At 35.2% G+C, this 234548-nt stretch overlaps 3 protein-coding genes across 3 annotated transcripts; all 3 read right to left on the bottom strand.

The window, feature by feature from the left end:
- Positions 1-14032: 14032 nt before the first annotated feature.
- LOC121405598 (galanin receptor type 1-like) lies at positions 14033-41781 on the bottom strand. Its single transcript, XM_041596528.1, has 7 exons — positions 41550-41781; positions 31471-31840; positions 18192-18319; positions 17342-17470; positions 16379-16595; positions 15343-15569; positions 14033-14525 (listed from the first exon to the last, which is right to left on the bottom strand). The coding sequence occupies exons 2-7, from the start codon at positions 31796-31798 to the stop codon at positions 14328-14330; spliced, it is 1227 nt and encodes a 408-aa protein (XP_041452462.1). The 5' UTR covers positions 31799-31840; positions 41550-41781; the 3' UTR covers positions 14033-14327.
- Positions 41782-48759: 6978 nt separating this feature from the next.
- On the bottom strand, positions 48760-154093 carry LOC121431890 (cadherin-23-like). The gene is made up of 68 exons (XM_041629670.1): positions 152631-154093; positions 149847-149966; positions 133722-133799; positions 130580-130722; positions 129949-130005; positions 127710-127913; positions 126255-126362; positions 119539-119667; positions 118660-118738; positions 118139-118251; positions 117364-117543; positions 116542-116694; positions 114860-114950; positions 112588-112727; positions 111683-111804; positions 110686-110785; positions 109006-109108; positions 108489-108730; positions 107819-107987; positions 106827-106972; positions 106034-106349; positions 105295-105599; positions 104736-104937; positions 104285-104458; positions 103660-103913; positions 103230-103331; positions 102458-102562; positions 100819-100968; positions 100300-100425; positions 99897-100022; positions 99184-99408; positions 97094-97315; positions 96319-96429; positions 95407-95584; positions 94035-94168; positions 93080-93289; positions 92535-92564; positions 89947-90045; positions 89152-89274; positions 88499-88598; positions 87657-87848; positions 86965-87080; positions 86043-86511; positions 85112-85333; positions 83945-84252; positions 83219-83335; positions 81533-81713; positions 81016-81125; positions 79793-80024; positions 79158-79352; positions 78653-78876; positions 77527-77695; positions 76956-77176; positions 75412-75594; positions 74715-74825; positions 73809-73941; positions 72749-72991; positions 71988-72271; positions 71312-71400; positions 70201-70356; positions 68921-68987; positions 67454-67578; positions 66498-66587; positions 65834-65933; positions 64557-65400; positions 64154-64237; positions 51064-51164; positions 48760-50416 (listed from the first exon to the last, which is right to left on the bottom strand). Exons 1-68 carry the CDS (start codon positions 153253-153255, stop codon positions 50144-50146), a joined length of 12033 nt encoding a protein of 4010 aa, XP_041485604.1. The 5' UTR covers positions 153256-154093; the 3' UTR covers positions 48760-50143.
- A 6283-nt stretch (positions 154094-160376) lies between these two features.
- On the bottom strand, positions 160377-220359 carry LOC121432164. The gene is made up of 36 exons (XM_041630019.1): positions 219907-220359; positions 200724-200803; positions 199792-199914; positions 198568-198945; positions 195520-195633; positions 193742-194179; positions 192687-193103; positions 191307-191509; positions 190268-190499; positions 189269-189411; positions 188632-188911; positions 188019-188132; positions 186661-186783; positions 185937-186347; positions 184893-185031; positions 183562-183839; positions 182474-182748; positions 181765-181900; positions 179488-179601; positions 176796-176918; positions 176276-176392; positions 174664-174783; positions 173622-173738; positions 172768-172878; positions 172148-172264; positions 171771-171890; positions 170601-170717; positions 169612-169722; positions 168916-169035; positions 167061-167180; positions 166465-166554; positions 166045-166164; positions 164609-164725; positions 162286-162408; positions 160656-160886; positions 160377-160405 (listed from the first exon to the last, which is right to left on the bottom strand). The coding sequence occupies exons 2-36, from the start codon at positions 200794-200796 to the stop codon at positions 160377-160379; spliced, it is 5994 nt and encodes a 1997-aa protein (XP_041485953.1). The 5' UTR covers positions 200797-200803; positions 219907-220359.
- Positions 220360-234548: the final 14189 nt, after the last annotated feature.

Genomic DNA, 234548 nt, shown 5'->3' with positions numbered 1-234548 from the left:
TATCACTTCGTCTAATTCAACTTGGTCTAATCCCATGATATTTACAACTAGTTTGTATACAGAGGTATGATTACTACTTTGTACAACAACAACCTACATGTACATGTATGTACATTATACTTTTCCACCTAATTTCCATTGATTATTCTTGAATATGTGTAAACTTTACATTAACATTGAGCAACTCCCATATTTCTAACAAAAATTTAAAACCAAGTACTTTCTAGAAAATTGTGTATCAAAATTGTATTTCTTTTATCTGTAATGTAATGGGTGATTTCAAGTTCAGTGTTTACCTTTTGGTGTTGGTGTTAGGTCAATTTTTACATTATAATTATTAGATTATAACACCAAACATAACATGAAGATGGTCCCCAAATGTCACTCACTAGTTGTTGAGATGTCAATAATGTGATCTGGATCAGTTTTACAAAATCTGATTAAGTTATGGAGTTAGGGAAAGCAATCCAAATTTCAACACCAAGGCCAACACCGGACTTGAAATCACCCACTGTACCGTACTTAAGTCTGAACAATGCAATTCTAATTCATTCCCATTCTATTAGTATTACAAACAACAACAACAAAAATATAATTTGAAATACTGAATGGTAATGTTGATCAAACGTTTTGAACAAGAATTACTACCAGTATTCAAAATATTCAAAGCATATTTTGTACTTAACTGGTATTACTGTTGATTTTGAATTTAATTTTAGTTAATCCAAGCTTCTACTTTACAGTATGTGATTACACATCCCACTTACATTGTTTAATGGTCCTGGAGTAGCACTCTATCCCTTATCGTGCCTTTCTATATCCTTAAGGTACATATGTAGTTCAATGTGTTGAAACATGCAAAGGAATTAGATGTGTTTTGTGGGCTTCAGGGCTTGAAAGCAGAACAAGCTTAGGACAACTTGTAATCTAACAACTTTGGATGATTGCAAGCCTTTATTTTGGGGTAAAGGCCAAGTTAGTTAAAAATCAAAGCCAATCATATGATTACTATGACGTCATTATGACTAGATTTTGAATTCACATTTATTCTAATAAGGATGATAACGAAGTTACAGATTTGAATATATATTTCTATGATGTTTTAGAACATAACACAGTAAGATATTTCATGTTTCAATATTAGCATCAAATTCTACTACTTTTTATTCCAAATCAGATCGCAGACTAATAATAAGGTGTATGGTGGCCTTAATATGTCTAATCTTGTCTATACATGTAGGTTTCAACATATTGTACACTGTAAAGAATAATCAGTGTCAGGTGTTAAAATACACCATGGAGTTGAATGTACCTGCAACACCAAATAGTGTTAAAATAACAAAAAGAATGTGTGATAATACATGTAAAACAAATCGGTGTTAGAGTAACACTAATTTTAACACATTTGTTAAATGTTTGGTAGGGTTCCCTGCATACACTGATCAGTAGTGTTATTATAACACCACTGTTTTTATATACACTACAAATACCTTTAAATGCTCTTGTACTTCTTTAAAGGGGAATCCAACCCAAATAAAAACTTGTTTTTATAAGGAAAAGAAAAATCAGACAAGTTGATCGGTGAAAGTTTGAACAATATTGGACAAACCAAAAGAAAGTTATTAATTTTAAAAGTTGTAAATATTGGTTATAACTACACCCATGGAGACTTCAAATTGGCCGCATATGGGATGTCATAGTGATGTAAGGCAAGGACTACTCTTCCATGTACTCCAATACATATTATGGCTAAAATGTAATTTTCCTTAAAGTGATTGGTTAACATTGGTTTGACTTTGAAAAAATCTGAGCTAGAAGGTCACACTTGTCACCTGTGTCTGTGATATGTTACAAAAATGAAGCCCAGAAAAAATTGCGCTCGAAAATAATTATTTAGTGCTTCAAAAATTGAAATATAAAGTGACCGGAAACACCATCTTAATTTCATCCCATACACTTGTGTGTACTATTTAGGCGTCTATAAGACGCCTATTTACAAAATCAGGGTTTGCCTTGTAGTTTTAGCTTTTCATTCTCAGTAATGGTTGTTTTCAGTGTTTATTAGTTCTAATACATGCACTTGTACACATGTTTCATCTTGGTTTGAGAATTTTTTAAATCGGTTGCTCACAAAGTTAAACAATACCTTTAAAGTTTTATTTCAAATTATATTTTTCTTTTCTGAGGACATAAAACAATATACTATCTGGGTTATATTTAGATTACTGCCCCAGGGGAATTGGGTACTTAAAAGAAAACCACAAATCCCTGATGATAAAGTACATGGCCTATGGGAAAGTTGTCCTTGCCCCTTGTCATAATTTACTTTCCCAGTTGCCAATTTGAAATCTACATAGTATTAGTGATCTCAATTTTAAAACAGCTATAACTTTCTTATTGCTTGTCCGATTTCTTTCAAACTTTCACCATTGTGTTTAATCTATTTTTATCCTTCCCAACACAACATTTTATGGCCAAGGCTGGATTCCCCTTTAATTTAATCTTCTGTCTTCAAAGAGAATAGTGGTTATTATACTACACTGTAAAACATGTTTAGGCAAATCGACCTTGAATTTGTATCAATATTTTTATGTTAGATTTCAGAGATTTAGATCAGAAAGTATATCAAACAATGCTTTTATCAATTCTATATGCCTCCTACATGTATATCATTTTATATGCCTCCTATATCATTTGTGTATTGAAATGTACAATGATGTATGAATGTTGTCCACAATAAAAAAGATTTCATTGAAAAAAATAGGAAAGCTGCATAATTTAGAACCTGCAGTAAATTAACACGGGTGAAAACTGAAATGTTGAAACTTACAGATTTTGAAATGTCTTCCAAATGTATGTTCAATGCATAGTGCCTTATACGACATCAGATATTATTTTATCTAGAAATATTTTCAGAATATTGGAGAATATATATGTATACATGATATGAAAGTATTATTTTGCCTATAGTATTTTGCTATCTTTATATGGATTTTATACATATTGGTGAGGTAATCACTTGGGTACTCCTATTTGGTATTTTCTACTAAAAATATATATTTTGTTTCTTGTTTTATATATTTTTGTTTTCTGTGATATATTCTATTTGTTTTAAGTTGATATTGAAGAAAAGATTTTTCTCTTGTTTTGTGAATTTGTTTTTAGGATGCTGTTTGTGTTTTTACATTGTAGAAGGTAATTTTTATTGCAGATTTTAAAAGCTCAATCTATGGTTGACTTTAATAAGTCTAATTTACATGTAATTTGTAAGTTTTATAATGAGCATTAATATTGTCAATAGTAAAATACCCTATTGTAACAACCACAATATAAAAATACTGTCTTATAAACGCTTGTATGATAATAATCACAATATCTTAATGTAATGCAATAATGTAAAACTTAATACATCCAAACAGTGTACATGTAACCGAGTCCTTTAAAGAAGTGATCTTACATTCATCCTTACATTACATGGACATGTATGTCTTTCCTACACATTACATGCACAACGTCATTCTCCACTCCCTGAGGAGTATTGCAGTATTAAGTAGTATATTCACCGGTAGAGACCAGCTATAGATTAATGCTTTGCCAAAAGATGCAAGTGCTGCAGTGAGTTTTGAACCCTTGACCTTGTGTTTTACATCCTAAGGACCAATCCAATAACCCACAGAATATAATAGTATGTTATTAAATTATTTTTTAATAGTTAACTCCATAATAATTCACTTTCCTATGAGTATGGGAAAGTGAATGAAATTGTATTTTTTTTTACAACAGCCTTTCATTCCGAATAAGCCTCTAGTGATTTCTGGCAACGAAAATATACAAGTTTGAGAATAATAAACAAATATCTCTAAAAGAAAGTACCATAAGTGTTCAATTTTTTTCTTCAAATTTACTTTAAATTTTACTTAATTGTTATTACTGTCTATATTATGAAGTTGAGTGCTGATTCAATTTACGATTCTTTCATTGATATATTTTTATACCATGTAACAGCATTTCTTTCAAATAGAGCCTCATTATTTTTTGTGTCTTCAAACAATGAGAAAAATCAGACATATTTTTGTATTTTATAATACATACAGTATCAATGCTTCGTATAGAAAAATCAAGTGCACAATATATTTTCATATTAAAAGATGTTTAATAAGTTGTATGAAAAATGAAACATCTCCATTTTTTATAGGACCATGTAAAAGTGCCAAGGGAATTGGTCGCAGGTTGATAGCACTGAAAGTGTGTAAAAATTCCTCTTTGCTTGACACTCTGTTATAATTGAAAACCTTTAGATTGTATTATTTGTTATAAGTAAATACATCTTGATTGAAACAAATCTTTCCACACTTCAGACTACAGTCATCCTAGATTAACATTGTTATTTGTCAGACAAAAAACCCAAAACATGGTGTTATATTGTTTAACTTCGTGACATATGTTTGTGAATGTATATTCCACTACTGAAAGTACATATCTGGAACACTTCTGTGACTGTTGAGAGAATACATAGGTCATTTTCTTGATAGTTTTGTGTTCTTAGGGGCTTAAATATAAACAGAATAACGGGTATGCCAATTTATCTTTTCTAGCCAAGATATAATGGAGGTTTTCAACCAATTGTGTTTTTTTTTTTTAAAGAGCTGCAAGAACATACAATAAGTACATGTAGCATTTTGAGATACCAGGCACCTTTTTTTTAGAATAACTTCAATTATGAAAATGGAAACCTCATGGGTTTATGTTTTAGAATGTTGGTGTCATGGATTTATTTGCATGAAAGATCGATGGATTGAACTTAAATACATGTACATTTTGGCAATGCTCATTTTCCATGTTCTCTCGAAAGAAATAGAGTATCATTGCGGGGTGTTTTAATTTGAGAGAGCCTCCATAGAGCATGATGCACAATCATTGCCCACTCTAATTGATTTTTCTTAAGAAAAGTGAGTGGTGATTCAGATTGCTTGAAAGTATAGCTAGGATCTAGCCTAGAATTGACAAGTTTCAAAATAATTTTCTTTTTTTAATTTCAAGCCTATCAATGTTTTGATATGTTTTTATGTTTGAGAGTGTATACTCTACCCAACGTGTATATGGACACAGATTGCAACATATAGAAAATAGATTAATAGATGGAAAATGCAGATCTGTGTGTTAATTTTAAAATAAAAATTTCCATTAAAAAGGACGTTTCTACTTCAATCAAGATTTCATTGCATTTGAAATAGGCTCTGTATACTGGTATTGTTTTCAGGTGGACGTTTAGGTGTCATGAATAACTATCAAAGGAATGAATATCAAGAGATATTCCACTTCACTAATCAGCTGCTACAATGTGAACAATCTTACTACTAAAATGTTACCAATTTACACATCCTTGTATACTACTCAGTTCTGAAACCATTCCTGTTATATACGTAATGATATTGTTGGTTGACATGATATTATTATACAATCAGGAGAATTAAATGTATATATGATGAGAAATTATACATTGTAAACTGAATACTTTATAATAAATCCATTGGGTTTGACTATAACTGTATTGAGTACTGCTTAGGGTTTTTTTTGCCTGTGTATATTTTCACCTGTATTTTCATTCTGGGTTGACTATTATTTTATTAATTTTGATATTATTTTGATGAATTGAGTGATTGTTTTGATTGATTTTGAGAAAATATCAAAAGAGAAGGCAGTCATTCGCCAAATATCTTCTTTTTTCATAGTTCTTATGATGATCTAAATGTGTTATTCTATAGAAGTTAATCTGCGTATAAACAAAAATACTTCCCGTGCATGTTCCTCAGGTCGTGTCATAACATTCCAATGACTTTCCTCTATCCTTTACTTTTTACAAAATCAATACAAGATATCATACAGGGGGTGTTGCAAGAAAACATTTGTTATCAATTGCAAATATTCTGTTGCAATTTTACAATTGATCGATCACTTTTAATTATAGCAAATCGGATTGCACTCCTTTTTCATGGAGCAGATTAGCAATCACAAATTTACAATTAATTGCTAGACATATGCTTGATTTCGGGAAAAAATAGACTTGCAATGGATCGTAATTTTCTTGCAACGCCCCATTAGTATTCTCATGGGACCGGTTCCTCAAAATCTTCCGAAAACTGAATTCGCGCACGCCCCCACAGAGTCTTTCCTTTCTCCAGCAATCTTGGGTCCGTTGCAGAAAGAGTTGCGTTTAAACGCAAGTCAATAAATCAATCACAAGTCCTAAATGCGCGCTGTTGATTGGTTGAATATCAAGTTGTTTATGATTTTGTAGAGTTACGATTGATTGCAACTCTTTCTGCAATGGGCCCCTGAACAGCACGCATTTCATCAGGACTTGCAAGAATATTGATAAAGTGTCGAACGACGCATTGGTTTGGGAAAACGCGCCCCTGAACATCTCGTCTACAGACCCGTCTGTAGAAAGATTTGCGATGTGAGATCGATGATTGCTTAGACATCCGTGAAAATGTGACCGACAAATGACTATCAATGCTTCCATCACAAAAAACAAAATGTGATTTGTAATAGCGGGTGCACTTTAAATGAGATTAACTTCTTTCTCATGAACGGACAACAGCAATGAATCTCTTAACTTCAATGCCGCATTCACGCATGTCATGGAGTGGTGGTTTGATGGAGGCGGTTGATGATTTACTTACAATTTCATTCATTTTTTTAAAGTATGCAAAGAAAAAATAACCACAACTAAATTTGGATTAAAAAAAAAACTGAGAGCACCCTTAGCAATGATACAGGTACACTTTTTACACGTGTAATTTTACACTTAACTAGTCATTAAGGTGCTCTAAGATGAGGATGGTGCTAAGTTGCCCCTTTTAAAATTTGCTGAAGACGATGACGATGATGGTGGTCTGGTCATGCTGGTGGTGGTGGTGGTGGAGGTTGATGATGCCAATGATGATGATGATGGTGATAATGATGGTGATGATGATGATAATGATGATGATAATGATGATGATGATGGTGATGATGGCGATGATGATGATGATGATGGCGATGATGATGATGGTGATGATGATGATGATGGTGATGATGGTGGTGGTGATAATTCACAAATAACAGTCAAAGAAAATGAACTACACATTCACCGCTCATCCTGAACCATTTGTTTGGTTAGCATTTTGATGATGTCACCCGTGGGTAGATGTTAGTGTAACGCCATAAATGCAATACCACCTGCCTGGCGTTCCATATTTAAAACATGATTTCAAAACCTTTCACATTCATTTACCTATTTGAGCACGTTATGTTTACTCCAATAACAACTTAACCCTAGAGAATATGTTGACATCTACCTTAGATTGTTAGGACACCACCTACGTATCGACAGGTGCAATTTGGACATAGAGGGATGTATCTTTATGAATTTTGGGATATCATTCATAATAGGCACCTGGTGCGTGCGTTGATTCAAAGGTCAAGCTTTCAAACCACTTATCGCCCTTGATAATGCTCCTGATTGATTAAAGTTCGGAAAATGGTTCGGAATCTAAATGGTGCTCCTAGTCATATAGAATTGTAATTTTGTTTGTATTTCCCAATGATTGTTCACCCGCAATCCATGTAAATGTGTGTAATGAAATTAAATGAATGCACATGCGATCACATTTCGACTCAGATGTAATGATAATAATAATACATAGCGCATATGAGACTATATATTATGATCAACGCATTGCATGCTGGGTAAAGGAACGAGAGACTCGTTGGGCGTCATATCTAGTGTGTGTTTCATAAACTTTGTTTTATAAGTTAAGAGCGACTTTAAGAACGACCGGTGATCCTTTCTTATGGTAAATGATTTTCACCATGACTGTCCAATGTTGATTATCTAGCACATATGAAAGGTTCACCAATCGTTCTTAAAGTCGCCCTTTACTTACGAACATCTTTATGAAACGGCCCCCTGGGGCCCTTTGCAGAAAGTGTTGTGTTTAATCGCAACTCGGAAAATTAATTGCAAGTCATAATTGAGCGCTTCTGATTGGTTGAAAATCAAGATGCATTTAATTTTAGGGATCGATCGCAACTCTTTCTTGGCCCTAGACCAAGGGGGTGAGTTTCTGTCCCACGTGTAAAATGTGATGAATCCAGTCTGTTGCGGAATAATACGAGATAATAATATTATAACAATTTGGTTAATTTTTCTATCGAAGCAATAACTTTTCAACCTTGATTTCAAAACGTACCAAATACCCCCCCCCCCAATATACGGCAATCATACTTTTATGACACAGGTTTATCTTTTTTATTCATATGACACAAGATTTCACATAACAATTGCCCAAATGTTTCATCAAAAATAGTGTAGTAATAATGAACATATATTTTGCGTGTTCTGATTATTGCGAATTAAGTCAGGCAGACGACGTAAGTTTATTCCATGGCATCTTCCCGCCAATCCGTGATATCGATACCCGCTAGACATAAGCAATGTAGTTCAATCGATAATATTGGTGCAAGATTTAATTATGATATAGCTCTGCTTATCTTAAAGGGACGATACTAAGTCTGTAGCAGTAGGCCTATTATTCAAATAATTCAATCATAATTGAATTTGAATGTATCGATTCCAAATCATGTGTGCAAAACTTTTCTTCAATAAAGAGTCGAAAAGATCAATATATCTATTTCAGATTAATTAATTTTTATATTTTTAATTTTGTATTTTCTTTCCTCCCCCCTTGTGATTATTGCTCCGGACATATTTTGTTTTGTTCTCTCTTCCCTCCTATTCTTTATATCCTTTTTACTTTATTTAATAACTTCATTACATTCACAGTCCCATTCCTTCTTTCGCAACACCCCCTCCGTGCCCCCCTTAGTTTGGAATGAGTTCATGTCATAGCAACTGTCAATAATAAATATAATGAATTTCGTTATGCGATAACTTAATTGCAAGAATAATCACGCTTGCAAGCTTTGGAGGTGAATATGCTTCGAGCGAAATTGAGAGTCGAAAACAAACAATTGAGGAATTATTAATGATATTGATATTTCATATTCTAACGCTAGATGAATCCAGACTATTAATTCTGGTCTCTCTCTCCCTCTCCTTTTCTGTCTTTCTTTCTCCCCTCTCTCTCTCTCTCTCTCCCTCTCTTTCCACACACACTCACACTCTCTCTCACACTTTTATTTTCTCTACTCCCATACTCCCACATCATTCTTCAGGTTACACTTCGTAATTCCGAAGGTTCTTTATTCCGAAGGTTCGTATGATTCCGAAACACGTAAATTGCCTATACCTCGATGTTCGTTAATCCGAACATTTGTGGCGTTATTCCGAAGGTCCGTTATTCCGACGGTTCGATAATCCGAAAACGAAATAAGGTTCGATGTTCCGAAGGTTCGTTAATCCGAAAACGAAATAAGGTTCGTTAATCCGAAAACGAAATAAGGTTCGTTGTTCCGAAGGTTCGTTAGTCCGAAAACGAAATAAGGTTCGTTTTTCCGAAGGTTCGTTAATCCGAAAACGAAATAAGGTTCGTTGTTCCGAAGGTTCGTTAGTCCGAAAACGAAATAAGGTTCGTTAATCATTTCGTATTCGGACTAACGAACCTTCGGAATTACGAACCTGATTTCGTTTTCGGACTAACGAACCGTCGGAATTACGAACCTTCGGAAATACGAACCTTCGGAATAACGAACCTTCGGAATATCCGAACCTTCGGAATAACAAAGCTTCGGAATTACGAATGTATGCGCATTCTTCATACCTTTTCTCACATCGCTCCTCTCTTTTCAATTCACATCCCTCATTCCTCTCATTTTTCGTGTTAGTTATTATTTCCACCGTATATAAATAGACATGAATTTTCTCCTTCACCCAGTGGCGTACCGTGGGTCACGGCATTGGGGGGCACCAGCAAACATTTCGGATCACTTAAGGAGCGCGCGAAGCGCGCTCAGTTGTCAGGTATACCGACCTAATAGAGATATTTTAAGGACATGCAGTGTCATCAAACGAATATGTATCTCACTGATTAAATAATGCGAGCGCGAAGCGCGAGCTGAAAATTTTTCGATATTGAGGGCTAAAAATTGACATTATAAATAAAATTGTATTGTAATCATGATACTTAACTGTCTCGTTAAACAAACAATGCGAGCGCGAAGCGCGAGCTAAAATTGTTGTATATACTGACCCTAAACAAGGAAATTTTAAGGATTATATTTTAGAATCCATTAAGAGTATAAATATCTCACCATAGTCATCTAATGCTAGTGCCATCCTTTGCTGATTTTGTTAGAATTACATCTAAACACAGTCATGAAGCACCTTTTGTAGTCATGTAATCATAATTATCATACGTATCTTACAAATCAAATACTGCAAGCGCAAAAGCGCGAACTGAACATTTAGGAAATATAGACCTGAAGAGGAGCATTCTAAGGGTTGTTTGTAGGAATTCTCTAAGACCCTACGTATTTGACTAACCAAATGATGCGAGCGCGAAGCGCGAGCTGAAATTTTTGTATATATTGACCCCAAAACATGGATATTTTAAGGACTATAGTTACGAATCCATTAAGTCAGAGTATACATATCTCACCATAGTCATCTAATGTGAGTGCCAAGCGCTTGCTGATTTTGTTAGAATTACATCTAAACACATGGAGCACTTTTTTAAGTCATTGTAATCATGATTATCATACGCATCTCACTAATGAAATACTGCGAGCGCGAAGCGCGAGCTGAAAATCTAGGAAATTCAGACATGAAGAGGGGCATTCCAAGGCTTGTTTGTAGGAATTCACTAAGACCCCACGTGTTTCACTAACCAAATGATGCGAGCGCGAAGCGCGAGCTAAAATTTTTTGATATTCAGATCAGAAAAATTGACATTTTAAGGACTGATTTTAGGAGTTCATGAAGAGTAGAAATCTCACCAATCCACTAATCATGCTAATGCGAACGTTAGCACGGACAGGAAATGTTTTATATTAAGACCTTAAAATAGGGCAATAACTTTCAGTAGTCATAAAAAAGAAGAATATATCACTACTTAAAACAATAATAACTCTAATTGCGAGGAAATATATTATTTTGTTGTATATTGATTTGAAAACGGGAGGCTTTAGTACATCAGTTTTATATGTCTCGTTAAAAAGTCTATGCGAGCACCAGGAACAATGAAGACACAATTTGGAAAATAATGTTTCATAAAGTTGTGAAAATGCTTATGCTATATAACATAATATAACATTATGATAAACAACAATTTCTTCTTTCCCCCACTACGTTTCTCCTCCTTTTTCCCTCTTTTTCTCCTTTTCCCCGTTTTTTTTTTTTTTTTTTTTTTTTTTTTTTGGCCAGGCGATTGGGGGGGCACGTGCCCCCCCATGCCCCCCCGTAGTTACGCCACTGCCTTCACCTCATAATAATGGAAAAAAGGAATCGAAAGTCACGATCACGAATTTATATGAAAAGAACAAGAATGATTATTTATTTCCAACGCAACTCATTATTTCAAGCAAGCCCGTTCTATATTCAAATTCTTAGATGAAATTTCCAGTGACTTTGATGAAGTTCATTTGAACTGTCGATAATATTGTTATTTCTTGAACTCCTTTAGACGTGTAAATAAATTCTTAACATGGGGGTAGTTGAACGAAATATTAACATCCGTCTAAATGGGTTGTGTGAACGTTGAGGGGTCGTTTTATAAGGTTGCTTAATAATACCAACTGCAAGCACTTGTTAAGTTTACATGGTATTAAGCAACCTACCATTACACAACATTTATAAACTTGATTAAAATGACAATCATTATCACAATATTATCAGATTATTGTGATAATGCAGACTTTCAACCCCAGCTTTGAACAACTCTTTTTCTATAATTGCCATTGTTTTTCTTTAAGTGCATTGTGTTTAAGAGTGTGTGTGAATGTGTGTGTGTGCGTGCGTGTCATACTAGTAATCCCGAGTACGATCAAATTGATATGTATTATAATCTTCACCCCCCAAACAGGTTAGCGAAGCACTTATCATATTATAGACAATAAGAACTACATGTAATGCGCAATTCACAGCTCACCTCTCAAAAAAATGCCTTAATGCTATTTCCAGCATTAGGTTTAGCTCTCTATTTTTCTAACTTCCAAAGTGACATCTATATATCAAGCAGAAAATAATAAAAATAATAATTTCTGTCATTAATATTATTTCATTAATAATCTGACTTTCGTCTCCCGACCCTTCATCACGCATGCAACGAGCATGACCAGAGCGCTGCCCCCTCCTTTCACTACATCTGAATATCTTCAACTGTATCATTACATACAAAAGTTATTTTTGGAATTTATATTAATACATCAAGAGTCCAATTTTGAAGGAGGGACGGTTAACATGGTTAACATCAAGCGCCCCGCGCCCCGAAGCATTGCAGTTAGACGGAAAGAAACGCGCTGTATAGCTCACAGCTATTTCGACACCCAGTTCGTGTCAATTCTATCGCGTCTATAGGCCTATTCGTACAAAAGGCGCCCATGTAAAGAGAATAATAAATGGCTTGATATGAAATAAACCATGGACCTATCATGCTTATGAGAGAGGTTCATGAATAAACTATGATGTACTGTCATTTATCATGCACAAATGCAATAATAGAATTCGACTATTATTGTATTATAGCGTTATTTCACTCGTCGTCACAACAATGCGTTTATTATATTTATGATAATAATGGTGACACTATAAATTCAATTTGCAATCAAATAGGTTCGTGAAATAATATTGGCCTTGCATCAATTATGCTTATTCGATCGTTCTTTTAAGAGTACAGCTTCGTATCTACAAGTTTTTGTTCCGGTTTACTTGATAGGCTTAATAATAATAATAATAATAATAATAATAGTCAGTTCTTGTATAGCGCATAACACATTATGAATAACGTCTCTATATGCGATTCCAAAGGACTTGGATATTATTACCGAGGCTGTAGCTCAATCAGCTTTCAAGGAATAAATTTCTGCCAGGTACCCATTCACCTCACTTGGGTTGAGTGCAGCACAATGTGGATTAATTTCTTGCTGAAGGAAACTACGCCATGGCCGGGATTTGAACCCACGACCCTCTGTTTCAAAGTCCGGAGACTAATCCACTTGGCCACAACGCTTATACAATGTTAGTTGTTTTGAAAAGGATGACATTCGTTACACACACAGCGTAAATGAAAATAATGCTTTGAAAATTGCATCAAATATCAAATGTAAATGATTCAACAATAAATTTCATTTACTTCAAATTTTCAATTTTCATTTCAAAAATATATTTTACGAAAAATACGTGATATCCTTGCAGCCATAACTACATGGTGAAATATAAAATGGAATAACGTTCATTTTTATCTCAGTTAGAATTCGCAAAATTCACCACTGTCACAATCACTCTGAAAAAAAAACACTTTTGAACAACATTGTAATATGATTATTACTATCAACCTTTTAACTTTTATTTGCATTAACGCTATAACAAGAACCACACTGCAAAAACTCCGGTGTTGATTTAACACCAGCCCGGAATCTATATATGTCCACACCAGAGAAGTATTGAAACAACACCAGTTTGGAATCGAACCGATGCTGTTTTAATACTAATTGGCGTTGTATAAACGCCTATCTGGTGTTAGACTAATACCAAAACCGGTGTTGTTTAACACTTCTCTGGTGTGGACATATGTAGATTCCGGGCTGGTGTTAATCCAACACCGGGGTTTTTGCAGTACAAGTGTAATGATACTGACGCATGCAGCATTCAAATACAGTCTTTTGGTGTCATAATGACGACAGAGTACTTTAGAAATCATATTCTGTCGTTTTGATGATTAATTTTCCTCCAATGATTTGCCCTAAATATGCCAAATATACTTTGTCGACGTCAAAGAGTTTTCAGAGTTACATTTGGAGAGCATGGATTTTCTCATTACAAGTTTCTCCATTTTTTGAGCGTCAATATTTGATTTTTTTCAAGCAATGCCGTTGCAACTGCTCCATACATCAATTCTATCAAATCGAGATGTCCATTTGTTCATGTCCGAAAATATCTTCCACCAATTACGTCACTTATGTGTCAAAGGCAACTCTTATTTTGATGTAAAAGTGACGCATTCTTTATAGAACGCGCTAAACGAATTCACGAATTCGTCTTGCAGAATATAATTATGTCACGTATTTCAGAGCAATGCAGGGCCCCACCGATTTCACATCACACGATCTTCGAAATCAGTAGGGTAAATGATTCACAGAGTCAAAATGCCATCTTCTTTATCGTTTTATAAGAGGTGTTTTTCATTCACGTCTCTCGACCTCGATGATATCGAAGGATATGTCATGTACCCTGTCTTCTTCTCCTGGTTGTCGTCGTCGACTGGGACCTCGACGGCGAGGTGGATGCACGTCTTGCCGATGTCGCTCTTGGGTTTGGTGTCTGGATCGACTTTGCGATTGAAATAACGCTGACAGCCGAGGAGCTGTGGAAAAAAGAGAAGGGAGAAAATAAGATATCATTTTCAAGAGATTTGTTTTGTTTTATATTACTTTGTATTATGTTTTGAATGGAAATGAAATAAAAGAATTGAATTGAAGATATCGTATCAAATCCGATTACAGAGATCACAGTGGCGTATCGAGGGTCACGGCATGGGGGGCACCAGAAAAAAAAGAGTCACTCAGTGAGCGCGCGAAGCGCGGTCGTTGCGAGGTATACTGACATAATAGAGGCATTTCAAGGACAGTGCTATCCCATTACATTTTTCTTCCTTTCTCCCTCTTTTTCTCCTTTTCCCCGTTTTTTTTTGCCAGCCGATTGGGGGGGGGGCACGAGCCCCCCATGCCCCCCTAGTTACGCCACTGAGAAATCATCGATTTTGTATCATTAATTAGAATTATGGCTACTTGTTTTGGAAGGTATAAATTTTCCCAGTATTCCCAATAAAAGAGTTATGCATCACTATCAATTGCGTCTTTCATGGGTCATGGTATTTAACGATTTTAAGATAGGCCGAGGCCTATACATTTTGCTAAAGCATTTTAAATCTATTGATGAACATCTGCTAGGGAAACAAAAAATCAATGGCAATCAAATTAGGAAGGCATAAAAATGGCAATTCGTTTTTGATGAGAGTCTCAAAAGAGGAGAGCTACAAAATGATAAAGATTTGTAACAATTTCGCCGATTGTTTTTATTAAAAAAAAAACATTCCCTTCATCTTCAGTTTCCATAGCTAATCTTGGAAACTCCTTATCATAATTTCAAAAATACGAGAAAATTTCATTTCAAGTCAATACCGTAATAAGTCCGCGCTGGAATTTCCGACTCATGAAGGCGTAGACGACGAAATTGAGCGCGCTTCCAGCGTAGGCGATGAGGCACGCAGTGACTTCCATGGTCGCCTTCTGACCCGCTGTCATCGGCGTGGTGTACTTGAGGAGGCGGCTGATGAGGGAGGGTAACCAAGAAATGACGAAGATGACTAGGACGACGATCACCATACGAAGTGTCTTGTCCGTGCGAGCTGGAGAACGAGAGTGAAATTAAAGATAATTTACAGATTCCAGCATGGGTGCAGCTAATAATGTTTTTTCTTCTTCTCTGTCTGCTTTCTGCATGTATTCGACTCAATCTTATTATACAGTGTGATCCATCGATTGTAGTGTCCTCAGTTATTGTTTTGTTCAAATTAAGGTTGAGGTAATAAAGAAAAATATTACGGGGTCCACCCCCCCCCCCACCCTCGCCATCCCAAGACATATACACTGGACATTAAACTTCTTCGAAAAGAAAACTGTAATAATAATGGCGTATTTTCTTCTGTTTCAAATTCTATATTATTATTGTTATATTTCATACACTGTTAAAAAACCCGTGATTTTACAAAAAATAAACAGAAGATTTTGCAGAAAGCAATAACAGAATCATTCTGTAAATTCATAAAACAGGAATTTTTCTGCAATTTAACATAACAGGTCTGTTAAAAAAAGGGGAAAAGGGTGTTTTATTCAAGGAAATTTGTAAGATTCCATACACCAAATACCAAATTCCTGTAAGATTACGCAATTCAATAAGATTACAGATGATCTCGAGACTGCTGCAGGAACTTCTTTTATTTTAAGGATAAATTTTCTAAGTGTAGTTTGTTTTATTACTTCCATCCCATCGTCACACGTCATAGTAAGATATAGAAAGACGAGATAATAATAAAATAGACAGTAAGTGGGGACAGAAGGAGCATAGGGAAGAAATAAAAAATGGAAATGAGAAAGGAAAGAAAGAGCGGAAGGAAAATAGAAGAGAAAGTCAAATGAAATTCGAGCAAGGACCTACGCGGACTTTTGGTGGTCTTTCTAATTCCCGCCTCGCTGGCTTTCCTCACCCTCGACGCAGCCTGCCTGGCTACCCGGACGATCCGGTAGTAGCAGGCGACCATGAACACGAGGGGGACGACGAAGAAGACGGCCAGGACGGCGAACTCGTACTTCTGAGGTATGAAGAAGATGGTGACGGCTGCTGCACTCGATATCAACCAGATGACCACGAGGACCTGCAAGGAGGTGCAAGAGGAAAGGCTATTCAGAAATCTACGTAAAGGCTTTCTAATGTCTACGAATGATTTTGACCCGAATCGATTCGACTATTCTCAATATAATAAAAAAATAATAATTTGAAAATTGATATCGTTTTCAGAATAAAAAAATAGTTCATTTAGTTGAAAGTTTGCAAGATGGGTATCACTCTGGCAAAATGGCGTAAAGTTTCTTCTATTCCAGATGAGCTGGTGACGATATATCTGGGTTCAAATCAGCGGTGTATACTTGGGGCTTGGGGCGCGCTCCCCCTAAGAAAACCCTCTCAACCAAAAAGAAAATGAAAACGGAAATACACGGAAAGAGAGAAGGTGAATTATGTCCAAATTTTTAACAAAATTTTGTTATAAAAATGTCGAAAGTTTTGCTACCTTGTTTCGCTCGCTTTTTTTATTCTTGGGCCCGATATAATAAGCCATATCTAGCTCCCTCAAAATTTTGGCACATTTAATACGCTACTAGTTCAAATAAATCACAGGTTGTCGCTACCCTCCTTTTTATAGGGAGGAACTTTAGGGAGTCGACTGCCCTCTGACGCCATTTTCAGTGAAATGTCAGTGTTTCTTAAAATAAACACAGGGCAAGTGCCACTCACACCAATGAGACCAATCCATGGTTTATCATGCAAACTGACGTATTATCTTGGATCCATCTGTGGTCGGTTAAGCCGGTCTGACTGAGGCGTTAGGAATGGCATTCTCACCTGTTTTGAGCGCTGGATGTTTAGTCTCCTAGACATAGGGTGTATGACAGCATCGTGTCTGTCTAGAGCGATGGCAGATAGACTCAGGATTGAAGCAACGGATGAAAAATAGAACATGACCTGCTCCACCTGCAGAAAAGCATAGAAAAGACAAACAATGTCGTCATATTTGGAAAGGGTACACAGCAAAAACTGTGGTGTTAACCGCACGGGTGTACATAGAGGACCACACCAGTTATTTTACACCGGTGTTAAATTGGTAGTGTTAGTTTTACACCTATAGGTGTTATTACAACACCTTTGGTTGTTACATTTACACGCTTTGGTTTTATGTTTAATCTATAGGGTGTAATTTTAACACCTCAGGTTGTGGCCCTCTATTAACACCAATTGGTGTCAGTTTTAACACCGCAGTTTTTACAGTGTACATATTTTACGTATCATCAATCCACAATTTGCCACTCTCCACCCATATGTTAAATCATCGTAATAGTGATAATGACGGCGAGAATAAAGACAGACCACCTGATTCGTCCGCATGACGAATTAAAATCTAGTTAAGACTTGTTATAATAAACTTATGCACAATTTCTACAACGAGCTTATTACCAGTCATTCAGATCAAATGGTTTCAGTAGTAGACCATGGTTTTTGTAACAAAATTTATGAAACGAGCCCCAGCTGTAAACTCAAGAAAGATATTATAGTCAAATTGATTTCTCTTTACAAATAGCATGTTGCTGCGATGGCTGATAAAAAATCATAATCCAATATGAATGCGCTCTGTACAAGGACATCATCATGATAATAGCGTAATGTTTCTTCATGAAAAAAAGAGAATGTTTCTTACAATGTATGAGACACCAGTATGTCCCTGTTGAACGGTGATGCCGACGATGATGAGTGGAGTACATATCACACAAACAAATACATCAGCTATGGCAAGGGAGAGGAGGAATAATTCTGTAACCGTTCGATCTGAAAGGAGAAACCCCGGGGAGAAACATATAATTAAGAAAATTATTATTTCTTAATGGTGAAACAATATCATTTTTTTCGGTGGCTCTCTCGAAAAGCGGTTTTCATGCACTGAAGAGACCACACTTTCTAAAGACAACGTGTAAAAATATATTATAACATGTACCACTGCATGGTTATATCATTCACTCTTAGAAAAAAAGGGTTCTTATAGAGTTCTGTAACTTGTCCCGTATTTGGAACTTATAAAGGTTCCATAAAAAGTTCTAAATTACCTTAAACATCCACTTCGGAACCTTCTTTATCAAACCATTTAAGGTTCTTCAGCACGTATATAATTTGTTGAGAACCCCTTTTTCTCGAGGGTTCCAAATACGGAAAAGGGGGTCCAACTGGCACATTTTTATGAGTGTTTTTGTTCTGTTACACCGATTTTTTTTTATCTGACTGCTAAGAAAGCACGAATGCATGTGAGCAAGCAACCAGGGGACCAACGGCTTAAGGTCCTCTCCGAGGTACCTGGTAATGAGGATAAATGCCTTACCAAGGAGCACTTGGGAATCGAACCCGGGTCACCGAAATCCGAAACCCTCGCTCTACCGACTGAGGTATCGCGCCTCCCTTGATTTGCATTCGCTGTCATCATCACATTCGTCCTCGAAGTTTAGTTAGTTATTGAGCTATGCAAAACACCTCTACACATATTCTTCGTCTAAAATGGATTATCAGCTGGTTTGTACATTAATTTTCACTCTATTAAAAGTGCATGTGATATTGGACATATTGCTGAATCATATTCCCACTAAAAAAAGAGAAGGCCAGGGCTACATATAAAATATGTTGATACGGAAACTGCTGTAATTACCTGTATTAGCCGTTTTGCATTTATAGCAGAAACAAAGTAGCACATTCAGCCAAATTACTTTTTAAAATCCATTATATTGCTATTTTTCCGTAGGTTATTCCGCGAAAATTTGGTTTGATTACTTTCATTCAAAATGTTGTCACTTTCGTTCATAATCATGATAATTATATCTATAAAATAATTATCCCTTGTATACTGGTTGTGTTATGCTTATCTTTGATAATCTTCTTTAATCCTCCTGTGACATTAAATATACCAAACATTCTATGGATGAAAAAATATCATTTTATTCAAATAAAACGTTCCAACGATGTAATCGTATAGAGTCTCGATGGCAAACTTCGTTGAGTCGTTGGGCATCCGTAAATCTACCCCGCAAATACATATTTTTAAATATAAAACTGATGCGGGTTTGGCTCGATGGCAAACTTCGTTGAGTCGTTGGGCATCCGTAAATCTCCCCCGCAAATACATATTTTTAAATATAAAATGGCATTGTGACTTTTTGAATGGAAACTTTGCAATGATTTCGCTCACAAACAATGACATAGCGAGCTGTCTTTAGCATGTTTAGGATTTTCGAAATAAGGTAGGATACAATTAATTAATCAATGCTACATTTCATTCTATAAGACTTTATTCTTAGATTTCCAAATTACATTGTTGTAGTATAAACTGATAATTAATTGTTGACCATTGTCCAGCGTACCGGATCCTTTTTTATTTTCTATAAGTAGATCAACTTTGCAATTAAAAGTGATATTCCTTTTCAACATCTTGTTATATCTAATACATATTGCACAGTGGTTTCGCTATTGAACTTACTATTTATAAAATTTTATGACCTGTTCGTTCTATATTACATTATACAATCGAAAGTACTGTAATTAGTCTTATGTCCTATTTGTTATTTCTTTTTGTTTACCTGTAATGATTCGTCATCATAAAGCGATCAGATTTGATTTCTAATTGGAGATGATTTAGTTCAAGCACTTCTTCAATTGATGGTCATTACACGGATACAGAGAGAGAGAGGGAGAGAGAGAGAGAAGGAGAGAGAGAGGAGAAAGACTGGAGAGAAGGGGAGGCAGTTAAAGAGGAGTTGAATATGTGTGAGATCTGGGCCCTGTTGTACAAAGAGTTACGATTGATCCGATCAATCGTAACTCTGGATATCCATTAGGGTCATAATTTTTTTCTACGAAAAATTTTCCTTTATGCAAAGAGAAGCGCAAGTGAATTTTCAAGAAAACAATGAATCCATGAATATACATCACAGCTAGAAAATATTGTGAACAAACATGCGTAATAGATGTTGACGTTGCTGGCCGTCCATAGTCGCGATTGATCGGATCAATCGTATCTCTTTGTACAACAGGGCCCAGATATCTCCTTGATGAGATTGCATTTTCATTTTTTTAATTATACCGTTACTCCCACGATCTTTCCTTCATGTCCTTTTGTCCCGTATTTGAAACCTTCTAAGAAGGTGAAACGGGTTCTAAACAGTCTGTTAGAATCAATTTTGGGGTTACACAAGGAACCCTTTATACACCCTTTATATTTATTGATATCCTTTGTATTTTATTTAGGTTTTTTATGCAACCAATGGATACAAGCGATTGCAAAAATAATCAAAATATACACACTGGTACCAGTGCCGATGGGCACTTTGTCCGTTCTCTAAAATTACAAATAAGAATAACCGGAAAAGTATATAAGAAACAAAAAACGAGGTGTATTTCCTCTTGACGTCTCTCTATTTGACTTGAACTATATTCTGGTCAGCAATGCATTGGTAACAGCTCGTAAGCAGGTAGTAATTAAATAATAATTTATTCCGCATCGTTTGAGAATAAACACAACCGCTCTCGTTGCAGAGTTCAAATCGATTCAGTTTTCGACCCTCTCTTTAGAAAACCTGAAAGTAAACGTAGGCAGGTATTTCTAAAAGTCATCCTAAATATGGACTGAATACCGATTAATCGAATTAGATAATCAATATTGATTAGGGAGAAATGGGAGTAAAGGGTCAGTTGTTTGAAGTGACTCAACCTTATTTTGACCGGAATTTGAAGCAGGATATCGATTTCCCGTTTGCGTATAGGGCTGATGATTGCTTTAATTAGCCTGTAATATAAACAGTCAGAAAATTATTGGAATAATAACTTAACAATAGTAATTCCAACGTAACCCTAACCATAGCCTAGTCCCGTCTTTTATTTCATATACTTGTTGTTTTAATTAGATAAAAAAGTTTCACGATTTCAGTGATTTTTTTTTTCATTTCAGATGGGATTGGCGCTAGAAGCACCAATCATTTTTTTAAAATACCATACATGAGTGTGTATGTGTGTGCGGTGTTTGTACATGTATGTATATGACTTAATTACAAAAAATAATACAAAGAGTGATTTTCATACCCTCATACCACGATTCCCCTTACTCACCGCAGGGGCGTGTTTCATGGGCGGAAATCTGCCCCCAAAGGTAGCGAGGACAAGGGCTTGGAAAATTTGGCAAGCCCCCCCCCCCAAAAAAAAAAGGTTTTCACCCAAAATGTAAGGTTATTTAGTCCAAAACACATGTATTATTTCGATTATGAAGTGATGTAGTTTTCTCCATCATAAAAGATAAAAAGTAGTAGGGGGACATTTGATATTGTGTCCCCTTACTAGTTTTGGTAGGGGGTGCGTCCCCCTGTCCCCTCTGGGATTTCCATCCATGGCCTGTTTAAAGAAGCAAATACTCAGTGATATGTCACAAACAGGGGCCCGTTGCAGAAAGAGTTGTGGTTAAACGCAAGCCAAAAAGTCAATCACAAGTCCCAAATGCGCGCTGTTGATTGGTTGAGAATCAAGTTGCGCATGATTTTTAGAGTTGCGTTTGATTGCAACTCTTTCTGCAACGGGCCCCAGATGTATAAGCTACTGGAAATCCTTGCAACTGATTGGATCATATCAAATAAGTCAGTTAAAATAAATGAAAAAAAAATCTCTTCATGAAAACTGCCCTGACCAACAGCACCACCGGGCTTTGCGCATGCGCACATATCACGTCAACTTTTATCAAGATATAATGCAAAGTGACATTATGTGTACGACGAAATATCTGAGTGTTTATTGTTACGCTCAAAATAATGACTTGTACCTTAATCATGCATTACATGAATATGGCATTGGAAGAATGAAATAAAAATGCGAACGCATGTATGCGTTTGTGTGAGCGCTGGTGAAAATAAGCGGTATTTATATTAATGCATTTCACGTATCGGCGGATGATACACAACATGTAAAAAATTGATCTAGATTATTTTTGGATATTTTGATCAATCAGAAAAATGGTTCGGGACCTTCAAAAGTACAATAGAACTTCGCTTGAAGTGTTTTTGAGGTGTCAAGAGGTAGGGAATCTCAAGATACACGCCGAGCTGACAGAAGTATTAAATCTCGGTGGTATTATGATTATGCCATCGATCAGACTTCATGGCTGTTACCATGACAACCGCCCAAATCCTCACATTTTCAAGACAGTGGTACAAAACTGAAATCACATTTATGCCTTTGCCCCAGATATTGAGATGTATTCGATAGAAAGTAGTGCCAAGTTTAAACAATGTTCGAAGGTCCGTAACGATTATTGTAAAATGTTACAGTCAAACCAACGAAATCGATCCAAATTGATCGATTGTAATGTCATTAATAATAACCAATAGCGTATAATAGCGTTGATCGGTCTGGAATCGATAGCGCGGGTGTGACTGACGCAAGAATGACGTACCAGCATAAGCTAATGTTCGTTGTCGTCTGATATTCAAACATTTAATAGGCATTGCGTGACATTTCTATTCCATTAAACATTTATGCTAAATGCTTAGCTAGACCTACTCTTGCATCGATTTTTTTAATATATAAATTCATGGTCTTTTCTCTATTGAAATCCTAGCGGCTTCGTCATGCGTCGGATAAAGGCTGCTAGGTTCACACCAACGCCGCTTTGATGGCGCTTTAAAGCGGCGTGCAAAGCGGCGGCAAAGCGTAACAAAGCTTCATTAAAGCGTAAAGACCGTAATAGAGCATGAGAAAGCTTTGAGCAATTCGGGACATTCGGCAAGAGCGCCAAATTTTTTTAAACTGTTTAAAAATTTGAGGCGATCTGTCACGGATTGAGAAAAGCGGGGAGAGCGTATTAAAGCTTATCAAAGCGTCACAAAGCTTAACAAAGTCGTAGGAAAGCTTAACAGAGTTTAAGAGAGCTTGGTTCAAAGCGGTGACCCCACTTTTGATACTTTGCCCATAGGCCCTACAGTTAAGGATTCGTTCAGCCTGATTTTTACCGCTTACAGACCTTTGCAAGAAGTACTTATAACACAAAAACCACTGAATGTGATTTTGGTATTTTTGGATCAGTTACTAAATGAAGAGTTGGTCTTTTCAATGAAACAAAAAATAAAGAAAAAAACGACCAGAAGTGTATCGGGCATTTTTTAATGGGACACCCTGTATAAAACATAATAAAATAGAAAAGGCAATAGAAGAAAAAATAAATAAATAGAAAAACTCTGTTTAAAACTCCAAGTTTTCCACAATGTTTTTTTTTTTAATTATATTTCATTTTTTAATTCTATAATGTTTTATATTTTATTTCCCTTGTTTTATTTTCTCTTTTACAATAAGGGTTATTTATCTCACATGTTAAATTGATTTTTCTTACTAATTTTTTAATTTGTAAGAAATTAATTTGTAATAATTTAACAAAAAAAATGCTGATTTTTCATGGGTAAGAAATCAATTAAGTCTGTATTTATATTTTTACAAGCAGATGAAATACATAACATCAATAATAATAATTGCATCTTCACAAGTACGCACAATATAAAATTATTTGAAAACTTGTATTAAAAATAAACGAAGTTTGCATATGGGAGTATGTTCTTATTTCTAGACACAAAAGTCTTTATCTTCATCATTTGCTTCTAACGATATCTGAGCCACTCCTTTCTTGACTCAATCAGGAAGTACCACGCCAGCCATTCTTTGTTGCCAGTCAACAGCACCCACTGGAGAGTATTCTCTGAGATTATCTCTCTGATGTCTGGCATCCACATTGGCGAGGTTTCCCCTTGCAGGTGGTTGCGGAACATCTTCCCAGTGAGGTCCACTTCCACCTCTCCTGGCCCCTAGTGCGAAGCTGTGCTCTTCATCTTCGTGGTCCACCGCATTGGCTGCCAGCGCCACCCTCTTCCTCAGCAGGTTGTGGAGCACCACAGCAGTCTCCACCAACTCTGTGACGTTATCTACCTTCTGTTCCAGTATTCCCAACAGGCACCGGAACCTGTTGGTCATGATGCCAAAGGCATTCTCCACCACTCTTTCCCCCTTAAGATCCTGTACTTGCAGATCCTCTGTTTATCTGTCATCCCTCTTCTGCTGTATGGCTTCATCATGTAGCTCTTCGGGCAAAAGCATCGTCACCTAGGATGAAGTAAGGAATATCAAGATGATTTTCTCCAGGGAGGGGGCATGATGGGGGAAGCCCTATGGACCCCATCTCCTAGGCATTCGAAAAGCTCAGAGTCAGACATGTGTCATCTACCTCCCAGCTCAATCCAGATGAACTGTACTCTGCATCTACCAATGCCAGCAGTGGTATAGAGAAGAAGCCCTTATAGTTGTAGTAGAGACTGTCTGTGATTGCTGGCTTCTTAATGGCTGTGTGCTTTCCATCCAAGGTACCAATTGCATGGGGGATATTCCATCTCTGTTCAAACTGCTGGGCAAGGGTGCTCCATGCTTAATGGGTGGTAGGTATGTTGGAGACCTCATCTTTATACGCCTCTACAATGGCCCTGTACACTCCTGGAATCAACTCTGATATGGTTGAGATACCACATCTGAAATCATATGCCAGTGATCTATAGTTGTCCCCAGTGGCCAGATGTCTCAAGGTGATTGCCAGGCCAGCGGACAAAGGGTGCCTGTAGTTAGTCTCTTGCTTCCGGATGACTGGTGGAACTCTCGCAGGGATCTCATCGAACACCTCAGGGATTACTCTGGTGAAAATTGTGAAGGCAACAGGGTCCTCTAACCGCGGTTGTGTGTCTAAGAGAATATTGTACTGGCCATGCTGCTGTCTTCTTTCTTCAGTGAGCCATAGCCTGGTCCAGCAGCACCTGATGAATGGTATTCTCCCTCTTGCTGGTAGTTCAATCTCCTCTTGTCTTTGCTGTTCTTTCTCTCTCCTCTGCCCCGAGGGCTATGATGTAGTTATATAGCACGGAAACAAAGGTCATGTCTACATCATAAGATGGTTCATAGTCTGGTTCATATTGAACTTCCATATCTTGTTCTTCTGCCAAAGATGTAATGATTTCGTGTATCGATCTGCTGCATCTTTATATACTCTGGATCAGAGGCGGGATGCAATCAGAATCTCGAATTTTGTCATTGCGTAACAGAGCTTGACAGACCCTACCAATGCACAAGAGATTTTGATAATCGTATCAAAGCGTCATTTAAAGCGTGATAAGCGCATCAAAGCTTATCAAAGAGTAAAAAAGCATATCAAAGCGTGATTTAAAGCGTAATAAATCCTGATCAATCGGCATAGCGTGAGAAGCCGTAGCGATTCGGGATATAATTTGTCGCACAAAGCGGGAACGAACTTCGTATCAGAGCGTATCAGAGCTTATCAGAGCATAACATATCTGATGAGATCGTGAGATTTTTTTAAAAGTAAAAAAAAATGACGCCGAATTGATCGCCGGTCTAAAGCGCGGCATTCGCCGTTGGTGTGAACTATGAGCTTCGGCATAATTTCATTTTCTGTAAATTCGTGCACGATACAACTACAATAACTACATGATTAATTTGATTTGTGGACATCAGAGTTTGACGTTATCAGTTTATGTAATATCTAAGGTTTCATCATTGTGTCGGTTTAATTTCTTATCTACTCTTATTTGCTCATGAGACGTCGACAATCACATTTAATCTTATTCGAATGAGACAAAACTTAATCGCAACTTTGAGGTCTTTAAAAAATATATAAATGGGTGGCAAGGGGCAAATCGCCCCTTAAAAATGTCGAGGGTGAAAAAAATTATTAATCAGGGTGCAAAACGTTATTTTCAAATAAAGAGGCTTTACTAGGAGGAAATCATAATTTGTAAACATATTTTCGGCATTACTCCTATGTATTAAGATCGCATGCTCGATCTTCAATGAAAATCATAAGTCAGAAAAAAATTGGGACCAGTGGGATTCGAACCTGCCATCTACTCCTTTCCGCGGGAAGCGACTTAAGCACCAGGCTATTCTGGTTCACGGCTAAATCATGATGAACTGGAATTCAAATACCCTCGATCCCTTCTTTCTGACTCATTAATATGCATAATATGCAAATGCACTCCACTGTAGACAATAGATAGTAAATGAAGAGGCTTTAATAGGAGGAAATTATAATTTGTAAACAAATTTTAGGCATTACTCCTATGTATTAAGATCGCATGCTCGATCTTTGTTGAAAATTAGAAGTCAGAAAAAAAGAAGAGGATCGAGGTTCGAATCCCACTGATTCCAATTTTTTCTGACTTATGATTATGATTTTCATTAAAGATCGAGCATGCATGCGATCTTAATACATAGGAGTAATGCCGAAAAAATTGTTTACAAATTAACGTTATTTTCATTGACTTTTTCCCTATCCGTTCAGCCCTTTGTGTCTTCTGATTTCAGAACACTGTTGTGATTTTTGATCAATCAGAGAAGGAAATATTATTTTGGAATTCTATTTGGTTGCACCTCTCTCTGCATATTTAACAGACCTGGCCCCTGTCTTTCAAAGAGTTACGATTGATCCAATCAATCGTAACTCTATGGAAATCCATAAGTACAATAATTTTTTCTCCAGGACATTGGCAAAATGTCCTTTGTAAACAAAGGAGAACACACCAAATTGTCAAGAAATCAATTAATTTATGGATATACTTTCATATCTAGAACATACATGCATTTTGATTTTGCTGGCTTTCCATAGTTGCGTTTGATCCGATCATTCACGACTATGGACGACCAGCGACTTCAACTTCTATCATCATTATATAAAGCATGTTTGATCAAAATATTTTCTAACTATGATGTATTTTCATGCATTCAATCTTTTCTTAAAATTCACTGCGCTTCTCGTTATTTACAAAGGACATTGTGCACATTTCCTATAGAAAAAATTATGACACTGATGGATTTCCATAGAGTTACGATTGATTGGATCAATCGTAACTCTTTGTAAGACAGGGCCCTGGGCTCCGTCTTATAAAGGTTAGCGATTGATCGATAATTTGAAAGAACAGTTCTGATTGGTTCTTAGCCAGTCTACTGATCAAAATGCGCATGCAACGATGAATTTGATTGGCCATTTCATCATTTACTGGTTCTTTGCTTACCATTGTGATACTGGGCTCAGATTATTGGTTTGGTTGTTTGTTTTTGCAATGAGTGTTTTAAGAGTCAAAAGATCAATTTTCAAAATGTTCTTCTGCAGATACATGTACGTATTTATTCAGAAACCTGAGATTATCTTTGTGTCCTTTTGTTTCTTTTTGCTACCGTGTTTTGTTACATTGCACAGTTTTTCTTATTTATTGCGTGTGTAAGGATTTCATTTAAATGTTTGTGAATTTCAAACTGCAATCCGATCACAGTGTTTTAATAAAACTTTAAATTTGAAAGAAACTTATTTGGCCAAAATATTGAATTTCATACTGCCAACTTTGTTTATTTTATATCACTTCTTTTGAGAATTTAGAAGTTTTAACAAAGATTGCCATAAATAATGTAGTAGAGCTTGATATAAAAAATAATCTACCAGTGTTGTAGTGCCTTGATGCTCGGCCTTGGCCTTAAGGCGCCTTAAGGCCTATTTTTTCAAAGCCTTGGCCTTGAACATTCAGGCCTTGGCCTTGAGAGGGCCTTGGCCTTGAGGATTTTGAGCCTTGAAATTTCAAGGCATTTTCAAGGCATTTTGTATTTTGTACTTTTCATTTGTTTTATACAAGTAATTATAAATGTTTCAATTGTTCTGTACATCTAATGACACTAAATACTACCAGTCAGCAGCAGCAGAAGCAGTATGTGTACTTAGCAGTGCCATCAATTGCAATTATCATCACATAATTATGTAACAAAGAGAAGTGATGAAAATTAATATTATTTATTGGTAATATGACGTAATCATGACTAATAAGGATAATGACAATATCAATAATAATGATAATAATTACGATTAGGATTATAGTCAGTGGCGTAACTACAGGGGGGCATGGGGGCACGTGCCCCCCCCCCATCGGCTGACTAAAAAAAGGAGGAAAAGAGGGAGAAAGGAAGAGAAACGTAGTGGGAAAGACAATGTTCATTATAATGTTATAATTATGTTATGTTACATTACATAAGAAACATTTTTTTCATATAAATGAAACATAATTTGCTCAGGGCATGTCTTCATTGTTCCTGGTGCTCCCATTGTCTGTTTACCGAGATATATAATCCTGTTATACTAAAACCTCCCGTTTTCAAGTCAATATACACCAAACTACCAAATATATTTCCTCGCACTTCGAGTTATTCTTTTACATGTACAAAAGTATGCTTCTTTTTCATGAATACTGTAAGTGATTGTCCCATTTTAAGGTCTTAATATAAAACATTTCCTGTCCGTGCTTACGTTCGCAGTAGTGGATTGGTGAAAGATGTCTGCTCTCCATCAATTCCTAGAATGAGTCCTTAAAATGTTCCTTTTTCTGTTTTCTGATCTGAATATCAAAAATTTTCAGCTCGCGCTTCGCGCTCGCATCATTTGGTTAGTGAACTATGTAAGTCCTTGAATTCCTACAAACAAGCCTTAAAATGCCCCTCTTCAGGTCTGAATTTCCTAAATTTTCAGCTCGCGCTTCACGCTCGCAAGATTTGATTAGTGAGATGGGTATGTTAATTGTTAATCATGATTACAAGTGCTTTATGTGCATGTTTAGATGTAATTCTAACAAAATCAGCAAGCGCTTATTGGCACTCCCATTAGATGACTATGGTGAGATGTGTATAATCTTAATAGATAAAAGATTCCTAAAATATAGTCCTTAAAATCTTCCTGTTTGGGGTCAATATCTACAAAAATTTCAGTTCGCGCTTCGCGCTCGCATTATTTAACGAGACAGGTACGTATCATGATTACAAAAGATTGATTGTAATGTCCCTTTTTAGGTTTGAATATAAAAAATTTTAAGCTCGCGCTTCGCGCTCGCATTATTTTACTAGTGAGATACATGTCCGTTTATTGGCACTGTCCTTATAAAAATATCTCTATTAGTTCAGAATACCTGGCAACTGGGAGCGCTTTGCGCGCTCACTAGGCAATTCCAAGTTTTTGCTGGTGCCCCCCAATGCCGTGACCCACGGTACGCCACTGATTATAGTGATTTTATGACAGGAATAATTCTGACAGATCTGACTACAATTTTGACAACAATTTTCATACTCTAAAAATAGCTTACTCTAAAGAATGATAACAAGGTTGATTTCTATTCCATTAGGTTTTCCTTCTATTATTTTCTTTGACCAACAAAAATGTTTTAAGTCTTAATGATATTCTGAAAAGATTCGGTAAACTTGAACACAAACTTCAATTTCGTCATTTCCAAATGGGCTATGGCATCAATGGCATGATGAGCCAAAAATTTTGAGGGGCCAAGCATGGCATACAGAGCAAAATTTTAGGTTTCAAAATCAACAAATTTTGGATTGTGCTTGCATAAATTATTGTTAAGTAAGGTTCGCATTCAATTTACACAAAAAAATGCTTAGAATGTCTAGTTTTTAGATCGGAATATTACAAATTTTTGAGCTCGCGCTTTGCGCTTGCATTTTTTTGATTGGTGAGTTATGTATCCTATTTATGAGTCACTAAATGCAGTCCAGAACAGCTTCCTTTTCTGGTCACTAAAAATTTCCGCTTGTGTTTTGTGCTCGCGTTAATTTGTTTAGTAAGATGCACACCTTTTTCATGATTACAAAAACAGCTCAAAATATTTAAATTTCATTTCTTATTACAACGTCTCGCAAGGATGCCCTTTTAACAGTGATTGGCACCATTAAATTGACCCAAAATCGAGTTTTACAACTTCAAAATTGATTTTTTTTCAAAACCACTTGCTCGCTATGCTTTCTATAGCGGGAAATTAAAGCCTAAATCAAAATATCTGTCTTATCAATTAGAAATCACTTAAAAAAGCTTTGCTGAACTGCACCAAAATTCTCATTTTGACTTATACTGTAAGTGCATTTTTGGCTTTGACCTCCCCCCCAAAAAAATACATTCTGCCTCCCCTGTCCCAGGTAGAGGAGAAAGACATGTTGAGAATGGGCATGCCATGATCAGATCACCTTGGTAATAATAATTATTGCAATGTGAATCGCCTAGAACAATAATGAATTGTACAAATGTAACTATATGTTTATTTTAATTTGATGTCTAAATCTACATGATCTATCATAAAATTATTTTCGTTTTAAATGTACAAGGGTTAAAATTTTTGCTCACTCACACCTTTTATACATTTGGTCCTGTGTGTCATGTATGCCGCCTAAGCATTGTTGTCCTTTTTTTCCATATATTGTACAATTGAAATGCCTTGGCCTTGGCCTTGAGGTTTTCAGGCCTTGGGTTTCCATGCCTTGGCCTCAGCCTTGGTTATTGAAGCCTTGGCCTTGGGTATTAAAGCCTTGGCCTTAGCCTTGGAGGTTTGAGCCTTGACTACAACACTGTAATCTACTAGTATTATGCTTTTGATATTTTTTTTTTCGAAGAAAACAATATTGGATTACTCTCTGTATCATACAAAGTAATTTTTTTAAAGTTCACTAATAACATTTTAAATCTGCATTTTATTTATTTATTTTTTCTTAAGTATTAATTTGATAACATTGTTTTTTCCATTCCTATTACGATAGTTGTTAATTTATATAGAAGTATTGTAATTACATGTTGAATTTATTGCTATTTTGTGTTATTCCATGTAGACACCAGCCAATGTGGAGAACCTCTCGACAGAATTTTCAATTCTTTTAGGTGATCCCCAATCATTGGCTGGTGCTCAATTTTACATTTCTGTTGTAATGTTTCTATTGCTGTCATGTTTTCTTGCCTGGAAATGAAATAAATAAATAAATAAATCTTTTTGCGATTCAGTGCTCTATTGGTAAAGTTTATAATTATTTTTTTTATTCACGCTTACCTGCTCTCATTCTGGAAATGACGGCGATGACGAGTGCGTTACCGACCGTCCCGACCACGAGGATGATTGCGGCGATGAGGGCGAGGACGACCTGCACACAAAAGTTCATTGTCGGTTCCGGTTCTGCCACCGGTTCCGATGAAATCTCAGCAAACGGCTCGCCAGACAACATACCGGTTATCCACGGCTCCGGCTCCATGCTACCCATGATCGTCTCCGGTTCGGGCTCGGGTTCGGATTCCGGTTCGGGCTCCGGCTCGGAATATGGTTCCGCAGTAGCATTAAGCGTTGCCATGGCGACAGAATACATTATTGATGTAGTCGTCATTTTGATAGGCTGTTGTCTTCCTCTGAATATTCCCTAAAGTTTCTGTTGTAAAACCAAGATAGTGAGTGATGAGATGGGTGATAAAAGAAGAATAAGAATCAACTCTGCATTGATTTAAAAACGAATTAAACCTTTGAAACAAAATAGCTTGTGTGAAAACAGAAAAATCAAAGAAACAGGTCAATGAAATTTGAGAAAAATCGGACAAATAATGAGAAACATATGAGCATATGGATATTGCGATCATTAATGCTATGGAGATTCTCAAATTGGCAATGCAGCAAAGATGTGTGATGTCACTTGTGAACAACTCTCCCCATTACTTTAGTATGTATTTCACTTTAATTGCCTCTTTTATCACATCTATCAATTGATCATGTATTCTTTCTATAGGAGGGCATGTAATACAGATTTGTAAAGAATTAATCATGGATAAAGAGTTTGTATCACCATAAGAAAAAACAAAAGATACATATTGAGGGTATTTCATAGTCCATCAAAGGGAAAGTTGTTCACATGTGACGTCACACATCCTTGTCGCATTGCCAATGGGAGGATCTCATAACATCAGTGATTGCAATATTCAAATGTTCATAAATTTCTCATTATTTGTCCGATTTGTTCAAACTTTCTTTGTTCTTACTCTTTGATTTTTCTGTTTCGACACAAGCCTACTTGTTCCAAAAGTTTAATTCTTCTTAATGTTCATTAAATACTTCTTGTGCTTTAAGTAGTTACTACTTTGGCATTTACCTGAGTCGTGAACCTTGCAGATTATTTGTCCCTCGTCACGGGGGATAAATAATGATAGAGGAATTAGTAGTACGAAACATAACGGCGAAATAAGGGAAGAGTTCGGATATCAAACAATAATTGATCACTGGCTGCAATTAAGCACGCAACGGATGTAATAATTGATAATGTAAATATCTATTACGTGTGGTTCACGCAAACTTGTACACAAACGAACGTGTTTAATGAATCACTTTGATGCCCTAGTCATTATTTTTTGTTCCCTTTCCTACTCTGTTACTTTCACCTTCGTATTTTAATCCATCAATTGTGTCAATGTTTTCTTAATTTTATTTTCTCTTTAATTCGAATCTTTAAGACTGGTGTAATTATGTGAATTAGAAGGGCATGATATACATGTTTTTTTCATACCTTTAAAAAAAGAATAATATAATCATAAATGATTATTGAATATCCATCATCCTTCCTCCTCCCCTCCCCACTCTCTCTCTCTGAAGAATAAGTTCTCACTGACTTAGCTTTTCTGGAGAGAAGAAAAGTGCTAAAAACCGAGACTAAAGAAAATGTCTATACATTCAAACAAACAATCCTGATTTTGACGAGGTCCAAATAATTAATTAATTAAGTAATTATAATTCGGTATCAGTGTGGGCGGCAGTCTCTAAATTGTATGAAAAATTATAATAATTTTGAACTTTTATCATTGGATGCAAGTGGTAAACATAATATATCTTATTTTGTTATAATTGGTATTTCTGGGGAGGAGAAAAGGTGCAAGAAAATACAAAAACTTTTTTTAATGACAACATTCAAACAAGCAATGTCGATTTTACCAACGGTTGCATAATCACGCCATTGGTGTGAAATATACATAATTATAATTAGAACCTTCTATCACTGGATGAAAGTGGTAAACGTAATAAAGATCTTATCCTTGTTGAATTCAGAAAAGTAAACTTTACATAGCTTTCATTCTTATAACTTATAATGATTTCAAAAGTCAAATCTATGATACGTTACAGTCGACCCAGGCGCGATGGATAGACACTGCATGAATTAATTCTTTGAAAATGTCAAAACGGGGTAATATAATATTTGTGGAGTGCGATGAGCGTCATGCAGCAGGGCAGGCGGAACCAGGGGAGGGGAGCCGCTGGCGCTCCTGTCCTATCTTTTTTCAATATACCTGTACAAAAATGTGCAAATTTCCATATACTTATTACAATTTGTGCATGTTTAGCACACCCTACCCCTCACTTTAAAAAAACGTGACAAATAAACTATGTTATCGACCCTATTATCTATAAATATAAACAAGGGTTGAAAAACAACTTACTGAAAAACCTTTAGAATTCAAATTACAATCTATGTGGTTTTTTAATTATGATTGATGTTACTGTTATCATTATTGTCATTATTATTATTATTTTCGTTATTATTATTATCATTACTATTATAATTATTATTCTTCTTATTATTCATATTCATATTCATTTTCATATTATTATTAATAATATTATTTTTTTTTTATTTAACTATTATTATCATTATTATTATCATCAATATTATTATTATTGATTAGTATTATCTCATCATGTTTCGCGAAATAGTATAGTAGAATAGTAGTTTGAGTACATGTATTCCATTTATCACACAGTGCAAAGAGAAAATAAGAATTCAACAAAAGATCGATGTACCGGTAACGAGAAGGTGGACATTTCCACTGTTTACACCTTATCGATTGCGGTTTCGGATATATCGGAAAGTTGAAGGTGGTACGATATAAAAGATCAAACTGACCGCCCCGGATACTACGCTCATTCATTGCGATACGATTGACAGTAACGATATATCAGACAAACGTTGTTCGTCAGGGGAATAGCCACGATAAGGGGCCCGTTTCATAAAAGACTTGCAACTGTTGTAACTTTGCCATAATGGCAACTACCATGGTAACAGGGCTCAGCAGCCTATAAGCATCAAGGTTGCCACGGTAGTTGCCAATATGGCAAAGTTACAACAGTTTCAAATCCTTTATAAAGCCCCAGAAGTGTCATGTGTCATGACCGTATGCAGGAATTTATTCGAAGGGGGGGGGGCTAGATCCATCGTTAGAATACTTGAAACATTTTTAAATTACATTACAGTAACATCACAGTAACATTAGGTTATTACATAACAGAGGGAGCAAATTGACCAAGCAACTTACGATTTTTTGTTACCGAAAATTATATAAATATGGCAAATTTTATGTATATTCCATATAGAAGAATCATTCAAAGGTCAATTCGAGGGACGGGGAGGGGAATTGCCCCCTGTCTGTCACCAGAGAGAGAGAAAAAAGAGAGGATTTGCGCGGTAAAAAAAGATTGACGGTTCGGTAATGTTAATGATCATGATTTCTTGATTTATTGACGGATGACAAAAGTAAAAGCGCTGCTCATCGATTCTGAATCTTAAATTCAGCTGCATTTTATTGTATATTAAATTTGAATACCACCTGTAGCCCCCGATGTAGAAAAAACATCGATGTTGCTATATTCAAACTTGGACCTACTTTGGGATTTATGCCAAAAAAAGACATTCGTCCACAAACGGAAATTATGATCGAAACTACATTTTGCTCCCTTTGCTTATCCCTAACAAGAATTCCACACTAAAATTTAGCCACACAACCTTGATCTATATAATAATAATACAATACATTTCCCTTTTCCACGCTGTTATGTCATAATATGCGTAAAACCAATCCAGAGTTTAAAAAAACGGATCTAATATCTGAAATGTACTACTGTTATGATTTGCCAGTTAACCTGCATGGGGGGGGGGGTAAACAATCTTCCTGTTTCTCCCTGGGCAGACAGATGTACATTCACGCAAATATTCTACTAATTATGTATAAAGGCTTGTCCCAATGGAATGACGTCTAAAGTACTTTACGGGTGTACGCACAATATCCACTCCCTGGGGAGTATCGCAGCGATGAGCAGTTAAGACAATATAACTGCTAAACCAACGACTGTTAGCCCTATACTCTTAAAAAATAGTTGGGCAAAAATGCCCAACTTTAAACCAGCCCTGGGCCACATATTATCCACACAAATTACTACCATGACTCTTGGTTAAAATCTGTCCAAATTGGGTAAAAAACTAATAATTGGGTAATACATTTACTCAATTGGAAAATAATTGCCAAGAATATTAAAATTTTTAAACCAACACACATTCCCAACACAGTGGACAGTATGTTGCCCAACGTTTGAAATATGTACCTATCATGAACTCGGGTTTAGTCTAAACCATGGTTTAAGCTTTTTTGGTTAAATTTGATACATTGATCGCAAATTCTAAAACAGTTCTAACAGCACAGATTCAACTTGTCAGTCCGTTCAATCATAACTGCCTGTGGAAAATATTTTAACAGTAAAAATAAAGATAATGTGACATTTCTTTCTTTTCATAATCTTAGCACATAATATATCAGACCATGACCGAAGTTAAACTGGATAGACTTCAGACAGAAAACGGTCAGTTGATGTTCGCACCCTTCCCAATTTGAGAAATGTGTCAATAGGAGTAGAAAAAATAATGAAGAATCTCTTGAGAAAATTTAGGAAAATAAATAAAAGGAGCCCCCCCCCCAAAAAAAGGGGGGGGCAACTAACCCATGTTTCAGCGCGCCCTTCACCTTTAAAACTTCAAAATCTGCAAATAGATCCACTGTAACTCTGACATTTCGCGAAACTGTCCGGCGCAATCTTAGACCCTCAATAATTTTATCATGATCGATCGGGCGTCAAATGAAGTGGAGTCAAAAAGGGGTCCTGTGAAATTGTGATGGTCAGCTGAGTTCATATGTCGTTAAATAGAAATATAGATATGTAACCAATGTAAAATATGAGAAAACTAGTGAAAATAGAAATCTTGGTAACATTTCGTTCACGGGGAAATTAAAGTTATAATTCGCTATACCGGTAATACATAACTGGAAATTTAGCTAATACTGATCACGAATTACTACATTTCTATATTATTTGTGTTTCATTTATTTTGCCAACCACTCAACCAAAATCGTTCTTATTACTTTGTGGTTTGATATGAAATTATCTTTATTGCCTGAATATTCTCGAGACGAATATGTTTTGTATTTTTTTTTTCATTAATGTTCGCTCACATTCGATCGCGTGAGCGCTCTTCCTTGGAAGTTATTTAGTATATGAAATCTTATCGAAGATTGCATTTATGACTACTATATAATTCCAGTATGAGAAAAGGAGTAATGACAAAAGAGTAATGGAAATATGGCTTTGCTCAAAATTAAATTAAATAAGTACCACTCATGAAAAGACTTAGTAATAGAAATTGGTTTTTGCGAGGTCATATCGTGCATAATCAATGTTGATTATTTCACGTGTGTTGGCGCGTGCTGGAGGTAATACATTATATTGAGGTGTTTTTGATAAATATTTGATAGAAATAGACATGTTTTAGCGTATGTTGTGGGCGAAATGAGAAAAAATCATTATCTGAACAAGAGCGTCTCAATCTCTTCAATTTTCATGAAAATACATTAAAGGGACAAAAGAGAAGGAAGAGAGGAACAGAAACGAATGAATGGATAGATATATAGTATAGATAGATAGACAGATAGATAGATAGGTTAGGATAGATAGATAGAAATATAGATAGATAGATAGATAGATTAGATAGATAGATAGACAGACAGACAGACAGACAGACAGACAGACAGACAGATAGATAGATAGATAGATAGATAGATAGATAGATAGATAGATAGATAGATAGATAGATAGATAGATAGGATAGATAGATAGATAAATTGATAGATAGATAGATTGATAGATTGATTGATAGATAGATAGAAAGATAGATTAGATAGGATAGATAGATAGATAGATAGATAGATAGTTAGATAGATAGATAGATAGATAGATAAATAGATAGATAGATAGACAGGCCGTCTTCATGTACCAGGGTATTGTGCGTCTATCCAAGATTACCCCATACACACTACATTTACTAATAACCCCGTACCGGTAACTAATAGGAACTGTTGAAATGATTAATATCTGTCGATCAAATTATATCAGACCTTCATAACCAGAACCAAATCAATTAATGATTATTTTTTCCGTGAAAGTCGCGTGCCTCGATTTGGACAATGACATTAGTTTTCATGAGTTCGACTCAAACTAAAGAAGAATAAAAAGTTCATGAATCACTATGATTACCACAACAGGTGCCCGTTTCCAGAGGGAGATGCAATCGAACACAACTTAATTTTCAACCTATCAGAAGCACGCATTATGGAATTACGATTGATTTTTTTGTCGATTTCAAACGCAACTCTTTGTGTAAAGGGTCCCAGGGACAAATAATAATAATGATGATGATGATAATGATGATGATGATGATGATGATGGTGATAATGCTGCTGCTGCTGCTGCTGATGATGATGATAGTGATGATGATTTCAGCGAGGTGAGCCTGAGAGCATGCAGGGGCAGCTGTCACCTATATCATTTTCTGGACCTACTTTCTATTGTAAATTTACTTAAACTTTCGTCTTAAGTGAAGTGAATATTAATTTCCTCAATTACAATTACGATATGAATGTTATAATAAAGGATATCTTTAGCGAATTGGGAGGGGACAAATGAAAAAAAAACAAACACCGTGGTCCGAGGACGACAGATTAGCAGTCGATTGGATTCGATGTTTTTTTTATATATATTTTTTCATAATAATTTGTTATGTTTGGGCTCAAAAGCTATACCATTATTGTAATAGAAGAAAGTAGAGGTGGATCTCCATCAATCATCAAAGTCCATAATGAAATCCGTATCAGCATTCAAATTCGCGTGAGAGCGATTAACTTTCGGCCCGTATTCTCCTTACATATAGATTAATATTTCAAACGAATGGGTGTCACAAAGTGAGCGCGGTTAGCGAGAGAATTATTGTACAAAGTGATTGCGAAATGGTGGAAAGCAAAATAGGCCCAATAATGTAATAGTCTCGTAAGCTCAGGTGATTAAATAATTATTACGTAACAAAGCCAGTCAATATTCTGCTTGAGGACATTTGTATTGTCGGAGCTTTACTTTCGGTAATGAAATTACTAATTTTCGTCTGTCATTCATTTGAAAAATACCTTTCGTTCGATCAACACTACATTCATCAAAACAAGTGGAAACACTAACAAAGCGCTATTTCCGGCATACTACATAACCTTTTTCAGCTAATTTGTAACATGAATATAATGGGGCAGAATTTAATTCTGCATAATGAACATAATTCGCAGCATTTTAGTTTGAGAAGGGTGGGAGATAAAGTGGTTCTAAATCGACAACCAGTGTCGACAAGGCCAACTCGGTTCTAAAATGCACACTATTAATCCAATTTGTTCTCTTTAATGCCACTATCACATAGGGGCCTGGAAGGTTTTTTCTGGAAGGATTTTGAACAACAAAATGACAAGCTAAAAATAGAATGGTTTTCACTCCGGAATGAAGGTGATTTGGTCAGAATAAACTTGACAAGCAAACGAAAGGGAATTTGCACGAAAACGTAGGTGATTCGATCACTTTTTTTGCTATACAGTTTAGCATATACCAACCTGATTTCCAGGGGGCAATGCCTATGGTTATATACATACACACCACCCCCAGAAAACTCTTGGGGGTCGTTTTCACAACCCTCAGCACCCCTGCTTCCAAAAAGCCTTGCTGTCACACCAACTGAGCGATATGATATCCCATCGAAAACAACGCATTATTGCTTTGATCGTTTTGGAGTCGGTTTTATTGGTATGTGTGTATTAGAGTTAAAAACACAAATGTAACAAATCAGTCAGTGAAAATCATTCTATTTTTGGCTTGTCATTTTGATGTTCAAACTTCTCCCAGGAAACCCTTCCAGGGGAGCGTTTCATCAATATTTTCATCCGACAAGTTGTCAGATCTGACATCTTTCCATGATTTTGATTGGCTGAGAGGCGCTGTTCCTATGGTAACTGTCGGATAAAATTGGACTTGTCGGACAAGACGTCCGACAAGTCCTTTCATGAAAGACCCCAGGCCTCTGTTTGATAGTGGCCTCAAAGAGAACAAATTGATTGGATTATTCGTGCATTGATATTATCTAAATGTACATACTATTATCATTCAGGTGGAATATTGATGATGTTTTTTTTTATAAACACGGATCACAGAACTACGAGTAATATTAAGGCCACCGCACACCTTACGACTGTTCGCGATCCGATTTTTAAACAAATCGCATTTTACTCATTTTCTGAAAATGTGAGTGGAACATATCGTTTTATTTGAGGTCAAAATTAATTGAAAGAATACTAATATAACGATTTTGAAAGATTACAAGCTTTTATTTTGAAGTAAAGGCCAAATTAGTTCCAAATAATAGCCAGTCGTATGCTATGACGTCAATACGACTAAAAACGAAATTTGCTTTTATTCTAGGATGATAGCATAATCACAGATTTGAACACTGATAGGTATTCGTACGATGATTTAGAACATTACACAGTAAGATATTCCAATTCTCAATATTATCATCACTTTCTTCTACATTTTATTCTGAAATCGGGTCGCAGACCAATCGTAAAATTAGTGTGCGGTCGCATCTGCATGGTTCTCTTGCATGCTAAAGTTGACACAATAAAGAATGAAAATTACAAGAATAAGAAAACAACACCATAAAAGTCTCACGACGTATTCCCGCAATATCTAGTTTTTCTTGTTATAAAAGAGCCTCCTACTTTGTGCACATTGGGGAAATTATTTTAAAAGGGCATGATTTTAATTTGACGGAAAGTAAAAAAAAAATGCATTATTTAAGCAAGTCACCTAAAATTGACCCATTCAAAGTGGAGAAATGAATCACTTTGCTTTTTGTATATGATTTAGGGCAGAACAAGATGACACCCAGTGACATTTATAGAAACATAATTCAGGTATATATAGAATGCTGATAAATTGTACTTTCAAGAATTCCATAATTTTTGATTGGACAATGTTTTAACCGATCAAGAAATTAGGAGTTCATTTTTATTGGTAAATCCTGGCGTATCATTGTTGCCCGTGTCCTACAAAATCATATTCCTCTTTTGCTTTATAATTGAGAATGGTTTGAAACTTACCGTATTTTGTATTCTTCACAAGATTCAATTTCTATATAATCGACATCATTTCAAATTTGTATACATTAATATCCAAATATTATGAATTGATATTCATTTTACAGTTTGGTATGGTAGAAGCAACAGTGCATAGAACAATATAGCAACAGATAAAAATAAATGAATAGTTTAAACAAATTGATCGAATAATAATCAGATAATGAACATTTTAGAATTCGTGATTTTATTTTTTTATCTATTTATCTTATTTACCTTTTTTTTTGGGGGGGGTGTTCTGTAATTATCCGTTAAAATCAGAGGAAAAATACTTGATTTAAATTCAAATCGAGTTTCAATCAAACACATTAGGCTTTTTTAAATATCAAATGTTTCGAAAGTGAGTTTATTAATGATAAAAAACGCGAAAATAGGTAAACAGATCAATTCAAATGAAACTGGCCAAAAAGTGAATTAAATAGTTAATTGAAAAAAAAGAAGAAAATCAAATTATACAGGAAATGTGCACTATAAGCAACAACTATATTTCATGGATTAAAAAAATATGTTGAAAAGGGGATTAAATCCGATAATTGTCCGTTTAATTCTCATTTCTATGATTTATTTCTACATAACTACATTAAACCGGCAGGCATAAAAATAACATTTTTTTTAGACGGACCGAGCAATAGTTTTCGTATCCATCAAAATCTGACTATACCTCAAAGTTTTAGATCAAATTGCATAATTATTTCGGTCACTACTTCACAAACTACAAGCCAGCATATTAATATCAAACGTTGGCAAAAAAAAAGATAATTGAATGAATTGAAAACTTACCCCAGTAATATTAGCTATTCTAAATGATGAGTTTCTTGAGAAGCATGCCAGATTTTATCTCAGACAAAGTGGCAGTTCAGAATTAAATATTCGCTGAATATCAGATCACTTTGATCATGATCGCAAGTTGGGATACTACTAGGCCATCAAACTTCCGAAATTAACTCACAGTGAAGCGATTATCAGGCTTATATAAAATGTAATATCTCCGGCACAGACGGCCAAACTCACTCCTGTTTGTCGAAGCGGGCGTTGATCGATATGTGCGAAATGCGTTAAATTTTATGTATCTGAAAACGCGCGTTTCTTTTTTTTTCTCGCGATGTCATCACTTTGCGTTTGTCTTCTCTTCCTCTCTCTCACTCTCTCAGTCCTTGCTTTCAGATTCAGATTAATTTATTGGTCCGTGTTAAATAAAATCTTCCACTGGCAGTATACACAATAATATAAGTTATGAATAAACACTATGGACGAATAGATTGGAAGATATTTAAAAATTGAAAGAAATGAAGATAATTACAATAGAAAGCATTTGTCAGGTATAAAAGGCAAACAGTAAAAACGGGTGAAATGACATTCGGTTGAAATTTACTTGAACACAGAAACGATGATTTCCTGCAGGATTTTTAAGACCCAATATATTAGTATCCATAATATCGGCTTATGATCCCAACATCTATTAGGATAGGGGCCCCAGCGGGGTGGGGGTAGGGGAAGCCCCCCCCCCATGATCTGTCAAGTAGTACCGAAGAAAAAAAAATAAGAAAAAAGGGAGAAAAAATGAAAAGAGAGAGATTCCTGGCTCATTCAACTCAATATGACCACAACGATTATATAAAAATGAGAAAACGATGACGTCACATTTAAGTCATTCTGCACCCCCCCCCCGCTCGCCCCTATCTTAATTAACAGCCGGTGCTATAAACCTGGTTGAGAAACACCGAGAACAAACATATTGAAAGGAGCTACGAAGGATTGAAATATTTATAATTTCATCTGTAATACATGCCATAGGAGAGATTAAACGAGTTAAGAAACAACATGCCAAAAAACGAACAAAACACATACATGTAAAACAAATTTTAAAAAACCGTTTCAAGTACTATATCCGGGTTTCATATTCTTTATCTTTGTATCAATCAGCAATTAGTGAAAATTAATTATTCTTTTTTAATTATATTATCTTTTTGAGCAAAAACCCATTATTCTGATTATCGTTTTTTTGTTCTCACCAAAATGATCTTAGTTGATGAGGTAAATTTGCTGTTAATTGCTACTACTGCGATTGATTTGTATTGTAATATCATATAAAATGGTTACACCTGATTTCTCTCACGTTTGTATCAATATGGATGACCTATTTTAGCTTGATAGATCGTATAGTAATGAATTAAGCAATATTACTTTTTCACACGTAGAATATCAAATTGGCAATACATGGATTAAAAGGTGGAATGGCGTGATCGTGTGATATCACACATTCAACGCAATTAATCTGAATTGTTATGGCTTGTTAAACGTCAAAAACAGACAGTATAATATACCCACACCTTCACTTTATTATAATTATGGTAATGGAAATCCATTTCTACAGCAGCAATAAAGACGTTTTAAACTTGTTAACAAGACTGAAAGAAAGACAGAAAAGACTTTGAGCATGTTGAATTTCTCAAAGTCAAGCTATTGGAAATAAAGTTTCTTTTCCTGACACCAAAATATAACAAAATAAATCTTCAGATAAAAAGTATTAATTTTCATTGAAAAGAAAAAGAAGAAGAAAAACGACGAAGGAAAAGAAGAATAAGAAGAAGTAGGATGAGGAGATAAAGAAAAGGAAAAAGACGATAATGAAGGAGGAGGAGGAGAAGAGGAGGAAAAGAGGAACAAGAAAAAGAAGAAAACGAAGAAGAAGAAAAAAGAAGAAGAAAAATTAAGAAGAAGAAGAAAACGAAGAAGGAAAAGAAGAAGAAGACAGAGAAAAAGAAAGAAAGAGAAAGAAAGAAAGAAAGAAAGAAAGAAAGAAAGAAAAAGAAAGAAAGATAGAAAGATAGAAAGAAAGAAGAAGAAGAATAGGCAAAGGGACAGAAAAGGAAAGAGAAGGATGAAAATTTGAGGAGAATAAGAAGCGAATTTTTACACCATGAAATTCATTTCCAAACGAACAGCTTTTCCATTCTTTTTTGCCCTTTCCTCTTCTTTTATCAAACTTATTCCCAAACGTCCAATGTACCCAATGATATAATCGCGGGAAAAAGGCTGACTCTGCGTTCAATTTAACTTTATTAATTCGTATAATATCCCATTATAATTCCACTTTCATATTCGATTCGTATCATTGGGAATTTCTATAAGATCTATCCCGAAATATAAAGGACAAAAGTCATGATCGTGATGAGATGGTCTCTTGCTAGCTGATGTAATCGCTTTGCTTGAAAATTTTAATCTCATAAATGATAGCCCAGTTTTGTTCATGCTTGATCTGTGATCCGTATCCTAATAATTGGCCTATACTTTATGTGACATGCAACCTATATAATTTTGTCAAATAGCTCAGAATGACATATCAATTTATCACGATCCGAACTAGGCACAGTTTTACGTCGGTGCAAAATGACTTTTCAAAATTGGTAGAACAAGATTGATATCTTTAGCTATCTATAGTGATTTCGATAATTGATGCAGGCCTATTTAGTAATCATGCTGAACTTGGACAAAGCCTGAATATGCGATATATTCGACCTCTCAACATTTCTGTTTTAATTTCCTTCTCCAAGTATGTTGAAAGAAAAATTCGCAATGTTATGGAAAGAAGAAAGAGGAAGAAGACAGAAAGAAAAAAAAGGAGAGAGGGGAGGGGCTGGTATTTTTTTTCGTACTATTTTAGTTGAACCTTCTACTCAGCTATGTCCTCTATACGCCAGTTAATATGGGCAATTCCATAAAAAAAGTTGCCGTTAATTCTTCATGGCGTAATAACAAGGGTAAAGTACGTGCTATACGGTGACACAGTTTGATAGTTGGTCATGATCAAACTTATCAAACTCTTGGTATTTGAAGGAAATTTAGTCATTTTCGTTGATCTTTCTCTAAAAAACTCCTTATCATCTTCCCCTCTTTTTCTTTCTTCCCATTCTTCACCAATCGATATGCCTTCCAATCTAAACCACCATCCATTCCTGTTTACTGAAATAAATAAATCATAAATAAATAAATAAATAAATAAAAGTGAATGTATATCCATAATTTCATTGATTTCTTGACTGATGTGTTCGCCTTTGTTTACAAAGGACATTTTGCACATTTCCTGTAGAAAAAATTATGACACTGACGGATTTCCATAGAGTTACGATTGATTGGATCAATCGTAACTCTTTGCAAGACGGGGCCCAGGTGACCATTAATAATTTGACTGATGGTCAGTAATTTCATAATGTACTTGAAGAAAAAAAAGAATGCCTCCTCGGCCACGTAACACAATTCATAGCAATTGATCGTAAGCTTGATTTGTTCAAATTGATTACATTAAACTTTACGAGCAATCGATCGCACAAAATCATACATACAATCAATCTCTGAACTTTGTACAACAGTCTCCGTGTTTTCGAGATGGTGGGCGGCTATATTAAAATTGATTGAAATTGAATTTTTGGCATGAAATATAGGAGTTATTCAGGGAACATTTGTGAAGGGGAAATAATTTGCACTCTGAATCGAGAGGATAAGTACATGAACGTTTTTTTTTTTATTACATTTAAAAATGTAGGCCGTGTCAATCATTTAGAGTCGTGCTTTAGATCGCTACAAATGTTGTAATGTTTAAAATATGACAATGAAGTAAAATGCCTATTCCCAGGAACTCAGAAAATTCAGGTTTGGGAAAACCCTATATATATATATATATATATATAATGAAATGCATTGAAGTTGTGTGGAGAAAATAAAGAATCCGTGACGCATTGACAACACCCCCCCCCCCATTCTCATATCCAGACTATACATCAGGGGCCCGCTTCATAAAATAATATAGTTTCCAATAACAATATTAAGCCACGGAAACATTCCCCTGCCCCTAACCTGTGTATATGAGAAAATAAGCTTATACCTCCAAAGTAATGTCCCTTCAATAAAATTGTGAACTAAAAACAAGGCAGACATTATTTCTAATTCGAATAGAAAAATGGCAAAAACACAATCACAAATCGATAGATACGTAAAACATTATAGGTAAAAAGGAGAAAACTGAATTAAAAAAAATTCGTGTTTACATAAAAGAAAGAAGTGAAAGACAATATCACTCAAAATATGCAGATGTTGGCTTTATGAGTATGAGTAGACTTTAAATCCATCTTGTCACCATATATTCGCACTAACCTATACAAGACAATGATCTTGCCTTGTCTAACATATTATAATATAATATGGGGAAGCAAATCATCTTATCATGAAAATCATTTTCATTGCCAAAGCGAACAAAATGAATAATCGCTAGTTCAACATATTTTCCAATTTTTCAAGCCTGCTCAATAAAACCAACAGTACATAATATTTTATAAATGTCATTTATATCTTCTCTCCACGTAAAGTTAATTTCAATCTTTAACACCAAGGAATTTTTAAGAAGTTTCCTTGTTTATTAATTTGTTATTGTTAGGAAACCTATATCCTCATTACTATTTTCTTAAATGATATAATTAGTTTTTGTTTTCAAGATCTATCAATAATTTGTGGACAAGAAATAAGAAATGTACTTTATTTACTATTCTTATGCACGTTTTGGCATTAAACATACCTTTTGGACAAGTTCTACATTGGCTTTTCCCATACATCATTTTCCAATAAAAAAATCTGCATATATTTTGAGCAAAATTGTCTTTTTACCTTCTTTCTTTTATATAAAAAATCATTAAAAAACTTTAGTCTCCTCCCTTTTAACTATAATGTTTTACATCTCTATTGATTTGTGATTGTATCTTTACCATTTCTAAAATAGAATTGGAAATGTCTGTCTTGTTTTAAGTTTATAATTTTATTAAAATCTTATGTTTGAAGGGTCATTACTTTGGAGGTATAAGGTTATTTTCTCATATACAGGGTTTTGGCAGGGGATGTTCCGAGCCTCATTAATAATAATTTGTTACTTTTCGCACCTGTTCGTAAATATCCGAAGTGTTCAGAAGTAACTGAAAGATTACGCAAGTAAAAAAAAAAATAATGCACCAGTTCTTAACAGAATTGAAAACAAACAATATAGTAAAAAAATTCATTACAATAGACATGAAACACATTTAAATGATAAGCATTTACCCTGGAATTTCTCGAAAAAATGGAAGCAGTTTTATTCTCTGAATATTGCCTGTAAGGCTACATTGCATATCAATAATTCTGACTCAGAAATATTACCTTGCATTCGATGAATAATAAATAATCAACTAACATTTTTTATATGCCTCAATATATCGTTTGTATTTTCTAAAGCATTAACTCTAACTTATTCACTATAATATATATCAACTGTAGAAATTAAAGCTAACAGGTTATGCAAGCTCGCCCTCAAATTATATTCCATTAGTCATTAAACTAAAAGCATGTAAGATTCAGATTTTAATAGTTATATTTTTATTCAAAAATTAGCTAAGCAAATCATTCTGAGTTGTAGATTGAATTATTTGTTGGAAATTTGAGAGAGAAATTGTAACACAATAAAACAATGGCATTTTACACCTTTAGTCAATAAAGAGATGGGTTATCTTTTTATTTCTGCCTAAAAGTAAACAAAACATGAAATCTAATTACCTTTTTTTACCTCTTGTAAAAATGTACAATTAGAAAATGAATTATCATAATATGAAAATTTCTTCTTTCAAAAGCGAAACTGTGAGTTGTTGATTAAAAAAGTTCATTATCATTCATCTTGATTATATGTATTTAATACAAAGTGGTACATTCTACATCATAAAACATAATATTAACATTTTCAAAAACATAATATATGTTGTAGCTCATCAGACTTTTTGAAAGTTGCAATATTAGTATGCAATTTGCTACAACTGTTATAAGAATTTTCAAAGTGTCATTCAAAACAGATGTTACATTAGGTTGTAGAGGGGGAGAGGGTGTTGAGATTTAAAAAAAATTGCTGAGATAGATTGCTGAGATTTGACCTTTTATAAGTCAAATGATTGCCAAGTCAAAGCATTATTTCAGACCAGAATATAGAAAAAGGTGTTGTTTACATCTTCTAAGTCGTCTTTTGCATAGAAGTAGTTCTCTGGTTAAAGATTCAACTTATGCAGATTCTAATGAAAATTTAAACAAATTGATATATTTAAGGAATTATTTAGGACAAGGCAAAATAATACTGGGTAACCATCATCCAGCCTCTCACTAATACCATCACTGCGCAAAATAGCTTTACTACTGTTTGTAAAGAAAACTTATCTCAAACACAATTTAAAGAATTTGAAATTCACATTTACCTGAAAGATACACAAATTGAACTATATATTCATCACATGATTACTTTTCTCACATTTTCATTCATCGTAGAAAGCATGATTTTAATAATTATAAATAAGCTTCAAAAAAATGCACATTTTTTTAACAACATGCATATTTCCATAAGGATACCATCACTGCGCAAAATAGCTTTACTACTGTTTGTAAAGAAAACTTATCTCAAACACAATTTAAAGAATTTGAAATTCACATTTACCTGAAAGATACACAAATTGATCTATATATTCATCACATGATTACTTTTCTCACATTTTCATTCATCGTAGAAAGCATGATTTTAATAATTATAAATAAGCTTCACAAAAATGCACATTTTTTTAACAACATGCTTATTTCCATAAGGATACCATCACTGCGCAAAATAGCTTTACTACTGTTTGTAAAGAAAACTTATCTCAAACACAATTTAAAGAATTTGAAATTCACATTTACCTGAAAGATACACAAATTGAACTATATATTCATCACATGATTACTTTTCTCACATTTTCATTCATCGTAGAAAGCATGATTTTAATAATTATAAATAAGCTTCACAAAAATGCACATTTTTTTAACAACATGCTTATTTCCATAAGGATACTCTCATAATTAAAAACATTTACAAACAAACATGTGCTTAAAACATGAATTTCGTCTTGTAGAAAATACATCTTGAGAAACATATAACTCCATAGTTAAGAAAAACAGCATATTTACTCATCTAATGAATAAGAATACATAATTTTCAATATCAATATTAAATCATAAAGTCTGCAAAATATACACGATATATAGTACTGACTGAGCTCTAGTGATGGTCAAGTATAAAAATATTCTATTATACGCAGCTAGAATGTACAAATGTAGTAACAAATAATGAGCCGACATTAAAATGTTATGCTCATGCAATAAGTACTTAAACAGTTACACAATTTTACATGATTTCATACACTTACGAAAAACATATTTTACAATCATTTATGTAAATTAACTTTTACCTATACAAATGACATTGGAGTTCAATATTATATTTCATTTTCATTTGCAAATTTTGAATCTATAATTTATCAACCAATAGTTTTTTTATTTGATGGTATGGTATTCTATGATTAAGCATATTTTATACTTCTTCAATTAATATTACTACACTCTGAGGTAAAGTAATAAACATATATATAGCAAAGAAAATATACACAAATGGGTACAACAATACTTAAAAAGTTTCCACAAATATTTCTCATATTTGTCGTAATAACATGTTTTGCCTCATTTATCCTATTTCAGCACAGAAACTTTATTTCAACTAAAAAAGGTTGTTCTTTAACAAGTCTGTGTGTGTGTATAAACGTGAAAAGGACAATCACAGAAAAAACGTTACAAATAGTATTCATTTATAACATTTTGGTATATGTTTGCCCAAATTGCCTAATTAAGGCACAGGAGACTTCCATGTGTACATTGAAGCAAAGGTAGTAGAAATGAGAAATCTTCAGTGAGCTACAGGAGACGTATAAGGGCACTAGAGTCACAACTTTCTTTTAGAAATGCGAACAAAACATCAGTATAAACTTTCTTGGTGAACAGGCAATCATGTAAGATCTTTAATGTTCTTTTACATCACATATTCATTATTAATGTCTCTACAAGCTTTCAAAGAGACTCTGAATATCATGGGCTTAGCCCAGCAAGCCTTTCAGCGCACAAGCATGTTCGGCATAAAAAGAACAATAAAAACAGCTATTTCAATATACATACATGTACAGATACTCTACAAATATCAATAATTTAAGACAAATATTCAACAGATGTGATATACCATACAAAGATCATCTCAACAGAGCTGCTAACCTGAGCAAGAATATTTGAATACTTCCAAAGAAAGCTGAAAATCCTTATTTTGGTGAGGGAATCAGTATTTTCAAAGAAATACCACAGAACAGCAAATAAAACTGAAACTTAAGTTCAGCATTTTGCATGAAACCATCAGTATTTTTCTCATTTTTGAGTACTAAATACTGAAACCATTATTACTCGGCAGCTCTGTCTCAATGCACACGGAACAAGATGAAGATTTAATAAAAGATCTACATATTATCTCACAAAGCACTTTCTTCATCATTATATCCATTGTTTGTGTACCCTCGCCCCGCCCCTCCTATCGCTCCCATCGCATCTCCTCCGCTCGTTTCCCTCTTGATCGTTCTCCTAACCCGTCTCTCCTCCACGACATCGACGTCGTCATCATCGTCATCCATCATAGCGAGGTTGAATTCGCCTGTCCTGCTCCCGCTGTCGTTGGACTGTGACGAGAGCGTATGGGAAGCCACCGAGGGGTTTTCAGCGTTGCTGCCACCACTGTCAGGCAAGACCTATTCATAGAGAAAACATGGTTTACAAGATTGTTTACTATTGCTGGAATGCTCCCAGGAAAATGCATGCATTGTATGAGGGCAAGCTAGAATCTGATGACCGGGATGATAATGTATCTGTTAATCACTTAAGTACGTTATCTGAAGTATTAAGTGCTATTAGTGATTATTACTATACTCATTAAAGTACCCTGTCAAAAGTCAATCTTTCGCATCGCACAGGATTCCTGAAAGCGGCTTTTTATCATTATCACACGGGATTCCTGTTAAAAAATGTGGTACAGACTTTTGACAATGAACCAAATATTATTCACTGAATGCATTGTAGTATGTCATCATGTATTGTATCATACTACCTGAAATTGTAATGAAATTACAACTATTTTTATAGATGTGCATCATTGTAAATCAATTTCATTTCATTTCAGCTAGACCATATTAACAACTTTTGCTACGGTACTTCACTTTGTAACCTGCTATTTTACAGACACACGTTTTTTTTTTGTATTTCATAAGGCTATACAGGTCCCCAAAATGATGAAAATATGTTAACTACTGTCAGAAGAGTATGAAACCAAATATACAATGATAAATTTATCAAATTGAATAAATTAATAAAAAGAGAGGAAAAACCTATCGCAACTAACCTGGTAGGTAAAGCTTCGTCCTGGTGGACTCGATGACCCACTCATCGAACTATGATCATCTTGTATTGCCAATTTAGATCCCATGCCACCGATCATATGATCTAAACAAAACAAGAAATACAGATATAACATTAAATGATAGCATAGTTATTTCTACAATTTTATTTTAAAAGTACATATTTTCAGGAATGATAATACAGCCAAATTAAAATATGGTTAAAATCACAGCAAATTAATGTACTTCAGCTTTGATGTAGACCTACAAATTAGAATGAGAGAGAGACAGAGGGATAATAACAAAGGCTGAAAGGAACAAACAAACACAAGTCAATAACGATAATATTCTATGTATATAAAGTATGTAATGCACTAGAATAATACCTTGAAGCACACACATATTTCTCAAAACAATTTCACACATAAAAACTAAACAATTGTAATAACTTGAAACCCCAGTACTGCTTTCAAATATCTGTAAGAACTAGTATGCTTTTAGACATAAGTATGAGAAATATTCCATTTCAACAGCACTAATCACTCCTTCAATTCCAACCAAGAGGCTTCAAGACATTCATCACCTTGGCAATGGGGGAAGCAATATCATAAATTGACCAAAATGCAACAGACTTGAAAATGGAAGAACAGGGAATAATTCAATTCCATTGGGGGTAGCTGGCAAACATAATTATGTCAAGTGCTACAAATGAATGCTCACTAAATCAACACAAATCAAATTAAAATTCTTGAAATTAGATTTCACTATGCTTTTAACCTTAAACTCTTTGTCCAAATGAGAAAGAACTATGCATGCAATTGCATTTTATCAACATGAAATATACCTCACAGGAGCATAGGCTAACCTTCAATGTGAAAAAGAATTGATGTTTAAGTCACAAAGGCACGCTTAATATTTCAAAGAGAGACTGTACTTGAACTACGGTTTATTAAATATCAATGTCTTACAATCGCAAGTCAAGAATGTTCAAGTTTCTTAATAATATAATTAAGTGAGGAATATAAAAGTTTGTGTTGCCAGTCCTATGTTCTTTTTATTGACTGGCTGAATTACTGGTATTGAGCTTTATAGTTTAACTTATTTTTTCCCCCAAAGTAATTTTTGATACATTTTAAACAAAGAATTTGATATGTCACATTAGGGGGGGGGGGGTGTATTGTAGGCTATTGTAATATTCTAGGTACAGCAATGTGCACAAAATGCAAGACAAGTGCACAGTGCTCACAAAATCTGAAGAAACCGGGATTTCACTGCATTCAATTTTACACACGATATAGCCTGTGCATCATTTGTTTTATGAAATAAGGGCATATACAAATTCAGGTGTTTGAAATCAATTTGAGGCAAGCTTTGTTTTATCACAATACTGTCACTATCTTCAGAAGTGACAATTGTATAATGAAGGGACATATTTTTGTTGTGTAACTGCTCTATTTTTCTAATCATTTCGTTTTTGTCAGCTTGTAATTTTGAAATTCAATTGTCAATTTTCTTTCAATTAGTTCATTCTTTTGCTTCAATGCTTTTCAGGCTGTCTAAAAAAAAATGTGTATCACATTTTAATTGTCAAAGGCGACAACTTCTGGTACAAGGTAGGGAAAAGAGAACACGCTGGACAATGAGGGGAAATAAATTAATTACAATGGCTGCTCACAGTTTTGTCACATTAATAAAATTGATTAATTCTGCCAACATCGATCAAATTTATTAATGAATGAATCAAATTGATGTGTCTCTTCAATTATACATCCTTCAAAACATATCAGATGATGTGTGCCTTTTTTGTGCTGAAAAAAATTGCATCAGGTGATCCCATTCATGCAGAAAACTCTTAAGAATAAAGATGAAAAATAATGGATTAGTATTGGGTGTAAAGAGGAATGGTGTCCGCCATGGTGCAAAAAAATTAGAATGTGATGATAGACTGTTCAATAAAATAAATGAAATGTGTTATCGTGCCTTTTTTGTGCTGAAAAAAAAATTGCATCTGGTGATCCCATTCATGCAGAAAAATTCACCACCAAAAAATTGTCTGCATAGGTCTAACAACTGTGGAGGAGCTTACTAAAATAACATTAACTACATTAATTGTACAAAGAAACAACACAGATATATCTATAAAGCCATATGACAAACAAACAGGCATACATAGAAACATACAATTACAAAACTATAAAGAAAATCAATAAAAATGTAGTTTTATTGTCATACGAAAAACCCAAAAGATGAATTTTGTATAATCATATGAAAATTATCCACACATACATAAATAACAAAGAAAAAAATAATTACAACACAAATTGTGGAACATCAATTTTAAGGGATGAAACTACTATACAGTATATTCAAATGAACTTTGGGTGGAAAAACATCAATTTATGACCCTCTTGACATTGACGTGAAGGATGTATGTGTGTAACAACAAGGTGATAACACCACAGAATAATGTGACTCGTGACCCTCTATGCTGGAAATGGTTCCATGTGTATCTAAAAACTCAGACAGCAAAATAGATATATTACCTGAGAAACAATTATCAGTGTCTTCTATGGGATCAGCAGCATCAGGAAAATCTAATTTTATCCCTCCTGACTCCAAAATTGATATATGTATCTTGGCTTATCATTTGTAAAGAGATATATTGTTAAAATCACAAAAAAGAGGAAAATAAAATCGGGTGGGCTGGAACCAATGTTAGATAGTGAGCAGACAACAATGTGATGTCTTGTGAAATTACATCTTGTAAAAATTAAAGGTTTCTTTAAGACCATCACTCACAAAAAAGAAATGATAAAATATAAATGAAGAATTAATGTATGAAAGACTAGCAGTAAGCATTAATATTTCTAGGTTTCAAACATACATGTATAAATCTGCACACAATATTCAAATTATGTTCAAGCATCGAAACATTGCATGAGCCAAAGATATTCAAAGATACATCCTAACATTCAGGCTTTATAATTCAAATATTGGACTTGCCAAATACAAAAAAGGAAATTAGAAACAAAGTAGAAGAGATCAACAATTACAACAAAGACACATGACACTGACATCATAAACTGCAATCTCTGTAATTTTCATACCTTTAGGACTTGTATTATTCAGTGTTGTCTTCGCTCTATCATCTTTCTTTTTATTAGATAATACGATATCTCCTGAATCCAGTAATGTGATCTCTCCTTTCATGCCAGCATTGAAAAGGTAAAATCAAACAGAGACGGTCAAATATACAGTCTGAATGGGCAAAATGTGATTCTGTTTGGAGTTGGAGAAAATTTGGTAAATGGTAAATATGAGTATTTCATTGACTTTTTGAGTATTTCATTTCATATTTGTATTTCAGATGAGTATTTCATTTCGTTGTTGTCTGTGGGGGCGTCGTGGTGTAGTGGTTACGACTCTCTTCTTACAATCAGAGGGACATGGGTTCGAATCCCAGCCATGAAGTGTTTTCCTTCAACAAGAAATTCACCCACATTGTGCTGCACTCGACCCAGGTGGGATGAATGGGTATCCGGTAGGATTAATTCCTTGAATACTTTAACGCCTATACGGCGGCTCAGCTACAGTCGGGGTAATAATATGACACCAAGTATCAAGTGCAGTAGAGTATATGCAATTATAGTAGCTGCGCTATACAAATGGAACATATCATTTCTATTGATCAGCTTCGATGTGTACATATCACAAAACACCTTACAAGGAAGGGAGGGATTGTTTTCACAATAAGCTAACACTGACTAAATATCATGTCTATTAAAGTGCAAATGCCCATAAGATATTTCACATATAATCTCATAATAAATATGTGGCAGAACATATTCCATGAATGTGATCTCACCAGTGGAGTGATGTATTATACACTACTATTCAAGTGTGTGATCTGTGCGATGTGGTGATTTTCCAAATCAAGTTATATAAGAGTGTCAAATCTTTCAATACCTTTGCAGAATTTACCTCAAACAATTAATTGCACTTTTCCATATCAAGAATAAGTTCGATGCAAAATCATGCCTTTTCATAGGGCATTTATCTTATTTCAATACAAAGTCCTCATAAAGTGAAGATAAAAACTACAGCACAGCACACAAAGTTTTGATACAACGCATAGTAGAATTCAACTACATGTAATATTGTGAAGGAATTTTTTAATCCGTTCACCTGATCAAATTTAATCAAGTTGATTAAGTTGTCTAATGTCAAATTATCCTAGTGATTTCACCCTCATAATAAACATGCAAAGTCAATCGCTGCAACACTGAGCAGACCATACAACCTCTTAATTAAAAGCGGTAATCCAATGTAATTCATGATTTAATATTTCCCTAATAATCGGTTAAGTAATGATTAATCTAGTAGCAAAAAGTACAAGTACTTTTCAGCCTCAACTTTGTTTTATATTTCACACAAATGGATGAGTGAGAAAAAAATTACATAATATTCTATAATATTATGGAATAATATATTATAATTATATCATAATAGCTTATAATTGTCAATAAATAAAATGTCTTTTGTTTATTTTTATTTATCCCCCTTTTTAAGTCTACTCAACTTGCTCTCTCTTTCCTATTCCTTTTATGCATTTCTCCGTTTCTCTCTTTTCCTCTTGCATTTTCCTCCTCAATTATTCATTCTCTTCCTCCTCTTTCCCTTTTCCTTCCCCTTTTCTCTCCCTCTTTTTCTTCTATTTTCCTTCTTTTTCCTTTCTCCTACCCCGTTTCTCTCTTTCCATTCTCCTTCCCTTATTCTCTCTGTTTTCCTTCTTTTTCCCTTCTCTTCTCCCATTTCCTTATCTTTCCCTTCCTTTCCTCCACTTCTCATTCTCCTAATCATTTGCCTTCTCCGACTTCCTTCTTCCTCTCCTTCTCCGTTTCTTACGCATTTGTGGTGAATCAGAAAAAAAAATGTGTTAATGCAAACATTAAAACAAAATAAGTATTGCCAATTTGAGGAAATCTATTTTCATAGAAGAAGTTGCACTGCACACAGATGGCACTCCATAGTACCTTTTGTACTTGTCGAACTATTAAGTGAAGATGCTGATTTACTGGCCAGGGAAAACCTGACATCACCACTGTCAAAAAGTGTTATCTCCCCTGGAAGAGTTAAAAGGAACAATTGTATTCATGGTCATCTTTTCCTTACAGAAATGATTTCAACAGAGAGTAATTTATCAAACACACTCACATCAGGAAAGCTGTTCTAACAGGAGAAATATTTCAAAACTACAGAACAGAAAGAAAAATTCAAGACATTGCAGATTTTGGTCATAAACACTACAAGCTAAGTAAACTTTCTGTTTTTAAACTGAATGCAGATATTAAAATCATATTCTCACAGAATCCATGAATAATGCTGACACTGACTATTCATAAAGACTAAAAAAAATGTTACAGCCATAATTCACATCCGTATTCATTCGTAATTCTGAAGGTTCGTATTTCCCAAGGTTCGAAAACGAAATGAGGTTCGTAATTCCGAAGGTTCGTCAGTCCGAAAACGAAATATTTAACGAACCTCATATTGTCTTCGGATTAACAAACCTTCGGAACAACAAACCTTATTTCATTTTCGGATTAACAAACCTTCGGAACATCCAACCTTATTTCGTTTTTGGATTATCGAACCTTCGGAATAACGCCACAAATTTTTGGATTAATGAACCCTTTTACGTTTTCGGATTAAATAACATCGAGGTATAGGCAATTTACGTGTTTCGGAATTACGAAGTGTAACCATTCATATAATTTCACACAGAATCAGCCTACCCTTAGAATTGGAACATACAAAAATAGAACTAGGTCCATAACAATTATAAGCACATTTTCTACAAAGAGTCACATGATATACATTTGCTACAAATGTAATTAAATTCTATTTGAAATGCCATATAATGCAAGAGTAACATTCTTTTTTCTTATAATAAAAACCTTAAGCCATCCATTGTATTTCCCTTCTAGATATCTGTCTATCATTACTTTCTGATTTAGGATCTGTGTATTCACTCATTTATGTACATATGAATATGATTGCTAATGTTACATTAGGGGTCCATTCTTTTGAAGCCTTTTTTTTCTATCGTCATTTTTACTATTTTAAATCATTTGGTAATACCTTTTTTTAAATAATAAATCAGACTTTCAAGGTTTCAGATATCACCGACCCACCATTTTTTGGAAACCAATAATAGTGTTTGCATTTTCATTTTACATTGAGGTATCTTATTTTCATTTTAAATATGGAGAGAGATAATTAATCTTATAAGATTAATTATCATTTTAAATATGGAGAGAGATAATTAATCTTATAAGATTAATTATCTCTCTCCATATTTAAAATGAAAATACGATACCTCAATGTAAATGAAAATGCAAACACTATTATTGGTTTCCAAAAAATGGTGGGTCGGTGATATCTGAAACCTTGAAAGTCTGATTTATTATTTAAAAAAAGGTATTACCAAATGATTTAAAATAGTAAAAATGACGATAGAAAAAAATTATATTACCTATTACCAACGTAATATTAAAGTATAATCTTTCTGGACACAAGTAAAGCAGGGTTCTACCGAATGAAGCAAATGTCCCCCAAAAGACAGGAAAATGAAAGATATGACATGAGAAATACCTTTAGGTTTTCTGCCTAACATTGCCAATTTGACATCTCCTTCATCGGTAAGAATGATTTCTCCTTTAAGGAGCAAATGTCAGGAGAAAAATAGCAAATGTATGTGATTAAATTATAAAAAACAAAAACTAGCAACTACATGTATTTGTGAAATTATATCATCAGACTTTGGTATATTGAAGAAAATAAAGCAATGCTTTGGAGCATTTCGAGCAAAATAATATCCTTTAATCTTATTTGAAATTGGGAATAATCAGCGGGTTAACAACCAGATGTAGTTAATATATGGAATTGTCTTGAGTGACGATTAATTGAAATCAGCATTAGATATGAATGTTTTTGGAGAAAGGGATTATTATAAATTTATCAGGAACCATCAGTATTGATGATGCTAAAAGACTTACTACAAATAACAGCAATCAAATTTGAAACCCTTATTGCTTATATATAATTATACTAATCCCTAAACACTATTCATTTCCAATCCAAGTGTGCGGTGAACATAAGTTATAGATCTGTATTAACTCTTGCTTACATTAAATATGTAAAAAAGAAATTATAGCGCACGTAAATACCAAACAAAATGTTCAAATTGATGAAAACTCAGTATATTATGACAGGAACCTCAAAATAGGACTTTGAAAGAGATTTATTTCCTAAATAAAATAGAAAGACATCTAAGGTAAATGAGAAAGTGGTGGTGCAAAATTCTAATAGAATCTAACAAAAAATAAGTAAAATATATCAAGCACACAACAGAGCATATTATCAGAACCTTTTGGTGAAGTAGGTGGACTTATTACGTTGGAATCGGGACTATCCGATGATATGGGTGATTTTGGAATCACACCAAATTTTACATCACCTCTGCTCGTAAGGGTTATTTCTCCTTTTGAAAGCATGGAATAGAATGGGTTGGAAAAAGTAATAAAACTCACTTGATATGAAAATGACAAATAAGAGAAAATAAATACATAAGATGTGTAGACATGAGAAGCTATTATTAGAATATAGCATACCTGCACAAAATATATTTCCCATCGTACCTCATAATATAACTGACAAAATTGGCAATAATTTTTAGAACTATGCAATTAATGGCAAATTCTACCATGTTCTCTATTAAGAGCAAAACTATAGAAAATATATACTTATGAGATATATTCATGGGAAAATATATATTTTCTGTTGTTCCTATTCATTTCAAATTATATTTTTTTGTAATAAGCCCTGTAGACTGTACTTTCTGATACTTAAAAAATGCATTTAAAGAAAAAGAAATAATTTTCAAATGCATGAATAGTTTGAAAAGTATATAATGTACTATTTCTTTAGTTTCTAAACTGAACTGTTGTATCACAAATGGTATTCAGGTAGAGGCCTAAAATATTTAAATAATCATGAAAATTTAAAACATTTAAAAGTAAATAATTTTTTTGTAAGGTTTGACGGAGTGAGTTCTGAAAAACAGCACACACACTTGTATACCTATGGGACTAGAGGTAGAAGACGATTGACTCTCGTGGAGGTTAAAGGTCACATCTCCACTTCCTGTCAGCCTTATTTCACCTGAAAGCATGATATCGAAAATCAAGGCAAGAAACTGGAAGTAAGTTTTAAAATAAACTTTTTTATGAGATTAATATGCAATTTACCGAATAACATGTGCAACAATAATAATAACTTCAAATTGATATTCAGGATCTTGAAAGTTGGAAATTTGGGAATTTAACGAGAAGAAATTATTCATTTCAAAGCAAAGAATGTGACTTCATGTAAAAGTTATCCTTAAACTTCTTAATTTCAGAAATAAAACTTCATATAACAAGATGTCTCTGTTCTGCTTGAATTGCATGAAAGTAAAGAAGTTAAATTTAAAGAAGAAATAAAGGTTATAGGAAATAAAAGTTAGTGAAATCTTTAAGATGACAACAAAGTTTTTAACGTTTAAAGATGAAAAACATGGCACTGGTGTTTCTGACCAAAAATCGAGTTGAGGTGTACATCTTATCACTGCACACAAAAATGTACCTGTGGGACTATGCATAACTTCTTTGTTCCTTTTCAAGAGAGCAAATTTCACATCTCCCCCATTTGTCAGTGTGATTTCACCTTCCGAGGGGAAAAGAACAATCAGAAATGTTTGATGAAAAAATTATTTCTAAACATTACATGATACGTGTACACAGACCATATAAGTAAATATTATAGCAAGGTGTTTTGTTACTTCCCTTTTTTTATCATCTTTATTGCATGGACTACATGGAATTGTTGCTGGTCTTTGATCAATACATTTCTACTTTCTTACAGCTCTTACAAACTTGAATGTTCTAGAAATCCCTTATTATATACATGGACATCTTGTGTTTGGCAGTAGTTCTAATCTTCTATGATCATGCCTCTGACTCTTTCTCTCTCTCCCTTCCGTTTGTTAATCATATCTCGCTATTCATTCAATCTTTCGTTCCTGCTATAATAGCACGTAGACATTATTACCCAGCAATCCTTGCATGACATCCCCTTTTGCGGCAAAGAATGGCAATGCATGTTACGGTTAACAGTTCATTTGAGAAAAATTTATGTATTTTCCTCATCAAAGTAATTACTACATTGTACTCGATCCAGCCATAATATATCTTTTTTTTATTAAGGTCGCATGTTTCAATCAGGCATAGCCAATTAAAATCATTCTTTACAGATACCAAGGTGTTAGAGTATAATAGTTCATGGTTACATGAATACAGTGCTTGTATGTTTTCATAACATAGCATCAATAAAGTACAGTTGAACTGGCAATTCTTTAAGGGAAAGTCAAATGTATAATAATATTATTTTTTGTGGAATAAGAGCAGACATGGGGTAGGGAGAGATCAGCAAAGATTGAGGAGATTAAATGATGAAGTATAAAGGAAAACCCTATACATGTACATAGAAAGTTATTTTATTGATATTTTTAATCCGCTTGGAACTTGATTATTTCAATATGCATTAAGGATTTTTTTCTGTCGAAACAAAGAAATGTGGATTTGAACTCGAAATATGTTCTTGCTTCATAATCATTTTTATCATAGAAAGATTGCTTTAAAGATATAATTAAATACTATTTTGATCACATAGTATTATTCATAACATAATTATTACTTTAAAGATATAATTAAATACTATTTTAATAACATATTATAATACATCACATAATTATTATTTTAAAGATATAATTATATACTGTTCTGATCATATAGTGTAATTCCTTTAAGCTTGTATCACAAATATGACATACATTTTACATGACTCCATAATTTTCACAAGAATCACAACTTTCCTATCAATTTTTTAAATGTTTTTGTTCACATTTTCACTTAATCACTGATTTGCTTCAATTTGACCAAAATTTTGTTTCCCCCTTTTTCTGTTTATTCTGTCTTCTTGCCTTGAAGATTTTAATAAATGAAATTAAGCACAAAATTGACGAAAGATTTTTTTCATTATTCAAAGGGTCAACAACTTTTTAAAGCATAAGGGAAGAATAAATATTGATAAATGCCCCCAAATTCTACATTAAAATGCTGGTTTATCAATATCAGAAAGGATCATTACTACAGTCATATTAAGTTGATTTTGTGCATGTTTCTACATGTACCTGTAGTATTGGGGGTGCTAGCTGCTAGGGGCGACCGTTGAAGGGAGAACCTCACATCACCTGAATTAGAAAGGGTTATTTCACCTTTTATCAGAGAAAAATAGAATTATTATGCAATGAAATTTCATGCTTGCAGAAAACACAAACATGGTGAGTGAAACTTTGACATATAATGCAAAATTATTATAAACAATAATATGGTCTTCATTTTGTAGGCCTGGTATCACAAAGCATACAGTTTGATCACATGAATTCAATTTATATAATGTATTGCATAATATGATCCATGACATCAATCATATGGACCAAAGTAGGTGATGGCTAAACTTTACTAATGAATAGAATATATTTTTATTGATCACATGGATCCTGAATTATTCTCATTCTATTTTTTTTCCAAACTTACATTCATTCATGCCATGTTTGACTGCTACATTCTGATATTTCATTGAATGGATATATTTGCCACAATCATTCATATTCTCTTTTTATACAATGATATTCCTCTAAACTTTTTTTGGTCCTTGGGCATTAAAATTTACCAGTATGTATATTTTCATCCTTTTTCTCTTCAACTACATGGGGAAAAGGGATTAAAAAAATGAACTACTTGATAATCCATTAATTAATTAACAAATTGGTTATTAACAATTACACAATTTCATTCATGGACCCATACCTGTGGGGGAAGAAGCCATATCAACATTTCTCCTCTTGCTTCTTATGACTGTTATTTCGCCACTCTCTGACATGGTTATCTCTCCTAAATATTCCCATGATAGCATGCAAAATAGTTGATGAAACATACAATGTGAAGTATGATTGTCCTTATATAAAAATAGACACATTCTGAAACGATGACTGTAGGTAAATCTGCATGTTATTATCATCATTCATTTGGCCATAAACACCTACAAATCGTACAATGTAAATACAAAAATACAATTTGAAAAATTAAATATATTTAATATACGCAAGTAATTCTTTGGAACACAAAAATTTGATTGACATTAAACAAATTTGACTAATAAGCTTGGTAAATAAGACATCTTTTTCATAAGCTGGTCTGAAAAATGCTTGATCGACATAATCATTGAAATACTAGAAGGTTGACATATTAATTGCATTAAATGCGATATTTCTCTCTCAATCTCTCTCTCTCCCTAGCTTCTCTAATAGTGTGTTTATCACTCCAACTTGAAGAGGTAATGGTTGTTAAGCAATATCTGGGGCCTGTCTTACAAAGAGTTGCGATTGATCTGATCAATCACAACTATGGAAAGCCAGCAAAGTCAACATACGAAATGCATACATGTTTGTTCAAATGATTTTCTAGATATGAATGTATATCCATGGATTCATTGATTTCATTGTTCAAATTTCCTGTAGAATAAATTATGACACTGTTGGATTTCCATAGAGTTACGATTGATTGGATCAATCGTAACTCTTTGTAAGACGGGGCCCTGGTGTAAAAAGTCCTTCAAATTCAGCAATGTATTTTCTCTGTCTCCTATAACCAATAGCATGACTATTAAAGTATCTTTTTCAATAGAGTATATATCATCTTAAACGTCAAAGGAAGATTTGTACATGTATTCATGATCAAATTAATTTGGCATCACTAACACAAAATGGGTATCCACAGTGTTCGAGTACAACTACGAGTGGGTGAATTCAGATTATGTGAAAATCGACACAGCACACAGAAAATAGTGCGATTCAAACAGTTCTATAAACAGTTTGGTTCATTTTATTACACCAGACTGCAACCTCGGCTGAATTGTATGACAATAATACAATAAAACAAACACATACAAACTCAAACAACTCAACTAAGTTAGCATGTAAAAGCACAACCTACATGTAAATTTAATACCACATTCAACCAATAGTTACAGTGAAAGAACACGAGTAAAGACATTTAGGAGGGGGTGGGGAGAAAAGACACAAACAGGTTTAAAATGACTAAGATAGTGCCTGGATACTGGAGAGTCACTCGAGTGACTGACTAAAATGAAGAGTCACGTGACAAAGAAGATCAAACAGAGATCACACCTGGGAAGTGATTCATGAAGCATCTTGTCATTGATTTTAACTGACTAATTCGCTCTCAGTCAATCACATGCAAGGATTTCAGTAGCTTACAACAGTTGCCATTGAAAATCACTGACTACTCATTTCATGAAAAAGCTCCCTTTAAAAGTTTGCAAGGAGCAGACATAGAAGAAAGAGCGAGCTCAGGAGGATTGCATGTGAATCAAATTGGGATATTCCAAACCATGAATAGGAAATCTACAGTAAACAAGGAATTTGAAATAAAAACAAGTATTCAGATATGTGATGATGCACAGCATTTGTATAGCGCCATATGTCTGTCAAAGACATTCAAATGCGCATTGAAGGAGTCAGCCAATCCGGGTCGCCTAGAAGGGCGCGCACACAGAACTGTGACCCGCAGCTAGGTCTCTCCTCCCGATAACTGGTTCGGGGAATGCAGGTGGACCGCTACACCGGGGTTTCCCCATACTCTTATTCGAATAGTGCAGCAGGTTCTTAACGTGCAAAGGTGGTGATTCACCTCTACACGGGGCCTCCATTTAACGTCCTATCCGAGGGACAGAGCGTTTTCCACTGTAACATAGCCTGCATCTATGAAACAGGGGAGAGATGTTTACACACAACGCACTGGCTTCAGACATCGAAATAAAGTGAATAACAGGTTAGAACACATCAATGCAAAATGAGGGTTGTGAGATATTAATGTGAAACGAGTGAAGTGCAGGACATTCCACACCATGTACCTGATGGGCAAGACTGAGGTGATGATGAGATGTTCCTGCTGTTTACAATCTTAATATCACCGACAGATGACATGGTGATTTCTCCTTTGATTCATGAGCATATTGTAAATAAAAAAACATTATTAGATATTGGTTAGAAAGATGAGCAATACATGATCAGCCAAGGATAGTGATTTCTAATTTGTACATTGAGATCAAATTAAATAAAAAAATATCCTTTTCATACATCATATAAAGAAGGATAAAATCTGCTGTATCCATAGACTGTGCTCTTCTTGAGTTGTTCGACCATTATCGTCTGCAGTATACAGAATCTGGCTAATGACAGGCTGAATGTAGATTTTTGTATAGAAAAGTTCAAAGGAAAACATCAGCAAGTATTGTATTGGAGGTTAACGCTTACCTGAGTCCATCTCTGGGATGGCTGTCATGTCTCTTCCAGAGTACACCTTGCTCGTGACTCTCTTGGCCGAGTAGGACTTGATCTTGGTCTTGGAATCCTGCCCATCAATCTCTTCCTCCTTGTATTGCTCTTCCAGTGAGGACTCTCCTGCAAACTTAGCCATCGGGTCCTGGTACTGCTTGGAGATTGTCCCATTCCGTTTGTTCCTCTCTAGAGAATCTTGGCCTCTGTAGCTGCTTGCTCGGGTGTTCGTAGACCTCGACGAGACAGACTCCTCTTCCGTAATCGGCGTGAGCTCCGCCTCATAAGCCATCTGCTGGCGGTAGGCAGCAGCGGCCATTTCGCTCTCCTGTTCTAGGTCTGCCGGGGGCATGTCCTGAAGCATTTCCCGGATCTCTGCGGCAGTCTGCTCCGTCAGGATCTTCCGATGGCGCAAAGAGTTCTGATTCTCCCGAACGACCGTTGTGGATCTGGTTGATGAGTTGAACTGTCTGCTGTCTGTTTCGTCACGCCTAGGTGGCGGTGCCGACCGAGTGACGCTCGTCGTGGAAGAGTAATGCTCCTCCGTAAGACCCCCGCCACCACCCCAAGGATGATCCATATGTGCTGTCACGGTCCCATCTTCATAAACGTTGTTTTTCAAGGTGCGGATTCCTCCATTTAGATTTGTGGTGTCTACGCGCTTCACAGTTGAGACAGAGCCATTTGCATAGCCATTGCGGTGGATCCCGCCATTGGCCATCTTGTTCCGGATGCTCTTGTCACTGACCATGGACGTCATGACAACCGCATCTTCTGCTATCTCTACTGGTATCTCATCAGATAGGAAATTCATTGTAGCTTCCTGAAGGAGGAGGGAGCAACAACAAAAAAGAGGAAGAAAGTGTCAATAAGCAAGTTACTTTTGATTTATTTCAATCGAATTTGATACATCAATGTAAGCTCCATATTTCACTTCATTTTCTATACAAATGCTATCATTATTTATTATGATAAAAAATGTTTGAAAAAAATTAAGAGGTAACTCATGCTAACCCTACCCCACCATCAGCTAATTATTATCGCCATCACCACCATTACCATCATCATCATCTCTTTAGTGCAGTCTTTGTTATCAACACCAATACCTACCTGATCATTATCATAAAAACAATATAATCCATTTCATCAACTTTGATGAAATACCTCTTCATCTTTTATAAACCCAATTTCAGTGTCAAACTAATAGTTACCAACAGAATATTCAGTTTAATCATATCTAACTAAAAAGTGTCTACCTGAGCTTCATAATCCTTGACCGTTCCTCCTAGCAACGAGATGCTATCCGGCCAGTCATCTGGTTGGCTGGTATCCGCATCAAGCCACAGAGGGTTGGAGCTATAATAAAACAATTATTTTGAACATATCCACAAAATATGTATCCTGCTACACATGATGTATCATAAATGTATTTTGAACATATCATATCCACAAAATATGATGTATAGTAAATATATGTTATCACTAAAAATATCTTCTTTTATATTCTTTACTCAACATCTGACAAATTAAAAGTTTAATAATGGAAAACATGGAACATTTAACATGGTATCAAAGAAACAATATGTCTTGCCAATTCCAAGCTTTCTTTGAAAAATTTAAACTTTTTCATTTGGTTTTTATTTCAGATTTGATAAATCAATTTTGGTAGATATTACACATATATCACAAAAGCAAACAAATTTGACCACTATTTTTTTATCTAATTGATGTTTTAAGTAACTTTACAGATATTCCAAACAATTGTATATTACAATACTATTTTTCAGGTAATTAGTCGAAAATTGTTGGGTCTATGGAAAATGTGCGCTATATATAAGCCAATGTGAGACAGGATTGAGTCTACATGTTCATTAGAACTAATTGTCCGTCTACATCTGAAGTTAGGCTCCTTGTACATACCCTTGATAGCTGGTGCTGCGATTTTCCTTGAGCAGATCAGCATGGGCTTTACCTAGGGTCACGCCGCCTCCCTGCATCTTACGAAGCAATCTGAATCAAAGAAGAAATTTATTAAAGAACTGACCAATCAAAAAAGCAGTTGACAGCTTTCAAAATGAGATATAATCACCGATTGTAAATAATATGAAAGAACTGGAACCTTTGCAGATTCCAAATCCCATCAAAAGTAATTTTAAAAAATGAAATATTACACCAATTAGAAGTGCAAGTTTTGTACTTTTTGTGTTGCATTTAAATAGAAATATTTCTGATCAAAGTGCTATGGTTTAATCAACAATCAAACTAAAAAGATATTATATCTATAAATTTTCTCCAAACACATTATCAGAAACACAATTGGTACCAAAACTGGACAGTGCAAAACAGGTGTCTCGGGATATTACAAATGGTATAAATATGTAAGTACAAAATGGAAGTTATGGTACCTTGGTGCTGGATTGATTGCTGAAAGAATTGAAAATAAATCGACATAAACCATCTTCCAACACCTTAAGAAGCAATCCTAACACAAATGAGCACTGGTACAACAACTGGATGATTCAGAAAGGGAGTCACTGTGGCCCAGTGGATTAGTCTCCGGACTTTGAAACAGAGGGTCGTGGGTTCGAATTTACTTCAGCAAAGAAATTTATCCACATTGTGCTGCACTCAACCCAGGTGAGGTGAATGGGTACCTGGCAGGAATTTATTCCTTAAAATGCGTGAGCTCTGTAATTACGGCTGCCAAGCTACAGCTGGGGTAATAATATCCAAATCCTTTAGAAGTGCATAGAGACATCATTCATAGTTGTGATATGCGCTATACAAGAACTGTACATTATCAAATAAATTATGAGTTCGAAAGTAGAAAATGCAAATATTTGGCTGAATAGGGCCCAAATCTCGAAATCTCTTACCTTCTTCTGAGGCAGCAGAGGATGATGGCAAAGATGAGAGCCCCTAAGAAGAGCAGGATACCAAATGCCAAGAGGGCTGCTTCTAATATCCCTAGACCACCAAGACCACCTCCTCCAAACAGCGGCTAGATGAATAAAAGAAATAGTTGGTTTATTGTAAGTGAAAGCTTTAAAGTAATCACTACAACTGCAAAATAATTTAAAAGTACCTGTACATTCAATGTCAATTGAATCACGGTGCATCTTCTAAAGATTCTTTGTCCAAACTAATATCAATAATATCCTTTTGTATAAAACGCAGTGTAGTAGGTTTCAGAGTATGGGCGGTCCTTTTCAGGACCAACACTTGCCCAAAAAGATACATGGTGTACCGTGGAAGCTACTACACTATTCTTCTTTCGCCATGGAAACCTTCAGAAGTGACATTGTATAGAACTTGTATCCCTACATACTGTAATACTCATAGTGCGTAGACAATACTACCTTGGTCACTACTGATCCAAGTAACAAGTACACAAGAATATCAGGATGAACTGTCCGTCTGTCTTTCACTTTTATTACATCAAAGTGCCAAATTCTTAACACTTTCAAATCTAATTTGAATACTAGCAATGGATTATTATAGTGTATAAACAAGAAGGATAAATCTTGAAAATATCAATCAAATTTAATTTTGACCTTTGACCAGTCAATAAGAACCTGGGGCCTGTGAAACAAAGCTTGGCAATCGATCATACAGTTGATTTGCAAGCTTCTAGCATGTAATGATCGATGTAATCAAATGTAAAAATCAGTCATTTGATCAATTCTTAACCTCTGTGTGGGGCCCGTACCACAAAGCTTAGCAATCAATTGTACAACTGATTTGTATGCTAGATAGCATGTTATGATCAATGTAATCAGTCACAAAAAATCAGTCCTAAGATCAAGCACTAAGGTTTGTGTTAAAGGGATGGTCCGGGCTGAAAGTATTTATAGCTTAATAAATAGAGTAGATTTCACTGAGCGAAATGCTGAAAATTTCATCAAAATTGGATAACAAATAACAGAGTTATTGAATTTTAAAGTTTGGCAATATTTTGTATTTTTATTATATGAAATTAGGTTTATTCATTTTTTCCTCCAAGAACTAGAAAAATTGGATTGACAACTGATTTAGTGCATTAGATATTTATTGCTGCAACTTATTTCATTGTAAGGTAGACATAGGATTTCATTCAATAACAGAAGAAAACGGAAAGTGGGGATGTAGCATCATCAGCCACCTAATGAATATTCATGACGACTGGTTTCACAAAATATTGTTAACTTAAAACTTCTATAACTTTATTATTTGTTATCCGATTTTGATGAAATTTTCGGCATTTTGCTCAGTGAATTCTACCCTATATATTACAATATAAATATTTTCAGCCATGACCATCCCTTTAAGGGGCCTTGATGAAGTCAGATGATAGGGATACTTACATAGACCTTCACCACATCCAGATCATCGAAGAGAACTTCTATACTCATGGCATTCTGGTCTATGAGACTGCATTGAGAAAAATAAATATATGATTACAATTGAAATTTATTGACAGAACATGAAAAGGTAAACAAAACACTTTATCTGGCACTGCTCAGTGGCTGCGGGCCAAAGACCAATTGGGCAAAAGAATTTTTGAAGAATTTGTATTTCTGGGCGGTGTTTCACAAAGATTTAAGTATGACTTAGAGTCGCACTTAAATGTCTATGCGCGCAGTATAAAAGGCATGACAGCATTGGTCAGATCATGCCAAGAGGACACGCACTACTGCGTATTGATCAATAAGATTGCGCGTTACATATCATGTACGCGTCGACATTTAAGTGCGATCTAAGTCATACTTATATCTTGTTGAAACACCCCCCTGGTCTCTATTTTGAACATTAAAATAAAGATTTTTGATTTCATACAATCATCCCTGTTAAAAACTAAATAATCCTCTCTCCGCGAGTACACGTTTTCCGCTCCATGATGAATACCCAATAAAATTTGATGAAGGAATTTAAAGTGTTGATGTCCAGTGGCCTAGAAAAGGTGCTGATGAGACTGAAAACCACAAAAAATATGATTCATGATTCCAAATGGGAAAAAGAAAAATAACAACTAGCTGTAAGCGATCTGAAAAGTGTGTTATCTTGAGTGAAGTCAAAGGAAATGTTGCAAGATTAACATTTGCAATCAATTTTAGTTGCAAATTTACAAGTGCAAGTTGCAAATTTACTACTGCAACTGCACACCCCTACAAAGTTACTCTCCGAAAATCTAATGCTTCTCTTCATCAACCTTCATATATTCCAAGGACGGCTCGGCTGTGGAATTCACTCCCCTCCAACATGTACAACACATTTCCTTCGGCTCCCAACATGGACATATTTAAGAATAGTGTTAATTCATATTTAATTAACTTGATGTAAAACCTTGTAATTTTAATTCAAGTATGGTTTATTATGTGGCAGTCATGGGCCACTTTTCATCATTTTATGATGGCAACATCAAACCCAGAGAACAATTTTTTAAAAAAAGGGAGAAAAAAAGTGATATATCAGTTTTTAACTAAAGCAAATCAATCTATTCTTGTTGATTTAAGAAGCAGGCCAATTGCAAATTTATGATTAATTGCAAAACTTATGATTGACTTTGGGCCCTAAAATTGACCTGGGATTGATTGGAAAGTTTCTTGAAACACTCCATTAGAGGAGGAAATTTGAGATGTACTACCTTGTGACGAGGTTTGCATCCAGAACCTCTCCAGTGTTCCGATCAACCACGTGGATCAAGACTTGGGTCTGATCGGGCACAATGTTTCCGTTCTCGTCACGATAGGTTGTGATGTCATCGATGAATACTATACCACCGGTGATGTTTTCGAGCACCCTAGAAAAATATGATGGAAAAGGATGCTTTCAAGTTTGGCGTTGGTGTTAGAAGCACAATTTTTTTTCCCTAACTCCAAAACCTATTCTGAGTGTACACAATTGATCTAGATCACAGTGCTAACAGCTCAACACCTAGTGAGTGATTTTTCAGGACCAACTTCATTTTATGTTTGGTGCTATTCTCATGTAGAAACTGACCTAACACCAACACCAAAAGGTCAACGCTGTATTTTACATCACCCAATGTACTAAAGTTATGCTATTTATGTGGATCGTTGTGGCCCATGGATTAGTCTCTGACTTTCAAACAGAGGGTTGTGGGTTCGAATCCCAACCATGGCGTAATTTCCTTCAGCAAGATATTTATCCACATTGTGCTGCACTCAACCCAGGTGAGGTGAATGGGTACCCCGCAGGATTAACTTCTTGAATGCATGAGTGCTGATAGGAAGCTTGAGCTAAAGCCGGGATAATAATTATTACATAGCGCCTTGGAATAGAATATTTCTAGATAGGTGGCCCTATATAAATGACTATTATTATAATTATTATTATTATTATTTTAATACACTCACCATATTACCATAACATCATTATTATCATTGTTACCATCATTAACACTATCAATGTCATCATAACCAACATCATACTCATCATCATAAGCATCATTATCAACAACATAAAGTCATTATCATTATAATTATCATTAGGATCATCTTGTTTACCATCAGCAGCAGCATCATCACCAAATGCAATAATTTGGTGGGAAAATTGCAAAGCTAAAATTGGTAAATCTCACTAGGCCCTGTGACCACAAAAGCAAGCAATGGGCTTGATTTGTATGACCGCATGCACTGATTACTGTGTATGATAAATGGTAGATATCATTCCCATGATCAATTAACAAGCTTTATGTTATTGGGGTCCCAAAATAAAGTAACAAACTGACTTACTGTATGAGGATTTCTCTGTTATCCCTGACAACATCGATTCCTGCATCAATCACCACGACGACTCGCTGATTGTTGTTCAGAATACAGAGCTGTAGATAAGGAAGAAAAAATGATATAAATTTCCTAATAATAACAATAACCATACTAGCTTATACAGTACTTGCTGTATATATATGTATGTGCTCTGCAGGAATACAATATTGCTACCATGGCTTTAGCAGAGCAGCTGTAACTCCCTTTGGCATTTCATGGTATATGATATAGAGGTTTTTAATTAATTTAAGCCTCAGCTAACACTTCCTTTAATTGGAAGCAAGAACAAAATCCACCTTACACACATAAATGGCAACTTAAAGTTGTTTTCTTAAAACTAAAATAATATATGAACTTCTTGAAATCACATAAGTCTACATGACATGTTCATGAGCTTGAACAAGAGTGGTTTCAGGTTTTCAGAATCAGTAAGACTACTCGATTGTCAAAAATGAATCCATTTGATTTAAAATAGAAACCAATGTGTTCTCCCTTGTTACAATCAAGGCCCACAATACAGGGGTAAATTGTAAATATAAAACAGTTATTCTGATTGGCTAATACTCAGTCATTTAAACATAGTCCAAAAGCACCAACAACCTTGATTGGCTAGTGAATGCTTCTTTCATGATTCCCGTCTTACCCTGATCGACGAGACTGCAAACTGTCCGGTGTTGATATCCGTCGCCTGGACTACCATATCGAAGTAACCCTGTAAGTAGGCCTCTCCAAACTGCTGATTACTGACGATCTCACCAGTCAAATTGTTGATTCTGAATGCATTAATGGCTGCAGTACTCTCCCCTTGGCTGTTGATGAATCTGATGGCGGTGAGCGAGTATCGGATGCCAAGATTGGTTCCGCCATCGAGGTCGACCACGGAGACAGACACGACTCTACTACCGAGTCTAATATCAAAGGGAATACCTGCAGAAATATATCAGAGAGTACATATTTATAAGAGTTGCAGTTGGAGTTTAAAACAAAATTTCATCAAATTGGATGAACAAAAATACACTATTCAAATGTCTTTGGTACATACAATATTTTTACACTTTCCGTGAGATTTTGAAATGAGAATTAGAAATGTTAGCACCTGTAAAAGTGAAATGTGTAACCACAATATAGGGATAACTAAGAACAATGACATCTGCAATAGAAATTGAAAAAATATATATATATATATATATATACAAAATATAAACGGCAAAAGCACTTATGGTGAAAAAGATGAAGAAGTAGGAGGAGAAGATGAAGAGGCAGATGAAAAAAAGAAGAAAAGAAAAAAGAAGAATAAGGAAAAGAAGGAAAGATGAAATAGAAAATGATAAAGAAAAAAAATCATGGAAAAGTCCAAATGCAGTGAGGTAGCTACGGAGGAATATTTTAATTAAATATACTTACAAGCAGATATGACAGTGCTTGTGAACCTAGGTGCATTGTCGTTGATGTCCAACAAGGTAATCTCAACTTCTTTCAAAGAGATGTTGTCCAAGACGTTATACGGTCCCGTTCCGTTGTAGGTAGCATCATTGGTTGCCATGACGAGAACCGTGTGCACGCCGATATCCTCGCGATCCAGGGAACCGTTGACGGTGATTATTCCCGTCGTTGAATTGATCACAAAGACACCATCCACTGTGCTCTCTGTGCGACATAAAGATCACAAACGATGTTTAGATAAATACTCTATGAAACAAACTTCATTTTCAATAATTCAGGTTTCGTTATGGAGCAAAAAAAAGATAGTGAAAAATAAAAAAGATAGGCGGATGGATGGATGGATGGATAGATAGATGAGGGAGAGTTCACTTTTTGCAAATAGGAAAAGTTAATTGTGAAATTTAGCATATTTTGTGAGTCGTTTTTGAAAAATATAAGGGTGAAAGTTCTTCGTACATGTAGCTATCTCCAAAAATATCATTATTTTCATCACAGGAAGTTTGTGTGGTCCCGTGGATCGACTCTCTTGCCTGCAAACCACAAGGTAGTGGATTCAAATCCAGTTGTGGTACAAATCTCCTACGACAAGTCATTCACAGGCATTTTTTTATAAATCAAACCAGGTAGAAGTTTGTTGCCAGAAAGTTTATTTCAAGCATGGCTGAGTGAAATAGTGAGTTGAGTGACTGAGTGAGTTGCCAGACATAACTGAGGTAGTAATATACAGATATGATTGGAAAATGGGGAAAAAAGTAATTAAAAATAAATTGTCGATAACACTAAAAATTACTGGTTCAATGAAAATGTGCTTAAATGGCAGGTTAATCAGGCAGTGAAGTCAACTTTCACTTCATTTGATATGCAGGGGCTGGTTACACAAAGCTTAGTGATCCATTGTATAATTAATTTGTATGCTTGATTGCACATAATGATCCATGTTATCAGTCATAAAAATCATCCCTACAATCAATTGCTAAGATTTTGTGTCAGGGGCCCTGATTTTGAATGAGTCTGTACTCACCAACGATGTGGTAGAATATTTGCCCGTTGGCCCCCAAGTCTAGATCGATAGCACCACTGACGGTTCCGACGACATCGCTGACGTTTGCATTCTCAAAGACATTCAGATTCAGCACAACTGGATTGTTCATTCCCTGAAAAAAGTAAAGAAAAAATTATGAATAGTTTGTATTACATATATATGTGGAGCATTGTGGCCCAGTGGATTAGTCTTCGGACTTTGAAACAGAGGGTTGTGGGTTCGAATCCCAGCCATGGTGCAATTTCCTTCAGCAAGAAACTGATCCACAATGTGCTGCACTCAACCCAGGTGAGGTAAATGGGTACCAGTAGGAAGTAATTCCTTAAGAAGCTGTGTGCGCTATGAACGCCTAGCTTAGCCGGGTAATATAGGAGCGCCTTGAGCACCTAACAAGGTGGATATGTGCTCAATATAAATACCCTTTATTATTATCATTATATACCAAGGACAGAATGATTTTCATAATTATGGGCCACAGCCGTGCTCAAAAGTAGGTGAACCCCAGGAGAAAATGACCATAATCAAAGTGTTCTGCCATTTTTAAGATATTTATTTGTCAAGTCAGGTGATGATATTACATTCAATAAAGTTTGTTTCTCTGGGCTCATCAGACATGGTAGAGTTGCTGTCTACATTCAACACTCGGCATGAACGAGCACACAGCTTGTTGTGGGGTTCACTGAACTATTGAGAACTACATGTACATTACAAAAAATATCAAGAGATGGAGCATTGAAAGCATGATGAAAGAGATGAATCTTTCATCTCTCTTTCGGCAAAAATAAAGCCTTTTGCATGATATTTCAAAATATTTCTGACATTCTAAATGAATTCATGCGGTACTTTGGTGGCCTTTTGGACAAGAGAGCATTGAAATAAACTCACATCAGGTCTTGGGAAGGCTGGGTCATTATCATTTTCATCAAGAACTCTGATGACAAATGTGGAACTGGTTGAAAGACTAGGGTTACCCCGATCTGTTGCTACTACTGTCAACTGAAGATAAAAAGAAAAGAAAAGAAAATAAAGGATTATAAATTATTGTGCATACTTAATGAGAGCAAAAAGTTAAGCTTATTATGATAGTAGAAACATTGAAATGTATAGGAAATAAAGCATCCATTTATTTATTCAACGATCCATTCATCTATCCTTCAATCCATCCACCCAGTAATCTTCCAATCCTTCCTACCATCCATCCATCCTCCCATCCACTAATCTATCCATCCATCAATTAACCCACCCATCCATCCACCCATCCACCCACCCATCCATCCATCCATCCACCCGTCAACCCATCCATCCACCCGTCAACCCATCCATCCACACAATCCCCCCATCCATCCATCCTTCTCTCTACCCATCTGTTCATCCATCCATCCATCTATCCATCCATCCATCCTTCTCTCTACCCATCTGTTCATCCATCCATCTATCTCTCTACCCATCTGTCCATCCATCCTTCTCTCTACCCATCTATCCATCCATCTATCTCTCTACCCATCTGTCCATCCACCCATCCATCCCTCCCTCCCTCCATCCCTCCATCCATCCATCAATCACTGAATAAACCCACACTTACAGTATATGAATCTTTCATCTCTCTATCGGCTGACACAAGTATGGTGATGTTCCCTGTTACTGGGTCGATGCTGAAATCATTAAAATCAAAGTTTGGTAGGATGCTGTAATCCACCACTCCATTATCTCCAAAGTCATTATCCACAGCGAAAGCATCAATAATCCACATACCAGCAGCATTGTTCTGTAAAAGAAGAAAATAATGAAGAAAGCCGTGTAATAATCCCGGTGGGGTCACTCAATATGACTTGGGGACCGCATGACCGTTACCAAAATCGCGGGAAAAGGGGTCAATTTCACGGAACGTCCACGGACAGAACACTCCTCGAAGTAGTAAAAATAGGGGTGCATAGATGCCAAGTTCAAAGACCAGCTATGCGTGAGATTTTCTGTGAATCTGAGTGAGATCACAGACATTGTGTACAATGTATATGGGGATAGGCTGTGATAGTTGCGTAAGACAGAGATTTCATTTGAGGGGATGAACAAGAGTCCAAAATGCTTGAGTCTCACGCATAATGCATGAGACTTGGTAGCTCTGGGGGTGCTCACCGTCCTCGATCTGATGGAAATAGGGGTCAGGAAAAAGGGGAGAACGATTACGGGAAGTAAAATCCGTTGCCGAGTCACCAGCCGCAGAGGGCGCGCGCATCATGCTCTGTATCTTTATATGGACAACTCTACTGACATTTATTTTTACTTTTCTTATTTTTCAAAAAAAATAAAGTTCTTTTGGATTATTGTATCAGCATGACTTGGCTCTTGGTCATCTTTAAGGACTGAGCACTCTGACGCCTGTGTTGCAATTTCCTCTAATGAGGAAAGGGTGTTAATTAAATGCCCTGTCCTTGAAATACGGTAAATAGGGGTAAATTTGCGAAATGGGCAAAAGTGTCCTTACAATCTTATAATTAGGGGTGTTTCAAGGTACCATTTTACTGCAATTTTGTCCTTGTTTTGCGTTAAAATAGGGGGGTAAATTTCACAAAATGACTTTGAAATTGACTGCAATAGGGGGTCACTTGCATTTGTGGTAACGGTCATACGTGTCCCCCTCTGTGGCTGAGTGACCCCAACGGGGTAATTATAGCATCTGCAGATGATATATGAACTGTATATTTCTCATACATTGACTCTATTATAATCATTCATGTTAAACAGCTTCTATGCAATGATTCCATGCATTAACATAAAAACATATCCATTGCAATCGCATGGTGTAGCAGACAATCCACAGCTGCTGCAATTTCTTTTTGCACACCAGTTGAGACTGCCAGGTAATCAGACCGTATGAAATTATTCACAGAAAAATAAAGTTTAATAAAAAATCTGGTAATCCTTTTTGCTTGCCAGCCAACACCATTGATTGGTGTGCACAGTCCTTTTGCAAAAGGACACAAAAAATTAATTTCTACTTTTTTATGGACCATAGTAACATAATGAGACTCAGAATCTATACATTTAATAAGTACATTTTAACCCAACATGTTAATCTGCTATCACTGCACTCTGAAATCTCCCTTCAACCATGACACAATTGCCTACCTCTGTTATAGTGACAGTAGAGCCCTGGCTTGGTCTTACGAAGGATGGAGGGGCGTTGGGGCCAAGGTAGTTGATGACGAGGTCAATAGTGGTGTTGCTCTGGAGACGAGGGGTTCCGAGGTCATGACCGATGACCACGAGGGTGTAGTTCTTGACCAGTTGACCTTCCAGAGGGTTAACAAGAGTGATGACCCCAGTCCTGTTGTCAATGGTGAAGCGATCTAAGAGGAAAGAATTCATGACTGGATAATTGATAATCCCTTCTCAATTGTGTCGCTGCACCCCCTTATCCCTTTGTCAAACATAAATGTCCCCCAAAATGTGCATGGAGGTTTGAGGAAATTCATCCATATACAGAACTTGATAAGTAAATAATCTGCCATCAGATTTCTGACAAAAGAATTTCATCAGTATAAAGATGTAAGCTTTCTATCATTTCCTGAAATTATCTGTTAAATGATGTTGTACGGATGATGTTGTACATATAATCTTGTAAAAGATTATATGTATATAATTTTTTACAAGATGTAACTCCTATTCTCACAAAGATAATATAGAGATGTGAGCTTACTATCATCATTTCCTGATACAATCTCATAGATGACGATGCCGTTGCCCCCTTCATCAGGATCATCAGCGTGGACGTCCACTAGGAGAGTGTTGGTGGTGACAGTAGAGGTGTAAGGGTTCTCCTCAAAGACTGGAGTATTGTCATTGACATCTCTTACGATGATTGAAACCTGTACGTAGGTGAAGGAGTTTAGTTGATGAATAGTATTATTGCTGTAATAAATGTGTAATGCACTCTGCATACCTAGACTAGTAGTCCCCGAGTAACAAGCTGATATTCCATCTCTGTGAGATGCCCAATCACATACCAGTATGCCAGTGTAGATACCTTGTATTATGTAACATGCCTCTGTGAGGAACCACGGTAAACCCCTCACAACTTAAACAATAGGATGCCTGTATTCCACGAGATGCTGAATCATCAACCCACTTGCTACTGAGAGTTGAGTGAATGAACATCTAAATTACAAACCTCTTGTCTCTTGCTTCCTTTGTAATCTGCCTGTATACAAGAACCCACAAATATCACAATTGCCAAGATTGAATGTTGAGTATTCTCCCCAGGGAGTGGAGAAAGTTAATATATTTCGCGTGGGTGGGCAAGAATCCAAGGACTAGGGTAATAACATATCTGTAAAGCTATAAGAGAAGCTGTTTGGATGTATTAACTCTTTGTGTACAGGGCTATGAACCCCCCAGTGCTGAATTATTTCCAGGGAGGGAAACGATGGATAGTTTGATCGTGAAATGCGAAGTTCGCACGGCACCAAGTGTGCATTGGTGTGAAGTACGTGTGGAAAGGGTTACGCACAATATTAGTGAGGATATATTCTCATCTCTTTACGAATAATTCACATGATTTTAACTTTGCATGATGTGATAAAATGTGAGAAAAATGAAGAAAAAACTCTTAAGAATGTTAAGAGTGTTCAAAATCAGTAAAATACAAGGGAAACCCACAGGCTAAATAATCCTGATTATAACACAGTGTATAATGAACATCAAGCTATGAAGGACAAATTTAACCACAGTACCCTTGTCTTTCATTTAAAGATAAAACACAATCAAAAAATAAATGAAATAAATGGTGGTGTTCAGATAAAAATAAAAAAATGAATTTTCCTCACCGTTGCTGTTGCAGTTGTGCCTCCAACGGGGTTCTCAGCTCCAACCGTCAGTACATACTCGCTGGTCTTCTCCCGGTCCAAGATGGTGGCGGTCGTTATGACGCCAGTCGTGGTGTTGATGGTGAAGTTCCCAAGGTTATCACCAGTGAGGATGGTGTAGATGATATCGGTGTAGTCTGGATGAGTGTCACCATCGACGGCAGTCACTACTCCGACCTGTGTGCCTGCATCAAGATGAATCATACGTGATTAATAATAATTTTTATTTACCCAGTATAGCCACTTCAGCTCTAATGAACTGTCCCCCCAGCGGGCCTTGCATAACATAATATGTTCATTACCCTACCCACTCCATTCGAATAAGCCTTGTGCCTGATAAAAAGGCAGAAGTCTTTGACCTTTCAATTAATTTAGTTCTTAATTCTCTGTTTGCCTTGAGAGTGGAGTGGGAGCTTAATAAGTTACAAAGGGCAGGGAATTCCAGAAGTAGAAGGTCGCAAGTTACCTGGTGGTTCATTCTCGATGACAGAAAGACTGTAGAGATCTGGTACAAACATGGGGTTGTGATCGTTAGCGTCCGTAACGGTGACAGCAACGTAGGTGATATCAGTATTCCCGCTGTCATCGGTTGCCACGATGGTCAGATTGTAGTTTCTGAACGTTTCAAAGTCCAGGGCTTTGACTGGAATCAAGCCTCCATCTGCAGGGATATCAGAAAGAAAGGACCTGAAAATTATTTTTTGTGGGATTACAGACTTTTGACAAATCAATCAAAATAAATCTAATTTAACCTCAACAACCTTTAGAGATTGTGACCATTTTTATTCATATTATTTGGGTTTGTAAAAAATAAATTAGTATAAATCATGATGTTACTAAACATCTTCGTAAAGCTACAAAAAAATTCTCCGGCAAAAAAACCACAAGAAAACTGAGATGATCTGTGCTTTAAGTAAAATGCTACATCAATTAATAATGTAAATGTTAAAAAGTGACTATATGAAAATTATCATTACCATCAAATTTATTTTAATCTAAAAATAAACAAATCAAGAGAATATATACAAACATTACATTAAGGAGAGTTATCAAAATGGTTGCAAGAAAAGGATTTTTTTTCCATAGTACAGAAGTACTTACCAACTATCACAAATGTATTGTTTAGGTTCCCGCCAAGAATCTCATACCGGAGGTTGCTATTCTCGTCCGGATCATTGGCCACAACCGTGATGATGGGGTCACTGTACTGACCCTCGACGACGGTCACATTGTACAGAGGAAGGTCAAACATGGGTCGATTGTCGTTGAGGTCGTTGATGTAGATGATGGCGGTGACCGGCGTACCAAGGTTGGGGTCGCCTCCATCATAGACCTACATGTAGAAGATATTCGATGGTTGGATTAGATTCAGGGGTGTGAGTGATCACGAATAAAAAAGATCTGAAAATAGCTAAAGAGTGTTGGAAAAAGTCTGAAATGGAAAGAGCTCCCATACTATTTGTACAGAGGAAAGCCAAAAAATATGCTGAAATTAAGCTGAAAATCAAAACAAATAATCTGAAATCAGATAAAAATCTGAACTCTCACACCCCTGTACATTGAACACATTTCAAATCCACAGCACTCAATACAAAACTGAAGTAGTTTGTAAGGATCTGATCAACCCTTTGCGTGCTGAATTTGTGATCTTGCACATTCGTAAAATCAAAATTAACAATCGTAATAATTAGTTTTCTCCCCTAACTTCAAATTAAAGATAGGCTAATACAAGGCAACAGTTCTTGGATGACATTTATACAATAGTTATAATAAGTATCAATGGTGCAAGACAGATATCTTGGATTAAAGAAAATAACATGGAAACAGAACAGTTGTCATCATCATTCCCCCCCAAAAAAAAACTAAAAAAAATTAATTCAGCATGCAAAGAGTAAACTTTGAATATAATTTCATCAATTGCTTTCAACAAAGCAAGGCCTGTGTTTTTTTTTACATCTGTGCATAAAATTTACTTCATGAGGATATGACAAATGTAAATTCAATGGGTGGTATTGTGATATTTGAACCATACATGTAACTCCAGAATAAACAATAAATTTAGTGCACATTTCTATGGAATTCTGAGTTTCATCTTATTCTTCCATATACAAAACAAAGATAATGTACCAAATAATTCATTGCACACTTGTATCATCATTTTCATTTCAGTCCACAACAACTAAGCTTGAGAAATTTTTGCTATAGGATAAAAATAATTTGTACTAGTAAATTGTGAATTAGATGGCAATCCATAAAGCGTGGTCTAATTCAACCAAGGGTTAGCTTAGCTAACTATTGCTATGAGAATACTGCCATATACTTACAATTAGATTTAAATCAACCTTTGCTGGATGCAGACCGTTATCTCTTTCCAGAGGAACAGTTGTTAAGATTGAACCGGTAGCATTGTCGATGGTGAAAAGGGTGCTACCAACTGTGAAGATAAAAGAGAAAGCAACACAACTTAACTCTTGAGGAAGATTTGTATTTGTATACTAATATCAATGTTTGTCTTCAACGCTCAGGAAATTTAAAAGAATAAAAATAATGATTTGTGTATGTATCAAATTTGATTTCTCCATCTATATTCAATGAAATTTTTACTAATAAATGACAGAGGTATGACAAACTTTAATCACGAAAATATTGATTTAGTTCACTGCATTTTTGTTAAGAATGCACCACCATGTATATTCAACGTGGAACTGGAAATCCAATGTATGTAAGTGTTTTTTGTATCAGGTTAATCATTTGTTAGATTGATTCATCATCAGTACTTTTGATTTACTTTTGATTGTTTGTTCCATGCTACACAATCTTTAATCTAACATGAACACTAACTTTCAGGTTGTGAGCTGACAATCACGTAGTACAGCGACTGATTCGGGTCGTCGGGGTGATCGGGGTCAAACGCTTCAATGACCCCTACAAGGTCACCCGCCGCCCCACCCTCATCGATGGTGAAGATGGGCGGGGTCACTACGGGTGGTAACTCATTAGCATCCAGCACATTTACAATGACCTGTGAAAGAGAAAGGACATGTCACATGATGAGTGATAAGCTGAGAATTATTAGAAATATTTTGTTACCCAGAGGTACGATGGTGGTCCCCAAGTCTGCGCACCTGACGATTTGAGTCAAGATTTAACATGAATTTATTTTTATTTCACAAAACCTTTCAGGTGATAATGTTCCTTACATGATTATGATTTAGTATGCCTAATATCTCACAAAAATTTTTTAAAGAAATATATAATTTTCTTGGAAAAAATCTCGGGAAGTCATTTTCAGATTGAATTTAAAAAAATGGTGTCCCATGTCTGCGCACCCATTCACTTTGCACGCGATTTGTTGAGAAAGGCTGCATTTTGAGGCTGTCACAAGAAACGCCCAAATGCAATTATTTTTCCACCATTGTGAGTCGGATTTTGTAATCAATATCTGTCTATGCATTAGATGTGCGAAGTTTGTGTTCGTTGCGTATCTTCTTTTACTAGAATCGCGCAGATACACGTATGCGCAGACAAGGGGGACCGTGCAGACTTAGGGGAACTTGCCATACTGGGATTACAGACTAGGTTCACATCTAAGGTAGATAGTGAATATGTTTTTCTCAGACAACTCACTTAACTCTTAGTTTTGCACGAAATTGTCGGGATTTAAATATTTGATATCAGATTTTCTAAGACACTTTATCCTGAACAAGAGAATACTACCTGTCTTTCCAGTTTTTCTTCCAATCTACTGATTCAAGGTTCATATCTCATGAAGATAACAAATTTCATTAGGCAACTAAAAAACCCATGACGTTGGCAAGAAATCCTTGTACGCTAGTTTGAAAATAATATGATCTTCATAACTGCATAGATATTTGTTCTTCAAACATCAGCATGCAAAATTTATTACTTCTTTTCCTTTTTGCTGGCTTATTTCTGAGCATGCTTACTGCTGTCGAGACAGCTCAATTAACCATTTTGCAATCAAATATTTTTATCAATGAGGAGAAACAAGCTGGTACAATATGCAAATGTAATACCCCATTTAACCCCCCCCCAAAAAAAAAAGTCTTTCATGCCAAACAAAATTTTTTTTGGGGGTATATTATTTCTAAGAAAAAGTGTGGGTACGCTGTGGTCCGACTCTCGCCTTTCAAGTATGGGTTCCCATCCTAGCCATGGTGTGATTTCATTCAGCAAGAAATTCATCCATACTATTCATCCATTTCTTGAATGCATTTAGCGTCATTGAAAATGTGGTACCTCCAGCTTAATCTGGGACCCGTTTCATAAAGGACTTGCAACTGTTGTAACTTTGCCATTGTGGCAACTACCATGGTAACAGGGCTCAGCAGCCAATCAGAATTAAGGTTGCCATGGTAGTTGCCACGATGGCAAGGTTACAACAGTTGTAACTCTTTATGAAACAGGCCCCCTGGTGTAATAACAGCAGCGTGAAGTATCCTGAGGCAAAAGGGCTATATAAATCCAGCTATCATAATCATTAGAATGGGATGAAGGAATACTCACCGTTGTCGACCCTGTTCTACTGTCTTCCGAGTCCCCTGGGTTGTCCCTAGCAAACACTGTCAGCATATGCTGGGGTTGGGTCTCTTTATCAAGTTGTTGAAGTAACGTGATCACTCCCTGGCATGGAAAAAAAAGAGCAATTGAGGTATAAAGCAGGTGGATGTTTCATAAAGCTGTTCAAGTTACGCACAACTTTACGCACGACTGGAACATGTTCTTAGGTCATACCTCAATTACATAGGGATATCACATAGCACAAGAGAGGATCACCAGTCGTGCGTAAAGTCATTCGTATCTTACGAACAGCTTTATGAAACACCCACCAGGTATTAATCAATCCATTCATTGTATAAATATCTATATTTGTACCTGTTTATCTTTATATCTATACCTGTTAAGGGTGTTTGTCTTCTTAATGTTGAAGTGAAGTCAATGAAAAGCAAACAACCAAGAAACAAACTGAAACAATAATAAGTATAAAATTCTATATATATTTTTTAAACTCAATGTTCTTCAGCTCATTACGAGCATCAAACTCAAGTATAGAACAGGATGCTCTGTCTATTGCAAGATATGAACTCTTATCAACATGTCATCTGTTTATGATATATTTTTTTTAAATGAAATTTATTTTAAATGGAGTAATCCTCAATAATAAATTTGAATCATATCTAGTATAGAATGTAAAGCTTTTAATGAATTATAACATGTACGTGCTTGACTTACCGTATCTGGATTGATGGTGAACTTCCCACTGCCTCCGATCAGGCTGTAGGTCACGCGACCGTTGCCTCCGCTATCGGCATCCGTCGCGTTGACATTAAACACAAACGAACCAGTGGGGGCACTCTCTATGATCGAGGTGGTATAGGACTGATTACCAAATACAGGGTTGTTGTCGTTGTTGTCAATGATCTCCAGGTAGACGGGGATGCTGGTGTTGAGGGATGGCGTGCCCTTGTCGACGGCCAGGACGGTCAGGTTGACCCAAGGCTGCTGTTCCCGATCAATGGTAGTCAGGAGGGTCAGCTGACCTGTTGAAGGAGGTCAAAAGAGAATGAAATTAACTGCATGATTGCAAATACCGTTGAGAGCATCCGTTGCAGGACACACATAAGAACTTGCTCAAAATCTCAGTCTTGGAACTCTTGTTGGAATGCTCTCCAGGGAGTGGAGAAGGTGCATATATCGTATGCGGGCATGCAAGGATCCGATGACCGGGGTAATGATATATCTGTAAAGCGCTTAGAGACGTCATTCCGATGTGTTAAGCGCTATATAAGTGCGGATTATTATTATCAAAATGAGTTGAAAATGATAATAATAAGCAACCAAAGGATCTGTGTATTTTGTTGGAATTTGGAAGAGTGATTCAGACAATCATCCAGCAGAACCTGGGGGAGCGTTTTCATCATCTGACAACTTTCCCTGATTTCGATTGGCTGAGAAGCACTGTTGCTACGGTAACTGTCAGATATAATGGGACTTGTCAGATAAAATGTCTGAAAAGTCCTCTCATGAAACACTCCCCAGCTCTAGCAACCATCTGTTAAGAAAGACCTCATTTCTATAAAGACCACAGTTTCGTTCCCCTTTAGCAGTTTTCCGGATTGAAACATGTACATGTATTATTACAAGAACCTTTCCAAAATGACCACCTGATCATAATGACCGCTTTTCTTGTCTCCCTTGGGCAGTCTATACATTGTTTATACAGGTTTTACTGTATTTTGCGGTAATTCCCAACCACTGCACACAGAATGGCATGAATGGGACTACACACACACACACACACCCACACACGCACAACACACACACAACACACACACACACCCACACACGCACAACACACACACAACACACGCACTCACAGTGTGATTCAAGGGAGCTCACCTGTGTCCTGATTAATGGTGACAGGCACACTTGATGGATTCTCAATGACATACATCACTTCCCCGTTCAGACCAAGGTCTGGATCTAAGGCTAGCAGGTTACCAGGAATGGGACTTCCTGCTCCAAAGGACTCTGGGAGCTGGCCGAGGATGAACGTGGTGCCTTGAGGCTGGAACGCAGGGTGATTGTCGTTGATGTCGGTGATTAGAATGGTGATTTGGGCTGAGAAAAGAGAGTAGAAGTGATGAATTGAAAGTATCAATCTACATGCAACCTTGAATTGAATAAAACATACTCTATTCCCTGACATTAGCAATTACTATTAAAAGTATGCTATGTTAAACGCTATTGTGAAATTGAAAGGGTTCTCGGACAAAAACATAAGAATTTTGTTTTATCATTAGATAATAGTACGCATGTACAGTTGTTGTAAACATGTTCGCTTCATGTTTTTTTTCTGTAAATTGAATTGCTTTCATGTTTGATTTTGAATAAAATCTTTCTATGAAAGAAAAAAAAAATTAATCAAATTGAAACGTTTGGCAAAAAGTGTAATATATTGTCTGAATGTGACTTCCAACAACAGCATAATCTTTCACTACATATCATTTTGCAAGGCATTAATACACTACCAATCTCATCATGTTCATGGGTAAAATTTCCTAAAGTGCTGTAAGCAATTATATGAACCATCAGGCAGAGCCCGACTGATAATAGCTCTAGGGGGTCTGGCCTGGTGGAAGTATTCTCTATATAAAGGCTTACAAGAAAGTTCCATTCAAAATACAGGAGAGTCTGCATTAGCTCTGAGCAAAGCACTTGTTATTCACATCTTCTAAGTTAAATTTAATCCCTGTCATATAGATTCCCATGATCCCAAGATATTTGGCCAAGGCAGATAAGAGGGTTTTCAATACAGTCTGCAACTCACCATGCTCCTGGCTTGTACCAAAGATAGGATCTTGAGAGTTCAGATCCCTTGCTGAAATTGTGAACACAAACTCTTCGGTGACCTCGCGATCGACCGGCGAGGTCAGCATGATACTCCCGTTAATCGGATTGAGGCTGAAGACTGTCCTGTAATCGAACGACGATGTGATGTCGACATCATCCTCGTCATAGACAGACACTGAAACAATCTGGTAATTTATGACCGAGTTGAGGTCATCGTCGGTCGCGGTAACGGTGGTGACGAGTGTGTTGCCGGGCGTGTCTTCTGGGATGGAAATGGTTTGATCGAGGAGCGAGGGGTCAAACGTTGGAGGACTGTCGTTGATGTCGGTGAGATAGATGTAGACGGTGGCAGTTCCACTGAGTGGCGGGTCACGAAGGTCAGAAACCATGACGGTTAGAGTGTAGAAAGGTTTCACTTCTCTGTCAAGCACTGCACCAGGTGCGACCTAAGGATTAACAGAGGAATATGATTAGTGTGAAGTTGATGATCCAGGTAAATTTAATAATAATGCTCCAGAAATAATATCCAGTCAAACATGCTTATAGTAACAACATATAAGGAAGGACATTCATATATCTCTATGAAAAACATTCTGGTTTCCCTTGAATAACTTTCTGCTTAAATACACACATTGAAGGTACCAATCCAAAAAGGCAACCTGTTTATAAAGTCCACTTTTCTGACCTCTCTTTATATGGTCATTATAGACAGGTTTACTATGATAAAGTTCTGAAAATAATTTAAATTTTTTTTTTCCCAGAATGAAAATATATTACCTGTACAAACATGAATATATTTTTCTCTAACCTGATCAATATCAAAGGATGAATTATACATTGTTGAAAAGTTATATGAAAAAGATGATTTTATATATCATTTTTTTAAACTCTAAACTTACCGTAATCGTTCCTGAGGTGGCCCCAATATCAAACTTGTCTTCTCCTCCAGTTTGTATGAAGAAGTTGACATTGTCCCCGTCAAGGTCGTACGCTGCTACATTTCCAACGTAATAGCCTGTCATCAAAGAAAAATGAGAGTTACAAATATAAGTCTGACTTGTGCCTTGAAAACATATATGGTACATTCATTACAACTGCACACTATCAAAACTGACAGGTCAAATTCTATTTGCTATTTCTTTGCTTGTATATCGTCCAAACGCAAGATTTTAAGAAACTTTTGAAAAGGGAATAGTAGGTGTAAAATTGATAATGTAAGAAAACTTCACATTTGTTTTGTACCAGAATCACAGTCATTTAAAAGATCTGACTTAAGTAGTACATGTATTAGGGATGCCAGTTGGAATTGATCAGAGGACCTGAAAATCACCTAGAATACAATATTTTGTACACAAAAATGCTAAAACTATGGCCTGGACTCAGTCCAGTCCGGCAATCAAAATTAGTGAGCTGATACGGATATGGCAAGGTGCCTCGCTCCGGGGCTGGCCTCAGTCCACTTTTGACGAATGCATATCTTGGGCCTAATGGACACAAATGCCAGATTCTGAGGGTAATGTCACTTTCTATTCTATTTTAAAAGTTGTAGTCAAAGTCATTTGTATCATTCATTCATTTTCTTAGGACTTACCACCCGGTGAATTCTCTGGGATGGTGAAGTTGTAGACAGAATCGTTGAAGACAGGAGCATAGTCATTGACATCAAGAACGTTGATATGAACCGTACCATTCGCCATCAGACCAAGGGAATCGGTGACAATCACCTCAAACTCATAGAAGTCCTTAGTCTCTCTGTCCAGTGGTCCGTTAACTTGGATTATGGCTAAATGGGGAAGAAACAGGCGATAATTTTGTTTAAAAGAATTGAATTGTAATAGATGGAATGAAAATAAAATACATGAAAATATATGAAAAATGAGTATAGTATTTGAACTTGGAAGCTCTTGCTGGAATGCTCCCCATGGAGTGGAAAAAGTTCAAACACTGCATGCAGGCATACCAACATTTGATGACTCATTTAATAACATAGCTGTAAAGTGATTAGAGTTCATGTTATGATGCAATCGGTGCTATATAAAAGAGTGATATCATATTATAAGATACATGTATCTGTAAAGCATGTAAGAATATTGTTTTGATATACTAAAGTGGACCATTTAACAACAGAGTAGAGTACCATCGTTAATATAGTGATCTGGTTATGACCCATGCCTTGCTGTAGGGTCCTAGGTTCAAATCCCAGCAATGATGTTTTTTCCTTCAGCATGAAAATTTTCCACATTGTGCTGCACTCAACCCACATGAGGTGAAGAAATATTTGACTGGATTGATATCTTGAGTGCACCAAGAACTCGATACAGCAGCTGGGGAAATATAGAGGGTGCCATTACATTGGCAAGTACATAAAATAACGCTTTATAAATGTTATATATTATAATTATCATTATCAATTTTGAGAAGTGAATAATTTACCTGATAGTTGGTTAATCATAAACGTTTGTGATTCCGGTCCAATGAGGGTATAGACAAGCTGACCATTAGCGTTGTTATTGATTGCTCTTATTGGAGGGATCTGATTTAGCAAGAGAAAACGGGTAAATATGACAAGAAATGAAATATGGAAATTATAGCAAAATGCAAGGGCAATGGTAATTCTTGTGCTTTTGCTCTATGCTTTCAAAACTTTTAGATGTTACATTTTATACTAACAAGGGAACATATTGTAAGGTTAGGAAAATATCATATTAATGATATTTATGCTTTCATATACAGCATTTTTTCACAGCTCTTAATATGAAAAATAGAAAATTCCTAAAGGACAAACATGGAAATACTGGGTATATTGTAATTAATATCATCAGTAAAAAGAGAAAAAAAAATTATTTAAAAATTGATTGAACGATTCATTGATCAAAACATTAAACTGAGCCACCAAAGCAGGAAAAAAATCTGACACAGAGGCGTGTAGCTATAGGTATGTTATCAAAATTTCTTAGGCAGATTAAATAAAGATAATTTAATCAAAATTTAGATCAAGTTTGTGAATCATGACCATTTATCAATTTTTTTTTATTTGATGAGGAATGATTTCTGAAACTACAACCATGACATAAATGGTGCATTACCATGGTAATAGGTTGTCCTAATGGTGCATTCTCAAAGACGTTTCCAGTGAAGAGAGAGCTGCCGGGGAAGGTGGGTGCCAATTCACCAATATCCGTGACAACGATGGTAAGAGTGGTAGAGGACTAGAGAAGAAAAAAAAAAGAATGATAAAATATTATCAGCATAACTTCACCCAAGTGAAAGAAATATCATCATCATCATCAAGGCCTCATTATGAATGAAATAACACTTTTCATGAGGGCTACATGTAAATGTAATTAAAATATAAAGAGAATATATGAGTTCGCACTTTGGATAGAGAAAATTCTGTGTGTCAGTTGATAATAAAGACTATCTATGAACAATTGAACAACACCTCCATTGAAATGAAAGACTCAAAGACCCGTATTCTGAACTTGGGTTTAAATTCAACCCTGGTTTAAAGTTGTGGTTTAACTATGGAGAGCTAATTTGGGCCACAAATCTCTAACAGTACACATTCAATGCACTGACTCACATGACATCCAAATTATTCATAATTGTCTGGGAATGATAACTGAAGCATTTTTCTTCATTATGAAAGCAAAAGGAGACAAAAAAGTAAACATAAGAAAGATACAATATAAACAGAATTTTTGACTCTCCATAATTTTGGTAGAGAATTAGACCACGGTCTAAGTTAAACCTGACTTCAGGATACGGACCAATATGATCTTAAAACCAAAGGATGCAGAGATAGATGGGTAAACCTTTTCAACGTAAGATATAAAGAGTGCCATAGACAATTAAATTGCTAAGAACAAAATCATACTTACAGCTCTTGAGTTGGGTACATCTCCCGGAGTGTCCCTTGCCTCTATCACCAGACGGTATGTACCGGTCTCTAGCTGTCCCTCCGCAAATACCTCACCAGTCTGAAAAATGTGTGCAGAGCAAGAATGAAAAGTTTATTGCTGGAATAAAACAGCATTCATCTGCATTAATGTGGGCAGCAGTTGTACAAAGACGTCACTAGACTTGTGGCAAATCAAAAATAGCATGGGATTTTTTTCCTAAAGAGAAGATGGGTTCCAGTCAGCATCTGGAGCCTGATTCAACAATCCCCAGATGTATATACTTTAAATATATGTTTGTAAGTGGAAGCTTCAACCAAATCAAGAAAAAAATTAAAGATGGATAAGTGTTACAATGATTATGAAAATAAAATGGAGACAAGTAAATAAGGAATGAACAGATATTCTATTTCATCAAAGATGATCAATGTAAGTGCATAAAGTAGCTCAAACTAATCTAAAAGTTTTCATAAGTCGGAAAAACGATGTTCAGAGCCTACATGTATGTCATCAAACTTTGCCATCCATTGGTGACTTTAAAAAAATTATTGATTTGATTGGCTGTTGAGCTCTGTTGCCATGATAAGTAACATTGATAGTAAAGTTAAATGTTATTAACTTTTATACAACTTGGCTCTAATTAAAGACAGATGTATATATTGACTATGACAATGACCTTTCTAGAAAGTCCTCATCACTTTGTAAAATACAAGATGATATTAATATTTCAGATGACAGACTGATACCCTTCAGAATGGATAATGTACACTGTATCATGGATAAATAGTGAACTGATCGTCTTTTGCAAATGAAATGTTTGAAAAGATAACTCTACTCAATACCATGAGGTAAACCATATAACCTGTAAAAAGTGGATACATGGAAACTGTGCTACATACATCTAACATGGTGGTGTATTCAGTGCATGGAGTTACATGTATAGCATCAAGTTAGTATTCATATTCGATTCCTGGCTTCTGATTGGCAAAAAAAAAACAGGTAGTGAATTGAATGTTGCCTCCTGAGAAGTATATTAAAGGATATATTTTTGAAAAATATATCTAGAATATAATATGAAATTCAAAAGTTAAACAAGTGGAATGCCTCTGGCCGTCTCACCTGCATCACGCGGTTCAATATAGCAGCAGTGCTCACTTTGAATACTACTCTAACTCGCACAAGATGTTCAGTGATACATGGTTACTCTTATTTCCCTTTTTTATGAACTAGACCAATAAACTTACAGAGATATGATGGTTATTCAACAAAAAACCCCAACATGGCCAAAGTTCATTGACCTTACATGACCTTTGACCTTGATCTTGTGACCTGAAACTCGAACAGGATGTTCACTGATACTTGATTACTCTTATGTACAAGTTTCATGAATCAGATCCATAAACTTTCAAAGTTATGATGGTAATTCAACAGATACACCCAATTCGGCTAAAGTTCATTGACCTTTGACCTTGGACATGTGACCTGAAACACGCACAGGATGTTCAGTGATACTTGGTTACTCTAATGTCCAAGTTTAACGAACTAGACCAATAAACTTTCAAAGTTATGATGGTAATTCAACAGATACCCCCGATTCGGCCAAAGTTCATTGACCCTAAATGACCTTTGACCTTAATCATGAGACCTGAAACTTGCACAAAATTTTCAGTGATGCTTGATTACTATTATTTCCAAGTTTCATGAATCAGATCCATAAACTTTCAAAGTTATGATGGGAATTCAACAGATATCCCCAATTCGGCTAAAGTTCATTGACCCTAAATGACCTTTGACCTTGGTCATGTGACGTGAAACTCATGCAGGATGTTCAGTGATACTTGATTAACCTTATGTCCAAGTTTCATGAACTAGGTCCATATATTTTCTAAGTTATGATGACATTTCAAAAACTTAACCTCAGGTTAAGATTTCGATGTTGATTCCTCCAACATGGTCTAAGTTCATTGACCCTAAATGACCTTTGACCTTGGTCATGTGACATGAAACTCTAATAGGATGTTCATTAATACTTGATTAACCTTATGGCCAAGTTTTATTAACTAGGTCCATATACTTTCTAAGTTATGACGTCATTTCAAAAACTTAACCTCAGGTTAAGATTTGATGTTGACGCCGCCGCCGTCGCCGCCGGAAAAGCGACGCCTATAGTCTCACTTTGCTTCGCAGGTGAGACAAAAATGAAGATGAAATTTAAAAAAAAAGTGAGCTGAACAATAATGAGTAAATAAGTCATGCTCCTTGATTGTTTATTGATATGATATTCTGTATGAAATCAACATTCATTTCTCCTGTTAATTTTGTACATGTTACAATATATTTTATACGTATTACACATTGACTCATTTTTTAGATCAATTAAGCCCTATCCCTCACAACATACATGTATCAGATATCATTGTCAATACCCTTTTAAATTATTCTGTTACATAGAGCAGCACTGACATAGAGTAAATGAAAATTAGAACAATGAAAAAATGATCAACTGATATAGTTTTGTGAATGAAGTGTTATTATCCTCATGATATATAAGACCTTTTACCACATCCTACCTGTCTTTCTATACCACGAGAAGAATCAATCTAAAATGATAAATTTAGAATGGCAAATTTGAGATGGATTTTCAATTAAAACTAAAAAAATTTTATAATTATGAATATATAACAGGGATTTAGCAGTCTATTAAAAACATCCATTTCGGTCTGCTTGTTTCACTTGTGCATTATCAGAGCTGAACCTGTTCACCACAAGATTGAAAAATCCCCATAGACTTCGTACAGGGCCCATCCGGTTCCCGTAGTCAATGGGTTAATAAACAAAATTTTAAAAATTCCCCATTAGGTTATATGTAAAACATGCTGAGCTATGTGGTGCCCTATTGTACAATCTAATCAATGATGATCAATAAAATAAGAATAATCATATTGGATGGCTTTTCTCTTTGGGATACTGTATGAGAAATATTCCATATTGTCCATCCTAACTTGAGGAATCTTTCTTGTATCCCATAGATGGTCTTCATAAACAAGTTCTCAAATATCAATCCATAATGCAAATAAATAAGTATAAAATTGATTCTAAAATATAGATTATGTACCACATCATCTATCCTGAAGATGTTGTCAACGTTGCCATCGGTGATCTGATAACGGACATCCCCAAAGATGCCAGCATCATCATCCGTTGCCCTGACAACGTATGCAAGTGAGCCCGTTGTGATGTTCTTGTTGAGGGTGATGGTGTAAGGGAGGCCTTGGAAGATCGGGGTGTGGTCGTTGATGTTGATGACATTGATACCCACTATTGTCTGTTTGGAATGAAAGATAAAGTTTGTAACCATGTCAAGGGTTTGCTCTGAATCAGGAAAGCATTTACTGTCCTCAGAAGGTAATATTACAGTATACAATTCTTTCCTACTTATCTTGTTGAAAAACATTGTTCCCATCATCAATTACTCTTCTTTTGTAATGTCTTTGATCATCTTAACCAGCATAACATTCATTTCATTCAAAACCATCATGTAACCTCTATCAACATAGCTTTCCTTCTACTTCTTATGATTGAGGTGATGGCATTGTCAACATTTCATCATCCTCATCATCTAATGATATACAAATAGTGAATAGGCATGAGTGCGATGGTGCGAGATTACGCATGAGGTGAAAGAAAGATGCTCTATCCCATACTGAAAGCGGAAAGCAAAATCCCACAAGCACACATGACCTTGGGCAGCATTGCGCATTTAGCCAGCAGGCTTATACGTGTATTGCACCTTCATTTTTACTGAGCGCAATGAATTAAATCGTATTGTGACGTCACCTCCTAAAGCCATGCAACGGTACATTTTGGATGGTACATCTTTTGTGCATCAGTACGAATGTTTGACAATCAGTCTCCCCATTTGCTCGCGTACAACAAGCAAAGTAGGCGTTGTACAATAATCCCTATTGTGACCATTCTCTCTTCTTCCTCCTAGTTTCACAGCATATAATAAAAAGCATAGACAAACAGGATATTTGATGTAAAGAACGGGGTAAATACTCAATACTCACAGATGAGGAGAGGGCAGGGTTACCCATATCCGTGGCAACCACAGTGATGTTGAATGCAGTGATGTCCTCATAATCTAGAACTCTATCAGGACTGACAGTCAACACCCCGGTCTGAGACTGGATGAAGAACAGGTCTGTTGAAAGAGATTCAAAATATGAACATAAATGGCATTTTAATAATAATAATACATGGAGTATTTCTAAAGCGCCAATTCCACATTGATTATGTGCTCAAGGCACTACGAAAAGGAAATAAATGAAAAATTACATGGAGCAGGAAGGGACAAAGATAATAGAAGCACAGTCAAGACAACGAAAGGAAACTACTAGAAGGCAATTTTAAACAAATGGGTTTTGGGGCAATTTTGAAATTATCGATATTTGAAATACTACAAATGGGTTATGGCAACTGATTCCACAAGGATGGTCCCGCATGTGAAAATGACCGATCCCCCATGATTTCTTGGATTTAGGAACTCTAAGCATATTTGTATCAGAAGATCTTAAACGTCAAGGAGGATTGTATGGCATTTTGATAAGAAGCTGATAAACACATCAGTGATGAATATCAGTACTCCTGAACAACTACATGTATTACTTGAGCATGTACAGCCCTTGAGGGAATACTCTAATTACAATCTTGAATACTATTTTACTAAGTTTTCTGTGTGTTTGGAAAGTGCAGTGTTGATGGTAGACTTGTTGCAAAGGTAATTCGACAAGTTTATGGAGAACCTTCGTAATCTACAAGGTACTGTTATCAAAAGAGCCTCGTAAAAGTTGTGAATGACCACAATTCAAAAGCTGAACATGCAAAAGCTCTTTTTGTACAGAGAGAATTTACAAAAAAGCTGAAAAAGCTGGATATCACTAACAAAAAGTTTAAATCAGCTTTTAATTGTCACAGCTGCATTATTCCTGTAGTAAGACACAGAGAGTGAAGTTGGCTCAGTCGGTAAAGCGTCTGCCCGTCGAACCAAAGATCGTGGGTTCGAGTCCACCCCGGGCAGATGACTGAAGCCAGTGCGTTGTGTGTAAACGTCTCTCCCCTGTTTCATACAGGCTATGTTACAGTGGAAAACACTCCGTCCCTCGGATAGGACGTGAAATGTAAAGGGGAATCACCACCTTTGCACATTAAGAACCCACTGCACTATTCAAATAAGAGTAGGGGAAAACCCGGTGTAGTGGTCCACCTGCATTCCCCAACCAGTTATCGGGGGAGAGACCTGTGGGTCACAGTTCTGTGTTCGTGCCCTTCAAGGCGACCCAGATTGGCTGGCTCCTCCAATGCGCCTTTGAATGTCTTTGACAGATATATGGCGCTATACAAATGCTGTGCATCATCATCATCAAAATCTTTGACACTTACCACTGTATTGTCCTATGACACTGTAGGTGATCTGGCCGGCGAGTCCTTGGTCTGTGTCTGTGGCTTGGAAGGTATCGATGTAGGCATTGGACACCTCCTCCTGGACGCTGTACGGTCCATAGACGTCCTGGACAAACATAGGAGCAGCGTCGTTGATGTCGTTGACGCTGACGATCACCTAGTGATTGATAAGAGATGCATTATGATACAAGTGGATTCATAATACCAATAATAATAATACCAACATGCATATATAGCGCATATCAATGCCAAATGCGTCCCTATGCACTTAATTGGATATTATTACCCAGGCTTTAGCCCCGCAGCCTTTTACAGCGCGGTGGCATTTCAAGAAATAAATTTGTGCCAGGTACCCATTTGCCTCACCTGGGTTGAGTGCAGCACAATGTGGATACATTTTTTGCCGAAGGCAATTAAGCCATGGCTGGGATTCGAACCCATGACCCTCTGTTTCAGAAGTCTGAAGACTAATCTACTGGGCCACAATGCTCTATTATGATACAAGTGGATTCATAATCCCAATAATAACAATAATAACAATATGCACTTCTTAGAAACACACATTACCATACAAATAGATCCATATTCTGAAGTCAGGTTTAAGCATGGATAGCCAATTGTTACACAAATCACTGACAGTAGAGATATGATATTTCAGCTCATTTGGCTTTCAAATCATTCATAATTGTCTTGGAAGTATAAATAGATGATTGTCTTCATTGATGAATCAGGAAAGAGCACAGTGAACATAAAAACCATACAACTTGATAAAAGTTTTGACACTTATGGCTTCCCATAATTTTAGCACAGAGTTAGACTATGGTCTAAGTTAAACCTGACTTCAGAATAAGGGCCTTAGTCTTCAAGTTCATACATTGATGAGGTACTCACTGTGGCAGTTCCTGTTCTTGGTTCAGTAGGTGACTGGTCAGTAGCAGTCACTATGAGGGTGTATTCTGATATACTCTCCCAGTCCAAGGCAGTTATAGTCGATATCACCCCCTAGAATTAAAAAAATAAAAGAGGAAATAATAGTTGAAGTACCTAGTCAATGTTGATCATAATAACACACTTTACTATACAAAATTGTATCTAAAGCTATTATAAAACTCTAAGAATAAGCTGTAATGGATATAATACATAGAAGAGTTTCTTAAAAAGTTCTTGAAAATGGAGTACTGCAACATCATCATCATCATCTGGTACGGGATGAAGGCGCGAGCCTGTAACTCCCGGTCGCTTCTTGTAGGATTGATCAATGAAAACTACTTCTTCATGAGCTTGCGTGAGGAGTCATGGAAGCTCGAAAGGCTCTATTTTGCCAAAATATATCAATATTTCTTTTAAAATGGTCTGTTGTGGGCATTTCTATTAGGTTTTCAGGAAGACTATTCCAGTCATTGATTACTCTTCTGAAAGAAAGACTTATTTCTCACATCCAGTTTGCTATGGGATTTCAATAATTTCATGGAGTGACCTCTTGTAGAGTTACTACCAGACTTGGAGAAGAAATGGTCTGGAGAAATGTTGACAAAAATGACAAAAAGTCTGTATCATCAAAATTTTACCTCGACAACCAACATCAGTACACGGATCAATAAATTGTCATATATGAAATTCCCCATAAATTATCTTAAATGAAGAACTGAAAAAAAAAGACATTTACCGTCCCAGGATTAATCTCAAAATCGGATTGGGGTTGCTGAGATTCGAAGGCGTAGATGATCTCCTTGTTCAATCCCAGGTCGATGTCGCTGGCGGACATGATGTAGACTGGGATACCCTGAGAGGATGGCCCCTCGGTGATGTTGACCCTGATAATGGTCTCGTCAAAGATTGGTGTGTTGTCGTTCTCGTCGAGGACGGTGATGAGTGCTAGGGTGGTGGTCTGCAAATCAGGTTTCAGAATATTAATAATCCACTTATTCTTTGAACAGTAGAAAAGACAACTTGCTACATGGGTACAAATGTTCATGTAGTAGGGTGAGCAACGTATATTTCTGAAAGAAGTAGTAAAAACTAGAATCATAGGATATTTTTATGCAACAAATTGGCTCTTGGATCCCTTGAATACTATGAAATACTACTTTCATTCTCATACATTAATTCCTCTTATTATCATACAAATAAAAATCATATACTACTTTTATCAATACTACTACTATACATATATATATATATATATATATATATATATATACCACTATATATTGCTACTACTCATTCTGCATATCCAAAGGATTGTAGGCAATGATACAGCATGTATGTATTGTATTGTATTGTATTTATTTATTCAACCATAAAACACATATCAAAATAGCAATGTACAATAGATGATAAAATTAAATTATGGTTTGGGACACCGAAAAGCAAAATGCTTGTACATGGTATCCCAAAAAATTATAAAAAACAAGAAATAACTTACATTAAGAACAAATGCAATAACAATAGAACATAAGTTCACACACCAACATACACACACACACACAAACACACACCCTAACACACACACACACAAATGCCTGAGACTAAAAGACTTAAGGGAGGTACATATATTTAAAGAGTGTCCATAAGTAGTGATTTGAACAGTAATTTAAATTTATTCAGAGTTGTACTTGATTTAATATCTGGTGGGAGTTCATTCCATTTCTTTACTCCATTGCTTATTAGGGACTGAAGACCAGCTGTAGTTTTAAAAAGAGGAATATAAAGCTTGTTATCTTGACGAGTGTTATAAGGGTGCAGTTCTGAATTAAATACAAAAGGATTATCCTTAGACTCAGGAATGATATTATTTAATGTGGAGTATATAAATATAATTGTATTAAAAGTGACAAGTTCATAAATAGGCAGTATTTTCAAATTTTTAAATAGAGGAGCAGATGGGGAACGAAAATCAGATTTGTTGATTATTCTAACTGCTTTCTTTTGAAGTAAATCAATTTTGGATAAATGAGTTTTATACGTATTGCCCCAGACATAACTTCCATAATTAAGATAAGACAAAATAAGGGTATTATATAATATAAGCAGAATATGTTTAGGTAGAATATACTTAAGCCTGGATAATATACCAACATTCTTTGATATTGTGTTGCAGAGGTGATGTATATGTGTACTCCAGTTTAGATTTTCATTAAATATAATCCCAAGAAATTTAACATCACTTAATCTATTTAATGTTGTATTATCAATATGAATATCATCTAGGTTTCCAGGAACCCTCCTGTTCCTTGTCCATTCTTGCATTCATTTTCAAATAATCAAATATCCCTTTATGCTTTTTTACTGCCATGTTTGTATGGAACCTTTGAAAGAAATATAGGAAACAAAAATATGGGCTTACAAAGAAACAAACCGAAGATCCATCTGAGTGCAGGATTCCGCTATCATGTTCCCCTTCATGTTAATGTTATCAATAATTTTATTTTAAATGATTTTGGTGAAAGTATACAATTAAGTTCGAACATACAGTTTAATCTATAAAAAACATGGTCTGGGGTTCAAATCTGTCTACAGAACTCATATCCTTTGGCAAGGCGTTTATTTACATCTGCCACTCTCCACCCAGGTGTACTAAATTTGTACCCAGTCAGATGAAATTCCTTGAATGCTTGAGTGACTAGGTAGCCTAGGTAAAGCATGGGTAGTAATAACATCATCAGGTTAAGTGGGCCCACTGGGAGAACAGTTTTTGAAAGTGGCTACAGGGGATACAGTATAATATCATTATTATCAAATTAAATTCAAACTTACCTGCGCTGGTGGTGAGTTGGTCTGGTCTCTGAGCTCTATGGTCAGTTGATAGGAGCCTTGTTCCTCTCTGTCCAGTAAACTGGACACGGTGATCTCTCCATTACTGTTAATCTGGAACCTCCCCATTGGATCACCGTCAACGATAAAGTACTCAAAATTGTTCGACGATGGAAGATCGCGATCGGTGACCATCACGGTAATGATGGGGTTGGAGGTGAAATTATTCTGTTAAGAGGAAGAGAATCAGTCATCTCAGATAACAGTGCTACGTTTCATGTGAAAGGATAAAATTGTGATCATGTCTCAAATAAATTTCTGATGTAAATTTTACATGAGTACGAAAAGCTCATCAAAGTTATAGTAATTTATTATGCAAAGTTGAACAAATAATACAATATAAATGTGACACTCAAATATGTATAATCAGTGTGACAAAAAAGGGGAAAAATGTGGTTTTAATTAGAGATCTCCACAGTTAAGTCACATATTGACAAACTTTATAACTTCAGTGAATAGCTCTTTTAACTGAACTCAACAAATTAATGACATTTTTTTCTTTATATTGCAAGAAAATACTGCATATATCATCAAACCAAATCTGAAGCACTATCTATGATCATTTGAGGTAAAAAGTTACACTGCTACCACACACTAAATTACAAGTATCAAGGAATCAATTAAATTCAGCAGAATAGTATAAATAAATTATGTACCTCATTTATTGATCCGTCATAAGCATTGCTTGTCCAGATTGGGTAGTTATCGTTGACATCAGTCACTGTGATGTTGATTGGGAAGGAGGAGCTGAGGGCTGGGTTTCCCCCGTCTGTAGCAGTCACCTGTATCAAAGCAAAGAATGATTTGAACTGATTTGACAATCTACATCCAATCATAAAAGGAATCATACAAACTTCCTATATTGCTATATGGATGGCAGTATTATAAAGAATGAGCATCCAATACTATATAAATGTGACCTTATATGGTAGCGGACGGAGGTCAGAGGACAAAGTGGTTTAATATTTCTGGACGTCACAAGGAGAAGGTTTAAATCCTGGAATTCTTTTTAAGAATGAACTTGGACTGTTTTCACATTAAAGTCAGCTTAAAACTTACAGTGAGTTGATAGAAGTCCTGTGTCTCTCTATCCAGCGGACTGATTGCTAGGATAGTACCTCCACCGCTAGCTGTCTGGAAGACGTTAAACAGTTCTGACCCTGGTCCAGAGATGGAGAAGGTCATCTGGAAGAGAACATTATTGATTCTTGAGTATTAAAAAGTCATCAATCGTTACATCATACCATAGTTACCACCATCATCAGCAGTAGCAACAGCAGTAGCATCATCATAATCATAATTATCACCATCACCAAAATCACAACCACCACCATCATCATCATCATCATCACCATCATCATCATTATCACCATCATCATCATCATCATCATCATCATAAACATCATCATTACCATCATAATAACCACCACCATCATCATCATCATCATTACCTCATCATTATCATCACCATAAACATTATCATCTTCATCATCAAGATCCTGCTCCTCCCCCTTTTCCGCTTTCTCCTCCTCCTCATCATCAATATTCTCTCAAATGATTCTTCCTAACAATCCTCACCTGTGCATTAATCCCAATATCCTGATCAGTAGCAGTGAAAATTCCAACAGGAACAGTCCCGAGCATGTTCTCTGGAATACTAACAGGCGAAGAGGGTACAGCAGTGAAGACCGGTGCATTGTCATTCTTGTCCCCGATCGTCACCCAGACCTGAATGAATGCAAAGATTACAGTGCAGGCAAAACATGCTATCAGGCAACCATAAAAAAAAATGTTAATTAAAATGAGATCCCACCCAATATAACAAATTTCTTAATAGCCCTTCTAAGATGCATAACAGGCCCACATTTAAAAGTGGTTCAAACTGTAGATAGAACAGAAGGAAAATAGCCACTGAAATATTGAATTGAATTGAACTGGTTTATTAAAAACAAAACATGCAGCCCCAAGGCTGATACTGCTTGCTTTACAAGTAACAAAATCAGCATGTCATACAGAAACTGAATCATAATATAATACAGCACAATTAAATGACACATTACTTAAAAAGTTACAAAATTAAGAATTTAGTTGTTGTGTTAAGGAGAAGGAAGGAGAATAAGGGACAGAAAAGAAAAAAATATAGAAAAGAGAAGTATGGGAAAGATAAGAATAAGCAGCATTCATTGATAATAAATGTATAAATACAGACGTGCATACATATTACATCCATATAAAAATTGACATTACAGTCTACATATTGCACATAAGCATGATAAAAATAATTATAATCCGGTTAATTACTAAGTCCCATATGCAAAGTGCTAGTAAACCCCTTTTCAAAAAGATGAATATATTACCTCTCCATGAACTAATTACTTTAAATACTCTAATCTTTATGTACTCAGTTAAAAATCAAATTTTTCCATTGAAGTATTGCAATATGTTTTCACTCAATTTAAATGTTCATTCTTATGCTACTAGACAAAAAGATAATTTCCATGTTCCGAAAGTGAGACTTTCTTCTTCTTTAAATTCACTAGCTTTAGTTGGTATAAAAAAATGGAATCAACTCCCAACTTCACTAAAAGATTGTTCAACTGTATCCTGTTTCAAAAAAATGTGTAGGGCCTATTTAATGGAAAATCTATAAAATCACCAGGGTTTGTGTGTGTTTGCGTGTGTGTGTTGCTGTGTGTATGTGTGTATGTTTATACATTTATATATTTTCTGATAAAATTTGTGTTTTCTCAGTTTTTTGTTTTTTATTTTAAATTATGTCAATGATATTGTTTTGGGGGCCATTATCTACAAGCAGTTTGCTTTTTTATAGTCCTAGCCATATTTTGTTTGTATAATTATGTATGATTTGTATATACACATTTTTATGGTTGAATAAACTTGAATTGAATAACTATAACTGGTTAAGAAGACGCACTACAGAGGGGATAGTTGAGGAGCGGTATCTTTCAGTTCTACAATGAGGCACAGTGATGTGTTGTGAGTTCCTAATATACACTGTACATATATTCCCATAACTTACAGGAAAAAGCTACACAAGGTATAGAAAACTTTAATTTTGCAAACATGTTAATATCTGAGGCCCTTTTTTATTGCTACTTGGTCTACTCCTGCATTGTCTAAAGCCCTGTAAGTCTAATGTTAAACAGATTGTCTAAAATCTCATATCATCAACAAACTAGGAAACGTGTCATCATACCGATGTGGATCCTGGCGCTACGCTATCCTCATGGGAGGCAAAGACTGTGAAGGCGTAGAAATCCTCTAGCTCACGATCAATGGCACCTTCAGTGGTGATAGAACCCTGGCATAGGAGAAGAAAGTATAAATCATTAGGTATATAAAAGCCTTGATAGAACAATACAAGGATGAAGGGCATGGTTTTAAATAGGAACTCTAGGCTGAAAATAATATGATGTGAGCAGATAAAGGAAAATCGGACAAACAAAACAGGCCTACTGAGAATCTCATCAAAAACGGACAAGGAATAACAAAGTTATGACATTTTAAACTGACTCAGATTCTTTGCATGGAGTGGGGGGGAGTTGGCCCAAGACAAGTAAAACATAGAGAATTGAATTAAGGATGGATAATGAACTAAATCATGCAAAGTGGAGGGAGGGGGTAAGGGCAAATGGTGCAAGTGTGAGGAGAATCTAGTCACCCAAATTCAAAATTTTAGACTTTAGTCTGACTGATATGATTTAAAATCATTTATTTTCACAATAGAAACTACATGTACATTATTTTCCTGATAAAGACAGTTTGAAGAAAAATGTTAAGGTGGAATTATACCTACATGTATATTAGGGTCCAAAATAGACCATTTCTTTGTGATTGGTCATATAACTTATTTTCATTTTTGATTGCAAAAATGAAATCAATTTTAAACAACCTTCCTCTGATCACTCACTAAGCTTTGTATTACAGGGCAATGGACTTTTTTTAAAATTCACTAAGGAGAGACTTACAGTGTTTTCATCAATTTTGAAGATTTCCAGGACAGCAGGGCTGGCGTTAGGATCGATAGTGTAAGTAATCCCAGCTGGGCTTCCATTCAGTGTCGCAGAGACCTAAGATAGATATACAAGTAGTATTAATCTGTCAATGTAGATAAAAAAACATTGAGCAAAAAATTACATGAACTAAAATATTTCTCAATCATTTCAAATGAATCATTACTTTCATTATTTCAATTCCAAATGTACAAAGTAAATACCAGGAGGGGGTTTTTCATAAAGAGATAATGTAAGTGAGAATTAGAGTCATTCTTATACGCCATCACGCCACGCAATAATATAATAGATAATTTCCCTTCTCCAGTCATATCCCATAATCATGTAATTGCTGGCATTCTTGATAGAGAGAAACTGCACATTAACGGTTAACAGATACACGTACCCTGGTCACAAATGTATCTGCATTGACGTTCTCATCGACAGTTGCAGGATATCTGGTGTTGGTAAATATTGGAAGGAGGATGGTGTCGTCCACAACTGTCACGGTGACCGTTGCGCTGCCACTGAGGAATGGACTGGCCTTGTCCGTGGCTCTGACGGTCATCGTGAAGTTCCTAGACCCGTTGAGATCAGAGATGGGTCCGGTGACCGAGATGACTCCAGTCTCGCCGTTGATGGCTAAGAAGTTGGGATTACCTGAGAAAATAAATTGGGGAATGATTGATGATCAGGTTATTTTCTTAAAAGTGTCCACTAAATTCTGTTAGTTTAGCGTATTTCTCTCTTTCTCTCTGTCCTGAGACATTTGTGAACAAGGAGTGTCAGATTTCTCAGTCCAACATTCTCCAAAGTAATTAATTCTAGCAAAAATCGATTCCACTTTCAGAAATAAGAACAATGTCTACTCAACCAGCCAATCCTCCTGCTACCCCTACCAACTCCTAAGACACCTCACCAATAGTCACAACTGTGTCTTTTATATTGAAGAAAGGCCTGGTTACATGTTCTTCAGGTTTTCTGGACTAGTCTAATGCTTCCCTGGTCAAGGAATCAAGAAATAAACTTACCAACTAGACTATACTGCACATCTCCAGCCAAGTCCAGGTCCTGGTCTTGCGCAAAGACTGTAATGACTGGGGTTCCAACGGGCGAGTTCTCTGACAAGTCTGGCCGATAGTAGTTCAGTTGCTGGAACGTTGGGGTGACATCATTCACATCAAGGACGTTGATGATGACAGGGACTAACAAAAAGACAGCATATGAAAATATAATTATTGACTACTTGCAGCCCCATTTTTCAGGTGGATTAGGTTATAACCAATCTGTAATAAACTTATTCTCCAACTCTTCCATCTTCATGGCCCTTATTGATCCTACTCTACTACGTCAGTCTTCCCCTCTTCCCTTTATAATTTCTCTCAATAAGTTCTTCTCTATCAAGACATGCGTCTTGAAATGACATTTCATTTCACATTGCCATCGTCCATACCACTATGCAAACTTCAAACAACATCTTACCTTGGTTGGTGCCCACTGACAGGTCACTGTTATAGGCCTGAACGATGAGGATATACTGATCCTGCGTTTCCCGATCCAGCGGAGTACTACCAAGGTTGATGTTCCCTTGACCGTCAATGATGAACATGTTGTTGGTGTTCCCGCTGATGATACGGTAGAGAACCACTGCATTCACTCCCAAGTCAGGGTCATCGGCTTTTACCTATCAATCAAAGATTTTAGGCAGTCACTTTAAAAACAGCGGAAGACAACCGTTGTATTCTCTCTCAGGTTGTGGTCATTGGCTTTGATCTTTTGATGAAAGAATGTCTGCATCTACCCTGGGCAGCACTTACATGTAGAAAGGCATTCCTAGGCCTTTCTTAGTGCTGCACCCAAACTCTGGAAGAGTATCCCTTTCTTAATCTATAACTTAATGATCTGTTAATTATATCAAATCCAGTCTGAAAACTTTTCAAGAGAGTTTTCAATCAATAAGACACTTTGGTGCAATGCAGCAAGGAAGATAACTTACATTATACAAACAAAATTAGAAAACCGATTAATGCTAAATACTTACAGTTACAATATTTGTGCCAAGCGGGTGGTTCTCAAAGACCGACATTTCATAGGAAATGTTCCGGAAAGTGGGTGCATTGTCATTGACATCGGTCACAATCACAGAGACCGTAGCCGTACCAGTCATAGGTTGACCGCTGGCCGGTTGATCTACGGCAATAACGATCAATGTGTACTCGTCCTGCGTCTCCCTGTCGAGGGCAGCAGTCGTTGAGATCTCAACGACACCTGTGTAAGGATCGACGGTGAAGGGGCCTTCAGTTCGGCTAAGACTCTCAAAGCTGTAGATGATCAGTCCAGTGTTTCCTGGAAATGGAAGAAAGACACGCATGCTTTGATTGACCAAAATATCAAAGGCCATACTGCAAAAGCCTCCAGAACACTATCGCCATCATCTTTATACACAAAAACTTAAAATTTAAAAGACAATCATTGCTCAGAAGTCACTAGGTCCTTTACCCTCTCAAAATAATCACTGTGAATTGTTCTAAAAAAAAGATAAATAGAAGAAGCCAACAACTGGTTAGTCACTGTACATAACCTATGGGGAATAACAGAATTAAGAAGAGAAAACATTGACAGTGAGAACAACATAACTGATTATTCCATGTACAGAGCCTATGGAAATTACAGAAGTCAGTAGTCATAGGATTAACATTGACGACAATGTAACTGGTTATTCCCTGTACAAATATTAATGGGATTCAGAAGTGGAAAGGTTAAGAGTGAGATCAACACACCATTGTCTGGATCTGTAGCATTGAGATCAACCACAAGAGTCTGGAATGGAGAGTCTTCTGCGAGGGACCTGACGTAGGTGCCCATCCCAAATGACGGCGGCTGGTTGTTCACGTCCAGCACATTGATGATGACCGGTGCCGACTGCGAGTTCTGCACGCCGTCCGAAGCAAAGACGGTCATCTGATAGATCAGTTGCTGGTTGGCGTCCAGTTGGGCATTGGTCCGGATGGTTCCAGCCGTGTAGCTGAAGTCGGGGTCAGCTGGCACGAAGGTATACGTCAGGGTCCCTGTGAGGTCTGGATCAGTGGCAGTAATCTAAAGAAGGAATGGAAAATTACATTATTCTTTTGTCATGACTGGATTGATGTTACATGTTTCCATGAAAGCCTGAAGTAAGGATTACCACTATGTAAATCACCATAATTGACAAGGAACTTCAGATAACTTTAAGAAAAATTTGAAGGTCTGCCACAGATTGGAACAGTCAACGAGGGTCTTTTGAACAAAAATCCCTGACATCCATTCAGATCTACAATCGCTTTGATGACCTGAAGAAAGAAGAAATTCTCTTTCTCTTTAGAAAAGATTAGATGGATTATTCCTTTCTAATAACCTTCATTCAGAATCACTAATGTTTGTAACCAGAATTGAGAGATGACTGTTAAACAGATGTGAAGGTCAGCCAAAGATTGGGGAAGTAGGAAATTTTGATGAAAAGACATTGCCACCAATCCAGAATTATACACATTTGATACAATGCCATCCTAAAAAAGGATTAGGCTTATCAATTACCTGTCCAACAAAAGTGTTGAAGTTGACATCTTCTGCGATGGTGAACTCATAAGAAGTCTCATCAAGGACGGGTGGCTCATCATTGACATCTAGGATGTTGATGGTGACAGTAGCAGGAGGGTTGCCGGCTTGTTGAGGACTACCATCTAAGAAAAACAAGAACATAATATATCGTGTTCATCCTTAAAAACTTGTGATTCATTCCGTCATAAAGACCTCTAAGACGCGTCTGTGGCGTATCTTCTGGCAGGATCAAACCAAAAATCTCTTTCGATATTTAATCTTTCCATTTCAGGCTTACAAAAACAGTGTAAAGATGGTGTTTTCTTTAATTTAAAATGTCGTTCCCAGGTCCTCTTTTACAAATGTACAAGGAGTTGCAGAATATTCAAATCATACTCAAACTGAGATTAATCTTAAATCTTAACTACACAAGTGGAGATTAATCTAAGTTTGATTTGAATAGAATCTATTGCAAGTTTTAATAAGAGAAGACCCTGGCCAGTAACACAAAGCTTAGCAATCAATGTAGAAGAATATCTTTATAATTGATTGCATTAACTACAATGCACAATCAATCCTGAAAATGAAGCGTATGATCAATCGCTAACCTTGTTGTTCAGGGTCCCTGAAGGTCTTTTTCTTTTAGCAAAATGTCTTTCTGTTATTAATCTCAAGAACTTTCAAGAACTTAACCACAGTTGAAAAGGAAAATGTTAGACTTACATACTTTCATAATTACATGTAAATTATTATATATAATTAAATGTTTTTCAGTTTTGGTAAACAATAATTACATGATTGTTTCAAAGGGTGCGTTCGAGACAAACCAGGATCCCTTTTCATAAAGACCTGTTATAACAACAAATGCATAACTTCTATTTAAAAAAATTACTATCAGCCAATCAGATTAAAGGATTTCAGTAGCTTTTAACTGTTTATGTAAATTTGTTATCATAACAAACTTTTATGAAACTGTCCACAAAACTTACTATCAAGCACAGTAACCAGGAAGTTGTATTGAGGTTCCATCTCTCTGTCCAGACGACCAGATGTTCGGATGTTGCCCTCATTATCGATGACAAAAGGGACGCTGTTTGCATTGTTGATAGCAAATGTAAGGTCAGCGTTGATGCCTTCATCATCATCGGTGGCTATCACCTGAGCAAGACAATAAAGAATATAAGAACCTTATAACTATGAGCCAGGCTGAAGGATTACTTCTTATCTTACCTACTGCTACTAGGCTCTCCACATTTTATCTACTTTGCAGTGTCATGATTAAGGACTTCATTGAGTTTGAAGAAAGAAACCAGTTGAATATTATAAATCATCATCATCATTGTCATTTTCATCATTGACTACTATCATCATCATCATCAATATCATCATTATCATCAAGACCATCACTGAGATTGACAAATATCATCACCACCACTACCACCATCATCATCATCATCTTTGATTACTGTCATAATCATCACCATCATCATCAACAGCATCATCATTATAATAATCATCATATCAGTAAAATAATTATCATCATCATCATAATCTTCATCATCATTATCATCATCATCATCATCATCACCATCACCATCATCATTATCATCACCATCATCATCATCATCACCACCGTCACCACTTCAACCAATCTCTAACCTGTAGAACCAGAGTGTTGACTGGAGTATCTTCGGGGATGCTCTCCACATAGTTCTGCTGGCTCCACCTTGGTGGGTTATCGTTGAAGTCCAGCACGATCACCTTCAGGAGGGTCATATCGGTCTGTGGCGGGGCTCCCTGGTCGGTGGCCCTGATGGTCAGGTTGTGTTGAGATTCAAGCTCCCTGTCAAGCTGCCTCAGGAGAGTGACATCCCCGCTCACAGGATTGATTTGAAAATATCCTAGTTGAATAGAGAATAGGTAAAATTAACTTGAGATCTCAATCACTATCACCATATCATAATGTCATGATACACGGTTGTGTTAGTGCAAGAACGCCCTTGGCAAAACATTTTTGTGCAAGGTATCCACAAGGTATACACATGCGATGTGCTTTTCCTTCCAAACACCATTGTCATTTCCATTAAAAATCAGCAGATTCTTCGAAAATTGCTTGTCTCTCAGTGAAAACAGAAATAATTGTTTACAAAATATAATAAGGATTAAAGGGATTCACCTCCTAGATTGCCTGCAGTGATGGCATAAGTGAGTCGGTCTCCTTCCGGGATGTCATCGTCATCAGCCGTGATCCTGGTCACTGTTGTACCTACTTGTGCAGCCTGTTAACGTTGGAATAAAAAGAGAAGTTGAAATCTTACTTGGACATGTGAGTATACTGATCAAAGAAGGGGCTGTGTCATACAGTTGTTCATTAGATATCAACACTGTATTCATTAAGTTGTAAAGCACTCGTATTCCCATTAGTTCAAGTTCAAATCTGAATATTGCAGATTACAATTCTTTTTGTTAACAAGCATTTAAATGCAACTCAATTTTATTTTCACGTTTTGATGCGAGTTATAAAAAGTTCACTCCCATTATGTAAAAACAAGGAAAATTGGGAGCATATCTTTTAGCACAGGAAGGATCTTTTAGCACAGGAAGGATAACCTGTGCATGAAGTCATGCATAATCATGTATAACTTAATGGATCGCTTATGAAAATGCCACCCAAGTCAGATAGTCTGGAATCTTTGGACAGTCTGGAATCTTCAACTCATTTAAATCACTTTTGAATAATTGTTTCGATGATCGAAACTATTTATTTGTTGCAGATACCATAATATATGTTTATAGGTAAAAATCGGTTTTGGCCTAAAATTTCATCTTCGAAATGTCATAAAACATCGAGCAACACGTTTCGACCGAGGGCTTGAAATTTCTCTGAAAAGTAGCAGATTTCGGCTAGGATGAAGCTTGTCCAACTAGTATTATGTAAACAAAGTTCGTAGTTCCTGCCAAAGAAGTAAGTGTGCTTAGATACTGTGTGTTAAAAGGTTTTCTGAACCAATTATCTAAAATGTAAAAATGAAAGTGAAGAAAACCTTCAGCTTCACGTGGTTAAATGTTCATTTGCATAAATTTTGCATATTGTGAGGTCACTGTATAGATAACAGAATGCGACACGTCTTGTAAGAAAAAAGGTATTAAATTCATTGTGTTATATTTGTCAAGGACAAGGAGAACGGAAAGAAATAATTGAGTTGAGGAGAAATTATTTTGATGATAATTATTTAAGAAATAACAGTTTCTTTGGATAGAAAGAGGGATATGTAAGCTACGTAAATTTGGGACATGAAACTAAAACTGAAGTTAGCACACTAAATTTGCATTGTTATATAAAGCAATGAGTAGCAATGTCCAGGGTTCATGAAAGCTTATATATCTATGGAATATTATTGACAGAGATATTATACAAGCATTTCAGATTTACAAATTAACTGAGTGTATTATGAATCAAACTAGACCAAAGCAATTTAATGTGGCTAGTCAAAGGAATTTAAGCAAACTTTTAACAGTTGTTTAGAGTAGGATTTACAATTTGTCAAGTGAAATTTTTATACTTAAATTCAAGTTGAATTTATTTTCTTTTCTTCATAAACCATAAACCAATAATTGTTCATGCCCTTTTATTATTTTTATATGTATTTGATTATATCCAGCAATGATATTAAAAGATGGACAGTACGTGAATTTGGTCTTATTGCAATGTTATTGCTATCTATTTCAGTTTGTTCATTCACACCAACTTCAAGCACTATTGATGTCGAGTACCTCATGAATTCAAACAATGAATGATTTCAGGGTTTTTTAAACACAAAAAAAAAACAGCGAAGAAAGTTGGGTATTTGCTCACCTCATTGATGTATACAGTGAATTCATCAGCACTGAATCTAGGCGGACTGTCATTGACATCATTCACGGTAATGATGACCGTTGAAATAGCCTCCCCACTCCTACACGAAGAAAAAAAAATAAGAATGATAATAATAAACAGTTGTACACCACGTATCTAATTATGATCATAAACAGCTCTTTGCGCTTTCAAAGGACTGAGATATTATTACCCCGGCTATAGGTTGGCGGCCGTTTATTATTTACAGCGCACTTTATTTCAAGGAATAAATTCCTGCCAGGTACCCATTTACCTCACCTGGGTTGAGTGCAGCACAATGTGGATCAATTTCTTGCTGAAGGAAATTACGCCATGGCTGGGATTTGAACCCATGACACTCTGTTCCAACACCAGGAAACAAATCCACTAAGCCACAATGCTTCGCAAAATATAACTTATCTATATTTCATTAGAATATGAATACAATGCAGGCCAAATCCAGGGCCAAGAGATGTAATTACTTTCTTTTTTTGAAGATGTGAATGCAGGTTATGAAATACTTTTATATGAAAATGTGCAATAAAAATATACCAAATAAAATTCTGTGTTGAGAATATACAGTATATGCAATAGAAAGGGGGCAGAGAGAGTGGGAAGGGTTGAAAATATTATTTTGTGCAGATTGGAAGAGTTTATTCAGCTTTCTTAAAAATCACTGTATATTAAGCTTTACATGTAGAATTTCAAAATATACTTTTTGCAATAACCCCCCCCCCCCTACCGCCCAACCCATTTAAAATAGTCTTTTATTCCATTGATAGTAGTGGGGAAATAATATATTATGATAATATGTAATTTAAAAAAACTAACAGCAATAGCAAGAGATAACAAATCATCATGAATATTTTGCAATCAGACAACAATATGGGCCTTTAATACACAATGATTAAACCAAATGCTTCAAGAAGTTCAAGTGACACTGGACTTGAAAGGAAATGTATGGTGTAAAATTACTTACACTCCTACACCTTGGGTAGGATTGCTTGCCCTGACACTGAGGGTGTATGTCTGAGGGGTGTTAGGTCCAAGCACTTGGGTGTTTGTGATAGCACCAGATGTAGGATTGATTTGAAAGACACCCTAAAGAGAAACATAAAAATAAAGTAAAACCATTGACATGTATATGATTATGATTGCATTTCTTTGATTCCCTCATGAGTGAAACATACATTATTAACAAAAAGGTGTAAAAAGAAAGACACCATGACAGCTCTCTTAATTAAGTGTATTGATGCAAGAGGCTATATTAAACATTTACCATAAATTCTGCACAAACATACTAGGCCTATCGGTAGTTAAACAACTCTAATAGAATGTCAATAATGCTTATGGATCATTTGATTGTATCAGATAACACACTTTCGGTCATGAGAATGTATAAAATTGCCCTATCAGCTGAATAACACTAGATCTTCTACATCAAATTTATTGAAATACTTAATTCCACATTGTTTGTAATACAGAAGAAACAATAAGTAAGCATAGTAATGCATTTTACAATGTAGCTCCATCAATGATGTCTATTCTTATGATACCTATTTTTATATGCAAACACGTCTTCATCAGGGTTACACGGACAATGAAAATATAAATATACTTTCGTTCTCCGTCAAGGAATGGAAATAATGAACAAAATAACCTATCCAAGAAAAGTCAAAGAAAATTTTACTCTAACTAGTCTCTATTAAATAAATGAATAAATAAATAAATAGATAAACAAAATAAATAAATTAATTAATTAATTAATTAATAAATAAAATAATCAATCATTCAATCAATCAATCAAAATTGGTTAAAGTGAAATTTTCTTTGACTTTTCTTCCATTAAACATGCATTTACATATAGATATTATTGATGCTTACATTCAGGTTGCCACTTATGATGGAATATTGGACCGCTGCATTTTGTCCACTGTCTCTGTCCATTGTTGTCACTTGTACGATGAACGTGCCTGTCTGGTCATTCTCGTTAATACTCCCTCTATAAATGTTATCATCTGGTCCTGCACATTGAGGTACATGGAATTCAATTCAATTTATTTGGCAAAATAAAACAATCAAGAAGTTACAAAGTAAATAAATACATATAAACGAGTCAGGACCTCTGATAAAGCAACCTGTGCCTATATTTGAGGCCCTAAATGACAATTAAGAAATACAATAAAATACATTAATAACATTAGTATTAGCTAAACATTAAAAAAACATTCATGTCACAATGGTCAGGGTATGGCGTTGGAGGAGCATTAAGGCCCTGTGGATTAGTCCCTCAACTTTGAAACAGGGGATCGTGGGTTCGAATCCCAGCCATGGCCTATTTTCTTTCAACTGAAATGGATCCACAGTGCTGCACTCGACCCAGGTGAGGTGAATGGGTACATGGTGGAATTTTACTTGAGTGTCTACATGGCGGCTCGGCAACAGCCAGGGAAATGATAGGATACCAAGTATCTAGTGCAATACAGTATATTTATGCAGAAAGTGCATTATGTAAATGAACCATATTAACGACAATCAATGGTATGCACACTGTAAATGCAGTGTACTTTTGATATTTCTCTTAAAAAATAACATTACATAATAATGATATAATAAAAATAATACATGATTCAAGTAAAGAGCATATTATACACAGCTCAAAAAACTGTGTGCACTTGAATCGGTAGCCTAGATGGGTAATAATAATAGCAGGGCCTGCTGGGAGAACAGTTTTCGGAACTGAAATGGCTACCCTGGGTAAATATACCATTATTATTATTATCATTATAATGATTTAACATCTTTGCACTTCTAAAACACTTCAATATCATTACCCCTGCTTTAGCAGGGGGTCTTTCACTGCACAAGCATTTCAAAGAATCAATCCTGTCAGGTCCCAATGTACCTCACCTGGGTTGAGTGTAGCACAGTGTGGATAAATCCCTTGCTGAAGAAAATCAATAAAAGGCATACTCGAAACACTGTTAAAGGTCAAGTCCACCTCAGAAAAATGTTTATTTGAATCAATAGAGAAAAATCAGACGAGCACAATGCTGAAAATTTCATCAAAATCGGATGTAAAATAAGAAAGTTAAGACATTTCAGAGTTTCGCTTATTTTTAACAAAATAGTTATATAAACGAGCCAGTTACACCCAAATGAGAGAGTCGATGTCACTCACTCACTATTTCTTTTGTTTTTTATTGTTTGAATTATACAATATTTCAATTTTTACAAATTTGATGATAAGGACCTCCTTGCCTGAAGCACAAAATCTTAAAATAATGGAATTCCACATGTTCAGGGAGGAATGAAACTTCATTTCACATGACAATGACGAGAAAATCAAAATATTTTCATATTCCATATAATAAAATACAAAAGAAAAAAACATCAACATTTTTCTGAGGTGGACTTGACCTTTAAAGGAGAATGGAACCTTTGGAACAAAATAGCTTGTGTGAAAACAGAAAAAAATCAAAGAAAAAGATCAACGAAAGTTTGAGAAAAATCGGACAAATAATGAGAAAGTTGTGAGCATTTGAATATTGCAATCACTAATGCTATAGAGATCCTTAAATTGGCAATGCGACAAAGATGTGTGATGTCACTTGTGAACAACTCTCCCCATTACTTTACATATTTCACTTAAATTGCCTCTTTTAATATTTATCAGTAGATCATCTGCTCTTTCTATAGGAGGACATGTAACACAGATTTTTAAAGAATACATGTACATCATGGATAAAGAGTTTGTATCACCATTAGAAAAAGCAAAAAGAGGAGGTCCTTTGAGGGTATTTTATAGTCCATCAAAGGGAAAGTTGTTCACATGTGACATCACACATCCTTGTCGCATTGCCAACGGGAGGATCTCCATTGCATTAGTGATTGCAATATTCAAATGCACATAAATTTCTCATTATTTGTCCGATTTTTCTCAAACTTCCTTTGTTCTTATTTTTTTATTTTTTTGTTTTGACACAAGCCTACTTGTTCCTTTTAAGTTAGTACACAAAATAATTTTAGGCTGCGTATTCAGACCAAATAACTCGACTGAGGGTTTAGCACAGTGGACTCGTAGATGATTACCTGTCGAATGCAAATTCATAAATTGCTTGAAACTTTCCAATTAAACAACTACTGTTCTACTTACGATTGGTGAATTCAGGGTTGTTATCGTTCACATCGGTAACAATCACCGTCACGGGAGCCAGGTCCTGGCCGCTCTCATCAACTGCTGAGAGCTGTACGAGCATGGAGAAAAGGAAAGTTTGAAGTCTTGATAGACGATAACAAATAAACATTCAAAACCCTTTACACTTGATTCCAAGCCTTAATTCTCCCTGCAACTTTCGCTGGAGCCAGCTTCATAAAACTTGTTATAATAACACATGTACAATAACAGTTTAAAGCTACCGAAATCAGTCAATTCGATTGGCTGATAGTAAATCTGTTAAAGAAATTGTTCATTTGTTATCATAAGAAGTCTTTGTGAAATATGATCCTGGTTTGTGTATTTGAGTTGATGCTACTTGTAGCAGACAATAGACAACAAATTTAAGAATCATTTAAAAAGCAATTCCATAAATATTGTTTATCCGACCTGTGTGTCAAGCCTTCTTGAAATGATACATGTACATTACCACTTTGTGCTTCATATAAAAATGTATAATGTTGTCACTTATCATTGATGAATAAAACAAGGTCAATGAAGGCTTTGAATAATCAATTGTCCCAAATGGATTCAACAAACAAGGTATATTCTCGGGTGCTATCATCAACATTACAACGCAAGTTATAATGTAAGCATGCCTGACATAGCAGGATGTAGAAATCGCACAGACCCGATGATTAGCTTAGCGCATCAATGGACATCTTATCAAGGTATTTCACTAATATACTTTGAAAGTATTAATATGTTGCTATTATAAGTTACTTGGCCAACTGTTAAATACCAGTTGCTAATGGATGCATTGCTGATTTCCAGCAAAGCAAAATTAAACAAAAAACAATTAATGAATAATCAAGACATCATAGTTGGTGCTTATCTCATTGAATATGAAACCACCATTTGAGTTCAAATGACCCTTTACTGATCATGCTCAGAATGGAACTACAAACAGGTCTATTGGATTAATACCGATAAGGTATATATTCTCAGGTGCAGTCATCAAAATCAAGAGGTGGAGTAAATAAAAAAAAATAAAAAAAAAATACTGGTTTGGTTTGGTGTTAATTACCCTCTAAAAATCACAACAAAATTGTACAAAATATTAAGAATAAATATAAACACTAAAAAGATGTGGATAGATCACTCTATTCAGAGCCATTGATATAATGGCTCTGTTCTTCCTAGAGGTCCAATACTGATGTTGCCAATTTGTGGAAATAATAAAAGATCAATGAAGGCTTTAATTAATCAATCAATTATCCAAACTGGATTATTAGATTAGATTAGATTTATTTATTTCTGTTCAACAATTTTTTTTTTCAAAATATAATTAAAGTAACAATACATATTCAATATAATGGATAATACAGACAAATCAATGAAATTTCGTTACAAATGTTAAAGATAATTTAAACAAAACTACAATTTGTTGCAATAATTTTATCTATGAAAAGACAGTAGAAATGAACGGAGGGACTTGCCAAGAAAAGCAAAAGCTTGTAGAGAAGGCAAGCCCCTAAACTTAGTTTCAATGCTAATTATAAACAAACTATATATACAACTATATACAAAAATCGAGACGGACACAGAAGACAAACTTTGAACAAGTAATCTACAAATATCAAAATAAAACGAATAAGCGACAACAAAAATAAGATTATTACCTGTAAGGTATATTGTCTGGTGCCATCATCAAAGTCAAGTGGCTGAGTAATGAATATATCAATTGCTCCACTGCCAAAGACCTGGGTTGGTGAAACTCTGAACGGAACAGAGTTGCCATTTTGCAGAGAGACCGTTATCGTGCTATCGGTAATCTGAAAGAGAAACAAGCAAGAGACATAAGCAGTGATAAAATGGATTTTATTCAAATGAGGGAACACTTTCATAAAGTATCATTTTAACAACCTCCAGCTTTTTATACAAGCTACGGCTTCACTGTGGTTCTAACCATCCTTACCATAGGGGCGGCGGAAGCAGGGGGAGGGGGACGAACCCCCTAAAATTTCTGTTGATAACTTTTTTTTTCTTTATTTTTGCTTGTCAATTTTGTTTCCTGCATCCCGCCTGAATTCAAGTCCCCCCCCTAAAATTTTGGGTGATAACCATTGTTTTGTTTTTTTGTCCATCCATAAATTTCAGGTGGACCCCCCTTAATTTTTGGGCTTCCACCGCCAATGATCCTTACCATAAACTTTCAATTGTTTTAATTACTTTGTATTTAACAATGATTACATAAATGAACTGAACTATATGGCATATATTTAATTCATACTAAGTGAGGAATTAATCAACCATTCATTTACATGCCGTGCAGTACAATCTGGCTGAATCTTTTTGCTAAAGGAAAATAAGGTCAAGGGCGAGATTTAAACTTACGATGCTCTGTTTTAAAAAGTGAGTGTTAGAACCATCACAGCAGGATCATCAACTACAACTCCACCACTGAACAAAAATATGACATGTGAATCAAATGAAATACTCACCAGATCTCCGTCATCAACCGTTATGGTGACTGGGAGTTGGGAAGAAGTAGCCGCCGATTCAGGGACGGAGACGGTGTAAGAATTTTCGTCAAACGATGGCGGTTCATCGTTTGCAGGCGAGACGGTAACGTTGAAACTGACCTGCGTGAAGGACACCCCTCCAGAACTGGTTTCAACAGCCTACATGAGACAATAGGAAATAAATGAGATATAAAAGCATCCATCACACAAAGGAATAAAAATATAAAATATTCTGGATATATCATTTTTAAAAGGAAGGGTGCATATATCATTTTAAAAAGGTAGGGTGCATAACTGCATATATCATTTTTAAAAAGGTAGGGTGCAGATATCATTCTAAAAAGGTAGAGCGCATATATCATTTCAAAAAGGAAGGGTGCATTTACAGTAGTGGCAAAAATAGGCATCAAGGTATAGATCCTGACTCAAACTTTAAAAAAAAACATTACTTCATTAAAAACTTACTTTAGTTTATTGTGAAACTTTCCTCTCAAACTTCAAAAGTAATTCAATTCAATTCTGTATTCCATTTCCATTCAAAACATAATACAAAGTACTATAAAGTAATACAAATCAAGTACAATTTTACAGACGAGCATTCTTACTTCGTAAAAAAACAGTATAATATTGAGCATAAATGGAAGTATTAAATTGTCAAAACATAATTTTTGTCTAGTGTGAAAGGAGATGGACAGATCTACTTTTCCCAATGCTAATTCATCTATTGTGAAATGAGAAATGATGGGTCACTTACACTGACAATAAGCGGGTACGTCGATGGAAGGACAGGGTTGTCTCTATCCATTCGAGTGTTGACAGTAATGATACCGGTAGTCTGGTTGATCACAAAGTAACCTTGGCTGTCACCTGTGGAATAAGATATTCACAATATTTCATTAATCCCTTTCATTCTGAAAATGTGTCATTAACAACATTACATTCAAGCATTTCATCTATCATTGATATAATCATCAATCATTATGACAATAAGTTACAGAAAATATTGACAGAAAAATATCGAGGTCCGATTTGTACCAAGGAAATGAAAGTAATATAAAAATCAACCAGATAATCAAACAAATATAACCTAAGGGGAAAAAAAGATTATATACATGTATTTTTGCCTAAGTCAGATCCTTTGAAACCAACAAAAATTTTACGTAGAAGATGTAAATATTAAACATTTGCATATTCTGGTGGGTTTTTTTTCAACTTTGGAAATTTTTCAACTTATAGTGTTAGTTTCTACAGTGTCATAAAAGCTGCTATACTTACTGACTAGAAGATTATATATGATAGTATTTGCGTCACTTGAATCCGGGTCTAGAGCTGTAATAGTTTGCACAACTGATCCCTGTAAAAAAGTAATGTCAAGACAAATGTTATTCAATGCATCAAGGACCAATGCAGTTGTATCCTAGGAATACAAAATCAAACAAGGTTTTCATCAAATCTTTGAGGACTTATTTTTGCAAGTTCTTCAAAAATGCCGACTGTAAAGATGACTTAAATACGAGGTGCCAATGTCAGATGTTTGTACATCAAACATACATGTGTCTACACAACATGGCAGTCTACGGTAATCCAATATTCAGTGAGTTAATGATAAAATCATGTGAAATATATAAACAGTATATAACCAAGAAAGGACCCTGGTTCCTGAAGAGTGCTCTGCAATGAAGGAGCTGGTATAATCCAAGGTAGGATGGTTAAATCAACACGGCTACTGCCAGTTTCATGCTTAAGAAGCAATCATCACATACATGCATGTTCCAACCTAGGTCAAATCCAGAGACTGACCATGAATTTCATAAGAGAACGGATAGAGAAAGTGGGACTGGTTCTTTAAAATTCTGGAAACTAAAGAGGGGAGGTTGTCACTCTCTCATAAAACACATTGTTTCTTTGAAAAATATATGACAAGACAAAAAAATATATAATTCCTGAGAAAATGGATGTTGGGGGAGGGGGGCACTTAAAACAAATTAGGGGTTACGATAACAAGGGGAGAGGGGGGATGAAGCGGGGAACATGCCCCAAGGATATGACTGCATGATGCCTTTTTTGTATCTTACCATGGGTGTTGTCTCCGGAATGGTAATTTCACATGGGATATTAATAAAGACTGGTCTAGTATCTTGGATGTTGACTTACCACTGGTGTTGTCTCCGGGATGGTAACGTCATATGGGATATTGATAAAGACTGGTCTAGTATCTTGGATGTTGAGAACACTGACAGTCAATGTAGCAGAGCTTGAGAGACGAGTATTAACCCCAAGGTCCTGTCAAAGAACATAGAATTCATTATATCCTACATAAATCAAATCCTGTATGCTGATTAGTTTAAATAGCATCATGTGACTAAACACTCTCGCTATTTTGTGATGATGTTGAAAATGAAATGCTCACTGATCATGATTTTTATCATGAAAGCTTTAATAAACAGATCAAGAGGGAAAAAAAATCAAAATTGATGTCATAATAATGAGAGAGAAAAATACTTTGAACTACATGTCAACATTTATATGACAACCGATTTGAGGCCTAGAGTACAAAACATTAAGTCATAAAAAGGCACAATTATTTTCAAGATAGAAACAAATTAATCTACTAGTATATTAATACACATAATTTTACTTCAAACTCCAGAATGTTTATTTTGAAAATAAAAAAACTCTAACAAAATCAAACAGTTAATAAATTATAAAATAAAATAGAAAAGAATTCAATTATAGAGGCACAGCATTCACAGTACAAGAGCGATCTGTTAGATTACCATTAAAAAAAAAAACTTGCCTCTTCTATAGAACACCACTGCATCCATACATTTCACTCACATAATATGTTTTTACATGTCTATAATGTACAAGTAAAACATATCTAATATTCACCTTGAGTTAGAACAATCTTTTATCGCACAATACAATTAATTTGCAGTCATTAAAACTTTAAAGAAAAAATATGTTAAGGATGAAGTTTGATGGTGCATTCGTAAACAACATATAAATTGTAAGAATGATGTGCAGGACATTTATCAAGTTATTGACATAGACAATTGTGATCTAAAATTTGCCATCGAATCACTCAAAATGTAATATATTATATATAAATATACTAACCCCGTGAATGGGAAAAATGGATCCATCCTTGCATGCAACGTGTGTTACAACAAAAAACATGTATATCACTGGTCATGTATTTGTAAATTATTGGCCCCCAAAAGAACATAAATACGATAGAAAAATACATATTGGTCATCATTGGAAAGGAAAATTGCCAAGAACTGGAATGATTCACTGAACAGCCAAAATCAAATGAAAGCGAGATAAAATCAATTTCAGCAGTCGGTGAATCGCCCCCAATCACAAATCATGATAAGCATTTTTTACAAAAATAGTTTCATTGTTGATATGGAAAGCATGGTCATGACGTGTTCTGAAGAAGGGCAATTTCATTAATTCCCTAGGTATATTTATCCCCACCTTTATTGATTTGTGAGAAACTGAATTCTAAAGCCTGAATATTAAGAGGGTTTCGTCCCCATTAAGAACTGATATCGCCCCCATTGTGTAAAACAGGGATCTCAGTCATTCAGAGTTGCCCAAACAAAGAAAAGGAAGGTACCCCCTTCCGAAACTTGGTACAAAAAACTTGGTCGATTAATAATAAGGGCAATTAGCTGGCTTGGAATGAATGGTCGTTGGATTTGGCGATGTGTAATTGACTGCGATTAGAAGATGTGAAATAGGAAGTTTGGACAAACAGCTAACTTACCACCTGGGGCCCGTCTTATAATGAGTTGTGATTGATCCGATCAATTGCAACTATGGAAAGCCAGCAAAGTCAACATATAAAATGCATGTTTGTTGAAAAAAATTATAGATATGAATGTATATCCATAGTCATTGCTTTCTTGACAATATGGTGTGTTCTCCTTTGTTTAAAAAGGACATTTTACAAATTTTCTGTAGAAAAAAATATGACACTGATGGATTTCCATAGATTTACGATTGATTGGATCAAGTAACTCTTTGTAAGACGGGACCCTGGTATACACCCACTTGGATTCTCTTGTTTGGTCCCATCCCACATGGTTTCCTCCTAGTTTTTCTTTCACCAGTTCATCTAGCTTCTTGATTCCCATATTTTAAAAAAGTGTGTGAACGATAAAGGTCTTTAACTCCATGATTTTGTTCACTTGGCCAAAATTCATGCTCGCTGTATTATTGTCTGATTTTTTTTTTTTAATCAAACCTGAAGATTCAAGCCAGGAAATGCCTGGAATATTGGGATTCAGTTTCAGGAAATTTGTATTTTGTCTGTGAAAACACTGGTGTGAAAATATGATCTAAAATTTACATGTAGATTATCTGCTAGCACCCTAAACATGTAATTTCCATATTATGAAAATGCACCCCTTAACAAGTATTGGCATGTGAGACCTTACCCTTAACAAGAATTGGAAACAGAACGATACTCTTGGCAAATATTCCCTGAAATGAACCCCTAAACAAGTACAGGAATGTTTTATTGTTACGGGTCCTTACGGTCATCGGCTTTACCTTACTTGGTTTAGTACGACCCCACCTTCTACACCTCGCGCAAATCGGACTCTAAACACGGAAGTGTTGGGGCAAAAAGGACATCCTTTATAAAACATTTTAATTTTGTTTTATTATCCCAGCAAATTCGACCCTAAACACATAATTTTCCGAGCGAAATAGATACCCTTCTTCATTATTTTTGTGTTTTTGACTGCCTTATCACGTTACGTACGTAACGTACCCTATCGTGGAAAAGACATCCTTTTTACATGATTTTTTGGTCGCGCATGGTATCCACTCGTCAATGTAAGTGGCCCCCCCCCCCGGCTGCTAGTAGACCAAGCAGATAAACTGATAAGGGTGGGGTGGGGGGGGGGGGCATTATCAGACACATCACAGGTGCAAAGTTTTCCCCAGGCTATATACTGTCTTATCCCTCTCCACCTTTTCTTCAAGATGTTTTGATTTTGAGAAGAGGGGAGAGTTTGACAACACAAAGTGTGATGCTTTGTGAGATTAAATCTCTTGATAACGACATTCACAACCTTTGCTGTGCAAGCAAAGAGACAAAATCTACTCATAATAATCTGTTTGAACAAGCCCAGTTGCAGCATCCTCTTGTACAAGATAATAATAATGGTGGCTATTTATGTAGTGCACAGGTCCACCTTTTGGTGCTCATGGCGCTTCAAGAGAAATAAACACAACACACAAACAATAATAGAAAATGAAAAAGAATAGAATTTTGAATTCTCCTGAACAAACACACTATTTAACTGTTAATGGGAGATCATATAAGTTTTCAACTGGGACTTGAATGTTACTGTTGATGAAATTTGGCATAATTGGATAGGCAATTGATCATCTTGCACGAACAAGAGAAAACAAACAAAGCTTTCAAAGTTTAACTGATTCACACAAACAGATAAACTATAACCCCGGAACTCCAATCTGTATAACATTTTGTTACCATTGATAAGGTAACTTTGTAATAAAAATTGTAATTTATCATTGTAAGCTTGCTCAACATCCATTGAAATGAAGGTTTCCATAAGGTAGTTAGCACTGATAGCAAATCTAAAATGCTAAGTATGATGAAGGTAATCCATACCATCCATACAATCATACCTTTAAAAAAAAAAATTAACACTTTCTTCGTCTTTTCTGTCTTGACTCTGGTTATTATCCATGGAGGAAAATCTGCACAATGAGCCAAACATAAGCCCTTAAAGAGCAACTGACGTAGTTGGAAAGGTTTGGTCACCCCTTAGAGAAATACAACGTACAACTAAACAGCATGGCCCGTATTCTGAAGTCGGGTTTAGTGAAGACCACGGTCTAACTCTGTGCTGAAATTATGGGGAGCCAAAAGTCCAAAATTCTGTTTATATTGTACATTTCTTATGTTTACTATTTTGTTTTCTTTTGCTTTCATACCAAAGAAAAATGCTTCAGTTACCATTCACAGACAATTTTGAACAATCTGGGTGTCATATGAGCTAAGAGATTGAACGTGTACTGTTAGGAATTTGTGCTCCAATTGGCTCTCCATACTTAAACCACAACTTTAAACCAGGGTTTAATTCAAACCTGAGTTCAGAATACAGGCCCATGAGACTAAGAATAAAATATAGCCCATCTACAGTAACAGTCCTAAGAATCTTTATTATCCTGGGATCAATATAATGACAATGGCCAATCGTAAGTAAAAGGGTGCAGCGGTCTATTTACAAATGTGTTCTTATCTTGCGTTCTTTTCTGTTATCAATAGCCAGGGAATACCGGAACAATGCACTCAAATAGAGGGAAAAGGAAGACACCAAAAGTCCTTTAGAATAATTAAGCTTTTTCTTACGATACAAGCCAATGTTTCTGTCTGAATAATTTAATATCAAAGATTGTGCGATATTGCGAAGGTGGTGGTGGTCTGTGATTCTGATGGAAGCCTAATGTAGGCCTACACTGTAACACAATGAATTAGCATGCATGTACTTGGGAATATCTATATGAAGAAGTGATGAATCTTTTCTTACAAAAATACAAATACTCCATTTCATTACTAACAACTGTTCAAGTTCTCAAAAAAAAAAGAAATTGCTCTTGGCAAGTGAAATTGCATCATTTCAGTACCTTTTAACAGTACATGTAACTTCTATCTTGCCATTGATAACAAGTGTTTTGAAATAGGATCCAATTCATCAAGTCCTTGCTGATTTGAGCCCAATTTCCATGAAACCTTATTATCTGAAACAATGTTGCTTAAATTCCCTGACAAATTTACTCTCGGCCAATCAAAATGCACTATTTTAGGAGCAGCTTGTATCTTGCCATTGATAACAAGTGTTTCAAAATAGGGTCCAAGTCATCAAGACAGTCCTTGCATTAATATTTGAGCCCAGTTTCTGTGAAACCTTATTATATGAAACAATGTTGCTTAAATTCCCTGACAAATTTACTCTCAGATAAACAAAATGCACTATTTTAGGAGCAGCTTGCATCTTGCCATTGATAACAAGTGTTTCAAAATAGGGTCCAAGTCATCAAGACAGTCCTTGCATTAATATTTGAGCCCAGTTTCTGTGAAACCTTATTATCTGAAACAATGTTGCTTAAATTCCCTGACAAATTTACTCTCGGACAAACAAAATGCACTATTTTAGGAGCAGCTTGTATCTTGCCATTGATAACAAGTGTTTCAAAATAGGGTCCAAGTCATCAAGACAGTCCTTGCATTAATATTTGAGCCCAGTTTCTGTGAAACCTTATTATATGAAACAATGTTGCTTAAATTCCCTGACAAATTTACTCTCAGATAAACAAAATGCACTATTTTAGGAGCAGCTTGCATCTTGCCATTGATAACAAATGTTTAGAAATAGCATCCAAGTCATCAAGTCCTTGCTGATTTGGGCCCAGTTTCCATGAAACCTTACTATCAGACACAAGCACTTAAATTCCCTGACAAATTTACTTTCAGCCAATCAAAGGGCACCATTTCAGGAGCAGCTGGTATCTTGCCATTGATAACAAGTGTTTTGAAACAGGGCCCTGGGCATCAATCATGAAAGCAATAGACCTGCATGCAAGCAGTCAATCCACTACTTGAAAAAAAGAATCAATCAATAAATTGACAATTAACCAGTTTGGAGCGACGGTGGGACAGACCGTTTACAAAACGTCCCCTCATTTAATATTCTATTCCTACGACAAGTGCTGATAATGTTGAGGTAACGAGCTCATAGAGAAATGAATAGCGACGGGGTAAGAAGGGACTGCAAGAAAAGGGACCTTTGTATTTAAGGCCTACAAGAAATTCATAATGAGCTGCATGAATGTCTGTATTATCATCTGTGTACATGTCTAGCGCTATTTTTAAATATGTTCAATATGATGAAACCACTATTATGCAAACATAATGTAGAGAGTGAAGCACAATATGTCACATATAAAATGTAAACAAGCTTAATTGACTATTGCAAAAAAACAGATATTCTGAAAAGATTGGGGGTTTTCCAGTGTCTACTGAACATTTATTTTACCAAATTACAGGTAAAGATAATTAGACATGTATTTATACTAATAGAGAAAGAAGCCAAACTTTGTTGCAAATTACTTTAACTTTAACCCTAAAAGGACTGGGGGGCCTCGACGTTTTGCACAATATTTCCAAAATGCAAAAAGATAGCGCCGCAAAATTTTAGGATTTTTCAAAGTCTCGTGCAACTTTTGAGACCAAATTCGCGACAAACGGGTATACCATGAAAAGTGAAATAGGGTGTTAAATATGCAAATAATGTTTTTCATGAATAAATTTGCATATTTTATTCATAACAATGAAAAAATAATGATTTTCAGATAATTTTTTTTATACTAGCTTGTAGTTTATGTGGTAAAGAATGTGCGTGCCAAATTTCGGCGCGAACGGTGGCCGAGATCAGAAGGGGGGCAATCATGCCCCCCCCCCCCCCGGTCCTCAATAAATCTCAAATAGCCCAGTCCTTTTAGGGTTAATGGTAACAGTAGTTTGATAGGATGCAGTTACCATACATTCAAGATTTCATATTCTCTTTAAAAAAATATCAGTGTTAACTTTTTTTGGACAGTCATTATTGCAATGCAAGGCAGACTTGAAAACAGAATGCAGAAACAAATGAATGAATGTTAAAAGGTATGATATAAACTAAACTATAAATTTTTCAATTCATACTATTCAAGATTGAAATAATGAAAAACAAATGGATGTAAGGGACAAACGGACATACAAATAAACATTTCAATACATATATTTGAATAGTGAAACAATGAAATATGACCATTAATCTTACCGTGGCAACCACTGTCACAAGATATTCTGTCACTTGCTCGTAGTCGAGAGCTGTAGCAAGCTGGATGATGCCAGTTTGTGCTCCAATTACAAAGTAATTTGTCAGATCCTGTTTAAGGGAGAAAGATTTTTTCATTATAATGAAGTTACAAAATTAATAAACTTTTGCTTCTGCTTCTGAAAATGTTGGCTGAAAAGGGCCATTAATGACAAAAAGTTGTTGAAGATTACCACATTGACTTTAAAAGATGAAATAAATCAGAATTGATAAAAAGAAATAAATGACAAATGAATTATAAAAGAAAAGGACCTTGATCCCTTGACTAGCTATTTCTTAAAGGTATCCCCTCCCCAAAACAGAAAAAAACAATAATTAATTATATAGGCCTACTATGATGGACATGCCCTCCCTATCTATAGTATGACTTCTGAAATACATGTAGAGATAGAGCAAGTTTCACAAGGTACAAGTATGGGCGTCAATCCTGCAGCCGGAGCTCATAAATATTCATGTCTCCATACATTCGTGCCTACGCGCGTTCATTCAAGGTTATGCCAATGATGGAGGCATAGGCTTGGTGCTTTTTGGACATATTGTCTGACTAGTCCTGTTTTATCTGACCATTACCATAGTAACAGTGCTTCTCAGCCACTTAAAATCATGAAAATTTGTCAGACCTGACAACTTTTTGGTCAGAAATGATGATGAAACGCTCCCCAAAGCATCAACATCAAAAAGCTCATAAAAGGTGTTCAACAGACCTCATCATGAATATTTATGAGCATGCTGCATGATTGATGCCCATATAGTGTTTACCATTTCGCAAGCGCCAAACACAGGAATAGAAACTTAATCAGGGGAGTTTTACTTACACTTAAAACAGACACTATTATGTCTTGTAAAATGGGATACAAGTAGATCAAGTATCTCATTCAAAAGGACGGGGAAGAAAATATTTACATTCCTTTACTTGCTTAATGTTCAATCACACAATTACGACTCAAAAAAAAAAAAAACTGTAAGAGCTTAAATTCTTATACATTACTTGACATGTTAAAAGATGTAAGATACATTATTACCCCAAAACAGAAACAAACTAAAAGAATGGTTAAAAAGTACACATTCCTTGTTGAATGCCACAAAGTAATCCCCCTAAAAATAGCTTTTAAGAAAATCAATCAATCAATCAGTCAGTCAGTCATTCAGTCAATCAATCAATCAACCAATCAATCAATCAATCGATCAATCAATCAAACTTTATGAAAAAAATTAGATATAGATTGAAAATACTTATTAATTTATCAATCAATTAAACGTTAAATACAAATAGAGGAGTAAGAAAAAGTAAGACCAAAACAAAGGAGTCTGAAAGACTTACACTCCATAAAGGGAACAACCTATGTGAAATCCAAAAGGCAGAAATGCAATTATTACAGAGTAGTTTGAAAGACTTACAACTCCCGGCTGGCTTGGGATGACTTGTGAGATGTCATAAGTCACAATGCTGTTAAACAAATCATCTTCATCCGTGGTAATGACTTGAAAGAGCTCATGACCAATGGTAGCGTTCTCAAAGACATAGGTAATATTCGGCAGATTGGTGAAGAGCGGGGCATTGTCATTTACATCAACGATTCGTACATAGATACTTTGGAGAACCTGGTATGGATGGAAACGATGAAGTAGAGAAGATTTTTTTTATTTCATTTACATGAATTATGCACAGTAGAAATCAATGTCTCTTCTAATATACTAGCAGACCAGAGGATGTTTCACAAAGATTTGAATGTGACTTAGAGTCAAACTTAAATTTGATTTCTGTGAGTTAAATGTAATCAGTACATAATATTCCCACATTACTGCCGATTAATCAAACGAGATTTCATATCTCTTATTTCTGTGTTCTTCCTCCGCCAAGATCGGAGACCTTCGGCACCATTGGAAAGGCTGCAGTTCAGTGCACACTTAAGTGACACTTCAATCTTTGTGACCCCTTCCCTGTGGGTATTCACAGAGCTCCTAGTAAATTCATTTACTGAAATATCACTTAATGACACAGTCTAGGCATTTTCTTTCTTAGAGGGAAAGTTCACACTTAAGAAAAGTTTGCTGTAAACATAGCAGAAAAAAATGATTACAAAAATAACGGTGAAGGTTTGAGGAAAAAAAATCCATTAAAGATTTTAACAATTATTAGAATTTAAAGTTTTAGACTTCTAACATCATAAACAAGCAGCTGCCCTGTATGTTTCGTAATATAAATTATGTAAATTTCATTTTTTTTAATGGTTCGTGATTATTTATGTTTTCTTTTTAAAGGGGAAGTTCACCGACAAAAAGTTTCTTGTAAAAATAGCAGAAAAAATAATAAAAAATATTGCCGAAGGTTTGAGAAAAATTCATCAAATAATTAAAAAGTTATTAGAATTTCAATTATTTGATTTGTGACATCATATGCGAGCAGCATTTCTACATAGCGAATGGTAAAAAATCAATGAAATGTCATTTTCTCAGAAAATTGAAAATGGTTTTCACTGTAACTTTTGTATATCAATAGACAAATCATTTCACACCAGATCATGAAAAGAAAACAAAATTAAGTCATCAGGCACCATACAAAATTTGAAATTCATACATCTTATATTACATAACACATGGGGCAGCTGCTCGTTTATGACGTCACAAATCCCAAATCTTGAACTCTAATAACTTTCTTACACCTTCACCAATATTTTTTACTATTTTTTCTGCTATTTTTACAACAAAGTTTTCTTCAGGGTGAACTTCCGCTTTAAAAACAGACGTGAAATGATTTGTCCATTGATATACTGAAGGTACAGTAAAGACATTTTCAATTTTCTAAGAAAATGAAATTTTATTGATTTTTTTTACCATACAATATATAGGATAGCTGCTCACATGTGATGCCACAAATCAAATAATTGAATTTCTGATAACTTTTTTATTCTTTGATGGATTAGAGCCGATTTTGCACTCATATATGATTCTGGCTTTATTTCATGAAATGCCCAAAATCCTCTCCTTAGGGCCAAAATTGCACCCATCTACGATTCGTCCAATATCACCCCTAACGCTCGGAATATTTCTGGTATCCGATTCTGAGACACTCAATATTACATAACTATTTCAGGGCAATTCCATAAAATTATCAACCTTTTTGAACATCCAACCCCCATTTTTCTCAAGTTTTACTTCACATCATAAACTGACCCGGTCATGGTCCTTTGAGAATATTACAGACTGTCAAAAGAACAAGAAATCAGAGACAGAAGATTTCATGAAAGTCCCACATATAGGGGGTCGGACGTACATATCTTATGGAATTGCCCTTCAGTAGACTACAGGGCCATGTCTTACAAAGAATTACGATTGATCCGATAAACCACAACAATGGACAGCAAGCAACGTCAACATCTAAAATGCAAATTTGTTCATAATATTTTCTAGATATGTATAATCATGCATTCATTGTTCTCTTGAAGATTCAGTGTGATTCTCTTTCTTTACTAAGGGGATTGTGTAAGTTTCCAGTAGAAAAAAATTATATGGATGGATTTCCATACAGTTGAGATTAATTGGATCAATCGCAACTTGTTGTAAGACGGGACCCAGGTATTCCCCCACTGGCAAACTGAATTCAAACTTCAATGGGTTGATAAAGATTCCAACTTACAGGATCGTTGATGCCGTCTGTTACAAAGACATCGACGGTGACTTGAAATCCCAAGGTCTGTGGGGAATGATGAAATCAAAATTAATATTCCGGTTTATGCTATCAATCTTTGTTAATTGCATAAAGGCCACCGCACAACTTACGACTGTTCGCGATCCGAATTTGGAACAAATCGCATATTGCTCAATTTCTAAAAATGTGAATGGAACATATCACATTACATCAACATAAAATTAATTGAAAGAATACTAATATAACCATTTTGTAAGATTATAAGCCTTTATTTTTGGAGTAAATGCCAAATTAGTTTCAAATCGTAGCCAATCGTACGACTGCTATGATGTCATTACGTCTAGATATTAAATTTGCTTTTATTCTATAAAGGAGGATGATAGCATAGTCACAGATTTGAACATGGGTATTCGTAAGATGATTTAGAACGTTACACAGTAAGATATTCCATGTCTCAATATCAATTTCTACTACATTTTATTTCAAAATTGACCAATCGTTAAGGTGTGCGGTCTCCTTTACTGGTCAAAGAAAATCCAATCAACCTGTACCGCCCACATAGAAATGTTAGCGTTACCAGAGCACTAACAGTGGACCCAGTCACATTGCACATATGTACCTCATAATCAAGCCCTTCAACAGCATACAACTGTCCAGTCTGTTCATTAAGAGTAAAGATCGATCTTGCGAAGTCATTGTAGAGGCCAAAGGTCACTTGATCACCATCTGGGTCCGTAGCATTCAAGGTCAGCACCAATATTGCTATAAAAAAACATTAAATTTTTTTTCATCAATTGTAGAATGAGTCAATGGATTTAATTTCTTTTTATCATAAGATACTTGATACTTTAAGGGTGTCTTCGATTTTCAAATTTAAACAGCAACATGAATCATGATTGAAAACTCATTTACACAACACAGAACACAAACAAGATCAGCGGTGTGCCATTCAGTGTCATTGTATTTTGTTGATCGTCTTTAAATTTCCTGCTTTCGTTAGCACAGCTTTAATGTGGTCGATTCTGGCACCTGCTTGTGTATGTTTCCACTGTGAGAGCAAATTTTTAGACGTTTCAAAACTCAATTGTGTTCAATGTCGCATTCGCGAAGGTTTACAAGCGCATCTTCTCCGACGTCTAAATTCCCTTCCAAATCACTTTTAAAGATATCAAGACATGGAATACATCCTTTGATTCTCATTATCTCTGCATTTTGTAATCACATTTTTAATCATGATTCATGTTGCCATTTAAAGGTTAAGTCCACCCAAACCAGAAGTTGATTTGAATAAAAAGAGAAATATCCAACAAGCAAAACACTGAAAGTTTAAGAAAGTTTATGACATTTTAAAGTTTTGTTTCATTTCACAAAAAGTTTTATGCACATTATGGACGGTATGAATATGAGGGGGCAGATGACATCACTCACTTTTTCTTTTGTATTTAATTTACATAAAATATGAATTCTCTAATTTTCTCCTAGGAGTTCTAACTGTCCTTTATAACAAAGTTTATTCCTCACTGAACATGCAGAATTACTATTGTGTTAACATTTTTTGGTTCAGTCAAGTTGGTCATTATTGTCAAATCTGTAAAAATGGAAATATCGTATGAGTGAAATAATAAAAAACAAATGAAATAGTGAGTGACGGACATCATCGACCTTTTCAATTGCATGTCACTGAATTGTGCATGGAACAGACTGTTCTGTGAAAAATTACAGGGATGCCACTAGGTGTCCTCCAAAAATACTGAAACTTATCGCGGTCGGGGACAGTGTCCAAGATCAGTGAATTGGGGCAATGGCGGCGGAAGCCCAAAACTTAGGGGGTCCACGTTCAATTTTGGGATGGACACACGTAAGAATTGGACCTCAAAATTTAGGGGGTGGGGCAATTGGCTTCTTACCTTGTTGTGATCGATGACATTGAAGCCAAGGTTTGAAAAAACTGACGGTAGTTGTGTTTCTAAAGTAATAGAACGCTAGACTAAAAGTTTCAGTCTCTGTATTTTGGTTGGTCCGCTGAACCGCGTTGGCTCCACTCAACAATACATAGACTGAAGAGTTGTTAGCATATGTACATAAAGACAATATGCTAACCAATTACCAGGGAGCACCGGCCAGCGAAGTGGGCCGGAGCTCCCTGAGTTACGTACCGTATCGGCATGCAGCTGTAACGTTAGATCCAACATTCGACAGACCGATTTTTGGATCGTTTTTTGGTACATGAAATGTCACATTATGAAAAAACAATCACATCCAAATTCACGAGAAAATATATAAAATTCAGAAACATCGTACCTTATACAGCAGTTACCGCTAATTCCTTTCAAATTATGATCAAAACTTAGTCATCCTCGATCCTTTCGTCGGTCATTGTAAGTTGCCATCTTGGATGACGTCATCATCTTTACAGACGTATTTACCAGTCGCTATTACATCGCGATTCGTGCCGCTGCTTCGCGCTGGTCTATGTGCGTGTGTTCGGAACCTGTCGCTCGCATTGATTGGCCAGGATATTGAGGATTCCAATCGGAAAGCCTTGATAAAAGCACAACTCAATGAACGTAGTGGGCAGTGCGCGCGTTTATAAATTATGTACTGTATAAAAGCAAATATCTCGGGGAAATATCTTCCACTCGGTCGATCAACACGCATCGCAATCGAGTTGTAGGGTAAAGAAAGGAAAATTTTCCGACTTTTAGTACACTGAAAACAGGAAAAGTCGGAAATACGGAAATAAGACGGCCAACAGGGGAAAAAACGGAATTCCGTATAAATACGGAAAAGTGGCATCCCTGAAATCAACAAAATTAAACAATTGAAAATTTATTGACCGGCCATTCGATCCCAGTCTTAAGCAGGCAACAATGTATCAAACTTGCCCTGCTCAGATGTCTGATACGGTTAATAATAGCTTGTACTTGAATATAATATGATTCCATACAATCAATTATTACCACTTTGGGCCAAATGGGAAAAGTGCAGTATAATAATAAATTACATTTCTTATCTTACTAAGTGTATAATGTATCAGAATATTTTGCAAATATATATCCTGTCCCCGAACAGCTGTTAAATGATGAGAATTGTTTATCTGTAAAATACTTGTTTATTCCAAGTCCACCCCAACAAAAACTTGATTTGAATAAAAAGAGAAAAATTCAGCAAGCATAACACTGAAAATTTCATCAAAATCGGATGTAAAATAAGAAAGTTATGGCATTTTAGAGTTTCGCTTCTTTTCAACAAAATAGTTATATAAACGAACCAGTTACATCCAAATGAGAGAGTTGATGACATCACTCACTCACTATTTCTTTTGTATTTTATTATATGAAATATGAAACATTGTTATTTTCTCGTCATTGTCATGTGAAATGAAGTTTCCTTCCTCCCTGAACACGTGGAATTCCATTATTTTAACATTTTGTGCTTCAGGCAAGGAGGTCCTAATCGTCAAATACGTAAAAATTGAAATATTGTATAATTCAAACAATAAAAAACAAAAGAAATAGAGAGTGAGTGACATCATCGACTCTCTCATTTGGATGTAACTGGCTCGTTCATATAACTATTTTGTTGAAAATAAGCGAAACTTTGAAATGTCATAACTTTCTTATTTTACATCCGATTTTGATGAAATTTTCAGCATTGTGCTTGTCTGATTTTTCTCTATTGATTCAAATCAACTTTTTTCTGAGGTGGACTTGACCTTTGACAAATATTCATACCCTTTTCACAATTTATCAAAAACTTACTTGAGCTTTGTCCCTCTATAATCCTCACTTGTGGGATAAGATCATAGAGAAATTGTGGGGCAGCGTTACTGTCTCTATCTGCAAATTGAAAGAGAATGTTGAAAAGATATGCAATTAATGACAGTTCCATAGTGCATACGTTGTCAGCAAAGAGAAGCATGTAAGTTCAAATATAAGAAATGAATATCTATAAACAAATGCTTATGTTAATCATGGCAATCACAATAAACAATGATACAAAAAAGGAGAAAGGAAATGGAAAGTCACCGGAAAGTCAATTACAGAATACAAGCCACTTCCCAATTTCTTCAATTTAATAATAGTACAAACACTGAACAGTTCCATCATGGCAAATAGAATAATATCATGATTTCCATTTCTGAACTTGGCAAAAAGGTCAATTAATTTATATTCTGTCAGCACCAGCAGTCCTCATTTCATAAAACCTGTTGTAACAACAAATTGCAATGATAGTTTAAAGCTACACTGTACTGAAATTTTTCTATTTCATTGACTGGAAGTACATGCTTACTATAGAAATTGCGTATTTTGTTGTTTTTTTCATAACAAGTCTTTATGATACAAACTGCAGATGAACACAAACAAATCTTGACTGTGTTGTTGTGAGGATACCTGCGCTCTAAATATCACCATGATCATCATTTTTTAAATTCCTATCTATATCTACATTTGAATATTATAGCTACTTTTTGCATCATGTTTTAAATAAACATGTACTTCGGTACAAAGATCATAATAAAATCCTCTGATACTCTCTAAAAATATTTTAAAAGAACATTTTTCAAAAGACAGTCTTCTTTCTTTTTTGCAAACCATACAAACATAAGGGATGCAAGTCTAGTTGTTCCCTGCGCAATCCAATAGCATAATTGTATTGTTGTATACAAAATCAAAGTCAGATAAAAATAGGCTACTGTAATAAGGGCATTGTTGCAAACGTCACGATGCTTGAGTTTGTTTTAAGGTCCGTGCAATCCACAAGTTTGGCTACGCTCCGCTGGACATGGCCACCGTGGGAAAGGGAGTAATGATCATTTCCAAATATCATTTTTTGTTAGAATTTTAGAAAACACACACAAAAGAGGAGGCCTTTTCTTTCATTTTGCCTGTTTAATGACTTAATACATATTGGAAACAGTCTAAACTTTGTGATTTTTAGCGAATTCGGCTGAAAAAAAAATCTGAGGTTGACAACATGATCGTAAATCAATCAACATTTTGCAACAAAACAACTGCTACATTAATTTGTGGAACATACTCCTCATTGAATATTTACATCAATTCTACAAATAATATACAGACCCTCCATCTGACTGGAATACCGTGCTTATTTTGCTAAATTTCTGCAATTGCACAATTTTTTTACCAGAATCCTTTGACACATGAATATCATTTATACATAAATATTATTTGGGGTGGTCTTCTAATTGGATTCTGTTCAAACTCATTTTCATATTGTCACCACAACTGGCATTTAAGTACAATTCGATCAAATCATATAGTTGCACAAAAAATGGTTTACTTCCAATTCGTCTAATTACCAACTCATCTACTATCATTTGGTCTACCATCAGTTCGTCCACTATCCACATGGTCACATTGCCATTTTGTCCACTCACCATGTTATCTAATAACCAGTTGGTCCAATAGCCATGTAGTCCATATACCATTTGGTCTAATTGGACTAAGTGCCAATTTGGCGAAATGAATAAAAAGAAAATGGGTATTAGGCCAACTGGCTATTAGACAAAATGGTCACAGACGAACTGGTGATTATTCGAAGTGATTATTGGACCAAATGGTTGTCAGACGAAATGTTGATGGACGGAATGGCATCAGACTAAATGAATGTATACCATATGATGAGTAGACAAGTTGACAATAGACGAATCGGCAGTTTACCCCCCAAAATATTCCTCAAAGTTGCACTCAATGATTCCAGCCCAATAAACTTTTCTGAAACACCTTTTTATTTACCCAGACAAACAGAACACCTTCCCACAATTATTCCAATCTTATTTGACATTTGTTTGGTGTGGTCGAGATGCACTTGAAACAAACACTTTTAAAGCTTCCTTTAATCTTTCTAAAGCCCCTCCTCAAACATACAAATCAAATGCCTTTTAGAAGGTTGAGCGGTAGAAGGGCATGAAAGAGTTGGCATGCTTCCCCTAAAACTTGAGCGGTTTCATTTTAATTAAACATGGTCAATCTACTAGGCTTTTTAAAATAACAATCATTTGGAAATCTACGGTTTTGTTATGGTTTTACCTGTATATTATTATGAATTTAATTTTTAAACCAATTTTTCATTTTACAAAATATAGTTTTGTTTGTTAGTACATATATAGGCTTATATTTCTGGCCTATAGTTCTGGTCTATAAGTGTACATTTCTCTCTCTAGCCTACAAAATTTACATATAACTGTATGTGTCTAACCACAATTCTTCTATTAATCTAGTCCAGCTAATCCCTCCTTAATACAAAGTACTTTAATCCCAAGGTCATGTGGAATAATCCTCTACATTTAGTCTGCAATAGGATTAGAAGTTTTTCATGTTTCAAACTTTCGATGTAAGTAAAAATAAAGACGGGAAAAAATAAAGGGAATATATAACCAGCCATTAAATGTGACAATCTTGTGAAGTATTATTTTAGAAAATAACTTAAAAAAGGGCACTGAATATAGTTTATTTCAGGTTTTCAATGAAGCAGACTTGTTTCCCCAAGAAAGAATACCGGTATTCCCTCTACAATTTCTTCTTAAGGAGCTAATTAAGACCTAGATTAGTTCAGAAACCTTTGATGTGTTATCCCCGGATCAACTCCCTATAAATATTGGTAGGCAGCCTCACTTAGAGGGGTGCAAAGTCTCACCCCTTAAGGTAAGAGAAGTGTGCTGTCATGCCCTCAAAAGTTGCCTGAAACTATATAGGATGCATCCCAAGCAGAAGAATCTTTGTAGAAACTAATCCCAGATTTAAAAAAAACAGTTTGGGTATACTGATATACATATAGTCCTTTGAGTGTATCTCTTGCATTCTGTTCATGGCACAGATCTATTCTCAAACAACCTTCTCACAGTGTACTGAAATAAATACATGCTAGGGAATAGTGAGAACAAGGAAACTTCAACCAGCCAATGAAATAAAAAGATAAATTACAATATAATGTTTCCGCTTCTTTAAACTGCAACATTATATCACTAACATGGCCCCGATTTACCTGATTTGGTTTCGATGTGAAATGTCAGATTCAAACTCTCTTGATTTCTGTCTAGCTTTCAAGCAAGTGAAACAACCATGACCTTTGACCTTAAATCTCTATTCCAAATTCAATCATCTCAAATAATACAAATGGAACATCTGATAATCATCAAGTATCTGGTCTCGTAATTTCAGCAAAGATGTACCCATTCGTAGATTGTAGACTTGTTTGCATTCAAATGTATAATTTTCAAAGTTCATGTTTGAAATGTGAGCAATCCATATTGACAGAAGTGCACTGGCATCTTCAAAATGTAATACAGATAATTACATGTAATGCTCATTTTCTGAGAGACTGTCACTGGCTTGTGTCATATTGAGGAAAATGATATTCATAAGTATAAACCAATGCTTTTTTTTAATTTGTATATGACAAAGAAAGTAAGGTATCATGAATATAAAATATCTTGGTTATATATTTTTTAATATAAAGCAAAATTGTCTCTGACTCTCATTTTTCACCAAAACTTTTGCAAATTTCAGGCTTAAAGCTTTAAGAGATGTACCACTGTGTCATTAAGAGTATATGGAAAGTAGCTGAGAATCTGGCTCTTAGTCAGATATTTGATACAATAATAACAAAATAAAAACAAATAAATAAACAAATAATAATTTCTGTGAAAAATATTACAATAAGAAAGGTACTAATTCTCCATAGTCATGGTGGTCAGATAACTTGTTCTCCACTTTTGTACCAGTATTTATATAATGTACTTTTCCCTTTAAAGATGTTTGATTCATCTCTCATGGGGCGTAAAGTGTGCCAATAATCACACTTTAAACATCTTAGGAAGGAGGTCCCATAGAATTCAAATGTCCCTATTTCTCCTTGCATACACATCTGGACAGACTTTCTATTGACAAACCGAAATCGGAGTAAGAAGGCGTCTTTACAAATAGGTGTAAAAACACACGCACAATTGGACTGTGTGTTCTTTGCTTTTCACCAACCTTTAAACACCGCCTCTCTAACCCCATTCTGCTAAGCAAAGTTGAAGGAGTTTGATATCTAAATAGAATGGGAGAGATTCGACAAACAAATGCACAAGAACATTTTTTTTTGTTTTTATTTTATGTTTTAAAGATAAATTCCAGTTTTGGTAACGATCTCAAAATGACTTTTTACAGAATCTTATATAATGACCACCCAAGTGTCTGTTTGTATGATTAAAAAATATGTGCCAAATGATTCTGGGAGAAATTGTGTAATTTCTGAGAAATAAGCAAAATAAGCGCTGATTCGGTCACTTCCGTCGGGTCTTTATTCCAGCAATAATAATACACTGTCCCACATGTGCCTATCTGTGTCGGTGATCTACACTGTGAACGTTTTTCAGTGTAGATTTCAAGATTTCACAAAGTTCAGTTTATGTAACTGTACCAGATCTAGATCCTCGATGATATTCTGACAATTAAGCCTTGTTTTACAGACTTTCTCATGAAATCAGTGTTTACTGCAACCACTGGCATTTCTCTTTAAGAAGATACATGTATTCACCTCATTTTGCAGCTTGAGTGGTAAAGGAATTGTTTGCTACAAACTATATCAATTATAGAATATATACAGCAAATTGCAGGTTTACAATCAACATTGAATGGAATATATTCAGCTAATGAGTGTATGAATCCCTTTTTAAAGAAGGGACAAAGTTTGTGGATCTGAACACGGATGTAATGGGTGTACATGAAGAAATGGTTGTACAGGTAATTGAACAAATCACATTCAACAAAATTATAAATCTCCAAAGAATCTAATCCTAATTCAAATGAAAGCCTCGAATAGGGGAAATTATTTTCTGCCTAATTCCTAAACTTCCTAACGAATAATAAGAATTCCAGACCTAATCAATTAAATCAAATATGCATGGAAATCTGCAATTATACTTTCATAACCATAGGCCTATACATAAACTACATTCCACGATGCAAGTTACAACAATGTTACCAATTCCAAAACTTTTGTTGCTACTTATTTCCTTCTCCCCCCTCCCCTTCATTTCATCCTTTTTTGCACCCCCCCCCCTTTCTGGATACAACACAGCTAAGAGTGCAAATAATAAACTTGGAATTCAGAGTAGAAGAAGAAATCAATTGGGGTTTGAAAGAAGATTGATGACAATGTCCCTTGCCACTCCATTGTTCCTGCCCTCAAAGGTTCTTATTCCGGTGGGCGTATTGATTTCAAAGATAGTTTGCAAATACTCGTCCCAATTCATTAGAATTCATTCATTAGAAAAGAACAGGAAAAAAATGCATGGGTATGAGAGGTGTAGATTAGGTATTTCTATAATGGTTTTGTAATGACAGGTGTCATTTTATTCAAGCAAAGAGTAACATGTTATGTATATTAAGGCATGGAGCTACTAGATCCATGATTAAAGACAAAAGTTACTGATAATACATTGGAGCACTAAAAAGATACTAATTATGAGAGTGCCAGTGCAAAAAGTAGAAAGGATATCTTCCTAAATAGCCAACGTTTAAATGTGTGTACAGTATTTATCACAAGTTACAACAGTTCACCTTATTTTTTGATGTTGCCAACAGTTGTTCTTGTCACAGAGGCAAGTATATTTTTGCAAAGGCCATCAACTGTTTTCAAGCATTGTTACACTTTATCATAACACTACCATCCTTCTCAAACCTTCCAAAGATCCTTTAATTGAAAAAGAAGGGAATAAGACTAAACAAAAGATGTATTGAAGTGACATGTCTCTTAAAGGGATGGTCCAGGCTGGAAATATTTATATCTGAATAAATAGAGTAAAATTCACAAAGCAAAAATGCTGAAAATTTCATCAAAATTGGATAACAAATAAGGAAGTTATTGAATTTTAAAGTTTATCAATATTTTGTGAAACAGGTATATGCACATCGTCATGAATATTCATTAGGTGTGGGCTGATGATGTCACATCCCTTTAATTCATCCCTGTTTAAAACCAACTTTACCATTGGCAATGTGCATCTCACCCAAAAGAGAGTGGCATCTCTAAGTCCTTATCCTTCAGACAGGAAGAGCAAAATAACCAATTTATCAGCTGAATGCATGTTTTCTTCTCACAATTATGGGCTTGAACTCATAGATCTTTCTATTGTCCGCCATCCTAGACTTTTTAGTAATCCCATCTTTCAAAATCAATAAATGCCAAAACAAGTCATGCATTTGCAAAACAAGCTATTTTTCTTGTTCAAGTTAGTGAGTGGCTTTTTATTCAAAACAAAGCAAATTTTTTTAAATCACATTTCATGGGCAAAGTGTACAGCATTTTTCTGTGATAAACCGGGATATCAAAAATTAATTATGTGACTGATTCTGATAGGGAGCAAAAATTATTACTTAAAAATATCATGAAATTTCTAACACCCCCCTTCCCCATTTTGAAAGATCTGTAAGACAATTTTCCGATTGCTTTGTTGGAACATGTTTCTTTAGTACTTAAAGGTCAATTCCACCCCAAGAAAATGTTGACTTGAATAAACAGAGAAAAATCAAACTAGCATAGTGCTGAAAATTTCATCAAAATCAGATGTAAAATAAGAAAGGTATGACATTTTAAAATTTCACAAAAAAAAAACAGTGATATGCACAACAAGGGGAATCAGTCGATGATGGGAAAATTTGAATATTTCATATGATAAAATACAAAAGAAAATGTGAGTGGATGATGTCATAGTCTCCTCATTGCATACCAGCCAGGATGTGCATATAACTGTTTTGTGAAATTACGCGAAACTTTAAAATGTCATATCTTTCTTATTTTACATCTTGTTTTGTTGAAATTTTCACTGTTATGCTTGCTTATTTAAATAATCTTTTTTTTGGGGGGGTGGACTTGTCCTTTTTTAAATGACCATTTAACTCTTTGCCTAATTTTATTGAAAAATTACTGAATTAGGTGACAATGACAAAATAACCATTTTGCAAGTTCTCCCACAATTCACCAGAGAGTATGATCAGTATGAAAGTAGCCATATAATTGCAAAGTATAATCTTTTATTTATTTTTCAACAAAATCAAACACATCTTTGAGAAATGAAATAGAAGATAAAGATTTTATCAAACTATATACCATGGGAAAGGATCAGGTTTATTCTTTGCACAGAGTTTAACAACCATCATAAATCACGAAAGTAAGAGAAAGCAATTTGTCAGATTAGATGGTTTGAGAACCATCAAATTTTAAAGCTTAAGAACTATTAGAATTCAATTTTATCAGTCTACAAATCAAGATTTTTTTTCTTCAAAACAAATTTCTATAAAGGATATCAGAGAAATAAAATGCAAGGTATTAACATCAAGGGTGAGTGACCCGGTAGAATCTGCATCCAACGCCAAATATAAGAACAGTTTCTTTATGCAAGTATAGATTAAAAAGAAGGAAATATGACTTTCAGATTAGTGGTTTTGATAAACTTAGGCACTACATGTATTCTCCAATTTTGCCTTTTTGACAAAATGGTTTTGCCCCAGGTTATATAGATTGATGGCATCAATTGTAATACAAGCCCAGCCTCCATATTAGATTGTGATAAATAGTTTAAACCTAAAACCTTCTATTGTAATCTGCTTACTGCATCATAAGCGCTATTCATCTCATCGTGACCTGATATTTTTATTTCCCCGTACCAGGCCCCTGGGTTCTGTAAAATTGTGCGTTTTTTAAGCATTTACAGCTGAAAGGTTTCTCGCAACTCTGGGCTATTGAAACATGTAGCAATGACACGAATTTGGGAGGTTATTGAAAAATCGGCTTTGAGCGATTACTCAGGCTTTCTGAGCGTGCTCAATGCCCTGGTATGTTGGCTATGACACCCTGTTGTGAGAGAAGGACACATCATCAGGCGAGAGCAAGAAGGCCGTTAACTTTCTGCAAAAAGTAAACAAGTTAAGACCTTCTTGCTCCCAGTGGGAGACATCGTTGAGGGTTCTATGTATGAAATATTCCACTTGATGATCGTATTAGAGTTTCTGCCTCAACTCCTGTGAAGAATTAAACACAAAGGTCTAACAAAATCTAGGAGACTCGCAAGGTCATACAAAATAATGGTTTCGGTTACTAACAGAAAAGTGCAGAAAAGATCAAAATTCTACTTCATTTGATAAGAGTAAATGCAAAAAAAGGTGTCGGAAACTTTCATGTTTTGAAATGTAGAACAAGTTTTCCCATTTTCCACGATTCATGTTGAATCATACCTTTTACAATTTAAACTCTACGAAAGAAATAAGAACAAATAAGATCATTTGTATGAGTATGCGTGACTCATTGTTGAAGAGAGGTCTTTTATTTACAAACCGTGTGAACTGACAATTATTCAATATCAAATTGATTGATGAATCAATGAATTTCATTTTAATGTGCTTTATATAGAATAGATTGAAGCACTAATAAATTTTAATGTGCTTTACATAGAGTATAAACAAGTGGATAACTTCTTTCAGGAGTTTCCTCTTGCACCTATACATGCACAATTTTAAGACTGTTCAAGGAAAAAAATTGTAAAATTTAAAATTGAAAAGGCACCTAAATCATTTTGACCCTGTTTTGCATCAATCTGAAAATAAAGGAATATCTGAAAACCCCTTGGCTAAAACCACAATAGCCTTTTCCTTAGGAAAAGCCATTTTAATCATTCTTAACCTTGCAGGGTATATCATATACATAGATTTCAGTCCTTCATGATTAAAAAATCCAACTGTATAAAGTAAAACAGCATTACAACTCTCTGTGACTAAAAAGGAGCTAATTATTTTTTTCCTCAGCTGATGGTCTTCTATCAAATGTCACATGCATTGACCAGTCTGACCCATACCACAGCAACCTTTGGATATTTTTTTCTTTTCATATAGAACCATATATCTGAAATAAATATCTTAACCATTTGAAAATGTAATTGCTTTGAAACATTATCTTCATGGTAATGTATATTTCATATTCAACTTTGAAATAAGAAAATATCATATTTGCTCTTTAGATTAAAGTGTAAAATTTTGATTACCGGTACTAGTAGTTTTTGAAAGTATTTTCCCTGGGAAAATGTCGAGAAAACCAGCATTCACACAGTTATAATAATAATAAAGTTTACAAATGAAATAAGTTTAAAAGCATTTTTATGAGACATTATCTTAGGGTAAAAATCTTTTGATACAATTTTATTGTTCCCCCTGTTTGTACTGGATTTTCTTCAAGGATGAAATATTTCTTTGGCCAAAAAACTGATCATAAATCTTTTGTGATTAAATCAATTCATTCAAAACACAAGATGGTCTCAAGATTATCTGATCAAACCTTATTTGCCGTTTAATTCTTTCTTTTTTTCTTTTAAAACCCTTTTCAATTTGTAAGGATTTTATTTAAATCTTATTCTTCCTTGAAAGTAAGATATAAAATATCTCACAAAAAATGAGATATAGAGTTTGTAAATACAATTTAACAGGGATTTTTGCTTAATCTTAACTAACAACAATGAAAGTTATCTTATTCCTCCTCAAAAACTGTTCTTCATCTGTGTAGTGTGTACAAGAAACTCATGGCCCCTGGATATTAGTTTTTATGGAAGAAATGCATTTCCATATTTGAGATAATTCAAGTAATTTCTAAACTAAAACTGTTTTCATGATAAGCAACAAATTGACAAACTTTATTTATACTACAACTAACTTTAATGAGAAAAACTAACTGATGGTGAACCACAATTTCCCCCAAGTCTTCTGTTTGAATGTAAACACAAATATAGGAAAAAGGAAACAATAAATTTTCATGAGGCAGCAGGAATCTTTTTCTTGAAAAATCAAAGTGGGATCACTTGATAAAACAAAATATATTCTTTCATGAGTCATGAGGTCGAATATCCCAGTTCCTTCCAAAAATAATTATAAGTCGCATGTACCTGGGCTAACAAACCATTAACCTTTAGAGCTTTCATGGATTACTAGGTAGAATTTCTTGATTAAAACTTTCTTATACCCCTACTAAAAGCATAACACCTTTACGATTCCAGGGCCTAGTATCACAAAGCCATGTGATTGATCACAGAGCTGATTTTTACGACTAATTGCATTGGTCACCATGTGCAATCAATCACACAAATCAACAGTATGATTCATCACTAAACTTTGTGTTACAGGGATCATACAAGTACTCTTACACACACTTTCAATGCACCCTAAATAAGTTTGTACAAATGCGTTGTTTGAAAGGAATAAACTCTCGATCAAAATAAAAAGGGAAGTTTTGTTAATTAGTTCAAAAGTAGACAATTAAACTAAGTGCTTTGTTCCTATTGTTGTGTGAGTGAAATCATTACTCCCTATAGCTCACAAATGAATAGCTTGATGGTGGGAAAATAGCAGTCAGAATCAATGTGAAACTCCAACTCTTGAACATTTCACACATGCATTAAATATAAAATGAAAATTAAATAAAGTGAATCAAAATAGAAAATGATTACTTTTTAAAACTTTAAATAGTTTGATTTAGTTGTGCTGTCACCCAAAATGATTCTTTATTTTGGGGTTTGGGGGATAAAATAGTGAAAAATGATGAGAGAAATCAAATTATTAAGATTTTTCAAATTAATCTCATGATGGTATTACAAAGTGATCAAAGAAGCATAAATTGAGCAAAGGGTAAAGCTAAGGAATCAAGAACTAGAAAAGGACATAAGACCTGGCATGTTTTTCAATATAACTATTTCCAACTTCAAATGGAAATCAGAACGGTATAGAATAAACTTTTTAAAATATAATCAAGTTTCTTTCCATAGACTTTATTCATGTACAGCAGATCAAATATATCATCAAATCAACTTTTTACAGAGGTTACTGCTTTTTAATGTTTGAAATATGTAACGAGTCTTTTAATTGTTTTTACTTTGTATACATGACCAATTCAGCCATTTGGTTGCGACTCATGTTTTTAGTAAACCTTGAATTGAATTGAATTTTTTCTTAGTTTTAGAATCGGAACTCAAGGATAACTCTATGATAGTCCCTCTCTCTGTAGAAATATATCTCTATTTCAACTTTGTATAATAAGGTCAAAAGGGGATGCAGCACTTGAGAATGAGGGGGTCTGTGAAGTTAAAACCAAACACTTGAAGCTTGGCTTTACCCCTGAGTAAATTGGAGAAGCATACGCACTGAAGATTCATTCTGAAAAGGTTGAAGGCATGGCACAGTATATCCCTCTGGCATTAGAACACTTCAAAAGTTTATCAATTAAAGAGGAATTCCAGTAGTTGCAGTAAACACTGATTTCATGAGAAAGTCTGTAAAACAAGGCTTAATTGTCAGTATATCATCGAGGATCTAGATCTGGTACAGTTACATGTACATTAACTGAACGTTGTGAAATCTTGAAATTTACGCTGAAAAATGTTCACACAGAAGATCCCCGACACAGATAAGCGCACGTGGGACAATGTATGATTATTGCTTAGAGCGTCGGGCCCGACGCTCTACCCGAATCCTGTGCTTATTTGCTGATTTCTCAGCAATTACACAATTTCTTCCAGAATCTTTTGGCACATGCATTTTATTTATACAAACAGATACTTCGGTGGTCATTTCATTGGATTCTGTACGAACTCATTTTGATATCGTTACCAAAACTAGCATTTACCTTTAAATGTACATGGCAAACACAATAATTGAAACAAACAGACTGCAGTTGTACCTGACTTGGGGCGGGCATACTCTGTTTGGGGTATGAAGAGCCTCTAAGAGGAGGATGTAAGCACCTAAAATAATCAAACATTTTGCCACTAAAGACATTTTGAAAGCGGTCATTTTATACAGATTGCACAAAAGATCACTTATGTGCATAGGAGTTTTGCATTTGTGTTGAGTGTATTTTGTACATGCACTTCAATCACAGCCTCTAGCATTCAAAACATTCTAAAAATTAAACCCCTGTGGTAATACATTAAGATTTAGATACTGAAATAAACATACTGATGGAGTATTCTAGTGGCTATAGTACATGTAACCTGTGGGAATTTAAACACTTTTACATTAAGAATCAAAAGTAGATTCTATTTGTCAAGTAGCTTGTGGATGATAGTTTCAAATCCAGTAGAAGTGGTATACCGGTACTCAAAATGAAGGATACTGAATAAAAATTGTAGGTTAAATGTTTATGCGGAGTACTTTCAAATAACTATAATTAAAAGGAAACTCTTTGCAATGATCGTGTAAATTAAACACTTATTTCAATGTACAGCAAGTTAACAGATTTGCACTGTTTCTTACAAAGCCATCTGTTCTTACAATACATCTTTTAGAAGAATGCATCATTTTGTCCCTACCACGTAATTTTTTAAAAGAAATTATTTAAATTCTTGACGCAGATCACTCATGTTAAGTCTTAAAATTAGAACAAAAGTTAGTGGCATTCCACCCTTCTTTTTTTTGGGGGGGGATGAAATGTATGTCTGTATGTGCAAAGAGAATATGATTTAATTTTGTAAACATTCTACTAACCACATGAACACTCTATTTACACATAAATGATGGTTGGGAAGAAAAAGACAGACTTTGATTTTAACAAAAAGCTGAGGTAGAGGTCTCTACCTTAACAAAAGAGAACAAATTTCTAAAGGTTTGTGGTCTACCTTTCATTATCATGAGTGTCAACTGTCAGGATGGTCATCAATAGAGCATGACAAAATGCCTCCGGTTATAAAGTGAACAGGGTTTTTCAAGAAAACAAAAAAAAATCACTCTATATGAAATAAAACTATGAATGGCAGACTTATTTAGAAATGTAATATTCTTCAAAAAGAAACTATTTTGTGGAGGGGGTTTAATTCTGGCAAAACATGATTCATTGAAATCCTGTTTTTCTCTTTTTTCTATGTTAATCGTTTTTTATGTTCGATATTATTTTCAAGATAATTTTTCAACTTTCTTGGAAAACAAATTATTTGCATGTTCATGAACTTATTGATGTGACTTTAAAATGCTTTTCCTGCAATATTAATGCATTGTTATCTTTGGTAGCATTTTAGAAAGCAGCTGCTCAAAAAGAGAAAAGTTTGTTTCCTTTTAATTTCAGATGTTATGATTATTCTAAGGCATGTCAGAAAATAGTTAAATCCAAAAACATACTGGGTTTGGAAGAGTCATAATTGCTGCTAAATAATAAGAAAAGTCTGTAGTCCTTGAGAATATAAAACAAACTATTGATTTGTCCCAATGACGCATTTGCTCCAGGCATTTAGCCTAGATTCAAAAGATAAAAACTCTACGAAATCTTGGTAAATATTAAGAAAACACGTTGAGAAAACAGGCCCTAACTACAGATGGGCAAAACTGCCAAAATCAGAAGTATTTCAATGCTAGCTACAGGTCAAAGCTGAAAAATTATTGAAATGAAAACTAGTTAGAGGGTATTCTACAAGATCTCTAAGATATGGGCCTCCAAAAATATTGATCGTGGTCTAATTATCTTGTAAATAAACAGATATATATAAAATACTTCACTGTGTTATTCCGAAATGGCATTAATAATGGAATTCATTTCTATTCTTGCCTGAAGTAACTAATAATACAATACCCCATAAAATGCCTTGTTTTGCTATTAGGTTAATATGTATTTACATACATGTATAAGTGTTCTACATGTACACACATGGGTTTTATAATACCAAACATTAAATTTGTCTCTTTTAAAATCTTTTCATTTCATTTCATTTTGTTTATTTCCATTCCCAACATTTACAACAACTGTGTTTTGTTCCATTCGCCTTGATACAGATAAGCAAGAGGACAAAGAAGATTTATATGTATGGTACGTTAAAACAAGATAATCATATAAGCAGATTGGGAATGAAGGAGGCTGCTAAAAAGCGGAGCTTGTGGGGTGCAGCCTCTTAAATCTTCAAAAAATTGAATTTCACAATTCCTTTGCAAACATTAAAAGATTGTTATTGTGAACAGCATTTTTAATTTAAAAAAAATGTTGAAAATAATGTTAACAGCACTTCTAGTCACAGGTAGTTACAAAGTAAGCACGGTAATAGGCTTAAAGCATGAGTTTCTTTACACGACTGTCAAACAAACAATACATAAAAATAATGCATCAGTTGATTTCAGATGAAAGAAAATAATTTGTAACATACAACTTTAGACCTTCATCTAGCATTTAAAGAATTCTAGTATAAATAAAAGAAGGGGAAATGCCTGTTAATTTCTCCATTATAAGAAGATCATCCCAAGGTATTCATTATAATGAAGCGACACGAATTGGCAATTGGTCAATATTCGATCAAGCAGTCCATGTAGCATTTCAAAAATTGACTTATCATGTATGAGCATCTCCCATGGGTGCACTAAACACAATAAAAGGGGGATCCAGGTAAATAACAATAGAACATTTAAATGTGTGTCCCCTTTTTCATTCTGAATTCAACTTCGCTGGATAAAGCATGAATAATAAATGAATGGGGTGTCAAACGTCTTATGTCCCTGGGCATTGAGGTCACTTGTGACAGCAGAACGTGACGATCTATTCTCGTGTTGATAATCTTCCTTAAATGTTGGCATTCCAGAAGCATTTTAATCCTAGCCTTCTTAACTCAATGGTTACTCGGACCAGTTTGCAGCTGTATAAAGTCTATGGAATACTGGAATCCAGTAGTCAACAAGTTAATTTGATCACTGTAAGATTATGTCAAACTGCAAAGAAACGTACGAGGGCAGAGCAATTATAAAGAAATAGATTTAAGACTCCGCAAACATGTATATGTGGCTCTGCATTTCATTCGAGGCGACTCTCGATGTTGTCTGCTACATGGAAATATCAATACCCTTCGAGTACGTGTAACGGTGAAAGGGAATTGGAAGACTCTTCTTATCTATCAATAATCGGAAGTGATCTGTAGTCATTACTAGCTTGTATGTGGTTACTGTCTATGGCCATTGATTGTATAAATGACACTTAATTTATTTCAATCTATACCAAACTATAGGGAAACCAATTCCAAAGAGGTCAAATCATTTACTAATGTGATTTTAAATAAACTAGTTGTGGAATTAAAGGAGTAATTGAAGAATGGCAGCTTCTTTTGACAAATTGTTACACATTTAATGGGATACTTAACTAATCTGTACACAAATCAAAGTTTGAGTATGAAAAGAGGATATAAAAACATCGCAAATTATGCTATAAATCATTTACTATTATTATAATCTACGGAAAGGACTTTAGAGAGAAATCAAATAAAAGAAAATCATTTTTCAAAACACTAAAATTGTACTTTTTTCCTCATACTTTGCAAATTCACCAACTCAAAACTGATTCCAACTCTCTCTTACAAAATTTATATAATAGATTATTGTTTGACATGGAAAATGACAAAAATAAAGGAAAACAGACATAGGATCCAATGTACGATGAAACGGTTGAGGAATAGGGAGAAAAAGAAAAAGGAAACGTGGAAGAAAAAACAGAGAGGAGCAAAAAAAGGATATAAGGGAGGAGGAAAGGGAAGGAATAAAACAAAGAGAATAAGTAAAATACTGGGTTTTAAAAAAGGTGAAAAACTGGGTTAAAAAAAGAAAATAAAAACAGATCATCAGGCCTTATAATATTCCATTTCATACCTCGCTATTAATGGGCTAACACACAATTCACCATTACAACTGTAACAATGACAAGTACGATGGTGCACACTTACCTTTGGCACAGTTAAGGCCCGAGAATTGGGGAGTACATGTGCATGTGTAGGATGTACTTCCTTGCTCACCGCTACAAGTTCCTTGATTCTGACAGGGATTTGGACCATTAATGGGCTAACACACAATTCACAATGGCAAATATTGGTGCACACTTACCTGTGGCACAGTTAAGGCCCGAGAACTGGGGAGTACATGTGCATGTGTAGGATGTACTTCCTTGCTCACCGCTACAAGTTCCTTGATTCTGACAGGGGTTTGGGTTGCAAGGGTCTTGACCTGAAATATGTAAAAATATCAATGAATTTTATTTCTTTGTTGCACTCTTCACATTATTTCTGAAAAGGTGTTGTAGAAACATAAAATACTACTAATACGATCATTTTTTATAATGGAAAGACTGATTTAGATTAGGTGTCAACATAAGCGTCGTGGCCCAGTGGATTACTCTCCGGGCTTTGAAACAGAGGGTCGTAGGTTCAAATCCCAGCCATGGCTTAGTTTCCTTCAGCAAGGAATTCATCCACAGTGTGCTGCACTCGACCCAGGTGAGGTAAATGGGTACCAGCAGGAAATAATTCCTCAAATAGCTGTGTGCACCTGAAAAGGTAGCCTAGCTCAGCCGGGGTAACAATAATAATAGCAGGGCCCGCTGGGAGAACAGTTTTCGGAACTGAAGTGGCTACCCTGGGTATATATACCGTTATTATTATTATTATTATAATTATGATGTATTTCAAATACTGCAGTTATGATGATACTGACATCTGTTTTTCATTTGACAAAGGTTTACCAGGTTTAGTTTAAAATGTTCCACCCTGAAGTTAAACATTAGGTTTTGTAAAATTAAGCATTGGTGAATACATTTTACATTACTCTTTCCAAGATTTGTTTGTTTAAAGTTTAAAAAAAAAATAAGTATACAAAGGTGCAGTTTAGTTCTTAGGACACTGAAATTAATTAATTTCAACAGGAAATAGGATTGAATTGACCCTGACCAAACCCCCCCCAAAAATGATTTGTACATAAGCATAGGGGTTAAATAAAATATATATAAATTTAGCATCCCTACATGTATGTATACACAAGCGAAATTAACAATTTATTTGAACTAGGTCATTTATGAAGTCATACTTAGTTTAAATACCAGCTTCATTAACTAGATCCTTGATTCATAAATGGTATTAAATATTAACGTCTCAAATTAAAGTCTCAAATATACTATTATCTGATCAGACAGAATGACTACAATTCACCCAATTCACTAAATCATACCTGAAATAGAAATACATGTACTGCTTTTCATAATAATTCAGGGGTTCATTTTGATGACTTTTGATATTCAGAGATTTCAATTGAAAAAAAAAGAATATCCATGCAATGATACACAGTTAATTCTCTTTTAAAATCATACCAGGGGGCCGTTTCATAAAGCTGTTCGTAAGTTAAGAGCGACTTTAAGAACGACTGGTGATCCTTTCTTACGCGCTAAACCATCGCCTATGGTGCATTCCATTTACCAAAAGAAAGGATTGCCAGTCGCTCTTAAAGTCGTTCTTATCTTACGAATAGCTTTATGAAACAACACCATGGTTTAGCACAGTAAAGCTGATATTGATCAATCTTGATAGGTTAGAATTCACATGAAAGACACATTTCCCATATCATAAAGCCTCTGTTAAAAATCCATTTCATTTTCTCTTTTTTTCTCAATTGTATCAAAGTTGGCTGACTTTGATTGCTTGGGGTATGCGATGAAAGATGAAATCAACATTGATTGTGTTGAAGGCGGCAACATAAAAGTGCATGGACTTTGTACATTTAAGCCTTTGAAATTACGGGGCAAGACTTGTTCTTTTGAACTTTAACTTATTTCTTTATAAAAATATCCTCAGTTGGAAAATTTATTCCTGGAGGTATTTATGTGGAAGTAACTGGTCTAAAAAATGTTATAAATTTTAAAATAGAGCATGGGAGATTGTAAAGTACAGTGCAAGAAATATCATGAAAAAGGAGAGTATACCAGATTATGTTTTTACAGAGATCATGTTGTTATTGATGACGATGAATCAATGAAGATTATGATCAAAATGATTATGATTCTTACCATATTAATGAATTTACATTCTACTTTAATACTCTATGATTGATTACATCATATAGGTCCATGATTACATTAACCAAGACACAGTATCATTCAATAAAGCCATTGTTAAAGTTTCTAAACTACTGCTATTATCTGAGAAATTGGCTATTTCAGAATCAGAAATGTCTTGAAGACATAATTAAAACTTAATTTTTACTTACAAAATATCAATACATACACATAGGAATGAAATTATTATAGTGTATATGTAGGTAGTATAAACCCCACTGATTTATCAATTTTCTGATTTGCTCTCTGACATGATTTACCGGTATTATGAAATGTACTGATTGTGGAATATGTATATATGAATATGTTTTTTTTTAAATAAATGAATTAATAAAATGAATATCAATATATCTACACAGTGCACGCAAAAATATCCAGTGTCACAAAAAAGTATACCACTGTATTTGCCAAGGTTATTTTAACTCAATAAATCATAAATATAAATCTAGTTCTTGATTCATCAACAACCTGTCGATATGGATTAGGAACCCTTTTAAATGTCACGCAGCAGTAGCAATGACATAGTGCACGCATGCATTAAGCCACCAGTTAGAGAATAAAGAAATGCCAACCATTATGAGAAATGTATGAAAAAATGATTACAATACTAAGGACGTGTTCACGTATTGTTCTTCCTTCAAAAGGGCACTGCAGATGTAAAAATCTTATTATTATTTATAAAATATGAGAATGCATTTGCACAATGAGGATTCTGAAATGAGATAATGAAGTATGAATGCCAAGGATTTTACCAAGGTGTTTGATTCAAGAGTATGGACAAGACTCACCCGAAGTTAGAATTGCACAAGATGAAAGAATGGCTAAAACAAGTGCTACAGCACCAGGAATAGAGGGGAATGTTCTTGTGTTCATTCTCCTAAAGTATCCTGAGGTGGTTTTAGATTTGGGTGATGAACAGGATATTGTTTGTCTTATGCTATTGAAAGACACTTTAGGTGCCTTAGAGGAAGCAGATACTGTTCTCTGGAAGCAATGGCTCATTGGGCGACCCTGATCAGGGTATGCTTCTGAAAGACTTTTACGTTGTCTTTGATTGTGATGATCACATGGTGAGGAACCGACATCATCAATGTCTTGAGGATCACCTCGAAGGCATCGGTCCTGTCCTAGAACCAGTTCAGGAGTGTCCTTGGTGGATGAGATGCTTTTGGTAAGATGGAGCTGACTCCATGAAGACGTTTGGCAGATCACAGGCAGAGTGGTAGATGAGATGTCAGTAGATGTGCTTGTACAAGTGAATCTTATTATTTTTGAATGGTTCTCATGGCAACAGAATCCTCCTCCAACATTTGTGATTTGAGGATGACACTGCTCTAGGTTTTGACAACCATGGCAGATGGATAGAGGGTGATCTGTATCAAAGGTCTCTCCAACTGCAGACATTCTGGACATGTTTAATCCAGATTTCAATCAGCAGAAACAATACTGAATGTTTACAAAAGGCCAAGTAATGTTCCAATTCATATCACAGTGTCAAGCTCCACAAAAATAACTACGTAACTCCATTGGGGAAAAGAATGACATGCTGCGGTATTAGAAGATTCAAATACTAGCAATGATAATCCAATTGAGCAGAAATCAACACTCAAATTGGTGGGGACCAATAGATTTCCAACTCTACGTAAGTCTTGACGTTATCAACAAATCAGCCTTTGAAAAGAGGAAGGTCAAATCTGCCAGTTCTGTATTGCTTTGAAACATTTCAGTTACAAAGTTTGTAAATACAAATATAAATCATTCATTGTCTGCAATTACTGCCAATTGAACTGTTATAATAGACCCTCTAGTTAATGACTCTTCACTTTGGCAGCAGACAAATTATTCCCATGATATGCACCATCAAGTCTTAAAATGAAACACTCAGTTTCCAGCTTGGGTTAATGATCCTTTGCAAGTTAATCAAACTCCACTTGTTCATAGAATCTCTCAACAGTGTTGACCGTGCCTCTTTTCTTTTATTATGAATCCCCAACTGGCATCACGTCAGTAATCCTTGTCCACTCTTATCCTGTCTGTCTCCCAGCAAACGGGAGCATTCCAGAAGCGTGTCAGCTCTTCTTAGAGTCCTGGGGGTTAGCCACTAACAGGACTTCTGTCTATAGTCATAGAGAATTAAGACAAGCCTCTTATCCCATGTGACAGAGGGTCCGGCTTCACTCTCACAACCCGAAAGCAAACTGAACGTCTTTACACTTCACAAACACAATGAAAAGGGAAAGAACGGTTGGCTAAGTAGACACAACTTCCAATAGAAGTTCCCAAACAGTGGAGCGTGTGAGCGCACCAAGTTGTCCCTTTCTTTTTCCCATTGAGGGTGGGGAAACAATAGGCTTAGTCTGAATAGGAGGGGAATGCTACACCATGGGGTGCACTGTGACAGATCTTTTCCAACCCGGGGCAGATGCAAAATGTTAACCCTTCCTTATGAATTCTTACAAAAACTTTGAAACTTTGAGTGCAGTATGATGTCATCACCATAAAAAAAGAAAGTATAATCATTATAAGAAATTAATTCTGTAAAGGGCATTTCTCTTTAAAAAGTGTGTGGTAGGTGATCCCCTCTTGAAAAGCCTGATGATAAGAAAACACTTATCCTTGAAGTGAAATGACAGAACAATCATATTGGGAGAAAATAATAATAAATCTGAACCTTTACCTTTTCATATTAGATGGTATAACAGCTAAAATTTTAATAAATCCTTGTTAATAAGTTCAGGGTTAAAGACAATGTGTAGGTCTCTTGTGCAGTCTCTTTCCCAGAATTTCAGTATAAGTTGACAATGTAAAAAAGAATAAAGACAAATAATTCTCCTCCAGTTTTATCAGAGAAGTTATCATTTTACACAGATCTCTTATTCTACAAGAGATATAGATTTACTTAGAAACTCCTTTAATCTTAATTCAAAAGAAGGAAATATTTATTTTCTTTTAATTAAAGAAATATACAAGATAGAAGAGGAGTTTTGATCATCCTACTAGCAAACAAGCAAAGATACATCATCAAAAAGTAATGCTAGTATTTGATCTAGTGCGGCGAGGACTTTCTTAAAAGGGACTTTAAAAGATGTCCTTAAAAGTACACTGACTATTCAAATTTTCAATAAAGGTTTTACGGAAGCGTGGATGGGTCAACTTGGCATTTATTGATTTATATTGTCTTCCATTCGGAAGAAGGATATTCATAGTGTGTATAGGGCACTCACCTCAAAACAATCACGGATTGTGGTTGAATGCTCAAGAAAGAGACAAATTGTTTACTACTGGACAGTAACAATCATGCACGATGACAGTTAGTGTTTGCTCTTTTTCAATCCTTTCAAGCGAGGATGATATTAAACTTCATTTTCAGAAATGAATTGGTTGAAGTTCAACAGAAAATGAGTAGGCCTATACGCCTATCACAAGATTTCAAAAATAAATATCATAGCTTTTGAGAAAAGAACGATCAATAGTCGTTTTGCAACATCTATAGAGATGACATAAGATTGTGATAACAAAAACTATTCATAATAAAAAAAAACAATACACACTTTACTTTTTACTGATTCAATTCCAACAATACATGCAAAATTGTTTCTCTTTATAAACTTGGACTAAAGATATAGATGTCTAAAAGGATATTTCTCAATCTTACTTTATGCGAATTCCATTTCATGCATTCATTCTATAGCGTATTAGTCAGGCATTTTCTTATTGAGTGATTGCTCTGTTCGCCATCAAAACAACAATAAATCAATATCAGTACTCAAAGATCTTATGCTGAGTCAGAACACTAGAGGGCAGTGTCACAGTTTCCAATTGGGTACATCAATGTGCATAATTTTTTTTAAAAGAGCATACACATGTGGAAGTCCTAGATTTCTAATGAACTTTTAATCTATGCCATATACCGGGATAGATAGAAGTATTTAAGGGCAAACAGAGTTGATATTCATTTATTCAAACAATATAAAATTGACATATACAGTATATACATACAGGACAAAGCTAATGGAGATTACCAACAAAAACTTGTACTTTATCACAAGACAGTATATGGCATAAACATTTTTTTTTAATTAAGCCTTTTCTTGATAAGTTTTTTTTGGGTCTGTCAGAAAACATTAAAAAAAAACATGTTAGGTTCAACAAGTTCACATCAACTGAATGGTTTGGATGCAAGTTGACAATATCTAGCAAATACAAAGCCCGATAAGCTTAGGAGTCTACATTCTACAAAGAATTTTCCAACATAAAAATCCCACTTTGCGATAGCAAGAACTAAAGCTTGATCCACATGATAATCGTCTTTGCCTCCTTTTAAATCATCAAGCTATACTAACTCTCAGCTGGATACTGGATAATTCTCGGCAACTCATTCTCCTTTTTGTTGATTGCTTGGGAGGGATTTGGCGTCCAAACGGTGGGAGCTGAAGTATCAACTCAAAGACAAACTAACACTTTAAGACTGGAGTATTTCAACTCAGACAACCACGATCATTACTCAGTGTCATGCGACATGTGACATTAGGCAAACTCTATTCTTCTTCCCCTTTTCTCTGAATGCCAAACATTTAAGCTATATTTCTTGTTTTTTTATCATATATGAGTACCGGGTATATAACACACTAATACATTCGATGAGTTTCACTTTCCTTATCTTTTTTTCCAAAGCACATGGAGGTATCAAATTCTATTTCCATAATAGGCCATGTGCTACATTGCTTTACTGGATTCAGTAGAAACATTAAGAGTAGCATTTATATTTCAAGTTTTGTTTTTACACTTCCTCATCTTTACTTTCTTTGCAACAGATGAACTTTTTAAAAATATGTACAGGTAACTCAAATTCATAATTGTTTTGTCCCTTTCCATTTACTATACAATGACACCAAATCGAAAGATACTGCTGAACATAACACATAAACATATATAAATGCTGAAATGCTGTTTTCTTGTGTTCACTGCTCTCTATCTCTATCTTGCTCCTTTCTTTTTCTCTATCCCTCCCATTCTCTCTCTCCCTCTCTCGTACACAAAACATACTTAGCAACACAATCAATGTGCAGTGGAAAACATCATATGAGCATAATTTGCAAAATGTACATTTACCTTTAAATACAGATTCTTGCAGTAATCAATTTAAAGAACATTCTAAAAAATATCACAAACATGGCAAGTAGTGTACAACATGGACTTAAAGGGGAATGAAACCTTTGGACCAAGATAGCTTGTGTGAAAACAGAAAAATCAAAGAAACAGATCAACGAAAGTTTGAGAAAGATCGGACAAGTAATGAGAAAGTTATGAGCTTTTGAATATTGCAATCACTAATGCTATGGAGATCCTCACATTGGCAATGCGACAAACATGTGTGATGTCACTCTTGAACAACTCTCCCCATTACTTTAGTTTATATTTCACTTAAATTGCCTCTTTTATTGCACTATCAATAGAACATGTATTCTTTCTATAGGAGAGCATGTAATACAGATTTTTATAGAATATATCATGGATAAAGAGTTTGTATCACCATACGAAAAAGCAAAAAGACACATTTTCAGGATATTTCATAGTCCATCAAAGGGAAAGTTGTTCATCAGTGACATCACACATCCTTGTCGCGTTGCCAATAGGAGGATCTCCATAGCAGTAGAGATTGCAATATTCAAATGCTCATAACTTTCTTATTTGTCAGATTTTTCTCAAACTTTCTTTGTTCTTATTCTTTTATTTTTCTGTTTCGACACAAGCTAACTTGTTCCAAAGGTTTCATTCCCCTTTAAGACTGGTACTAGCTTGATGAAGGCAATCATATTTCCATCAATTGCAACTGCACACTTTTCAGCAGCATTTGGAATAGCTCCATTCAAGTTCAATTCAAATGTTTGTTTTTCGTCTTTAAAGGCACAGATGAAATACAAAATATAAACTACATACAAAGCAGTTCATAATAAATGCACATTTTACAATAAAACTTAGATAAAAAACACAAACAATGATAAAATAGAATGAATAAACTACTCTGCTACATACATGTAGATCTTACCATTAACAAATCTTTAAAACTTTATTCATTTCCATTCAGACAATTGACCTCATCTTGTTTAATCTACACTCCAACTCTCAACAATAATAATGAAATACTAAATCATTACTTGTACTTTAAATCAATGTATGACTAATTTAAAGCCCATTTATAGCTTGGAGAAAGGGTCAGTAATGTGAACTGTACTAAAATTATAAAATTCCAGTACATGTATTACAAAAATATAATGGTCATTAAATGTATTTACAACCATTAGAATTCAAATTTTGCATACTGTAAGAATTTGGCATTCATTCATTCATTTGTTTATTCATTCATTTAATGGTTTATTCAATACGCCTGTATTGCAGTAAAAAACAATGAATTGCACATGTTTTACAGGGTATTGCAACATACATGGTAAAAAATACAGACAATTATACATGTAAATATTCACATGCGTAATCTTTGCACAGTAAATTATTGACAAAAACCAGAAGAATGCATATGATTGAATGATGAAATCATTCATGATAAACTCTTAAAACACAATAAAATTATGGTAATTAAAATGAATTCACAATTGCTAAGAATGCAGATTAAATGTTAAAAAATTGTCAATTTATTTCATTTAAGATTTGTAATATTTATGAAGCACAAGTACAAGGTTAGTGAGGATACTGTTTCTAAATCTGTTTGTCTTGCATTTGAATTCATTATATTTGTTTGCATTTCAAAGAAAATTACTATTTCTTTGAGGAGGTAACCAAGACTGACATGAATTATTTTTTTCCAAAAGAAATAACAAGATTTTGAATCTTGATCTCGATAAAAAATTTTCATTTTCATTTTAAAATAGCCCTTTGAGCACTTATTTCACAAATTTGATAGTTGGATATCAGAAAGCTATAAAGCCAGCTCCATAGAAGTTACTATTATGGTACATGTATGTTTGCCATTCAATGGTAACTACCATGGATTCTATCAAGGATTCCATGATAGTTGCCATTTTTGGCAAAGTTACTGTAATGGTAACTTTTATGCAACGGACCCCTGATCCTGAAATTTTCAGCCTATTCCATGCTTCAGAAGAGTTTTTTTTATATACAAACAAGATATTTAATTTTGATGTAGAATCACATTCTTTATTTCAAATACTTTACACGATACCTGTTTTGGGACACACACTTTCAGATTTCAAGAAATAAATTGGAAAAGTCACATGTACTGTTGGGAGATTTACCAATACTATGGGCTTTAAACCTTTTTCTATTCTTTCTCTGGTATACCTCATACTTTCTCACTCTCCTTAAAGCTATTAATAAATCTGACAAATAATTGTTAACTCTATAAATGAGTCACGATGTCGGCCTCGCTATATCATCTACCCCATGGTGTGCGAATCTCAATCTCATTCAGTCATTCTCATTCATGTACATGTAACTTTAAAACCAACTTTTGTAGGTTATCCTTGCGTTTATCCCCTTCTAAGCAAGACTCCCACTCTTTCTTTTCTATTCAAATCAATGTTTCATCATCTGAAAGCTGGTACTTCAGTGATGATACAAGTATTCCCGCAATTTTCAATTGCCACGCCCATTTATAATGACCGCATGCTTTGAAATTTCCTTCTCAAAAAGAAGCATAATTTTTTTCTCCATGGAAAATATATTGATTGTTTTGTTTTTTTTCTCCTGACAAGACTTCTGATTTGCTACTTTTCTTTTATAATCTACATCACAACATCTGTAAGCTAGGATTTAAGTTGTAATATGTCTGTTTTTCAGTTGCCACGCCTATTTATAATTACCACATGGTGAAAAAATATCATTTCACCAGAAGCATGGAATTATATTTTCTATTTGGAACTGATAATATTTCTTTGTATACCCTTCTTTTTTCTATCCTGAAAAGACCTATTTGCTGTTTTTGAAATTCAAATCTATATCATCTGAAAGCTAGTATTTGAGTCAAAATACAAGAATTCCTGTATTTTTCAGTTGCTACACCCATTTTTAATTACCATATGGGAAATTCTCATCCTCAAAAAGAAGCATGACAGTTTCTTCTTTGTGGAAATTCGAATAATGCTTTATTTTACTTTTACTTTTTTTATCTTTTTTTTACTGAATGTTTCATTAAGCATTTTTTGTAAATGATTTACCCTGACAAATTTGCCCTCAGCCAATCAGATGCAATGATTTCGGTAGCTTATAACAGTTTTCATTGAATATCAGTAATTATTTGTTGCATGAAATGCTCCCTGATGTATGATTTTACATCTGGGTCCCATTGCAGGTAGAGCTGCAATTAAACACAACTCAATCACATGACATTAATACTCGCTTCTGATTGGCTAAAGTAAACTTACATTTGACTGCAACTCTTTTTGCAACAGGCCCCTGAAAGCTAGGATTTGACTCATAACCAATTTCAGCCTATTTATATTCACCCCATTGAAAGTAAGTTTACCAGCCTTTTGTACAATTCTTGAAATGGTATAATGCTACATTCCCCCTTCCATTCTTGTGAAACCTGATAAGATTGGATTTGCTTTTTAGATTCAAATGTGATGTCTGATGGACATAAACCAACAGCTAGGATTGTACTGTAATTTGGGTATGATTGGAGGAACAGCAAAACATTGCCCCCCCCAACTCTTGGGTAAACAATGTCCCAAATGACATCAACAAAAATTTAAACACTACATAGGTGATTTCTGAAAGTGATTAGGGTATTCACTAGGGAGGTATTTAAAAAAAAATTATCACTGACAAATACTTACACACTTGTCCCTCATCCGACCCATCCTGGCAATGGTTGATCCCGTCACAGACAAGCAATGAAGAGATACACCGCAGGATGGAGGTGCACTGGAACATTCCACTTTGACAAGGGAAGGGGCAGCTTGTTTCATCCGAGTCATCTGGGCAATCCACAAAAATGTTGCAGCGCTGTCCATCAACACAATCACCGTTTGAACACTTCAATTGACTTGGGATTGGACAAATCAGCTCTGAAAATACAAATGGAGAGTAATAATAAAAATAATATGTCCATTTATATAGCGCAGTTACTATGTGTATATACTCAACTGCTCTTTGATACTTAGTATCATATTATTACCCTGGCTGTAGCTGACCCACCATATTACTAAGCGCTAAAGCGTTCAAGGAAAAATCCTACCGGGTACCCATTCACCTCACCTGGGTTGAGTGCAGCACAATGTGGATAAATTTCTTGCTGAAGAAAATTACGCCATGGCTGGGATTCGAACCCACTACCCTCTGTTTCAAAGTCCGGAGACTAATCCACTGGGCCACAACGCTCCACTCCACAGAGTAGAAATGATTAATTATCTTACACCGGAAAGAAACAACATTCAAAATATTACCAGGCTTTTTACACTTTTAATTTAAATTTTGATTGCTAAGTGGGAAAACAGACATTAGTGGAAGAGGAAAGACAGTTTTCCTGATTAAAACATCTTTAATCAGTAATTAATTTAGCGTCATTCATAGTGGCTTTATCACTTTCCCTGCTATATTGTCTATGCTAAAATGACAGGATTACTGAAGAAACAATGCTTTAAGAATTCCTACTGGATATGGTTAAGAATTTTCTTGACTATTAAGTGTATTATTGACCCAACTACAGGAGCCCATACCACAGAGACCTAAAACTATCGCAACTTTGCCATAACTGTAACCATCATGGTAACAGGGCTCAGAAGCCAATCAAAATCAAGGTTTTCATGGTAGTCACAACAATGCCAAAGTTACCATAATTGTAACTCTCTTTTTTTTTTCTTTCTTCACTCTTAATACCAGATAACAAAAGGGACTTTTATTTCGTAATATGAACATAAATAATACCAAATCAAATTATTTTACATAACTTTTACATACATTCTTTATATATATTTTCTGTAAAACATAAATTTTACCGTTTTTATATGAATGAATGAAAGAATACAGTACTAGTGATGCCTACTTCATATTCACAAACAAAACCATTTCTTGTAGAAATTCTCACATTCGTCACCTTTAAAAGAATGTACTTTTTTGGGGTGTTAACATACAAGTCCAGGTCAGGGAGGAAGCCTGCGGGCTACAGTACTTTATTTAACTTTTTCCTTTTCCAGGCAACCTGGACTTGTTCTGTAAACCTCCCTTTTCACTTTGTAATTGTATATTCTCTTGTAAATTTATTGTTAACTGTTTTTGTTGAAATGTGGAATAAAATAATTATAATAATAATAACAAAATATCTCATAGCTTCTCTTTTAAGGAGATCAAAATTTGGTAATCTATCACTCATTTTCATTTTATGCATATGTGAAACTGAGAGATTAATAGGATAGTAATATCTTTATGAAACGTGCCCCTAGTGATTTTTTTTTGGGTGAAACTTACCGTTGGTTTCACAGTTAGTACCAGTGAAGTCCGTCAAGCATGTACAGGTGTACGTGACCGGCTCGGTGTTTGTATTGGAATTACACACACCACCATTGAGACAAGGATTAGGATTGCATGGATCTTGGTGAAGAAAAAAAGAAGTTCATTTTAAAAAGATTTATAACAAGATAATAACAATAGTACTAGTAATAGCCATAATGATACTAATAATAATGATAGAGATCATAAGAATAATATTATTATTAATAATAATAATAATACTTATACTAACAATAACAATAACAATAATGATTAATGATATGCATTATCTATCATATACATGTAGGGAAGATTCAAACAGACGAGGGTGCTTAGAATCATCATTATTAATATCACTTTTATTTTTATTTATTACTATTTAATTATTATTGTCATTTTTACCATCATTGTTGTTTTAATCAATGTCATTAGTTAGAGATGCATCATATTCTATAAAGGTTACTCAGCAATAAATGGAAACTATGATGTTACTAAATTGTAGAACATACCTGTAATCTGTCGTTCTTAATGATTTAAAGGGGAATCCAACCCAAATAAAAACTTGTTTTTATAAGAAAAAGAAAAATCAGACAAGTTGATAGGTGAAAGTTTGAACAATATTGGAGAAATAACAAGAAAGTTATGAATTTTTAAAAATTGTAAATATTGGTAATCACTATACCTATGGAGACTTCAAATTGGCCACTTATGTGATGTCATAGTGATGTAAGGCAAGGACTGCTCTTCCATGTACTTCAATACATATTATGGCTAAAATGTCATGTTCCCCAAAAGTTTTATTTCAAATTGTATTTTTCTTTCATGAGGACATTTAACAATATACTACCTGGGTTATATTTAGATTACTGTCCCAGGGGAATGGGTAATTAGGAGAAAACCACAAATCCCTGATAATAAAGTACATGGCCTATGGGAAAATTGTCCTTGCCCCTTGTCATAATTTACTTACCCAGTTGCCAATTTGATATCTACATGGTATTAGTGATCTCAAGTTTAAAACAGCTATAACTTTCTTATTGCTTGTCCGATTTCTTTCAAACTTTCACCATTCTGTTTAATTCATTTTTCTCCTTCCCAACACAACATTATATGGCCAAGGCTGGATTCCCCTTTAAGAAAAAGATAATGATGTAATGTAGGATATTGATATATGACGAAGAGTCAAGATTATTCATGAGTACATTACAGGCTTACGATGAGCAGGTAATTGTGGGTAAATTGTCGATTCGTCCACTGCCAACTCGTCCACTAACCACATGGTCTACCTTAAGTTAGTCTAATGCCATTCTGTCCATCAACATTTCGTCTAACAGCCATTTGGTCTAACCATCACTTCGTCTATGACCATTTTGTCTCATAACCATTTGGTCTACTATTTGTTTTATTTTCATTCATTTTGTCAATTAACACTTATTCTAATTAGACCAAATGGTATATGGACTAAATGACTATTGGACCAACTGGTTATTAAACAAAATGGTGAGTGGACAAAATGGCACTTAGACCATGTGGATATTTGACGAACTGATGGTAGACCAAATGTTAGTAGATGAGTTGGCAATTAGACGAATTGGCATTGCACCAAATAAAAATAAACCTAAATATGTAGGGATGTAGATGGAGCATAGTTACATGAGGGACAGGTGATGAGGGGCAGATGGAGATGAGGTGTGAAAAGAGGTGCAAAGATCCATTTAGTGGTAAAAATGGTGGGTATGTGTATTTTGGGTGGTACAGTTGAGTAACCAGTGGTGACATTTATACATTTCAAAAAACATTACACGCAAGTCAAGTTATTCAATGAATGGTGAGATAAAATGTAACAAATATAAGCTCATAACATTATGGAATAGGGAAAATCAACAAGACTAACAAACAAATGATACACACAGTGCAAACAACAAACATCCTAATACCTTTCCTAAAAAGATATGTGTAACTCGCATGAAGAATTTAAACAAATTATGAAAATAAGATAAAACATTATAAAATATTTTATCATAAACAAAAGACATGCAGTTAGCATGGGAAAATGGTTAGCTGAAATAAAACAAATATCAAACAGGTAGAAAATTTATTCCAACAGCCAGAGTTTGTTAGTATGTTAGCTTGCATGAAACTAATTTCAAAACACTCAAGTCAAAATACAAAAGCAAAGAATGCAACATAAATGATATATGAATCATGGAATACTGAAAGATGGGTAAATATGGATGGAGGATGGATGATGGATGAGATCACATGCACGCTTGACCCCTGACCCCATGACATTTGGACTTACGACGCAAGTGACACTGATCTCCATAGTACCCTTCCAAGCAGGTACAGTCATAGTCATTGCCTCCACTCATCAACGTGCAGGTTCCTCCATTGTAGCAGGGTGTTGCACTGCATAGGTCTATTAGAGTGATCGTACGGACAGAGAGTGGTTAGTTCTACTCAAGGTCTACTTGCTGCCACAAGGCTATGCAGGTAGCTCAGCAACAGTATACAAAGCATCAAAAATTACAATTGCTCATTATAACTTCTGCCTACAACATTTTCTACGGGTCTGCATTGTAAGGGATCTCTCATGAAATAACATATCTTCAAAAACGAAATAGGTTAGATGTGTTTATTCTATCAGCAAATTCTGAAGCCATTGAACCAATGGTTCAATGGCTTCAGAATTTGCTGATAGAATAAACACATCTAACCTATTTCGTTTTTGAAGATATGTTATTTCATGAGAGATCCCTTACAATGCAGACCCGTAGAAAATATTGTAGTGTCAGAAATGGTAGCAAATCCTACCTACAGATGTACACAATTGACTAACAGCTCCTGAAGTTCAATATTTTCTCAAAGGAGAGAAAGAAAGTGCTTAGCCCTGTTTAAATCTACTATCAATATCAACAAAGACCAAAACTACGACGGTTCCAAACGATACAGTAGCCAATACTGAGAGTACAACTTTACAGACCTTAATGCTCCTCTATGTAAGCATTTTTAAATGCTAAAGTGAAATATATTAGCTCTCATCAATAACTACTACAAACTGAAGTTCAATTAGCTTCACAAAGTATAAACAGAACAAGATTGTCTTGCTTTCTCCATTAATGAAATCTTCAAAGACCGCAGAAGCAACGTGTCTTAATAAAAAACAATAAAATGCAATACAATAGGTCATTCTTGATCTACAGTAAGTCTTATATTCCTTTTATATATAATTCAATTCAATAAATAAAAAAGCTATTCACAATAAAACGAACATGTATCTTCCAAACAAGAACACCTGGCATGCAAAATGAACCTCTACAACAAGATAATAAAGTTATAAAAGCAATATTATTTCATACCAGAATATTGCTATAAAATCTGAAAAGGAGACAGTGTTTCAATGATTCTACTGTACAAGGTGGCATAAAAATTGAAAACATTACAGAAGAAGTGCTGTATTATTAAAGCTTTCTAAACCAAACATGGCATGCACACAGAAAATATATTTTAATATGAGTCAACAAACAATAATACATAAGGCACTTTCTCACTTTTGCATTAATTTTGTATAAGCCAGTAAGATTCTTGCACTTCTACTATGACTTTTATTTATATTGTAGTATCAAATTAAGATTACTAAAAAAAATCAATTAGTCTCAAACCTAACGAAGGAAGCTAAATAAAAAGCCTTGAGACACTTCTAAAAGATGGCAAAGCCTGGAATAATCATGGACTCACCAATCAGGTTACATGTTTCTCCTGTGTACCCAGATGTACATACGCATCTGAATCCACTTGCTCGCGAAGGATCGTCAAAACACTGCCCACCAAACAGGCAAGGGTTTACGCCACAGGGATCTGTCGACACATTGAAAATGTTGAAAAATTTGATAAAAGAGTTTGTAGGTAGTATACAAATAATTCGCAAAGCATATTCAATCAGTTAATCAGTATTTCATTTATGATACAGATTACTGATAAAAATAGCCTGAAAACATTGACATTAAACACGATCTTTATGTTCATCTTGATAAATTTCCTCTTGATCATCATACATATCTCAACCATCATTATCATTGACATCACCATCATCATCATCATTACAATCATCATCACAATTATCTTAAGGGTCATCATCATCGTCTTTAGCATCATCACCATCATCGTCTTTAGCATCATTAGCAGCATCAACATCATCATCACCATAGTAATCATCATTATTATCATCCACACCATGTGGCAGCATCACTATTTGGCATAAGATAAAAATCAAGTTACAATAATATATATAAACAACTTAGTACATAAAATACCAGGATTGCTAAAAAAGTAAAAAACCTGTAAACAAGCAACCCTTGACATACAAAATAATGAAATACAATAACAATAAAGTCATACAAATTTTAAGAATTAACTAACATTAAAAAAATAATCAGAATCATTCAGCATGATTTGAATACATCAATAAGTGGCAAGTATTGTGCTCTTTAATTTATTTTTTAATGTAATTCGAAGTACCCTTTAAATCACTGTTTAGAGAATTCCATTTTTAATCTAATCTAAATGATCTATTTGTCAACATTATTCATCAACATCTTAAATATCTTCATCATCATCATCCTCATCACGTTAGTCACAACCATCATCATCAACTTCATCATCATCATCACCATCATCACTATAAATATTATATCTCTGTAACAATTATTTTGTCATCATCTCATTATCTGTATTTATAAAAGTGAGACCCTTACCTAAAATTTGGCAGATTTCACCAGACCACCCTTGGGGGCAGGTGCAAATATAGTTGCCTAAGAAATCAGTAGCACTACAGACACCTTGATTCTGGCAAGGATTTTCAGGATTGCAGCCATCTGATGATGCAAAAAAAATACAATTGAAGAGGGGTGATGCAATTCATTGGTCATGACTTAATACAGTGAATCATTTCCCCAGTAGAGGTGCCACGGTCGAGTGGTCTAAGGTCCCTGACTAGACACATGACAGTCCTGGGCCCAATCTTACAAACAGTTACGATTGATCCAATCAATCGCAACTATGGACGGCCAGCAACGACAACATCTAAAATACATGTTTGTTCAAAATATATTCTTGAAATGATGTATATTCATGTATTCATTGTTTTATTGATAATTCACTGTGCTTCTCTTTGCACACAAAGGACATTGTGCAATTTTTCAAAGAAGAAAATTAGGACACTGATGGATTTCCATAGAGTCATGACTGATCGGATCAATCGTAACTCTTTGTAAGAGGGGGTCCAGATTTGGATCCCAGCCATGGTACCCATGCACATGAGCAAGGAATTTAATCCACAGGGTGCTTTTATAGTATATTGAATATTCATAAGTATGCTTGGTTACTATGTGCGCACTTGTTTTGGGGGTGGGGGGGGGGGTTCTGAGGCTTTCTTAAATCCATTACATCATGGTTTTCACTTCTAAATGGAGCACTGTTAACTATAACAGTATGTAACTTTAACATATTGCAAATTTTCAGGTCTTCAGTGTTCTAAAAATCCCCCTCCTGTCAATGACTTTTTATAAACATGCATACACGTGCAATGGCTTAAAAAGTATCTTGACTATGAATACTTTCTCACATTTGATGCCACAAATGCTAAAAACAATCTGGAATGACATGTTGTATTGTATACATATATAAAGAAAAAGGCAAAAGACACTTATGCTATCAGTGAAGCATTTTCTCAAAGAACATTTCCTAAAAAACTTCCCCAACAAGAATGTAGATTAAATCCACTCATTTCCAATAAATGTACGGCAATTCCATCAAATGATCAACTTTTTTTGTACGGCTGACCCCCATTTTTCTCAAGTCTAACTTTACTTCATAAACTGACCAAGTCATTGCCCTTTGTGAATATGACAGACAGTCAAAAGAACAAGAAATCAGAGACAGAAAATTTCATGAAGGTCCTACATAAAGGGGTCAGACATACATATTTTATGGAATTGTCCTGTAGTTACACTAGGGTACCTTGTCAAAAGATTTTGCCGCATGGGCGATTCCATGCTAGAAATAAACAACCATTTTCACAACATTTTTCAACCTGCTGTCCAAATAAACGAAGAACTTCAATTTGCTTTGTGGTAATATTAAAGTACTACTGGATAGACATGCAAAAAATTGACAACCAACAGAAATATGTCGTCCATAGGTGAATTACAGCTTAAAATGTTGCTTGTTGTACGGGACATTTCTGCGTCCCATACGACACACAACATTTCCACATATAATTTACCCAAAATCATTTTTCATGTGTTGGTTATTAGTTTTTCACATGACTACCCATTATAGCTTTATCAGTGACAAAAAAATATTTCATTCTGCTAGGAAACTAGAAATTGTTGTCAAAATGTCCCGTACGACACGTATGCTCTAGCAGGAATCCCACTATTGAGACACTTTGCATCTTTTCATAGTGGCTTTCCTGCTCCATTCCCCATTATATTTTCAATGATGAAGGATCAGAATTGGGAATGAAAGGCCACTTGCGGGATTCTTGCATGAGAGACGCGACTCAAACAAGGTACCTTGATAGTTGATAGTTCTATCGGATAGACCCACCTTGTAAATTACACGTTGGACCAAAGTATCTTGAGCTGGGGCAAGTACAGGTGAACTGAAGGCCCTGTGATGTAACGCCACATATACCTCCATTTACACAGGGGTTCGGCTGGCAAGGATCTGAAAAAAAATAATTAAAGTGTTCAGTTAGCTGACTTGTACAAAGCACAAAAGAATAATCATAATAATAATAATACATTGATAGCGCCACATCCACTCTTTAGAGTGCTCAAGGTGAAATTAAGAACATTGATAGGAAATGTTTTTAGTTGTGTTTTAAAAGCTTCAGAGATTGATTTTTAATGACTTCAGGATGTATTAAAAACTGAAAGAAAATCATTGTCTTTGTAATGAAAATCGCTATAGTAACACCATTGAAAGAAATTATGGCTCACATTATTCTTTGAAAACTTAAGGGACCAATACTGTATATCCTTACCATAATATTAGAAATCAATTTTGATAAACTATTTAGTGTTTTCAGAAGATTTTCCATTTTGCATTCATATGCATATTTCAAAATGTTGCATTTTCAATTCTCCTGGATTGTGTCCTCTATTTCTTACTCTTTTAAAATCAATTTCTTTAAAGTCGTTTTAAATTTTAATATCACATTGGCGATATAGTTTATGTCTACAATATCACACTTACACATACATAGTTCAATACATCAATGAGAAATTGCTAAAGACTTACTTGAAATATCGCATCTGTCACCCAGGAAACCCGTAGGACAAGCACAACTGAATGTACTGCCATCACTGATACAGGTTCCTCCATTAGAGCAGGGGTTGGAGTTGCAGGGCACTGAGAGAAAAGGAGAATGACAAATTTAAAACCAGGAGAAAATAAGGAAAAGAAAGACACGAGGAGAAGGAAGAGGATGGGGGAAAAGAGGACAAAGAGGTGAGAAGAATAAGATGAAGAAAGAAAAAAGGAAGAAGAAGAAGAAGAAATAAGACTGACAGGAAATATAATGAAAGGAGAGAAAAATTAAAAATGAAAGAATGAAAATATAAATAAAAAAAGAACAAAAGAAAAATCTACGAGAGAGAAAAAGAAATAGCAAAAGAAAATGAATAAAGAAAGACATTAAGAAACAAAGAAGAAAAATAAGGAGAAGGAATATGATAAAATTATGAATTTGAACAGGAAGAAGAAGGAGGAGGAGAAAGAATAGAGATGAAGAAGACAAAGACAACAAAGAAGAAGAATAAGACCAAAAAAGAAGATGAAGGCATAGAGGGAGATTAACAACCATAACAAGAACGAGAATAACGAAGGAAAAATTATAGTATTCCTCTTACATCAGAACTAATAGTAATAGTTAAAAGAATAATACAAATATTAGAAGTAAACAGGAGTTGTAGTAATATGAGTACCATTACTACTTTTTTAAATAATAGAGCTTACATTACAAAAATATTATCATTATTATTTTCATTACTATGACTGGACCATTGAGTACCAGCAAACATATACTGTACACCATTTTCAGTGCAAATGGTCCCTGTACCAATAACATTTTTCCTTTTATATTAAGTTTTCCAATATATGTTCTTTTATATATCTCTGATGAATATTCAGACAAATTTTGGAGGAACAAATGCAAAATCAAGGTAATCTAAAATAGTATTCTTACAGCGAACTAGTGAAAGTGATTTTGAAAAGAAACTCTCTCTTACGACTTATGCTGCACAGGTTTCCTCCATACCCGACAGGACACTGACATGAAAAGGTTGTTCCGTCAAGAGATGGGATACAAGTACCACCATTAAGACAAGGAAGTACTACACAGATAACTGTAAAAAGAAGGAAAAGAGTGTCATAATCACCAAACTTGTGGTTTACTCATCTGTTGTTGCATGAACTATATACATCCTTGACTGCACACAGTTGAGATTCATGCCTCCACCATTGCAAAACAAATAACATATTTTACATAACGTGTAACTTTTAAATTTCAAAAAACATCCTCTTTGCCCTCTGACCTTTTGACCCAAAACTCTAATCTGATCATCCCCACTCACAAAGTTTAACATTGATTGCTAAAATGGTGTTCCAGATATTGCAAGAATATATTTAAAGGTATATAATGACCATTGTGACCTCTGACCCAATGATCCCCCAAATATAATCAGACCATTATCTCTCTATTATGCAAACAAGAATTAAAATTGAGAATGATCCCTAACACAGGTCTTCATTTATTGCAAGAACAAGGAATTCCAATTTATCTAATGACCTACATGACCTATAACCTTTGACGTAGAAGCCCTGATAGCTTACAAGATCATTGTTATTCACCAAGGAGGAAGTTGATCTATCAAATAGTACTTTAGCTTTGGCAAAAAAGAAAATGGGACAGACATCCCTAAAACGTAATGCTTCAGGCAATTCGAGGCATACAAATTTGATCATACCAACACAGATGTGCATGTTTATCAATGTATACGCAGTGCTGGTCAGTATTTGATTTCAATTTGTTAAATATTGCCAGCAAAATATCCCTGATAACACATTATATCCTTAAGATATATTGCCGAGTTTAAAACTTCATTGTATACATTCACCACAAGCTGCAATTCTGTGAGAGAAGGGAGGGTGACATGTGTGGTGCTTGTCCATGAAGACTAGGCATTTGGGTATCAACTTAAGAAGTTTGAGTTGATTTAAAGCAATACACTGCACCATTTGTGGTCCATAAACAGTGATCAACTTTTCATAATGTATATTTCGGGCATATCATGTTATCGCCATATATCAACAAAATCATAAAACCATTATCAAATATTAAATAGTTTTTCTTTTAATATCACATAATTTTGATATCGTCCAGCACTATGTATGCTTACCTGCTGTGTTGCAATTGAGTCCTGTCCAGAGAAGGTCGTTACAGTCACAGGTATAGGAAGCACCAGACAGGGAAGGTTGACAGATTCCTCCATTCTGGCAAGGGTTATTCACACAAGGATCTGGGGGTAAAGAAACAGAACAAGGCTTTAAATTGGGGTAGAAATTAAAGGATGTTGGTAAAAAGGAGTAGGAGGGTAAAGACAGAGAAGAGGAGACGGAGAATGAAAGCAAGAAAAAGTATGAGAAGAAAAATGAGCAGATGGAGGAGAGGAAACGGACAAATAAGTGGAATGAAAAGATTACAAAGAGGAAGAAGAAGAAGGAGAAGAAGAAAAAGGAGAATTAAAAAATAGAACAAGACGAAGAAGATACTTACTTGGAACGCTACAGCTCGGCCCAGTAAAACTTTGCAGACATTGGCAAATAGGCAACTGCCCTGACGAATCTAGCGTACATGTCCCTCCATTTGCACAAGGGTTAGGCAGACATGGATCTAAAACAAAACAATGTTCTCATAATATTAAGATTCCTTTACAATGGGAAAGAGATCAAAAGGAAAACTCCTTGGGTAGAGAGGGATTCAACTACATTGCTATAAATGATCACAGCTACAAAATAAGACTGGGGGACTGCTTCAGCTCACTCCCCCCCTCCCCCCCCAAAAAAAAATAAATAAATTGTAAATTAATTACATGGATAGCTTGTGCCACAATGTTTCATTACTTTTTCTTTTGAGTCTAAATAAACTTTTAGACAGACTTTGCAATGCATGCAAATCAGAATTATGCAGCATTTATGTAAATGCATTTCAGACCCCAATTTGCTCAAAAACGTGATTTTAACTACAAATCCAAAAAAGTTTTACACCACATGGGACATGTTAATTTGTAAAAAAAAAAAGAGCCATACAGCTGACATTTTTTCTCCAAAACAATCATCTCCTTCTAAGAGTACTACAAGGAAGGCACATTTTATTGACGTGTACTATATACTTACTATTAAATTGGCAACGGTCTCCACTGTATTGGGGCAAGCACTGACAAAGTCTTGTATCACCCTGCAATAAACACGTTCCTCCATTTGAACACGGGCTCGTAAAACACAAATCTAGAATAAAAGAAATATCATAATAAGCATAATGTGTGCTATTTCAAGAATAATTCATTTCATTAGATATCAATGATGGATAAATGTGCATTGGTATAATGCCAATTGGTCTCTGTGCTTGGAAAAAAATAATAATAATTATACTTGATTATATACTATTTACTTTGTCAGAAGTCTCTAAGCGCTCTACAGTATATGCAGCATAATTACCCTGGCTTTAGCAGTGCAGCTGTTACGCGCGCTGCGTTTCAAGGAATAAATTCCTGTTAGGTACCCATTTACCTCACCTGGGTTGAGTGTAGCACATTGTGGATAAATTTCTTGCTGAAAGAAATTACGCCATGGTTGGGATTCGAACCCACGACCCTCTGTTTCAAAGTCCGGAGACTAATCCACAGGGCCACAACGTTCCACGCTCAAAATGTGAGGATTACAAGCAGGGTTTGGTGTAACGCTTGTGTTTACTTCTGGCATTATGGTCAGATATGGGGAGTACTAAAATGACCAAGTTGTAGCATACATGCCTCAAATTGTATGAGGCAGAAAGTGATTACAAGTGCTACAGGTATCGGATGTTCATTTTATTTCTCTATCTCTCTATCAACCTCTCTTGTCAGGAGGAAGCACACTGTTCTGAGTTTATAAACTATCTTCAAAGAATACAGACCAAATAAAATGGCATGTCAGGGTTATCCATCGTAGCTATTTTTTCCAACCATACGTTGTGAAATCCTCTTTCTTACCTACAGTTTGGCAGTTCAACCCTTGGAATCCAGCAGGGCAATTACATGTATAACTCTGTCCAAAAGCATCAGAAGAGCATGTACCTTGGTTCTGGCATGGGTTCGGGAAGCAGATATCTTCATTGGACAAAAGAGGATATATTTTCATTGAGCTACTAAAATAGTCATAGTAATTAAAATTCTTATTTATCCACAGAAACCATTTTATCTCTTATGTGACTATCCTCCTAGTTGGACGTGCTTAGCATGTTAAAAATGCTACCCTTGCCATTCTTTAACACTGAGCACCTGACAATGTCTTTGGTATGACTTGGCTGGGGATGGAACCCATGATCCCCTTTTCGTGAGGTCAGAACTCTACCACTGAGTCACCATATCTGGTCATTTTCATTAAGATGATGGGAGAATCTGAAAACTGCAGAAATGGCAAGACTGAAATAAGTGATCAAAATACTGGTCTGACAATGAGAGTACTGGGCGGAATAAGAGTAGGCTGACCTAAATTGAATGTACTCACAAATAGAAGTGGCAAATCTAATGAGCACTGGGCAAAAACTGAGGAAGAAGTTTGCTCCACACATTTTTTCCATGATTTACTGCCAAAATGCGGCATTACCATGGCAACCTAGTTTCTAACATATTATTAAAACAAAATATGTTTCGCATATTTTCACATAAAGGCCAATTTGGGTGTCACAAGCTTTGAGCAAGAACTGAGGAAGTAATTGGATCTGCAAATTTGCAATGGACAGACAGATAGACGGGCAGACCAACCGAACCAACAGCCGCCCCACCCCCCTTCCCTGGCTGAACCCTAATTCCAACCCTTCAAAGTTTGTTTAGCAAGGGTTTAATACTGATAAAAATAATGACAATGACAATAATAAATGTAATCACAATAGTTATGATAAAACATATAAAATAATAGAAATAATATTAGGATTCAAATATAATGTAAATATATTCCAGAGATAAGAAGGCTATCTGCAAGGTCAGGGATTAATGAAATGATTGAACAATTGTCTTAAAAGGGTCGACTTACCAGGGAACTGGCAATTAACGCCCTTAAATCCCTGTTGACAGATACACTGGTAGGTTGCCAAATTGATGTCAGGAAGACATGTTGCTCCATTCAGACAAGGAGACTCTAGTATGCATCGATCTGAGAAGACAAAAGTTAGGATATATCAGAAAATAATGTAGGATATTTATATTGTGCACATATCCACCTTGTTAGGTGCTCAAGGCCCTCCTATATTACCCGGCTAAGCTAGGTGTTCATAGCACACACAGCTTTTTAAGGAATTACTTCCTACCGGTACCCATTTACCTCACCTGGGTTGAGTGCAGCAAATTGTGAATCAGTTTCTTGCTGAAGGAAATTACTCCATGGCTGGGATTTGAACCCACGACCCTCTGTTTCAAAGTCCGAAAACTAAATCACTGGGCCATAACGCTTCACAAATAACTCTAAAACTCAAAATACTTCCTAAGAGGATAAAGGTCAAAGTGCATTAGCGATTGTCTCTTAAGTTTCAAGGGTCAAACTATGGTTTTGGGAACCACTGGTTGATTTTTACATACGTGTGCAATTGTGTAGAGTGAATGGAGTTGGAAGTCAAAAATCAATGTATGAGACTGCATTAAACACTGCTGTAGAAAGTACAAAGTGTTTCCCAAATGCTGGTCAAAGGTACGTACAACTCTTACGATAATGGACAAAATACACTTTTAAGTCAAATGATACAATTAACTATATATATCAATGTCATAATATAGTAGCAATCACTAACTCTATATGTAAAATGTCAAAAAATCATCTACTAACTCTTAATTGATTAAATAAATTTGCATGATATATTACAGTTTACATTTACTTGTCTGGTACTTTACTGTTAAATCCTGTCAGATATGCAATTTACTTTTAAAGATTTTTTTCAATTTTGGGTTCCTTCTTTTCGCATTTCCAGGTTCCTGATCATTTGTACACCGTATACTTTGTACACCGTATACTTTAAAGTATACACCAAGAAGGCTTGGTCAATTGTCTTTAAAGGGGAATGAAACCTTTGGAACAAGATAGCTTGTGTGAAAACAGAAAAATCAAAGAAACAGATCAACCAAAAGTTGAGAAAAATCATACAAATAATGAGAAAGTTATGAGCCTTTGAATATTTCGATCACTAAAACTATGGAGATCCTCAAATTGGCAATGCGACAAAGATGTGTGATGTCACTTGTGAATAACCCTTCCCATTACTTTAGTAATATATTTCACTTAAATTGCCTCTTTTATCACATCTATCAGTAGATCACATGTTCTTTCTAGAGGAGGGCATGTAATACAGATTTTGAATGGATACACCACGGATAAATAATTTATATCGCAATAAGAAAAAGCAAAAAGAGACATTTTGAGGGTATTTTATAGTCCATCAAAGGGAAAGTTGTTCACATGTGACATCACACATCCTTGTCGTGTTGCCAATAGGTGGATCTCCATAGCATTAGTGATCGCAATATTCAAATGCTCATAACTTTCTCATCATTTGTCCGATTTTTCTCAAATTTTCGTTGATCTTATTCTTTGATTTTTCTCTTTTCACACAAGCTATCTTTTTCAAAGGTTTCATTCTCTTTTAATGTTCTCTTACCTCTGTTCAAGCAAGTAGCACCACTGTAACCGACGGGACAGTTACAAAGGAAATAGGTGCTTTGTCCTATGCGACTGCAAGTCCCACCATTGGAACATGGCAAGGAATTACATGGATCTGCAAAGGGTGTGAACAGAACAGAAGTTCAAGGGGGTGATTCACTAACATCTAAAATCATTTTTAACTTTGGAAAAAAATGAAATATGATTAGTCTACAGCTTGTTAAAATTGATTTTGTTTAAAAGATGAATTAATTAATTTTAAAGTTAAAAGATATCAGCCTGTCAATATCTTGTTAAATGGCATGAAGAGGTGAGGATAGTGATGATGATAATGATGATGTTTGAAAACATGTATTTTTCACGCATTTCTTGCTTTAAGAAGAGTATCAAGTTTTTCTTAACTGAAAACAACAATGAAGTGATATATTCTTTAGCCCATCTGGTGGAGCACTCTTCGTTCCAGCTCAACATTAGCAACCATGCTTTTGAAAATGAATAGAATAAAAGTAATGAATTACCTGGTGGTATGGCACACGAGAAGCCTGTGTAGCCATTGACACACACGCATTGGAATGTCCCATCGTCCTCCGGGATACACATCCCTCCGTTAAGACATGGGTTGTTTGGAAAACAGGGATTAACTGTGAAATCAAATTAAAAATGGAGTTATTTCTTGATGTACAGTGTATGTGTAATTGAATTAACATTTCATAGTATATATTCTAAATCCCCTCTATCAAGAGCAACAACATGCAATATTTATAGAATGCGTATTAAATACAATGTTTCTAAATGCTGTTTACCATTAAGTACCGTGTCAAAAGCAAGAGCCGCACATATCTGCAGGAATTTTGCAAGCAGCTGCACAAATCATAAGGCACCATAGACAGAACAATGGGGACTGAAAAAGATGCATAGCATCTTTATTGTGGGATTCCGGTTAAATGACAAGCACAGACTTTTGACAAGTGGTGTTACCCTAGTTTTAGCAGGGCTACTCTGATCATGCATTCAAATAATTCCTTCCTAACAGGTACCCATTCACTACACCTGGATGGAGAGTGGAGAATATAGACAAACACATTGCCAACAGACACTTAATGCTGCAGAGGGATAAGGACCCCAGACCTTGTGGCCAGAGCCTTGTTCCCAAGTCACAACACCTCTACAGAAGATACATGTAAACGTTCAAGGAGATTATGTATACTTCTGTTTAAGTGTGTGCTTTAGTAGGCTTGCTGGCTTTCCTGATCCACTTCAGTTACACAGACCTGCCAACCTCTGGGAATGAAAAACTGTATTCTGTGATAAAAAAACCTGTATTTTCCCAAAAAATTGTATTTCATAATAAAATGCTTGGCGCACTCGCTCATCGCGGCGCTCAAATTGCATATGCAAGCTAAAATGCGCACTGCTCTTGCAGATGAAAAAAAAAACATTAAAACATGTGTATATCTTCACCCTGGTTTTAACAAAATGATTGAAAAAAAAAAGAAACCTGAAATTGCATTGATCTTATAACCATATTTGTGTACATTTTATGAAATAGAGACATATAGAGATGATTTTTCTCAATTATGATTTTGTAAAAAGTACTAAATACGCCTAAAATGTACTAGTTGGCAGGCCTGGTTACAACAAAACCAATATAAAACCTACATTATCACACGTAGCACATATAATTGGTCGGAATTGGGTCGGTCTGCCGCTGTGTCTGTAGCACTGCCCTTACCAATATGGGTATTGAATACTGTCATCAAACAAGTTTCCTGTACTTATTGTGTTCGAATTAAAGTTCAATTCAAATTATATTCAACTTAATCCATTTCTTCCGCCATAAAATAATAAGAATAGACATTGAAAATGAGCCTTCACCTGCAAGAATGTATCGTGATTAATTCAACACTCATGTACACCCAAAGATGACAAAGTATACACCAGAATGTTGCATATTACAATATGAAAATGTTAAAAGCGTTAAAATGTATGATAATTTTAACACATGTATTTTTGTTTATATGGCAGTATGAATTTCTCCATGGTATCTCTATAGGCTTCTTCACACTGGCACTATCTGCTATCGATCACTGATGGAATAAAAATAATCTAGGGGGTGTTTCATACAGGTTATCATCACTTCAGGATCAACTACTGTATGTTCTTTTGTTTGATGACATACACAAAAAATTCATAGTAGTTTAACATGGCGGGATTGAATATGCTATAAGCCAAAGCACAGTTTGAAAAATTCCAACTATCTGGGCCCCATCTTACAAAGACTTACAATTGATCCAATCAATTGTAACTCTATGGAAATCCATCAGTGTCATAATTTTTTCTACAGGAAATTTGCAAAATGTCCTTTGTAAACAAAAGAGATCACACCAAATTTTCAAGAAATCAATGAATTCATGGATATACATTCATATTTTTTTTATAACAAACATGCATTTCTTATGTTGACTTTGCTGGCTTTCCATAGTTGTGATTGATCGGATCAATTGCAACTCTTTGTAAGACGGGCCCCTGATCATACTTTGACTGAACCCATCCATCGGCGAGGCTGCATCAGAAAGAAGAAATTTCTGTTCAATTAATCAACTGTAAATCCACAAAATAAGTGTATGTCCTTTGATCAAATGCAAATTCGTAGCTAATTTGTATGCAATTGCAACCCAACTTCCCCCCGACACCCCATTTCACTTGATTTGAGGAAAAACATCAGGGGCCTATCTCACAAAGAGTTGCGATTGATCCAATCAATCACAACTATGGAAAGCCAGCAAAGTCAACATATAAAATGCATGTTTTTTCAAAATTTATTCTAGATACGAATGTATATCAATGAATTCATTGATTTCTTGACAATTTGGTGTGTTCTTGTTTGTTAATACAAAGGACATTTCACAAATTTCCTGTAGAAAAGAAATCATGACATTGATGAATTTCCATAGAGTTACGATTGATTGGATCAATTGTAACTCCTTGTAAGCTGGGGCCCAGATTTGCAATTGAAAGCATGTTTCTTGAAACACATATTATATACAAGCTGTATTATGTGTTTAACCCATGAAATACAGGATCCATTTGGCCCTGTGTCAAAGTCTACATGAACAAGAACCTTTACAAATAAGCAGTTTAAAAATAATTGCATATTCAAGGAAATGTGGTCTCGTCGAAACAAGGTTAGAGTGTTAATGTTTCTTTCACCTGTTTGACATCGGATTCCAACCCAAGCATCGGGACAATTACAGATGAATCCATCTCCCTGCTCAATACATGTACCGCCATTAATACATGGATTGGATGCACACGGTGATGGGGCTGCACAGTGAAAAATCATTGCAACATATAATAGACAGAATTTGACATAAGAGAGATGTTCACAACACTATAAAGCACATTGAAAGGATGGAAGGGGAAACATTAAAAAACATTATAATAAATGATAGACAGACTTTGACATATGCCAGATGTTCACATTCCCATACAGCATACAGGATTGGATGCACAAGGTGAAGGGACTGCATTATGAAAAACCATTGCAATATAATAGACACACTTTGACATATGACATACACACTATACAGCACATTTCCAGGGAGTAAAGAGGAGGTATAAAAAAAACATTGTAATAAATAATAGACAGAATTTCACATAAAAACAAATATTCACATTACTACACAGCACAATAACAGGATACAAGGAGGCATTGGGGCATTCATAAATAAATGCCTCTAGTTTCTCAATACATGCACCTAGGCTCGGATTCAACTGGGTTAGATACAATAGTTTTGGGAGACTGGGTATTGTTCAAACGCAATATGGTCCCCGAAATGGCACTGTGTCTAATCCGGCTGGGTCCGTGCCTAAATGTACTACCATTAATGCCTGGGGGGGCACTTACATTTGGTTTGGACGGGGGTGTGCAGCTAAAGGTTCAAAACCCATACCCATATTTACGGGTCATTTTGGCTAAAAAGGTACCCATTATTAGGGATTTACAGGGGCGGATCCAGGATTTTCCAAAACAGGGGGGGGGGGCACATTTTCCTCTGGAAAATTTGACAAACAAACAAAAATTTAAAAAAAGATTATCACCAAAAATTTAAGGTCATTTTGTATTTGCACCAAAGTCATTGGAGGAGAATATGGACCCATGTTTAAGGCCAGTATCTAAAAATTGGGGCCATGTTTATGGATTTTCCAGCATAAAACCATACCCCATGTTTAGGATTTTCTTCCAAAAACGTGACCCATTCCAGCAGCACATCCCTGTATGCCTTATTTCGTGAGCAACCCCCCCCCCGGCATTAATGAAGGTTTTGATGCATATGGTAATGGGTTACAAAGAAGAAAAATAAAACATTGTAATAAATAATAGGCAGACTATAAAGTAAACAATTGTAATGAATTAGACAATAGATTTTAGCATAAAAAATATTCAGATTATTGTCTGGAACACTGCCATGATTCAAGGAGATACATATTAAGGCCTGGTCACACTGCCCAAACTTTGTTGGAGCATTCCTTGAAAGGTAGGGAGAGGGGGCCTAATTTCGACAACGCTCAACACCACGCAAAAAATGTTAAAAAATTTTAAACACAGACGTTGCCTTAGAGGTGCATCGCTGAAGCTGGCGTTGCTTTAGCATTGGTTAAACGGCAGTGAGCATCGCTCCGCTCCGACACCTCCATACCAACGCCAAACCAAGGTTCATCATTACAATGGATTGCTGCTTCAATGCCTGACAGCAATTCTGTGTACGTATACGGAGTTGCCTTAACTAGGCCAACTTCTGTTAAACGGTGGTGAATGCTTCAGGAATGCTCCAGCAACGTTCTGGCTGTGTGACCATTGGCCCATTGCAGAAAGAGATGCAATCAATCGCAACTCCAAAAATCATGCGCAACTTGATTTTCAACCAATCAACAGCGTGCATTTTTGACTTGCGATTGATTTTTTTACTTGCGTTTAAACTCAACTCTTTCTGCAACGGGCCCCAGGCCTTTAGAAACCGTTGTAATAAATAATAGACAGACTTTAACATACGACCAATATCTGCATTACCATACAGCACACTGACAGGTTGAAAGGGGAGACATAAGAAAATATAATAAATAATAGACAAACATTTACATATGACAGATATTCACATTACTACACAGCACATTCACAGGGTCAAAGGGGAAACATGGAAAATACCAAGTGAAATACATAAAAGACAGACTATAACAATGTCACACAACAGCACATTAATGCAAATGATTCCATAAGAATTGGCATGTATGTCTGGATATGGCTCCTTATTGCTAGCACAAATGTTACAAAATACTTTTCTTCTTTTTTTTACAAAGATTCAGTTTAATTCCAAGTATTGCACAGCTGCTTTGGTCAGATCATGCTACTGCATTTAAGTGTTCCTGTTAAGAATGATTTAAGTCACACTTAACTTAAGCATGATAAAGCATGGACTGTATACATACCCTCACACTGTAGGAGTTGGCAGAATCTGGTTTGTCCACCGAGGGTAAAAGGCACGGATGTTGCAGGATTCTCTTGAAGATCAAAGCAGATGTAGGTGTTTGGAGTACACTGTACGTTTGTCAGGTCCACTTGCCCCTGATGATCAAACAAGGAAACCCATCAACAACATTAGTCTATAACATCACATATCGTCGTCTTCCCGCAGGAAGGCCTTTAACGTATTTGGCGCCAAAAAATTGAATTTTGTTTTATTGCTGAAATGGAAAAGCATGTGATAAACTTTTTTCTGGTACCATTCTCAAACCTGAATGTGACGTCATTATAACATAATAAGCACACAAATTCCCATGCACTTTAGCACAAAGACGCGTCCTTAGTCTGGGAACAAGACACTTCTCGTTCAACGTGCGTGAACGCATAGACCGATTCGCACTAGCAGACTTTTTGCGGTCACTGAATCAGCGGACTGCGCATTTTTCTTCCCAGAAAATGGGCGTAAAGTATTCCTTCTTAAGATTACAAAGCGTTTAGAGTGTGTCAAGTAATAAAATATCAATCAGCAAGAAAACATCTTGCTTTGTCGGAAAGTATTAGGACAGAAAATAATACACTAGCTGCTTAAAGCACAAAAATAAGGTCAAAACATGATTTGCTTTTTCTGGAAAATGTACTTTTTGCATGGAAAGGTGATGCTATGTAGTCCCATACCTGTACATTGGTGAACTGTAGAGTACCTCCTCCCACCAAGTCCAAGCTGGCCTGGTTTCCAGGCAATGTGGCCAGCAGTTGTGACGAGCCACTGGGCGGGTCACCGTTGTTGACGTTGGTAGTGTAGACTTGGATCTGCCAAAGGTTGTTTCCGCTGATGCTGGCAGAGGCCGGGACAGCCGTTGCGGTGAGGTCGAATGTTATGGGATTGACCTGGCCACTGGTCACGGGGAATCCATTGCTGATGCTTGCAAAGATGCTATTGATAGTCACACCTTTGAAATAAATATGAAGCAAAAAATGCACTAAGATAATATCTGGGCCTAATTACACAATAATATGCAATCAATTTCAAATATGAGATGATTCTGATAGAATCAGAATCATCTACATCTGCTTTGTCATTAATCCATAATGACATAAAATATTCATCTCCATTGGCTGTTTGCAAGTTGTGCGATTGATCGATTCTATAAGCACTGGGGAACTAACATTTTATGAAGTATCATTTCTATTGAGAACTTTGGTCTCATCCAATCCCATACAGCGATTTCAGTAGCATATGAAAACTGACAGTAAGAATTCAAGAATAAACTTCTCTGTGAAATGCCCTGTCAGGTTTGTTACTGTACTTGTTTCAAGGACATTATGAATGACAGTAAGCATTGTACAACTTAGTCATTAATTTGTAAAAAAAAAATGGAATATAATGTCCAGAAACAATAATCATTATAACAAACTTAGATTTCATCCAAATGTTTTTTTATCAAAATTCAATTTTTAACACTTTTAGGGCAAAGAAAGTTTTTCTGACATAAATTTATTGTAATAGTTTTAAAACTATTTCCTAACATACTCTTAGTTTAGTTTTTCTATAAATATCTTTTGTTATACTGTTCTAAGTTCCTTATATTAATGGGACCCCTTTCACAGGGTCTGCTTCTTTGGGGTCTTAAACCTGCATATATTTCTTCTCGTCCAGTTGCTGTAAAATGTTGTTTAATTGATTGGTTTGAAATAAACAAGAACTTTGCTCTTAAATACTGCACATTAAAAGACGCGCAGCTCAGCTGCAGACAAACACTAACCATTGCAGTTAATATTCACACAGGATACACTGCTTTGAGGGACTATGACGAAATCCAAGCTGGGGTTCGGACCCTTGGTGAGCTCTGCACAGAAGTATTGGAACTCGCTGCAGTCCACATTGGTCAGGTCGGCATTGGTGCCCACGTTCTGGATCTGTCTCCGCTGTCCTGAGACTGCTGGCACGGACCCCTGGATGCTGGTGAGGGGGACGTTGGTCCTCAGGCTCAGCCGGGGACCTGAACCATCGGGCTGATTGCTGACAAAGGTGTTAATAGACCTGTGGATGATGAAGAAGAGAGAATGACCTTTGATTTTTTGGGTGAACCTAAGATATTTCATCAATATTAAAGTCCCTTGATAAAGTCTCTCATAATAATACAACAATAATAAAAACAATATAATAATAATAGCTAGATTTACACAGCGCCTTTCCAGAGAATACAAAATGCATCTCTCATTTACAACAGCGATACATGCAGCTCGAGCTGCTGCTCCCATGCAGCGCTCTCTCTGTGCATTCAAAATTAATCAAGCCAGGTTCCCATTTACTTTACCAGGGTTGAGTGCAGCACAATGTGGGTTAATTTTTTGCTGAAGGAAAACATGCTAAACTATGTCTGTAATTAGAATCTGAATATTCACCAATATTATTCAGCATCAATATCTTTACTTAACATTACAATTTCTATGTAGCCCTATAACTGCATTATTCTGTCTCTTTACATATATCTGTTTTATATCCGTTTTTTAAATACAATAATAACTTACCCAATAGCATTATTCTCCAGGTTTGGCTCAGTAAGAAACCAATTACCCACTACCAACTTCTCAAATTTGAATTAGTTTATTTATCCCCTTGGAGACTGAAAGAATTTGCTATCACACACGTTTCCATAGACTCCAACTTGCACAAATGCATTCTCGGTCTCTAAAGGATTATTCCAGGATCACATTTTCTAATCCTATGGATTAAGTTAGAGGTCATATATACACCTTGTATAGTCATTTTGACATCTGGCCAGCATGGTTTTTAATGAAATTGTTACATTATTTTTCACGGAATGAAGCCTTTAATGTTCTTTCAATACACACAACATCAAAAGTGAAAAATGTGCAAAATTACATTACATTCTAAGAATTTTTACACTATACAAACTTGACTTGAAGTTATTAGGAGAGGTCGACCATAAATATTTATCATGAAAACAAGGAATTCATACTTTAGTTTTTTTTTTAAATGCAATAAGAATAGTGATAAAGTGATGGTGAGGGGGAAATTCAGCAACAAAAAAGAAAAAAAGGATAATAGATTGGGAAGGCAAGGACTGACCACAAGTTAGTTCCTGTTGCACTTCCACCTGAGGGATCGCTGAAAAATGACAGGCTGAATTGAATGGGGTTTGTTGCACTGTTCTCATCAGGAAGGAATCCAGACAGAAGCGTCAGATCAAGCGTTGTTATATTTACTCCTAGAGAGGGTAAACAGACCAGGGGGTCGTTTCATATAACTTATGATAACAATTTTGCATTTACAGTTTTAAGCTACTGAAATCATTCAATTTGATTGGCTGATGGCAAACTTGTTATAGAAACAATGCATTTGTAATATTATAACAAGTATTATAACAGGAACCAGGGGTCTGTTTCATAATAGACTTGCAACTGTTGTAACTCTGCCATTATGTCAACTCTCATGGAAACCTTGATTATGGTTGGCTGCTGAGCCCTGTTGCCATGGTAGTTGCCATAATGGCAGAGTTACAACAGTTGAAAGTCCTTTATAAAACAGGCCCCTGGTGGGCAATTCATAAAACTGTTACAAATGACTTTACAAACAACTAGTGACCCTTACTTGTGCTGCATGGTATATCCCTATGTAGCTGACTTAACACCTAAGAATATGTTTCAGTAGTTCATAAGGTCTTGCCTAAATTTACAAACAGATTCATGAAATTATCACCTGCTTGTTGCTACAATACGGCACAAATAACACTGAAATTATGTGGATATGGGGATTATGGGGAATTTCTGTTCAGTTCAGAGTGTTTTATATTAAGATTGGATCATGTCGGAATAATATATTTCCAGATTTCGATGGCATCTTACTGGTTGAAAACAGATTAACAGAAATTTAAACACAATTAAATATTATTGATTTTCATGTTTCCATGTTTAACCTATGATATGAGTAACAAACAAACTTTGTTTCCAAACAATTTTAACGGAAGCAGGTTTGGCATGCAGCATTTCTTCCCATTCCCGTCCAAATCTTGGATGTTGACAATGTCTCTCGCAAAGGATGTCATCAAAGAGACTTAATCCTTAATTAGATCTCAAAATAACTTTCCATCAAATATAAGTAACTTTCACATACCTCTACAGTTAGAAGATGAACAGCCGATCAAAGTGCCTCCAAGTAAGAAATTTGGATTTGGGTTCTGCCCTTTGGCGACCCTTACACAGAGATAAGGAAAGTCTGAGCAGGACAAGTTCGCCAAATCCAGGTTAACGCTGACACCTTCGATCGTAGCCTGACCACCTGACACAAGATCAACCCCTGACTGGTCAAAATTCAGGAAGGGGGTGACCCCAGGAGCTGGGGGTGTCCCAAGACCATTGAGAGAGGTACTGGGGTAAATGGTGACCTGCCACAGTCCTGATCCCGTGGCATCGTCTCCCGCTGGGTTGCTGTTCAGCTCAACATCAACGTTGAGGAAATTGAACGCAGTAGCCTGACGCACCACACCAGAGTTGATCAGCAGCCGCACAAACTGCATTATAACACCTAATCAAAATGTGAATATATCAAGACTGGTGTATATTGAGGTAACTGGGGAAAATACATAGGTGAAAAAGTTGCAAATATGTCTTTTTCTCTAAAGAAATAATAACTACCGGTATATTGTAAAAATATAGACCTTGCGTGATGCAATTTTCACACATAGCTTCATTGACATCTCCAAGAACCTTGCCATACCAAAATTTTAGTTTAATAAAGAGATCATGTACTAAAACAAAAATTTAGCAGATCACGTGATGCATTTGAACTATTTCGCAAATCTTCCTTATACTTTTACCCATGTAACAACAGTACTCACCAGTATCACTTATCTGACATTGATCACCCTCCCATCCAAGGGGACATATACATGTGAAAAATGTTTGGAAGTTCTGACAGGTTCCTCCATTAGCACAGGGGTTGCTTGCACAAAGGTTGATTGCTGCAGGTTTATAAAGGTTAAAAGTTAATGGTGAGAGTACAATACACATTTAAGTTCTGACAAGTTTCACCATTAGCACAGGTGTTGCATGCACATTGATTGCTACAGGGGTCAAATTTCAAGGGTTAAAGGTCAGAGTACATTATACAAGTAACAGTCAATGTTTGGAAGTTCTGACATGTTCCTCCATTATCACTGGGGTTGCTTGCACAAAGGATGATTGCTACAAGGGTCAAATATCAAGGGTTAAAGGTCAGAGTACATTATACAAGTAACAGTCAATGTTTGGAAGTTCTGACATGTTCCTCCATTAGCACAGGGGTTGCTTGCACAAAGGTTGATTGCTGCAGGGGTAAAATGTTAAAGGTTAAACATCAGGTACAATATCCAGGTAACTCTGTCAATGTTTGGAAGTTTTGGCAGGTTCCTCATCAGCACAGGGTTTGCTGACACATGCTGGCCAAAGATTAAAGGTCAGAGTGCAATTCACACAAAATTCTGCCTTTTTTTAGAGTACCAAGAATACCAAGAAATCAGGGGGGTGTTTCACAAATATCTAAGTCTGACTTAAATTCCTATTTGCATGCATTACAAATGATATCACAAACTTTAAGCATGACTCAAAGTTACACTTTGTTAAAAAAATACCTGATTTGATAACACAAGTTTTACATAAATTGGTTGAAAATAGCTTCAAATTTGGTAATTATTTGACTTGGGAAGGTCGATTTATGCAGACTTGACTACATTCATCTATAAATGATAGGTAACTCATTAGGGACGGAGGTCAGTGGCTCACTCTATTGAGAATTGTAAGGGTCAAAGGTCATCTATTTAAAACATGTCACGTATGTTATTCTTATTATGAAGTGGTAAAACCACATAGATTTAATTGATATCTAACATTGACAAGATTTGTTAGCATACAAGCCACTGTTGAAAGGTTGGAAAGTGAGGGTATTTAATGAAATAAACATATGATGGACATCACTTAAGAAAAATGCTAAACATTAAAATGTGTTCCTCGGTGCTTTAAAAGAACATTTGATTTTTCAGAAAACATGGAGACAATTTGGCCTAATCAGGTGATAAGTTTGATCAGATTATATAATTCTAAATTCATGATGATTTGAATAATGCAAACTATGAATATTCATTGATTAGATGGAAGAGGACTGCAAAAGCCCTGTGCTTTTTCTCAATTTCTTCATCAATTAAATGACTAAAGGACTTACGGGTTTGACAGAATGTACCAGTCCAACCGGGTGCACAAGTGCATATATAATTCAATCCTGACTCCACGCAAGTGGCTCCATTAACACATAGGTGGTTTTCGCAGGGGTCACGATCTGAAATGTAAATAAAATCAGTCATTTCCCATTGTATATCTCTTTGTTGATGAAGATTGAAACTACAATTGCCCACTTGGAGATACTGATATTATAATGCTATTACCACACTCAAATGCTAAAATAATCTGGTGGAGTTTTTTTTTTCAATTTCAGCTGGGTTTATTTTATCCCTCAGAGAATGTAATACAGTTCATAGAATTTGACCCCCAAAAAGAATAAGAAATTAATAAAATAGAATACAGTGATTCAATAGAAATAAGACCATCATGACATTTACAGATACAGACTGGAGACACATACAGTATATATAGATGAGAATATAAATGGAAAACTATTTAATAGCAGAGCTTTGTAATACATAGTTTTCCTATAAATGACTAAAGTATTATCAATTTGTTTGAAAAAGTCAATATAATGCCGGTCCATGTAAGTATCCCAGCCATAATATTCAATATAATGAAGATATCATGGAGTAATAATCTTTATCTCTTCTCACCGTTACAAGGAACGCTCTTGCAGCTCACTAAAGAGTTGGCCGAGGATCCGGAAAGAGTGTATTCCGGGTTGGAAAATGGGTTTCTACTGAGCCTCACGCAGAAGAACGGGATGTCTGCGCATGCGTAGGGTGTCAGGTCAAAGTTCACCTGCAGATTGTTGAAATTGAGGGAGTTCCCTGCCAGGAGAGTTGTATCGCCAAGCCCCGAGGGCAGGTTCACAGTTTGGAGGAGGCTGGTGGTTCCCTGGCCGCTACCAAGCGTGTTGGCAAAGATTTCCAGCTGCATATCAAAGAGTATATTGGTAAAGCAGTGTTCAGTGTTAATAACTGAAAAGGCGTTTATTTGCGATGGATTTTGATGCAACTTTTATCAGAGCATGACATCAATGATGTCTACATTCATAAGTTGCAGTCATGCCTTACTTGGATGCAAATCAAAATTTACATCTCAGAAAATATGTACCGATCATCCAAACACAAACATATATTACATAAATATGACATCAAATTATTCTGGGAAAATTCTCCATCAGTATACTAATATGTTCATGAAATATTTCTTTTATTTAAATTGGTGATTAGAGAGGAGAAATATTTTTCCTGACTCACTCGGTAGAATTTAAATGTCTGTACCCACCTGCCAGAGGTTTTGCCCAGCGACACTAGCCCCAGAGGCTAGGGAATTGGCCAAGAAGTTAAAATTGAGAAGGTTGTTTGAAGAGCTCGCTTGGAGAGGTTGACTTGACTGAACATTGAAGTCCACATTGTTGATAACAACTCCTGCAAAGACACATGAGGAAATTGTAAAACAAGCTGTTCTTTCAAGACTTGATTATTGAGAATAATCTTCCCATCAACATAGAATTCAGGATTTTCATCATTAGAATTAAAATAATCAAACATTTACTAATTTAGCACTAAATATATACATGAAATCACACTGCTGAGCAATTGTGGGTTTGAAAAATGACAAAATAGAGCAAACTTATTTTTGGTGGTACCGCTTAACTGGGCATCTCAAATTCGGGCTCAAAAATTTGTGTGACTGAGATTCTAAAAACACTATGGACTAGTTTTTCATGTTGATACTGAAAGACAATTTTATCATTACTGACCTTAAATGACTTTTAAACTTGATTTTGTAAGTTACAAAATAAAGTTTGAAGGTCATTTTATAAGGTCAGTAAAAATAACCCCTAATTTATGGCAAAATATTACTGGGACCTCATTGCACTTGTGACACAGGATTTCTTAGGATATACAAACTTATGCTTTCAAAATTATGAAAAAACTAAACCTTAGGTTAAGAATTAAACGTTTACAATGTTGCCACCATCATTGGAAGACAGTGCCAATGTCACACATTTGCAACACATGCTAGATACAGAGCTGCCAACCTGAACAAGAACATTTCAGTATTTTCAAGGCTGGAAATCAGTATTTTGGTGAGGAAATAAGTATTTTCACAGGAATGCCATAGGACAACACATAAATAGCAACTTAAGAAATCAGTATTTGGAGTGAAACCATCAGTATTCTTCTCTATTTTCAGTACTAAATATGGAAAATCAGTACTACTTGGCAGCTCTGTAGATAAAGACTATACGTTATGGGTTAATCTGACGATCAAGCTTGCCTTGGCATTGGACTGGAGCACATGACGTCAGCACACTATCATCAAGTCCAGGAGCTGGTGAAAGCGTGAAAGTAGGGTTTGACAGTGGGTTCCTTGAGAGAACGGCACATACGAAATGGTTGTTCCTGCAGAGAGCGGAATTCAAATTCAGTGTCCCAGAGACACCGCTCAGAGTGGTCGGACTTCCTGGTGTAAAGATGTCCATCCCGGCTTGAAAGTCTGTCAATTCAACCTATTATGAAGAAAAAAAACATATATTTTCTTCTAAATATCAACAAAACAAAAAAGATTTGGACCATCTCTACCATCTTCGCATAACTAACATTACTCAGAATTTTCTAAATTGTAGGCGAATCAAGCTATTAGTTGAATAACAACATAAAACAAAGAATCTTTTGGAAAATTGGAGGATTAAATGTTCTCTTAAAGCTAAATGATATTAGTTGCAGTAAAACACTAATTTCGTGAGAAAGTCTGTAAAACCAAGGTTAAGTATCGTGGATCTAGATCTGGTACAGTTACATAAGCTGAACTTTGTGAAATCATAAAATCTAAACTGAAATACAATCACACTGAAGATGGCCAACACAGACAGGCACACGTAGGACAGTGTATTATTATTGCCTTGAATGTCGGCCCGACGCTTGACCATAATCCTGTGCTTATTTGCTGATTTCTCAGCAATTACACAATTTCTTCCAGAATCCTGTGGCACTTATGTTTTATTTATGCAAACAGACACTTTGGTGGTCATTTCATTGGATTCTGTACGAACTCATTTTGATATCGTTACCACAACTGGCATTTACCTTTAAACAAAGTAAAACTTTTGGAAAATTGGAGGATTAAATGTTCTCTTAATATAAAAATTTTGAAAATAAATAGCATGAATCTACTGCATTGTGGGTCCCTATAATCATATCTCATTCACACTTATTTGTCTTTGCTTTGATGTTGTTTTTTTTCATCAAATCCTTTAAGAAATACCATAAAAATTTGAGAACTGCCTGGATAGGTTGACAATGACGAGAAAACCTACCAAGGATGTGGGGGAAAGACCACTGTTTATTACATCACTCGTGCTGTAATAAATTCTGACTTCCCAAAGGGCATCCCCGATGACTCTTCCTCCTTCAGGATGAGTGTTTATTCCAAGGTTAAAGGTCACCTGATGTGCGTTATCTCGTTCGATGATGGGGTTGCCATTGCTAAGAGAAATGGAGGTGCTCGTCACTTCCACACCTGGGTAGTGCAAGAGAAAGAATCACACATTGCCATTCGAATGCAGGATATTGCAACAAAACGTTTCGAGGGATATTACATCAGCTTAAAGCTGTTTTGTACACAATCTAAAATAATGAAAAATGACATTTACAACATGCAAAAAGAGATAGATGAGAGGGATTGTGATCATTGTGGATTGTACAAAGACATTTAAGGAAACAATATACAAATAGCGAATAGGCATAAGTGCGATGGTGCGAGATTTCGCATGAGGTGAAAGAAAGATGCTCTATTCAACGAGGCGTTAGCCGAGTTGAATAGAGCGTTTCTTTCTTTCACCGAATGCGAAATCTCGCACCATCGCACGAATAAGAATATTCGCTATTGGTGTTGTACAACGCCTCGGAATCCAGCGAAAATATGAAAAAAGAAGGGTTTTTCCCTCCAGTAATCTATGAAAAGGGAGCAAAAATATTGAAAGCGAAAAGCGAAATCCCACAAGCCGGGCCCACAAGCGCACATGATCTTGGACAGCATTGCGCATTTAGCCAGCGGGTTGTACGCGCATTGTCATCTTATTCAATGAAATCGCATTGTGACGTCACCTCCTAAAGCCGTGCAATGGTACATTTTGGATGGTACGTCTTGTGTGCAACGGTACGAATGTGTGACATTCAGCCTCCCATTTGATCGCGTACAACAAGCTAAGTAGGCGTTGTACAACAAAGGATATGAATGTCAAAAACATCATTTCTGCAACTATTGTGTCTCTTCCCAAGTTCTAATTCTCCATTGCCTACGTTGACTACAAAATGAGGAGTCGGGAAAGCTGCTATAAAATACTGCCTACAGTGAAAAAGCCTTGGACTTCATTTACGTTGGTTTATCTATACCTGGGTATTAATCATAGATAGCACAAACATTGGACCAATGTCTTATTGTAGGCTCCATACATTGAGTTTCCTTGCACTTACACAATTAAAACATAGATCTGTTAAATTTGTTATTGCATGATTGCAATAAGTTTCATGTACATGCTCTGTTATTGTTTTTGTAATGTATTTTAGTCATTGTATTCCAGGGCCTCTAAGTACAACAGTGTTAGACCCACTGATAGGGTCACCCTGGTAAAACAAGACGTAATAAATCAATAAATAAAATAAATAACTTTTGCATCTTAGTGTCAAACAAGTACCTCTGCAGGTTATCTGCTGGCATGCGATCTCCGGCGGCTGAGACAAGAAGAAATCTGGGCTAGGGTTGTTGTGCTTTTCAACCAGGGCGCAGAAGTAAGGAATCTCAGCACATCTGACGCCCGAGTTCAGATTCCACCGCGTGCTGATTCCTTGCAGGACAGTATCTTGCCCAAGTACCACGTCTGCCCCGGCTTGTTGTTGATTCAGAACCACCACGGTTTCACCAACCCTTGGTCCCAATCCATTACTGTTAGCACTGCCAAAGATGGTTACGTTCCACAAGTTGGAGCCGGACACACTTCCTGCCGATGCCCTTGGAGACATGTTTATGTCGAAGCCGATATTAGGGGAAAGATATCCTTCACGCAAGGTATCCCCTGATGTGATTGTCAAGCGAGTAAAGATGATTTCCACTCCTGCAATGAATGATGGGAAAGAAGCTTTGCAACTTGAGCATAATCCACAAGAACAAAGTATTTCTGTGAGTACCCAAGTGAATTGGAATAAGTCATCTCCCAATCTTTAACAACTCATCAGTATAGAGGTGTTGAAGTTAAACCTGAAAAGAGCAACTTTCAATACGACACTAGTTATACTTCAAACCATTTAACACATGCTTCAACTACCTGATCCAGTAACACTAACTGCGGTAATAATAATAGTAATTACAATAATGATAATAATAACAACAAAAACAACAATAATGATACTAATATTAATAATAAAGCTAAATTTATCCAGGGAAAACCACTTCAGTTCCAAAAACTGTTCTAACAGCGGGCCCTGTTTAAAATCTAAAACTTGGCTGCCTATAGGCACTCATGCAGTCTAGTACGGTAATTTCTTCCAACCAGGTTTTGGACTTTCCATAATTTTAGCATAGAGTTAACCATGGTCTCAGTTAAACCTGACTTTAGAATACTGTATCTGACATGGCTAGATCCACTACTGGATCAATGTCTTGAAATACAACAATTTAAGCAAACCATGACTACAAGTTTATCAAAATATCAGTAAATATCTCTTAAAAGTAGGGTTATTTTCTATTACATACCCACGCATGAGAGGGGGGCACAGCCAAGTAGTGACTGATCAGTAGGATCACCGGCAATTGTGAAATCCACACTCGGATTTTCACCACGTCCAATCGTTGCACACAGGTAGGCCATCTGCGAGCACGTCACCTGGTTCGTGTTAAAATCTCCCCGGATGTTGCCAATCACCGCCAGAGACGGTGGAATCCACGGAACGCTGCTCTGCTCTGAGTTGAGGTCCACCACGTTACCTACCACATTCAGTCGTGGCCCAGCTCCAGTAGGGCTACCGCTTAGGAACGTGTTGACCTGCCACAGCCCAGTTCCAAAAACGTTCCCAATGGACCGCGATGAGGGGGTTAACTGGAGGTTGAACTGGACTGTTTGGAGTGATCTTCCTTCAATAACCTGAGCACCAGAAGCCAATACAGGAAGTGTACTTTGCACCAGAACCACCACTGTGATGAAAAATAATGGATAGATGTCATCTTCATTCAAAATTGATCAATGAATAACGATATGACACATTCAATGTAAAAAGCGCTTAATACATTATTTCTAAGCAGTGCATACTATTTCCATGGCTTCAGCACGGCTACACTTATCAGACACTTCAGCAAGGAATTTCTTCGTACCAGGTACCATGGAGCTTTGAAGCTCCTTGCAGGAACCCACTGACTACACCAGGGTGGAGAGTGGCAAATGCAGATAAACTCCTTGCCAAATGATGCAAGTGCCGTGGTGAGACTTGAATTCTGGACCTTGTGATTCAAAGTCCAGAGACTAAATCCACTGAGCCACAACACCTCTAAATGACACAGGAAGAAATGTTAACGATAAACCTAGGACTTCCATTGGCAAGGTATGAAATTTGTAGACACTGCCAAAGGGACAACCTTACTCTGTTTCAAGTCTTGAATGTTATTTATTGATACTGTTTTGTACATTATTCAATAATGTATTAGTTAATGTATTAATTAATACATTATCAAACTATATAGGCCTATACAAAGCAATGACAACTTAACATTCAAAACTTGAAAAAAGTAAGGATCTATTAAGTCGTAGTAAGAATTAACATATACTTGATGAAAATCAGGGAAACTTTGAAACAACAAAACGTTTTCACAACATAGCTGATTTTTGATCAATCCCAAAGAATATATTTGATCTAGTGACCTTAGAGAAATTTTCAGATTGAACTCATCTGAAAGTAAATCCCAATTCACGAAATATGCTGGCGGTGTGAAATTTATGATTCTACTTGAATCCAGAAATTTATTTGATTTTATGATTGTAAATCCTTTGAACTCAGTTTTACATACATGAAATATTTATAGTGCTTTTTCATGAACACGCTCAAAGCACTGTACAATAATATAACAAAAAGTAAATTCTACTCTCCAAGTGCTCACAAAATATTATTGAGAAAACAAAAATGTTTTTTAGCTTATTTTTTAATACTTGTAATGAAGAGCACAAATGGATATTGATAGGGAGACTATTCCAGATACTGGGGCCAGTGAAGCTTATACATTGCTGACCTTTCTCAGAGTTCATAAAAATCAGGAAAACTTTTAAACAAGAAAGTGTTTTCACATCAGTTGCTTTCCAATTTATTCCAATGAATATATGTTGATCTACAGAACTTGGCATGATTCATGTCATTTCAATTGTTGCCTTTGCCATTTAGAAAGATTGGTATGAGTTTATGATTAAAATGCTTTTAACAGAAAGCTTATTGATATTTTCCCATATTATCTGGTACAAATTATTTTAAAAGTAGTAAATAAATTACCTTGGTTGCAATATGTTCCACTGTACTGAATTGGGCATTCGCAGGTATATCGAAGCCCATCTGGTCGACAGGTGGCGCCGTTTGCACATAAGTTCTGGAAGCAGGGGTCAGATTCTGCAATGATTTGAAGATTTCAAAAAGGATTCAAGAAGATTTCAAGGATATAAGATTTTGGGAATCTATTCAATTTCACACAAACAAATTACATTTTTTATGTGGAGGAAAATGAGGTAAGATGAGCCTGTGGATGAGTTGAGACACAAGAGAAACTAGACCAATATAAAATGACTGCTTCACAGCTGAATGCATTCCTGGCAGCCGCGACAAATACTTCTTTGCACACCACCCACCGCCGTCGGCATTGAGAGAAAATGCGTTTACGGCAAGCCACACTGACATATCACATTTAAACATTTTTTTGGGGGGAGGGGGTTATTCCATTCGATTGCAGTCTGATGCATTTTATCTGGGATGGCGCCAAGTCATTTGTTAAATATGGGGGCTAGTTGTCATCAATGCCAGGTCATCTTGCACGGCAAGACGACCAAAAGCGGAAGTCATTTCAACTTCTCCGGGTAATAGGCCCAATAGGCCAAAAAATTTTGGAAGGTTTTCTTTAATTCTCCCTCTGTCTTTTCCCCACCCAGTTGTTTTTTTTTTCCAGTTATAAACTTGAAATATTGAAATGGGTAGAAATCTCTCTGACCCCTCATGCTTTCTCATTAGATAATCAACATGAAAACAAATTAATAAAAAAAAAATCATGTATGGTAAAAAACATGTTCGTAACATTCAGCAAAAAAAAATTATACAAAACTAAACTTGAAATGATTAATGAAAAAAAAAATCTGCAGTAACAAATTTATAGCTAATTGAATAAGGCCTAAAGCTTACGAACCCATCACAGTCATTACAATATTAATGAAGTTCATTAAAGCTATAAAAGATAAGATTATGGAAAGTCTGTTATCGGCCCCTACATATGACATGTTAAAGCAAATAGTCGACTCCTCAACTTTAAAATGTTGAACATATATATTTTTATATTCTTATATAAACTTCCATATAAGTTATCAGATATGACCAACGTTTATGATCGTTGTCATTTTTAGCATTGTTTCTGTATATAGTATTTTTTCCATTGCAGTTGATTTTACACATTTTTCTATTGCAAAGCACTACTTTACCCACTTGGACATGGTTGCAGCAATTTTCATATTTTTCTTGTCTTCGGTCATGCAAAAGTATGTTTACACTCTAAACACTCACATTTGTATTTCTTGCATTATATCTGACAAATAAAACAAATAAATTAGATTTTTCACACACAGCCTCTCATATTTTCCTTTTTAGTCTCATAAAATCAGACATGCTGATTTTGTTTACTCCATTCAAACCCTATTTTTACCTCAACAAATAACATTTAACACATAATTTTCAAAATTATCATTTTAAATAAGTAATCTATAAAAAATCAGAATATTGAACAATTACATTGTCGAAATTACTTAATTCAATTTTTATGTTGGACAAGGGTCTCTTTTGTTGAAATATCAATAAGGGAAATAATGAAACATTTTATTTCATCCAGTTATGTTTGTGAATCTTATTTTCTTTTTCTCATTTTACCTCATAAAGTAAGCTCCATACATCAATTCTACAATCAGTAATAAATTAAACATCATTTGATCTCCATTTATTGAAATATAGGATTTTATGATAAGTCGTCATTCCGAAATAAAAGGTTCGAGTGGCGATGAAGACTTAATATTTTACCGATTCTATCAATATCAAACGATGTCGCAGACTTGGAAGACAAATTTGCCTTTGTGAAATGGAAAGCGCTGATTGGTCCTAGGACGACCCTCCGTATCACTCATCTCGTCGTGCAACAGACCTCTGGTCTACAACTAGAAGCATCCCAGCTTTGAACATTGGCGGCGGAGCAGAGGATTATCTTTTGTGTTTGGGGGGACGCAACAATAGCCGTCCCCCCAAACACAAAAGATAATCCTCTGCTCTGCCGCCAATGGCTGTGAATTAGTATGCTGATATTATCTACCATGTGGAAACCTAGTTAGTGCAATTACGTGTCAGGTGAGTATTTGTTGTTGTCACTGTTTCGTACCGTCAGAAACCCATTCGTGTATTCATCAGTCTCAATCATTGCCAGTGTCGTCTTGTCATAAGTTAGTTTAACCCACTCATTCAATGAACAAGGTTATGATATAACCAACCACTCGACCATCGTACATCTTGTGTCATTGCATCACAGAATAGTCTAGATCATGATTAGGCTATCTAGAAGTTGTGTGTTGTGGACGCTGGCAGAAGTGGTGTCGCAGCACATGAAATCCTTTGCCAAACGCAGTTCATTGTGCGGGGTTAGTATACTAATACTAAACTCACACTAGTGTGAGTGATCTAGATCACACGAATAACTAGCTACAGCGCGCCGCGCCCTGTATGGGCGTAACGTTAGGCCGAGATCACTCATTCCACTCATTCAATGAACAAGGTTATGATATAACAACTTAGATGTTTATGTACGGGACCACAATCATTCAATTCCACTTTCATTGCACATTTGTTTGAAGATTTCCCTTAACATAACGAGGCAAGTTATGAAAAATAAAATATCTACGAGGAAATTGTAAATCTACGTACTGATATCACCACTTTCCTACTTTCCTTCATCATAGTCGGACGTTTTACAAACACGAATTTTGAGCACGACCCACACGCAGCAGCCTACTAAATTGCGATGTTCAGATTTTAGAGATTTTTCAGCATGCGCGCGCACGTAGCTTTTCTGCGCATGCTCAGTGCTTAAGCCGCGTTGGAAACTTTAGTCCAATCAGCAGTTTGATAAATTATGAAAAGTTTCGTGCACGAGGGACGGTGGGAGGTTTTTTTTAATTGGAATCACTCTCCACTCCGTAACAAATTTACAAAATTATCAATATTGAAATGAAGAAAAGCATAAAAACAGGCATAAAATGAATGGATAGATATAGATAGTATTCAATAAATGTAACTTATACTTACGGATGCCGTAGGATATGTTGAACCCTTTGCTTAGTATGTTATGATCGGATTCCCACAACAGAGTCACTTGGTTGACCCCAATCGCCTGTATAACTCCGAGTTGATTAGTATTATTGCCGTTGAACTCTCTGTCAATGTCAAGTATATCAAAATCTGGACCAGCAGTGTAGTAGAGCGCGTCCTTATGAGGTTCACTATTAAAATAGTGCACAGTCAAGGTGATGGTCGTAGCTGTTGGTATCCTCACAGAGTACGCGCACGCTTCGTTTGTCCCCGCCTCACTCGGCCAATTCGGAGAGGTTATGACACCAGAAGTGCCGAAGAACACCCGACTGCATGGGCTAAACTCGTACTTCGAGTGGATAAGTCTAAAGTATTCTAAAATGAGATAAAAGTGTCATATCAAAATGCATGATAAATCATGTCGAATGTAACATTTTTATCAGTCAGTAACATTTATTGTAACGAGATAATTAATAAGAAATTCTCCCATACCGGGGCTGTGGTCACCTTAATGATTCATTTTCAATTCAAAGAAAAAATTACAAAGAGTGTAGAAGAACAAAAGGAGCATAATTATGCAAAATAGTCAGTTTTTGTCGCAAACTACCACACCTTCATTTTTACCATGAAAAATAGATAAAAATGGTCCCCTTATTAATGATGGATGAAATTGAAATTGAAAAGGTTTAATTATTATTGCACATTCGTAGCCGAAAGGCTAAATTGAGTACAGTTTACAGGTATATAGGCTATCATATGGCAGTACAACTGAATATGATAATCATAATGTATATTTTGATAGTAAAATATAGTTTGTTCCTGACAAAATCCAGCTTTTTTTCAGCTGGCAGATGCAATCTCAAATCAACCACCATTTACTCTCGTCTTTTCCTCTCAATTGATATCTTAGTTAAGATAAAAACCACTTGGTGTATTACATCACTTTATTCACAGACACAAATAATAATTTTTTTTTTAATCAAATCAATGATAAAACAATCAGAGCAGGACACATTGTTTTGGCAATATTGATTTGATGCAAAACGATGAATCATGCACTGCAAGAACTCCGGTGTTAATTTAACACCTTGTTTCTATACCGGAAAACACCAGAGAGGTGTTAAAACAACACCGATTTGACGTTAGGCTAACACAAGATATAGGCATCAATGCAACATCCAAAAGTGATAAAACAATATATATATATTAATGATTACATACGTTCCGCGTTTTGATCACAATGTCTACCAATCCACTCTACCGAACACAGGCATACGTATCCGGGATCCAGGATAGCTTCTTGGCATTGTGCTCCATTATTGCACGGGTTGTTTTGACATGCTGCTAAAAAGGAATGAATAAAGATAGTTTCGGTAATTTTAACTATTATGACAAGGGAAACGTCACCGGTTATTTTCGTTATTGGAGGTTTGCTGGTATCAAACAATGGTGATGGTGACGATGATGAGAATGATGAGGATGATGATGAGGTTGATGATGATGACGGTGATGATGATGATGATGGTGGTGATGATGTTGAGGAGGAGGAAGAGGAGGAGGAGGAGGATGACGATGATGATGATGATGATGATGAAGATGGTGATGATGATGGTGGGGGTGATAATGATGAGGAGGAGGAGGATGACGATGATGATGATGATGAAGATGGTGATGATGATGATGATGATGATGGTGGTGGTGGTGGTGATAATGATGAGGAGGAGGAGGAGGATGACGATGATGATGATGATGATGACGACCGTGATGGAGATGATGATGATGATGATGGTGATAATAATGATGATAATGATGATAGTGATGATGAGGAGGAGAAGGATGCTGATAACTTTTCCCTTGGTCGCTGACATGTTCATTATTGAAATTTTACATAATTCAAATTAAATTCTTCTAAATCATATAGCAGAAATTTATCGTCAAGGCATACAATGTTAAAAACAAAACTAGCTCAGATGGATGCGACTGTTAATTAGTCATAATAATATTTGGTAAGAACAAATTATTTGAATACTGTTAGATATGACGAGACATATCAGTTACAAAATGCACTTACTACACCACCAAGCTGACTATCAATTTAGTCACCTTGACTAGTTAGTTTGTAGATTCATTTTAATGTTTGACCATGCACCTACCTTGCGCATGTATCAGTGTAACACATGCTAAAAGAACGCCAAGAACAGAAAGAAGTCGCACCAGATGGTCCATCGTGTTTCTGTTGAAAGAAAATGCATAAAAGAATAAAATAGGATGAAATTAATTTTGATCAGTTTTTAAAAGCTATTTTGATTATGTATACATAGATGTCTAGATATTTTCCAGTGATTGGTTTATGCATTGAATTGGGTGGATGTTAGTTACACAATATAAATAAAATTTATCAACAATCTGTGTAAACTTTATACAATCTGATTTCCTGTATGAATGTTGGATAGTATCACCTAGTTTTCTTATTTTAAAAAAGCGTCTTAAAAAACATAAATATCCCCCTTTTTAACAAAAAAGGGGATTATTAAATACAAATTTTGGCGAGCGTTTCATTTATTTATTTTTATTTTATTTCATTTCCATGTGCACATACTCATAACAATAGTCGAATTCATTACATTGAAAATAATCATCATACAACACCCAATACACAATATATCAAATAAAAAAAGAGGAAAAACACCGGCTAATGCCTGGGGATTATCAAAAGAAATCAAGTTTCTGTTAAAAGACTCTCCTCATTAGCTGGTGCTAAAACATTTTTGTCCGACAAGTTGTCAGATTTAGACAAATTTCATTGATTCTGATTGGTTGAGAAGCACTGTTACTACGGTAAATGTCGGATAAAACGGGAGGTGTTCATGGAAGGACTTGTATCACCACAAGAAAAACCAGAAAGAGACAATTTGAGGGTATTTTATAGTCCATCAAAGGGAAAGTTGTTCATCAGTGACATCACACATCTCCATAGCATTAGTAAATGCAATATTCAAATGCTCATAACTTTCTCATTATTGGTCCGATTTTGGTCAAACTTTCTTTGTTCTTATTCTTTGATTTTTCTGCTTCGACACAAGCCTACTTATTCCAAATGTTTCATTCCCCTTTAAGCAACATGATAATAACGATAATGATAATGGTTAAAGTAATAATCATAAGAAATAAGCGAATAAGTGATTATGATGAATTTCAAGTAGGAAAAAAAAGAGGAGAACGAAGAAAGAAAAAAAAGAAGAGATATCTAGGTTGCATTACTCCACGATACCTCTTCATTCCATCAACGAGAAAGAAACATGATAAATGACCTCATCTTTCGGTCGCCTCTCCCCAATAAGAATACCCCAGTATGGCCCCTGGCCCCTAACATAAAGTTTAGCGATTCGTCGTAAGTCTGATTTCTACATATGATTGAATTGATTATAGTGTATGATCAATCGTACAAAATCAGTACAAAGATCGTTAAAATTTATGGAACAGGGTTCAGGTGTATGATCAAACTACACGGACGAGTATCAACATAATGTGCCAATTAGTATTCATGAACTGATATACTGGTTTAAAATAATGGCGGCAATAAAGTGAACGTACATGGGTAGAATTTAGTCTCTATAATTATGTGAATTATGTTCTAAACGCCATATACAAGTGCCTAACTTACCATGAAATGTTAAAAAATAAAGCATATACGTGTTGAATCAATTTATTTTCCAAGTTGAAGACAGTGTTCCATAATTCCAGAGTAATTCCTTATACCTGGGTGTGCAGCCAGTGTCTGCTTGTAAGCGCGTTATTGACCCAACTGGTCTATTTTCTTCGAGTTAGATTTTTCGAAATCACTCTGGTTCCTTGTAGATGTTTGAAACACCCTGCCTTTTAAAATAAAATTAGTCTGTGAAAAGTTCCTTGTCGATTATTGCCAGAAAAGTGGCATAATATAGCACTTGCAAACGGTCATAAAAGTACAAGTGATAATTCAGTGTGGTTTCTTTTTTAAGGGCTTTTGTTTGAAAGAACTCCTTACATGTTGAAAGGATTTGTGTGGCATTATTTCAAAATCGTAATAAAAAAAATGTAATTAAGACTGAATATGCCAGACTACGAATGGTTTCTTTTTTGTAAAAACTTTACAGTCGAACTGTCAAGGAACGTGCAGAAAAGACGAGTTCGGTGACAAAATAGAGACACTCTGTCAAAGAATAATATTGAGTGGTTGGTCCTATTGTCCAAATTGACCTTTCTCGACATTTTGCTTGGATATGAATTACACGCCACGCACTTTATTCAAAAGGAAAATATCATTTCTCAATGTCACATAGAATGGTTGATATCAGGGTCCTGTGTTACAAAGAGTTGCAATTGATCCGATCAACCACAACTATGGAAAGCCAAGAGTGCCAACATTCAAAATGCAAGTTCGTTCAAAATGTTTTCTAGATAATGTATGTATATTCATGCATTCACTGTTTTCTTGACAATTCAGTGTGTTCCCCTTTGTATACAAAAGTATATTGGCAAAATTTACTGTAGGAAAATTTATGACATTGTCGGATTTCCATATAGTTGAGTTTGATAAGATCAATCACAACTCTTTTTAAGACGGAACCAAGTGAATGCGCATGCGCAAACTACATCATAATTCTTTAGATGCTGGAGTGTTGTGGCCAAGTGCTTTCATAACAACCAAGGTTATATTTATATGTAACCCACACATGACATTACTATTTGAAAGTTTCTTTATGCCTTCATTTAACTAAATCAACTTGACCTATTTTTTGTTTTTTGGTGTCATGTACTCCATGATATATTTAGATTGAGGAAGTCATATTTTATGTGCACTCAGACCTTGAAATTATTACATTTTCTATCCGTAGGCCTGTTCTGTTTCGTAGGTTATTTGATGGTAACTATAGGGATTATTGGGACTAACCTTCAAAAATATAATAAGCAGAATTCCAATTACTACATATAATTGAAAATAATATACCACTTCTTCTTTTCTCTTCATCTCAATACAGCCAGATCTTACAGATCAATACTTAAAGATTAAACTAACGATTGCAACAACAAGATTTAGGTCAAAACAGTCAGAATTTAACAAAAATTGAGAACTGTACCAAAAGAGAATATAATCGATATATCTCAATTGGGGTTTTCCACATTTATCCTTACGAATGTTAAAATGTAACTATCTTCTAATCTTATTGAAATATTTTCCCATATTAATTCACACAGATTTTATCCTTTGATTAATTGATGTTTTTCTCCAAATGCTACCACTAAGTGAACCTGTGTCATTCAATTGTATATTGTTCATGTTCAAACTACAATCAATGCCTCAATAATTTACATTGAAAAAAAAAATCTTCAGAACTCAGAAATAGATCATTATAATACACGTCAAAGTGATCTTGTTCGTCAGCGTTTGGCGAGAAAAATGTCATTCCTTGACTTGCATTAAAGAATGGAACAGTTTACCTGTTGAATAAAAAAAAATAGTAAAACTCTTGTAATGTTTTTAATAAAGGTTATCCAAAACTTACTTTCTTGAAAGATTATGATTATTTTTTTTCACTATGTATTTTAGTACTTTAAAAAAATTTAAGTTCATGACCTATTCATTAATTTTAGTATGTGCATGTGCGGGTGGATGTGGGTGTGTGTATATGTATATTCAATTTATATATATTCAATTTTATTTTGTCTTTATGTAATTATTTTGACCTTACTTTGTTCTGTTGAAAATGAAATAAATAAAATTGAATTGAATATATACACACCCACATCCACCCACACATGCACATTATAATGTGTGTAAATTAAATAGTTTTCCATTCTAGTTTAGCATCTTAACCTGATTATATAAATTCCTTTTCTCTTTTTTTGTATTTTATAAATTTATATTTTATAATATTAATCATGTTAAATATTCCAGGGCCCCGCTCACAATTAAGCCTTGCTTTTAAAGGGGGTCCTAAAACCGATTCGTCTGTGCTATAATCTAATTGATACGTGTTGATGTACTCTATGTATATTTATTTTGATTATAATATGATGTTTGGTTTTGAAGAAATAAACTTGAACTTCACTCCTGAAAAGGTAGGCGTTTAGGGTTAAACTACAACGACCCCTGGAAAGAATATCAAGAAAATGCCGGTTCAAACTTACCAACGAAGAGATGAAAACGAAAAATCGACATTCTTGCCTTAGTCACATCAATGAGACCGTCTCAAAACCGATCGATGGTATGTCATTTGGAATAACGTAATAGCTTTGATCGGTCTGGAGGTCAGGTTTCGTAGTGTGACTGTACACTTGCTTCGTGAACAAAGCACAAGGCGCACACTCGTTAGAATTTATTCCTATTCATGGCTCATAATAATAAGAAACTATTTATTTACATTTATCACTCGGCCAATCATCCTATAAGAGACAAGTCAACCCTCTTTTATATTCAATTGAAAGAATCTCCACAAAAAACTGTACACAGAAGTAGTCTTTCAATGTACCTTATACGCTGAAGGAGGGGTGTCTGAAACACGGCGCCGTTTAAAAATGGTCAAACGGACACCGCAGTAAAATCGACTTAATTTTTTACCTTCTATTTAACACTGAACGTGTCAATATAAATAGTAGTATTAATGCATGTTATAATCAAACACAGCGTTCAATGTCGGTGTTTGAACAGGTCCAAGAAGAGAATTTGGTTCATTGTCATGATCGTGATAGGAGAGGGCAAAGGCTGCATAATATTGCACACATTTGACTGAAGAATATGAACGAGGGCTTTGGCTCATTTGGTCGCCCTTGAAATAGAGCCAACATGCCTCATGAACAAGATATCGCTAGAGCTAGAATATTTTTGTAACATTTAATTCTATTGTCCTTTGAAAATTTCATAGCGCTTTACATAGCTCATATCAGCGACAAAAAGTCACACAATACTAATAAATTCAACAGCTTTCTGAAAAAGAGCGTGAAGTGAGGGAGGCTGACCGGCTAGTTATAGAAGCATTTATATTCCACAACCACGCGCATACACCTAAAGAGTTGCAATTGATCTGATCAATCGCAACTATGAACGGCCAGCAATGTCAACATCTATTATGCGTGTTTGTTCAAAATATTTTCTAGCTATGATGTATATTCATGCATTCATTGTTTTCTTAAATAATTCACTGTGCTTCTCTCTGTTTACAAATGACAATTGTGCAAAGTTCCTGTAGAAAAATGTATGACACTGATGGATTTCCATAGAGTTACGATTGATTATATCAATTGTAACTCTTTGTAAGACAGGGCACTGACGCCCCTTACCCGTTACAATTAGGGTATCATCTGTCGTATTCATCTATCCATACATGGGTGGTATCTATTCAAGCGCAAGAAAGGGCCGGTAATTTCCTAATTTAATGGGCATGAATTGGGGGTAATAATATGGTATCCTCTCGGTTTTTTGTGTTCTATTTGCATGTTCTGTACTGAAGAAGTTTTCTTCCCGTATGTGGGGACTCTGGGGAGAGGTTACTGCGGTGGAGACTCATCTTCAAATTTTTTAGAATGGGCGTCGGGGGAGGGGTCGCTTTACATACGACCTGCTAGACAGTCGTCTGAATGGATCACTCTAAATGCATGGTGTTATCAACGTCTTAAGGTTACAAGGTTTGCCTTGTTTTAGTAAAGTAAAGCACCAGGATATCAAACTGCGAAACTTATTATGTTTTCCACTGTTTATGCTCAAATCTACTGGCATGACTGGATTCTCTGTTTACTTCTACAATTTAGGGTATAATTTTTTTTTATTTCCAGTAAACGTCACTATAGTTATTCATTTTCATATTTTTTTGTGCAAACAATAATAATGTCCATTACGTCATCTTATGGTCACGGTGTATTTTTGAGATGCTCAAATATACAATTGGGTATGAGAACACTTCCGATGGCGTCTGTGTCCGTTAGATATTTTGTCTGCCCCAGGCCCCCATCTATCTCTCCCTCTCCCTCTTTCTCCACTATTTTCCTTTTATTCCTCTATTGCAGCATAAAGTCCGTGTTTTAACATATATTTGTAACTTCCCGCATCCTTCACAAGAAGATTATTTGTCCACGCAATCGAAAGCTTACAATATCATTGTTTATCGATAAACACCTTACTTTGGGTTGAACAACAAAACAAGTTGCATTTAGATGTTGAAAAGTGAGATTTAAAACACAATAGTGGGATGTTACCAAAACATTGAAACTCTAAATTGTGGGTTATTACCATTTCTATTAACTGTGTATTTACGTAGTCTAGAGTTAAGCCCCATTCGAAGCCATTGGTGTATTGGTCTGGCTAGTTTTCCACTTGAGAACTCATAATGAAAGAGGATACACATAATTTGAAAACTCAAACCAAACGTAGAAGTAAATTCCAGGGGACTGCATTATTACTTTGCTTAGGAAAGCTTGTCTTTTGTGTAATATATTTTCCTTCTTATACGCCCACTCCCTCTCCCTCATATTTCGTCCTCTTTTATATTCTGGATGTCTTTACACACTATTTCTCAGAATACTTAAAGTTAACCAGATCGTTGCACTAGTGCCTTTTTTTTTATAAAACATTGTATTTTCTACAACGCTAAGCGTCTACGAAACAGTCTCCTTGCAATATCAGTCGAAACCTTTTTCTTAAAGGTGGAGTTCCACAAGGAACTATACATCAATTTTTTGACTACTAACGACATTGCACTCAAAACCTTTGGCAAGACTTATTTCAACATTTGCCACTCTCCACTCAGGGGTTAGTCTATGGGTTCCGGGTAAAAGAAAAAAATCTTGAATGCTTCAGTGCCCGATCATGGTAGCCTTGCTAGTATGCAGCGCTTAGAAACATTGTATTAAGTAAATTGCTGTTATTATTATCATCATCATCATTATTATCATTTTCATCATCATCGTTAATACTACTATCATCATCATCATCATGCACCACCATCACCACCACCGCCACCACCACCGGCATTATTATCAGTATTATTATCAGAGGTATCTGTGGAGGTAGAAGTAGTAGTAATAGTTTAGCACTATTAGTATTAGTATTAGTAGTAGTAGTATAGAAGTAGAATTAGTAGTAGCAGTAGTAGCGATAGTAGGAGTATTCGTAGTAGGTAGTAGTAGTAGTAGTAGTAGTATAGTAGTAGTAGTAGTAGTAGTAGTAGTAGTAGTAGTAGTAGCAGCAGCAGCAGCAGCAGCAGTAGTAGTAGTAGTAGTAGTAGAAGAAGCAGTAGTAGTAGTAGCAGTAGTAGCGATAGTAGGAGTATTCGTAGTATGGTAGTAGTAGTAGTAGTAGTGGCAGTAGTAGAAGTAATAGTAGTAGTAGTAGTAGTAGTAGTAGTAGTAGTAGTAGTAGTAGTAGTAGTAGTAGTAGTAGAAGTAGTAGTAGTAGAAGTAGTAGCAGTAGTAGTACTTAACAGTAGTAGTAGTAGTAGTAGTAGTAGTAGTAGTAGTAGTAGTAGTAGTAGTAGTAGTAGTAGTAGTAGTAGTAGTAGTAGTAGTAGTAGTAGTAGTAGTAGTAGTAGTAGTAGTTGTTGTTGTAGTAGTAGTAGTAGTAGTAGTAGTAGTAGTAGTAGTAGTAGTAGTAGTAGTAGTAGTAGTAGTAGTAGTAGTAGTAGTGGTTGTTGTAGTAGTAGTAGTAGTAGTAGTAGTTGTAGTAGTAGAAGAAGAAGTAGTAGTAATTTCCTTCAGATGTCTTTCCCTGTCTGCTAACGCCATTGAGGTACCCCATATATACTGTCACACTATTCTTAGCAGATATAGTTAAAATTGTGTAGTTTCCTTTCTATGAATAGGCCTATCAATGTCTTTATGTTGCAACCTTGAATTGTAATTAAGTGGATATTTTAAGACGCATATTATTTTCAAACAATTTGTTTGATTTTAGACATGACATGATAACTTAACCAGGAATCCTATTCACAATGTTTTGAAGAAAGGCCTCTCTGCAAAGTTAAGCGACCCCAAAGAAATGCTGTTTCCAAACAAATCATTCAACTTTCACATCTTCCTAGCTTATAACACTATGGACTTAAGTGTGCATTCTGGATCAGTCTGTATATTCACTGTCAAAATGGTTCTATTGCGAGCTATTTCACGAGTCGCTGATTAAAATAAATAAGTGAAAAATGCGAACCGGCTTTAGAAGGGCTTTTTAAACAACTTCAGGCGATTGAATGTGGATGAAGCTCGGTGGATTGGAACACTTGCTCAATCTGTCTGTTTGTGTAAATGACTGGAAATGACTTGAAAGAATCAGTTGTACAAATAGTGTAGATTGGGGAAATAAAAACACTTGTAGACAATATCCTTGACGAACATGTGGAATTTGCAGACATGCATTAACATTGTCATTAAGGAAAATTAAACTCATAAACTTGGTTGGTTGTGGTATTGCTGCAATAATATCGGTATTGTTTCCAAGGGATCTTTTAGAAATTCTTGCGGTTATATCTACCCAAGTCATTCATGTTAGAAATTCCATACAATGTATTCGTTTTGAAATATTACTTATTGTCGCTCTTCATTATTATAGCTAATATAGATAACACATAGCCCTGGAAATCATGTTAAGATATGGATATCAAGTGTACAGTTAACGGACAATGTGGGAATGTGGAAGCTCGGTATGAAAAAATAAATATCTATGAGGATTACCATTGTTTTGTGCTGATGATGACATTGCAAAATGATTTTGTACCACACATTACAATTATTTCAATTCAATTCAATTTTTTTTCAATCAATCAATCATAAAAATACAGGTATATATAAATTAGATAAAAACATGGGATTGGGAGCCCCTAGAAGTTTTCATTTAAAAAACTTGTGGGTGGGGCACCACCATGATACAGTGCATCATAACAATTACGCAACTTTAAACATTCACATACCTTCTTCCATTTTAAAGAATAGAATAAAAGGAAAGAGATTTTTCAAAAAAACGAAATGATTCATACAAATATTTGGGGGATAATGTAAGATGTATTATGGTTAAAAATGGTATGGTTTAACCGAGAATGCATTAAACATGATGATAGCACACATCTTCCCTCCCTCTCTTAATTATTCAAGACGAACTCACACATCCAAACCCACACGCGCATAATCAAGTACACCCACCTTTTAAAGGTCAAGTCTACCCCAGAAAATGTTGATTTGAATAAATAAAGAGAAAAAGGCATTATGATGAAAATTTCATCAAAATCGGATGTATAATAAGAAAGTTAGGACATTTTAAAATTTCGCTTACTTTCCACAAAACAGTCATATGCACAACTCAGTGACATGCAAATGACACAGTCGATGATGTCCCTCACTCACTATTTCTTTTGTTTTTTTTATTGTTTGAATTATACAATATTTCATTTTTTACAGAATTGACAATAAAGACCAACTTGATGTAACCATATAGTATTAAATAATGCTAATTCAGGAATTAATCGTTGTTTCGCAGGACAACAGGTGGAAAATTGGAATATTTCACATTTCATATAACAAAATACAAAATAAATAGTGAGTGAGTGATGTCATCAGTCTCCTCATTTGCATTCTGACAAGGATGTGAATATTACTGTTTTGTGTGAAATAAGCGAAACTTTAAAATGTCATAACTTTGTTATTTTACATCCGATTTTAATGAAACTTTCAGTGATATGCTTGTTGGATTTTTCTCTTTTCATTCGAATAAACTTTTTGTTGGGGTTGACTTGTCCTTTAATTAAGATTTTATTCCTTCCTCACACACAGAAATCCCCACCCTCGGGAACATAAACACACATTCACAGATCCAAAAATACACGCTTGCACATCGACTTGCACACACGTGCATACCGCGCACCCACTCACTCACTCCCTCACAAACTTTCTTTCTTGATTCTTTATTTTTATTTCCCATCCTCTAACACTCACCAAACAGCCCTGTTGAAGACTAATCGAAATATGAACCACCATCATATAAATGATATAAGATTCAGTCTTCACCATGCAGCGCAAGTTACTAGATTACTAAGATACATCAGATAAAAATATTTATTTGAATATATAAGATATGAAATTATAGGTATTGTACCATAAAAAAAGCAATCATTCTACAGCTATAGTGGACGATTGTATATTTTAATTACTCAGATTTCACCTTGGCAATATACGAGCAGTGAAAAGTTCATACAATTAGAATTACCAAGGAAATATCACCTCTATCTCCTTGGAATTACAAAATTTTCCAAATTAGATAGGAACATTTCGAAGGGGTCCAAAGAATATACCCACCCCCTCAATTGCCTATCAAACCAGAACCAGAATTATGATTTGTAAAATGTTCGACTGTTTTCTTGTCTACTACCCCCCCCCCCACCACCAGCCTCACTACACACACTTCTCCCCCCCCCCCTTATTTGCCTTGGCATATACCGGTCCGTGTTGCAATAAGGTTACTTAACTTTTTTTTCATTCAGTGGTAACTTACATTAAATTCTTGATTCTGATTGGCTATTGAGTATTGTTACCATGGTAGTTACCACAATAGTTTCTTTTTCCTGTATCACCACTGCTTAGCGTGCCAGACATACTTTTTTGTATGTACATTATGGGGTACAAGTTGGCAAATTCAGCATGGTAAGAATTATATTAAAAATGAAAATGCAACAAGAAAAACAAAATGTTGAAATTTCTCCACTTTCTACCGTTTAGAGGGTGTCAAACTCCTGGGCACGCTGGCACCATATCACAAGTTCAGGGATACAGCAGCAATGGCTTGGGAAAACATTTGCTATTGTTAGACAGCTTGTAGCTCTCCCAACAAAAATGGAACAAACTCGTGAAACCAGACAGGAGCGAACAGGATTGTTGGTGTTTCTTGACCTCCGTCTTCCATCTTCTCTTGTCGAGAAGAACCTGACAATAGGAGAAGGTGTCAGAAACTCATACCTCAGGTATGACTAAAATACAAAGGAAGGTGTTCCGACCGTTCCGACGAAGACTAAACTGAAGTGTGAAACATGAAGAAAGCTCTTCAAAATCTTGATCTTACACAGATTCAAGGGGCGAAATGCGTGCATAATCAGTTTAGCTCGCGGTCAATGCGCTTTCAGTTCTCACATTGATGTTTAGTCTGGGTATTTAAGCTTTGATTTAAGCCTTAATATTGAACAAGTTGAAGTTGACACCTTTTCAAATATTGGCTTTACCGGTATATGATGTAACAATTGAGGAGTGTGAGCGAATTGAAGTGATGCTCATAATCCGATATGACGTTCAATGATATCTTTGGTCCTCGATCAACGATGCCATAACTGCAGTGTCCTCATATTATGCAATTGACTTTGGTTCATGCATAGGACTTTACCAAATGAAGTATCGAAATAAGATACATAAATGTTTTAGGGCCAAGAGCACATGTCGGATGTAATGAACTTGAAAAGGCAGGATAACTTCATATAGATCAAAGATCTAAACAATTAATATTACACTACGTGTATAAGATATTATATTGGGATACATTAGATCATTACATAGCAAATAATTTCACCCTTGTATCAAATATTCATAGGTACGATACTCGAAATAGTAATTTTAATTTTGTATTACCAAAACGTGAGGGACATAGGGAACACTTTTTATTTCAATGGCATCCAATTTGTGAATGCTCTTCCTAATCAAGTCAAAGCAGTTAAAATTTTTCCTCAATCTAAGATTGCATTAAAGAAGCACCTAAAACTGGAATCTACTCGAGAACAGTATCAGTAAAAATCACACATTTTGTACAGTTGGTTTTTAGTATTGTAGATAATGTAGGGTATTATAATTCTTGTTTTATATTAGGTAGATTATTGTTTGCTTCAGGTATATTTGCAAATTATTGGACTGATTGATATTTTTTAACCATTTTCAAGTATTTGTCGTCCACAGGGTTCCTTTATTGACATCACTATAATATATATTTTTCAACAATACATAATTGAATGATTAACACAGTATATGACACACAAGTTGAATATGTACAATACAATATTCCATGAATCAACCAATCCTTGATATAAATGACAACGGAACTGTGAGCAATAAAACGTGCACGCCCAATCAAAGTTTAAATTACCTACATACACAGATAAACTTGGATTGCACATCACGCTCCGTTCCCAGAATCAAATCATGACATGAAAACTTCCAAGATGGGAGAATTTGATTCGTGTCTTTTTGTATTCTTTGGGGTTTTTTTCTGTCCCTTTTCCTTCATTGTATTTACTACAATGATATGATATTCTGGTTTTTCTTTTTTATTAATATTGTTGTCTTTTTACTATGTTTTGGCGATCCAGCCTTACAGGTTTCTGATAACCTTCATGGAAAGCCACGCAATGTTATCGAAGGAAACCTTCGATAACAAGCTTTGCTTTCCAGAAGGTTCCTATTTCATTTCAAAATGTTATATTATATATTGCTTTACTTTGTAACTTTATTAAAATTTTGGAATGAATAAATTCGTTATCAATCAATCAATCAATGTATTTTATTATCTAATCACATTATTTGATGTTTCTTTGTATTTTTATCCTATTTTGCGAAATAAAGATTGAATTGAATTTTGTAGCGTCTGTGCATGCGCAGAAGGAGTATTCCAGTGAATGGGTTTTCCGTATCCTATAATATTCATTATTGGGAATGTTTTCTCGCTGTTTCCTTAAGTCTCTGATATTTTGGGCGAAGGTGTGGAAATGCTAACAGGGCCAAACCTGACCGTACCCATTAATAAGCTATTTGGGCAATTCAACTTTGGTAACAAAACGATTTGTGAAGAAAAAAATAGATGATGAAAGTTTGGGAAGTTTGTTGTCTTAACTGTATCTCAAACTTGACACTTAAGTTTATTGATATACTATTAGGCTGGGACAAAGCTTCCATTAGTCTTACCGACCTATACTCAGTTATGAGAAACCATAAAAATCTTATTATCTTTTTGCTCGGTTAAAAATAATAATTTAAAAAATGTTAGAATTTCTATTAGGGTTGGATTCCTCTTTTAACAATCAAAGATTTACAAGTATTTTTAATTTCCTTATTTTCAAAGTTCTTAAGACCTCCCCCCCCCTTCTCCTTCCCTACCATACACTTTTTTTCAACATGTTTTTATTAGGATTTCATTCAAATGAATTACATAAACTGCAGATAAATAAAAAAAAATACAAATCTTCATTTCATATCAACAAGGATATGCAAAAAAGTACATATATATTTACCAAGAACTGAAGCAAATAAGGACGGAATGAAACTCCATAAAATTATACTTTTATATCTGAAAAAAGAAAGTCCCCAACCCTCTATGTATTTTGATAATAATTAATATTAAATGGCTATATAAATGATTTGCAGGAAAACAGAAATCAACCTAAAAGTATTATCATTGCATCCCATTTCAAATCAAGCTTCAACATAGCTTTACATACACACACACACACACACACACTCTCTCTCTCCCCCCCCCCCTCTCTCTCTCCCCCTCTCCATTTCTCCATCATTATCTCTGATATTTTGTTAATCTGATAAATTACGATAAAATTGTATTTTATTCGATGCCATACAAATAATCAAGCGTGACAAAAGTGACATACTAATCGTGACACAAACGTAATGACATTGATCATTTCCCGCATCGGTTTACAAGTTTATAGAACATTACAGATTTATAGTCATAAATCAGAGGTATAATATGGACATTTTAACAAATCGAGAGTTCAATTTTGAAATGTTGATAAACGATAGAGTGTGAAGAAGAAACAGAGAATTCACAATTTAGGCTTACCAATCCCCTACATATATAGGCCTACAGACTTTTACTGTAAGACCGCCATTTGCGTGAACAAAAAATTGTATCAATTTTTAGGTTTCTTTTACATGTGTTTTGAAAGCATCTGATCACTGTCCACATTGTGCAATTTGTAGTCAAAATCAACAAGATAATCAATCAAGAGTTAGTATAATAATGTAGATGTCTATATGATAATAATGATTATGATGATAACAATTATAATACTGTTGATCTTGATCATTATAAAAGTAGTAGTAGTAGTAGTAGTAGTAGTAGTAGTAGTTGTTGTTGTTGTTACACGAGAAGCCTGGCTTACCATTTCTTATTCATTCTCGGATGTGTCAGATTTGTAGTGTAGTGTAGTGTACTACTGCTATTACTACTACTACTACTACTACTACTCCTTCTACTACTACTATTACTACTACTACTACTACTACTACTACTACTATTACTACTACTACTAGTACTACTACTAACTACTACTTCGATTACTAACTACTACTTCTACTACTACTACTACTACTACTACTACTACTACTACTACTACTACTACATGTACTACTACTACTACTACGCCTCAACGCGAATTTGTTGTTAAAGTTGTAGGTGCTGTTTCTAACACAATGTTGGTAAACAATTTCTATTTAAAGTAAGATAATGATGTTTCAAGAGCTATAAGCTTGCCAGTGCAAACATTATTTACAACAACAGCATAGAAATGGTGAATGGAAATCAGTTTAAAATATCGGAAGAAAGTACCTCGAATAGTTGCAATGATGTAAGCATTGGATAATAATTGCAACAGAGCAGCGCAAAAGGTTATACATGTAGAGTGAAACGATTGATATATTCAATGTAATCACAAGTACGTATAATGGTGAACATGCTTTACGATACAGTCAGCAAGTGAATTATCACAATAATGTTATCGAAATCATGCAGTATTCACCTGTTAAATATTTTTCTCATTCAAAACCATTCGATCGTGCACAAATCAAACACAGAAATGACACAACTATCGGCCTAGCTCTCACTAATCATTTTCGCATCGGGACTAAAGTAAACATTCAACGGGAATATTATTTGATATGAATTGTTATATCATTTAAATACGAGTAATATTGTTCTTTTGGGGGACCGCCCATATTTTTTTTCTTTACTCAGGTCAAGCCATCATGGATAGGGTTATGATAGTGAATAATTACCAACAGTATTGTAGCGTGATCAAATGGGAAAGTGAATAGACTATCGTTTTTAATAACAAGGTTCGGTTTTAAAATCCATTACAACGTTCATCCTCCTTCATAGTAGTAGTAGTAGTAGTAGTAGTAGTAGTAGTAGTAGTAGTAGTAGTAGTAGTAGTAGTAGTAGTAGTAGTAGTAGTAGTAGTAGTAGTAGTAGTAGTAGCAGTAGTAGTAGTAGTATAGTAGTAGTAGTAGTAGTAGTAGTAGTAGTAGTAGTAGTAGTAGTAGTAGTATATCAGCACCAGCAGTAGTAGTATATGTTACTTGACTCATGATTTCAGGATAGCATTTGAATAAAACGAGGACATGGTGAATGGAAAAAAAATACTGCCCCTCCCCGCATTCCTCTTGATCTACACCCATTTTTATTGTTGTTAAATACGACCTCGTTTCTTTGTGTTCTGCTAAAAAACTACTTTTCCTTCTCTCACATGACCATGAAAGTCACTCTGAAAAACTAATATGGTATGGAAGCTCACAGCTAGGACGAAAAGGGATGGTCAACGAAGTAAGCCAATGGTCCACGAGGCCGAATGTTACGTACGTACGTTTGTCAGTCTAATATACATAATACAAATTTTCCACTTAGATTAATCTTCAACGCAAACTGAAATACATTCCAGAAATCACCGTATTCTTAATAACCACTGCGTAAAAGTCAACTATATACATTCGGGGTATTGTTTTGGAACCAAAAGAAAGGTTTATAAGATTAGGAAAAGCAGTAAGCAGGAAATAACTTTGATACAGACAAACGTAATCCTCGGCCTCGTGGACACTAGGACTAATGGGAAGACTTTGCCTTAAAGGGATGGTCCAGGCTGAAAGTATTTACAGCTTAATAAATATAGTAGAATTCACTGAGCAAAATGCAGAAAATTTCATCAAAATCGGATAACAAATGACAAAGTTATTGAATTTTAAAGTTTAGCAATATTTTTTTAAAACAGTCATCATGAATATTCATTAGGTGGGCTGATGATGTCACATCCCCACTTGTTCTTTTGTATTTTATTATATGAAGCTAGGTTTATTCAATTTTTTTCCTCGAAGAACTAGAAAAAATGGATTGACAACTGATTTAGTGCATTAGATATTTATTGCTGCAACTTATTTCATTACAAGGGAGACATATTATTCATACAAGTATGAAATAATGAAAAAATATGATTTTATGTAATAACATAAGAAAAACGAAAAGTGGGGATGTGACATCATCAGCCCACCTAATAAATATTCATGACGACTGTTTTCACAAAATACTGCTAAACTGTAAACTTCAATAACTTTATTATTTATTATCCGATTTTGATGAAAAATTCTCGGCACTTTGCTCAGTGAATTCTACTCTATTTATTAAGATATGAATATCTTCAGACCATCCCTTTAATAGTACTACAAAATTAAATTGAGAGAAGAATAGCACCCGTGTAAATAGTGTCTTCTAATCGTCAATAGTGTCAGTCAATAAAGAGAGGAAAAAAAATCAGAGGATATTTACTGTAATAGTCACTTGTGACAAATCCGCATACAACTTACAAACCATGGGAATATGGCACAATAATTATTTGAGGGATTTAAACAAGCATAATGAGAGATTGAATGAGGATGCGTTCAGGTGTGGCAACGGGACAATTCATATTTACAGACTGCGATCTTTGCCACCAAAAGAGGTCAGATTCCATCAAGATCCTATATTACTTCTGGAAAGCCACAGTGTGGATCAACACACCATGTTTCAAGCATATATAGTTTGCCTCTGCATTTTACTCATTACATATATATATATATATATATATATATATATATATATATATATATATATATATATATATATATATATATATATATATATATATAAGAATAAAAATGAAGGTCCTGCGTCGGTTGTGGTAGTATAAAGCAAAATACAATGTGAATAAAAACAACCGTAGATAGAAAAGTTGATCAAATTTTCGCCCATAGGGCTTCATATATATATATTATTGTATTTATGTCTTTCTCCAGTAACTACATATAAGATTGGTCACTTGTACTTTATGTTTTATTATGATTATGTCTTAAGCGTTGTAAATCTGTTTTGTATATTATTCCAATAAATGCAGAAAATCCTGCAAAAAAAACGAGAACAAAAAAACACAAGTGTGGAATCTTACTGTTAAAATGCTGAAAATGCTGTATACACCCGCTGTGTATATGTGTTCAGAGTATAGAGTTGTCTTCACATTGTTCTGTAAATTAATTTCAAATGATATAGCCTTATAAAATATCTGCTTAAAGATCTCTGTTTTCTTCTAAAAAATATCATCCAACCCTTTATTATGTGTGTATTTGAGTTTTGTCAGACGTGTATCAATCAGATATGATTATTTACGTCTGGGACCGACCTTTAACGTCACCATCCGAAAGACGTTACCAGGGCTCGAACCTCGAACCTCTGCATCAATGCGAAACTTCCCCACGCCACAACGCCCAGTTGTGGCGTATGCAATACATACCCACACATGTAAAATACATGCATGTAGAAATATCAGATTAATCCATGCAATGGAGAATTTTTCCCCCTTAATCTTTTGTCAAATATCAACAATACATCACAATAGCATTCAATTTTCCCCCGAGGGAAGACCTTTTTTAGTGTTAATCATGTCGGCAAGGTCATAACAGTTATAGTATGCTAAAGTTGTACAAGGTTTCAGCATTTAAATACATTGTATAAATGTCAGCGCATGAAAAAGGAACTAAATATCAACATGTTACTCCCTATGTTATGAAGGTGCACGTGAAATACTTGCATTCTCTTATTCACGCGTGAGGTTATACAAATGTAGGATTTAAATGAAAGCTTTTTATTTCTGTTGTACATGGAATAATCATTTGAATAATGTAATATGACAATACCTTTGCGAAACATGTCGACCTACATGTATATATTCACTGGGCTTTTTTCTCATTCAATTTTAGTAGATCTGTTTTGTTTGTTCTATGATTTGCCAATAAAAGCTAATAATGATATTGATGATATATTGATAAAAGAATGTTATTAGTAATAGTAGAAGTAAAACGAATGATAGATTATAATGATGATGATGATAATAAAACTACTACTACTACTACTAAATAATAATAATGATAATAATGATAATAATAAGAATGATAATAATAATAGTAGTAATAATAATAATAATATTCATGGTGATGATGATGACGATGTTGACGATGATGATTATGATAATGATATCAAAAGTAATGATAGTAATTATATAATGGTATATATATGATAAAAATGTATCATTATGTTTCCTGTCATACTTCTGGCTTTAAACCCTTAGCGTTAATTACCATAGCAGGACACGTGATTTGACAATTTCTGTACGTATAGTAAAAATGCCTGTACGTATTGAGTATACGTATAGCAATACGAATTGTGGCAGCGATGGCTTTCTATAGTATGCCCCCATACTCTTACGTAAGCAGTTCAAGAAGCGTACATGGGCTTCCGTTTTCATTCTTTGCGAAAATATTTGTGTTCACATTCGTCAGGTGTGCGCAGTGGGGGATCCATGGTGTACATCCAGCCCGTCCCCCCCCACCCCTTTGAGAGCCGAAATAAAAAAAAATAATGTAAATATGCAGTTCTTACACAAGTGTGCCCCCCCCATTGATTGTCACAGCATATATTTCTTGATGCCAATATGTCGTTCACACACACATGAGGACCTTTCGGGGGGGGGGCTTGTCAAGTTTTCCTTGGGAATATGTGCCGCCCCCCTTTTCGAAAATTCTTGTTCCTCCCCTGGGTGTGCGTATCACATTGCTATGATATGTTGATATGAAGAACAAGACATGCAAAATGAAATGAGATCCAGAATAAAGTTAAAGTCACTGGCAAAAACAAGTTGTTATATAAGAATAGTAATTTAGCGCATAAAATAGAGTGAATTTAATGTCAATAACACAATTTATGATAACTTTGAATTACTCATAATCGTTACTTACCTTATATTTTTAGTGTAATTCTTGAGGAGACTGATGGGGAACGACTGTCCCTCCAAAGTGATATTGCAATTTGATTTCAAGTTTTTAAAGGGATTAGATTAGCTTATCCGATCTCACGCCAAACACGCCCATGCTGGAGATGAGATCCGACGTCTTAATATCCGTCAATTTCTTCAGACTTCTGAAAAATCACTCAAATTTATCATAAACAACTAGAAGGGATTAAGAATCCGTCAAAAAGCTCACCGCTGTGTTTTGCAGCACCAAATCCTAGTAATTGTTACGGAGGCGGTGTTCCTGGCAAGATAGGTGAAATCAATTTGTTAACAGGTCTGCGACCTATTCCAAAAGGTGTTTTACAAATGAGGTAAAAAGAACTGTGTTAATCCAGAAATGGGCCGTCACATTTCATAAGCTGTAACAGTTCCCTGGCCCGGACCAATTGGTAATCGAAACCATTGACGAGACGTCACTAGACACTCCTTCCAAACCCTACTTTTGGTCCCTACTTCTATCAGCTGTTAAGAAATACTCAACGCACACAGCAAGTCCAACCTGTTTCACCGCTTTTATTATGGGGAAACTTAACTTTTTTTATTGTTATCCTCAAACTTTTTCCTTCAGTGGAGCGAGACGGCTGGCTAACAATTCAGTGTTTGCATGCATTGGGATATGAATACAAGCATTGCTTAGCTTGATGTGTGTATACCGAATGCTGGTAAAAAGTGGGTAGGAGCTAAGAGAGAGAGAGAGAAATGATGAAAGGAGAGAAAAATGGAGCTGTCGCCAAACAATGCCCAACCCACTCATTTTTAATCGAGCACAAAAGAAAATTGTTTGACGACACTTTATTTTCATATTGCCTTAGCTTCTTGCATTTTTGTTTAGTATTCTCTCTCTCTCTCTCACACACACTCTTACCCTACCACTCCTTGACGCTTTTTTCTCTCTGCATAGCATAGGTCTATGTATAATTATGATTACTAATTACATTCGTTATTTCCCATTAAAATACACACAAATGCGGAACAGACAAAACAAGGATGACGTATAAAAATGCTTCATGATTCTCCTTTAAACAATAAAAGACTTCAGATGTTTAGGACAAGCGTTTCGTGAAATTGATGTTTTAATGTTTATTTTAAAGATGAACATGATGGTGATTTCCATTATAAATCTGAACATTATCATTATAATAACATTATATTATGGGTAAAATATGACTTTATTATCATTATATCATCATAATCATTATTGTTAATACTTTATCATAATCATTAAATCACTATCTGTTAAACTTATGATAAATAAAAATAAAATTGAAGTCTGCTTTGAGTTTGTCTCCGGATCTATTCTACCTTCAGCTAGTGCATCAGAATTTCTTGAAGTTAGATTTTCATCGTCGTCAATGACCGAATCTACAGCGTAGGCCTATATATTTTCCAGCCCCCCAAATACTTATACATTTTCTAGAATATAAGTGACGATGTTTTATTTTTGCTAGTAATGCTCAAATTGAAAGAGTCCTCCTGTTATTACGTCATAGAACTGATAAATGTTGTATCATTAATGGCCATCTCTCTACAAAAAGAAAAAGAGAGAATCTGTACTTATCCTCAATCGAAATTTAATTTCGCGTGCTTGTAACTTCTATTCAAACTTAATCTATATTTGGGTTAACTTTCCACTTCAGACTTCTTCAGAAGAGATGGACGATTTTAGAAAAGGGACGGACACCTCCCCCTAGAGCTGACGTGTTATGTTTATTAAGTCAGAGAGTCATCGGTGTTAAAGAAAACACTTGACGTCAACTTGGTAGACAATACATCCAATGGAAGCATCTTTTCATTTCTAATTGGGCGTAGGGTCCAATAACATTTGTCCGACACCTTAACATAATGGGATCGATTAACCCTCCAAATGCCAATGCTCAATTTCCCAGTTGCTTAATTAATGAAGGGTTCGTAGCGGGAAGAGTGTGAGTTAAAGAAAGAGTACAGGATCTTGGAATGGGGGAGAAAACGAAAGATGTTAGAGGGTTGACAAATGGTCCCGTGCATTTGGTCCAAAACGAATAATAAAAAGACACCAACTGACATGAATATTAAATCATTGTTCAATCATAAAGGGGTTTGCTAGAAATGTAGTGATTTCTTTTCAAACGCATCTGGCCAGTAAAAATGGCTGATTATTCTGCTTATGCTAGATAATAATGATGTACAATGTTGCATTACAAAAATAGGGTTAACGGTTCTAAACTCTTGGGTTTAAAGGATACTCCACAAATGTATCTATTTTTAGAGATGGGGCGTGATTCATTCCATACTTGTAAAGAAAAGAAAGAAAGAATGTAAGTAAGAAAGTAAGAAAGAAACAAAAAGAAAATAATGAAATAAAGAAAGAATGAAACGCATGAAAGAAAGAAAGAAAGAAATGAAGAAAGAAAGAAAGAAAGAAAGAAAGAAAAAGAATGAATGAATGATATTAAGAAAGAAAGAGACAAAGAAGAAAAAAGGAACTAGATAAATAAAGAAAGAGAGAAATAAATAAATAAATAAATAAAGAAAGAAAGAAAATGAAATTAAGAAAGTATGAAGTAAGTAAAAGTATATGAATAGACCTATTTACAGTTTTACGCGACATGGGAATTCAGTAAAGAATGTTATGCAGAATTAGGTTTACTTGATTGCGTTGGTATAGTAGAGGAAGAGGGCGATATTGCCCTTTATTGATTCCAGTACAATGGTCTCAGTAGCAGCACAGAAAAGTATGTATATGTAGATTGGTCGGTAAGAAGAGAACTACGGTAAGTAAAGAAAGAAATAGTTTAAGCCGGTAAGAAAAAAAAGTAAAGGTGGTAAGGAGAAAAGAAAGGAAGTAAGTAAGAAGTTAAAGGTAAGCAAATAAATCAGTAAGTAGTGCATATTTAATTGGTAGGTAAGTAGGTTTGAATAGATAAGAAGCGAACTAAGAAAGAAAGACAGAATTAAATCAATTAAATAAGTTAAAAAAGTACAGAGATAAGGAGAAAAGCTAGATATGTAAGGAGGTAAAGGTGAATAAGTATGTAAGTAAGTAAGATGGTTGGTATGTAAGAAACGGTTACACTTCGTAATTCCGAAGGTTCGTAATTCCGAAACACGTAAATTGCCTATACCTCGATGTTCGTTAATCCGAAAACGTAAAAGGGTTTGTTAATCCGAACATTTGTGACGTTATTCCGAAGGTTCGTTATTCCCAAGGTTTGATAATCCGAAAACAAAATAAGGTTCGATGTTCCGAAGGTTCGTTAGTCCGAAAACGAAATAAGGTTCGTTAATCATTACTTTTTCGGAATAACGAACCTCATTTCGTTTTCGGACTAACGAACCTTCGGAATTACGAACCTCACTTTGTTTTCGGACTAACGAACCTTCGGAAATACGAACCTTCGGAATAACGAACCTTCGGAATAACGAAGCTTCGGAATTATGAATGTATGCGTAAGAGACGATATAAGAAAGAGGGAAATTAACTAAGGAGGTAAGAAAATGTAAGGGTAATAGAAAAAAAGGGAGTAAGGAGGTAAGTAAAAAAACAACAGGTAAGTTGGTTGGTAAGAAGCGAAGTAAGAAATAAATTAAGGATATGAGGAAACAAAGAAAGTAAGGATATAAAGAAACAAAGAAACGAATGAGGTAAGTAAGTAGGTAAAGATAAATAAAGAAATAAATAAGTAACTTGTAGAAAAGGAGAATACACCGAAGTAAAATAGAAAATAAGATAAAAAGTTACCGAGCTTGTCACATCCTATTTTTCTCCTAATTCTCCCCTTCTCTCCCTCTCCTTTCCATATCTCGAATCATCCATTATGCCTTCTCTACTCAACGTTTCATTTCCCCCGTCAATATTCCATTTTCCTTTCTACCAAGTCTCCATCTCAACATCCCACTCACTTTCTTTCCCTCATCACATTGTAATTTAACGTAACAATATTGAAGTATGGTATTATCATATTGGCAATATTGCATGTTTAAAAAAAAAATCAATGAAAGTAAATGCTGGTAATAATTTTTGGCACAAGAGCGCCCTCACAATAAATTTTGCCAAGGTGAGAAAAAAGGTAAACTCTACCACGTTTACCAGTTATTATGTCAGCGTCGATTGCACATGACTGAGTTCAGGGTCTCGTGTCGTTTTCCCCAACAGAACAAAAGATAAAGGGAAGCGCTTCAAACACTTCACACAATAAGTCAAACACCTACGCATTTTTGTCGGAGTATGAAATCACTCATAAAAATTGTACATTCATTGTCGTTGCACAAATTAAGTTCTACCACTGTTATATGAACATGAACAACATTTGACAACTCTTGTCAAGTCTGTTGATAAGCCTGAAATGCCATTTATTTCAACTATGTAAGATAGAACGATCGCCTCAATATATTTCATAACAATATAATTTCTAAAAATAATATATGCATAGTATTATGTTAAATGGTCTACAGTGTTAATGAGCAGCAATGCCAAGTCGCCCCAAGATTTCATTTATCTTAGTGAAATCGAAAGAGACTGATCCTTAATAAAATATAATGGAGGTTCGACAAGACAAAGGGGTGACGAAATAAGCAGGGAAAATAGACCTTATAGCTGGTGTAATTTTACGGCAAACTTGCATTAGGACTGATTTAATAGGGGAGTGATTAATAGATATTCAACTTCTACTTTATTATTCATTATCATTAACAAAAATTTGTTAACCCAGGATCCGAATTTGGTAATAATCGCTTTATAGATAGAGATCTAATATTGGCAAACAATGCTTCCACTTTCTATAATGAAATAATTACCCTCCAATTAACACTAATATTATCGGGCCCTTGTATTTTAACCAACTTACTTAGAAATTCCTGGAATAGATCTGAATATCCATAATAATTGGTCGTGCCGCGGCTGTTTTTGATGAAATGTACATAGAGATTTTAGTGTCATAGAATAAGCCTTTAATTATTGCTGCATCACAGTCTAAATTAACAGCTTCTAAATTATATGTGATTAAAAAAAGGGCAATCATTAAGTTACTTATTTAGAGTTTGTGTAGGCCTATATTTTGGTCAGTCTGTTATGTCTGCAGATGTCTTTAATATAAAATACACTATACATGTACACAATCAAAGATCCTTCAAATTATTCGACCATTGGAAATAACACTGAAAACCTACAAAATTATTCAATTCTCCTGAAAATAAGGAGAATTGGACGCACTGGAGTCAAATGTGCTTGCTCAACTTTATCCTGAGCCAACCATAATAATAATAAAAAAAAACTATTTTTGATCATTTCTATAAAATTTATTTCTGCAATTACAGAGTTTTTAATGAGTTTGTTAAACAAAGTATAATCTATGTGCACGATGAAAAACGTTAAAGGGACGGTCCAGGCTGGAAATAGTTATATCTTAATAATCAGAGTAAAATTCACAAAGCAAAATGCTGAACATTTTATCAAAATCGGATAACAAATAACGAAGTTATTGATTTTTATAATTTGCATTATCCCGGTGAAACAGTTCTAGGCATGTTTTTATGAATCTTTATTTAGCAGGTGGGCTGATGATGTCATATCCCCAATTGTTCTTTTGTATTTTATCATATGAAATTAGGTTTATTAAAAAAAAATTCTACCAAGAACTAAAACATTTGAATTTACAACTGATTAAGTACAGTAGTTATTCATTGCCACAACTTATTTCATCATATTGGAGACACATCCTCAATTTTTTTCATTTCATTTCATTTATTTTCCATTTCCAACAATCATTAACATTTGCAATAGTTTTGTTACATACATCTTGATATAATTATAATCAATAAAACAAAGAAACTTATTATGTATAATAATCAAGATAACAGGTCGGAAACGGAGGAGGCTGCTAAAAAGCGAAGCTTGTAGGATGCAGCCTCCTATAACACACGTATGAAGAATATAAACAAAAGCACAAACCCAACATAGTAGACATTTGAACTTAAATCTATCTGAATGAATAATTTAAAAGAAATAAAAAGAAAGAAATAGAAAAAGAGAGAAAATAGCAAGATCAGTGGTCTCCAGATTCTTGCCCCAACACTCAAGGCGAATTTACAGAACAGGAGAACGAAAAATATCATATTTCACTGCTCGTAGTGCTGAGTATATATGAAAAATATAATGTATGAGTGATGAAGAGTTAAAAAAACTAACGAGTGTCTTGGAGAAACTTTTTCAACTTAAATTTAAAAGAATTTAGGCTTGGGGAATCTTTGATAGTATTATCAAGAGTGCCCCAAAGTCGAGGGCCTTCGAAAGTGAAGATGGATTTGGCAAGAATTGTCCGGGGTAGAGGAAAATGAAATTCCTCGGATTGACGTGTAGGGTATTTATGAATAGTTTTGTTTTTATTAAACGAAGAATCAAAGATTGATGGTAGCATATTATTATTTAATTGATACATAAATTGACCCAAGTTATATTGATATAATGTTTTTACTTTTAAGATTTTATTGTCAATAAACAATTGGTCTGTGTGGGATCTCCAGGACATATTAAAAATAACGCGCAATGCCTTTTTCTGTAAAAGTAATATTCGTTCTAGATATGATGTATGTGTATTTCCCCAGACAATTATCCCGTAGTTTAGATAGGGTAAAATTAATGTTGAATAAAGCATTTTTAGGGAGGAAGTTGGAAGAAAAAACTTGACCTTATTTATAACACCAATATTGCGTGAAATTGTACGGCATATAAAATCAATGTGTGTTTTCCAAGATAAATTGTTGTCTACTATCAGACCTAAAAATTTTGTTGTAGTGACCACTTCAATGTCAGCGTTGTCCAATTTAATATCGTATGGTAATTTATCTAAAGAATTGCTGAAAAGCATACATTTCGTTTTTTGTACATTGATTGACAATTTATTAGATCTTATCCATTGTACTAGTTTCTCCAGTTCAATGTTCAATATATTGACTAAAATATCGGGATTAGGATGAGAATAAAGTACATTTGAATCATCTGCAAAAAGAATATAAGATAACATTGTCGAAGAATTGTGAATGTCATTTACATAGATCGAAAATAAAAGTGGGCCCAGTATGCTGCCTTGAGGAACACCCCAATTAACCTTTAGTAGAGAAGAATTGTGTTCATTTATGTGAACAAACTGTTTACGGTTTATTAGGTAATTCCTGAACCACTCCAAGGCCTTTCCACGGATTCCGTAATTTTCAAGTTTGTATAGTAGTATTTCATGATTTATAGTGTCAAAGGCCTTGGAGAGGTCCAGAAAAACACCTACTGTATGTTCAAAGTTATCAATAGCTTTTGTGATTTTTTCAACAAATGAAAGAGTGGCATGAGAAGTACTATGCTTTTGGCGGAATCCAAATTGAAAGTCAGAAATTATGTTATATTTATTCAAAAATTCTAATAGTCTTGTATATATCACTCTTTCTAGAATCTTTGATAGAGTAGGCAATAAAGATATCGGTCTATAGTTACATACATTATTCTTATCTCCTTTTTTGTACACAGGTATTACCTTAGATATTTTCATATTGTCGGGAACGACGCCATTGATTAAGGATAGATTAAATATGTGTACTAAAGGATCAACAATATATTCTAGGATATTTTTTAATAAAATATTATCAATACCATCATGACCACAACTCTTTTTGTTTTTTAAATTATTCACTGTATCTATTATTTCATTCCTATGCACTGGTAATAGAAAAAGAGAATTAGGATTTGGTCGGTGAGTGAAATCGGTAAATTTCTTTTGTGTTAATGGTATATTGTCGGCTAGATTTTTTCCGATCTGTGAAAAATATTGATTGAATATGTCAGCTATCCGCGCAGAATCATGAATTTCGATATCATTGTGTTTTATTGTTCTTATGTTCGATTTTACGCTATACTTATTCAAGGCATTGTTTATAGTTTGCCATGTTTTTCTTATATCATGCTTGAAATGAATTAATTGGTTTGTGAAGTATTTTCGTTTTTCGCTGCGCAAAATTTTTGTGAGGGTATTTTTATACATGGTGTATTTGCGATGCGACTTCTCTGAACGATTTATTTTGTCGGCATAGTATAAATTGTTTTTACGATTTATTGACCGTAATATTGATTTCGATATCCAAGGAAGTCTTGGACTCTTTTTATAATTGTAGCATTTATTGACTAGTGGTACGTGTCTATCTAAGTGTGTGGTTAAATTTTTAATGAATATATTATATGCAGTATTGGTATCTTGCGAACCGAACACCTCAGACCAGTCAGTGTCTTCTAGACCTTCTTTCAACCTTGCTATATTATTTGGCGTTACTTTTCGGAACTTATGCTGCGGGGAATGATTTTTTGTTAAACTAAACGGGACTCTTGAAAATATCGGAAAATGGTCTGAGATATCAGATAAAATAATTCCCGACTCGGGTAAAGGAGTAACATTACAAAAAATATTATCAATAAGAGTTGCAGATTGGTTAGTAACCCGGTTGGTTTTGTAATTAAAGGTAAAAAAGATGAGGATATCATTATGTCCAAAAATTCTTGTGAGGCATTATGGTTAGTATTAGATATATCTATGTTGAAATCTCCTGCTATATAACAATCTTTATTTATAAAAACTGGATTTTGTAGAAAATCTTGTAAGTATTCTAAAAAAATATGTGTGTTGGAGTTGGGAGGTCTATAAAATACCGCTATAATAATGTTTTTAGATTTTTGGATTTGAATTTCAATAACAATAGATTCAGCAAATTCATTCATACAATTAAGATCTGTATGTATGAAATATTCTAATTTTTCATTAATATAGAGACCCACCCCTCCTCCTCTCCTATTAGCTCTATTATTTTCTACAAAGGTATAACCAGGAAGTGAGTATAGAGTATTAGATTCCTGAGATAACCATGTCTCGGTTAACGCGATTACAGACAAATTCGTTTGTGGAGATGTATCAGTTAAAAGACGTAAATTATCGAAGTTGCAGCTCAGGCTCCTTATATTCATGTGCATGATTGAAAATGTATTCGCTGACTTTTCCGGAGATTTAAATTGATTTATGGTAAAGTAATTTGAACTGTGATAATTATTGTCATTATTATCGTTTAACCCTAAATAGACTGGGCTATTTCGACGCCTAAGAAGACTGGGGGGGGGCTGATTCAGCCCCCCCCTATGATCTCGGCCGTTGATCGCGCGATCGCGACGAAAATTGGCACACGCGTTACCCATGGCATTATCTACAAAACTATAACATCAAATTTTGCAAAAAAATCTCAGTCTCAATGATTATGCTAATTTATGCGTAAAATCATAAGTTTGCTCTAATTAAATAAATAATGCCCCTGAAATGCTAATTTTTGTTTCATATACTCTAGATAGGCATCTGATCAAATTGATTAAAAAAAAATTTCAAAATCACATTTATTTTCTTATGTATTCTATTGTTTTCTAAATTTCTTATGTATTTCTTTGTTTTTCGACTTTTTGTTTTTTATTGTTTTTTCGATGGAAATTGTCGGGGACTTTATTTTGACCATAAACAAGATAAAATTAATTGATTTTAAGCAGTAAAAGGAAAAATAATGATACATTTATGAATTTTGGCTAAGAACACTATTTGCATTGGATTTGTACACAAATTCACGTTTTTGAGTAATTTTTGGTCTGCATGCACTTACGAAATGTTGCGTAATTTTGGAACCGCGTACCCGGGGGTCACAATTTTGGTCTCAAAAGTTGCGCGAGACTTGAAATTAAAAAGTCAGCGAGCGACGCGGTCAAAAAATTTCGCGCGGCAGATTTATCGCGAAAAATGTCGAGGGGGGGGCTGAATCAGCCCCCCCCCCAGTCTTTTTAGGGTTAAGTCTACAGCTAAATTCATTTCCTTGGATACAAGGTTTTCAAAATACGGCAGGTTGCAATTTTTCTGTTGGGTTTCAGTATTCGGCCTAAACAAATGGTATAACTCATCATCATTCAACATTGCAAAAGGTTGATTTTCAATGACCGGGAATTTTGTGAGAATAACACGAAATGAAAAACGGAGCTTCCTGTGGGGACCATGGATACCGCTTGCACGTGAGTGTAGACGAGGCAAAGACCTGGAGAGAAGAAGAATTCGATGAAGAAAAACTGGTTACACACAAAGAGAACAAGAAAAAATCTACAAACAAACAAAGATTCAACAGGTTAACATTTACATATATACAATGTCTACTGAATGTTAACCTTTGCGTTCTTAACAGACGCATAACGAACATGGGTGAGCTCCCATAGATAATAACGAAGATGGGAAGCCTCCCTATAACAATACTTAAAGTGGCATAGTCATTGATGCAAACAATTCAGGGCAGACTTCCCAGTAAAGTAAATGGAGGTGAAAAGAGTCAATGTTCGAATTTTACAACAATATTCTTAATCTAAAATCAAAGTGGTACATCGTCTACTTAATTTCGCATTTGGTGTATGTACAAATTATTCATCTTGCTTAAATTAGAAACACTCTGAATAAAAATGCTTTACAGGTTTATGACAAATGCAAACTTTATAGAAAAAAATAATTTATTCAATTCAATGTTACATTGAATTAGCTTCTTTTTCCCCTGTAAGGATGTGAATTACAAAAAAACTCCTGCTGATTAACCCTTTTTTCATTGATTAATGAAATTATTTAAACAAGCCTTAATAATAAAACATCTAAGATTTTATGGTTTTATTTTCCATTATCCTCTAAACTGCAATTTGTCATTATCATAATTATTCATAAATATGAAACAAGCACATTGCATATTAGAGCAGGTCAATGATGAACTGAGCAGTTTAAATAAAGGTCAAGCTACTCCAAGCAATTGAAACCCGTTATTCATGCCACTAGACCTTTTTTAATCAGAGAAAAGGCACTGAATATAGGTAAAAGAAAAAAAACTCCTTTACACTTGGCCTCGCAAACCTTTCAAGGACTTAAAAAATAGACATGCAAGTGTCATGCGAATACATTATAAACATGTATATATACACCTATATACAAATGAGTGTGCCTTATATTTTTTTTTCCTGATTTTATATCTGATGTAAACAAAATTATATAACATGAAAAAAGAATTGAATGAAATCTATGTATCTCAACTCTCTCGATACCGTCATATATCATTTCTTTAATGCGTTTTCTATATACGTCAAACATATCCTTGTTGATGGAATAACAAAAAATAATGGACTCATGTCCGAGACATTAAACCTCTACATCAGATTTTGTAGAATCGTTTGAAATGTCTATATTTTTTGTTACAAATGCAAGAGGAATGCAATACGCAAATAACAGCACCAGCTTTTTCCATTTTTTTCATTTGAGGAAAGGCACTCCAACATAAAAAAAAATCATTTACTTACAGTTGACCTCAACAACATTTCATGGAAATAGAAGACCAAAATATTGACACGCAAAATATTATGCATGCATTTTATCAGATACATTTAACAAGTGAGTATTCCTTATTTGGAATTATTAGTTGCATTAAGAGAAGAAAAGAGATTATTTATGCATGCGTTTGGAGCTGTTAGACGAAATCATACCCCATTATCTATACAAATACAAGTATGGGAATTAAGACCTAAATAATTCTTTTGTAATTTTATATCTATATGTAAAGAGATTATGTGAAGTGATTTTTTCTTCCTCAATCAATGAAATCCTAACTATATCTTTTCAACACTTCTTTCTAAAAATGACTTGATATCAAAACAACTGTAATTAAACATTTTTTTTTGTCATCATTTTTTTTTATTTCATTCCATCCAAGACTTGCTGTCATACTTTTATAATACTTTGGTTCAGCTTTGAGTATTCTAATCAGTTATTGTAAACATCTTTTAACATTTTCTTTCCTTCTTTTACATAAGGAAAAAGAGAAAAGAAAACCTACAAGAAATTGAAGGTCTTTCAATCGAAAAACACAAAAACAAACAAACAAATAAAAGACCTTCCAACTCCGTCATCTTTCTATCATTTCTTTCTAACATGATCTGTCGGTTGAATACTATTGATTATTTGCTCCCAAAAAAGAAAAGTAACTAAACCAATGCAACCATTTTACTACACATATACAGGTAATGATTTAATGATTATATTTTTAAGAAAAGAAGAAACGTGAAGGACTTTCCATTTGGAGAATCTAAAAGTATTCTCATTCTGTTTCATTCCATTCTGCCCTTTCTTCATTTAAATCTTCCAATCACTTCCTTTTAAACATTTCCTATCCAACGGTGATTGCAACAACGTTTTATATATATGTACACTGGAACCACATTCTATAATATTCATTAAAATGTTCGTGATACAAAGGTAAAGGACATTCAGTTAAAAAATGTATTTTTGAATTCTATTTCAACTTATTCAATCCTTCTTAACCTTTCTATTGCTTGTTTTTTTTTATAAGGACATGCTGCCAAATTCAATTATTTGATTCAAAACTAAATTTGATGCCAATTTTTCACTTTTTAATTATTTTTTGTTTACATAAAAAAGTGAAAGGCATTTTCAAATTGAATAAAAAATATATATATTCATCATTCTGTTACATAATTTCATCGTTGTTCAACATTCCTTTCTAATGGCTTGTTGTTAGATGCTTATTATCATTTGTTCTCATTGTAAATACACAAGTCAAACGATGTTAAAGATTTTTCATAGTATTTGATCATTAAATAAAATAAGGGGGACAAAAAACAGAAGGACTTCAAACCCCTCATTTCTCCTTTCTAATGACTTGCCGTTTTAAATCCAATGATTATATGTTTCAACTTAAGTTACAACCTGTTTAGGGATTTCACAAAACTTAAAGTTGTTTATGAATATAAGGAAAAGGAAAAGTGACGAGCAGCTTAACCTTATCTTCCATCACTTTCTTTCAATAAATACTAATTTCATATTTTTATAATCAGCAAAGTTTTGCCTTCTTAGTTATCCCTTTAAAACACCATTTTGATCATGTAGCAACTTTAAAAGAAAGCAAAAAACCCCTTCATTTCTCATTTCTCTTTAATGACTTGCCATTTTAAAGGTAATGATTATACATGTATGTTACAACTTTTAATAGTTACAACCAATCGGGGGGGGGGGTCACAAACCTTAAAGTTGTTTGTGAATATAAAGAAAAGGAAAAGTGACAAGCAGCTTTACCTATCTTCCATCGCTTTCTTTCAATAAATACTAATTTCATGTTTTATAATCTGCAAAATTTTGCCATCTTAGTTATCAATTTAACACACCATTTTGATCATGTAGCAACTTTAAAAGAAAAAAAATGCCCCAAAGGGTACATATCATTTTAAACAATAAGTGCATAATTCCATCGCCTGACCAATTTTATCTCATGTATCGATGTTATTCAGCGTGAATACTCTTCATTGTTCTTCAAGTACATATTTCATTTTAGTATTATTTCATTGATTTTTTGTTAAAGTTAGCTGTTTTCTTAATATTTGCTTCTGAAACATTTCTTTGACATTTGTAAACATCACTACTTTTCGCTACCGGGATCGGACCAAACAGACCAGCTCTCAGGGGTTGCTCCAGCACTCCTCGAGAATTTGCGTGTTTGTAGAATTACTTTCGATCCAACAATTTTGATTCTCGTAGCCATTTGATCCTTCTTTCTTAGTGAATACGCGATTGAGGCCAATCTACCCCTCTCCCTTTTCATTTTTGGGGGCAAATCGGTGCGTATGGTAACTTTACTGTAAGGGGAAGATTGAAGCTGTGGGTTAGGCTGCTGGGTAGATGTCGGCGAGTGTTGACGTGGTCGTCGCTCAAATCCATACAACAAACGATCACGGTCAATCATCCTGACGAATCTGACAATGATTGCTGGGGGTTGACGTTGAGGTTCTGCAACTCCACGGGCGGAAGAGGGTAGCCTGTGCGCATTAACAAGAGGGATCCGGGACGCTTCTTCCTTTGATATTCCCATAAAATGAACAAACACTTCATGCACCACATCGTAGGTGTTTTCCTTCTCATTTCTTTGTTGAACTCCATAAATGAGCAAGTTAGATTTCCTATCGTGAATTTCATTCAGTAGTAGTTTTTCATCAAGTTCTTCTATTTTCTTGAGGATTTGGGAACGCAACTGGGGAAGATAAGTGTTCTCAATACTTGAAACTTTATCAGAAGTAAGAGTAAGACCCGTTTCAAGATCTGATACTTTGTGGTTAGTATTAGCGAGATCTGCTTTCATAGTAGACATTTCTTCCATAAATTTATCCAGCTTACCGTTTAATTGTGTGAATGAAGCCCTTGACTCTAGCATAAAAGAAGCGAGTTCCGGGGGTATCATGGCTGCTCCCTGAGCGCTGCGTTCCTCGTGCAATGACGTGTCACCTGTCATGGCGCCTGTAGTGGTGGACTGCTCACTATCGGTTGTATTTACCTCACTGTTTTTGCTCTTAGTTGCGGCAGTAGATTGAGATTTTCCTTTCTGCTGCGCCCTAAGGTTGTAATCTCGCATTCCTCTATCCATATTCACGGATATGCAACAGTTTAAGGGATGTTTTCACCAAATTTTGTTGAAATATCGGGAGCTCTCAAAATGTCCGTGCGTTTACCAGGAGGTCATAGTACGGATTTTTCACATGTATAAAAAATGTATAAATTTACACATGTATAAAAAATGAATCAATTATGATTTAATGTCATAACATAAGAAAAAGGGGAGTGGGGATGTGACATCATCAGCCCACCTAATGAATATTCATGACGATGTACATATAACTGTTTTCACAAAATATTGATATATTTTTTAATTCAATATTTGTTGTCCGATTTTCATGAAATTGTCAGCATATTGCTTTGTGAATTTTACTCT

Source organism: Lytechinus variegatus, chromosome 18 (assembly GCF_018143015.1).
Source record: "Lytechinus variegatus isolate NC3 chromosome 18, Lvar_3.0, whole genome shotgun sequence".
NCBI lineage: Eukaryota > Metazoa > Echinodermata > Echinoidea > Temnopleuroida > Toxopneustidae > Lytechinus > Lytechinus variegatus.
The sequence above is the reverse complement of the archived record's forward strand: the minus strand, read 5'-3'. Positions and strand labels throughout refer to the sequence as shown.

Excerpts from the sequence above, each read along its gene's own strand:
- LOC121431890 (XM_041629670.1), bottom strand. The coding sequence starts at position 153,255 with ATGTCCAGAATGTCTGCAGTTGGAGAGACCTTTGATACAGATCACCCT. Across the intron at positions 103,332-103,659 it reads CAGATACATTTGTGACCAGG|GTCTCTGCGACACTGAATGG; the intron begins GTACGTGTATCT and ends TATCTATCTTAG. Across the intron at positions 100,969-102,457 it reads TAGCGCCAGGATCCACATCG|GTCTGGGTGACGATCGGGGA; the intron begins GTATGATGACAC and ends GCATTCATTCAG.
- LOC121432164 (XM_041630019.1), bottom strand. The coding sequence starts at position 200,796 with ATGGACCATCTGGTGCGACTTCTTTCTGTTCTTGGCGTTCTTTTAGCA. Across the intron at positions 186,348-186,660 it reads ATGTCAGATAAGTGATACTG|GTGTTATAATGCAGTTTGTG; the intron begins GTGAGTACTGTT and ends CATTTTGATTAG. Across the intron at positions 176,393-176,795 it reads CTCGTGTGCCATACCACCAG|ATCCATGTAATTCCTTGCCA; the intron begins GTAATTCATTAC and ends CACCCTTTGCAG.
- LOC121405598 (XM_041596528.1), bottom strand. The coding sequence starts at position 31,798 with ATGACGACTACATCAATAATGTATTCTGTCGCCATGGCAACGCTTAAT. Across the intron at positions 18,320-31,470 it reads CATTTCCAGAATGAGAGCAG|ATCGAACGGTTACAGAATTA; the intron begins GTAAGCGTGAAT and ends TTCTCCTTTCAG. Across the intron at positions 16,596-17,341 it reads ACATCCAGCGCTCAAAACAG|GTCCTCGTGGTCATCTGGTT; the intron begins GTGAGAATGCCA and ends ACCTCCTTGCAG.